The sequence below is a fragment of the Melanostigma gelatinosum genome, assembly GCF_949748355.1.
Source record: "Melanostigma gelatinosum genome assembly, chromosome: 12".
Taxonomy (NCBI): domain Eukaryota; kingdom Metazoa; phylum Chordata; class Actinopteri; order Perciformes; family Zoarcidae; genus Melanostigma; species Melanostigma gelatinosum.
In genome coordinates, this window is record NC_136645.1 from 9,016,438 (window position 1) to 9,269,165 (window position 252,728).

Sequence of the window (252,728 nt, forward strand, 5' to 3'; positions counted from 1 at the left end):
ATAATTGTCATTTCCTCTGCTATCTTGAAACAGCATCTTACAATAAAAAGCAATACATGAAGAAGCCTCATCTACTTAAGGGATTATTTTGAAAGTCTCTCTTTACCCTCCAACAGACTGATGAAACACACTTCCATGCTTGATTTGATCATCCTTCATAAAGAAGAAAGAAAAAAAAAAAAAGCATACAGCGGAATCACAAGTCCTGGTATGGGTTTGGGAATATTGGTTGTACCCTTCTCAAGAGTCAGGAAAATCCCCCGGAGTGGTTGCTCTTTCTTTGTGCTGTGTAGCTTCATCGCAAATAAACATACTGTCTGTTGTTGTTTTCCCACAAGAACCTGAGAGTTAAAAAAGTATATTTTTTTCCTTCGGCTCTTCCAAATGAAATACAGGTCAGTGTCCGACGTAAGTTTGCTGCAGTTTCGAAAACATTTCTTTCGTGTATTTAAAGTGTGAGTTTTTGTAAAATTTTGAAAATTCGACATAAAGCATTTCCGGTGTTTTCTTTATAGAGAACCTGTTAAAAAAAATACCTCCCTGCTTGATGTAAATAATGATTGCTATAGATATACATTTAAGTATGAAGGTGTGTGTGTGTGTGGGGGGGGGGGGGGATCTCAAATGCCACCATGAATAAAGCAACTGCTGTAGGGAACAATTTGGGACGTCTGATTTTCTCAGTGGGTGTTGAGATGAATAAAAAAGGCCCTTCTTGAGCATGCATGTGTGGTTGTCTTTGGGAGAGCGGCCATGCCTTGTGGACAGATAAAGGAGTGATAGGACACCGGGGGATAGGGCAAGGACACGTGGCGGCCCGCCCCTGGTCATTGGTGACAAGAGCAGGGGGACGTTAAACACACACACTGGGCTGACTCCACACTTTGATTTAGCGCTTTTGCCTAATGTTACAAAGGGGGGTTACAGAGGCCCACTGGAGATGGGATCAGCAGATCTCCCCGACTGTCGTCATAAAGAAGCCTGCGGAGGGCTCAAACCTCGGCTCACATCTGACGCACGAGCCAAGCTAGTGTGCATATGTGTGTGTGTGTGTGTGTGTGTGAGAAAAAGAGAGAGAGGGAAAGAGGGGTGGTCTGTAGACCATAGAGAACAATACACAAAGGGCATTTAATGATTCCATATTGATGCTCTGTAAATGGCTTAATTTGTCTGAAGACAAACAGGGAAGGCAGTGCCGTGGTGAAAACTGTATTGACTCCAAACACATGATTTAATACATATTAATATTCGATGAACAACTCATTAATGGATGCATCAGACAAATCATAATACTTTGTCATAAATAGATTGAGGGCTTTTAAGAATTTATGGAATATTGGATTATTTTCCTGAACAGTGCTGTGATCCAGCAAACAACTGCCCTCCACAAAAGTCTTAGACCGTATAGATGCAGGTAAATAATCTTTTTTCCAGCTAGTTACTCCTACTGTGGGTTGGGAGCTGATCTCTGCTCCAGACACTTTCAAGTCTACTTAATGTAGCCTACACGGGCTTCACAGGCTGTTTCATGCTCTTATGGAAAACAGGCCTTTGAAATCCCTCAGCAGCCCAATCTTAATCTCATTTGTGAATATGAGCCGAGCCACGACAGGACCAGGAACATCCTCGTCTTCCTAAAGCAGCGTTTCATTTGTCAGGAGATTTGGGGAGGTTGACACTAGAGGAGTGATTTAATTGATTTTAATCACACACCTGAGATAGGGAGTGCGAGGGGGCTGCCCTTAACGATTATTCAGAGGGCCCATCCCATGCAGTATCTCTGCTCTCAGCCCTCTGTTTGTTTTGATGCATCAGCATTTTGATGGATAGGACTTGGATTATGAATTTACAAAGCAGTCGGGAATTTTAAACGTGACCTTGGACCTAACGTGCCAGCAAGACTAATAAAACCATTGTTCGTCAGAGAAAAGTGCATCCAGATCCTGCACACTTTGGTGAAAAAAGGCTTTTCTCTGGAAGCAGCATGCAATATGGATTTCCAATTTCCAAATGTTGACGCCTTCTTCCTGACAACGTTGACTTATTATCTGCAGTTGGCGGTCTACTCAATGTTTAACGGACACACACTGTGAAAACCCTCCACAGGCAATGCTCAACTTTGTACCGCTTAAAGATGAATTTTTCCCCTTTGCCTCTTCAGGAAGTTGGAGCCCTCTCCCTTCCCTCCCTTACCACAGTAATTTGTTATGAAAATCTAGACCAACAGCAGAGGGGAAAAGCAGGACCACGTTGTTGCAAGCCATTAGTTGGGGGAACTGTTTAGTGAACATTATAATGCAAACCAACCCGGAAAAAAAAGAGTGGAAGACAGCCTGGGGAGAGAGATTTAAATATGTAATAAACTAATATTTCATTTATTTCCCTCACATGGGAACCTGACCATTTAGCTGCAGCATACTCATATCAGAGCCCCTCTCCTTTAATGAGTGAAGCCGGCAATTACAAACATCTTGGAAAATATTTGAAAATAGATCTGAAGTAGCAAAAAATATGTTCAGTGTACGAGTCACTATTAGTATTTAGTTTGCTATTTATTTTGTTTTGTGCATCAAGTATTATGACTTTCTTCATGGCAGATTTTTGTCAGATTCTTAAATCGTGGTCGAACTTCAAAATTGCAGTCGAAATAAAAAGTGAAATAAAAGTTGTGTATTTTGCTCTGTATTTTCCGATTTCTATTGCCCTCATTCCTTCATTCACAGCATTTCTCTGAGCTTTGCTTTTCCCTGTTACAGATGCACTGTGGATGCTTGCGTTTTATTGTCTGATTTCTCCCTGTCTTTTCTGCTCCGTGTAGAATACAATGGCATTCATTCTTGATGAGGTTGCTGTCACTTTTAATTTCTGTTAGTTCGGGTAAAATGAATGACAGTCGGCCTTGTAATAAATATAACATGCGCTGCATTAATTTTTCAGAGAACAAGAATGGGGGGGGGGGGGCGGCTCCCGTTACTATATCCTTTTCAAATGTTTAGATTCATGGCTTCCTCAATGAGTGCCTCTTTCTCAAACTTTGTGGCAGAAATATATTTCCATCTCATTAATGAGCAATTAAGGAAAAAGGGGAGTACAGCGTCAGAATCTCCATACTAAAGGACATGTCTTTGATGAGTCTTCATGGCTGTGTGAGTGTGTGTGTGAGTGTGTGTGTGTGTGTGTGTGTGTGTGTGTATCCACTCATTTTTGTGCATATGCGAAATATTTACAGTTTTTTAATATAAACACATATTTTGCTTCCTGAGCAGACGATGTTTGTACACATGAGTCCATCATGATATGCAGGGTGTGCGCAAGTGTGTGTGTGTGTGTGTGTGTTCTCACCTCCCTGAGTTTGCACTGTTCCTGCTGTCTGGATATCATCATTGGCAGGTCTGCTCAACTAACCCTCAGACAATAGGGGAAAACCTCGGCATCACCTCAGCTTGTAGCCACATCAGCGAAAAATTCAGGACGATGATGGTGCTTCTCAGTCAACTTTTTCAACCCAAAGTGAGCATAATGATGGTTCTCTAATAAGCACTTTATCAGCCATCTTTGTACTTTGTTAGGCATGAAATTCACGCTAGCAGTTTTTATCACCCTGAATTAGTGTGTGTTGAGTCCCTGCTTTATGGCAAAAAATAGATTTAAAAAAAATGAGAGAGATGAAAACGTTTGGATATGCTCAAAAGAAGTCCTCTCTCAAAGGCAGTGCATCCTCAAAGAAGTTGGGGGAATCTGATATTCTTTTTAATGTCTGGAAAGCTGTTGAAGACATGAGCTACTGTATGTCCTTGTGGCTCCACCGTGATGATACATTACATGGGTCCAAGTCAGCCACCGGCTATCCCCCCCACATCACATAACAGCGACATACTGGACTAAATATAAGCTTGTCGTCACTGTTTAAGGGGGCAATAGATACTGTAACATATGGAATTAGCAGCTTGTTAGCAACTACACCGCAGCATGGTGAGATTTGTCAAAGGTATTTTATATTTTCATTTTTCTTTAAATGACAAGGTAGCCTTGACTCCTACTGTGCGATACACTGAGGTAATATGAACTGGCTACACCTACAATCTGTGTGGAGATATAGTGCTGTATGAATGCTTCTAAATGCAACTATGACTTGAGGCTATGCAGTTTGTATGATGGCAATAATTTAGTTGTAAGTCGACAATAACCACAATCATTTCAAGAAGTTTTGAAGAAGACGAATCTGGTTCCGATTCATTGACATTCATTTTGGTTATAATGGCGATAAGAAAATACATATACAGTATATTAAGCATAAATCAGAAAAAGGGGGATACTAATAAGAGGGACTAAATCAGTGGCAATCCAATTTCCATCCAGTCTCATCTTGGAGCAAATGTCATTCATATTTTAACCCTTATTAGGAATGTCTGCTTCCGAGTCTCTGAATTACATTTTCAGGAAGTCCACTCATCTTGGAAGACAAATCATTTGAATTCTAAAGATGGCAGACATTGACAGAGGAGAGACGGAGTGAAAATATACATAAAGGTACCTTTTCTTCCGGGCTTTTTTAACGAGCTAAAATCCCCACTTCTTGCCATTTCCCCGCCTTAATTATGATGATTATGTTGTTACACAGTAGAAGCACTTCCCTCTCTCCTCCCAGCCATTATGATATGGACAGGCAGCTATTGACGCTTCAAAGGCAGGATGGAGTGATTTAAGCTCAATCCTGCCATCCCCTGGCCCACAGGTAAAAACCCGTGTAAACAGTGAATGCTAATTGCTAATTAGCCCTGTGGCTGAATCACACAATTTCTGTTTGAGCTGACCGCTGTTACGGTCCTGCTTAAGGGCATGTTGTATCTGTTTTGACGGCCCAATTAGAAATTCAGCTGCAGAACCATAAGGCAACCTCGTCATGAATATTTAAAAAGACTGCCACAGACGAGCACGAAGGGGGCAGTGAACCGCATGTCATGGAGGGAATATTCGGCAAGTAACCACAATCAATAGTCTCTTGGTGTTCTCCATATTAACGTGATGATTGCTGTTTTTCTTGGGCCTGTAATAGAGGAAGACTACAGGTCATGTGATGAGGGCGATAGAGTAATAAGGGTCAGGTTCACACCACTGAATGTCCAAATTAAATCTCCGGTGGACAAGAGCCTATCCGACTCAAAACATAGCAGTCAGGAATCAAACTCCAGCCTCTGTGGTTCAACTCAATCTGAAGGGACTGGCAGGTCTGTGCCACTGCCAAGGAATAATTAGGCTACTGTCCTTCACAATATGTCAGGCTAACTGACTGAGGAAATGCTGCGTGCTCTCACTGCGCTTCCACTCTGTCGCTGTATGGCGAGGTCTGAACATAGAGGCAGCGAGTGTGCTGACTCAGTATTGTATCAGGATATTGTGGAACACATACCGTGTCGAATGCAGACACGTTGCAAAGGGCATTGAAGCTATACCATTATCCTTGCTGCGCAGGTTGAGAGCGCTGCACTCCATATTGTCACGCACGGTGCCAATCTGCTGCCTTCGTGTGTTTTGTCAACTTCTTTTTTTTTTTTCACTGACTTTTTTGTGATCATTTGTTTTGCATACATCAGGCATTTTCTTTTAAAGACAGAATATGTGTATTCTGCTCCCATTTCCTGCTTCCACAATCATTATGTTTCAAGTGTCAGGCAGAGGTTGGGTGTTATTTGCTTAATTGGTATTTTTAATGCACGACCTGCAACACCTACAATTGATTCTTCGTTTTCAATAACACCGTAAAACAGCGTGCTACCTTGCATAATTATTTCTGTGAATATTAAAAGTGTCTGTTTAAACTTTATTCACCGTCACCTATTCTTCTGCACGCAGAGCTGTGAAATCGTTTCCAGAGGAAAACATTATTCAACAGTATTGTGTTGCCTGTCACTGCATTACAGAGGGTTCAAACACCTTTCTCAAGTAACCAAGGTAAACATGTTTTTTAAGCCTGGGGGCAATTGAATGAATTACCATTCCTCATGATTTCATTATACTGGCAGACTGTATGTTAAGCAGCCGTGCATAGTGAAACAATTATGTAGAATATATAGGTTCCTTTCTCTAACAGATCTTTCGCTCTTGACGGCGATGTCTCCAGTTTACCTCAATGAATTGATCCTGTCCACCTCAACAAAGATAATCATTTGTTTTCTGCTTTGATTTTTAACATGAGAACATCATTTGAATGAGCGGAAAACAACAAGTGTAAACCTCTCACCCTCCACTCACTTACCCCATATCACTCCAGGCAAATTGTTTTTACTCTGGACCCCACGACAGCAACTAAAGACCCACCTGCTCATCCAATAACAGCAAATCAAATCACATAGGCTTCCTTTTCTCGGTTTCAAAGGGACATTCTTTAAGATGATTCTTTTCATTTAATTCCTGCAAAGGGGTAGAGCACACCCCCCCCCCCCCCCCCACCCCCATGCTCGCCCTTTATCTGCTCGTGAGAGTGGGGGAAGAAACAGAGGATTATCGATTTGCACTCAAACAGTGGGCCAACCTAAAAAGCCCCAATGAATTGTCACTCATTATTGAAATTATCAGGCACTAATTAAACTGGCAACCCTAAGCCCCCTGGGCTGTGCTCATCTCCAACTGAATTTCAGCTCCTCAGACAGTAATAGGGAGGCAGCATTAGCCGCTACTGGATGCTAATGAGACCTGGAAGCTGTCTCTCCCTCTTAGGGTTTCACAGAAGCAACTGCTGAATGTGAACCACAACTACAGTGCAGCACTGTTTGTGAGCATTTGATTGGCAGAATATGAGAAAGAGAGAGAGAGAGAGAGAGAGAGAGAGAGAGAGAGAGACTGTATGAAACTGGATGGTCCTCCGAGTACAGCGTCAACAGTTACATTCAGAAATAATTCTAGTACATGGATTTGAAAGATTTGAGGCTTTTTGCACATAATACCTCCCCCTCAGTCGTTGCTCTTGATATTTCCACCTCGCTCTGCATCGCTCATAGCTGTACTGAAGTTGTTGACTTACTCCTCATGCGCGCTCCTCGTCTCCTCTATGCGAATCAACAGACATGGTACCAGTGAGAGTCTGTCTGACTTTATCACATGGTACACAGCTTGTTAATAACTTCCTCTGACAATTCCTCCTCATCTCTGCTGATGACCAGAGGGACAGCCGTGATTGTCATGTTTGTAGGGGAAGAAAGACTCTAAACAATGATGTCACGTCAGCCTCTCTATTAAAAGACTTCATATTTTGAGCGGCATAATTAATACTCTTGGGCACGTCGCTTCCAAGTTGGCACTCCAGGCAAAGGGCTGCCACTCACCTGATAATTATTTTTGGAAATGGAGCCCAAATTACAGTGATTGACAAATGCAACAAAGCAGAGACAGCCTCGAGCATTCAAGAAGAAAGAAATGAGAAAATAGTTAAGTGGTTTAATGCACTTTCACAGTGGATTTTAAGTTTAAATCGCTTCTCGTTTCATGTCTCAAATGTAACTTTGGCTCGGGTCAGACCGTTTAGCCCCTTCATCCTCTTGAAGGAACACACTAAACGGCCTCAGCAGGAGTAATTAACACTTTCATCATTTCTGTGGTTGAAATGTAAAAGTATTCTTGTCCTATTTTGATAGTGGCCTTTTGCTCAGATGAATTCAGGGCAACATACTGCAGTTTGCCAACTGTTATGGTGTCAGAAATCTCTTCACAAATCACAGTCAGCAATTCATATGCATCCAAGTGTGGCCTCACTTCGCAGTTGTCTGAAAAAAAAAAAGGCAAACAGTTGTTAGCCCGTCGGGTTGCATCCATTAGATGGCGGATAGAGAAAAGCGGCATGCCTCCATGCTTTTTACACCTCTCGCCATGCGTAAATCAGCCACTCTGTCATTCTACTCGGAAGAGAGGGGGAGGAATTATGTCAAGTTATTTGTTTTGTACCAGAATGAAATATTTATCGGGAGTGAACACCTACCAGGAACAGACGATAGGCCAGGGTGCTTCATCTTCTCAGACTCATATTTGGCTTCCACCTCCGCAAAGGCCAAACCATGTCCTGAGGGTTTTCAGTGATTCAGGGAAGTCCGCTAGCTTTGAATCCACATTTCAAAGCCTGTGTTGAACTGGAGGACTGTGCTGGAACTGGAGGGAGACATGTGTACACACAGTCTAACCAATTATATGGTGATCTCCTCAAATTCTCTCCGTGTTCGAATGGGCACGAGACACGCAACTTCATGCCTCCTTATTTTTTTCCATGTTTCCATATGGGTTCTGTAATGAAACATACAGGAGAGTGAGGCTGATTTATGCCTTCGTGGTCAGGACATTTTCCACTTAAACATTAGGCCGTGAGGGAGACGTTAAGTTACAGTACAGTCAGTCAGGGGTTATTTTGTTTTCCTTCACAGCACCCCAAACACAGGTCATTTGCCATAATTTAAGTTTGAAATACATGGTTTGAGGGAGGAAAAAAAGAAATATTGATGGAAAGCAGAGAAAAAAATATATGAAGCCGGAAACCTTAAATCCTCTAAGTAAAATCAAATGTTAGGTCCATTTAACAGAAACAAACTCTGACAGGAAAACCATGACACAGTGGTGCGGTTTGCAGAACGAGCACGCAAAACTAATCCCTTCACATCGGAGCTCATTGGAGAAAATACTTTTCACAGTGAGAGGCAGCAGAGTGGTAGAAAGGGAAGTATTATTTGCCTATATTCCAAGTGGACCACTTAACCAGTTGTATTATTGATAGTGGCAATAATGTGGACCTCTGCTCGACATCCTTCGGTACGTCATTAAACGTGTTTCAACAACAGCTTCCGCTCTACCTCTTCGCTGGGAAATCCATTACAGACGCAGAATGCTAAATGGATTAACAGAAAAAGGTCGGAAAGCAGAAAGAGAGAATCATTGTACCTTTGTCCAAACCCATTACGACACTGACCCCTCTGACTTCAAAGTAACAATGATTGAGTTGGTGTCATCACAGGCCCAGACTGCCCTGCCAGTAGGCCTACCTGGAAAACTCCTTTTCTGAGAGGGCTCTCGTTTGATCATGCATGCGGGCGACGCATGTCAAGCTGGGTTATTCCCACAGTTAATATTCTTTCATAACCTGCCATGCGAGCTGAACTTGATTATTTTGGCACCTGGGCAAACAGCTCCAGCTTTCAGGTGGTGCATACAGTATCAGAGACCCTGGTCACAAGGGTGATCTATTCGCTGAAAAGGCAGGCTTCTGGCAAAAGACTCAGCACCTTGGAGTAATGAAGCCAGACCTACTCTGTGAGCATGGGCAGAACAGGTTACATTAGAAATGGATGAAGGCCAATAGGTGGTTACCTTAGGTCTCTTCCAACCCATTTTATATTCCATCAACTGATATCAAAGCAGGAAAATGTTTTTGGAGAGGGGGAAAAGCGGTGAGCGGAGAGAGGTATATTGAAATGTCTGTGTGTCAACAAAACATGCAAAAATGGCTGTCAAATAGAACCGGGCATGTGAAAACCTGCAGTCGTGTCCAACTTGATGGTTACCACAGAAGGCAAGAGGCGTTTCTTTGGAAGCCTCAACTATGGCTTGGACAAAGCCTGGCTTGGATAATGAATCTTTCCTTTAACAACACTTAAAAAAAGCACCATGATTTGTACTTTGCTGTCTCATTACCAGTGTCCACTTGGCAGAAGCAGGAGACTGTTCTGCCCAGAATTAAGGCTTGAACCTGGGCAACTTTCCTGCTGTCCACCCACCCTCTCTGCTTTTGCTTTCTCTCTCAGATACTTGGTGCTTACTTAATCATGATTAATCGCTGCCTGGATAATCAGATACAACATCAAAAGGTTGGAGATGACAGTCCAAGGACGCTTGGGAGGAAACAAGGTATACCAGGCATTCATTAGCTTTGGCATGGCAGTCATACATTAGCCCATAACCCTTTATTGTCCTAATTAGGCTGGAGAGGGGCTGCTGGCATTAACATTTCCAATATTATACATACAAGGTACATACATAGCAATAGAGTTTACCTCAACTTTTTGGCCAGATAGTGTAACGCTCGCATGAAAGACCCTTTATGTCCTGGGGTTTATTATTATTTTATTTTCTTTCCCTTTTCTGCCCAGGTAGCAGTTTGTCCATAGAGTGTATTATGTTAGCTCACATCCAGCCACTAAGCTGGGCAGTGTTTTTGATTTACAATCACTTTTCTCGGGACCAACATAAGACAGGCTTCCCCTTCCTCCATTATTTTACTCATCTCACTTCACACTGTGAGGTGCAACCCATACTGTATATTTCATTTCTTTTTTTCCCCTCCCTCCCTTGTTTTAAGTCTCCCTGGATGGAGCCTGGCTTGCGGTGCACCATTTTCCCAGCTACAGTAGCAGTGGTGCTGGGCCCTGTTCAACCCCATTATTTCTGGGAGCCAAATTCCCATGGTCCCAGGAACAGGCGTGCCAGCTCTGCCTTCTTGGCTCTCTTCCCTGGTATTGTTTCCTTTGTTACATCCAGAGCTGCATTTCAGCCCGTTAATGTTTGCGCTGGGAGGTCCAAATTCCCAGTGTTCAGCTTTAGAAAAGGTAACTTGAAGTTCAGAATGCAACCACTTTTTTTTTTTTCTTCAGCAAATTATGTTTTTTTTTCTACTTTTATTTCTTCCATTTTTGTTCTTTGTTGTGATATAGTATATACAGTGAAAACAACACCATTAACTTGTTCAAGATAAAATTCTTGCATACAAAGCAACCATAAAACCCATCCTCCAGCAAATGCTTTAGCCAGGTGTCTATTCTGTATTTTGTTATTGCTAAAGCGCAATTAAAATGATTGTTTAACCATATAAGGCATGTACCTCTCTAAAGCAAAGGCTATTTCACAGTTTATACATTATTGTGCAATTAAACTTCTAATGAAATATCTCCTCCCCTAATTCTAACAGCATGACACTATCTCAAGATTACAGCAGGGCGATCACCAAATAGCGAATCGCCATCATTAACATTTTTGAGTCTGACTTACTATTCAAGCATGATGGCATTTCCCCATCTGTAATCCACTTTATCACCCATCATTCCAGCCTTAGCACCCTAACTCCTTTTCTCTGATGTCAACTCATGTAGCCATCACGGCAGCTCACACATGGGATTAAATGCAGGGTTTGTTGGCTCAGCGCAGCATGGAGGGAGCATTTCCGACTGATGTTGGCTGTTCCACTCCGAGCCACAGCACTTGTCTCCCAGAGCGCAGACACGACGGTGTCAGGTAATTCTCTGAGGAAGAGCCACACGCCCCTGCAGAGAGCAGTGGGGGAGCCTGTATCACATCTCAGGAGTTGTAATAGCAGCTTTGAAGACTCCAGTCCACTAATCCCACATCATGTGATCATGTGTCTAATAGACCGGTTCCTAATTCACAGCATTGTGGGGGATTTTTTTAGCTGTCACTTGCGCCGGCAGAGGTTTACACTGGGAGAGTGTTATGTTTTGTGAAAATAGATATGACAGTCTCCTGCGCATGGCTACACGTGGACACACATACGCTCAAACATTCTCTCTCTCACACACACACACACACACACATATATATATAAAGAATTATAAAAGTGAAGGCAGACATTTTGTTAAATTTTGAACATAAGTAAGAACAGAAACGATTTCATGTTTCTAAAGTCATAAGAAGTATGGTCCACTGTGAAATAAAACGATCAACAATGAATACTCTTTGTGCAGGACCAAAGATGTTCCTTAATAAACAGTTAACAGAATTTATATTAGGTCAGCCTATGATCAATAATAGTATCTCTGGTGACTCGGCAGACAGTATGATCATACATCATAGAGGATATTCCTTGTAAAGAAATTTGAATCAAATACCTTGAAGACTAGTTTCATACAGTAGAAATTGTCTACTCCATAGTCATACGCTGTCAAATCTTAGAAAAGAGAAAAATGCAACAAGACCCTCCGAGTATAGTGTGTGATCATTGCAGAAGCACAGGTCTGTTGAGGTTTGTGTGACATTTTTAAGTCCTTTTTGAGTGATTATCTCTAAGGTACTATGCACATTAAATGGCTGAGTTAACCTTAACACATGTAAAACCATTACGCCTATTGACGACAGCAGTGTGTAATCCTGCTTTGCAGTTTGATATTGACACTCATGATCAAATGCTAAGCTCCGCTAGCAGATAGGTTGTCTCTCTCTGGGGGACTGAGAGACAGGCAAATGAAGCAGCACCAGATTGATGAGAAATTGTGTGTGTGTGTGTGTGTGTGTGTGGGTGGGTGGGTGGAGAGGATGTGTGTGTACTCTTCTCCTGTAAGGGATACTGCAAAGCCAATCAATTAATACTTAAAGTGGAACCAATTCTTGTTTCACTTGGGAACTTACCCAGGGCTTTGCCCCTTCATTTTAATACTGAGGTCTGCATTCCTAATTATGAGCAGTGCAAATGGATGTTAAGCCATGCCAAATTAAATCTTAGTTCATTAGATATAAGCTCTTTAAAGATTGAAAGAAAAATATTTGAATTTTTAAAAAGTTTCAATGTGCAGTGTCCCATTTTTAATGAGGACGCTGCAATGTGAGAGAGGAAAAAAGGGAAATGTCTTTGTGTGGATGAATAATCAAACCAATATGAAATATTAAGTCACTGTTTTACCCAGTGTTTCTCCTCAGGCTGCAGTGTTAGACTGGATAATGGAAGATTTTCCTTTGGTGAGGTTCTGCTTTGAATAAAATACAGAGGTGCATAAAGGGGAAGCTCAACTGTCTAGAGGCAACTGGAGTTCTGAATTACATTGTAAATATATTCATTATTCCTCAAAAAGAGGCATTGTTGACAGACGTCAGTTTCATCATTAGAAGTGTTCCGAGTCAGTCAGTAAATAAGTAAACTCCTTTCATTTTCTGCAGGAAAGTGCACAAAACTTCAGAATTTCAATTTTTAACAATGTTTGCTGGCTGGATGAACCTAGTTATCGTAATGTTGGCTTAATCTATGTTGAATGCGCGAGCTTACAACAGCACTGGCTTTGCCCAGGAGCAGTGCATTAAGGCTTACCGGTACCTGTAGCTTTTAATGTGTTCTCTGGCTCGGCTTGTAATGGAGAAAGCAGATGTTCGCTGTGGCAGCACCTCCTTGCTGCCGTCCTAACTGGGCTTTCTCACGCCACGTGAGGAGAGTGTAATGAAAATCTATAGAAAGTTTCACACTCGTGCCATTAAGGGAACATTTCTTCACAGCCGCTGCCTCCTGAATACAGCATCAAAAAGAGCACAATGTAACACACTGTTTGCATTATAGATAACCACCAATTACTTTGTCTTGTTCTTTTCTTTGCCCTAATATCTTTCTGTTATTTGTCTGTCATTGACTGCCTTACAGAGACAGATCTAGTTCTAAAACGGGACGCTCCGAGGCCCCGTTGTCGTAAGAGGTTTACACAGTGTCCATTGTGTAACAGCTGTAAAACCCAGACCAAATTATTATTAACTCCGCATGCTGCTCTGACTCTGATAAAGTGGAATCCCAGAACAACCTTTGGATTTTGGCCAATAACCTTGGAGGGAGATGGTGATTGAAAACAGTAGTATGAATCCAGGTCAGTCATTATGTCTACACTGCTGAGACAAAGATGCAGGACTGCGGGTGTAGTGATGCCGTTTCATCCATTAAGGAAAACGAGGGGAAGTGAAAAATACATTCCCCTTTGTTAGACTAAGACCATGTAAAAATAAACTGACATCTAGTCATCCCAAACATAACAAAAAGAGAGGAAAACTCCCGCTTAGAATTTCCAACCTCCTCTAATTTCACAATCCTTTCCTTTTTCGATTCTCACTCTACCTGTTGGGACAGACGGAAATGTCGAATTTACGCCAGCATCTTTCAGCAGAATATGACACCCAAAACCCAGGAGTGACGGTGTCTCTTTCCCCGCAGGAGAAACAAGGAAGATGATTTGTTGAGGGGCCCCGGGGAACGGCTGCGCCTTGAAAACAGGTGGCGCAACATCGCACTGCAGCGTGCCTTCAGGGAATATTTGTAGATGTTCAGGAAATGCACAAAAACAAAACATTTCCCTCCGACAGAAGCAGACGCCACCTACAGCACAACACAGAATAAGGAAGTGATTAACTCCGCTCCTGACATGTTTCCCCTAATGTCATTTCCTCAGACTTGAAAGATTTTTCTTTTTTTGTTCTACCGGTAAGTAAGTTTTTCATGATGATGAATGCTTTGTTGTGACTTTGGCTCTCATATATTCAACTCAAGCGACTGCTAGCATGAGAAATACGTTGCTCGTCTCGTCAAGTCTCACCAACTGAGTCACTCACAACTGAGCGAGATAGGTCAGCAAGAACAATTTCTTCATTTTGACAAATCACTCCAAAATGTATTAGCAGAGAGGCCGACTGTCAATCCAGCTGCCCACAGGTCCTTACAGGGCCTTTTGGTGGGTCTGAAAAATGATGTAATCAGCCCGTCCTTCCTTCTTACCGGGGCTCCATCCATCCTCTCTAAAGGCCCGGTCCCCGTGGCCTCGCTCTGGATCAAGTCCCCATAAGGCCCCCTGACCCCGTTAGAGGCGCATGATGGGCGGCCCTGTCACTTCAAATGGCTGCCCAGGTCCGGTCTGAGAGTAACCCCTCACTGTGAGTAAACCTCCACGTTATTTCTGTTTTATAGGCTACGGGTGGATAACTGCGTGGAATGGATGTGGACAACGTAGTTATTGTCACTCAGGGCGAAGGAGTGAATGTCGTTACTGGGTTGCGAATAGGAGTCGATTGAAAGGTATGAAAAGTTATGTGCTGTAGTTTTCACAGTGTGAGGGAAAAGTAAGCCACATTTCTTACACGGCGCTCACCATGACGGGGGAGTCTGGCAGCCACCGCATTGTCTCCGACGAATGTTATACTTTGCAGTGAGCGCAGAATTACATATTTGGCCACAACTTACCAAAGACAATGTTCAAAGGAGTTATTTAAATTGCAAGGAAGATGAATGACTCATATATGATGTGTATTTTCACTTCTGGAGAGCTGTGCCTTTGATGGCGAGAGGGGAAGACGTGGGTTTGTTATTGAAGTAAAGAATAATAAGGCCACTGCATGTTGGCCGACTCTCCCTGTACAAAGACCTTGATATGAATCCAATGCACTATGTATGCCCCTTAGAACAAGCAGGGATACAGGAAAGCATGTGGCTTTTGATCCTGCTTTCCTTCTGTTGTCTTTCATCTGACCCATCCTCCAAAATTGTCACTAGAACTCATGCAGAAGACAGAGCAGAGATCTGCTAATCTAACCCTCAGGGGCTGCACTGTTTTTCTCGCTCACTTCCACTTTTTGAATGCTCCTGGACATTTCTAGTCATGAACTAGCACAGGACAGTGTCTTAAGTTTTAACAGCCTTCCACTCTGTAGATTGTGTGAAACACACCAGTGAAACACAAAAACACAACTCGTTTTGATTCGAGCATTTTTTGTATAGCAATTATACCGTTTTTGTTACAGTACCTTTAAAAAAAAAAAAACTCCTCTTCCATGAGCAAGCTGAGTTGAATCTTTGAAGAGGTGCCAGGTTAGCTACAGTATCGGCTCTGTATCCTTCCCCTCAGAGGTAGAGAGAGAGCATGTTCTCCTAGGTTTCTGCATGGTGAACATGTCAGCGAATTACACACTGTGAACAACTGATTGAGGCTATGAAGAGGAGGGCATACCAAAAGATAATATGTTTGGTTTGGAGCCGATCTGCTGAACATACAGTTTTCTCCCACATAAATTTCGCTGGTCCGCCCCCGACAGCAGAGCACCCCCCACCCCCCCCCCCCCCCCCCCACCTCAACACAGTAGCAGCAGACTTAAATTCTCCACGTTCAGCATTTCGACTTCATAAACTTCATCCCTTTCACCTGAGGGTAGCATTCATAATCAGAAATGTGAGTTTATATGTACAGTAAATGATGCATTTTGAAAGTTTTAGTGTTTCCATACCACAAGGCCGTCGTGGCTCTGCTAGTTTGGGAGTATCCACCTCCAGATAGTCTTGGTCAGAGACATGGGCTTAAATTCCTGGTGGTTGCATGGACGAGCCTTTTGGCATTTGACAAATTCAACCACGATCAAGTGAAAAAAAGTTTTCCTCTGAAGAATTTTTTTTTTTTTTTAGGTTTTGGCATCAAACTTTTCCTGAATATTTGTTTTGTCCATCATGGCAACAACTGAGGACTGCAGTGATTTATCTAACACAAATAAAAAATGGACTTTTATTCTCAAATGCAGCAACCCAGAACGGCTTTAATGCCATGGGAACCTCGCCACTTCCTAGGTAACAACAAGTTATTCATATGGTAATAATCATAATATCTCAAGTATCTCCAGCCATCAGAGATGCTAGTCTCAGTTTAATGATTCTGGGAAATTCAGGATTACCCAGGATATGAGAGCAAGCCTACAGTTTTCATATGGTGTGGGAGGTTGCAGGGCTCTGTATTAGTAATCACAGGGGAGAGCCGAGAGGTGGGAGAGAAAATCTGCTTCTTCTCTTCTCTCATTCATCATAGCAGTCCTCTAGTGAGGAAACATGGCAAATGGCCAAATGAATGCACTTCATAAAGCGCAAATGTCTCCTCTGATGTGCCTCTCACTGAGGATCTGGAGAGTGGGGGAAAGATTTCCACAGATATATTATTGTCAAACTCTGCTGCCCCCGCTTCCAAGTGTTATTATGATATTGTAGCAGATCTTACAATAAGATTTGGCGACTTCACTCAAGCAGTTACCATAACAATGTTACAATGATTGCAGCAGTTTTCAACAGCCGCCTAAACTGAATGAAGCATATTGTCAGACTGGATGATAAGTCTTCTACGAGAGGCACTCTTTTTTAATGTTTCATTATGTTGTAATTTAACAGGGTAATCTTAGAATGGAAGGAAAATTCTCACTGGGTAGATAACAGTGACTATAAGTCGAGGAGATGTAGGATAAGATAGTGAGAGAGGAACCAATTCACACCACACACAATGAGACGGTCAGCACCACAGGGAGGTGCTATGGATCTGTTTCCCCGATCACACGCTGCACAAGCACTTTAATGCATGAATTACTAAATGTGTAACACTTTCAACATCTGCAAAATCAGGTTTTACACATTTAGGTGCATCCATTTAACACTCATATGATATTAAGCAGGATATTATTTAGAAGCAGGATTAAAAGGTAAAGCTGTCAACCCGGTAAAAAGACAATAAGCCAAAAAATGGGGAATTATTGAAACATAACAACAGATTAATAAATTGTTGCGGAATATAATACTAACCAAGCCATTTCCACATTCTCTTTTGATAAGATTGCATTTTTCTGTGTGCATTTTTAAATTAATGTGCAGTATTTTAAATAGATAGATAGATAGATAGATAGATAGATAGATAGATAGATAGATAGATAGATAGATAGATAGATAGATAGATAGATAGATATATTGTGTTAGTAAATATGTAATTTAATGTCTGATATTACCTCAGATACACATTGGTTGTGGGAGAAGATAAATGTTCATAGGAAATGGTGAATTTAGGAAATGTGAACGTCCAGCCCTCTGCTCAGAACTCAGTTTAACAATAATGGTGAAGGATTAGTCATAAACGGCTGTGGAGAAAATAAGATACATTTCTACAAGGTTTAAATTAATAAATTATTCAAACAGAAAATGTATATCAAATATGAACATACATATAAAACTGTATGTGACCATAAAGTGTTGACGTAGAGATACTGATCCTCAACAGAGCTTCCCGATATACCTCTAAAATAGAATATTTATTTTCTCTTATGCACGTGTTTACTATCTCTGGGTGATTAAAGCAATTATACCGTTTTATGTATAGCCTCTCATGGTATCACTGTTTTAATTACAGTATTGATTAAATTCAACACCTAATGCCCAAAAAACATAAATCATATTTCCCCACTTAATTGGGTGTTTGAACTAATTAGGAGCAGAGCTGAAGCTGCTGTCTTAGAAAAATAAATGTGTAGGAATGTTATTTATTATTTATTCCCTGGGCTGTCACAATGGAATCCTAATGTGATTAAACTGTTTGTACATGCTGAAGTATACCTTTATAGATACACACACACATTCTTTTTACTATGAAGATATCAATTATGGCAACATGTCAGTGTATCCTTTGTTTACATTTATATAAAGTGAACAAAGCCTTTCAGAAAGATGATGAATCGTATTTTCTTTTATTTTTTTTCATGGATGGCTCTTTAAATGAGATCTTATTTACAATTGCCCATCTCTAACAATACTGTACAGTTGCCAATCATGGTATTGTACTGCAGATTTGCTGCATTCATCATGCCAACTTACAGTTACATTTGGACATCTAAAGTGAGACTGTAAGGAAACGAGTGGCAAGAGAGGGCAAAGGAGGCGGGAGAAGGAGATCCAAGAAGGCTTGGCTTGTATAATTACACTCTCAAGATGGCATATTTACCGTCTCTGCCAGCGAGGTCATGCCTTCTGTCGTAGTAAACGTAGTGAAGTATGAAAGAGCCAATTACAGCACACTGGGTGACCTTTTAACAACTATTACCACATCCCATCAACACATTATCATGATGGAGATTGTGATTCCGCGAGAATTACAACATTATCCTGTCACATCCAGCCCAAGACGGGCTTGTTGTGTGATGGCAGTGACAGCACAGCTTTGAAGAATCAGCGCAATAAAGGAAGACAAGTGAAATGAAAAAAAGGAGAGTGAGACAGAGAGAGAGAGAGAGAGAGATATGGAGGCAGGATGAGAGGGGGGTTAGAACAATAGCCCCGTACAGTACATTAGCTGTGGATGTCAAGCACCCCAGTCATTCCCAATGAAAAGCACAACAAATAAGACGTTGGCCTGTTTGTATTCATTATCAGTCAGCACATGCCCCGGCTCCTGCATTAAACATTAGACTGCCTCTGATGTCTGCTTAACAGTTTAATTCCCTCCCCGCCGCTCAGCCTGTCATAATAAACCCAGCGAAGCACACACAAAGTCAAATAAGAGTGTGAGGGGGCTGCCTTTGTGTGTATGTGTGTGTGTGTGTGTTTGCGTGGCTGTCCTCATGTTTGTTACCGTGTGTGTGTTTATGCATGTGTGTTGAGCAACGTACAGATCATTCATAATAGCCCGTGCCCTCTATTGCCAGGCTTGGCTTTATTGTAGTTCATCTGATCACAGATTAAGTCGATTTTGGAGTGGCAGGCCTACCCATGAGTCCGTATGTGTGTGTGTGTGTGTGTGTGTGTGTGTGTGTGTGTGTGTGTGTGTGTCTGAAATAGTATTTGTATCTGTGTATACATCACAGTTACAAGTACATTTTGGAGTTTATGTGTATACTGTTGTTTTGTTATGTGTGTTTAATGTGTTCTGCGTCTGTGTGTGTGTGTGTGTTTTTTTTTCTTTTTCTGTCCCCTCCCTATCTCCCCGCTGCAGCCAGAGGTTGGCACGAACACCACATGGTCATAACAGTCTCCTTGAGAAGGGGACCAGCCTCTTAGGCTGGCAGCCTGGCAGCCTGGCACAAAGACGCCAATCTCAGTCAAAAAGGAGGAGACCAATGGGCACAGAAATCCCTATTCAAAAGAGATGATTGGATTAATTAGATAAATCCACTGTATCCAATGCAATTGTGTGTTGTCCAGAAATATGTTCATGTTATTGGTAAAGGTATGGCCTCTGACATGAGCATTCACACAGTAACACTGGCATAAGGGTGACCATCTGCTCCCTAATCTGACAGCGCTGGAAATATGAAGTCCTTCACTTCCAATGAACATTTGTATTATTCGATTTTTCCACTTTGATAATTTAATCCACTTGTGAATTTATTCAGTGTAGCTGGCTGTGCTAATCACTGGCTATGAAAACATTGCAACAAAAGCTGTCTTCTAACATTAATAAATCACAAGCAGTGGTGCACTGTAAATATGTTTCAGCAACATCATCAAAGAAGGGGAGGGTTTCTCTTATTTATCTCTCTTAGGGAAAATATTGGAATTACCCCTTGGCGTTGTAAGAGAGCAAAACTGTTTCGGGTTTTACTTTTTCATGACATTTGAACAAAGATATAAAATGTGAAGAAAAAAAAACATTGGTTGTCGATTATTCATATGCTAATGTGTACTCCCTGAAAAGGGTGTGACATTAGTAATTCAACACACTATTATTGTATTTGGGGTCCTTTTTGTCCTGGTGGAAAGCCTTTATTTGTCCTGTAAACGAGAGAAGAGTAATACAATGCATGTATGTCTTTTAAAAGGCATGTTTAGCCAGCAGAATGTTAACTAAGGTAAGCAGTGTTGTTTCAGCCCCTCAGTAACCACGCCAATTATCTGTAAACTTATTTTTTCCGACTTCCATGCATACTTAATGCATCCCCTGTTTCCCTCTCGCCATCTGCCCCCCCCTTCCACCTCCCCCCACACCCAGCCTCCCTCCCTCCCTCCCGCCTCACCCTCCCAGCCCCCCCTACTCTCACCCTCCCTCCCCCCCTCTCCAACACTCTGGAATTTTTATGAGATAGGACAAAAATGGGCACTTCCCTTATTAACATCTCACAGTGGAAATCAAATATGCAAGGAAAGTAGTGTATCTACTAATTAGTGCTGAATTCATAATTACTGTGCTCATTGATGGAGATACATTTGAATACGTTCATTTCCTTGGGGAGAGAGGCAGGCTGTCCGGGATAGACTGGGAGAAAAAAAAAATCCCCTTCAGCCCCCCTCCCTTTTCTTTTGGAAATTAGGGATCCGTGGCACATGGTGATACTACCAGACTAAGATCCGAAGTGCCCGCAATTTTCTTCAGATATAATTAATCAAGTGAAGCATGTAACCTAATGAATGTGTTTGATATCCGCTCCTATTCAAATATGGGCTTTATCGCGATGTGTGCCGGAATTGCTTGGAGCTATGCATAGACAGTGACATTGCTTGCAAATGTTCTTCAACAGTTTCTCTTTGCGTGTAAACAATATCCATGCTTGTCAAGGCATGAAAAAAACCAGACAGAGAGACACATTTTAATTGCAGTAAATTAATAACAATTAAGCCGCAGGATGCTGGGTATCTTGACAGTGCTTTGTTGTTGCCCTGGAGATAATTTCACTGAGTGCCTTGCAAGTCTGACAACCAGGTGAAAAGGTAGAAATTAGAAAAATTGTGACATTTTCACAGATACGGGTATAACAAGTAAATAAAACTGGCCTGTCTCTTCTTCACAATGGATTAAAGAAATACGGATTTAATTCACCAAGACTTTGGAAGTCGTTGAATTATTTCAAGCCTTTTGACTATAAAAGTTGACGGATGAGTTCAACAATGAATCGAAGAACTGTCCAACACACACACCCAAAAAAATGAAAAATGTGAAACTCACTCGCAGAGCAAAGCAAGTAGACAGATAGACAAACGGACGTAGCAGGAGGAAGATCCATAAGTCCTCACTGTGACCTCAGAGTGTCAGACCAGCGGCGTCACGTGACGGACAAAGGCTCTCTAATTAACAGAGAGGACTCTAGAAAGCCGCTCTGTAATGAGGCACCATGCTGGACGGGCCTCCAGTGAGGCACTCGGCCCATATGCAAGGCCAGCATTGCAGGAATTTACATACTGCAGGTCAATTGAACATATGCACACTCAAAGCTGACTAATGACTTCCACTAGCGCTCTGATTCTATTTCACAGCCTGCTCTCAGGACGAACATAGTATAGAACACTAATGAGGACAACATTGGGAGGCATACGACTGCAAACATTAATATATGTATTGAGACACGGGTTCAATATTAAACCTGGTTGCTGGGGAAATGGGTACAAGCACAACATTTGCAGGGTTGCAACTTCAAGGTGCACCACTGAACCTCCCGCACAAAGGAAGAGACAACGTTTCATAGTGTGGCTGATCATCAGGGAGCGAAAAGCCAATGTCCAGTAAAGTGCACATCCTTGTCTTTTTCCCGCACATTTACTCTCAGACAGCTGATGCCCAGTACCTGTAAGGCCACCCATTCACGATTAAACTCTCCCCCCAGCACCCCACAGTTCGGACAGTTTGGGGGCTCGGCAGGGGTGTGTGTCCATCTGTGTGTGGCTGCATGCTTGTGTGCTTGACTGCTTGCATGTGTGTGCAAAGCGTGCAGCCTGCATACATGTGTGTGTGTATGTATGTGCATGAGAGAGGGGGTTTATCTTGAGGGGGTGGCGGCGAGGAGTTGGAAGGTGTTAAAAGAAGGAGTGCTGGTGGTGGTGGGGGGGTGACTCTTATTTGGCTGGGTGTAAAAAAATGCCCCCAGGTCTCCTGATGGAAGAGACAGGTATTAGCTCTGAGACCTCCATAGTCCCAGCTTGCCATTAGTTTCCTCTCCAGCTGCACCAGGATCCGGACTATGAATCTGCCATGGCTGGTCATTCATCAGTTTCACAGTCCGCACCAGCACACACACACATTCCAATAACAACACTGTGAAATAGTGAGTGAGCGAGAAAGAGACACCGAGAGAGGGAGAGAGAGAGAGAGAGAGAGATGGACGGAGAGAGTAAAAGTGTGAGAAAAATATCTTGTCATACAGAGACTTTTACTTCAGGAAGTATGTATGGCCACTACATACTGTATCTTTGACTCAAATGGAGGGTACATTACCAGTCCAGAGAGAGTGAGTGTGTGCGTGTGTGTGTGTGTGTGTGTGTGTGTGCGCGCGCACACAAGCATGCATGACCAAAATGCCCCGCGCTCAAATGTTTGTCTCTGCCTGATTGTGTACATGTGTGGGTGCAGTCTTCCACAAAAAGGTGATGAGACGCGATATAAATTAACTCTGGGTTCTGCGCGCTGCCGTTTCGCACAGTTGAACACTAGAACTGCTCCCACAGAGTGATGTGGAACTTCCTGTCAAACAGGAAGCGTTTAAATGTTGGCTGGAGAGTTATGGAATTGCCTGTGGAAACATATTTGGAGAGGTCAAACGAAGAGGTCAGCACTCTCCAAGACTTTCCATGTCAAGGTCCTCTCTCGTCAGACCCTTCAAGTTTTTCTCGTTCTGCTGGTTTGTTTTAATTGTAATGTTCTGTGATTGTAAATCAAGCCGTGCAAAAATATCAGTGACATTATTGCGGACTGCATCTCTTTACATCTGAACTTTTGCAATTTAAATAACTTCTTGTTGACACGCTACAGTATTTATTTTTCCCAAAGTGTGCTGGAACAAACAAATCAATGGAAGTATTCAGTTTCATCCAGACGACCTGTCGTACCAAGAGAACCTTCTTTTTTATTTTTTTTTGCTGCCCCGAGTGAGTGAAGGCCACAAGCTCTGTCATGTAGTGTATATGCTAACTCAAAAGGAAGGACAGGTCCTAGCGATCCGGTCGCTTGGGTTGATGTGACCAGGACATGGCCATGGCAGCAGTGAAAGCCCGGTTGAGCCATAGTGACATGTCGTCTCCATCCATCTTCAGTCTGAAACATTTTACGCCAACTGACAGAGCGTGGCGCTTGCTTACCCACCTCCCAGAGGAAATAGTCCAGACTGGTGTCTTCTTGACATGCACTAAAGAGTGAGCAGTCCACAGGTCCAGAGGGGCATTGTGTATTCAGTCCAAGACGAAAGGTTAGATCCTCTGAAAGGAAAGGAGTAGTTCAGTGTATATTGTTGAAAGTGACAATGACTTTTTTTTGTTTTTTGGTGTGTTATTCAAGCAAATAAACAATTCAGTCACTCCTTTCAGGTTTTTTTTGACTGTTGTTGTTGTTGTGCCGAGGCGCTGTGTGCAGTTATAATGTATGTGTTTGTCTGTGTTTGTCACATGGCTTCATATGGACGGCACATTACGTTTACTGACGGAACACCCTGTTTAAATTACCAAAGTATAAATCCTGAAATAAATGGGTGAAAAATATATATTAACATAAGTTTAAAAAATGCAAAGTTGTTGCTTTTTTCTGCTTCATTTTCCACAAATGCGTTAATTATTCAAACAAATTATTCAAATAGAAAATAACTAAAATATTCCAATACAGATGTAAGCTGCTCACTGACGTGCTGAATTTTGTCGACACTTCTGTTCATATCCTGTATCTCGGTCAGGTACCATAAGAAGGGGGGAGGTAGAAAAGGAGAATTGAGCAGTGGCTGTAGTAATAAATCACAGGATCGCTGGTGACATTCATACAATACGGATACAGTGTTAACTCAATGAGTCGGACAGCCCTAGCCTGTTCCTCCATCCTGACCTTGCCTCCCTGTCGTAATCAATCATGTTGGCACGGCACACACGCTCCTTATTTATTATTACTCTGGACCCGCATGTACAGTAAACAATGAGTAGAATACATTGGAAAGACTGAGAGAGTGGGGCGCTATTATAAGAGAGGAGGTAAAGGTCCAGTAGAATAACCGGGGGGTATATGTGTCCGGCTGGCTGGTTAAAAGACAACTGAACAGGACGGTGCTAAAACGTGCAGAAATCACCTATACTAAGTGCTCATTGCACCACAAAGGTCACCATATTGTCGCTAGTTACAATTTACAAGTGCTACTGTTGATGTTATGAAACATCATAGTGTCATGTTCACACACTGCCCTTTGTATAGAGAGTGGTTCCGTACTTGGATATTACTCTATTTAAAGGAAGATGGTGTTAAAGCTGTTTTCGTCGTACTTCAAGATCACATTAACAAACTGTCAGACAGATGTCATTTCATTCTTCGCCTTTTGGCTGTTTCCCTTTTAGAAATATTGTAATTGTACTTCTGTTATTCTCAGGTAGCAGGTGTATATCCTGAGTGGCAAACCGTTTTCTTTGTAAAACGAATAGCTTACAAAGTCAGTGTAAATTAACTATGACCCAATGTGAAGCCTTCATAACACCACCATAACAATCCATGAAAGCCGGCCAAGCCACACGTCACACAGTCCCATATGCAGCCTATGCAGGGGGCCTGTCTTGGCAACAAAACAGGGCCCCAATGTACAGCGGAGGGCCCCTGAACTCCTCATGAAGGATGGCTGGCTACGAGGAGGGCCGAGGGGGAGTCAGTTTAAAACACATACCATATGCAGTTAGGAAGAGCCTCATTTATCAGCCACTGAAATTCCTGGGTTTTTACACCTCAGACCCCCCAGCACTTTCTCGCCTCCCCCTTGGGGTTAGCCGCACCACACATGACAGGTTGCTGAGACCTGACTTTAACTGCAGACCACAACTCTGATTTGTCTCTCCATTGAAATAACAAGGAATTGATTATGTCGGTAATCTTGTGACAGGCTGTTCAGCAGTAAGTGTGCGATAAATATGCCATGAAATGAATTGTGCTCAAGTGGATTTTTCATAGATATATGTCTTATTTGTGATTTTAGTATTTTTTTAGTTTTCTTGTAAAGTCCATCAACCTCTCCTGTCTCTTTTGCCCTTCTCCTACCCTTCCTGTCCAAGCTCTTCTTCGCAGTTGGACATCATCTGGCCCGTGAATGGCACATTGTTATGCTTGTTCCTCAGTGGCCGCGTGAGCAGATGCCACGAGCAGCCGCAACACCGGTCCCTGCACAAGGTTGGTAGCTCGCATTCAACACAAGGCCGTAAATTACATCCCGCGAGCACACAAACACTCTGCGCTCAACTGAGTTTCGGCAGTTTAGAGCACCATTGAAGGAGCATAGTGTATCCTGATTTTGTTTGAGTGAAGACCGGTTTCAGGCAGCGGGGGGAAGTGGCCCCGCGGCGCACGACTGTGGCCTAGACGAAGAGATCACGCACGGACAGCTGGGCTTTGAACTTCTTACCCCTGCGTTCCTGGGGTCAACAGCTTGGTGGCCGCAAGGGTCAACCAGCAGTAAGAGGCCGTCTTCTAGTGAACTGGCGGACTTGTTTTGACTGGGTCCCTGTGGCACGATTACCCCATGGCGACTGGAGGTGATACTCTTCGGAGGGGTTCGGTGAAGCAAAGTTTAGAAATAGCATTTGCATTGTAGGCCTACGCATGCACATTGCAGAGTGTATGGGGATAAAAACAAAATGCTACAGATACCTTCTTGAATTGAAAAAAAAATCTGTTCAATTTAAGACCTTGAGACTTAAAAAGGACTTGCCAACAGTAGGAGCCTTCATCTGAACAAAACTTCAAACAAAATCATGGAGTTAAGCTTGCTAGAAGTACAGTAAATAACGCTATAGATCTAAGATGAGACACAATAAAGTATGATTTGTTATGATCTTGGGAAATACATGGCTCAAAATCCAATCAAACATATCACCAAAGTGTGTTTGAGGAAGAATCATCCTTGTTGCGACTCGCTACAGACAATATTTACACACTCAAATCCCACGTCTAGTCAACGGATGCATAGTGGCTCGCTAAGATATATGGGTTACTTTATTCATAGCACTTCAATTACAAAATCATGTATTGGGGGAAGAATAAATTAATAATAAAACCCCCTATCTGAACTTCTAATATTTTGCTTGGCAAAGGGAAACGAATTACCCTTTTCAGAACTGATGATGTATTACTAGCGTTTGATCCTTGGAGGTTTCACCATGCTCACATTCATTACTTTCAAGTGCTGAGGTGTATCTGCAATTAGAAGCACCTTGCAGTGGATTTCTGACACTCCCGCAGACTTGAAACACCAGATCATAGAATCATCACGGCATTATTCTGTAGGAGAGGGGACGGTGTCTCCTTCGAATGGAGGCACAGATGGGGGTGGGGTGGTAGCGGTGGTGGTGGTGGTGGTGGTAGTGGGGGTGGGGGTGCTTAATTTAACCATGTGCCCATAAGTGAGGGGAGCCGGTAAGCAAATGAGGACCTTTCATGAAATCAAAGGTGATTTTTGTTCTGCTAATGCGTGCCCCAAAAATCTAGTGCAGCAGCGAAACATGTGATCATTCTCTGTGGAGCCTGCTATACTGCTACAGACCGGTCAGGGCTATTCTTATTACAGTATGCATAATATAATGAGCATGCTTGTATAATTTAATCACACTGAGTGGACTATGTTATATCTTTGAAACGACAAAGCCATACAAGCATGTGGTTTGATAAAAAAGGGAATAAATAATACAATCACTCACCCGGCTTGTACAGCTAATGCACTAATGCTATTTCACAAATGGCAGCCATTTACATGGTATAGTGAGTTCATAGTATGGAGTAGTCATGTGGGGGGTTTTTTCCCACCACGGAGCACAATTTTATATTTGAATACCCAATTCTCAAATGTCTTTAGAATTATTGTCCCGAAGAATCGTCAAGTCCTCCGCTGATTGGTCATGACAGGGCCAAAATGGCCACTGTGGTGAAACACCTCAGAGAAGCAAAGGAAGTTTAGCCAAAAAACACGCTGAGCCATTATGTTAAAGTAAACGACAGCACATCCTAATGTCATTTGGCAGTGCTAGCGCTCGGCAATTAGGGCCTCTCTTAATGCGACGCTGAGAGCATTTCTCCTCAAGGTTAGCGCCTCATTTCCCCACGATGGGTCTGCGGGGCCGCACCAGATGCATTGTGGGAGCTGGGGGGCGCGAGTTAGGACAGGTGTCCGCCACCTTGGATATCTCCCCTCGCAGCTCGCACCAGCTGGCACCCCCAGTGCCCCATCCGGACGGTCTGCTCTCCCTTCTCCATGGAGGAGAAGGAGGAGGAGGAGGAGGAGTAAGGGGGAGTGTGGGGGGGCATGTCAAGGGCAGACCTGGTACAAGCTCACTCACAGGGCACCCATGCCATGACATGACCTGGCCCCTAGGGGACCTGCCAGCAGTGAGGGGTAGGAGTAATGTGGTGCAGCCGTGCCCGTTTGGAGACCTGCTCCAGCATTCCTAATGGACCGGCAATGATGAGGCCCAGCAGTGCCAGCGGGTCAGAGGCAGCTTCTGTGGAGGACGCTGCTCTTCCCACTGGAGAGCTGAGGATGTCATGTCTGAAGGTGGTCTCTCTGGATGCAATGCAGCCATTTTGCCAAGAGGTAAATGGGAGAAGCATCTTTGTATTACTAAATTACTGAGGTATGTGTTACATGCACAAATACGTCCATGTTAACAAAAACATCTTGAAGAATCATATGTAAAATGTGCAATTTACAAACTTTATTTATGAACATACAATGTTTACATATTTAGTTTTTTATGCCTATGGCCAATTTAATAAACATAAATATGTAGTGTTGATAATCTACCCAATTTGGTTTTATGCTGGTTTAGTACCAAATATATATATTGAATATTTGGTACTAAATATAAAAATACAATATCATGAAAATTACATAAACATTTGTAACAAAACAAAAACATTGTAAATTCATGCACAATTTTCATGTGTATATCACAAAACATAGTTCAGAAACACACATTCTAAATTATATTATATATATGATTTATATGGATACAAAAATGTATCCAAAAATGTGTTTGTCTGCTGTGACTCGCTGAATGCTGCAGGGTTAAAGCAAATCATTATGAATGTAAACGGGCTGACTTCTCTCCAGTCAGGAGAAATCACTTCACATTATAAGCACATTATGTTGGAGGCAACACCACACAGTGGTTCCCTACTCATGATGTGAGTTAATTCACTTAATATGTCTTTAATGGGGAGCGGCTTTTCTTTGTATAAAATGGTTTCCACACTGACCATTATCTGAAATCAAGCCTAATGATGGCTCCGGTTTATGATAATGACCATTATCACACAGACCACCATCATGTCTGCCAAATGATCAAATGATCTTGCATTTCTTACTTGCAGTCTGAATTCGTTAGTCATGTAAATGTAAGCCCTTGATGAAGCTAACCCCCCGTTTCTCCTCACACCCTGTATAATATCAGACATCTGATGCTTTTGCTGCTGTTGTTCAGCCCTTATATTGAACTAAGGCTGCTTTTGAAGTTGATAACAACATATAAGATATCATCTTTGCCCTCATCAGGCCTGGGCCAAACAAACGATTATAATAATATTAAAAACATGCAGCAATCTCATAGTCGCCTTAGTTACCACAGTCATCATCTTTAGCATATAAAGGTGACTGTGGGCCAATAATAACAATTTGTAATAACACACACTGGCTCTTGGTTTCTGATGCCACATGAATCCTTTGAAGTGCAGACTGTTGATTACTGTAAATGAGAGCTGTTTCAGGGTGGATTGTGGGTAATTATATGCAGTGCACCCCAGGGAGCAGTGCTAGGACCCAGGGGACAGCGGTTCCACAGGAGAGTGAAGCACAGACAGAGCAACACATGCTGGGCCACCGATTCCCAGCATGAAACAAGTCAACAGGCCTGTCTTTTATTTCTAATGTCTGTGATTTACATGAAAGAACCACTGTCACCCAACCGCAACAGTGTGTTGTATACCGCAGTTTGATTGACAGCATTTCATATTTCACATGTCCCTGCACCCCTCACTCCCTCCCTGAACAACTTGATGATGATTGCAGAATTATAACATAGAGCATATTGCCGGCTTAGCTACTGTGTAAAAAGGTGACTCCTCTATATATATATCTGGCATGTCACATGGATGGCAATTGTTGTCTGTTACAATGTGGCGAATGTAAAATGTAACATGAATAATTAACAGTTAGTGTTCATTTGAATCAAAAACGTAAGAAGAAAAAAAGCCCATATAGGGAAATATGTATCGGTGTTTATTATTATACAGTATTCATCAACAATGATAACTTTCTCTATGAAGACATATTTTATATTATTGCAAGTGTTTAACTATATTGTCCTTCATTATCTGTTTATATGACAGCATGAGCACAAGAGAGCGTTATAGGTATTGCTGTTTTATACTGCATATGTAGGCTGTGTGTAAACATTTAATACATTGTTTATAACACACTATTATGTTGTTGTAAACAGATATACATATGTATATATATTGATGTATATATATATATGTGGACATCCATAAGTGGCTGCTGTAAACAGAAAATGAATATCATTGTAAAACACATTTGAAATACGATAAAATATGTCTTCATAGATGAAGCTATAATTGTTGACAAATATAGTGTATTGATGAACAAAAGATTTCCATATATCTGCTTTCAACTACATTGTATGTTATAAACCATCTATTACATGTTTATACAGTGCATTATAAATGCTAAATAGGGGGGTGTTAGAGTCACCAATTATTCTGAGTACATATTTTGTAATTGTCCTTATCTATCACATATACATTGAAAATTGAATTCAAATTAGGATGCAATGTGAGGCAAAGTTTCCAATCATGCTGGGAGCCCCGCAATCTCTTTCTCTTCACTTGAGCTCATTTCTCCACTAATGACTTTGCCCTCTGATGCAAGCCAAGGGATCATCAAAGGTCCTTGAAACAAAAAGGGAAAAATAGCAATTACTGGGACTTTCATCGGCAAGAAAGAGATGAAAAACCCTGTGGTTGTATAAGCACCCGAGAAGCAAACCGAGATCTGTTTCACTATTAAATGTATATTCAAGCACTTTGCTGCAGACGTTATTCATCATCAACGTGGTCTTCCTTTCACCATCTTCATTCATTTTTTTTTCTCCATGCATGATAATAGAATCAAATGTATTATGTATTACTAATCACATGATAAAAGCCTGTGGTGCTAGTAACGCATGTAGATTCCAAAATGCTGTGCATGTACAAGAAAAGTCATTGCCTTTTTAACAGTGGCCTGAGGGAATGGAATTGTCCCTTAGCCTCCATAACCATTGACACAAAAGGTCCCCAAACAATTTCAAATTACTGCTTTATTTCTCTCTCTTATATAATCCACCCACATTATTAAATCTACCACCTTCTGGGACTTTACTGATACAATAATATTACAGTGCTAAGATGTTTACATTCGAGACCGCTAGCTTTCCTTGTTATAAACATGTATGCCCTGAGGACTTGTACAATATGTATGCATACTACTTGGCCTAAATGAGGCACAGGTCATTTTGTTTTTAAGAGGGGTCAATATAACCTCAAGCAAGGGGCCAGGGCCAACGCTAGAACCTGACTGAGCAGAAAATGACTCCTGATACTCACAGATGAGATCTATTATACATTAAACATGCTTGTAAATATTCACTAGTCAGACCATTCAAATGGAAAATATGGTTTAGGTCAAAGGTCTATGAAAATGTTGTCTCCAGAGGAAGTCCCCCTAGAATAGAGGCAATGATGATAACAGGGAGAAACACCCATAGGGGACGAGGGAGAACATTAAGAGTTGTTTTACATGTTTGACTGTGGGACAGCGATGGTACCAGGGAGATAAATGATGGGCACTTATCAGACTGGACTGACCTAGAGTTATGTACCATGCCTAATGGAATGTAACACTCCCATCAATTACACGCAGTCAGGTTGAATTACAATGAATTAATGTCCAATAAAGTTCTCTAAATAAGTGTGTTCATGCATTTTATTAGCAAAAAAGACAACAAATAATTCCACGGCACAAATATGAGGAATACTGCCAGAACAGGTCGGCTTTGTGGATTCAACAATACTGATTGAAATCTATGAATAGAGATAGAGAATGATACGTGGACGTCACTTTTATGAGCGGTGTGTCTCGCTGACAGGATCACATGACTTGGAAATTATTTCATCATGTTCAAGTCCAACTGTGGGACTACGGTGTTATCTTCTATTTTTGTCTCTCTCGGCCGTATATTTCAGAGACCAGGAACAATGTAGTCTGACAGACATATTCTTTATGAGGGGCTCGTGGCCTCTCTAATTTGACACAGTTGTCAGAGATAAAGCTCCTTAGAGAGTGTGGCCATGCTCTGGGTAAGAATGGGGATTAAATTAACACCCCCACCTTCACATCCTCTGACCCCAATACTGGAGAATAAAACATACATGGTGACTCACTTCAACACCCCACATCTCCCTTCCAACTTCCTCTCTGAAGGTTTGATTTCATTGCTAAATAAAACAACAATGCGCTGGTCAGCCTCTTAAAGGGGAAGCTTAATTTCAAGACAGTTCTGTAAATTAACCGAGAATAAATGTAATTAAATTAAACATACAAAGATAATTTTGACAATTTCAATAAAATGAGATTATTATATTTAGAAACTATCCTGTTTATCAACAAGCTTCTTTACTGTAAATGTGGCCAGCGAGAGTAAAATGACACCGCAAACAGCTTGCACAGTGTAACAATACACTCCCTCTCCTAGGTAGTTTCCTCTCAAATGACCCGAGCACGTAAAATCAAATCAACACTGGAATGGATCATATCAAATTCTAATGAAAACATAATGTGCTCTTAAAATGTGTGTTGGCCCGGCAGCCAGTCATCCAGAGAGTCTCCCCCAGATGACGTGATGAATAGGGAACACTGATGGAATATGCATCAAAGTCGAGCTCATGATTTATGTAATAGCAGTCACTTGGACACTGATTAGCTGCTCTGTCAAGCGTGTAATACGAGAGGCACAACCCCTGGTTTATCAGTCATTTATCTGAAGTGCGTCCTGATATTATCACTGGATCCTAATGTCATCATTATGCCGCACAGCATGTGCGGGCCAGTGTGTCATGGTGCCGGCGACACTGCCTGTCAGGAGTTCAAGCCTCTTCATTTGCAAAGTGCTCAGACATTCATAGCACTATGTCAACAGTAAAATAGAGGAGCCACATCATATCAGAGATAGAGGGACAGAGGCGCACAGGCACACTAAATAAGTGGGCACTGGAGGGTACAGAGACATTTTGTCACGTCTTTGTGATTGCGGCATTGCTTATGTGGTGATCAGGCTAATTCTTTTAAGAGGAGTGAAATAACAAAGTGTCAAAGTAAAAAGAACAAAATAACAGGTTGCCTTTTTCCTGCCTGCTTCACGGTTTGATTTAGAGGAACAGACATACCATCTACTGTACACTGGGTATTCACAATGAGAACACCCAGACCTCCTTGACGTGCAATGTGAGGCCCACAGAGCCATTTCTCCTGATTAAAATGCACACTCACACACGCCGCTGTGTGAGAGGATGGCGGTTGTTCAGTCTGTCAGGACTTTCCTGCTCTCCTAGAGAATATCTGATATCATAAATGACTTCAACTCCTCCCACGCCAACACGAGAGTGAGATTGCGAACACAGGAAAAGAGAGCAAGACACAGACAGGCAGTATATGACTGAGCTATGACAATCATGCATTACCGGATGGACAAAACTGCTAATAAACAATTTCTGTCATTTTGACAAAAAAGGTTAGGGTTGTTATTCTCACAAACATCTGGTGCCGTACACTAAAAGGAAGCTGTGCAACGTATAAGTCTATCAACACCTCACACAAACAAAAATAGTGAGGGAAACTGAACAGGAAAAAGAACTCTTTGAGTCTCAAACAAAAGATATCAGCCCGGCTGCCAACACAGACAGGGCACCACACCTTGGCAATGATGCCGCTCACAATCAAAGGAACAGTCGTCATCAGCGCAGCCGTGTTTTTAAAGGATATCTTAAAAAGATTAAAAATATGTGTCATTATGGAAAACAATTGAGGCTGGAACTAGTGTACCAGGTTGTTATGTCACTCACACGCACTTCGGGCTGTTTATTTCAACACACCATGGCGAAATATTTCCTGTTTTTAAAATGAATTATTTGCGCTCATCAGGATGAATATAAATGACTTTTCAAACAAAATATAAAATGTGCAAAACAGCTTTCATGTGCCAGCAGTAATTAAAATGAATATACAATAAGTATAGGATGACAAAAAGTAAAAGTTGTTTTTAAATGATTTTAAATTTGCACATTTGAAACTTTTTATTTTCACTAAAAGATATCAAGCAAATGCAGAAACTTCCACTGTGACTGCCACATATGATAATTGTCTGGCCACTGAATGCAGCATTACAATGATTTCAAACAGTATGGCTCAGAAGATCCAGCAGAGGGGGCTGCTTACTGCAATCATATGCTGATTAATTGAGCTTGATTCTCCTCATGCTGCGAACATAAGTTGTCCCACACTGTAGGCTACATGTTGGTATGTGGGTAAAGGTCACGAGGCTTTACCGAAGTCACCTTTTACCACAGGTAGCCCTTCACACCATTTTTGATGAACATTAAGAAAACAGTGATTTTCTGATTGTGCCTCATCAAGCCTATATCAAACTAGGTTATGTTCATTTTTATTAATTGTGCATGTTTCTCTCTAATTAGCTAATGAGAGACAAAAAGCAGGTTTAGAGCAGAAAAATGCAAATGACTCTTAGAAAATAGCACAAAAAAGTAAATGGCAAGGCTGAGAATCATCCTTCATTGAAATGTCAGAGATAAATGGCTCAAATGTCACATCAATTAAAACGGGGGACAGTTAGTAGTTCATTAAAGAGAGAGCCATATTGCACCGTCGGGTACCGTTGCCAACCCTTACTATCTGGGGCAGACTGGCAGCGGGTCCAGATGGCACGGAAATCCTCACAGATTTCAAAATGGTCTCTGCAGGGGTGGCGTTTTCTCCCCCGCTCCCACCCTCACCACCGAGATGGGGTGTGGGCCACAGGCCCACGCCGGCCTACACATTCCAAACGGAGGCATGCAGAGAGCTGAAGGCACCACAGAAAAAAAAAACTAAAAAGACAAAGCTGCAGAGGACAACAGACAGGTTTAAACAATACATGACTGATGCCACACACTTGGTCATAATCACAGAAATGTATGCTTCAGTTGAATCTATGACTGCTCCAGGCAACAAAAGGCAACTTAAAACCGCATAAAACTCTAATAAAAAAATGCTGCCCCATGTGTTGTTCATAATAACACGGTGACTTTATTGGTCGGTAGCCAAATGTTATTGGTTGATAGCATCATAGGTGTTTTTTTTTATCCACAAACGTTATGCTTGGGACCCTGAATACCTCAGTGTCACTGGAGATACAGAATTGGACAAATGTCTCAGCTTTAAGAAGAGAGATAACAGTGTTTGACATTGATGTTCAAAATATGCTTCAGTTTTTTTTATTCCTGCTGTAAAAATATCAAGCAAATCAAATATCTAAATCACTACCATTACTAGTCTTCTGTGTACTGATGCCCCTGAAGGACCCCAAATCCCAACTTGAGACCCATAAGACAAGCCTTCTGTGTCTGTCCCTGGCAGAGGGGAGGGGCGGAGACTTTATTACGGCCAATTACAGCGCAACGGTTGACTTTAGCCTCTCGTGATTGGCCGACTCGCCCACGCCGTCTGGAGAAACAGGAAGAGACTTTCTGCTTCGTTTGTTTTGCACATGGAGTAGAAGCGGACGTCGCACGGACGCAAAAGGCTTCATTGTAAGCCACTGAGTTAATTTACAGTGTCAAAATCTGTTTTACAAAGCCTCACAATGTGCCGTTCAAATGTTATCCGTATACTCTCATGCTATCGAGGGTTATCTTTAGAGTAAATCCTTGCCTTCAGGTACGAACCTCGGTCCATCTTTTCGACATTTTAAGTGCTCGCTTAATTTGAAAAGATGTATTCCAACTAGTTGTATGACACATCTCTCAAATCATTGCGCCAGGCTTTTGCCCACGTTTCGGCATTGATTTCCTTCCATTTAAAATCCCGCACACTATAAGCACACGTGTTGCATTTGCGCAGCCCCAGCGCGCTTTCTACTCGATTAGGTTTGACCAGGAACTAGTGTGATGAGAAACGAGTCAAATGATGGACGAGCGCGAGGACGCTGCCAGTGATTTTTAACAACACAAGCTGCTTATTGTTTGTTGTTCCTCACCGTGAAAAGAGCCGGGTAAACACCCTAACATTCAAGTAGTCACTTAGCCCAGTGTACTGCACCGAAAACGGCACAAAACATGATGGCGCTATTTTTAATCAGCATAGACTATTAGCCAAGGCCATTATTGCCGAAGTCCATTATTCTATCTATGAGTCTATTACTAGCTTGCTAAATGGCAGCCAGTGTGTTCAGCGCTTATCCAAAGTGCACTGTACCATTGTTTGGCTCAGAAAATTCTCGCCTTTATTGTCAGTACAGGCAAACCCCCGATGAATACAGTGAGAGCTGCAAGAGTAGAAACAAGAAAGTTGAAGCAGACGCATTTGTGATCGCATACCGTGACAGATGTGGTGGGGTGTGTATGTGAAGAGGGGGCAACAAAGTATATGAAATACTGTAAATGCATGACTACTTTTTTCTTCTTTTTTTTTATCACATAACCTTTGTTTAATCTAAAAATATATATAGTTCTGTATCTATTCTGAAATTAAAAGTGCAGGCTGCATTTAGCAGTGCAGGGTTTTTATTTGTATTCATTGTGCTTTTGGGGGCTGCAACTATAAGATTATTTGAATCATAGATTGCTCTATAAAATATCAGAGAAGAGTTTAAAATTACTTCACAATTTCCTCAAGCTCAAGGTGACACTAACCGCCGCAAACCCTCACTTTGCTCTCACGCGAGACAAAGAAAAGCAACAATTCCTCACATTTGAGAAGCTGGAACTAGGCAATGTTTCGTGTTTTTTTTTTTTACTAGAATAAATAAATACAATGATGAATTGATGATGAGAGTAGTTGCCAGGTTGTGATTAATCGGTTAATTATTATCTAGTTTTGTTGCTTGATTAAGTACCTAGTCTACAAGACTGCATCTTGTATAAAGTACATTTTGAAACTGCATTTATTATCTCGCTACATCCTCTCAAATTTGAGGATTTTCTACTTTTTACTGTTTATTAATTTGTAAACTAAATATCTTTTGGTCTTGGACTGCTGGTCGGACAAAACAACACGTGTGGAAATTGCCACCGTGGACTCTGTGATGGACTCTGTGATGGACATTTTTCTCTGTTGACACCTTATGGATGAAACAATGTGTTTATTAATCGCGAAAATTATCAGCAGAATAACGGACAAATGAAAATCATCAGTTGCGGCACATCACACAGCAAACGTATGAGTTGAAATATATGGATGTGAATAACATGTACTGTTAAAAAAGACAGAGAGAGCGATATTGTATTTGTACCCTTTAGACACTTTTTAGATCAAGGTCTCGGGAAGGAAAGGTTTCCTTGGTTGAAACTCTTACAATCAATGTGACCTTTATTTATTATAACCCCCATCTCTCAAAAACTCACATATAACATAGTCAATCATCTCTCCTTCCCTCAAAGTAAAAATAAAAAAGGAACTGCTGTCTGGTTATTGCCAGTATCCATCTCAGTCGTCAGAAAAGCTGCACGTTTTTGCTGTTGTTAAGGGCTGGAAACCAGAATCCCATCGGAGTTGCACCCTGAGGAACAAATTTAATGCTAGAAAAACATCCCGACCATCAACCAAAAATGACGGATTGAAAATAATGTCGAGCTATCTTGGGAATCCCCCACCAGACAAGGGAACAGACTGCATTGTTTTTCTCATTTATGTGATATATAGAACAGAAAGAGGGGAAAAAATGGGCGATTTATTGGTTAGATAGGCGTATTCTTTTCCATGCACAAAAGAAATATTGGATAGTAATGTTGGGATCAAGTCACATCATGACATTGTTTGGAGGCTAGGTGTTCAAATATGTAAGTCATCATCCGTTGGTGGCCTGCTAGGTTTTCAATAGATCATTCAATGCAAATCGTGTGTGGGAAATTGTGAAAGTTGCCACATGAATATGTCAATGAACGGCGTGTAATTTGTGCTTCCTTAGCCGGGCAGCGAGATGAAGAAGCAGAGGGAGAGCCAGTGCACTCAGAAGACCATCTCATTGCTGAGCCCCCTGGGGACAATCCAAGTCAGTGGATGTGAGAATGGTGTGCACACCATCCAGATCCTAATGGATGTCGCACCTGCTGAAAGGTACTGTACAACAGCCGGGCTGGTGACGTGATAAACAAAGGTGTGAAATTTACAGGCGGACAGAATCCACGCCTGTGATGGAGTGCCCCCATTCCTCATTGGAAGCAGGGCATTTTTGTAGATCCCACAAGAAATATCCTGGAGAAAGTTGGGCAAATATGAGCAGGCAGTAGAAATATGAGGGGCACTAGAATACAGTTGGGCTTGAAATTAGATTTCTGATGGCATGTGGTTGTGATTCTTCCTGCAGTATATTTGAAATTTCAGAAAAATAACTTGTTTATTACCCACAAGGGAGTTGATTATAGCTGATGTCTGTAGGGTCAGCAAAGGCCATTGGGAGCATGGACTGCTCGCTCCTGTTTATTTATGTTCCCTCCAAGTTGTATGCAGTAGTTCCGAGTGTCAACCGGCACTCTGAAATGTAATATGTGATTGCATTTCATGCCCTGCCCATCCCTCAAAATTGTTCGAATGTTGCCAGTCTTACTGGAGCGATTGAAACTGATTAAACTCGGCGCTAATAAGTACTTATTCCTGAATTTTCCAGGTCCACATCCTACATCTCAGATTAGTTTTGATTAGATTGAAATTAAATATCCATGTATGTGCAGATTCGCATTTGATAAACTTGAATGGTTTGGGAAATTAAACCATTTCCAAATGCACCCGGATAGGAAGTTATCCTTTTGGAAATGTATGTTCAGATTCTAATTTATGGAAACCCATTAATGACCGTGTATATTATACCTCAACATGTGTTTCCTTCCCGACTGTCTGCTATTTCCTCAAATTCATCAAGCAGTAAAAACATTCCTGTTGTTAATGAGTTGAAGTGAGAAAATTAATAATATGGAATTTTGATTGTGGAAGATGTCCTGTAACCATGCGCAAGCACCTTTCTCCGTCTCCTTGTGAACGGGGTTTAATTTGTGTGTTCGGGTTCAGTAGGAATATGCAAATGAATTTAATGATTCGCATCACTAGATCATTTCTCAGTTTAATATCATTTGCTGTGTCGGTCATAAGTGACGCTTTCGATCACACCGCTGTCTGTACGTTCTCAAAAGGTGTGAGCAAGAAATCATTAAACTAAATGTTTAGATTTGTATCTCGACCAGTTGAATACGATGTTTTTGTCACAGGACGGGGGGACTAGAGCCACCTCAGATATATGGTGTAGCACAATGTAAACAGGCATTAAGGGAGGCAAGATAAAGTGACAAAATATAGGCTTATCTTTGCAACCGGCTTTACATGTAGATCTCACAAAAGCTCGCCTGTAGCAGTCATAGTTCAAATCAGCCATTTCCATTGATTTATTTATGACATACTAAACAAGGCTCTCTCCAGCTTTGGATGTGGTGTGGTACAGGCTTAGGACGTCAGTGTGATAAATGATCTCTAAGAGCATATTTTGGATAAGGGAAATAGATAACATCTATGCATAACATAAAGTAAAACCTACAGTAGTATATTTGTGAGCGTGTCACAGCTTTTGCAGGCTTATGCAACTCTGTTTGCCTTCTATGGTGTTGTTTTTTTTTGTTTTTGTTTTTTGAATTCACCATATTGGTTGGTGCTGAACAGCCGGTGCAGCAACTAAAGCACGTGTGGCATTGATAGATAGTTATTGATAAATGCCATTATAGCTACATAAACGCCCTTGAAGTATTGCTTACACACCATGACCGTCAGCTCTTTCTAATAGAAACGTCTCAAGCCCCTTTTGCTTCCTAACTGATCTTAGGAACATTTCCTAAAATCAACCTCCTCTGCCAGTCTAACGACAGCCCTGAAGGCACCATCAGATGAACAAATTCATTACATCTCAACAACCCCTGTTGGGGCCCTACGCACCAGCCTCGCTGCTAAACAGCTTCCCCCCCCCCCCCCCCCCCCTTTTTTTCCTAGTTTTTAGCATGGCCTCAGCGTTCACAGAGAAATGATACGCATTTTGTTTACAGGAGATTACTATTATCTGAAATATGATGCTTCTTGCCTCTTTCACACAGAGCACAGACACATAATACAGAGGAAATCATAGAGTACTTTTTTATTAGGGTGAAAAATGAAAAAAAAAGGGCTGGACTCCTGCCCCGAGACATTTTGTGAGCATATTATTTTACAATGCTTTGATCAATTTGTCTGTCAAGCTGGCTGAGATGTGGGGGAGCAGGGAAAAAGCAATTTAGCTTGTGAGGTCCTCAATAGAAATGTACTACAGGAGCCTGTGTATGACATGTTGCATTAGAACCTGAGTAGCCTTTATTGCCTGATAATGTCGCAAGGCAATGCTGATATCAATCACCTTTTAACAGCCGGTATGATGTTTTTTATGAAAAGAAGAAGAAAAAAAAAATAATGCATGAAGCATTTCTTGGAAAATAATTGATTTAATTCTGAGCGGAGGGATTTCTACTTTTAACAACGTAAGATAAAAAAGAAAACGGGCACAAAATGTGCTAGAAGCTAAAAATTGTTAAGAACAAGCTTTGCATATGCTCCTATAGAAAATTGTAATTAATTTTACACGGATAAACATTCTCATTCTCCGTCTCATTAGCATATAGATATAAACAATATATTTGTGCATCTGAATTCCCAGCACACATGAGTCACATGGTCTCCCTAAAATCCTAAGTGGCTAAAACCAAAAATTATCATTATACTTCCCAGGCCATAAATCCCCCCTTTTTTTTCCTCTGACACAAAGCCTTATAAATATGTGTCTGATTCTCCACATTGCACATTGTTTTTAGTTAATGATTTTCATCTGTTTGTTGTTGCTGTGATAGTGGGGAAATGCACCATATGCTCCGGCAAAAGACAAATGATTAGCAAATGAAATTCTGGACAGCTGTCTGACTGAAAGCGTTTGGTTGATAGCATTCTGCTACCATAATTAGCTTAAGCTTTGGGTTAATTAACTTTCTACCTGGATATGCATAATAATAGCATTCTGCAGAAAGCCAAGGAGCTTCCAGTATATCAGCAGCAAAAGGCTGCCTTTTTATTTTTGTATTTCGGCTGCATATTTCAATTTCAAGAGGCGATTTAGCTCGGGAGCATCGTCAAATATTGTAGATTTTGCTCCCCAAGCCAGATAATTCTGAAACAATGGAAGTGTATTATGTGGCAGAAATGCCATTTCTGAATGTAATTAAAGCGGATGAAAGCAATCACCAGTTTTTAAATGCTTTTGTCTAGCATGAGTCCTACTTGTAAAAAAATACCCATCAAGAGGAGAAAAGAGGCAAGAGAACCCCCAAGTCCTTATATAAGAGGCCTTTGAGACTGAAGTGAAGTACAACAGTAATTAGTCTTTTGTATGAATTTTTGCCGGCCATGCTCATGATTAGTTAAGCATATGAGAGGACTGCATGACTGCATTGGTCTTAAGGAGGAGGGTGTTAAAGTCTATTTATCACCAGTTATCCTCACAGCTTTCCATTATCACTGACAACACTGGATGGGGGCCTGAGAACAGCCTAATTGTTCTGAGGTGGAGTGTTTTTGTGTCAAACCCGTCACCTCAGTCACATTGGCATTCATAAGCAGCCAGACATTTTCCATCTATCTAGCCCTAATACCCAAGCTGTCACAACAGCTTTTACACACTACCAACGCTAGTGTGAAATATCTGAGGTGATGCATTTATCGTTTTTCTCACACTCGTGTAGTGTTGTGAATCAATGTCCTGGTTCACACTGAATAGCTTTATGGTAAATGTGTTCCCTGTTTGGGGCCTGTTTACATGATGTGCTCACACACCGGGAACCGTATCAACAACTTATTTTTTTTTTGCCTCTATAATGTCTCTCTCCTCCTCTCCGGCTCTCTTTTCTCTCTCTCTTGTATGTAGTCGCCTAATTTTAATCAATTAAAATGACTATTTTGCAAGATATATATATGTATTTTTATTTATATATATATATATATATATATATATATATATATATATATATATATATATATATATATATATATATATATATACACACACACACAAGGCTGTGTGCTAAATAAACTGCTTACATTTGTAACTAAAATGCGTTGTCATACAAACAGTGATCTGCTGAGATATTGAATGAAATCGTCAATAAAGCAGGGGGGGGGGGACTTTTTGACGTAGTCCCTTTTGGAAATGGTATGAATAATTCATTGTGTAATGATATTCAGATCATTTCTGTTCTATTTTTTTTTTTTGTTTTACTGCGGCCTTAGAATATTGTTTTGCATGTTGTGAAGTGCAGTACTCAGCTGCGTATTCATTAAGGTGCTGCTCCCACTGGCCCTTGGACCCATCTGTGCTCTACGTTTATGCCTCGATCTCTCGGGACCGTCCCAATCAGGCTGCATGTGCCATTTCCTGTGTAAACCAACACCTGTGTAACACACTACCTGTAAACCGCCCCACGCAGACGAGACGCTGACATTCACTCGGATGAAAAAAAAACAAAATCTGCAAATGTTGGGGTTTCTAAAGCAGGTCCTCCAGGGTGAGGACGGGAGCCGAGCGGGAGTTACCCTTCACTGTAGAGAATCAGCTAAAAGCAGCTCCTGCAGTTTGTTTCTTTTCTTTTTTTTCTTTTTTCCCTCGCTGTCGACCGGGAAGTTTTTCCCGGCACGAGGGTTGCGCTGGTTTGTTTTCGAACTTGATTGGATTCTATATCTGCAACATGCAGAAGTGTACAGTCTGTGACATACTGAGGCAATATGCAGAGAGATGATTCCGCTCTGACATCTTGGAGAAGAGTACGAGTCAATTATGCCCAAGTGTTGTTCTTGCTTATCTTCCTGCGGCACCAAACAAGGATTTAGTCAAGGATTTAGGGGTGAGGGGGCGGTGGTGGGGATCATGGTAAGCGGTTCACAACAAAACACTCAAAACTCCTGGGAGCGGGCACTGATTTAAAAATAAATTACAGAAGACGAAGCGCTAACACTCAAGGGCCCTCAGCAGTGCTGGCGTACACAGGTGAAGATTAGCCTCCTCGCTAATCAGAGGAACAAGGCAGTAATTTGCTCTGAACACAGACAGTAATTAGGACTTGGTGACACTGGATTCCCATAATGCCTTTGTGCTTGACGTGGTCAAATTTTGACAGAGGCTATCCATGCAGGGTCACTGTCCCTCCAGTCTCTCGGCCCTCTTCAGTTGAGGCTCTAAAAGGTCCCTGCAGTTACAGGGGATCCCTAATGTACTTTATGCCTCCCTCACTGGCTCCTTACCATTCGGGTAATTGGAATCTCTTACTATGGCACTTGAGAATAGAGGCTAAAAACACTGTTTGAAACTGCTCAGTAGTCTGTTGTAGATAAACATTGCCGCGTCGGGGTGTGTGGATACACTACATAATGGAGTAAGAGTTAAGGCTCTGGTAATGCACGCCTTCACTGACTCCTGTGGCTAGCCAGTTGGGAGAAGACCTAATTGTTGTGTGCTTTGTTGCCTACTCTGCAGTATTTTACCACCACCTTTATGTATTGGATTGAGTGTTGCGGCCTCTTCGGCGGACATTCGCTAATAAGAGTGTTTGGATATCTAGAGAGCCGTTTATCTGGCCGAGTTGCCTTTATTTTTGAAACGGTCGGAGCACGAAACGTGCACCCCACAGTAGAATAGGAAGCATTCCTTACAGCTTACCCCTCTGAAAGCTCTCGACTTTAGTGCCGCGGTAGCCAGATAGGCATCTGAATGATCTTCAAATGGTTGAACGAGCTGCATTGAGCATGTGGCTTACAATTGTATCACAGCCTTTGGCTCAGAGAACATCGGGATCTTGACATTCATAGAGACATGCTGTATTTCTTTTCCCCTTTTTAGACAGTCATTTTAGGCTTTTTTCATGCTCTCTTGAGTCTTTGACGTCTCTGAGTTAAGTATCTGCAGCTATAAGGCCGAGGAAAAATATTGGACTGCTCTTGGCCTTTTCTATTTCATCCTCTGACCCGCCATGTTACCCATGATCGGTGAAGGAGAACTCTGGCAGGCTGTGTCAAAAGTGACAGCCGATCGAGTCAGGATGAGCGCCATCACGCTTCACAGGATGGAGGCATGAGTTCTGAGTTTTTCCCCTTTTTGTGCAATATACCATTACACCCTTCGCCAGATTCCTTTCAATTAGATCCTGTGGTTAACCTGTTTCATTCTTACGTCTGCAGCTGATAGAAAAAGTCTTAGTGAAGTCTTGTGCAACTGCAGATACAGAATATGCCGAAGGAAATTGACAAATTTAATGTTGGCTATTCTTTTTTTATTTTATTTTGTTCCTTTGTCTCCTTTGATTGTTTCCTCCAGGATGAATGAAATAACCTCCAACATTATATAAATGCTCAATTCATTCTTTATATTAGAGTTGGAAAATAGGTAGAACTGCAAATGACTCCCACTTTACGCAGCAATGATTTATGGTAATTGGAAATTGATTGTGACAGGAGCACAATATTAGACATTTTCTCAAATCTCAATCTTCTATCAAGGGAAATATTCTTTTTAGTGCGGCAGATCCCGGCTAGTTTGGAATTAGTTTCTTATTTCCTTACCTGTGATGAAATAGTAAACGCCTGAAGGACATAAAATAAATATATAATTTGAACTCGTCAAAAGATAATAAATAACAATTTAGGTTTAACCACATTTGAACTGTTATTCACAGTTAATGAAATACTGTTTATGATCCCTACTATTTATACTTCTAGGTTTTTAGACCGGGGATGGCAAATACTTTAAAACAATATAAAGATTGCTTCACTTTTTGAGTTTCTTTGGAATAAGCCCAACATTTATCACACATCTCTAATCTCTCATTTGAAATGCAGAGTTTCTAACGTGCCGGTCCGGACGCTATAAAGGTCCTATGATTGCCGCTTTATTCGTAATTCATTGAAGCAACTGGAAATGTTGCCAGCGCAGGAGCTACATCTCCACTGCCCACATGCTCTTTACAAACAATCCCCCATTGCACCGAGAGGTGACAGACTTCAGCCCGACTGATGTTGTTCCACTTTTATTTATTTATTTCGCTGTTGTTTACCGGCCATAACATGTACTGCATTGCATTAACTTTTACTACTGTCAATGTTGTATCACTCAAAACACCTTTTGAAGCCGGGCACATCCATAACTGGGGGGCTGAGGGGAGAAGAAAATTAGCCACGGTGACAAGTCTGAAGTGCGAGCTGGAGGTCAAAGGTGTCCAGCCTTAAGCAAAGGTGCTCTAGCCTTTGTCCGGTAGATTGTAAGGGCCTGCGGGTCCAACAGGAACATTTCCACACACAATATCCCCGAGCTGTCAGTGTGCAGCGGCTGGAACATCCTCTCAGAGAGAAAGAGGGGTTGAGGAGGAGGTGGTGGTGGTGGTGGTGGTGGAGGGAAAGGGGGGGGGGGTGTTTTAGAGAGGGAACAGTGGCCTGAAGATCCTTGCAGAGAGAAAGAGAGGTAGGGGGGGGGATGGTGGGTGTGTGTCTGGGGGTGTAGGTGGTGGGGAGCCAAAAGAGCTGGAGTGGGAGGATAGAGAAATAGAGAGGGGGAAATGAGGAGGGAGAGCAGGGGGAGGGAAGGGAAGGATAGAAAGGAGAGACAATGACAAGTAGGGGCTGGCTGGGCACTCACCCATGCCGACAGAGATTGCCATGAGCCATGGCCATTGTTTGAGCGGGTCTCAGCACAGGACCCGCTGGTGGGTTTGCGAGTTTTTTCGCCAGTCAACTATAAACTGCTGTGTGGTTTATTTAGAAATGAGAGTATTTACACCTTTTACTGTATTTACACCCACTGTTAAACGGCACCCGGGAGATTTTCATCACACAGCCACAAACTAGCAGGCAGAGCGGTTCCCTGAAAAGTGACCTGCTCAGTCATAACACTCCAGTAAACCTCAGCTTCACATGTCCAATATAAAACGTGGCTCAAACTGTGACCTGCAGAAGTGTAAAAACACTTTAGGGCCGTGTTGTTACGGCGGGCAGGAGAGAGACGGTCTGTGTGTTTAACAAAGTAAATGTCTATTATTAATACCATACAGGATAAGCCAATTTTGAAAAAAGGGGGCACTTAAATGGTGATATTATTTATTTATAAGTCCTGTACACCAGTTAATGGAATTGGCGGCCTGCTTTAGATCCACAACACAGCTTGAGGTCCACTTTGCAGTAATACACATGCTAAGAGAGGACCTTCCCAGTAGGGTCTTTAAGTGTCAAATGTGGGTCAGTCTGCTTGCATTGACCTGGGGGGTGGTCAGCAGCGGAGAGAAATTCAGCTGTTAAGTGATGCCAACTCAACCATCGGCAAATTCCTCCAAGCATCTCCTCATGCTAAGATGCGCGTCCAAGTGCAGTGCTTTGCTGGCCAGCACCGCTCTGGCCAAAAAAAAAAATCCATTTATTCTTGTCATGAACTATAAACTAGACCCAAGCAGAGTTAAAACTGTTGTTAACGGTGTGCTCATAACCTTTTTTTTTTTTTTCTCCCCAAAAGAGCTGCAAGACTTTTGAAAACTTTTTTTTTGTTTGGACGGAAAGTGGTTCTGCTTCCTGAAAGTTGTTTGAAATAAACTGTTAGCGCCGTTCCTTATGACCCGACAATGTTTCCTTTCATACTCTATCACGCTGCACTTCATAAAAAAATACATGTCGACTGTACCAAATGTCTTTGTGTTCTCCGTCTTTCACAGCCCTGATATTTGTCACGGCCCACTGACAGGAGCACCGCCGAAATGTGGAACTTTAGATTTTAAACACGTCTCGATTAACAACTTTAGTTTCACTCTTGCAAATGATGCCATCTTGCATCTGTGTCACCCGTTGGCATGTTATTACACTCTCGTGACATATTTGAGCACCATTCAACCAAGAATTGGGTATTATGATCGCTCCTCTGATCCCCACCTCAACTCCCCATCCTTCCTCGTATCCCTCGCAGGAGCAGCGAGGCCCCCCTGAGCCGCGTGGTCAACGATAGCCCGGCAGAAATGAGCCCCGAGTTGCAGCGCTGCGTCAAATGGCTCCAGGTAGGGCTGGGCGATAAATCGATTTAATCGATTAATTCGAATGTGTGCTTTAAGGCGATGTGTTTTATTGAAAATCGAGAAAATCGCCCCCACCCCTTTTTCCCGTAGTAGAGTGCGCGCGCATTGTTTACAAACTAAAACAATGGCGGCCAGCAGCTTCACTGCTTTCCACACGGTGGAAAGCCATCACGGATGCAGTCGCGATGTATATCGCAAAAGATATGGTGCCCATATACACCGTGGAAAAGCCGGGGTTTATTCACCGTCTCAAAGCTTTGGACCCCAGGTACGTGCTACCAAGCCGTAAACATTTTTCTGACGTTGCCTTGCCTCGGCTGTACAATAGTACACGCCAAAGGATCTCTGCGGAGCTGGAGGGGATGTCATTCTACTCCGCAACAACTGACCTGTGGTCCAGCAGGTTGACCCAGACACCGATCCACTTGACTGGTGGAAGCGTCACCAACTTAACTTTCCAAGGCTAAGTACTTTAGCAAAGAAATACCTCTCTGTGCCAGCTACAAGTGCCCCCTCTGAGAGGCTTTTCAGTGTGTGGGGGGGCATTGTTACATGCCACCGTGCATGCCTGAAGCCAGAGGTAGTAGACAGGCTTGTCTTCCTGGCAAAAAATATTTAGAAAAAACATGCACTACTGTTTAATACTGTTGGTTATGTTGTGAATGCACTTGATTTTGTTTACATGCACTTATTTACTGTGCAAAATATGTTATGTTGATGTTAGATCAGATGTTGCACTTTTGAAAATGTGAATGTTAAAGGGTCATATACATTTTATTTCATGCTGTGTTTGTATCAGTGTATTCAGTTAGAAAAGCTTACTGTAAAAAGTTACATTTGCACAGTTGTTTACAATGGAAGGCTACTATTTAATGCCATTTAATGTTATGTTTAATTTAATTTTATATTTAAATGATTCAGGCAAACAAAAGAGTGACCAAATACTTTTTGTATACTACAGGCACCTTTCTACAATGTTCAGGTTTTGTTTGCACTTTATTTTTATCAACCTACTTGGGAAAATCATCACAAAATAAAAGAAAAAATTGTTTTCAACAGCTTCTGTCATCTGCAAAAAATTTTGGGGGAAAAAAATCGATTTAAATCGTGAATCGGATTTTTTGTAAAAAAATCGGAGATTTTTTTTTTAGGCCATATCGCCCAGCCCTAGCTCCAGGCGTACTTCAGTGAGCCGCAGACCGCTGGGAGTCTCCCGCTCCCTGCCTTTCACCACCCCGCCCTGCAAGGAGGTCTGTCATGGATAAATATTTGCAGAGCCATGACTGGGATCAGGCTTTCACTCTTAATTGTCAGTTACATCACTTACACTCACTGGCTCACTGTGTTATAATGAAGTATTTTATGGCTGAGAGAGAGGGAGGGAGAGAGAGCGGAGGAAAAGCGAGTGAGTGGGTGAGCGAGAGGAGAGAGAGAGCAGAACACAGAGCTGTAACTTGGTTCAGTAATCTGTGGCAGCTCTTACCACGCGTGTTAGTCTTGGCAAGCTTTTCTATGATTCTTGGCACATTCTTTGAAACTGATCGAATTCCACTCTTGGCATTTTCAGACAGGAAGCCTATTTTTTTTTTTTTTTTTTTTATCACTGACAACATGTGAATGGTGGTAAAGTTTGAATGAGCTTATTGTTTGCTTGACCAGTCACCTAGGACGAGTAAAATGAAAGCACCCCGAAAAATTGACAATTAGGGTCCTTTCAACTGGTAGTTCTGACTGCGGAGTGAATGATTGAGGGCGCTGAGGAAACAAACGAGGGATTAATTATCCCTGGCGCTTTTTGTTTTGAGGAAACAAACAATACTCGCAGCCTCACTTTTGAAATTCCAAACTTATCGCCGTTTTCAAGCAATTAGAGGCTATTTCTTTGTCACACTAAGACGTTCATTGCATTTTAACCTAAAGATTTCCTGAAGTGCTCATTTAGACCCAGAAGCACACCTACACAGGAGGAAAGAAAGTTGCTTTAATATATGCATTTAACAATCGTGCCTCTTTTCCCTTGCAATCAGGCCTTAGTTGCTCTCTAATTTCATGCAGATCTGCAGTGGTTGAGTGATGGCATTTTCAATGAGCAGGTACTCCATCGAGACCCTGTATACAGCTATGAGTCCCACGCTCCCGCGAAGGCAATGCAGAAATACATCAGGACCAATTACGATATCAACTTTCAGTGTGATTCCCTTCGCCACCAAGTGCTTGTGTACCAGCCCCAGGCTCTTTCAAATCGCATCTCATCTGAAGTCTTTGGGGTTTTAATTAAATTTCAGGATAGATGGAATTCTTCATTAGTACCTGATCTGAATAGGTGATTGTGCTGTGTTCCACCTCTCTCCCTCGCCTGTTGTTTTGGGGCTCAGTAAATACAGGGTTTAGGCTTGGATTGCTCTCAGTAGTCAGAACCATAGGCCACGCCAGTGTAGAAATGTTAAATGTGAGCATCGAGAGTATTTGTCTTTGGAGGGGAGGAAAATAGAAGGTTTCTTTTTTTTCTTTTTTGCTTGTTAATTCACAAATATTAAGGGTTCGGTTTTTTTGCCTTACTGCTGTACAAATTCCTACTCGATCCAGTCATGCAGCCGCTGCCTGCCTGGGAAAAAAAATAACAATGCAGGTCTTTACAATCTGTGGCAACCAACTTTTGTTTGCTCAGTTATCTTGTGGGAGAACCTGAACGCGACAGCGCTCTCGCAGCACTTGTCATGTAATATTGAGTTGTGACCTTCACTTGAAGTGTTGCCATGTTTATTTACACATTTCTGACAAAACAAGCCACTTTTCATATTAGCTGTCACGATATACCTGAGCAACAGAGGTGACATGAAAGGAGATGCGAGGTGCAGTTTTTCTATACTGTCTGACTGACGCGTGCAAGATCACACGCAAGTTGGGCCGTTAGAGGAATGGTGCGTGCGTGCGTCGTGCTCATTGAGCTCGTGTTTGTGCACGCGCGTTTGCCCCCTCCAGAAAAACAGACGCCATCATGGGTTCTCAAAACGATGCATATTCTTATCTCATTAATTATACATCCATATGTAACAGACGAGAGGATCTTAGTGTCGGTAAGCGGCACAGGGAATATGCGGGGGGGGGGGCTCTTCAAAGCCCAAATGACTGTTCCTGCAGGAGGCTGAACCTCCCCCTGTGCACAGCACAGGGCGAGATGAGACGCTCACCAGGACTCGCCCCTGTGATGTGGAGAGGAATTAGGGAAATGAACGTTTTCAGAATATCGAATAATCAGAGAATCATCAGCACCCCGTCAGCCTTCAAAAGTATGGATCCCTCAAGACTCAAGAGACACTTTGACTGGGAGTCACAGTCTTCCCTCCCATTAGACACAAAGGATAATGAGGTAGCTGCATATCCACTATTGTCTTCATATTGTCACAATCATATCAGAGGTGGCTGTCAGCTGAAAGTCATCTCCCCGAACCTATCATTAGCCGGGCTGATGGAATTCAGTTTACGCCCGTTGTTTATTTCTTCTTTTAAATTGCTCTCGTATACAAAATAATGAGCAAATCAATCATATATGCCAATACATTCATAATCGCTCGATCTGTTCGATTTTACTCCGGCTCAATCCGCCTCTGCCTCTGCAGTGGCCCTATCACCTGGCCTCATGGTAGGTAATGGACCTGTGACATAATCATGGGATGTCTGTAAACATGTTAGTGCTTCCTCTCAACTTTTATTTAAACAATTGACATCACTACACCCCGATCTAAAGAGGGTCCTGACCCCCAGACACAGCGTATTAGGCTCTTTATGAAGTATGGGGCTGGGGGACTGCTCTCCAAATCATTGCTGGTCACCTCGAGTGACCCGCACGAAGTCTCTGTCACTAACACTGATGAGGGCAAAGTTCTTTAACCTCTGTAGCGGCAGATAAAACCGTAGACACTTGTGTTTTTTTTTTTTTGTCCGGAACGGTTTGAGATGTGAAACCTTACAGGAAAAATAAAAGCTGCTCTGGATTTATAAAAGTCTAAACGGCCCCGTAGCTTGTTGCTTGTCGGCGAAAGCAGCGTCTGCTGGCTTGACACTGACTCTGGTTGTTTGTCAATAACGTTTGCATCAACAGGGATTTGACATAGCCACAGCCATAGTCTGGGCAAGTTGTCATCTACCAGCCGGTGGTGACAAAAGCGATATCAATATACATCACGTGGCCAAATCCGAGCTTCATGAGGGAGAATAATGCAGAAAAGAAATTTCCAGGGTGTATCTTATCTCCTCATAACATTAAGTCTGTCTGCGTAAGAGCCCGTCATCTCGTTGACAGCGTGATTATTACCTGAAAAATTATTAAACAGTACCTACGGGCCTTGTTGAAGACAAAGAACTCACATGGGTGCGCATCAATCAAATATATCCCCTTTAGGTTTTACACTTATTCCCCCCAGTTTAGGCAAATTGCCTTGTTCGCGTGGCTTTGTGTAGCGGAGAGTGACTATAAGGTAGCGAGGGAGCCTGGGGAGCAAAGGATGTTCACTCTGTAGAAGAGAGACAGGGGTGTGACATGTTTTCACACAATGCCAATTTGGAGGGATTTCTCATAGATCACTTGTCATGTGCTCTCTTAGACCATATAAATGAGAGAGAATGGGAGATCACTAATTGAATTTTCATGACTGAGTACATGTATGTACTAGAAGAAGTTCACCCCCTCCTGATAACGAGACTATTGTTCCCCATCTTGTTCTCTGTGCAAAAAAAAGAAGTGTTCACTTGCTACACGAGCTCACTGCATCGACGTCTTAAGGTTTCGAGATGCTTCAAATCGGTTTTCCCCTGTTTTTTTTTGCCTCTCAGTCACTGCCTGGTAATCCAGAAAGAAAAAGATAATGCTACTGCTAAAGTGCTAATGAAATCAAAGCCGTTAATGTGGTCGGTTAAGCTGCGGATGATTTGAAGAATTCCGCCATTTAAGTGAAGATGATATAATGAATCTACTCTGAATAGAAAGCAATTAAAAGGACAAATTGGTCTGATTAACCTCAAAGTCATCCCACTGCCACAAATGGTGTGCAACATTCAAATTATTATTATTAAAAATCTGGAGCAGATTTGCAGTCTTTTTGGCCTCTCTTAATCCTTTTAAATGAAGGAGCGAACTTTTTTTAATTTTAGCTGTGACCTTTCAAAGCATAACCTAGATTTTTCTGCCATGGAAATAATTTTCTCACATCAGCGTCTGTAGCATGTTAATACTAGTTCTAAGGTCAAATTGAGGGACTTCTGTGTATTCAGTTGTTAATGAGTATTGTAAAGTCCTACAGAGCCCCTTGGAGGAAGAATTGGCCCTCAAACATGCAGTTCGACATGATGAAAAAACATTAAGTTGATCAGAAAATGTAGTGATGTCTCAAACTTTTGATTTAAATTCAAAACACCGGTTTATTTCAAAGGAGTGTGAAATCTGCGTTGTACTAAAGTGTGGTGTCTTGTTGCCGGCAGCCTCTCAGGCAGCTGTCTGATTAAATGAGGGACTCCCCTCTTCCTCTGTTCCCTCCGTCTGTCTCCCGCTCTTCCTCTGCTTTGTGGGCGAAGACGCGTTCACCAGCCGCGTGTTGCAGACACTTCTGAAGGATGTGAAGTTTGGAGAGACGGTGTCGTACAAGCGCCTCGCCAAGATGGTGGGAAACCCCAGAGCGGTGCGGGCAGTGGGAGGGGCCATGAGGAGGAACCCGGTGAGTGCTGCTGGCATTGATTGACAGGCTTCTCTCTGACTTGCTTTATTTAGCCAGATTGGGAAACTCATCATTTCTATTATAATCTTTAATGACTTCATGAACCTGCATGTTGTAAGCTGCCTATAGCCAAAGGTTAATTAGTCATTTTACCATGACATCACTTCCAGTACGAAATATAGAGCTGAACGATTAGGCAATTCATTTGCAAATATTTTGGTATTAGTTGCTTTTGAGTCACTTTTCAGCAATAATTCTGGTTAATTAAAGCTACTAAAATGTAAAGATGTTTTTTTTCTCTGTTTAAGGTAATTGTAGAATTGTCACCTTGGAAACTGTTTTCTGATGTTTTATAGATGTAACAATTATATCTGGAAAGTAGTCCGCAGATCAAGCGATAATTAAACTAATCATCAGTTGCATCTCCAATTAAATATTCATAAATACAATTTGGATTATGTGTAACAACACATGGTTTGCAATATATTTTAAGGTTTTACATCAATTATGTTGTAATAATGCTTAATTAATGAGTATACAAACAGAGAAAAATGTATAAAAAGATCTATGTAATCTATTCTGTATAATAGATTCTCTTCATATATATAAAGTGATGACACAGATTCTCATTCCATTTGTTTTGTTTCAATTTCTTGACGAGCACTGCCTACAACAAAGTACTTGTGTACTCCACCTGTGAGTTTTTAAATAAAATAAGTCTCCGTGATGAAGGATATGTAATCTAAACTGTAGGTGTGTGTTTCGAATATGAGCAACAGCGGAACGAACGCCTCCCTCCGAGAGCGGCGGAGAAGTACAAGTCGACCTCCAGCACAATTTTAAGCCCACACCTTTTGTTCCTGTTCCTGTCTTTACTGGAGATGTTCGCTGCAAATCTCCGATTCTTGCAGGAAACCTGGCCCGCATCATTTTGCCCATGAATCCACTGTGCACAAAATGGAGAGCTAGAGGGCAAGTGGTGTGTCTTCTTTTGATCAAACCCTTTGATCAAAGCCCGTTTAGCTCTGCCCATGTAGTGCTGTGGGCACCACCGGTGTGCTCTGTGAGGCAGAGAACACTTCATGTACAGCAAAATGCAGCCGGTGAGATGCTCTCCCTCACATGTGCAGTGAAATAGCTTGTGTACATCCTCATCTCAGTACCGGGCTTTTCCTCCGACACTGTTTTTCTTATTAAAGTAGGAAGAAAAGTAATTTATGATCATTCAAATGAATTTGAAAGACAGAGTAAATGCAAATAAACCACCAAAAAAAAGTGTTTCATACGCTCTAGTTTCTGTATAGGCTTTGTATATGCCATTAGCCAATGGCGTTGCTTTTGGACGGCTGTATAAAAGCTCTGTCTCGTGTTTTACAGACATTTCCGTCCTTTTGTCAGGGAGCCTGGGAGCCTGAGCCCTCAGCTCCTGATACAGATCCAGAGTCAGATTGTCCGTGTCAATTACTTGTCAGTAGCGCTGCTCCACTCAGGCTTCAACTGTGAAAAGCTCAGTGTGCTCAATCGATCCTCGCCTCTCTCTGTGGCACTTCTTCTTCACCAGGATTTGAGTATTGATAAGCGCGGCGTAGTGCTCTTTCCCCCCCCCCAAGTGAAGAGGCAGATCCGCAGGCCTTGAGGGTACCCTGCTCTCCCTCCAAACCCGGGGAACAGTATTGATCCGAATACTCCAGCAGTATTTCTCTGTCTGCAAGGTTAATCTGGGGCTCGGAAAGTTTTATTGCTGTTGATATGGGAGCGGGGTTTAATGATGGATTTGAACTGAAACACACTGCATGTCCAACTTTTATCGAAAAGGCTGGAGGTGCAGCCATCAGGTCCCGGATAACTTTGTTCAATTGGAGAGTTCTAGTCACAGCGCAGCAGTAGTTGGGATGTTTTTGTACTTCGTGTGACAAGTAACAACGAGGGCAACATCAAGAATATTTGAAAAGGAATCATTGCTGTGACTCCTTCCAACCATTGCCACTCTTCTTGTTCTGAATGCACAATGATCGAAGTGTTTTGGGCTTTCTTGTTTAATCTTTCTCCAGCCATTTAGTTTACAAAGAACTCGGGACCCCCCCTGGCAGTCTTCTGCAACAAGAGTAAACGCTCCACCGACTTCCTCTTTTTAATGATCACAGGGTTATCAGATCTTAATGTTGACACCCTCTCGATTGCATATTCATCCTGCTGGTGTTTTTGCCCATTAATTTTTGATTGCTTCTTTGCTTTACACTATTAAAGAGTAAAAAAACATTTATACCCAAAGACTGAGCCTTCACCCTGAATGTGGATTTGTGCAGGATCAAACCAGACACTTCTGGTGTGACACTTTGTTTTCATGCAGTGCATGAACATAAAAAGCAACCGCAAAAAAAAAAAGAAGAGAAAAGTGCAGATTCACATTTTCTGCACGTTGGTTACTTTTAAGTCGCACCGTTTATGTGGTAAATCAGATTCTTTCATACATAATACATATCTACTATCAACATCTGCAACTCGTGTCTTGCTGTGACAATAAATGTCAACCTGAGAACAAGAAAGCAGTCAAGCGCCAATCTGTATATCTTTTTCTTCGTTTTTTAGTAACGCGTCACAGTTTAATGGTAACAGTACTGCTCCTTCATGTCATTTATATTTTTAAAGTTTAAAACATGAAAAGTTGCTTTCTGCAGCCTCCTTTCTGAATGATCAATTGCAAGAAAAAAAAAACAGTTTTAAAGAAAACATTTAAAAAGTGTCCCTGTTTGATTGTTCTTGTGTGATCCTTGCAGAACTTCAACATGTTTGTTTCCTCAGAGTTGAATTTTCTCTCCGTCTGTCTGTGCCAGGTTCCTCTCCTCATCCCCTGCCACCGAGTCATTTCTAGCAGTGGACAGAGTGGGCCGTACATGAGCGGCAAGGGCAACCATCTCAAACAATGGCTGCTCACCCATGAGAGGCAGAGAAGCGAAGGCTAAAGCATGACAGAGGCCAACTGTCCTTCATTCAGTATACACACACACACACACAAGGCCAGGATTTTTTTTTTTTTTTAACAACGCAAAACAGGGCCATAAAGTTTAGCGCGTTTGGCACACTCGGTGGAACAACTGGAGCTTCTTGTCGATTTTCAGTTTCTTCTTCTTTTTAAAAAAATCTAAGAATAGAGATGCTGCATTGTTAATGTGATACAGAGTTGTTGCAGAATTAGAATGTACAAAAATAACTTAAACAGAACAGTAGGAATTACAAACATATGCTCCCGTGGGTCTCCGTTGCGTTTGCCAGATAGTGCTGGAATGGTTTTTCTAAAGAATTATTATTCCCTTAAAAATATGTCTCTTGCATTGTTGTTGTTGTTGTTGTTTTTTTTCCGAAGCAGAATTTGTCTTTGTACCTCTCGTTGGTTTTTTAATTTCCTGCCAAGTGAATGCTTTGTTCAACATCCAGTTAAAGGCTCTGAATTTTACTGCTACAAAGCTTTGTAGTGAAGTATTTGTTTTGTCTTCATTTAGATCTCATTGTTTGCTCTCGCCTTATAATCCACCTAGAGTGGCGATGCCTTATGCATTATATACCGTACTTTTGTTGTGTTTTAAATAAATACATCTCAAAATGACAAATTGTGCCTTTTCATCATTTTAATTGCATTTAATTTAAAAATTGATTCCATGTAGCGTTCACTCAGTTCAGCTCATAATTAATGATGCTGTATGTCTTCTCCTCACTGCAGCTCTGGATGTCAGAGCTCCTTTATTTTTTATTTCTGAGTAGTGTTTTCCATTAGAGGGCAGTACAGAACGGGAAACAGAAATCAACATTTCAACCTTGAATTCATCCTGCACATTTAATCTGTAACTTAAATGTTTATATGTTGTTTTTATTTTCATCACAACCCAGTTTAATCCCTTTGGGATGAATTATTCTCTCTTGGAACGACCATATGGAGAGGGCAGCAGTGGTGGCGAGTGTTTTGAAATAGCAGCGGCTTTAATTGAATATGTCCTTTTACTTTTATTTTCTACATTTTCTCACGATGATCTGCTGTAACATTGACAGTTTAGTATTTTTTCCCCTCCAAGTTCTTGAACAGACGAGTGCAGCCCCAGAGTGACCCTGACTTGCTCATAGTTATTCCTTTTCTCTTCAGCCCAGGTAGCCCTCCAAAATAACCTCGACTCTAACCTTTGCAGAACCAATTCAAGTGGCCCGCTCGCTGAATACATTTGAACTTTGCTGCATTTTTGAATTTCTTATCCGATCGGCTCCTTGTGGCCGTCTCGCCGTGCTGCTGGACTCGCTTACTCTGCCGTTGGAGCACCATCGCTGCAGCGTAGATGTTGAGGCAGCAGACAGGCAGATGAAGAATGAGACTCGGTCTGTGGTTTCACAGAGGGGCTAATGATGCCTGTGGTGACTACAGGCTGCAGTCAGCCCCCTAACGAAGGGAGCTGTGACACAGCCACAAGGGGTCCCATTTAAGCCAGGCGCACTCTGAAGTGCACTGTAAGCACCCTCCTTTTTTTTTTTTTTTTTCTTTTTTTTTTGCTCGTGGATAAGTAAATTCTATGGAATGCTGTGAATTTCGCAGCCGCAGAAACTGATGTCTGTAGAGGTCTGAGTCTGATGTTGAAAAACAAGTCCAGCATCAGAGCTTCAAACATGCTGCCAGTAATTGGCCATGTAATTGCTTAGCTACCCAAGGAATCTCTTAAAGATAATTCAAACCTTTTTATTTTCTCAATTTTTACATTTCCATGGCAATTTAATATTTATCAGCATTAGTAGCAGTGTTATTATTATTATTATTATGTCTGTGTTATTTTGCGGGAGTATTTTCACCGTGTGTACCACTTCCGTATCATGCTGGCTCGGAGATAAAAAAGGAATTAGATTAAAAGAGGCCGAGACGATCTCATCATCCGCACTGTTAATCTCTGTGAAACCTTTCATTTTGGCCTAATATCTGCCTCCATTTCAGAGAGAGAGAGAGAGAGAGAGAGAGAGCGCGGCTACACCAGTGCACGTGCTTGCATGCTCGTGAGCGGGTGTGCGTTTGAGCATGTGGCCATGCGTGTTGGTTGGTGTGCGCACATGTGTATGTCCATATGTGTGTGGGTGAAGTGGATGATATTGAGTCTGACTTCATAAATCACCCAGACACTGATAAACTCCCCATGCACCCACACACCGCTAATGGGCAACCCTTAAGGAGTGTGAGTGTCTCGTGCGGCGTTTGATTCAACATTTATTAACCCCCTCACACACACTCTCACACACTTACAACACACACTCATTTGAGCCCCAGAAAGAGCGAGGATATGGTTGGTGGCATCCATAGCGTTAGTGCGGGGTTTTGACCTGGCCGGGCTGTATTAATCATGGCCGATAGAAACAAGACACAGTTTTAGCTTTTACAGTCGCAACAACAACAGCCTCTGCATTTCCTAACATTAGTTTCCTTCTCATAACTTATATCCTGTCTCCAAATCCCCACCTCCCAGCTCATATCCCCGGCACCCCTCCTCATTATAGAGCAATTTTCTGCCCCCACATCAAATTCAAAACACTCTGCGCTTCCATCTCTCGCTCCTCATACATGTCGGCTCATAATTCTAATGTTATCACAACCTGCACCCCTTGGTACGAGTCGCAAGCTTAGTTGGGGACCCTGCCGAAGTGAATCCCGCAGCTACATCGGTGATTCATAAATAGCTCCTTTTTTATTCTTCCCCGAGAAGTTTGTATATGCGTAAAAAAAAAAAAGAAGATAACTTTTTGGAACGTATTAACTCAACTGCAAGCGGTGCACTGCTGCTTGGGAGCCAGAGGAGTGTCCGGCATGCAGATACGCCGTGTCCAACAGTCAGTCAGACAGATAGACACCGGAATAGATAGCTGGATAGGCAGACGTTAGACTGGGGCTTGGCTGCGCTATCAGGTTTCCTCCCCCTCTGTCTGTCTGCCGGGACAGCCTGGCCTCAGAGGCCCTGACACCGAGGCACCACGCAGCCAGCCACGACAGCTGCCACAGCAGCATCTAATACCAACACACTCCACGCTACGCCCCAACTACAAAGAGAAATATCATTTCAAACATGGCATACTTTGATGCTCTTATAATGATCTTTGTGTTTTGAGAGAGAAAGCGGGAGGATGGAGGATTCGTATGGTGCCTTTTTTGTTTTGTTTCTTTAGAACAAAGAGACCCCCGCCTCCACATGAGCAAGTTTAGGACAGTGGTGATGAGACGGAGCAGGATTAAATGAGAAAGTAGAAGAAACCCTGAGAGGTATCAGCATGCGAGTGTGTGCGTTAGTAACCTTGCATCAGTGTGTCGGCGTAACCTTATGAACTCAACTGTTGGTCTGGGGGTCTCTAATTAGGAACGGCTGATGAACGACCATACATTACGTGAGAGCGGGTGCCTGTGAGTGCGTATCGCTGCATGTATCAATCTGTGACTATGCGGCGTGGTTGTCAGTGTGGTAAGGAGTGTCTCAGCCTGGAGAAAGTGCAGGTCTAGCCTTGGTCATGTTGACGGAGGGGCGGCACTTCAGAGGCTCCAGGACCCCATGGCACCAGTCTCCCCAGTTCCCCCAGACAGACTGGGAGCATCTGGGCTCTGTCAGCGCCTCTGGCCCCCGCAGATCCAATCTATATGACGGGGGGAGAGGAGTGGATTGGATCAGGGAGAGGGAAAATATGAGCCAGATTCCTCAGCCTTGTGCGAAATGCATGCTTTGCCAGTTTGCATGTTATGCGTGTGTACTTCTGCATTAAGGCCTGATAGCAGGTCATAGTGATTCATTTTGTATGGTGTGAGATAGGGGTTATTGATTAGTAGAAAAGTCCTCTCTGTAAATCGTCCAATTAAGCATTAATTAAAAGTGTGCTGCTAAAAATATGCAAAGCCCGTTCTGAGCAAAAACATCAAGATTGGACTGACTGATATCATTCCAGAGTTTCCTTATGAAAGCGAGCAGTGATTTGATGAAGTGGATATAGCTCCTAAGCTCCGCCGCATGGAAACTGATACACACACACACACAAGACTAATTAATCCATACACTAAATTAGGAATATAAATTGTGGTCCCAATTTAACAAGGTCAGTTTTAACTTCTCCCTTTACACTTTATTTAACTGTGTTGGAGGAAAAAAAAAAAAAAAAAAAGAGAGAAGCCCTATCAATGTGCTTCGCTTATTATGATTGACGATTGATGATTAAGTCCTCCAGCTGACACACACCACCAAAGCCGGTGAGTTGGAATTGGATGTGACACATACACAGTTCTGCGTGTTAGGTAATTCGTTGACGAGGGGCCAAATTCATTTATGGAACAGCGGTATTGGCAGGCATGGACACTCTGCAAAAACAACGATAATCACAGAGGTTTGGCGCGGCGTGACAAGGACTCTTCAGGGAAAGGCCCTTACACGCTGCTTTGTTGGCCGTTCCTCCCTAAGATGGAGGGAAACATCCGCCACTGTTCTTAAGATGAGAGACGCTCCGAGCACGAGGAGAGAGGTTTATGTAAGGTGTGGATGATGGTTAAAGGGCTTGATTAGCACTTGTTGGGTCTGTTTTGATGGAATAGCTTGTGCTTCATTACAATTACTGGAATGTTTAGATTTTTTTTTTTTTACAAATAATTTTAGCTTTACTTTTTGTGTGGAAGCAATGAACGATTTTTTGTGGAATTGATGAAATAAAGGGCCTGATAAATCCTCTGTAATGAAACATGAGGGGGACCCTGTCTCAAACCATTTAATCTCTTTTTGCATTCTCCATTTTTTCTGCTAATGAGCCTTATTGACAATCAAACAGAAGCTGTCATCCCCCAGGATGCAACACTCCCAGCCCCTGCGTGTTTGTCATAGTGTCCTGGCAATCAGAGCTGCCTGCAAGACCAGGCTGGCAGTTAGTGGTTCTCACAGCAGCACTGCCTGAAAATGGCACACTTCCTGTAGAGTTGCAGCTGCCACCTCTGCTACTTCCATTACTTTCTATAGCATGCAGATGTTGTATCAACATTCCCTGCCAAGGGGACTGCAATAACTGTGAGATTCATGCCATGTTTCAGAGGCACGTCAATTTCTCAAGTGGCACAATTAAAGAGGGAAATACAGTACCAGGTTTTTCACAGGCGCTGAAATCGGAAAAGGGCTTTTTCACTTTTTTTTTCGAAAGGGGGGGCTGTTTCATAAAGGTTCAGAAATCCACCCGGTTTTTACTGCCCTTTTCCTGGGTTGAGCTGCTCTGTGAGCCTTTGTGCGGCAGACCTGTCGTGACCCACAGCGGATATGGAAATGGGGCTAAGGTTTTATGGGCCAAACGGATTGGACACAGTCAAGCTCAGGGGGCATGAATATTGGATGTTATTTCTGCTCCCTTTTTATGTAATCCATTGCCAATACATTATTAATAGATGATATCATATCCAGAACTACTGGACAAAGCACTACGGAGGGGTACTATGAAAGGAGCTCTATGTGGTGGAGGAGACTGTGGCAGAAAATACAGTTCAAGTGATATTATTTTATCACCATAGCCTAACACTCCCTGACCAGGCAAGCTTAACCGTGTGATTTTTGGACGAAGTGAAGTTCATCCAACGAAATTATAGTGAATACTGTGTTTCTACCGGGGGGGTAAATCCCGCATTTGTGGGTTTGAAATACACTGAAACATTGATGACGTATCAAATGACACCCAAATACAAGTTTAATGGCTTTTGAAGCACTGGGACACTTTGCTCATCCTCCTTGACTGCAGCGAGTGAAGTGGAAATCTTAGCGAGGATCTGGAGTTTTCCTTGCAAAGCTGACTCCCAGTGTACAGTAGCAGGGGATCAGTGACTTATCTGATGTACCGATTCACAGACAGGAGACTGCGCTAATGTCGGACTGTTTAAAAATTAAAAAAAACTGTATTCCCTGTTTTGACTCAAACGTGGAATTGTACAAGGAAAAAAAAAAAAGGTCAGACTTCTTATTTTGATTCATTGCCCTCTCAAAGTTATGATCTCGGCAGTCACGGCAGCAGTATCCTACTCGTGTATAAACTTCACGAGAGTCGCAGCCGCTTTTTCTCCTCCTCACAAAACGCATCACTCAGCGGTTACACAAATCCTGTCTGTCCGAGAACAAATCCTGCCCATCGAGCAGATAAACCATCATCCACCTTTTAGCTTTTACGGCCCGTCTTGATACTGCACACGTATTGGCACAAAGTTATTAGCGGCCATTAAAAGTGAACGTATAAGCCCCTTCAATAAGAGTTGCGTATAGGGAGTGGATGCGTAAGGTAATATTCTCTCTTTAAGGTCAGTTTGAATTGTTTTTTCTCATGGGAAGCGGCAGATTGATAAAGAGCAAACAAAACCTGTTTTCTGAATGCTTGTCCTCCATGGCCTCAATGAAGGTTCCGTTCCTTTATATCGTCCAGCCCAATTCCCAGCATGCACGGCCATTGTGGCTCTTTCAACTGGAGCTCTCCATTGACTGGTTCATTGTCCGGCCTGCTCTTTTGTGTGCGCTATCACCGGAGCACAATCTTTTCACCTGAACAGCACAGGAGCGCAGCCTGGCAGTGGTCACGTAAAGCCACTGAGTCACCCGTGTGGGTGCCCATGGCTGCACAATTAACCCGGCGCTAATTAAGAAGCGCTCGGTCCATCTATCAACTTTTTTTTTTTTTTAATCTCCGGCGACGCTTGTTAATAACGTGGTTATTAGTCATGGTCGGGCAGCCTGCGCCACACAGAGATGTTCAATATTACCGCTCAGGCTTATATTATTGAGAGGAGGTGTTTTTGAAATATAACAATGCACAGAGCAGATGTTTGAAGCGGGGCCCTCGGCAACACACGTCTAGTTAAGATCGATATTGCTTTCAATATTTCTTTCCTTTGACAGATAACCAGTACTGAGGAAAGTCTTGATAAGAGTGGCAACATATGGATGTGGCGAGCCTCGCTCTCTTTTGATTGCATGACCCCTTCACCTTTGCCTGTGTTGGAGAGGGAGGCAGCCACATGGTACGGTGGGGGTCTGTCAGGCTCTGGTTATGGGGCATTATTGACCCAGGATTTATAAATATTTAATGCACACATTAAGATCATGGTGGAGGGTGGCCATTAGAGTTCTCCAATAAAGAGGCTCTCACAATGATTGAGTGGTGTGGCAGAGCGAGTGGCTGGTCGTTGGGTACAGAGAAACCTGCTGAGACAATATACTGTACCTCCAGCCTGCCTGCCAGGCGTCAGAGCTCTTAAAACTGGCAACAACTGAGCGAGCTTGTCGTTTTTTGATTGCACTTTTACCCCCAGAATTTTTCTTTTTGTGCCTTTTTTTTTCCCCTCTGTTGGTTATTGTTTCTGCGATGAGAGACAGTTTCCTTGGTTTCATGTGTTGTGGCAGTAAAGACGAAATAAATGTAGAGTTTGTGCAACATTGAATACCAGAGACAGCAGTGAGCAAGGCGATAGATCCAAAAAGCCTGTGTACGTGTATCTGAAACAGATAATGCAATGTCAGGAAGCAGATGTGTGGCAATTGAAAGACACATCGGATTATCGAGGGAATGATTTGAAGCACAAGGCGATCGCAGCTGAAAATTAAATGGCTCTTTTGAGTGCATCTGTCCTTCGCGCTATCAGCAGCTCCTGGACTATCTCCCGACCCGCTGCCGTGCGATCTGTGCATGCCGCCTGACATAATAAGCTGTGATATGCTGATTGCCACTCAGGGTTGCCGTCATTTAATTGTGCATTAAAGGCAGGGGTGGCCTCGGACAATGTTGCCTTGATGAGAAATTGACATTTTGTGACCTGCTCTCCGCGACCACTCAGGATGCCAGATAAGATGCTCAGTTGTTTTTAAGGAGAACCGCCATTCTTCCCTCATACACTTCTATCCTTCTGTTTGACCCACTTGATGAGTATAGATTTCACAGTGGGCCCCCCCCCTTTCAGCGCTCAAACTATAAGAGGTTCAAAACGATACCAGCCCTTATAGACAAAGGATAACCTTGCTCTTTCAATGTATTGATTCTTTATTAACTAGGTGGCTTAATGCAATGAAATGAGGGATTTGAATGAGCCCCATTTGGGCTGCTTTGAATAAAAAGCTCGCACTGTTTATGAATGACTACAATGAACCTTTGACGTGCCACAGATGCAGGATATGCTGATACAAAGACCAGTAGGAATATATGTCACAATGTCAGAGTGCTTTGCTGAAAGAATATGACTAAAGAGCAGTTTTCATCTTTTATGGATGTTACACTTTTCCACAGGTTTCAAACAGTTATCTCTATGGCAAAGTCTAAACACTACAACTTACAGACGAATCACAGGTTTGTCTTCAGAAGCTTCTACTGTTTATTTTCTTTGTTCTGATTGTACTTAAAACTGAAGAAGTCCACAGTTGAGGAGCTATTGTGTTTTTACTGAAAATTTTTAATAAAACATCACTTATTCATTTCTGTTTCCATTCCAAATGTTGACATTTTTCAATTTTCTTCCCTGTAAACACATGTAAGCTATGTGGCAGAGTCATAAGTGGTGAGTAAAAATGACTTCTATACATTCTACAAAACAGAAAAAAAAACAACCACAAAATGGAGTGTTTTTTTTTTATCTCCAAGGTTGTCCCTCATGCACATTAGTCTCTATTGGATCTTAACAACTATCATATGGGTCACAAACAATTTATTTGACAATACAACCAACAAAGTTTTCTCCAAAATGGTCTGTATAGATAATTTAAAATCAATATAAAAATAAACAATGAAGTTTGACTTCCCCTTTAAAAAAAATGGACAGAGAGTCTTGACGGAGTAACACAAATTTTCGAAGATACACGTGAAATATATGCACATTGCATTTCATCAAATACAAAAAGAAAACAAATGAAGGCAACAGTTCTTGGCTGAATTATCTGTGCTGCATCACTATATTAAGGGCATGACAATTAATACATATATAATGAAAAGCAATGTACAAAATTTCAGAGATAAATACATTATTTATAGTTGATATGTTACAAAATTTCCCTCAGTGAGCGCAAGTGTGTGTTTGAACAGAAACATGACGATGAACTACGATACTCCTACGTTGTCAATGGATTTTAATTTTGTTTTTTAAATGTTTTTTTGTTGATCTAAAAGAACATGAAAAAGACAGATGTATAAATATTTAGCACAAGTTTGGCAATATCACAATAGTCTACAATTTTTAACCACATATAAAACACAGAAGGGAGTCGGAGCTAGAAGGGGGAGACTGCTCCTCATCAACAAGAAACAGACTTCACAGTAGCCTAGGAATGCATTAATATACAGTGCTAGCAAAAAAGTTGTAAAACATGGCAAAACACACTTGCTTAAAAGGAAGCTCTAGACATGGAAGTACATCATATTCATCAACAGAGCAGTGTTTTGTACACGTCAGTGTGCTTGTTGAATCAAAGAGGATTTTTTTTTTTTTTTACTTTTGAAGATGATTTCTAGCTACAATAAATTACAAAATTTAAGTTAAAATGCAGGAATGAAACATGATACAACCTTACCCACCCAGCCCCACCCCTTTTTAATCGTATTTGTTGTACTTTTAAGATCAATTCTACATTATATATCTCATATATTTTCCAGTTGAAATTCAAACTGTCTTGGCCCCTGTGTATTTTTCTCACACATAAAAATACAAAAAAGTCACATTATAAAGACACACAACTGTTGTGAATCTATTAAAAGAGAGTTGGAACAGAAAAAAACAATTTCTGAAGTTCATTGGCAAATGTACTGTACAGCAGTGTTTTTACTTTACAACCAGGTGGTGAGTCCACAGAGTCCCTTCCAGTATTGAATGTGTGGTTGATTGGACTGATCCAAGGCCGAAGCACAACCCGACAGGTATACAAAATAAACCCTTCATCATCCCGTGTCCTCTTCAAGGGTGATAAAATGGGGAGGAAAAAATAAACAAACAAAAAAACTCCCACAGAAAAAAAAAATATTGTTCCTCATGAAATCCTTTTTTTTTTCTGCAGGTTTGCGAAAGTCATTTAAAAGAAAGAAAGAAAAATTCTTTTTTTTTGTTGTCTTCATCTTTAAAAACAGAACGGGCGTTTGACTATACATTACACCAGCGTTTTTGCTGTGTGCTCCTGTGAAGTGGTAATGTGTCGACCGGTGCTTGAGATGATGAAAGTGCATTTACATTGGAGGGACAACCAGGCCGGACATGGCTGAAAAAAAATACAGGAAAAAGCAGATTAGTCTATTTGCCTAAAACAGTCATGTATATAAATATAAAACATTTTGTAATTCAGTGTTTGTGTATGGATGTGTGTGTGTGTGCGTGTGTGTTGAGTGAGTGCAGCCATCTGACAGTGCGTGAATGTATGCTTTAATGTGCCTGTTTGCGTATGTGCCTGTGAGTGTTTGCCGTGTCCGCCAGCCTGCTGCTGCACGTCCTCCTTACGGGGAGAGTTTGAAAACCTCCCTCCTGCTCTGACATTTCAGCCCCCAGCATGCCAGTCTTGCTATGTGTGATATTTCTCCTGGCGTTGGGGTAATGGCAAACAGTGGCCCAGACTCCCAGGAGACGCGGCCGCGGTGACGGCAGAGCAACAACACGGTCACTTCCCACAATGCCACAATGCCACAATGCTACAGTACTAGACACTCCTCACACTCCCCTCAGATTCCTTCTATCGCTTCCTTTCCTCCCCTCGTCTCTTTATCCTCCGCTCTCTAACACTGTGCAGCGCATCAGTCCTACACTTCCACATTCCCCAAGTCGCGCCTCCGCGTCATTATCTAAGAGAGATTAGACTAGATCAAAGGTAGCTTCCGATATTTCACCAAGGCCATCTGCTGAGGATATCATTAGCAACTGTACCTCACCGTGCGAGTTTATACATTCAGTACTTTCACACGTTTTAACAATTAGGCGACTAGTGGAGTGCTGGGATGATATATTATTATGTTGCTCTGAGTATATTTGTAGAGTCATGGTTGAAATGCTTTTAAGTTTGCCAGCGCAGATGATGGCAAGGCATTGCTCATTAATTTCTGCACAACATGTATTAATAAGTATGAACGTGTAGCAAGATGAACTTTAATTTCCCACTTCATTAAGCCCAATGTTATTAATCTTGGGGCACACACTACGGCTAAGCTTGTTTTCAAAGTAATCATGTTGGTCATGACACATGCACAAAACCTAATAAACACAATTACTAAAACAATTCTGGGAAGGTCTTTTCCTGCGACATCAGAGGGGATCATTTGTATGAAAGGGCAACAAGGATGCATGTTTGCGTTGCGCAGACGTGAGACGACGCTTGCGGTCCTATGTTTGCGTGTGTGTGTGTGTGTGTGTAGGCATGCTTTGTTGTGAGTGCGTGTAAGTGTGAACTGAAAGGTGTAAATTGGCCTGTCAAAATGCATATATTTGTAATGATTAATCCCTCACCAAACCGGACAGAGGCCTGAGCAGCGGTATCTGACCAGTAGTCCGTGGGGAAGGGATGAGGGGGTGAGGGGGGCTCACCTTGCAGTCCGTTGCCATTGGCGCTGGTGCAGGAGGGGGGTGGGGAGGCCTGGGGTCGGACCACAGGGGCGAAGGCGCTCTTTTGTTTAACTGCAGAGACGATAGGGAGGGGGAAAAGGAAAGGAGGGTGGGGGGTGAGAGTGAGAACGTGCTGTGAGTAGTGCTGGAGAGGGAGAGGGCAGTTAAGGTGAGGCAGGGATAGTATTACTGCCAGGGGGGATACACGATCAGTACTCACAGGCCACTACCATCAACATCTTGTCCGGTTGAACAAATACAGGTGGCATACGGTGAAACTACACATAAAAAATGAATATCCTTCTACTCTGAGCTACACGTGTGTTCTCCGAAGTGCTAAAACTAAACAAGCCCCCGTGAATGAATAGTAATATATTATCACCATCAATAATGTTACAACCCTGTCAGAAGTGATTCATAGATGTGAAAAGGAATGTGGGAGCTGGAATTAAATCAGCAGCAGCTTAGTGCTACTACAGCGTGCGATAGTGGCAAGCTACTCACTTCCATATGGGGAGTTGGCAGAGGATCCGTTGAGGAACCCAGGGGAGCTTGGCACTCCCAGGTTCATGCCGGCGTTGCCGTAGCCATTCATGCTGTTGCTGACGGAGTTGTAGCCCGACTGCTGCGGGGTGCTGCTGGAGATGTAGCCCCGGGGGGACACACTGCTGGTGTTCCGGCTGTAGCCCACTGAAAAACACGGGTGGCAGATAGAAATTTGAGTTTGTTCATTCCGTTCCTTCGGTATGCAGAGTTTACCAGGGAAATGCTCACTGACTACACTAGATGATCACGGGGATTTACTGCTGCAGTCAGACATTTTTATATCGGCACGTTGTGCAGATGCAAGTTTTAATAAGAAAAGAATCTGGCACTTAATTGGACTCTTTAACTGCCTATATTATGGGTGAGCATGGGGCAGTGAACCCGGTGTTCAAAAACATCATTTCTATCCCCTTTCTCATTTTAATGAGAGACAAAAAAAAAGAGTGAAATGTAACTGTTTCTTGTTTGGCTGCAAACCCCCTGGAATCACCTCAAGGACCCCAGCAGGTCCCTGGACCCCACTTTTGAGAACCACTGAGTCATGGCGCCGTACCCTAAACACATACCTTGGTCATTCCCTTGTGACTCAGACACATTGACTGCTAGCTGGCTGCTGAAGGAGTTGACTCCCATCATGCCATGGGAGGCTGTGTTAGCGAGAGAGGGGATCTGGTTGTGGTTGCGGGGAACGCTGTACAGGGCTTCGGCGATGTCAGCTGCCCTCTTCAGAATGATCTCCTGAAAAGCGAAGAGAAGGCAGAGGTTTTGCTATTGATGTTGTTGTTTTTTTATAGCTGCCGCTGTTGCTATGATGCATGTGTTCGTGGCTGTATGGTTAACTGTAGGCATGAAGCCTACGTTGTTCCAGATATAGTGATGAAAATACCCTTCGGTTATACTATCCGTACGTTCTTTAGCAGAGCTGTGCGGATACATACCTGGTTGTTGTGGGGCATTCCATACAGGGCTTCAACGAGATCAGCCGCCCTCTTCAGTAGCACCTCCTGATGAGGAAAACAAGAAAGAGGAAATGTTAAGACCCGAACAGATCACGGTTAAGACCCCAGTGTTCCGTACAGCAGCAAACAATATCAGAAACAACTTTCCGCAGCAGGGTCGTGGAGAGCTTTCCAAATGTTTACATATTCAACGGCCTAAATACAAGCCACCCTGACTCAAGAGGCTCCGGTGCTGCTTTTATACGGCGCTACCACTTTGCTACTTCCAACCATGCAGAGCAGTGAATAATGTTCCCTATCTTAATTAAACTGGCATAGTCCTTTAAAAACAACACCTCAACCCTGATTCCGGGCTTCACGTTTGCTCTGGAGTTCAGCGCCGAGTCCCCTCTCTTCAGAACAATAAAGTGAATTAGCTCTGGGTTAATCTAGTTCTGTTGTAATGACATTAAGGAATTTTTCAATTAACCTCTTTGACTGGCTGTTGCAAAGGACTGCACAAATGACTTCCCATCCAGCAAGAGCTGGGTGCTTGTGCCTTGGGGACACGGATGCTCAGGATGTGGTCTTATCCATGTCTGCATGCTTGCCCCCGCTTGACAATGCGGATTAGCTGTGTTGCTTTGGCTCTTAACACTGAAAATGAGTTGGCCCCGGATCCCGTTCCCCCCACTGTTTCGGGCTTCCAGCTAGGTGGGGTTTGGCCCATTGGTGTGTCTTTATCTGCTCTCTGAATTCAGCACTTACAATTAAATCCCTCTCAAGCAACCAGACTGCTCCCTTTGTTTTCTATAATACAGAGGGCAATATGCTCTATGAAAACCCTCGTCTCCTTTTGGAGTGCATTTAATCTGACAAAGGCAAATTGCAGACACGACTGTTGCGTGTGTTTTTAAAAATGCTCGCTTGTTGTCACCTGCTGTAAAGCAGAGATTTGTCGACTGTGCTGTTAGAACCCTGGTTAAAAGCAATGCAAATCTGTCACCAGAAACATCTCAGATGGCGCTTGTTTTCTTCCCACACTCGGCGTGTTTTCTTTTGCGGGCCTCGGTAATTTGTCTGAAGTGTTCCATCACTTGGCAATAGCAGCGTGGGATTAAGACGGCAGCTGCCGTAAATGAATGTAAACACAGCCTTCGCGCCTTCAAACAGCGGCCTCCAAGACTTGGCCTGCCTTTCCGAGGCACAGCGTATGTAGTGTTTACGGAGTGTGTGTATGGGCCCTTTCATCCTGAGGAGCATATCTACCGCAGTCCTTGATTTATCAAGATGAATCACTGTAGAAGCCACTTCCAGCGTATGCCATGCTCTCTTATAGAAACATATCGCTTAATCCACCCCAAGTTACCGGATGGGTGGCTCTTAGAATGGGCATTTACCTCTGAAATTGGTGTGTATGCTCAACGTTGCATGCATCTAGTTTGCATACAAATAAAGAATTATGGTTGTCGTGAGGCAGGTAGACTAAATGAGAGGACCAGCTGTCTTGATGTGTTCTCATCAGGCAGAACAGATTTCTCTCTCTCTTGCCGAGTGAGATAAAGTGGTTTTCTTTCTTTTTGTCTGCAGTTAATAATTACCAATAATCTATCCTATCATATTTCAAGATCTCCTACATGGCTCTCAATTTTAAACAACAATTAAAGCAATTAAGACTGTCGCGTTCGCAAGCCATGTTTCATTCTCTGTGAAACGTCCTCTCCCTCCTTGTCCATATGGTACTTTGCAGCAGTGACATAAGGACAGCTTGGAGAAGGGAGGAGAGAAAACGATATTGCCTCTCATCCTTAATCTGTCGTTTACCGCGTGGTGTCTTAACTAACCAAGCTGACTCGCAAGGCTATGCTTAAGTGCAGCCTAGTCATATCCGAGGATGATGAGAAGTGCTGCACCCAATCAAGGAAGAAGTTTGTTTTCTTCTGACGAGACGCTTTCATGCATGTCGGCTCACGCTGTGAATGCGATTAACACGGAATAGTGTTCTGAGGGCATTTCCATGTAAATCTCAATACTACTCCAGCATAAGTGTAATTGGCTTTCTTGTCATGGAGACATATCAGAACACACCATGTTAAATTGAAACAATTAAAGGCCTCAAATGATTTCTGTTGTTCTGTGACAAATGCGTGACAGATTTCTGCTATTGTTTGCCTTGCTTTGCATAAAGGTCCCGTGTTCAACAACTGCTTAAATGGGGCTGCTCAAATGACAAATCACCTCAGATTTAGAGGCTGCTTTTTCTTCTTTTTTTTTGTGTGTTAATGCCGAGAAAAAGTGAGAGGAAGCCATAACAAATGATGTGCTATAAAGAATATCTAACAATAAGGAGAAGTGGTCTAAAACGGGCCCCGAACGTGATTCTTCCAGCACTAGATTAACATGGATGTTGTATTTATATTATCACAGTTAATAAAAGAGGGCCTAGGTTATGTAGCTTGGAGTGCTAATGCCATTATAAAACTGTAAGGCAATTACTCTGTTAGCTCTAGCCTGAGGTAATGAATGCATTTAGAAGCATAGGGCCATTAGATGAAGGTACTTCAAAGAGCACAGGAAGAGAGATTCATTTAAATACATGGGTAATTGCTTGACATGAACACATTTGTAATATTTTCTCCTTGTGGATTACGCAAAGAATTGGAAAAGAATGGGCTTATGCTCATTTTGGGAGGAAAGAAAGGAATCCAAAGCAATCAGCTTAATAATAAAACAATATTGAGTTTCCACTTTTAATTTCATAATGAATCTAATTTGTTACAGAAGAGAGAAATTGAGTGTGATATAATGTGATATCCAGTCTATTTGTCCATTACTGCCAGAGGGCACAAAATGGTATTATAAATTGTCTTTTTTATATTATGAATAGAAAATTGTTTTATAACAAGATCTTAAAAAGGAGGGTGAATTCCAAAGTCTCTCTTCACTTAACGCGATGCCCGCAAACCAATCTCCTTTCTCATCACTTGACTGCTCACACTTATTACTTTCATATTCACCCTGGACTTTGCATTGGATTTTTATATCTCCACTCCTCCCACAGGGTCAGACTGTCATCTACGATGTTGTCTTAGAATTACGAGGTAAACTTCAATCAGAGGCAGCTTCCCCCCCTTTTATTTTTTCTCTGTGTAGCAACAATATTAGCGTGCATCCCTTGCTATCCATGAGCACTCCCATATTGGCTTTCTGTCTCCTTACAATTACCACGTGTCTTACTGGTCCCAGGGAGAAGGCTGGTGGAAATCAATATAGCGCAGTAATATTATCAACTGGAGGGTGAAGTCATGGGAGGGGGGGGGGGGCGGTTTGAGGCGGTGAGTGGACCTGGTGTCGATTTGCCTTTCTGCTAATGCACACCGCGCGTCCTCCAGCTTTATCTTCTTTTTATAGAGTCTCCCTACCTCACCTGCACCCTGTAATGGCTGTTCTCTATATGCTGTTTCTGTTCTCATTCCAAATGTACATGCAAGCGTCGGCTCGCCGCGGGCTGTTTTTATTGGGAATGTGCTTTTGACCCCGTGAGCTGACCCTCAGATGGCAAGCTTAACAATGACGAATCACTTGGTGGGATCATTTACATGCCCCCTGAACCCCATATTTGGGTCCATTAGAGAGCAAATCAAATATTTATGTTGTTTATTGGAAGTGCAGGGTTTCATCTCACTCTGTGATTGTTTCATGCAAAGGCCGGGAGACCGTGCTATATTAAGTGTATGCAAACCCAGGAAACTAATCTTAGGTTCAGTGTCAAAATCTATCTGGCAACGCTTTGTATTCCAGGAAAGAAGTCAGGTTTTGCTATGATAAAAAAAAAAAAAAAAAGCTGTGTTTAACAGTGTTGCTCGCTTTGTTCCAAAGATGTGGATGTCACAAAGACACTGTGACTTTATGAAATTGAAACAGTGTATCTAGATTGACCAGTGATGCCTGCGGAGATAGTGAAAGCCATGTGGATATTAAAGGCAAGTGTGCTTTACCTTTTGGTCTACGTTTACAGTTGAAATTAGAGCAACATTTCATGTCTAGGTGTTGTTTCCTGTCTCCACAGGGACTAACTCTAATTGAAACACTTCATATACTGAACCAGGGACTCGCTGTGATGTTCCATTTCTCCACATTGCCTTGGTCAAACGTCTATGGCTACCACACAGTCTGTTCTTTATTAAATTGTCCGTTGGACGTTAATGATATTGCTGTGTTGCATGCTGGGATTTAATAGATAAGGTCTTAAAAGGTTTTACAGTATTATTAAAACTCTGAGGTGGCCACCACATGCCAAGGGGTTTTGAATGTAGTAATCAGTTATATTATTACACTTGACACATCTGGAACGTCAGTCACCGAAATGGTTACTGGCAGGGTGGCAATTAGTGAAAACACACAGTTAGATTTTATCAATAGGAAATGAAGAGAGCAAGAGAATCAAAGGGATGAAAAAAGTAAAAGAATCAAAGAGTTTCTGCAGCGGAGTGAAAAGAAAAAAAGAACATGTGCACCTTAGTTTTCATGGTTTCATTCTGGCATCCGATTTATGTGCCACACTAGTGTGTCTAAAAGTGATGTGGCTTTCAACGTCTTCACCCAGGTTCAAGAGAAAACAATAAGAAAGCCAAAGCATAATAGCATGCAGTCTTTGTCTATTAGCTGCAGTAAGACGAGGGGGTTTACGGCACAGGGTTCTGTAAACAAAAGATTAAACCAAATCGAGCTGCAGAAAATGAAAGGAAAACATGAGTGGGGTAATGAGGGTGCAGATGTCGTTTCTGACCAGATTACCATCTCCACAGACTACTGGAGAGGAAAACGCCTGATTGAGCTATTTTACCACACAGAGAGTTTACGCCTCTCTCCCCACACAAAACCAATACCATTACCACGCTGGTTAGTGGGTAAGCCACACATGTGAAGCAAAGCTGTTACGGTTTTGGGGTCACAGTGCTCTGCCTTGATGGTAATGTTGTTTTGTTTATTTGTCACATTCAGGGTATTAAGGCGTTATCAGCCAGACGGCGCTGTCGCGTTGCTGCTCTGTGATTGTCTGCGCTGCTGAGAGACTGTGTACCGACCTTTGGTAACCTCTCAGGATCGCCGGGGTGTCTGGGGATGACCTTCTGCAGCCTCTGGAAACCATAGTCGATGGTTGGCTCATTTAGGGCTGAAAGAAAGAAAAGGGGGAGGAGGGGGGGGGGGTGAAAAATTAGAATCATTTCAGGGCTAATTTTGCCAGAGAGAGGAAGAAACTAATTGAGAAATCTGTTGGAGTTTACGGAACAAAAGTCATTTCAGAATGCCTAATTTTAAAGAGACCTCTGGGGTGAGAGGATGTTTTATGAAACGTCCGGGGGGGGGGGGGGGGCAAGTGATGGAGACTGACACGGGTTCCTCTGACACTTGTGTCATTCCATTAACAGCCGTGATGACCTACATCGCTCTGAGAATCCTTCAGAGGGACCCTCCCTCTTTTTATCTGCTTAAGAATATTGACTACAGCAAACTACATCGCGGGGGTCTTTTAATCTAACCGAGCTTTAATAATCTGTGAAAGGCTGTCCACACATTGATCTAGTGTAAGTTGCTGTCATTTCACCCTTCTGCACCAACTGTACTGCAACACTGGGCCCGTGAAATACGGCGGCAGATCCCATGGAGCCATTAATCTCTTCCACCCCTCAAATAGTAATCTGGGGCATGAGGCATATTGGGCGATGAATCAGAGGCACAAAGTAAATGAATCATAACCCAGACTTTGGTGAGAGCAGGGCATTTTATGTCTTGACAGTCCTAATGGGTAATTGAAGGCTTCCTTACAGCTCCGCCTGATTCTAAACAATCATGTGCACACTCGTAGGCAGGACAAGGCGAGGGAGGGAGGGCAGAGGAGGGGAGGAGGGGAGGAAAGGAGGAGAGCAGCATAAAGGGGGGAAGGAACGACTTAATAGAGAACATCACTTCTCAATGTAGATATCATTTTCAGGAGAGTAACTCCGCCGAGCAAGGCGCTTCATAAATCAATGGCTTTCTATGGAGACTAATAAGAGCTGCCTGCCTCTATTCATTGTTCAGCCTGTAATTTGGCCCATCACTCATTACTCAGCATGTAATTTCAGCATTAACACCGCACAGCTCGCTGAACCTGCTGAACACCAGAGAATGTGAAAGCAAGCGAACGCCCCCCCGTACACACTCTCTCTCTCTCTCTCACACACTCACACACACACACACACACACACACACACACACACACACACACACACGCAGGCAGGGCCACTGAAGCACGAGCCGGGGAGTCACGGCAGGAAAATGAACATTCATGTGTCTCACTCTTTCTTTTGTTCCCTAACATCTAAATACACATGCAAGCATGCTCTCACACACACACACACACACACTGTACATACTCACGCATACATACTGTGCAGCGGTCATGTACCAACACACACACATACAATCGAAACACATGCACCACTTCTGCCAAAACCTGAATACAGTAATTGCCGGCTGGACCGTGATCAAATGGAGCAATTATGTGTTCAAGCATGGACAATGCGAGGTGCTCATCGATAGCAAGGATCTAGCTTGCAAATACAGAGGTATTCAGCCCTAATGGCTCGGCACACCTGAATAACCCCCACGCCACAACAACATACACTGCTGGAAATCTGATTTGACATGTCATCATGCGTCCCGGAACGACAAAGGTCCGCTTCGCAATGTGGGGGAACGCCGTCTTCTCCTTAATAAAGGATTGATCTGCCGTATTGATCGTACATGACAAGGCTGTAGCAAGGAATTTGCCCCCTTTCTTTTGTTATTTCCACCCCCTTTCTTATCTATGCACTCTGGCGGTCCCGTACATGTGTACACACACAAGCGTGTGTGTGTGTGTGTGTGTGTGCACGTGCCCGGCTGAGAGAGTGTATGTTCACGGCAGCCCTGCCAGACCCCGCTGCTCAGTGTGATGTAAATTGTGTATGTGTAAAAAGCACTCCATAATCAGGCCATCCATCATCAGAGGCTGTCAGTGGGCTCTCTCAGGGTGATACATCACGCTCTCCTGTCCTCTGCCTCAGCTGGGGCCTACACAACCCGCCAGGCATGCTGGGAACACAGCCGGAGAGACGTACAGTACAGGACGAGACCTAAGTTGGGAGAGGTGTGTTCTGTTTGATGTGCCTTTCCAATGATAATGATGCCCCACTTTAAATGTGGGCCGTTTATGACGAATGTGATTTGGAGGGTAGGGTATCCTGTCCCCTTATAGAACAGTTTACACTGCATTGTTTTTGTCCTGCAGTTTTCAAGGTTTATATGCAGTGATTAAATGCCTGCATATGGAGGAATTTAAATGTGTCAAGGATTACATTTAAACTTGTCTCGGCGTAGGTTTAGCACATGGCTCAGTGTTCTGCAGCCGCAGTCCAAGCGTCAGGCATGATCTCCACATGTCGACGTGTCGCCATCTCATCTATCATGGAGATGATCTTTGTAACAACCCCGGCGTAATGAAATTGGTGACACAGACCGCCATCTGCTATTGATTTCATGCAAATGTTTTTGACAGCTGATGGAGACTTGCATTAGCGCTAAACGGTGCTGTCAGTTGATGAGTTGACAGTTTTGTAGTCATAGCATGTACACTGGTGCAGACAGACACAGACAATGTCAATAATCCTGTAAGAGCTGCTGATGCTATACACTGAGCACTTATATTCAATCCGGACAATAAATGTGTTATGTGTGTATTCAGCCGATCGCTCTGCACATTATTTCTTCCCGGCAAAGATTTTCTTTCATCTGCGGAGCTTTTACAAGTCATTGGGTCTTCTCCTCTCACTTTTTCTCATACCACACACATTGACAGCAGCCTTTCTCCCCATTTTTGCTCCCGCCTCTTCACCCTGCATCTCTTTTAATCCTTGGTTCATCATTGTGTTCCGTCTTCACACTCTGTCGTAAACTTTGCTCTCTTCTAAAGCTTATAACAGGCAAATCTAGCTGCTCTGCCCTTGCATGACTCCATGCATGCCAAAATGAGTTTGGCCCTTCTCGTCCTTCCAACACAATATGGTGACAGGGGTGTGGGGGTGTGGGTGAGGGGGTGGAAGGAGCGTGTCCCCCTCCCTTACCCCTCCTGTAAGGGGTCTCAGTCGCTGCAAGGAAACATGAAACCCTCCACACACATCCCATAAATCCTGCACTGGGTGGGGAGTCTAGCCAAGGGGAGGAGGGACCGAGGAAGGTGGGGGGAAACTGGGGGGGGGGGGAGGTATGTTAGGGGTTGGTGGGGAGGCGCGGGGGGGGGGGGGTCGCACGTTCCAGTCACGCCCGCTTCCCGGCTCGCGGCCAATCAATACCACTTTCCTGTTTTAGAGGCGGGTAATTATGAGGTGGAGAGATTGTGTGACCCCTCACCCCTGCTGCATTACTCGCCTGATATTAAGATAAATTGCCTGATTTTGGGTAAACATATGCTGCAATTCAAACTGTCAGCACTGGTTTGCTCAGGGATAATTTGTATTGATCTCCTGGCTTCTTCCCCATTTTGCTTACTGACCTCATGGATAATTAGAGAAAAAGAGACACAGGGAGGTAAGGCAGGGCTTGCATTTGAATACTTTGCAGGAGAGATGAAGAGCACATGGGAAGGGGGGCCAAGGGAACATTATGGACGAATAGAATTTTCATTTCCTATCATTTTCTGTTCTGATTGAGACAGGTTGCGTACTTTGTTCAATTACAACACTTACATCGTATACCCCGCTCGCGGCACATATACAGAGATATAATTGTTCACATGTTTGTTTCCATGGTTTTACTCCAGAGATGATTAGCATTTAACAAAAGTAATGAGACAACAAAGTGACTGCAAATATGTTTTAAATGTACGGCTGGCAACTAAAAGACTTATTTGAAGGAGCATGCCAACTGATTTCTTGACAAAGAGACTTGCTCCCTCCACATGGAGGTTCACAAGATTTTTTTATGAATATTTCAGTTCATTTTCTCACTCTAGAGAGTAAATGATCATGTTTCAGAATATGAATAAATGGAATGCATGACTCGCTGTGCAGCTGTGGCCGTATCATTTCCAATTTTCAATATCACGCATGCGCACGTGCATCCATGGCAGGGCTTCAGTAAAATTCCTCTGCCTGGAATGTGCACTTCCCCAATCTTATTTTGATCTGTCGCCATAATCGCTCCCGTCCTTTCACGCTCCTAAAACACATTTTCTCTGAGAGCTCCTTTAGCCGCCCCAGCTAGCCACTTCACTTAAAATGTAGAGTGGATGGCGAGTACATGGCATCTGAGTGTGGTCCGCTGCTCCTTCTCCATGTTCTCTAGAAATAGGACATGAGTAACCGCTCTACAGGAACAGTGTAACATGGCCGACGTTGGCAGCCAGAAGTGCTTACTTGGCAATACACTACTGTGTGCCCCCGGTCTATGTGGAAGTGGATTGGACACATGTATTGACTTACAGTATCTGGGCATAAACATGGGGAAATGTTTGCGCAAAGCAGTAAATTTAAGGGAAATTGTTCCTTGTTAAGTCTATGAGCCTGAATGGAGGCTTGCACCGAGTACTAGCATTCCTGCCAGCCATTACAGCTTATTACGATAACTCTATCTTTCCAGGAGATAAAAACCTAGCCTTGTTGCCATTTGCCAGCTATTACTTTCGCTAATTATACTTAACTGCTTCGAGCTTATCTCCACTCCTCCTACACCATTGAGCAGTTATTTTTTTCTTTCCCCTTAACACAAATTAGAGGTGGAGTGGGAGTTGGAAAGGGGGAGACAGATAAACAGCACAGGCAGAAGTTCATTCAAGTGTTATTGCATTTGTGACTTGTCAAACAGTCTAACTGGAGCCTTCTAGGCACCTGCGGTCTGTTAGATGGATGCAGTTCAGAAAAGCATCAGCTCACGTAATGACCTCGTCTCGCCGATGTGCTCTGTAGTCGTGTCGACCGGAGACATTTAAGAAGTGAATGTCTTCTCAGTGTTACTGGAAGGAGTTCAAATTGAATTCTGTGCATATACAGGGAAGGTGCGATAACCAGAGGTCATGCTACTGCTCCACGGTCGATATATTTAAGGGTTGAGAGAATAGAAAACACGCATGCAGATGTACGGACCATCTTTAAAAAAAAAAAAGAAAAGCAAGCCAAATTGGAATTTTCACAGCAAACCCACGCAGAGCAAACCTCATCTGTTTCACCACTGACCATATCATCTCCATCCACTGCAGCCAGTTACCACTGAGTGATTCCATCTCCAGCAGTCTCAAGATGAACAGGAAATTAAAATTTCAAAGATCTGCAGTTAGGATAAATCAATGGAGACAGATCAATGTTCATTGAAATTTCATGAACTTTGAGCCAATACAGATGAAAAAAAAAAACCCAAGACAGTAACAGTCTCCAGCAGATATTGCTCCTGTAACAGATAAAATGTAATTAACACGGTTAAAAGGGAGCAATGTTACAGATTGCACATCCATAATTTCAGACTCCCTTCATATCGGCTGTGTTATTAGAAAGGGCCAAAGACACCTGTTCAATCCTCTTAGATGACGTCTAAAGTATGTGTGCCACTTCTCTGAGGACGACGGCGGACTTTCACACATTACCGGCCAACAGAAATCAAATGGGTTCCCTTCACAGCTGATTGCAAGCGCAAATTAATATTGTAAAATGAAGATCAATACATGGACGGGGCGCAGATCGATGGCGGCTAAATTACGGCCGCTTTTTCCCCCTCATTCAAGATGAGTTGTGTTTTCCTCTCAAAGTCAATACCGTGCTGCCTCCCTCATTCATTTCTCAATAAACTTGCCGATGAATTTCAATCAAAAGGCGGCAGCGGAGGAGGAGGGGTGTGTGGAGTACTTTTAAAGCCCGTTGGGTGTGGATCATACTGAAAATGGGGCAAGAAGAGGAGGGAGAGGGAGGAGGAGGAGGAGGGGAAAGATCCTCGTCTATCAAGAGCCCCCCTCCCTGCCTCCTCTGTCTGTCTTTCCTGTGGCAAAGGACTGATGCTGTGACTTACTGAGGACAATCCATTTTAAGAGCCATTACAAAACAGACCTCTAACGATACTGTGGGACAAAAAGTGGGTCCAATTAAAATTAAATCAATGAATACCATTCTTACGAAGAGACAAAAAAAACACACCACCATACTTTTATTTCTCTCTCGAAAGATACCCACAATACGTTTCACAGTGAGGTGTAATGGAGGAAAATACATGCTCAACTGCAAGTGCTTATTTCAATCAATTTCCCGGAGCTGGATTTCACAGGTCACTTGCTGATAACACGCTGTGGAATAATGCCACAGCGTGCTTCTCAAAGCCTACCTGACAAGCTGACAGTGGGGGAGTGCGAGCACGTGTCACGTCAGCCCTCTAATTGGACACGAGGACCTTCCTCCGTGGAACCTTGTCGCGCTCCACACAAGCTCACAAGGCCTTCAAACCGGGCCCATCTAACTTGGTAACGAGTGTCTGCGCCACTCCTGCGGAGCTGGTGCTAAATACCAGAGTTGTAATGAGACAGGCAGGTATGGGGATAGGGCTAGTGGGTAACATGCTTTGACACGTGCTAAAACTGTTGTGCCAACTGGTTACAACCCTCTTGACTGTGGCGATGACATTTATAAATGCCTATTTCATCCGTACTTGCAGCAGTTCGTACTGCAGGGTGACTTTACAACAAAAAAAGGATCTGCAGATACATTTCAAAGTGTCTCAAATCTGAAATGCTGTGCAGTAGATTTAGATACTTTAAATTCACGATGCTTGTATGAAGCATTTGGTGTGCGTTTGCGAGTCCTCCTCTAAAACTGATCTGTTTACATACCTCTGTGAATGACTTTGATTGTAGCATATCTTTGCTGCAGGCCACACCCCGTCACTGACCAGCAGCCAACCAAGTACCAAACCCAACCCTGCAGGACAGGAAATGAAAAGGAAGCTCTCCATCTGATCAGCTTCTGAGTCTGGGACTTCAAAGTGGCAGCAGGGCGTAGAGGAGACGTAAGGACGGGCCCGATTCACTGGCCCAACAGCACAAGGCCCTATCTGATGTGCTCCGATAAAGACGTCTGTGTTTGTTTATTTCGTTTTGGGGGGGGGGGGGGCGAAGGCTACATAGCAGTTGTGTTCCTCTTTCAACAGGAAGTGAGTTTAATTTAGAAAAAGCTGGAAACCACTATTTACATATACGATTTGCTGCACTGAGGTTTCATTTGGGGTGTAAAGACATAGGAGTTAAGAGATGTTTTTGACCTTCATGGAGTAAGACATTGTAGTTGAAGCTTCACTAAAAAGAGACCTTACTCCTGCACAATGAGCATCTTCCTTTTCCATCCCTTACAGGGCTGACATTTCTTGATCTCCAGCAGTATTGAGTGAAGCACACATGACCCCTTTGTCCTTATGTTGATGAATGACTGCCTCATACCCATTTTGTCAGATTTTGGTGCAGTGGAGTCGATAGCGTCACCTTGACAAGGAAAGTTTGTGATCCATCAGCCCTCAAGGCTGTCTGGCCTCAACTAAGGCCTGGCAAGAGCAGCTCACTGTATGGGGCATCTACTCCATCCAAAAATCCTTCACCCAGTATGCTGCTATCGTGTGAGGTCGAACGAGTGGCTCCTATTACTGCTGCTTTACAGTGAGGAGGAGGAGAAAAGAAAAAAAAAACACTTGACTTGTACTAATAGCTGGGAAGCCATGCTGGTCACCAAAGGTCTGAAGACGAAGCACCCTGTCAGTGCCCAGCTTGGGAAATTAGCAAATAATGTTCCCTTCCCCCTGACAAATGTGTGACAGCTCGCCTTCGCCAATCATTCTCTCCTAACGTTATGATGCATGTCCTGGATCCCCACTGGAGGATACAGGCGAAGTTTACTGACCCTCAATTTACCCATGACAAATGGGGTCCCGGTAAATGTGCGTTTTCTGGGGCGCGGAAGGGGTTCATTTTAAGCAATCCTGGTTATGTGGATGTCACTGATTAGGATAAATAGTGGCTGAGTGTGTTAGGACTGCTTGCAGAACCATATTACCAAGGGCCTGCATCGTTGCCCCTGGAGGGGAGCTCTCGTGGAAACTTGGCCAAGATAGAAAACCAAAAGCTCTGATGCAATTAGGAGCTTAAATTGGATGAATTGTGCGGTCAACGTTTTTATTTATGACTTACTCTTTCATATCGCACTGTAACAATGCAGTAAAAAGGTTAAGAGGCTGCAAATTAGGCTGAAAATGTATACGTTTTTGAAAGAAATCATCTCATCAAACCAGCATGCACTGTTGTAGCGCAGTGCTTCATAAAGTGTAAAGTATAATAAAGTGTTGACCTTAGGTACAGCCAGGAGTTTCTCCTCTTGATTTTCTACAACCTTGCGGACAGTTGGACCAATGGATTAACCAATACATGGATTAAACAGAGGACAAGCAAGCTCCAAGGGACAACATTGTGTTCGAAGGTAAAAGGTACAGACTGAGATACAGCAAAAATAGCTGGCATGTCTTTCCTTTAAAGGTGTGCCAATAACAGTACAGAAGCAGTCAGTAAACTACAGCCTACTAAAGTTTTATATAGTATGTCTGTTTGTCTCATTAGTGCTTTAAACATTCAATAGTCAATGCCAACAGGAGTATTTGACATACATTACAGGGAGCTCTCTTTCTGAGAATGGATTGTGAGTTTTGGAGCCGTTCCAGGGTACTAACCCGAGTGAGGACGTGTCCCTCTGCTGTTCGAATTGGCTGCAGTCTCCTCTGTGTTGACTCTTGGTAATTTGTGATAATTTCTTAAATTGAGCGAGTTAAATCTCCACAATTAGGGTGGTGGTGCAAGAAGAGTCAACATGAAAAAGAAAAAGGTCTAAAAAGGCACTCCTCTCAAGCCGCGCTCTCGAGTCACGCTTGAAGCCGCATGCTTTGATAACTACACCTTTGATATGCACATGTTGCTCTCCAATATGACACCGGAACATTGTGTGCCTTCTAAATAGCACTGTGTGTCACCGCATGCCCATTTCAGTTCCAAGTGATTTGCTATTGTAACTGTGGGTCATTTCAAACCTATTTGCTCGTGTAGTGCGATATTTTTTTTTCTTTTTTTCAAGTGCAGTAACACAGAAGGAGAAGCTATGGTTTGAAATGAGCTGTTTCGCTCTTAAATACATGATCCACTCTCCTGCGCTCAATGCATCAGCCCGTTCGCATTTTACTGTCGGGAGAGAAGTAGCTAACATCCTTTCACCTAGCAATTACTGTACATACGGAATCAGTGGTACCTAATTGTGGCGTTATGCGTTCTGCTCTCTTTAACGGTTTCATTCTCTCAAGCGTCAACCCTTGTACAATCAGGGTGAGCCACACAGGGAATAGCGGAGCGGAGGAGCCGGACCCGTCTATTCGTGACTTTCTCTTTTAATTCAACGCACTAATCAATTGTACCACCGTTGCCTCCAGGGGTAATTGTATCTTTATACTAACTGGAAGTGAGTAGGAACCCAGCGAAGACAGGGAGGAAGAATAGAGGGGGGGGGGGGGTTGAAAAATCAACAAAGATAGAGAGAAGGGGACACGTTTCCCCAGTAAAACCTGATGGTAATCATCCCAATCCGCTTAGCCTCTGTGACTAATGGGGTCTGTTCTTAAGGGACCTGGTACTTTCACCAGGGTGCTATAGAAGCCATTAATGTCTTAACTTATACACCTTCTCTATGCGGTGCACACACTCGCGCACACACACACTTTTTTCCCCCTCTCGCTCGCTCTCACAGTCTCACACAAACAGACGCACATACGCTTACGCAGCCACAGTACACTCCTGTTTCATTATCCCGGTGCCTTGTTGGCCTCTGCTCCGCTCCTGCTAGGGAGGTTAAATGCAGGAGAGCTGGGCCAGACTGCACGGTTGGAGGAGAAGGGGACGGATGGCTGGGGGTGGTAGTGGTGGTTTGGGGAGCGAGAGAGGGGGGACTTGATGAGAAACAGCTGCCCCGGGATGGAGGGGTCTGTACGGGGGTTTCCGAGGGGGGGGGGGGGGGGTTGCGGGGTCCAGGCCCTTTGCAATTCTGCTGCGCTCAAGGCCAGAGCTGTGCTGGAGGCTCGGGGGTGCTGGGGGAAGTGAGAGTGCTTTGACGCGCCCCCGTTTTATTCTGCCCATCAGAGTTAGAACAGACAGAGGCTTCCAGGTCAGACGGGCTCTGACCTCCGCAACCTCTGTCTCCTCACCAATGATGACAGATAAGACCACCACTTCCCTCTGTTAGCCAAGATAATCAGATCCCTTACTTATAGTGTGACACACACACACCCCTTCTCTCACGTCTCCCCCGTCTCTTTGCACACTTCCTCTCCCGTGAATTCCTATTGAACACACATGAGAATAGCTTCTGACTCACTCATGCACTTAACCTGGATACTGCTTTCCTAATCTGATTCATAAAAAAAATGAAACCACATTTTGCTTTACAAAATCAGCAAATTAGCAGAGAGCAGAATCTGTCTCGCAACAGGGCAGATAAAGGGAATTGGCAGAATGAGATATCCTGACAGCTTGAGTTTAACAGAGCTTGGCAGCGCCCCTTGTATGACGGCAAGTCAGCGGGGGATCGAGTTGCACTTGTAGGAGCCCCTCCACGAAACACCTTTTTCCCCTAACAGTGCAGATCTCACACTTTTAACATTCAGCAAGCAGGGCCCTGGTTAGTTCATTATTAGTGCCTGTACTTGGTGCAGAGGAGCTCCAGCTAGACAGAGTGAGGGAGGGGGGGGGGGAAGAGGAGGTTTTGACTCACCAGTATAGACAAATCTCCCAGGGGCACCTTTGCAGAACTGCTTGGACTTGTAGGACAGCGTGACTTCCACAACTCCGGGGATGTGCCGAGGTGGAGTCTGGACACGGATGGCGTGTGGAGTTATCAGCTAGATGACAGAGGAAGAGGAAAGGAAATGATGAGACCTCTGTAATAACAAACTAGGGAGTCTGTATTCTTAACTAGCTGAATTTCACACTATCACTTAATATTAGTCAAATCTACAATTCCAAAAAAGTACATCATACCTCACTCCATACGAGCATGGTGCCGAACACGACTTGTAGGCCGTCGAAGAAGTTGTCCCCTATGATGATGACAGTGGCTCCTCCGGTAGTCCATCCCTCACTCGGGCTGATCGCCTTGATGCACGGGGTGGCTGCTTATCCAAGTCAAAAGAGAGGAGCAAATTCAGCACCTGTGTTTTGACACTCATCCCCATGTCTCTTTCCACATAGACACATCACTGTATCACCACCATGTCTCTCTCACAAAGACATAATCATGGAAATTGCCTCTGGGGAAAAAAAAAAAAAGAAAATGATGGATTTTGTCCTTTAAGGCATGAGAATCAAAATCATTTATCAGCGCGCTGGAGTGGTGTAGTTAAGCAGACCCTTCAAATGGTCCACTTCACAAAGGCTAAACGCCGGGCTCGCAAGGAAAATGATTTGATGGAGCAAATTATGTGTCAGGGCAAATGCAGCTATCAGAATTGATTAAGCGTGCATCCGCATGTACAGTACAATTTCAAAGTTGAACACGTCTTAAATGAGTCAAGAATACGGGCTGTATAAAGTGGAAATGACAAGCTAAAGCTTTGCTGCTTCACATTATTTCATTACCTTTGTTCTGCATATGCAGCACAGTGCAGGCACACTGAGTGTAGTTTCAGGTTTCATAACGTGAAATGCACTCGTGAATTATTCAGATTGAGTTTGGGTTTGTTTTTTTTCTCTCTCTTTGTGATCGATTCAATCCATTTCATATTGTTTATTACAATGCTTTTCATCTGGCATGACTTCTGCTATGTAGCGCTGCCATTCATCAACAGTCCGGGTTGCTGTTATAATCTAATTTGAGTGATCTGGTGCCTCACATTCACTGTCATTTGATGCATTACCTTAATATGGTGTTGAGCACAACACCGTGTTTACAACAGAAATCGCATGACAGCTCGACATAAAATAGCAATATCAAATTTAATCTATTTCCATCAATATCTTTTAACACACTGTGAATTGTGCATGTTTTTTCCTAGTCCTCAAAATGTGAGCAACTATTTGAGCAAGTTCCCTTTTTCCTTTACAAGCTCGGTTCTAAACCTCTATTATCCTTTCCATCCAGTAAGTAAATCACAGTCGGTCATTGTTGTATGGATCACCTCCGACAAGACATCTCCCTTTGTTTGCCTTGCTGTTGGGTCTGTTCAGGTCATGTTTGCTCTCTCTCCCTGCCCATAAAGTGCGCACACACACATTGGTACTACAGGGAATCTGACTTTAACAGGCGCTGTTGACTTCATGCTAATCACCTCGTACAGATTTTCATTTGTGAGGCCTGGAGGAGTGACATTTGCTTTCCTTAATTGCGAAGCGGAGCGTCTGAAAGAGGACCAACCCTCTATGGGCATGCTGGCCCCCCTCTAAGGGCCTGACCTTCATCAGTGTGGACGATTACAGCAAATAATTCACCCTTCAAAATTACTGTAAACAAATTGACTTTGGGGATGTGAGAGAAGGGGGGGGGGGGGGCAGGAAGGAGGAGGAGGCAAGAAAGCGGCCTGATGGTGACGGTGGCTGTTCGGGGGCAGCTGCAGCCTGAAACCTACGCCCGGCATACACAAGCACGCGCGCACACACACACACACACACACAGACGCGCAACCTCGGAAATCCCAGTGCCCCCTCCCACACACAGAAGGACCCATGGAGAGGCAGCGACTGAGGCCCTAAGCCGTCCACCCTTCTGCCTAGAAATTTGCATATGTCTCAATGCACAGACAGAGAGGGGAGCATGTGCTGAATGGGGACCGTGGCGAAGTGGATTACACAGTCAGCGCAGGCGATCTGATGACAGACACGCACAATGCCCCCTCAGCAGATGATAGGCATCATGAGGAGCGGACGGATGAGGACGCAAAGAGCCAGCTTGCCGGTCTGGGTGTTGCATCACTAAGTCTTTACAAACTTTGCGCTACAGTAGAGGAAAATTCACTCCATTTCAATTCATATGTCAGAGCTTGTTTTGGGGGTTTTTTTATGCTAAATTGTTACCGTTTTATATGTGTGAGTGAATTTATTTCAAGATTCACTTTGCTGTTTTAAATGACCTCAGGCAGCCGATCTGTGATCCGTCCGAATCTTTTTCCTCAGTGGTTAGGGCTAGCCGTAGAGGACGTCAAAACTGATCCGAGATCTGAGCAGAGGAGGTCTCAGCTCTAGTATTGTGACACTCAAACAGGTCTGATGTGGCCTTGCGAAGCCGTCCTTTGTTCTGCCTGCTGAAATGTGTTGTAATTGTGCTGTGGGATGTCCAGATGGTCGGTTGATAGTGCAGCTGATGGGATTATACCTTTTACCTCTCCCTGGGCCATCTGTTCCCTTTGACTCTCTCTCTCTCTCTCTCTCTCTCTCTCTCTCTCTCTCTCTCTCTCTCTCTCTCTCTCTCTCTCTCTCTCTCTCTCTCTCTCTGCCTCTCACTCACTCATACTCTCTCCTTCACTTTCTCCTTTCTCCCCCCCCCCTTCCTTCTTTTCTCCCTCTCTTTCTTCCTCTTAGGCCCAGCAGTCTGGATTCACTTGTCTTTATTGCATAAACCCTAACAGCATTACAGCCACTTGGCATGCAAATGAGGCAGGCGCTGCAGGCTCTATGCTGAGTCTCCTATATTGTCTGGGGCTCTATAATGGTGAAACTGAGCTCAGGAACGTGTGTGTGTGTGTGTGTGTGTGTGAGTGAGAGAAAGAGTCTGTGTGTGTCGCTGCGGTGCTGTTCGTGTGTGTTTTCATATGTGGGGGGTGACGCTGTGTGTGAACGACTCCGCTATTTGTGAGCGTGTTCATGCACCTTTGAGCCTGAATCTATACATGTTTGAGTGACAAGCAGCCACAAAGCACATTCGTGTCTGAATGCATAATATGCTTGTTGTGCGACAGTACACACAAGTGAACAAAAATGTCACATGGTGATATTCAGTCTGTCAGATCACAGGCTATCCCTTCTCTGCGCCAATAGGGGGCAGCACCTCTTGATCCATTGCGAGCAAATCGGTGCAAGTGCAGTGTGGGCTGAGAGGAAGGATGCCTCTCTGTTTCAGCCACACAGGGAGTCAGTCAGTCAGCCAGGCAGGCAGGCAGGCACATATCTGAGGCTTCTCGCCCAGTGAACTCCCGTGAAAGAATGTGTTGCTAATTTAAAGCACGCTGTCTGTCTGCCTGCTAGTTGTCAGTGCACTGTGGACGACACGGCCTGAATTACATTGTATCACCGCTCCTTCTTTTCTCCCGTGTCTGTTTGTTAAAGGTGACTTTAAAGTTATTAGACAAAGACGTGTTCAACTGGGCGGTTGACACGAGCTTCTTTACGGGGCGTCACTCTGCTGCTTTGAAGAGTGTGGTGAAGAGAGGAAGAAAGGGATGGGTTGGGGTAACCTGTAAAGAACACAAGCGCACACACACACACACACACACACACATAGACACACGAAAACACACGGGATCCCATGGGAGAGGGGGAACATGGAGGCGAGGGCTCAACCTCTTTAATTGCTCCCCTCATTAAGAAACTGGTTGCTAGGCGATCCACACCTATCGTGTCATAAACGTGAAACACACAAACAGAACGTCAGAGAACATAATGACTTTGGTGCTCCGGGCAGGACTTTAATTATTTGATTTTGTTCTCCAGTAGAGGAGTCATTAATAAAGACAAAAACAAATAGATTAGCTTTTCCCCCACTAGGACTGGAGAGCACGGAGATATATTAATTGTCTGGTCTTTTTTTTTATTAGTCGTTGTTGTATTAAACATTACATTTGCTTTTGGTGATAGAACCATTAATGCCCATTAATGTGTAGAGAAGCTTGTTTTAGTCAGTGGTGTATATAAACTGTTTGCCCAGCCATAATTGGCTCTTGAAATCTGAAGATAAGCAATTTGCACAATTGGCCCAAGTCAGTTCTCTCCTTTTTTTTTTTTTTTTCCACAATCTTTCAGCTGCATGTGCTCCCATCTGCGAGTGGAGGCCATGAGGGTCATAAGGTTATGTTTAGTGCATTTTACTTTTTGGATTTCCCATGGTTTGGTGGTCCTTCTTTTCTCTCTTTTTTGGCTGAGCAGGCAATCAGTCTATCATATGGAATCAGTTGGAAGAAAAACAGTAAGTTCTGTTTTTCTCATAGGCCGCCCCCTCTCCACACACACACACACACACACACACCGTCAAACCCACCCTTCCCTCCCCCCTCCCTTCTCTCTTTCTCTTTCCTCCCCCTGTTTCTGCTCACTCACAGCTAAATCTGCAGAACCCAATGACAGGAAATTGACCTCACAGCCAAATTCTTAAGCAATTTGATCATGTTTCACAAAGAGCTTTTAGGACAAATGTAGGTGCATTAGTAGACTGGAAGTAGTGTAACATTTTAAAATCGTGAATTAGCCTGAGTATTATCCTCGTCATTAGTGCTATCGACATGATAAAAACACAGAGTGATGCACACTACTTCCAGTCAAGGCACAGCAATAGGTGTGACGGAGGCAAAAAGCAACTTAAGAAGCAAAAATGAAAGTGACGGAGGAATAAAAAAAAAGCTCTAAAGGGACTAGAAGCAACTATGTGTGTGATTTGTGAAATGGGTGGATGTCTAAAAGAAACTATCAGAAAATGTAGCGTAGCAAATTATAGGATGCAAAAATGTGCCTACCATTCTCCAGATAAGGAGGCGTACCTTCTGAAGGGTCGAGTCTGCGAGCCCTTCGCCCATGCTTGGAGTTGTTGTGTACGAACATGTTGTCAGAAACAGCCAAGACATGGCCGTCCACATTGACGGTCGTCGATACGACAACCTGCAACAAGAGTGAAGGTGAAACATGCATTTTAATACATTGTGATATCAAAATGAAGACACAGAAATACAGTTTTACAGACATTCTCGTTAATGCTGTGGGGTACAGGGGACACGTGAACGCTTTAGAAACTGAGCTGTGTCCGGGTACCTGGCCCGTGTGCTATTGATTGCTATTGTCAAACCTCTTGAAGCCAATGTTCTCTTCGGACATATCGCATTACAGTTCCCCTGCTCCTCAGCCATTTTGATTTTGCTTTTTAGTGTCTTGCATTTGTGTGCAGCTAATTGACTTTTCAATCACTAAAATACCATTTCCGTTTACTGTCATCATGGCCCAAGCTCAGAATTATTGATCAGCTTGTCCATCTATTTGAGGATGGAAGGCCTCCCTTTTAAAATTTACTGGAGTCATTAGCAACTGAACCGTGCTCCATCCCATCACTCAACAAACATTTCCCTAGGATCGGATTCCAAGCCACACTCCATATTTCATAATGCTTATTTTTGTTGTTGTTTTTTTGGCTACCACATCTCCAAACAGTGAGCCGCATGTGAATGGCCAAAGTGTTTTCTGAGCCGGAAACAGAGAGCCCTTCTCAGGTTTGCTTCGCCGGTAAGTGACCTCGGTGTAGCAGTGGAATTTAGGGGGGCGCTTTTTTTTGGTTGGTTTGGGAGGGTTGTGGGGCTGTAAGGGGGGGGGGGGGGAGAAGGGGAAGTGAAAGAGCTCCATTCTTGTGAGCAGGTTCAGAGCTGGGCCAAACTGAGGATGATGGATTGGGCCCTCTCTGGCCTCCAGCTGGTTTTTGGGGGTAATAAGTGGAGTGGAAGGCATGCAGAAAACACAACTTTGGCCAGAGAAACACCTACGGTGGAGCATCTGGAAAATCTATTTAGGGGAAAATGGACTGAAGACGAGGGATGATCATCAGCGAAAAAAATCGTGTTATTTTAAACTTAATGTTCATGTTTTAGTTTCACAAAAAAAACAAAAAAACGTATATGTCTCGCATTCCTTTTGACACACGGGAGTGAGAGGTGAAATCCCTTGGTGGCTGTCATGCATCAGTCCACATTCACCCTGAGGGAAGATTTGAGGAGGCAGGGGAGGTCTGATGGTGGTGACATCAGGAGGGGACACCCTGTCTTGTCTGTTTCACATCTAGGTTTCCTCCTGGCGGATGCTGACTTGTGCGTCTATCACAGAACAGTGCTGCCAGTGACGGACGCCCTCCTGCAGTTTGTCGCTATATCCCGATAGGACAAATCACACTAAACTCTCACTGCCTCACCTTGACCTAGTGGGCTGCTTGTGGTGAAAGTGTCTGGGTAGAATGGATGTACGGTCGGATACATGGATCAGTAAGGGGGGTGGGGGGGGGGCAATCATTTCAAGGCTCAACTACATGACACATTGGAAACGAGAGGGTTAAAGAAGCAGTAAAAGTTCTCAGCGGGTATGTCCTCTTCGTGTAAATCGCAGCATTTTGTCAGCCCGCAATAATGATGGTTTTCAGATGGCTTAAGATGGTTTCATTGGATAAAGGGGACTGCATATGTGTGAGTTTAAGCATATGCATATGTGGGTAAGAATGAGAGAGTGATGGAGAGAAAGCAAATCTATGCACTTCTAGCTTGCACGGGCATCCATCCATATGTGTGTGTGTGTCTGCGCGCTTTCGCATATGTGTGTATAAGAAGGTATGCGTTTCCGCTGCCAGACAGATCCTGAGTTAACACTGTTGTTACATGTGGTTGGATCGTCCTCCTCTCTGCGCTGCGGCTCAGAAAACTGTCAGGAACACGATTGATGGCGCTCTAAAATCCTATATCCTTATTTGTGTCAGATGCTATTCCCTAATAAATATTCTGTCCAGAGGCACACAAGACACCAAATCTCTCTCTCTCTCGTTCTCTTTCTGGATTTTGCCTTGTCAAATAATAGAATTGTGTTCATATGTGTGTCGATGTGACTTAGTGTAGTGCAGTTTTGCACCTGTGTGTCTGCTAAAAGAGAGACAGACAGGGGATGGTGTGGGGAATCTGTGTGAGGCTTCAGTCACCTGGAATCTGCGCATGTCTCTTGGATTCCCTGCATTCTTCAGACAGTTCTGATTGCACTTGAGGAAGAACTTTAGGAAGAATCTGAAAGAGAGCACAAAAGCAAAGACAATTAATGACACGTTTTTAAATGACAAATGTGTGGAAGGATTGTCAAAACACTCCCACATCTGATCCTGAAACAAACATGACATCGCACCATTTCGGTCTGGGAAGTCGCAGTATTTCTCATTCTCTCAAACTCAAGAGCATCAGTCTCTTTGTCATCTCATCCCCTCACCTGAGTTCATGGGTCTTTCCCAACACCCATCTGCCACTAACATACAGGAAGTCACTTGATATTCCACCCACCTCTTTAATCCCAGGACACCCCCTGTGCAATTAAAGTACTCCTGTTCAATAGGGAAGCAAATGAGGCCCACCTGTGACCAGGTCTTGTTTGAAGAGCATCAGGGATAAAGGACCTAACAAGGTGGGAGCACGCCACAAAACTTATAGTCCTGTCAGGCAATTAGGCGGACACTCCTGGGACCACCGTATGCCACGCACACACTCACAGGCACACAACGCATACACACACCCGTGCACTTGTGGGTGGGTGAGGCAATTATGCCACAAATTACAACCTGGCTAATCGTCTCTGAACAAATGTCACGTCTGAGTGAGATCTGGGCTTGGTTAGTTTGTACGCTGCCTTCCTCTCCTTCTCTCAGGTGTCGCAAAATGTATTGACGAAGCCTCGTGTTGAGAGCTGTATATCAGATGTGGCCTCACAGACGTGGAATAGAGAGAGAAAAGATTAACAACAGGGCCAATCAGAAAAAGAAGAATATCTCAGATGTAGCCTGTTGTGCAAATTCTTACACAACCGCACAGAATAAACAATGAAATTGACTTGTTTTTGTAACTTCTCCCCAAAGAATCACGGCTGATTGTGCTTTTGCTTTCTCCGATTCATTATAAAGGCCGCGCCGAGATATTTATTTTCCATCACATTGCTATATGCAATATTGTGGTTTCCATTGTAATAGTACCTTGGCTCACAGAATCGCGGCGGCTCATTGGATTACCATAGATTGCACCATAGATTGCATGGCCATTTCATTCCGCTAAATACAGTGGCTTGTGTGGCCTGTGAGGACGCTTTCACAACACTTAAGACTTCTCGTTCACCCAGTGGGATCCTGGCCAGGAACATAAATCAGAGTCTGAAATGACCCTTCTAACCCTGGCCACATTAACACATGCACTGGTCATTTAGAAGCGTTCTTCGATAGACTCCTATACCTTGTGCTCCGCCGAGGGCCCAGGAGGGAGAGGAGAGGTGAGAAAATATTTTCACTCCACATCCAAGGAGCTTTGGCTTGGACATCAATAAAAGACGTTTTCACCCATGCCAGAATGCTGATTGCCTGTCGGTGTGTGGTGAGGCCATAAAAAACCTGACTTGTCATTAGTGCATTTCGCTTGATTGTGTTCACTGTGTTTTCGGGTTGCATCTGTTGGCTGATCATCAAAATGACCATTATGTACTCTAATTCCCTGACCCTGTTTTTATTTCCCCAAAGAGTCATAATGTAGAGCAGCAGACATCTGCGGAAAGCAGACCTGAAATACGACTTTTATTTGTCTGTCGCCTCTCATACAGATTGGGTAAGGCCAGTGTGTGTAGGTGTGTAGGTGTGTGTGTGTGTGCGCATGCGTTCGTGCACATCTACACGGGTATGTGTGCGTGTGAGCATGTGCATGCACATGCATCATCCGTTGGTGGACAATTTATGTCAGAGCAAGAGATAGAATATATTTCCTCGGCAATGCATCGACTTCATGAAAGAAACACATTCCTTTCAGAGTTTGTCTTGTCTCTTGTCTCGGATACTTCAATGCTTTTACATCCTGTTTCCACCACAGCCAAACCAAAAGTTCAGAAACGATAAACACAAGAAATTGAGTGCCCACGCTATCATAAAGTGGCTCCTTTATGTTTACTGTTATGAAGGCAATTAAGCGCAATTTCTCCACTGAAAAGATCAGCTTAATTTTCATAGTCCACAGCAGTGGCAGTGCTATAGCATCCATTACATTTGAGTTGGTTAAGATTCTCCATGAGCACAGTGCAAATTGGTCCTTGGTGAGAAGGAGAGCAATTAAGACAAGGCCCCACTCTCTCTCTTTTACTTCTTAAATATCTACAGAAGTTTGTGCTGGTGTTTTGGCACGCACGGAGACAAAAGGAGGTTGTTTAATTGTTTTTTAATGGGATATCAAGTCGTCGCTGCCATTAGATGTTGGCAATGGAGGGCAAAGGGGGATAGAGAGAAAGAATGAACTGCAATTAGGTTTGATTAAAGCTATCCTTCTCAATAATCAGCTGTTCTGACAGGACAGGGGGACCCTGGTGGCCGCTGAGATGGAGGAAGGTGTTGAGTGATATTAAGGCCAATGAAGGGGATATTAACATGGCTAATTAAAGCTCTTCCAAAGCCGGGAGAGGAGGCTCTCAGTGGACCTCACTGGATGAAATAATCGGCCAAGGCAGCTATCAGTTTGAGGAGGGAGGGGAAGGGAGTGCGGGAAGGGGTGGGGTGTAGTCCATCTGAGGGAAGGGGGGAGTAGAGGGAGGGATAGTGGGAGGCGTAAAGGAAAACTATGAAGTGTGAAGAAAGACAAAGAGGAAGACATCGACAGGCATATAGAGAAAGACTTCCAGGGTAGCCACGGAAGCTCATTTTGACATCAACCCTCTCTGTCTGCATGCCCGAAGTCTGCCAGTATAACTAAGACCTGACTTCAGCTTTTATCTCTGACAGCTAGTCATACAGGTCCACAAATCAACGTTAAAACAATCCTGCTCATGCCTTGGTCTAAGGCAATTAATACGATTCTCCTGTAGTACCTCCATGCGCGCCCGCTGCCGAAGCTACTAATCATGCCATAATGATTTCTCTCCCTCTGGTCAAAGGGGAAATAGATTGTCTCTTTAGCAATGCAGCAGGCTCGGTGCCTTCCACTCCCTGGCTTCACAGACCCGGTAATTGAGGAGAAAAAGGCCGACTTTGGCACTTTGACTGATTTGAGGGCTGCTAGACCCTCTTATCTTTACTCTGATCATTTTAGGCTGACACTCAAAGGAAGACCCATCGCCCTAATTCTAGCTCACCCTCTCCCATCATCAAACAGAGGGGAAATAGAAAAAAAAGAAGAGAGAAGGGGTAAAAAACAAACAGGCAGGGTGAGGAAGGCCTTCTCTCATTTAAATGGCCAACTTAATTGCAGGGTTGATGTCACTCATGCATAAATGTCCATCCCTTTTGATTTGAGCGAAGAGGGCAAATAAGGATAATGTTGTATTATTAAGGAGGCTATCGCTCTCCTGTCAATTGAATTCATCTTTTTTTAACTTTAAATTCATTTTCAGATTTGTATTATTTTTAATGACTTGTAAGAAATTCAAAGTTCAGTCCGAGCTGTTTGAAATTATTTTCACTCGCTGGATTCTTAAATTACACACATGAGGGATATATTGTTCTCCTCCAATAGTGCACCTTATTGTACAAAAGCGCTTCCCCTTATTTGTTTAGGCCGTTACACAATACACTGACAGATGGCCACAGTATCTGTAAGAGTCAGACAATCTGCTGACACAAGATCTCTACGCTGAGATAGTAGTACACGGGTCAATAGCGTATCGGATTTCCAAAACGCCGGGGTCTTAATGTCAAGCCTCCTGCCTTTCCTACCTACTGCTCCAGTTATTAGGCACTCCACTGAACTGCATTCAGATTCCTGTTGTGACAAGGCGGCGCAGGTAAAACGAGAAATAGAGACACTTATAGATCTTAATCTTCCCCGAGCACTTATTTATGCAACTGAGTGGTCTTGGATATATATGCCAGTTAAGTCCCTGAGAGGCCGAGTCGAGCCGCGTGGCCGTTCCTGTCGTATTCTGGTTCGCCGCTGTCTTCTCTCGTCAAGCAGAGCTGTTTTTCTCGCCTTAGCTGAAGTAAACCACAGCACATTAACAATATTTGCTCTACCCCTGTACAAGCGCCGAGGGACCAGACCCACAGATCCTATCACTTCTTTATCAGGGAACAAGTGCCTCACTATCCAACCTTATTGGGTTTGGGAGATTAACCCCTTCCTCTCACGCGCTCTGCCCATCTCCTCCGAGAGCAGCGAGGCAGATGTCACTGTGATTATTATTGTTCGACATCAAATATCCCAACTACATGTCTCTGAGAATTTATTGGGTATTTCCAAGGCCTTTTTTTGATTTTATTTCTTTCTTTTTTTTCAGCTGCTATTGTCAGTTTATTTTGTTGTTTCATATTTCATATTTTTGTTGGTGGTGTGTGTGTGTGTGTGTGTGAGTGTTGCGGGGGGGGGGGTGTCACAAATAATGTATGTACTTCCTCTGCACCCTAACATGTAGCTGTGTCCCTCCATTCATCCCTCTTTACCCTCTCCTCCACCATCCCCCTTTTCTCTCTAATGGGCAGAGTGGCATTGACATTATTTCACTTGAGGATCCCTCACTCTGTCAATCCCTCTTCATTTACTCCATGGCTACAGGACTCATTATGGTATCTCTTCCTCCTTCTCTCACTCTTACTGTTGTACTCTCACTCATTTTCCTCACCTCCTGTCTCGCTCTCTCTCTCTCTCTCGCTCTCTCGCTCTCGCTCTCTCTCTCTCTCTGGACACTGTTCGTTTCTTACTTAAGAGAATCGCTCGTCTTCACAAATGGTTTCGCGTCAAACCCACTCCCAGCAAGCCCCCACTGATTCCCTTCAGGCTTTGGCGCAGGTTTACTGTAACAGATTAGACGAACACTCCTGCTAACTATCCATCACTTGCTAACAGTGGACTAAGGCTGTGTGCTTTATGCAGCCTTTAGCTCCAGCCCGCCACATAGTGCATGTTTAGCCCCGAGCTTTCTCCTCTGCCTCTCCCATCCCCTCGCATCAAGATACTGCTGAGGCTGTGTACTGTTGCACGCTGTTCTTTGTTTTACTCTGAATATGCCTTTTCTCTACCAGGACTTTGAACACAATATAATAAGACACCAGACATAAATAATTCTGCGTTGTTTTGTTTTGCACGGCCCTGTTGTAAAAACGAATCAAACACCGGTTGCCGCTATAGAGCCGGCATCATCCACATCCAAACTGGAATTCATAAATATTATTGAATCATCACCGGCACCATAAAACCTGCGTGATGATGATTACTGATAATGACTTTGACAGTCTCAATGCTGTCGGTCTTGAGGTTGCTGACATTACAAAAATAATCACGTACATCAACAATGCAGTTCTCGGGAACATTTACTCTGCTCAACAGCTGGACGGCAGAGAGGTGTCTCCAGGTTATGTTTGCGCAGGAGGAGAAATATGGTGCTTTGATTACTGGTCAGCATTTGGAGCTCGGGGCCTTGAGGAAATACCAGTCAGCACCTCCGCACGCTAGTGAGATGGAAGATAAGCATATGTTGGAGTAACTGGCCGGGGTGAATAGTAGTATTCAGGGTGTTGGACGTGGGGTTCTGGAAGGCCCCAGAGCCGGCCAAGAATGAGAGCCACACAGCGCCGTCTCTCCTGTGGCACCTTGGAGTGATCAGACCCAGGCAAGACGCAGAGGAACGCAGCTGTACAGGCAAGGCCAGCAGGGGGGCTTTGACCGTTTACCGAAAGCCATGCTGGATCCAGAAGGCCAGTGGGGGCCTATTTGCATGTGGCTGTGTATGTGTGTGTGTGTGTGTGTGTGTTACATATAGGTTGGTGAGTCAGTGGTTTTGCTGTCTGTCCATGCATGCTCAAATGTATGCGAGTGTATTTCCACACCAGATTATTACTAATGTATAATACATACATCTAAAGTGGCTGTCAGGACTGGTCAGTCGTCATAAAACATGAGGCAGCCACTCTGACATCGCAGCCACATTAACGCGTCCTCAGAAGGAAAAGAAGAAGAAGAAAAAACACCCACTGTGGACTGTCATGTAGGCAGAGGGGGATAGAGACAGAAAGACAGAGAGCGGGTCGGTGCTTAAAGCTAACAGGTAACCTTTCTGTGCACCTAGGACAAAGGCAGGGGGGAAAAGAAAATGTCAAATTAAGAGAGGCCAGGCAGAGAGACGTGGCTGCCATATTTGTGTGAAAGCCCAGTGCTGTTGGCAGCAGAGATGGCTGCTTTCTGATTCATCTGGGGCCGTATGGCAAAGCTTTGTCAGTCTGTGCGAGGTATAAATAATTCAGGGTGAGAGATGGCAATTACAGGGCCCTGCACAACCAAAATGAATATTTTATAAGGACTAAAACTGCCCTGGAATGAATCACACACATGGAGTCACACACACACACGCACACACAAGCGTAAGTGAATGTGTGCATGTGCACACGTAAGCACACATGCACCCAAACACACACAAAGGTAGCACATATGAACCCTTAGCTGTGTTGTATTGTTGACAATATAACTATTTTATTATATAAATCCCTGCATTGTGGGTTAATCATTTTTAATATGCTTGCATGTGCGACTCCTCACAATATTTGGTAAAGGGGCGAAGGAGCGTGTCAGATGTGTTGTTCTGTTGTGAGAAAAAAATGTATTTATCACCACAAGCAAATACCTGTTTAAGATTTTAGTAAAGTATTCAGTGGCCCATTTGAAATACATTAGCATGAAATGAAAATAAAAGCAAGTGTTCAATATATAGAAAAGATCTATACAAAAAAAGCAGTCTCCAGAGACTCAGATCCTTTACTTTTGACCCTGTAAATATGGTCTTTGTGTGTGAGCAAGAGGGGGGGGGCAAAATGCTAATGGGAAAAGATTAAACCCAAAAGCCGCCTGGAGCATTTACCTCTAAAGGGTTTTGTCTGTCAGGTTTCCTGCAAAACTCTGTCTTTATAATTCTGAGACAAAAAATAACATTGTTCCCTGGTCCTGAGGAGCGCAGTGGCTTGGTTGAATGGCCATTGTGTGGGCCCAGCTAATGATACCTTAGCTTTTGTGAGAGGGAGACCAGGTAGGTCTGTGACATCAGCGCCACACAAGTGCTTCTCTGTCCGGATGTTTAGGGCAGGATTTCGTCCATGGTGGGAAAAGGGTATAAGAGAATACAGGTCCTGTTTTTGTACCTGCATTTTGAACCCCTCTGCCTAAGACCGGGGTATCCTGAGAAAAACAAAATAGCATTTAAAAATAACTTTTTTGATTTCAAATCATTACCATTATTTTTGATCGAATAATGGGAACATTATATTTGCACATCAAGCTCCGGAAGGAGCCGCTTCAGCGGAGAATGATGTAATTCCAGGGGTGGGTTTTTTTTTTTCTCCTCTTTTTATTTCAGCGGGAGCGTGGGCGTTTTATTTGTCAGTCCAAAGGGAAGATGGCAACCCTCTAAGGGAGAAGAGACCCCAAGCATGAAGACACAGATCGCATGTGTTGGAAAAAGTGACAGCGAGGCAAATGCTAAGAGAAAGCTGCTTCCTTACCGAACCGCGCACTGTTAGCGAGACATAGCTAGTTGTTGTGAAGGCAGCTGACAAACCCACAGCGAGGCATGTCTCGCCCCGTTTGTGAGTTTTCAAAGAATGTGATTTGCAAATAACATGAGTCTCTGGGCATAGACTGGGCATGTAAGTACGGTGAATAAAGCCCCCCTGCTCGGCTGAGGGAAACCCTTACTTGTCAGCTCAGTTCTTTGTCAGGGACCTGACAGATAAATAGACAGTGTTTTGCCGCTCACTCCTCCTGCCTTATGTACACAGAGGCATGTGTCTGCTTCCACATACAGGTTGACTTGCTTTAGGGGATGAATTTGTTGAAAGATACCCCACCGCTTCTCGGGGCAGTGACTGAAAATATTGTGGGCCACTTCAGACAGCCTCAAACAACAAACAATGGGGGTTGATGTGTAACCAGATAAAACACAGATCGAATAGCTGGGCCTGAGCACCACTACAGGGCTTATTTTTCATGCAAATTACTACTACTGAGCTTCCTGAAATCTGACTAATTATATCAAAGTGATTTCTTTAATTAGTTCGTAATAATTCCTCGCATAAACATCATAGTAAACAGATTACGCTAATATAAAAATATCAATTTGTCACACTTTATATGAGATGCTGTGCAGTTGGCGCTAATCTTGCTTCTCCAAAATGCCAGAGCAAACATTTATGAAAGAATTAAATGTGTACTTAGAGAATGTTTGGTAACATTAAGGAAGCATATCGTATGCATATTTCTCACGGTTTACCCTAAATGGTCTCTCTAACAGAAGCCTCTGAGAGAAGAAGAGAAGTGAGTGTGATGACTTACGCATGTGTAACTAGTGTGAGAGAGTCGCGTTAATAATTCAATATTATGATATAAAATACAATATGCAATTCTATAATTAAAAGTTATAAAATATCCAAGTAAACGAGAGCTAATGTGATTGTAATCTGACATCAGAGATTACTCCACTGAGTGACTGGAAATACTGCATGTCAAATCCAAATACCTATTTGAAAAATAACAGACGACTTCAGAAAAGATAAGAAATTGCATTTATCTACCACTTTGCACCTCTCGTTAATCCAACAACATTCCTCAAACCCCCGAAGAGTAAAAATATCTTATATACTACCAGTCACAAGAGAACTCGTACGACTACCGATCTTTCTGATACCCTCAATCTGCACTGAGATGGATTAAACATTCAATTTGTTACTCGCCAGACCACCACCCAGGTTCACCACTTACCATACAAATGGAAAACACGCTAGTAATCTATTAGCCTGCCTGGTCTGACACTGTATTATGTTGTATTTGTATTATATTTACTTCAGGGAAATTACGATTCAAGTCATATTTATCTTCATGTGGAAATGTGTGTCTAAATGGAAATCACCTATAGTGTGAGGGTAGATGCAGAGCAATACTAATGTGATCCATGAACCGTGCGATTTAGTCACCCTCTATGGATGCACTATGGGCTGATTCTACATATCAAACATGCTCTCCCCCTGTTAAAGCCCATACCCAGAGCCCCCGATGCTGTTTGATAATTATTACGCTTACATTACAACACAAGACCTTGCCTGTGGAGCTGGAAGAGCCGCCCCCTTCCCCGCGAACACACACGCACGCACACGCATGCACGCACGCCCTTTGTCAAATACTGTAGTAAACAGCTTCCCAGTAAGCTGTTTGCACTTCACTGCCCGCTCTAGGAAATAAAAACAAAGAGCAAATTGGGGGTTTTGCGTCTCAGTGAATAAATAAGGTTGTTTTACTCACAGAATCCATTACCTTTTAAAACATGTGCCTAATGCGGTTAGCCTTTTCATTTTACAAACAAAGCTTAAATTAGGAATTAAATACATTCGAATTTAGATAACGGCATTAGCTTTATGACATCAATGTGAAAAAGTTGGACGCCATCCATATCATTCCCATGCTTCCATTGTTACGTTAAATTGCAATATTAATCCTGGCTCAAACCAAGGTACTGTAGCTTTTATGCGGTGCACTTGAATTATGCTATTGAAGTAATTGATAGTGATTCAGTCATTGAAGGTACTAATCCCATGATTCAGTTCATCTCTCTCAGTGCCATTTACCTCCAGATGTTTAGAGTTTGGGGTAATCAATAAAGAGGGAATAAAGATTGGCATTCACAATACTCCCCTTGACAAGCTCCAGCCGAATGTTTGTCAAGCAAATTAAACACACTTAGACTTTTCACCTGCTCCTACAACGACACCACATATGGCCGTGAAGTTAAAAATAAGAAACTCTGCATACATTACCATGCATAATGCACAACTCCCTCCATTTAATATGCAAATTCTGTAAAATATTACTGAATACCTTCTGTTCGGAATGAATAAATTTGAATTGCAATTAGAATAATCTTGTATAATTAATGAAAACTGTCAATTTTGGTTCCGAAGTAATTTGATTAGCATGTTGATAGGACACTTATCAAGTTCAGTAAACTGTTAGATTAAGAAGATGAAAAAAAAAAAGATTCTAAGGATATTTTCCTCAACGGCTCTGACATTTTCCCTTGGCATTGTAAACAAAGACAGTAGCTGGCAAACTTCCTGAATCGAGGGGCGAGAGAGGGAGGGTGGAGGGAGAGAAATAGAGACGAGGACAGAGATAGAGAGCCTCTTGAGATAATCTGTGAATCTCAGTCCACAGATGAAAAGGAGTCTATCGTCAAGGCTCCTGAGTGAGCTACTCATCTCTGCCCTCTGCTCTCCAGCTAAGCCCAAGTTTATGGGATTTATCTTGTGCACCATTTGTAGTTTTCACATCACATGATGAGTTAAAAAGAGCACACAGCTTTTCTAAATGTTTCGAGGCTATAAATGTAGAGTTCTCAGCTGAAACCCACAGACAACTGATCCCAGTCTGCAATCCATCTGAGAGTAGCTATCTATTAGCGATCAACAAATTGATGTACGCCATTGTTGTATTGTATAAAACAGAAGCATCTGCACTGTCTACAGATGAACAGAGCTCGTGACCTCCTTTTCCCCTCTCTTTCTCCGCTCATTCGCTATCCTGAACCTCTTTCTCTCATGCTTTCAGTTTTCAAACCCCCAAATGAGACCTAAATCGCTTGCAATACAGGTTAGCTTGAGGAAGGGGAGGGGGGTGGGGGGGCAAACATCTGTCGCGCTAGGTACCCACACGCAGCTCGGGGTATCTCCTGCGAGGAACTTTGGGGATGTTTAATTCATAAACGCTGTCATCCATGTAAACCTCCTGATTTCATAATGACTAACTCTTGGTGGTTTAATTAATTTAATAATGCCTTTCAGAAGCCATAAATGAAAGGGTCTCTGAAGTGGTGCATTAATTAGCCAGTGCCGATGCTAGCCCTGTCAGACTGGTGGCTGTCAAAAGCAGGGCAAAGCGGAGGATGGGCACAGCTGACGTGCTGAGGTCAGAGGTCGCGCCAATCACTGCTCCTCACCACACTTAATGAGTCATAATTTGTGTCTGGTATACACATGTATTAGGGTCAACCTGTGGTCATGTCCATAATTCTCTCCCCTTGCTAGGCTACATGAAAATAACTGGCGGGGCGACAAGGTAGTTTGATTCTCCGTAATAAGCTGTGGCATGATCACATTATGTTGCTACTTGTATTTACATGGCAGCCACCTCTGAAAGTACAATCCGTCAGATCTCTGCCTTTACCTGTTTTATAAGGTTGACGTCGTTGCCGTCTGCGTCTTTCGCTTTAATCACTATGTAATGGCTTATGCTCACAAGGTTACAACATAGAATAAATCAAACTTCATTAAAAGTCCCGGCAACTCAACGCATGAGCACACAAAATCATCACAGAGCCAACCAGATTATATTCCAAACTAAACTCCATGCATCTCATAAGGAGGTTGTTTTCATATTTCATAAATATGAACCAGGGAGGTTTGTGTCTGTGCCTGTCCATTTATTACCATAAAAATCAGCTGACTGAAGTATCTCACTATCTGTGGAGGCAATTAAGTGTTTTGAGAGAATGCGTAATACGGGACTTTGTAATGGTATCATTTGGAGTCAAGGCACAGATGCGCCGTGCGGAGCCATACTGTAATTAGAGAGAAACGCTGTACAGGTTTTCCACTAATTAGCAAATTATGCTGAAAATAGCATCAAGCTAATTAACAGTTATTATGGCATTTTTGAAAGTATGACTTTAATTAGCAAAGTCCTGACGCAGGCAATTTCAAACTCGTCTCCAAGAAGATGTGGAAGAAAGGAAGGAAGAAAAAAAAAAACACGGGGCATGATCAAGAAGATACCCAGATTATTATGATGCCGTCAAAAACTAAAGGAAATGGAGAAAAAAACAGGAGAGGGGGGAAAAAAAGACTGACTGAGTGAGGGAGGGAAGAGAGGAGGAGGAGGACCGGGGGGGGGGTAAAGCTTTTGTGTGTTGTGTCTGAATCTCCATCCAAATGAGGGGACATGTGTGCTGTGCCACGTTGCCAAGAGGAGCCCTGAGCCGTGTGCCCAGTGTCAGGTGGCAGCGGCTCACCCCTCAGCTACCAGGCGAAGACGAGAGTGAGCTCAGCTGGTGCCCACAGCCACTCACTTATTCTACTCCGCTGCACATTAAAGGAGCCCTCGAGTGGAGCCAAGCAACGCCAGCCAGCCAACCTGACAACAACACTGCACCTCCTCCTCATTTCCAACAGTTCCTCTTAGCACTTCCAGGGAACCCACCTTAGACCCAATGACGCTGACAGCAGAGAAACCTGAAGAATTTGACGTCCTGTCAGTTTGAGAAAGAAAGTATCTTATCCGTCATTTTGGAAATTCCAAGTGGAATTATTTCTCTTTGGAGAAACGCCATTCATTAACGTGGCAATTGTTGATGAAATGGACGAGGTGTTTTGTAGAAAATGTGTTTTTTAAGGCACCTGTGCAGAACCTTTTGAAGGGAGGAAGTGTCACCGGTGGAAGTGGGGGAAAAGAGTGAAAGAGGAGTGGAAGAGATGGAGGAAGAGCAGGGTGGACTGAAGGGTCTTTGAAGGCCCAGTGTGTGAGAGAGAACAGAAGTGTGCCTAGCCCCAGGCAGCCTACGGCTCAGGCCCATTAGCTAGACTGACCTTGCCCGCGCCTTTGTCTTTGTGCTCTCCTCCCGCTGCTTCCCCTTCTCAAGCATTCCCTTTTTGTTGTCTCCGAGCGAGATTGGGAAAGGGGCCATATCTTTCAGCTTTCTAAACCTCCCAACCCCCCATCTACAACTCCCCCCCACACACACACACACACGCACACTATCCCCACGCCTTGCCTGGAGCTTGTGCCCCACAGGGCTCGGTACATCGACACCCCGAGCCGGTGGCCACCTCTGCCCCAAACGGAACTTGGCTGGAGTGGTCAGTGCTCCGAAGACCCCCAGAGAAAAAGCTACATATTTGGGGGCCCGAATCATGGCGCTGCAGGCCTCGCATACGTGCACCCACTCTGGGCAGCCTGCCTCTTTATTGCCTGCCTCTCATTTGAGAGGATGGAGCCTGGCTGCCAAGTTTTGACACCGCCACATATGGCCTCCTCCATCAATCGGACTAATCAAGCATCAAGGGGAGGCAGGACCAGCTTAATTGCCAGCCAGATATAGCTGCTCTCACTTGACGTGCAACCTGAAATAGAAACAGGTCTGAGGAGACATGACAGAAGACAAATGAATGTGGCCATTGTTCTAATAATTACATCAAAATACACATATTCTTAAATCTACACTCGGCAAAAAGAACAGCTCATGCAACAGATCCTGTTATTTCAACATGGCAAATCAACACTGTTGCAGATATTGCCTGAACATAGCATCATCTGCTCATTAAAAAGTGGATTATGTTCACATTTGTAATGTTTGGTACCTAAGGTTAGAGAAGTGTACAGTAAGTTGTAAGGGACCTTTTCTTTTTTTCTTTTTTTTCCCAGGCAGGCTGCAGTGCTCTGCTCCTCCAGAGTCCTTGAGGCGTTCTGCCTGCCTCTCTCAACTTCCTGTTTCCCTCCACCCCCCACTGGGGTAGCAGCCACGGAATAACTTAGCACATGGAATGAGAAGGAGAGATCAACAGCAGTGATCCATTCATCTTGAGTTTCTCCTGTCACTCTCCCTTTCCGTTTGTAAACACTGAGGGTCTGTGGTCAGAATGGCCTTTTGTCCACTGTGTTTTTCTGCGTCCCTCTCTCATTCACTTCAAAGGTAACAAGTGACAGATGTCTGTCTTCTCCGCGGTCTTAAACACTGAGGCTCCGCGATAGCATCTGGGCTGAATGTCAAACTGTGAATCTTCCCTAAGAATGTACTGTGGTTATGCCAAGCTCATTGTTATTAATGTCAGGGACACTGCCTACAGAAGTATTTAAGATGCTCCCTGTTGTTCACAGCAGGGGCCACATGTGCGGGGGGGGGGGCACGTATGTAAAAATGATGGACAACAATTATTAGGAAAAAAATATTACAATCGTGAAATTCTAACAAAGGACAATGTGAATGGATGAATAGCTCAATTAGATCTGTATAAAGATTTCCTGGTGGGTGTGCAACTTCTAAAAGAATCTGACTGCATGAATCAATTTAGCCACAGGAGATAATGAAAAAATTATAAATATATAAAGATATATATATATATAATATGTTGAAGCAGAAGTTTAGCTGGATTAAAGATTTCTTTGTAGGCAAAAAGGCAAAGGTGGCGGTGTTTTGAGCTTGTAATCACAGCACGGTGCTGTGTTTATTTAACTTTCTCATCTCCATCGCTGCCTGCTTTTGGTATTTACATGTTTAATTGAGAAGTGTGCTGCCGGTTTCTTCTGCCCATCTGCCGAGTCCCTTCCTCTTATCAGGCTCATTCCTCAAACTGACAGCTCTCCCTTTCTGCATATCTCTCTTTCACTCCCGTGCCCCGACACTACTAACTCCTCTCTCTCTCTCCCTTTCCCTGCCCCTCTTCAATCTGTCACGGCCAGATATGAGTAATGACAACGCATTTTCCAAACCAATAAGTAGAAACGTCCACAAGCCAGCCTCATAAGAAAAATTCTGTATCGGGAGTATATCGCATTATGAAACTCTGTTGTGTGGTCCAGGTTTTTTTTTTTTTTTTTTTTTCACCCCACGTCTAAATCACCGCCTGTCAGACGCAACATGTGTGTCATTGTATCCCCATCAGCGTGTTTCATTGTACACACTACCACCTCTGAAGAGCTGCCTCTTATCAGTCGAGTGTCAGAAAGCCCCCAGCACCACCACCTCCTCCCTGCTGCCTTTCTAAATGCTTTTCTATTAAGAGCAGTGTTGTGTCCCTCTGATAGCGGCAGCTTCTCCACTTCATCATTCATAATCCCATTGGGCATCAATGGACTCCATAGCCTCGCTATCCACACCAAAGGCTTTGTCAGTCGGCGCAAATGAACACAACCTAAATGAGGGTGAGAATCTGAGGAATTCACTGTGAGAGAAAAGGGAAAAAGCCCATAGGCCAAGGCACTCCAGTCATGAATAGCCCACTCCACAGCAAGACATTGGTGATACCTCACATGTTTGGAGTGGGCTCTCAGTCTGCTTTTATTCTATCTCGATGGCATGAAGCATATGGAGGGCATTTTACAAGTGTGAAATGATACTACTTATGTGCTTTGTCTTTTAAATGCCGTTCTATTTTAGCTAACTGCATGGTATGACAGGGAAAAAACAATAAATTCCCAACGGTAGACAAGCGTTCGGCAAACCAAGGAACGAGAGCCATGTGAGGAAACAAGGAGGACAAATTATTCACCACTCTACATTATAGCGACGGCGTAGGCTAACTTTCACCAGCCTAAAAGTCTAAAAATGATGTTCCCGCCCTTCCCAGCATGCTGAAGTCCCGCTGGGGGCCTCAATGTGATCAGCAGCATCCCCACCACGTCTCCTCATTATTGAGTAAATAGGTTTGGGCATGTCCTCAGTAAACAAAGCCAAGACTGACAGTTAAGGGAGTGAGGGGAGTGGGAGGCAGCCTCGTTCCCAATTAGAGTCGCCTCAGGCAAAACTTTAAAGAGGAGATCAATCCTACAGATCGCTAAACTGATCCTGTCACAGGCTGGGGATATTTAAACCGTGGTGCAGAGCAGAGCGGTGTAGGGCAGTTCTCAGTACAGTTTGACTGTGTGTGCTAATGACTTGGGGGTAGGCTCTCTCACCAGGACACACCCCACAGCGAAGCGGCCGTGATTGACGGGTGAAATCGGACCTCAGCTGCAGTTCTCGGCACAGTAGGGGCCAGATGGGGAAATAGTGATTTGCGTTTTTTAGTATGCAGCTCCTGCACTTACGGATATTCCCTAATTGTCTCCCTTACTCACCTGTGAGGCTGTTTCCCATCACAGATGCAGAGTACATTTCAAATTAACCCAGGATGTTTTGATTTGTATCCCCCCCCCCCCCCCCCTCACCTACACCTTTGAAGCAGACTTATTAAAATGTGCCAGTGGGTCTCATCCCTGTCTGTCTTCTTGAGGTGAAAAGTTGGTTCTCACTAATGTTGGAACCAAATAAAGGGACTAACAAGAGGCGAATGAAGCTGGAGTGGTGGAGATGACACCTGAGTTTACTCGCACTGTCAAACCGTGACATGCTGCTCAAGCAGCAGATACTGTATCTTTGACTACAAGTGACTGGCTGGCACACTCCAACTCCCAGACACACATGGGTAATGGGTAATGAGCTACCAAGCCCTCTGCAACTGCAAGAGGGACTGAACATTTAAATGAGCCAATGATACATTATGTATATCACCGAGGTTCCTGTGTAGGAATGAATCATGATCATAAAAGCCAAAGACAAAACAACATACTCAGGCCATTGCTAAATTGTTGTGATCTAATGCAAAACAAATTCATTTTTCATGCCATTAAAGATAAAGAAAATCTTAAAAGGTTTGGTTTTGCTTGTCTGCGTCTCTTATTGAGAGTCATTCACTTTCAACTTTATTTGCGGATTATTGCAAATCCCCGGTACAAATCATATCATGAAATCATGTTGCTGGGACATTGGATGTGTTCTGCTAATGCTCAAGGAAGATCCCCTGAGGGAGCCATTGAGTGGGGGAGAAGGGGAAGAAAGGGAGAGGAAGGGGAGAGGCAGATAGAGGGAGAGAAAAGCAAGAGAGAGGTGGAGAGCGAGTTACAGGATGAGGGAAGGGAGGGAAGGGCGGGAAAGAAAGACGGAGAGGAGGGGAGGGCAGCAGCAGTCAAGCTGCACTTTATCCTGACAGATCTCCTTTACACACTAATTTCCTTGTTAAAGAAGAGAAAATGGCACTCAATCCGGAGAAATCCTTTTCTCCTGGAGCAAGCCTGTCAGCTGAGGGATGAGTGGATACAAGCAGAGCTTTCCTCCTCAGGCTAGCTCCCCCTGGCACACAGCAGCTAGGCTACAGCTCACAGCCGAGCTCTCTATCTATAGCCATAATTAATACACCATCGGAATATAATGAACCATACCATGATACATGAATTTCAGCGGGCGCTGTCGACGGCAGTCATTTAACCGCTCGCTGGAAATCAGACGTGAAGTGAATTGATTTCTCGATCATGTCATCTCCATCACAAATGGCGAAACAAATCGTGTACAAACATTTCATGCTCAGTTGCTGTTTATAAACATTCCCCATGACAAAATGCTGAGCCCCCCCCCCCCTCCGCCCCGCCGCTCATTCATTCACAGTCACCAGCAAAGACAGCAAAATCCAACGAGGGCAGATCTTTCGGCGCGACATATTTATCACGGAATTTGTAATTCGCCAAAGTGTATTAGCTTGGATTTAAACAGGGGAGAAAAGAAAAGCCTCTTTTATTTTAAGTCAGGGGTGTTAGCTGTTCAGTCTGGATGTTCTCATCTTCCAAGATTACTATTCGCAGGGTGTGTGTCAAGACTACTTTTCAGAAATCTCGGTAACAATTCAGATGCGATCGATAAGGAGTGACAGTTTATTCCAAGGCTTAGCACAGGCCAAGAAAAGAACGACTGAAGCATCAAGTTTAGAGGAATGAATTTGTTTTGTATTTGATTTTTCCATTAAATTTATCACCACTTTAACTCTGCCTTTTTCCCTCTCCTCACTCGTTCCCTCTCACTTTCTCCCTCGCTCCGTCACTCACATCAACAACAAGGCTGTAAACGGCTGTCAATTTCTCATCTGTGATTTCCATGTCTTCACTTTCATCCATTTTTGATTGCTTCACACCCTATACCTCTGATGCTTTTAGTGCTCATCGGTGACCTTGTGAGATGATGGGGGGAATTATAAAAATAAATGTTCAGTGGCAGAGTGCCGCTGCCCTTTATAACACTTCATCATATCTGCTGTGGATGGAAAAATAGTTGAGAAACATTTTCTTACAAAACTGCCTAATGCTGGTTTGGCACAAAATCGCATGGTAAATCTATTACCACTTTGTCAAGAGAAACCACTTGAGGTTTCCCACAGTGCAGCAGCAGGGGAAGTGGGAAATTGTGACCCTGAAACTACAGTCCGATTTCCCTTATTAAAGTGTTTTCAAAATCGTCTCCCTTTTTTGGATTTAAGGGTCATTGAGGATGCCAGTCAGAAGGACAGGCCAGTCAGAAAGCCAGCGGCGTGAACAGGACAGGAACCAGCTGATGAAATTCATCCATACTTCTCACTTATGATGACATGATTGATTTTCCCTCAGAGTGCTCAAATGTAGGATTGTCTTCCTACCCCCATCTCCTCCTCCATCCCGCCTCAATCTGCCCACCCACCCGCCAAGCCAACAGCTAATGGATAAAGCCTCTGTCTGTCTCGGGCACGGCGGAGAGCTGACGAGTGGAAGAACAACTGCAACGAATGAAGGGTGAAATCTGAGAGTGCAATTTTCCGTCTGTCAATCTCCCTTCAAGAGAACAAGTTGACCACCAATCAGCGGAGTCGATTCGGGGCTGGCGGTTGATGGGAGCAGTCTGAGTGACAGCGTCATGTCACTACATTAACACAGCAATGAAAGGCATAAAAAGGAATTTTTTTGAAGGGCCTGGCCAGTTATTTGATTTCTGGATGTGATTTGGGGGGGGGGGCGGGTTGGGAGCGTACTTTTCTGCCCAAATGAACAAACTGACAGGTTAATGCATAACATATCGCTCTATAATTTATGGTTCTGAATTTGGGAGACTCCTATCATCCACTAGGTGCTTCAAAATACAACCAATTAAACTTTACTTAATTATTAAAGGTAGAAAGTGAGGGAGAAACATGCCTTAAAAACTCTTGCTTGCAGTCAATTACGATAAAACTTTAATGAGCCTGGATAGAGAGCCATAAAACTGATAGCCCCTCTGTCATGAATTATATATCCATATCGATTTTGTTTCTTTGCTATAAGAATTGCAGGTAATCGTATGTTACCACATGTAAAGTGCACTTCCCTAGCGAGGATAAATATTAACCATCAAATATATATGAGGTGTGTGTGCATTTATGACCAAGCTCATGTAGAAAATGAAGAGCAGAGATGTCGAGGCAAGGGCCATTGGGAATGGATGAAGGGTGCCATATCTGACAGTAAGAGAGACCCTTAGCGGTGCCGGCTTGATATGTTACCTAGTTAGCGTCACAGAGAGAGGAATAAATAGTTCTTTATTATTTGTGGTTGCCATCATGTCTCTCCTAATAGACAGGCTATACTGAGTTTAAACCACATTATCCTCTGCGAGACCATCGCAATTACTCTTGAGAGCTATGTCTGATGTGTGGATAAGGCAGGTCGCCCATGTCTTAATGAACACAAACAATGTGAAATGGAGGAAGGAGCAGTGGGGGGAAAGATAATGGCAGGGGAGGGCTTGTTTTAATAGAGACAGCACTAAGTTGTTTGCTATGATCTATGCGAAGTCTGAGAGTGCTGAAAACCCCCAATGTTAGTTTGTGGAGATCTTTTTTCGTGATCCTATTACCCAATCAATCCACACCCCTTTCTCTGCATTTGGCCGGCGAACAGCAGGCACAAATCCTGTTCAGTGGATCTCCAGTTGTGGACTTGTGTGTCTTGCTGTCATTGTCACACAGTCCTTCCTTGTTGGACACTCGCGGAGGTTAAAGGGCACCAAACTGGATCACCGTGACGCCCGGCGCGAGTGTTAGCCCCAGCACAAATGGCTCAGTGCTGGGTTAATTGATAAACTGCCGCTCCACTTCATTAGTCAGACAGACCGGGCTTAACGAAGGAACACAGAGAGAGTGTCACTCTGAATATGTTAATCATGACTGGCCATTATGGGGCTCTTCCCTCTACCTTCTTGTCTCAATCTCTGGCGAACTACAAAGACGAGGCATGTGGACCTGTGCGTGCTCGTATCGAGCGCGGCTATTTACCAGTGACAACAGCAAAGCAAACGGGAGACAGACGCAAGAGTGGTCCTTGGTGTTATTGAATATAAATATATAATAACCATTTAAAAAATGCATCATTTGGCCTTTTCACAAAGGCAGTTGTAATATAGCGCTAGGTGAGCACTGTACTTGACGTACACACTGGAGGTGAGGGTGTCAGGGGAGAGCTCGCTGGAGCGAGAGGAGGTTTTATTGTTGCCCAGCCCTTCCGCTTAAGTGCACATGGCTGGGAGGAAGCCGGGACCTCCAGCTCTGACCTCTGCGCATGTATATTTAATAGGCCATCAGTTGGCCGGGGCAGCGCTCTGATCAGGATTCAGAGAGGGGCTTTGAACACCCCTGTGTATTCCTGAGCGTGCAGCCTCAAGCTGCTCTCCCCAGCTGTGTCAATCCGACAGCACTGTTACAGGCACCCAGACAAGGCGCTGGGCACTCCACTGCTACCGCCTAATGACTACAGGGGGGAAAAAAATGAAAGAAGCAAAACAAAAACAATAACATTTGGCGTATGGAGCTCTGCTACCATCTAATGAGTGGTTTTAAAAACTGAAATATTCCGCCAGCTGATAAACTGTATGGGTGCGTGGGATGCGTTTGGCTTATATCAGCTATACGCATGCTATGTTCCCCTTAATAATAACAAAATGGCAATCTCACGGTGACTGCGCCGCACACGCCGGTAACGATTGCGGAAACAAGGCAGCAAACAGAGAAGTGCCACTCGTGTGTCTTTTCTTCTAACAAGGTATCACTACTCTTTGAATCAAATCGGCACGGTGAGTGTGTGTGTGTGTGTGCCAGCGTATGGATGTCACAGTGCACGCACGAGTGTGTGAGTGTGTGAGGGCAGCTTAACGAGGGTGGTTCATTTGACAGGCAATTAGTTTGCGGAGCTGCTATTGACAGCCCCTGTGCTTGTGTTTGTTCAACAGCTCTGGGTGAGTTCCACGCTCCCTGGGCTACGTGACAAAGCACCTCCGACAGGGAGCTCCTGATCTCCACCGAGGCTCGGAGGCTCGCACTGTGAGGGGGGTGGATATGTGACAGCCTAGCAGAGAGAAGAGAGGAGAGAGAGGGGGAGCGATACAAAACCCACAAGGGTCTATTAGGGGGTTGTTGCAAGTTAATGTAGCTACAACACACTTTTTTTGTGTCGTATTTTGAAAGGCCTGAGCAATGATGTTGTCATTTGTTGTTTGATTGCGGGGATAGCGGAGGGTAATCTTAGGAGACACGGGGGCTCTCACACTACATGCGCACACATAAAAATGCAGAAAGAGAGGAGACAAGGAGGTGGGGGAAAGCTAGGGGGAGATGGAGGAGAGGAAAAATATAACAAGATCCAAACACTCTTTTATCCTCGAAAATCCCATATTCTAATGCAAGGGGCCCATCCCTCTTTTCGTTGCAACCATTTCGTTTGTCGAGCCAAGCTCCAATCAATATCATTATTTTCACAGAGGATCGAAACGCCTTCACCGAGTTAATGGGGGATTGAGGTGGTAAACGTTTACCCTCTCACTGTCAGCAGAGCAGTGGTCCATAGTGGGCCCAGATGACAGTTCTGGCCCCACTGTGGACACACTATGTGGAGATGTCCTGTGGGTAGACAGGCTGCATGGACTGTCAACCGCCTGCCATGCCCTAGATGGCCTAACATATCAGCCACTTGAGTTAGAGCAGCAGCAAGGGCTTTGACAAACCAGCCAGTGCCGGCAGCAGCATTACTGCACTGCTTGACATTGTTATTGTTGATACAAGAAAAACTGGAAATCGACTTGGTTGCTGTTTCTGTCTTATTTTAGCGGAATAATTCAACGTAACGCAGAGGTAATTAAGTAAAATATGAAATAACACGCTGCATTAACGTAACACATTAGTTGGTCAACGCTAGCCGTCTATGAGTATGGATCAGCTGTTCTGTCGGATTTTGGAGAAATGAAGACTAATCTGCAGCTGGCAACAGCAGAGCAAATTCTCTCGTACAGCAGCATATGCTAAATAGCTCTTCAAGCGCGCAGATGCATTGCTGTAAAATACTTCTCCTGTCTGCGTATCTGCATCTCCCAGATGGGTCCCAAGCTGTGCCAAACTGCATCTCATCAACTGCTATGAACTATGGCATCACATGACCGCGTGAGATATGTGGCGTCCCATTCTGTCTTGCCTTGGCACAACATGGTCAAGCGATGCATCATCAGGAAGCCCACACTTTGTCGAAATGGAGGTAACTAACACGGGGTGGAGGCAGCGGAGAGAGAGCGCCTTTTCTGCTCAAAGTGTTGAAAGTTCTGTTCAATTACAGGAGCAAAGAACATGACTTTTGTCAGATTTCTTCTTTTTTTTCGACTTTGGGAAGAAAAAAAAAGACTAATCAGCAGAGTTCGAGTTGCTTTGGGTTTGCATGAGGGCGTGACAGAGCAGTGAGAGATTTCATGGGACGTTGCCCCATGATTCATTGAGTTATTGGGTTCCGCCCTGTTTTAATCGCCGGCGGGACCGAGCCAAAAAAATCTCGGAGGATTCCGGAGAGCTCTTTTCTCCACCATTCAGCAGAATGGAATTTGGTCTGCAAGTGCCTCACGTCATTCGAGGCGTCCTTCACAGTTTCGGGGGCCCTAATTCAAACCACATGGAGGCCAGCGTCCGGTTACGGACCTCTGCAAAAAAAAAAAAAAGGACACATTCCCATTGGCTGCTTCGAGATGGGAAATGGGGTGTCTTGATGGAAAAAAGATAACAAACACATCTAAGTAGGAGTCACAACATAGCCAAAGCACACACACACACACATTCACATGCATAAATATACATACGCATGTACATACACAGGGACATGTACAAATATACGTGCATCGACACAAATACACACACAGACTGAAACATACACTTATGGGCCTGCAAAAGCTGTTTGCTTGACATGATGGAAGAATGAGCAGCAGGCTCTGTAATATTGCTCCTATTCTTCATTGACAAGCATATATATTTGTTTTGCTGTTCCCAACTGACTTTGCAGCGCTGAACTCCATTTATGAATTATCTGACATATTTCCTGCTATTTTTTTGACAGGAGTACTCAGAGGAAATTTCAAGGCACCTTTCTCCTGACAAGTAGAAATATCAATATTTGAATAAATTGCAGATTTGGATCTCCTCACATGGATGCTCTCCAGCGTGTGTGTGTGTATGTATGAATGTATGTGCGTGTGCTTGTGTGTGTGTGAGTGAAGGGAATGGGAAGGGGTTTGTTTCATTCTGTTACCACGGTCTTATCCCCCTGAGCCCGCAGGCAGAAATCTGTATGCAGCATTTCATTAGGAGGGAGCTCGAATGAGTGACATGTGAAGCACACCTCGCCGTCGACCTGATGAAGTTTACTTCTCTCAAACGGCAAAAAGCCACTTTGTAGACTAGCCCTCTTTTCCACAGAGGAAGAGAGGGGGTGATGGCTGAGCACCAATAAAAGAATCATGAATGTTGTTTCGCAGAATGACAGGCCTATCTGTACACAAATATTTCTCTTCGAGAGAAATGTAAGCTTCAGAGCTTTTTTTCCCCCCCCGTCTTCTTTTAAAGCAGATTTGAATTGATAGAACTGACAGTCTTCAAAATATGATCACCTAAATCCTAAGTCTTGGAGGAAACATCTAACAAGATGCACAAGAGGCAGAATGGAAACAGATTGTTCTTATCTTACCAAAGTGGCAAGTGTTATGTGAGGAAAGTGGCATCTCACCCAATGAACTAAATCATTTACAAACAAATACACTATTGTCCTACAACCTTGATAAATACTCCATGTCTGTGTGAGAGGTCAATGTCAAGCATCCGTAACACTCAGCGCTGTCGTCTTAAAGCTCCTGGTGTTACGTATGAGAGACTTCTGCCTATCTGTCTCACTCTGTTTAGCTGCAGTACCTGCCATTCTGTCTGCATGTCTGCTGCTGCCGCTGATAGATCACTCTCCTGCCCACCCCTTCAACCTACACCCCCCCCCCCCCCCCTCCACACCCCACCGTCATTTGAGGGAGCCTGAGAAATGGCATGTGAGGTTACTCAGGTACCAAAAAGGGCTGTGACCCGGTGACCCCGCGAGTCGACCTGGCTGACCTGAACGTCATACTTTCTCCCTCTCCGACAGAAAACAACAACAAATCTTATCATGCGCCTCCGCGGCTCAAAGCGGAAAAAGAAAGCCCTTATATCAATGTGGTGCTTTGACAATCATCTGTCCACGTGACCTGCGATTTCGCCGACAGGGTCTGTTTGACACTTATAACAGAGCGGTGACGGCGTGCGGGTTGTCCATCTCTCGCCTCGCCTGCCCTTATCTCCTCTCCTCTCCATCTCTCTCCTCACTCCTCCTTGTGTGCACAACTTAATAAGCAAGCAAGGGGTAGATTCCCATTATGGAAACCCTGGAAAATGGCCCGTACATTTTCCCCCGTATCTGGGATCTCCATCTGGAGAAGGCACTCTCGCTCTCACTGCCCCCCTCTTCCAATCTATGTGTGTGTTCTGGTGAGGTTATGCTGCAGAGATGGCTTTCACTCTCCACTGGCTACAATGAGATTGTCCCACCAGGTTGACTCTATTCGAATCGACAACCCATTTCAATAACGTAACAAAACAGAACAGAGTGGTGACGTTGAATAAAACATTTTTGAGGAGTGCCCAGGCGGCTGGATGGGGGTTTTAATTTATCTAAATCTGTAAGATTTTGGAACACTTTAGCGGGAACATAGATGCATCTACACATATCATAATCTGTTACATAGTGTTAATAATAGCATGTCATTCGGATAGTTTCCCCTTTGTGTTGTCCTGAACTGCATGTCTGTGTCACTGCTCTCACATCGGTCAGGGCTGCTCCATAACTAGAGTATATGGTGAACAGACTAATAACGATTACACTGAGGTCAGCGAGTCACTAATCCCCGGCGTTATTAGTAAAAACAAAGCCTACAGCTCTACGCCATACACTTCTTCGCATCCGAGTGCCTATGCACGTGCATAAGGTCCGAACATAATATGGTGTGACTTAAACCACACAATGGGAAGAGAAAATAAATATGCTTAGAGCAGCAGGGGTGGACCGGGCCAGGCCTCTGCGGACCTATGTCATCACTCCCTCTGGTCTCGACTGCGCTCCCCACCCGAGCGAAAGGCTCAATGATTACGGAGGCTCAGCTTCCCTCTAAGAAAGCAAACCGGAGCTGCAGTCCAAACAAGGCCGAGCCAGCAGCGAGGGAGCACTGCTACACCAGGCGGCTCGGGTTTACCGTTGCCTCCGACCTGGCTGGCCCCCGGGCTTGCATTAGTCCCCCAGCCCAGCCTCTCTAGGACAAACAAACAACCACCACTTACACAGTCAGAGACGAGCAGTGAGGCAGGGAGAGCCGGTGCCACCAGCACTGTGTGGAGGGGAACCTGACCCAATTGGATTTGCTTTATCACCCCGTATAATGATTCCCAGACTGGCCTGTTCCAGTGGTAGAAAATAAAAATGACTCCAAAAAAAAATCTGCCTGCCATTCTGAGTGTGGCCCAAAATGGGCAGCTCCCCCAAAACAGATGGGGAGGCATCTCAAAAATGTTCTCTGCCTCTGGGGACATGTGGTTTTCCCCATCATTATATAACTGTAAACTCCTGGATGTCAGAGATTGGGGATAATAACTTTCAGATGTTGGCAGCCCGGGCCAATGCTGGGACCTGCTGGATGGGAACGGTTATTTGGCAGAGGAGAGGAAGTCCGAGAGATTAGGACTAAGATGTGACAGGGAGAAAAGTGGATCTGGACTGGAGCTGAGTGGGTCGCCTTAGTCTGTTCCAGTTTGTACCGGGCCCTAATGATGGCCGTGTGGGAGGCAGAGACCCGGCGTGTGTGTGTGTGTGTGTGTGTGTGTGTGTGTGTGTGTGTGTGTGTGTGTGTGTGTGTGTGTGTGTGTGTGTGTGTGTGTGTGTGTGTGTGTGTGTGTGTGTGTGTGCGTGTGTGTGCGTTTGCAGGCGGGCTAGAGAGTGAGACAAATTAATATCCAAACTACAGGAAATCATGTCATCCTGTTAACACGCCAAAATCAAGCTAAAGTGCTCGGGCTTGATCCACCACTTTTAGCATTCCGTTTCAATTTTCAGATAGATTTGATATGACAGTTTTAGCACTCCCCGTTGCAGTGCAGATGTGCCACTAATTCAGAAACAGACACACCTCCTTCAATAAATGAGTCCTTATAGAAGTGTCATCCCGTTAAACCATTTTTATGGGTTAGTCTCGCATGGCAGAGAGGATCATTGTTCACTGCCGACGTGGTTGCTGGTAGCCAGTGTGGTCAAGGTTTGGTCACTTAAGCTCAAACTCCTCTAATGAAATTGAAACATCTCCTCGCATTTCTATGATTTATTCCAGCTGGTCACTGCATGATAAAAAGCGCAATCCTGTTTTTCCTTCTTTTTAAATATTTTTCCCCCCCCTTTGCCTTTAAGTATCGAACGCAGTGCTGAACAAGCAGAGGAGTGTTTTTTATTGTAAATCAATGCTGATCGATCGGCTGCCTGGGTGTTGAATATGGATCAATATCACACCAGGCTGTGGAGGAGATCTGATTTCAATTGGCAAGAGAAGCCCGCAGCAGGTTTCCATCAAGCGGTAATTCAAGACATGGGAACATAAGTCAGATGGATTGATATAGACTCGCCAGGACCTTTCTTGCCACTGAACCAGCTCAAGGAAATTTCTGTCATATATCATTAACGCAGTTGGGGCAGGCAGTAAAAAAAAAAAAAACAGGGGGGAGCAGAGTACCTCAGTGACCCCAAATGAAGAGCACCGGTCAAACATTGAATAAATACTCCACTAATAGCATGAATGTTGTCTTTTTTTTATTAAAGAAACCCCCGAATCAATGGTCCAACCACTAAAATAGACGCTGAAGCCCTACTCTCTATGCACACACACACACACACACACACCACAGTGTGGTCATGTTCTGTGGAACTTCTGGTACTGATTATGCGGAGGTCAGCTTGAGATTCATACTGTAAGCTGTTATTCATTTGCTGAATAAATATCCCGGAGAAAACTGGTGAATTGTGAGATATTTTCATTACACTGATCACACGGTTGATCTTTATTAAACCTGCACATTTGTTGAATTTAAGCAGCGCAACAAAACACATATTATTTAACAGCACACACGTGTGGCCACAGTGCATCGAGGATGTGTGTGTTTAAAAAGCAGGTCGCCCCGTTCATTCATCACTTGTTTGTGATTCCTGAAGAGAGGGGCACTGTTCCAAATGACAGCATTGTAAAACAATAAAAACAGAGCTATAGTTAGAAATAACTTGTCACTTTTAATAAATGACGCTGGTTCAGGGCTCTTTCTCTGGGGCTTCTCCTCCGATACATCCCAGGCACCCCTGGGGCCAACGGAGCAGCCAGCAGACCAGCTCGTTTCCCCGAGGTAACTGATGACCCTATCCCATCTTTGTCCTGTGACCTCACACCAGCGGGAGCAGGACCATGTCCGATGAAATCTTCAGACTGCTTCCCATCCTAATCTTGCCTGTGTCACACTACAAATTGCCACATTCAGAAAATGGAAATAGATGGAGGTGGAGATGGAGGGAGGGACTGACAGAGGTAGGGAAACGGGGGAGGATGGGAGGGGAGGGAGGGGGGGGGGCGAAGCGGAGGAGTGTGCATCGACAACCAGTCCCCTAAGAAAAATACTTGAGGAAAGAACGACTCGGGAGATCCCGACAAGGAATCGCATCTCAGCCAACATATTGATCTGATTTACAAAACCTCCACTCTAATGCGAAACAAATGGCGTGGGCGTGAACTGGTACTTAACCATAAAACCCCAGCATTACTCCGTCTCCGATGAAATACCACATATATCCCTCACCAGGGCCTAATGTGCTGTTTTACGGCCAGATACGACTGAGGTTGACCCAAGTTTGTTTGACAATTAGGGGAAACCTAATAAGCATTGAATGGGAGGGAGAACATGCCAAGAGAAAGAAAAGAGACCCTTTTTCAAAAGAAAAAAAAATGGCCAAATAAGAAACACTGGTCTGAGTGACCTCAATGTGATTCAGAGAATCAGGAGCTGTTTGACAAAGCTCTTGCGTCATCAATGCTTTCAGAAACCAAACAACATCTTCAAAACAGCTACAAAGTTTAATTATAAAACAGCGCTGCTAAATATTTGAGAAAGAGCGGCATGTTTCATTCACTTCGGATTTAATTTCAATAATGTAGGATTTTCACCATGGTGGCTCCTTGCAGCAGTGTGTCAGGGAAGAAGTAAATTAATCTTAATAGATTGTTTTCTTTCATAGTATCAAAATAAATCAATTCCGCAGCCGGTTTTGAATCACATTAACGCAGCGCTAAACTAAGTCAGTGAATGCAACTGAAGATAGTAAACAACATATGCGCCAAAAGAATCTTTGATAACCTTTTCTTATTTCTCTTCAATGTGCGTGCATGCGTGTGTGCGTGCGTGTGCGTGTGCGTGTGTGTGTGTGCGTGTGTATACAACATCCAGTGTTGCTCTTGGCCCTGCATTCATCCCATCACCCCAGCTCATGGCCTTGTTTCTGTCAGCAGTGAACCAGGGGAGTAAAGAGTGGGGGGAGAAGAGAGCAAGAGAAGGAGAAGAGGAGAAGGAAAGAGGGAAAGAGAAGGGGGTGGTGAAGGGGGGAGGGGTTGTCTCCATGGACAGATGGACTGCTCTTTCTCAACACATGTGGAACCATGTTTCGTCTTTCACTGCCGTCAAGCTGGGGCCGAATCCGTCGCTCTGTTGGCCCGCGCCACTCTTTCGTGCTGCACACCTCTCTCTTTAGCACAGCACGCACACACGCACACACAAGTGCACGCAAGGGTGTGCACGCACAGGGACACACACACACACACACACCACACAAACATCTCAGTCTTTCTCTGCACACATGTTAAAGTCATCACCCCTGCTCAGCGCTAGTAAAACACAACACCCCCGGCTTCTCTGCTGTTGTCAAGTCTTGCCATTAGCTGATGCCACTGGGGAATCCTACCCTAGTGAGGTGGGTCTCCCTCGGGAACGCCAGGCACCACGTTACGTTCAGCCGCCACTCATGTGAACCCAAACATGTGAGCATAATTTGGAAAATATCATTTATACTGTGCGTCTTTGTACGTGTCTTGACATTTACAAACTGCGATAAAACCGACATGAGGGAGGAGGGAATAGAAAACAGGGCGAGAATAATTTGAGGTAATGTTTTGCTTAGTGAACAGTATTACCCAATCCTGGATGTTGGAGCACTGGGAAGAAGGTTCTGGCTCTGGAGCTGCAGAGAGGGTCTGGGTTTCATTTTTCGGCAAGTGCAAGCCAAAGGCGAGCTGCCAAGTACAGCGTTCGCTCTCAACACTTCCTGCTCTTCCTACTCTGGCTCGGGAGCAGACAGGCTTCACTCAAACATTCACGTCGATTTAGGCAGGGGTGGCCAGTTTATTCTCCAATTTCTCAACGGGCGTCAAAAAACTCACAACTGTCACATGAATTGCACAAAACACGGCCTCGAAGAAAACGCTGAGATGGATATATTGTTTAGCCACAAATAACAAGGTGCGTGCAGGGGGTTTGCATGCGTGTGTAAACATATAGGAAGAAAGCATTTCCGACACACGTTTGAATGACTCACCGGGAAGCCTAAAAAAACATTGCAGCGTATGTCCCACAGCTCAATGGTATAATGTAAAAAAATCCGGAAGGAACACCTGCAGCAATCAACTCTCTATCACAACAACAGTGACCCTGTCCACTGCATCATTTTCATTATGGATGGTGGCAGCACAATTCTAGATGAACACTACCTACCGAGTGCCATTTTAATTGCTCATCTACAGATGCAGTGAAAACACGGCATTTAGGTACTTCATAAACAGACTTCCCTTTGCAGGTTATCAAGACAGCCGCTCAGTGAAAACACACCCTCTTTTCCAATGCTGATGTGCAATTAAAATGGTTTTAGAAATCCTCTTTGACAGTCCAGGGCTTAGCCAAAAATGTAAATGACATTAAAGGAGACAATGAATTTAATTTTGTTTAATGTCCCCTTTCGCTGATTCTCATTTACATCACATTTCCACATAAAGGGCTGACCTTATAAATACTGGCATTTGTTCAGCTTTTGGAGGTAATCACGGTTTTGCAAAAACCAGATGGGAGCACACAAATTCTGCGATTTATTTCTTAGAAGGACGGGGGAGCCGCATGTGAGACGTTCTAAGGCTCTAAGTCTTTTGTTTTCTGGTAAACAACTTGACAACAAGTCAAGTGCACTCTGGGAAATGACCTCGTAGGTGTTCCACAAATGAACGATAACGCAAAGTCATTTAGAAAATACAGGCTCACTAATGAGGGACATAACAGAAAGCTAAGCAAAATTTACATTAGGCCAAAATTTAATCGCATTAACACACGAACAGGTGCGGTGAGGCCTTTATAAATGAGCTAAATGAATAAAAGCCTCCCACAGCACAACCATGTGTGCTGACCAAAAAAAAAGAGACAAGGGAAAAAATAAGGGAAAAAACAAGTCAATGTCATGAATAATTCAGTGGCTGGGCTGCACTCCAAAGGTCAGTGCTCCTTGACCTTTGTGACAGGAAGTGAAAGGGAGTGCCGTGGCCGCTGGAATAAATGGAGCTGACATGTTTAGATCTGGTCCAGAACCCGTTTGTGAATTGACACAAGATGTTAAACTGTATGAACATACATGAAATTCAAAATTCACATATGGGTAAAATCTGTAGAATACAGATTGATAACACATTCTCTGTCTCCCTCTCTCTCTTTCTCTCTCTCTCTCTCTCTCTCTCTCTCTCTCTCTCTCTGACTTTTTTGCATAAATTGCTCCGGCTTCTCGGAGTAAAATGTGACCTTTGAACCCTGACACGCAGAATGAGTCATTTTCTCTCCTCTTTCAACAACATGTGCCGTCTTATTACAAAATCCATGTGTAAGCCTGAACAATGTATCTAATCTTTCACACAAGAGAAGACAAAGTCAATATGCAAGAGAGTGAAGACAGATACCAGACCAGGAGAGTCATCGCAAATTGAGTTATGTTTGGCTAAACACATGCACTGTAAATGGGAAAACCATCTAATCAGATATTGGGTACCTCATCACTATAATTCTAAAGACTCAAATTACCGACTGAATAAACCTACACCCCCACCTACTTTAAGGCACCATTAACTTATAAATGTGACATCTGTAGCACCGCTGGATTTATAAAGGGGGGAGATGATTATACCGAACTGCATAGAGATGCGGTCATAGCAAAAGTGCTACAATTAGTCACAAGATAAATTGACTGTTTCTTTTATTTAATGTAAGCACCAACTGAATTTGAACATTTTTATTTTCTTGAAAAAGTACGCTCTTGAAAGACAATGGATTCTTTTTTTGTGGAGCAAATTACGTACTGACGTTCACAAACGATACATTGAAATTTGAGTCACTACACACACAAAAAATACCCAAATGCAACAACAGTAGGGCCTTTCTTCATCCAAAAAGGAGTATGAATAATGCAACGGCATCAAATGTAAGTGCTGAAATATTTAAAGACCAAGCAGTGCTGAAACTTTGTGACAGCTGTTGGGCCTATATCTAACCAACTTTCTTTCTTTTTTTTCAAGAGAATCCTTCCTCTTCAAAAAAATCTGAGTGAAAATCTGTGTCAAAACTCTGAGAGGAAATAGGGTAAACAGATGTCTGGCTTGACCGCAGGAAAATAGGACACATTCGGAATGATAAGTTTCCCAAACTCCGTTGGATATGCCAGATCCATGGGAACGCCAGTTAATGTCTTGCTACATGCCAGCTAGCTGTGTGCGCTTTCCCCTCTTACCATCTGGGAAAATGTTACATCGCATGAACGCCATCAATGATTCACTCCAAATCTGTTTCTTAAGGTTGGGCCATGCTACTGTTTCTCTCGGAAATGTGGCAGTGCTAGCTGGTTTTCATACTGTAATTGTAGACAGATGAGACATGCCTGATTCAACAATCAAACCTCTCCTCTAAGGTTTATGTCACTCAACTATGTTCTACTCAATTGGAAATAATCACTTTCTGCCAGCAGCGACCGCAGCACAGGTGCCTGTAATGATGTGCATGAGAAAATGACAGATGTAACAGAAATGGCTGTAAAACATGGAAGCTTTAACTAAAAAGCGTAGCCATATGCACAGCGGGAGCAGTCAAGTAATTGCAGTAAATAGTCTCGCGTAGCAAGCCTACTACAGTGTGTGATCTGGCCGCGTCCGTAATTCTCGCTAAACCCTGCAACCTTTCACAAGCACCCCTCTCTGCGAGCCTCCTGCAGTCACTGGGAACCTGTGTGGGTCTGTTAGGGTGAGCTGACGGGCTCATAGTTACGACATGGAGACAATGGGAGGGTCTAATGAGGAACATATGCTTTTGTGTTTCAACAGAGCCGCTCATTGTGCAAGGAAAGGGATACTCTACTCCTATTCAGACTCGTCACAATGAAAATCCGAGCCCTCCCTGAGCCAGTTGAGCTTACAATATCCATCCGCTTCTTTTTTCCCTGTTCTTTTTTTTTTCCCACCCCTCTTTCTTGACTTTAATTCTCTATGCATTCATTTTGCCTATTGTACTTACGTTACAAGTTTTGTCCCGCAGATTGAAGAACAATGGTGTGCGAAACTCTAAACAGTAAAAGGCAGCAGAGAGACACAAAGCAAACATGAAAGCAGCGGAAATGAAGCAAAGTAGACGTCTCAAGTTATATGTTAACGTTCGCACTGTCGCCCCTTTGCTAACAAACGCACTTGACTTATGAATTAAGCAGTCGGCTCGGTACAAGACACCGCAACAACAACAACAAAAACAACAGCTCCATCCTAACAACGTCCTTAACACCTCTCAGTACTTTTCTTGCGTGACAGTCACAGTCAAGCATGAAAGCATAAACAACATACAAGCAGCATGCGTGCGCGTTGGGACGCGTGGGTGTCGACGTTTGTGTCGTCGCCTGCGTGTGTGTGTGCGTGTGTGTGTGTGTGTGCGTATCTGCGTGCGTCTGTGTGAGTTTGAGTTCAGACAGCAGTAGCTCTGGTAATCCATCCAGGCTCCCAGGGCAGCCAGCTCCTACTTCCTGATGCATGAGAAGCCGCTGGAGTGGAGTGGCAGCAACAACTGCTCAGCCCTATTTGATTACTAATAAGAGAGTTGTCCCCTCTGTCAGATACCAGGCATTCTCCACTAAGCAAACAGTGATTCCGGCTAGTCAAACATTAGCATTGCTGTCTCTCCCTACTACGTGGTGAGAGTTACATTGAGATCGACTACACCCCCTACCTCACCCCTATATCCACCCACACACACACACACACACACACACACACACACACACACACTAAACTACCTAAACATATTCACGCTGACCAGGACATGCAATATAGTTTCACAGTGTGAAAAAGATGTCAATGCCTGAAAGCAGACCATTTATTCTCCCTCTTTAGAAGGTGATATAAATGTGGCAGATGTAACTTCCCTGAAGGTGCAGAACAAAACAGCAGACATAAAATGTTTATACCCTCTAAAACGAAACTTTAACGGCATCTAGCTCACAGTTAACTTGAGAGAAGGAAACAGTCAATGAAAAACAACTATTGACAGTGTAAGCATCACTGTCGTAAACAAAGAAGGGATGCCAGCCAAATAAATGCGAAGTTGCCTCAGCTAATTAGGTGTATTCCCAGCATGATCCTCTGGTGATTGAACCACCTGTGATTGAACAAACCCTATCCAGGTGGTGACCGCCCCTCGGTGCACAGGTACCTGGGAAAGACGCCCCTCAGCCGCTCACACAGAATCACCCACAGTTCCCACACTGTGAGCCGCAAGATGCAAGTCAGCCCAACTGGGCCGTCTGGCACACCGGGAGGGAACTCATTTGTTCACGAGCTCATCCATGCGCCTGCTCATCCACTCAGTCACTCATCCATTTAGTCACTCAGACACTCACTCATTCACTTACTCGCTCCCCCCCCCCCCCCCCCCGTTCACACTCAGAGAGGAAGCTGCACACGGCCTACCTGTCAATGATCACTGGGTCTGATGGAGTCTCGTTCCTGTTTCCACAGCTTTTCTTGTCACAGCATCGGCTACAGGAACACAGACAGAGTATTTCAGAACAAGCCACGCTTTGCTAAATAAATCAAAATATATAAATAATGCACACAAAACCACATACATTTATTAAGTGCCTCGGAGTGATTTTGATATCGGGGAGGTAAAATAAAATTGCCATTCGATTTCCTACACTCAATCTATCCATTCCATTGATGCTGATGGCTGATAATAATGGTGAAAACAACATGTTGTGTTGTTTGGCTTAGTGTTGGAGGGGAGGGGAGTGGGGATTGGGCCAGGAGGCAGGGGAGTCACTTTTCACAGCTTCAGCTTTTGTTTACCTCTAATTGCCAAGCTGCTATTTCTGAGGGAGATGCAAGGTGCCACCCTCAACCAATATTTCTGCAGGGCATTTATCAATTATGGCCTCAAAAGCACTAATCTATCTTCCACCACATGTTTCAGCCATCTCTCCCCCCCCCCCCCCCCCCTCCCCAAAAGCCTATAGCTAGCTGCCTTTCACTTCTTTGATTGGGACTTGAATCAAAACTGCAAAAATAAACAAATACATCATCCTAGCTTCCACTGGAAATGAAAACATATAAACATAACATATGTGAATAAGATTGATTTATGCCATATGGTGCAGAAAGAAAAACAAAGATTTTGTGCAAAGCTACTGTCAGTCAACCACACATTATTTAAATATGTCTGATTTACATGACTTTCTAGCAGCAGTAATAAAGATGTGTTTTATAGCTAAGGTGCTGGAGTGTATTAGAGCATAAACATAATTCAAAAACTACATGTATGACATCCCTAACAATTAGGACATAATAAGGTAAGACATCAAAAGATAATTCTCATTATAACTGTTCTTATAATGTAGATATTCTCATCTGATAATAGACAGTTAAAGTAGATCTTTATTCAGCAGCAAAATGCACTTCCTCTTGACAAAAAAATATTACCTCTAGAGTACGAGCATATTCAACGTGTCACAAATAAGTGATGGATGCATGTATAAATTGAGCGTGAGTGATGAGTTTATGCATGGAAAAAGACAAATCATTCTCAGCTCTCATGCTGCACTTGCTCTCAACCAGTAACTTGAACAATGCACCGGTGCAACAAAGGAGAGGTTAACCGACAGTATCCGAATTCAATGTTCACAAAGCTCATGCTGAGCTCAACAATAACAACAAAAGGCGTTTTTCCTTTTAGTATCAATGACACCGCTGAATAGCAGCGCAATCTGAGGTTGAGATTTATGTGGTTAAATGACGCTAAAAGGCTCGCTGATCATTGTTGACAGGTGGGATCAACCGAGAACTGACTCTGTTCTAAAAAAGAAGAAGAAAAAAAACTGATACATGGCATGCAAAGCCTATGCATAACTTAACAGAAAACACATTGTGTCTGGCAGGCTTACGTGATGACATACAAATCTTAGAATATACAAATACATAAACTAAAGATTAAAAAACATAACTTATGAACTGTGAGTACATTCTTTCACTGAAAAAGACAGGCAGCTCATTTTCACTGGCATAGTCACATCGTAGTTGAATAACATCATATCAAAGTTGGAAATGACAGCAGCTCTCTCTCTCTCTCTCTGTGGTTGCTGAAGGACCACAGGACAGTCTGGATTGCTGCATCACATCATGAGTGTCAAAACTTATTGAAGGGGAGGGAATTACTTTTTGCCTGGATGTGCAAAATGGACGGAGCAAAAAAAAAATAGTGCTTACCTGCACATAATTTCATGGGTAAGAAGAACTCTGCACATTTCTGGATTCTTGTCTTGACCCTCATAAATGATGGCCTTTGAAAGGAAATGAGATGGAAATAAAGTGAAAACACAGTCATCTCTTAAACACCTATTAATTCACATACATTCACAAATAATTAGACTGACATATCTGCCATTTTTGCACTTAATAAAATAAATCAGGGCATGAATACACATGATCTTAGGACGACAGAATATATTAGTAGAGTGCAAAGGCTAAGTAGGAAACATGGTTAAGATAATCACAGCAATATCCCACTGTTTAAATTACATTAATTCATATAAATATCAACCGAAATAAACAATTACAAAATAACTATGACTCATAATAACAATACCAACGACAATATTTCCAGTGGCAATCATATTTAAAAAACCTAATTATAAAATGAAAAGTAATTATTATGATGATGGTAAAAATGAATTGTATTTTTTATTAATCTCGATAATATCCTGTGGCTCAGAGCGACAGACCGAGAAAGAGAGAGAGACAGAGAGATTTTCATAAGGAGAGATCCAATAGAAGTGTCATCAATATGCTTATAATCTGGGGATATTTGGGGGAAAGTGTTAATGGGCAATCTGTTGTTTATTTTGAGCCGCTAACAATGATCTTTCTGTGGATAAAAAGCGGTGTCTGGCGGTACGGTTGAGTAATTTTTGAGCATTGGCTGAAACAGATGGCGTGGAGCTATCAGTTCTGCCGCTCTTCTCTCCCTCCCTCGATCCCTCCCTCCTTCTTCTATTTCTAAGGATAGACACTTCCCTCCCTCGTATACTGAACCGGCACCAACTGTAAACGCAGGCTAAGCACCATGGTATTGATAAAACACTTTAAGAATATAATACAATTTAAATATTGAATAAGAAACGTGATAATTATTATTAATTTTTTTGTCATTTGGTGCCATTCATAATTTTAGTGATTTTTTTTTTCTGGCACGCGTGAGGCTAATATGAGAGAGTGACTTTGAAAAAGTGACATATCTGAACCAGGTCGCATCACTCTCGCTTTTAAAAGATGTCCCCCTTGACCTGAGTATTTTTTCCTTTTTTATTTGTAGGAACCGGGCGATTATCTATATTGGTTTGATTTATGTCGCTGTTTGCAGCTGTAGAAACAGAAATCCATAAATTGCTTGTTCTGCGTCATTGACTCGGATCATTCGCACAGGAATGTTGTCTGTGGACCAGTGGCTCAGGCTTCACGGCTCTATACAGAAGGCTCTACCTAAACCCTCTATTAAATAACAAAACACGAAATAACCATCTCTGATTTTATTCCCCAAATTATAAATAACTTTACAAATCTTTGCGTTGGCTTAGCATGCGCATTAAGACTTAATAATTGCATTTTGCGCGTTGGTCTCTGGGTTTAAAGTCACCCTAATGTTTGTGAGGAAGATAAGTGAGATTAACCTCAGCAAAAAATATGTATATTTATATTCATAAATATAATACTTCATGCAAATTCTAAAAAAAATATTGATGGTGAGAGCGTCACCTCTGACTCTTTGCGCAGGAAATGTCAAATCAGATCATGTGGAGCAGACGTGTTTAAATTTGAATGGGTGCATACAAAGAAGCCTGACTCTTGCAGAGTTCAATTTACTTTCGGATATGGCCAAACGTAAACAGTCGTAAATGGAAACGATGTCTTCTTGTTACAGCGGTAATTTGATTTCATTTGGTGCCACAACTTTTGTGTTTGTTTGTTTGGCAAGCAGATCCAAGAAAACAAAACAAAAAAACCTGTGTGCATCTCAGGGGTGACGATTTGCACGCCGTGTTAAGGTTTTTGCACAAGTGAACCGTGGTTGCGAGCATGCGTTTGCACTGTGAGCGAAGAAACAAGTGTAACAGCAGCTTACCTGCTTCGTCATGGAATCGATTAACCGTATGTAAAGATCCTGTTCTGTTCTGACGCCTGGGGAGAGAAAAATAAGACCACTTGTGAGTTTTGAGGAATTGTGGGCGATACATTTTTAAAGAAAGCCCTCCAAAAAAAGTTGAATCACATATAATAAAAGATACAAAGACCTCAGACAGTGAATATATTCATAAAATGACCAGACTGCTTCTATTATTACGATCATTATTATTACACGTGGGTTTTATGCAGACAGACAAACTCATGTGTGATATATTTGCACGTGTTTGCAAAATATTAAAGAGAGATTGACTCACCATTGCTGTACAATAACTGCAGTTTGTAATGTATCCCATTGTTAGTTTTTTCACTGGTTGGTTCCTGCAGAAGACAACAGTTTGTGAAAATCAACATGAACAGAATAACTGCCTATCACCACCACATGTCTTGCTGGTTTACAAATTTATTTTTTTAAAGGCTATGTATAGTTTCTGTGCAAAATAAGAGAAACAAGCTTTAGTTCTTAAAACGACTCTCTGTCATCAACGAATTGAGCTTTTTTTTAAATCAATATTACACGTGACTTCCCCTTAGTAACCCATTGCCATTTCAGAGAACATAATTTCGATACATGTACTGATTAGGGGTGCACGTATTTTCTAAAATATCCCGCTTACTTTGTCTTTCTCCACAAAGTCCACAAAAGCTGTCCTTTCGATCTCCACCGGCTGACCCTGTCTGTCATACAGCGCCAGGACGAAATGGAAAAAATTGGATTTTCTGAGGTTGGAAGGGGGCTGCTTTTCATAATGTGCCCGTGCCAAGCCGACACCGCTGCGGGGAGAAAACAAGAGAGCATCTCGGTTAAGCACCGGACACCGGGGATACTAAGATGATGGAGAAGCTGATGGGAACATTGGAGATGCAGAAGCGCGCTTGAGTATACGGGGGAGATTTCTTGATTTGTCACAATAATGGGTAATCTGATGTAATGAAAGAAGGGAAAGCCGAAGGGGGGGCATTTATTGGGAGACCGTAATTGATACAGAGTATTCAGGGGATTGAGGGGTCGATATGATGAGGAGGGAATGCGTGAGAAAAATCAGATGCTTTTTGGCATGCGTACCTTTGGGCGGCTGTGTTTGCATCCACCACCCCAGCTGTGTGCATCCAGGAGCGGACCGAGTTCAGTCCACCGAGCGGTTCCTCCTTCATCGTCGTCCCGCCTCGCGGTATAGTTTCCTGAATTCCAAACATTTAGGACAATTTGCGTGAAAAAAGAGCCTCCTGCGAAATTAAGGGAATAAACGTCCAAGCGCGTTATCCTGTGGGGTTGTTTTTTGTTTTATCACGGGATAAGTAGCGAGAGCCGATTCAGACTTGCGAGGGAAAACCCGGTCCACAGGTCTTGCCTCCCTCTTCAGTCCGTCCGATGTGAACAATTCTCAAAGTGCTGTACTTAGTTAGAGCGGTATCCACAGACTGGAAAAGTGAATTGTTCAATAGACAAGATTTTTTTTTTGTTGTGCTGGTATTGTTCCTCTTTTGCTTTTTCTTTTTTTGTGCTATTCACAGAAAAATCGATGGCAGTTGTTTGTGTTTGTGGGTGATGCTGCTCTCAAAGTGCCCACATCCCTGAAGCACCGCATCCAAAACCTTCAGGACTTCTTGTTGAATAAAAAACCCACTCCTGAAAAGGTGCTGCTGCTTCTCCACAAGACAAACACAGGCAAAGGCTGATCACCAGTGGAGGTGTTCCTAGTACACAGGAGAGGTGGATAAGGGGCCCTTTCGCGTCGTGCAGGATGGATGGGAACATGCAAAACTAAGCCCTCTTTCCCCGAGGACTGAAATCTTTCCCGGGAGCCAAAACTCTAAACCCACGGGAGAGGCGCTGTCAGAATATGACGCTGAAGAGGCGTGGCTTTGCCCAAATATGGAGCTCTGACGGTTCCTGTCAAGCAGTGGCGCTCCTCTGTACGGGTACAGCCCTATAGTGCAGCAGCCTGAGAACACTCACTCGCTCCACTTTTCCTCTTGCTTAGGCCCTATATGTGGTGAGTTTGATTTTTTTAATGATATGGAAAATTCAACCGTGTGTAACCATCACACATAATGAGAAAAAAAAATAAAAAAATAACAATATGATAATAACTCGGAATTCAGGATGCCATTGCTTATCATATGTAGCCGGCCTAATGATTGCAATTTCCGTGATTAGTTTTATTATATTTGATTAAAATCAATAGTATTTGACATATTTATTCGATTAGATGTGTTATTATTACAAATTGACGTGATGAGATTGCTTGTTCACTAATGTATCGAAAGCATCTCAATAGCTGTGTGAATACAGGCCATAAATCATATTTCAATGATGATAGATCATGTTTCTTCACATAACTGATATATTTGTGCATTTCTAACTCCACGCTGCGGGTTATTTTATTGCAATTAAAATGTAATTAATCCAACGATGATTTCAGAGAATCAGACATGATTATAAATCTATTAATTTGCATTACATTTTCATTGAGCATTTTTCACAACAGATGATTGACTTTCAATTGTTTTGCTGTGTATCGCAGAGCAGAGGCTTTTTTTATTCATGGCGGTAGGCATAAAATATGAACAAAGTTTGAAACCCCGTTTCTTAGCATCCACATTATTGATGTGAAAACAAATCAATCGCATGCATGTGCCATTTACAGAAGATAAAGTAAGATCTTCTGACTTATTTTCATGAGCTAAACATTTAGAGCCAGGGTGTCTCATGACATTAAACAAACTTCAGGAAATCCATGGTTCTGTGTCTTCTTTATTTCATGCACGTCCCGTTCAAATCAGTAATAATCAGAAACATCTTAATCATTTTTAAAGAGCCTACATGTCCGACTCTGTCCGAGAGGGGCAAGCAAGCAGTTCGGTTCATTAGTGGTGAAAAGGAGGAGAGGATGGAGGGAGCGAGGGGAGGGTGCGAGGAAGAGAGATGTGTGCTGTATCCTGAGCAATCTATCTAGCTGGTGCTGAGGGTTAATAGCTGCTGCCAAAGATAAGTGAATTATAAGCTGTTGCTTTCACCTCTACACAATCTATTGCCAAATTGCCCAGTCACAAAATAAGGGTGTGGATTTTTTTTTGTACTTTTTTTTATTATTTGAAGAGAAATCTAAGTTTCAATTTGTGAAAAAAAAATATCAGGGAAACCTCAAAGGGCCCTTTTAAAAAAAAATGTATCTCTTTTTCTCTAAGATGAAACAAACCGAGACGCATGTTGTAAATGTTTTGTCTGTTCGACCGAGATTGCAAATGTCTTTTTTTGCACAGAACTCACTCTGCTTTTTTTCGCACAGTTTCTAGTCGCTTATTAGAACTTAACCCCTGATTACACGCACCAAGGCGATTTAAATCTGATTATCAAATTAGGGGACTTTGAGACAAATCCTCTTAGATCTGATACTGTTGACTGGAGAAAGAAAATGGATCTCCACACCCGTCACGTAGGTAACGATGCTGTCCTGAAAGGGAGTTTTAAACCGTATTTGACAACAAATGCAGCTGCCCCGCTATTTCAGAAGATATTAGAGGAAAATGAATGCAAATCTGTGTGCAGGAGCCATCTGGACGTGGAGAGAGGGAGTCAGCTGCTCCACACACTGAGGCGCGGAGCCTGAATCCGTCTCAGCTCATTCTGTGGGATCATCTGCGTGGTGGGCTTACACCGTGGAAAATGCGCTCTCCATCATTAGGTGAAATGTTAGCATCAAAATAAAAGAAAGGTTGATCCCCGTTGGCTTTAGCGTTTGCGCGCATGAAAACTTTCACGGGCGTGGAATTAGGGGATCTTAGTCACATTTTCTCATTTCTCACTTAAAAATAAAAAAGCTTGTTTTTTAACAGCACGCTTGGGGTAAGTGGCGCATGACAAGCAGGGAAACAAGTGCAAACTGCTTGCCTGCTGCATCCTGGCCGCATTGAGCCAGCCTGAATGCTCGTTTAAATGACCGGTTGATGACACGGCAGCCTGTTATCTCATTCTTCTATTCAGTGGCCACAGTGAAAGAACCCCTAAAGATTTGTGCCTGGCCATCTATATAAAACTAAACTCCTCTGGACGCGTGGCTCCCAATAAAAATGTACACGGTGACTTCGAAGACCTCCCGTCTCAACGGGACGAGCCTCCGCCGTATTGAGGGTGACGTCTTCTTTTTTTGTGTGAATTTACGGGGCGAGGCCCTCATGATCTCCTTAAATTTGCATGTAAATGGCGACATCAGCCTATACGCGTGCCAGGGGCCAGCGGGCCTCCCAGATGTCAAGGCAAAGTCAATCAGCCGGCCGCTGCCCAGCTGTCCATCGATGCACTTTATTGGGACAACACTTTCATTATGCTCACCTGCATTGTTTCCTGAATTTATTGGCAAAAAAAGGTTGGGGGGGGAAAGAAAATAAATCTTATTAGCACACAACAAACTAATTCGCTCACGGCTTTATCACAGAGGTTGTTTTAAAGTGATCCTTTTGTGGATGAAATATTAATGAAATACGCCTACATTTACGCATCACTCCAAACTCCATATGGAACAAACAGGCAGTCAGCCCACTTATTGTTTACAGCAACTCAACCAGTCTTTATGTTATTCCATTGTTTAGACATATATAATAACATACTATAAATGTCATGTTTTTTTGTGTGTGGTTGAACTTAATAGTGATTTACTATTTCCTTATTTCATTTATTTATTTCGGCTTAGGCCAACGCACAAGAAAATAATTACTGTGAATTCTATAGCTTTTGATATCACTTGTAGCTCTGATTTAAAATATCAACTTGTATACTTGTGCATCGTTTCTCACGAGTGGTGGAAATTAGATTATATTTATAAAAATTTGACTTTTTAACTTAAATAATGAAATGCTTAATACACCATTACAATGACAGCTTCCTTGCAAACTTTGTTTAAAGATGCTATTAACGTTATAGGCCTAATAAATGCGAGATTCGATGTGACATATTCAAATATCATATTCAAATACATTTAGCAGGATATTTTTAATTATAGGGGCAAAACACAAATGGCCAAGAGTGATAAGATCAATCATGTAGGCTATTCGTGGCAAGTATAGCTGATAGACGGACAGCGCCCCTCGTTGGTTACACTTGAGATCATTGTGTCGATATGAGGCAGCTGCGTTCCTCAGTGACAAGATAGCTAAATCTCAACATAGGTTTATCTAACACCCCTCCCCCTCCCTAGACCCCCCGAGCGGCCAAAAAGTGGTTGTTTATTATGTTCAGGACAAATCATCTCAAATAAAAAAGACAGAATTATTCATATATATATGTATATATATATACACACCACAATACAAAATAAATAGATTCAATAAAAAAAATATGTATTGAGCTGAAAGACTGAAGAGAGGAAAGTGCGTTATTCTTTTCCATGCAGTACAATTTCTTGAAATTAAATTTTCACAAAAGCCACATTATTATTATTTTTAATTTTATTATTATTATTATTGTTAGCTCCTATTATTATTATTATTAGTATTATTATTATTAATAGCTACTCGTTTTAGTTGTACACAATCCACGTGTATCTTTTTGATGCGTTTAATGATTGTTTCAAATAAACACAAGCACATTATCTGACACACAGCTTGTGTGACCTCACATTTCGTCACTAACTTCTGTCAGAGTGCTCATGTTAATTGTGTGCAGTGGTGAGTTCTGTCAAGGGCATTGCCCGTGCGCACAATTTGCATTTCCATTCTGCTGTGGAAATGATGAGAGCGTTTCTGCGCGGTTTAGAGCCTCGCGGCGCAGTCTGTGGGCGAATTACATTTAAAGAAGGCGAGAGAAATTAAATAAGAAACCGAGACCACTTCAGGGCTATTAACATCTAAAATATCCCCTGGAAATTTAGACCAAAATACACATGACCAAATATCCAGCATACCTTCGCTCTTATTCAGCCCCGTCTTGATTGTGTCCATCACTGCTTTGTATAGGCCTGTCAAAAAATTCCCTATTTATAAAAAGTTATCACGCAGCCTCACATTTCTCAGTGGCATTGATGGAAGTGAGGCAAATGTGATTATTCAGCTCTAAATCAGAACATATTAACGTATGATATAGGCACCCTCATACTAAACGGACTGTGACACCCTGGTGCAGAATTCTGACTTTAAAGGACATATAAAAATCTCATCAGTAAGTATGATATGGACACATGTTGCATCTGGCAAAGTGGCCTCCAAAACGGGAGGCATCAGCTTTAACCTTGTTTTTCCTCTCCTTTTTTTTATACAGCATGCATGCCTGACCACACAGGCAGCAGCGTTTCCCTGAATACTCAAGAGAACTTTCATTTGCCTGTTGACCCATATGATGGAGCTATTGCCAACTTATAGTGATACTGCCCCAGCTGCAGGAGTCCGATAACTCTCAAGTCACTCACATCAAAATGTGTGTTTTCTACATGTTGCATCAGTGCCTCTAATTTACTCCTACAGGGATTGAGTGCGTCAAATGTGATGGTGATTGGCAAGGTGTCTTGTATATGAGAAATGTGGTACAATTCATTATCCCTCTACAACAGAATTTTGATTTTAGTCAGAGATCCTTATTAATATTGAACTGTGTTACTATTAACAGAAATGTTAATTATGATGTCACGACAGAGAGAGTCAAGGTGAAAGCTGCAATAGCTAAAAATAATCCATGCCAGCTCGAGTACAGTATGCTCCTGCACAGGAGTGTTACTGGCAAGGGACCTTTTTGCTGCAACAAAGAGGTGGAAAAGAGGAAGTAAATGAATTGGAGTACAAGCCAGTTTTTGTCTTTGTTTCATCCACACTTGTCCTGTCCCTATTTTCCAACCTCTCCCTTTTCCTTGCTATTGGAAGTGCTGCAAATTGTATAATGCTGGTCTTTGTTCTACAGAGTCAAGCCACATGAATAGCCGTCCTGAGCACACACAAAAACACACTGACAAACTGATCATCTTAAAAAAGCAACGCCCTGGTGCTCACTTGGCCTACTTTCCACGGCAGCACTGGGACGTGGGAAGAGGAATATAATTCAGGGGAGGGTGTTCTTGTACTCTGGGAAACATTCAGTATAGCAAGTGTGAGGCACATAAACATAGCCTTTGCATTGTCAACCTTAGACCGCATTTGCCCCAGATAACTAGTCCCCGTGTGCTAGACTATTCTCTTTGACTTTGCAATTGAAATCCTGAGGAGATTATGCCAAAGCTAAAAGAGGCAAACTCCAGGGTGGGATTTCAATTGTCAATTCCTGTTGGATTTTATAGCATTATGACATATAGTACACCATCTGTTACGCTTCCTGCGACTAGGTCTACGTCTGCACAGGATCTTATTGACGTGAACATCATTACAACTGAGACCTAAAAGTCTTGAATGGACAGCAATATTCAATCATCAATATTTTTCTTTTACACAGACGACTAAGCACGGGGGTCTCCAGGTTGCAAAACACGAGGGGATATTAGGAAGGTGCAGGAAAGTAACCACTCCTAACTTCAGCTGAACAGACTTGCTGAAGCGCCAGATAATCTGGGGCTTCTATGTACACCGCCTAACCAAATGTCGACATCTGCGAGGGTGTGCATAAAGAAAAGCTCCTCAGAGAAACGGGGGATAATAATCTTAGATCCCCTCACCTTCAGTTTGCCCATAGGGGTTTAAAAGGGAGATGAAGAAATCCTATGTAAACATGCCAAGTCAAATATTCACTTGAAATGTGACATGGAGGCAAAGGCCAACCCTGGTGCATCACTAACGGGGTTCCACACATGAGTTACTTGTGCCCCTGGATGTAAACAATTGATGTATTCAGTCTGTGGTTTGAGCACTGGCTCACTATGCACACTTAGTTTGTTTGAACATCTTTTCATCCACGATTGTACGTTGAGTGCATAGGTGAAGAGCCCAAAGAAGTCAACACAAAGCTTGTACACAATCACAATCTCTGTACTCAATGGCATGAAAGTGACTTTTTCTCTCCTGAGAAACGTACAAAGTTTGAGCATCTGTTCCATCATGTAGTCTTTGTTGAGAAATTAAATATTGAACTGATGTAGTGTAGCATGAATGTTTCACTCACATAGTGATTAGACAGACTGGAGAGGCAAGACATTGCAGCACTTTACACTCTACTTTTAATACACTGCATTTGTTGTTCCTGCCTTGAAGCGTTTTATACACCAGATTACATTGTTGTCGTAGAAAATGGTTATAATCGTAGCTTCAATTAGGCTGAACATGCATGTGGAATTCTAGTGCATACGATCACACGTGCACATTTAAATGCGTTATGAAAATGTGTGCACAGACACATTCATCCACTGAACACAATGAGCATTATGAGTTATTATTATGTAGTCCGGCTGATACTGCACATCAATTTAATTGCAAACCAAAAAAAAAATTGGTTTTATGATTCAATTATCAACTTGGTGGCATCTGTTCTTACACTTTTATGTTATTGTGCAGCATATAGAAGAAATACTGATTTAAATTGGTTTTCTTGTTTGCAGTTAAAATCTGAGGAGAAAGGATTTTCTTACTTCCTTTGCTCCAAATCAACAATTTTCTCAAGGGAGAACCCCCTAATGATGTTTTTTTTTTTTTTTACATTAACATTTCGGATTAGATGAGCAGACCAAGGTAACATGCAAGCAGGAGAAGGAAACGGTATCATCACAGAGATCATAAAATGGTGTCGTGAGTAGTCTTTTGTCCGGGACCATAGGAGAGTTCTGTTGCTAAAGGGAAGGACAAAAGCAGAAGGCGCCACGGGTATAAGGTTCCCCTGAGCAACAATGCTGAAAGTTTCAACTTGCAGCACATGGGTGTAACTTCAACTGGAATACTGTGGATCAAAGACTCACAAACAAAGTGGGTGGAAATGCTGGAGGAGTGTCTGTGCTCAAGTGAAGGACAGGTTCACTGGAGAGAAAGCGGGAGAGAGCATTTATGAAACACAGACCAGGCAATCAAAGCTAATTACTGAGACTGTGTTTCGTGAACTCAGAGGGCAGCATGATTCAATTAAGAAAATTGATGTATATTATGCCTTTTGCTCATTTTGAAAAAAATAACATTACCCTAGTTACAAAAGATGTGGTAAAACAAGCTTATCAGAAATAAATCAAAATCATATTTAAATGATGTCGCTTCACGCGCACTTAATTGAGCAGAGGATACACAGTAGATTTAGAATTGCACCTCAAACATTCATTCCACATGCCTGTCTCCGCTTGTCATCCTGCTTGAGAGGGAGCTAACTATTCAGTTCTGCTTCTTTAAATAAGAAACACAGCCTTGAAATTTGTGGGGCTTAAGGCAACTCATCAGGTTAGATCAGTGCAATGTGGACGTGCAACCTTTACACTGCAGTTGAACCTGCACATACACGTGTTATGAAAGGTCCCTGTGGCACTCTGCTCTTCTGACATGGATTTGAAGACTTGCCACTTTATTAGCTGCTAAGCCCCCAATACTTGTTCTATATAGTGGAGGCCTATGTTATGAGCTGGCTTCTCATTGTCTTGCGTTATTAGAGGAAGAGTCTGCAGCACTCTCTTGTCCCCCCGAGAGAATAGCCTGACTGTTTGAAGGGAAGCTACAAGTGCAATTTAACCCATCGTATTTACAATATGATCTGTTACAAGGACATCATCGCTGCAAGGATTCACATCGAATATATATATCCTCAATGTGATTCTTTTCTGTTTTCATTGATTCAGGAGAGTGTTTTGTTTGATGTTCACTTGAGCCTTTATATTAAAAAAAAACCTCTGAATCTGTCAAGTTAGAGTAGTCGTGGAGATAAAATGAAAACTTAAGCGATCTGCACAACTCCCATTCGGTATTTTCATATCTATTCCACGTGAAACTACGGCAGCCAAAATCAAAACAATGGCTTTGTTCTTAAAGGTCAAAACAGTTAATTGATTAATGCGAGTGGCTACGGAGTTCTTCGTGATATTATCAACATCAGCTCAGGGAAAACAAGCAGTTTGTGATCATCACTTGTGTCAGCAGCATACACTTATCCTCCAAAATGGAAATGATCTGCTGGCATTGAATAATAAGTGCCATAGTGCCATCTAGTGCACAAATTTTCACACTGAAGAATGACGGACCCCGTATGTAAAATTGAAACTGTATCTTACGGTCGTATAGAACCTCACCAACTGATAGGGAAATACCACAAACTAGAGGACAGTGTGCTATTTACAATGATGGAGGTTGAACCATGCTGAATGACCACGCTGAAAATGTCCACTCATGGGGGAAATAAACAAGGAGACAAAGGTTCGTCTTCCAAGCCAGGTCTTTGACAACCCTCAGTTGTGGAAAGCCGCAAGGATAGTTCCTTCACACAATGAGACAATGTTGAAGGCTGTGCATGCAAATTATACTCTGCCATCTAAATTACAAAGACGTACACAGACCTCAAGTCATCGGGCCTCGTATCTCACTCATCGGGCCTCCTGGCTGTTAGGTTGCCAGAGGATGCTATAGAAACAACAGAACAGAAATAATAAGAAAAAAAACACATGAGCCAAAACAAGAGTCTTGAATAATTGATTGTGTTTCTCTTTGCTGTTTGTTTGTGTGTGTGTGTGTGTGTGTGTGTGTGTGTGAGGGAGAGAGAGTTAAGACTGAGGGTCTGGACAGAGCTTATGCCCCTGAGCAGAACAGACACATCCACTGGCCAATGGTTTGTGTTAAAAGCTGTCTGATGGACCAAACGTGGGGGGAAGGGTTTGTTTGTGTGTGCGGGGTGCAAACACATGTGTATGGGTATTTATGTGCGTGCCTCCGAGTGTTAATTCAAACTGAAATAGATGAGGATGGAATCAGTGTTTGATTTGTCAAAACAAACTTGATGAGCTCATGTTAAAATCAGGACTGTTGTCTGCATTCAGTTACATGAAAACAAAATGAAGTTCAGATTTCCAGGAGACAAATGCTTGTTGTTAACTGGCTCAGGAATAGGTGCATTGTAAGATGTTAAAAAGTCAATATACCTTCATTTTGTCTGTGCTGGTAATGAGCCATATTTTCTGGGGAAAATGGCTGCTTCTCCGGAGGCACCATGTCTACTGAATGTGGCCCTGATCCTGGATAAAACAGAAGGCTCACCAATCAATCTCTCCAGGTTGCCCACAGCCAGAGAAAGCAGCTGCACCACATGTTTGCCTTGCGCGATAGCGACAAGTTAACATACGGGCAGCACAGTAACCATCCACAAGCAGCCTCTAGCTGTCTTATAATGAATTCCCACAGGGATGGGGAACTATCAGAGTCAGTGGTGTTACTGGAGGCTCGGAATAAAGTCAACACCTCTCCTTATACCTGATGAAGCTACGGCACGGCAGCACACACACTCTCACACACACACACACACACACACACAGTCACAGCCACAACACTGAACTTGTACTGAAAAATGTGAAAAATCTAAAGTACACAAGAATTAAGTGGTACGGTTTATTAAATCCCAAATTAGGCTTAAATCAATTGTTTCTCCTTCACACTTTGATGGTGAATACAAACAGTAAATTGTGTTTTAATAGGGTACTATGACTCAAGGCAGATATATAAAAAAACGAAGTGTATTATAAGGCACATTTTAGAATATAAGTAAAATTCAGAAACAATTGCTTTAATCATTTCTGAGAATTTAAAAAGATCTGCTTAGTATCCCTAACTCTGACCTGAGCATTATTATAATATACAAACACCACTTTATGCTTTCAAATCAAGTGTTTAATGTGTCCAATAAATAATGTTTGCACAGCCCCAGCAGACAGCTACGCAATATGTTTATCCAGTCAAAGGTAGAAGCTATGAAAGTAAAAATCCCTGCAACCCCATTTGGTGCTGTGTGGAACTACACGGGGCTCCTTGTGAAGAAGTCAATGATGTTTTAGAGGTTCAGGTGGTTCTTAAAATAATGATGATTTTACAAAACACTGGTGAACCATCCATTGTTCATTTAAAGCGAAACATGCCGCATCTACAAACTACAAATGGGATCAATAAGCAAGGAGGTGTTAAATGCTTAATGTTTGAAGACACTACTCAGCAGTTTTTCACAACATTTTAGAGAACATAAAATGTATAATTTACACTGATTACACAAATCAAAATGTGTGAACGTGTTTCATGTCACATTCTTTTCGTCATATTTCTATGCATGCTCTTTCATTTCCTTGCATAGTCTTAGACCATCCAACTTGTACTCATACTGCAGGTACAAGTTGGTCCATCTTTATATGTGTGTGTGCGTGTGCGTGCGTGTGTGTGTGTGTGTGTGTGTGTGTGTGCGTGTGTGCGTGTGTGTGTGTGCCATCCTAACCTCCAGGCCTCTGCTATGCTTGTCCCTAAGGGATGCTGTGTGAGCGATGAGAGGGTTGTGGAGCTTGGGAGATGCCGGGGAGAAGGTTTTGGTGAGATCTGGTCCAGGTCTTTCTGGGTGCATCCCTATTTATTCACTTGCCCCATCCAGGACAATCTGCAAATGTGGCAAACAAACAAAGTTTAAAAGCGCTATGGAGATGGAAAATACAGCACCCTTCTTATTCCCTCCCTTATTTCAGCAGAATTAGTGTTATTAGGATGGTGTGTTTCCATCAACTGGTGTACTAAAAAGAACACAGCTCTGTTTAGTTGATTTTGTCAACTGAAACGTGGCCCAGATATTACATATTCTCACACTTCATCAGCATTTGCCATTTCTTTATTTGTTGGACATTTTATTGTTGCACAATTAGCCCCTATGGGCGTTCCTTCTCCTCCCAATTCTTGACAGCCCCAACCCTTCAGAGAGTGCTGTTTACAGAAAAATAAGCATGAAACTAAAAGTACTTGCTCAAACATCTATTTTTGTGTCTATATTTTGCACCATGATTTTGAGCATATTATGCTCGCGAAAATAGAGGTATAAGGGACATACTTTTTGACGGATTCTGAGCAGAATTGGGTTAAGCAGAGTTTGAAAAGTTTGTTCCCCAATGTAATATGCGCCATTTGAAGGAAACAAAACACAATGATTGATAGCATGCAATGAAAGAGCTGGGTTGACAGTCTGAATCAACCAAAAAATAAATATACATATATCTTTTCCATTTTGAAACTGATGTGGGGGGAAAACATGAAGACAGATAGATATTATGGGTCCACTGTGACACCCTCAATGTAAAACAATAATGGTTTTCAGAATGTCCCTGTAACTATAAGGTATTGAATATACACAGCATCTCTATGGCAGGCCTACGGTTAATATGGTTATAAGCCTACGAGTACAAAAAATTGAAACGCTAAACCTAAAATTACACATTTTACCATTTTAACACGATTTGTGTTTGTTTCGAGTGGACATGTTTAAGGTCAGTGAGGTTTTACAGACCATGTAGTGAAAGACTTGAAGGTTGATGTCTGTGAAATAGGGCCTGAGAAGTACATTCAGTTTGTTACACATAGAGGTGGGTGCAACATACCCAACAAAACTTACCTGGAGTTTCCTCCTCTCCCCACTAGATGTCACCCATTGACCACACAATACGAGCCAGGGTACTTGTAAGGCGTCATACAATTTTGACTTAGGACACACTTCAGATCTAACGTCAACAACGACCAAGCAAATTTAAAAAAAGTATAATAGTATAGTTTGTGAATTAATGTGTATTTGTTTTACTTATATCTACAAGGAATTTAGCGATTAGGGTACTTTTTATGCAAATCACACTCGTGAAACATACCTGGCCAAAGAATAAGACGACAAAACATGCTCATGTTTATTTCATTTAGTTTGCTCCAATTTTATTTCAAATCCCACCATCCCGGTGTGTAAATGTCATTTGTTCCACCCATCACATGACAGCTGAATTGTCTTTGGATGCATGGGCAGGTATCAATATGTCATGAAATAAAGTTCAATGCATAGAGAATAAAGACTGAATGCACATTTAACAATATGATGCTCAGGAGGATGGATGGGGCCAGGATGTGGCATGTGTGCATGACGTCATTTCTCCATGTACTGTGCGCCATTTTGGAAGAAAAAAAATCTCGGATAATTTCCGTGGTCTTGACAGATCTGGATCCGAGTCTTCACACTGATTGTGGATGCTATCTATTTCCCCGAGCAAGCCGCATTGGTTGATTAGGTTTTTGAAACCGTGTACAGCAAGAGCTGCTACATGAAGCAATGGCGGGTAAGCTACTGTTGAAGTAGGAGGAGAAGGATCCACCTCACTCGGTGTGTGTGATGGCCTGAATCTGCAAGTTAGCTAGCCAACGTTAGCACTGGCAAGCTAAGTTGCTAGTTGTCAAAACTGTGTCACTGTCAGGTCATTTTATCCTCCAGACGAAACACGAACCAGATGCAAACTAACGACGTGTTCTTTTCACAGGAGTTGCAGGTGGAAATGATTTTCAGTGGTGTTTCTCTCAAGTGAAAGGAGCGATAGATGAAGATGTTGCGGAAGGTATGTGGCTAACGTTAGCTTGGCGGCTAGGCTAAAACGATGGGCAGCTAGCTAGATGGTCTGATGATGATGCTTCACGTGAGATGCACGATAGCTAAGATGGTCGCGAGTGTTTCAATGTAAGGCCGCTGCGGTGATTGGTGTGGGTCTGTTTGTGGATCGGTTGCACGGAAAGCCCCTTTTCCTCTGCAAATTACTGTATGTCGCTAGCTAGCTGTATGCTAGGTGGTGGCTAAGCCATTAAAGGGGAGCGACCGTGTCCATGACGTCAATGTACTGCGTCCATAAATTGTCGAGTGACATCATTCTTGTTTTCATTCATTCATACATGAGTGGGCGGACACGTTTTTGGCTGTCAGTGTACCCGATGTTTTATTTTAATAAAATGTCTATAATCACCAGATTGAGTCTGCAGTCTAACACAGTTCTAGCTCTCTGTAAGTGGGATTCACTCTGATTTGTGTCCTTTTTCAGCTGACATAATCTCAACAGTTGAGTTCAACTATTCTGGAGAATTGCTTGCAACTGGAGATAAAGGAGGCAGAGTAGTGATATTTCAACATGAACAGGAGGTAAGATTCACGCGGAGTGTCAAAATGAGTATCTTCATCAACAATAATATGTCAAAAGTTATTTGCTGGACTGTGTTGCAGTGATAAAGTGTGTGTGTGTATATATGTGTGTATATATATGTGTGTGTGTGTGTGTGTGTATATATATATATATATATATATATATATATATACATACATACCTGGTGACTCATGTTTGCCATATTTGTTTTCAGTCTAAGAATCGTCCACATCTGCGCGGGGAGTACAACGTCTATAGCACTTTTCAGAGTCACGAGCCAGAATTTGACTATTTGAAAAGTTTAGAAATTGAGGAAAAAATTAATAAAATAAGATGGCTACCCCAACAAAATGCTGCTCACTTTCTACTTTCGACAAATGGTAAGGGTTTACTTTCTACCTGGTTTGACTGTTTGGTGCTAGAATTATGACGCTGTGACTTAACTTGATCAATATCAGATCACCTCTAGACTTTTTACAACTCTCTTTCCTGTTTTTGTCAGATAAAACTATCAAATTGTGGAAAATAAGTGAACGAGATAAAAGAGCAGAAGGTTACAACCTGAAAGATGAAGATGGACGACTCCGAGACCCCTTTAGAATCACCTCTTTACGGGTATGTTTAGTCATGCGTGAGTCTCTCTTTTTTTAAATTTTTTGTTTAAAATCTTGTCTGAAAATGCATGTTGTATTTTCAGGTACCAGTACTGATGCCAATGGATCTCATGGTAGAAGCAAGCCCACGGAGGATCTTTGCAAATGCGCACACCTATCACATTAATTCCATTTCTGTAAATAGTGACCATGAAACGTACCTCTCCGCAGATGACCTAAGAATAAATCTATGGCACTTGGAAATCACAGACAGAAGTTTTAGTATCCTTTTTTTCCTTTACCAGAAGACAGATGGTGTATATATATATACGACGTATAGGCCAATGATCTCTGCATTGTACCTTAATGACACATAAGACTGCTAGTTCCTTAACACTGTGTTCCCAGATATTGTAGACATCAAGCCCGCCAACATGGAGGAACTGACGGAAGTAATCACAGCTGCTGAGTGCCATCCACTCCAATGCAATGTATTTGTGTACAGCAGTAGCAAAGGCACCATCCGCCTGTGTGACATGCGAGCAGCGGCGCTCTGCGATAGGCACTCGAAGTGTAAGTGGTGACGTGAAGTCAATTCATTAGTCTATCAGTGGGGAAATGAATTGATACAAATGTTGATAACTCATCAAGTCATTTATGGAAAATGAGTGGACCGTTAGTAACACTTCATCTGATACGTAGATTTACTGCTTTCTCTATTTTGTTGAGTTTAAATAGATAACGTTTTGGGACTTTGATTGGACAGAAACGTTTGACGGTTTTAGTCATTTTTAAATCTGGTAAACAAGTGATTGACACGTTCCAGACTGTATATGATTTTGTTTCGAGATGTTACGAAGGCGAGCTGGGAATGATTTTCGCGCTGTTAATCTTCATTACAGTCTTTGAGGAGCCAGAGGATCCGAGCAGCCGGTCTTTTTTCTCTGAGATCATCTCCTCCATCTCGGACGTGAAGTTCAGTCACAGCGGACGCTATATGATGACACGTGACTACCTCTCCGTCAAAGTTTGGGACCTCAACATGGAGAACAGGCCAGTGGAGACGTATCAGGTGAATAAACATACTTATCTTCAAATATAGCATTAATCCTCCGTGAGAACAAAGTAAGCCCCACCGTGTTGTAAATAGGGATGCACTGATTTGACTTTTTCAGTCCTAACACCCGGGTTTGGTCATCGGCCGATACTGAGAACCGATCACAAACTAGTGTGTAGTTGATAAGCTGTCGGCCTCGCTGTGTGCAAGAGGCTGGGATCAGTCTTTTGTTTGTAAGGCAACATCAGGCGTGACTTAAACATTGCGTTTGTAAACAGAATTATAGATGAACTGAAGTTATTTATTAAAATAATGATGTCTGATACCCGATCCAGCTATCTGAGTCTGTATCGGACCGATATCAGATATCAGTATCGGTGCGTAAAAATAATCTTTGATTGAAGTGAAAGCTTAAATCCAGCCTCACATCAGACATTTCTTACATAGACTGAGAACGCATTAGGCCTCAAACAGTGTCATAACGCTTTGCACCGTGGTCGGATCAGCGTCATGTCTTTGGGTTGTCCGTCCATACGTCTGTCTGTTCGTACGTCCGTCCTGTCCATTCTAAGATAAAATGATGAGATTTTGGACAGACAATGATGTAAAGTGGAACTTGACTGGTTCACAGGTGTCTGGTTAGCCAAGCAATCTGAGGGCAGTTCTGTTAGAAATAAAGCTACGAGTAGAACCTTTCGCTGATCGAAAAAGTGCAATACTCCAAGTCTGGTCGCTGTATGAGTCCTTTTTACACTCTGGTATATCCATAGCGAGGAGGAGGTGAGGCTCCAGTGAATATTTACGTTGAGTAATGTGTTTTGTTTCAGGTCCATGAATACCTTCGCAGTAAACTGTGCTCCTTGTATGAAAACGACTGCATCTTTGACAAGTTTGAGTGCTGCTGGAATGGCAGTGACAGGTACGTGTCCTTGCTCTTGCATAGGAAAGCAGATTCTTTTGTAGTATGTTCTATTGTTTTGTGTTCCTGAAATATCAAATTGGCTTTTTCTAGTTCATTTCGACAAATATATATATATATATATATATTTTATTCTCTCTCCTCAACAGTGCCATCATGACCGGCTCCTACAACAACTTCTTCCGAATGTTTGACCGCAACACTAGGCGGGACATCACACTGGAGGCGTCCCGGGAGAGCAGCAAACCTCGGGCTACGCTCAAACCGCGCAAAGTGTCCACTGGTGGCAAGAGGAAGAAGGACGAGATCAGCGTGGACAGCCTGGACTTCAACAAGAAGATCCTCCACACTGCCTGGCACCCCAAAGATAACGTGATAGCTGTGGCAGCCACCAACAACTTGTACATTTTCCAGGACAAAATCAACTAGAAGATTTGGGGCTCCAGAGGATAGGGCTTTTACCGTACCTGTGTAGTTAAGCCTACTACTTGTCTATCTGTATGAGAAGAAACAGCCTCGTTGTCCTCCTGGTGAAGAATTCGAAAGCACGTGTCTACTTTTTTTTTTTTGCCACAGGAGGTTGATCCATAGGCCTGTTTTATTTTCAGTCTGAGCTTAGGTTGTTTTTGCCTTTGGCACCAGGGCAATCAACATGCCCCTCCCCCCCTGACCCAGAAAGCCCAATTCGGGTCTAATTGACGGAATGGCTCTCCCTCGAGGTCAAACTCTTGAACGTTGGTGTTTGTGTTGACATTTTAAGCCTTCATTTCATGATTTCACGACAGAACTATCGGAAAGCCCTTAAAATGACATCTTGTCAAAGTTGTAACATCATCTCAAAGATTTTTTGGGCGCTCTGAAGCACGGATTAATGGCCAATAAGCCTAACTGTATCATGTATTCAGGCCAAACCACTGGTGGAAGTGGCCGTGAATTTGGAAAGTGGACTTGTTTCTTTTCTTCCCCCTTCCTCCTCTTACTTTACCCCCCCCCGTCAATAAGGTGACATAATTTCACTGACTGTATCTACTCAAGTACACCTTGTCGTCCACATAATAAAAGAAACTAAAACTACAGATGTGTTTTTAAATTTAGAAGTATGTATTAAAACATGTTTATTGCTTTGCATGTTTTTATGTTGTAGAGAGGTGGAAACATGTCCAGTCACACCACTGTCTTTGAGCAGATCTCAAGCAAACTTGTTATGGAAATACTCTTTGGGGCGACCGGTTTCTGAACTACTGTTGGAGACAACTGATAATGTGTTTGTGTTTTTTGACCATGTGTTAGGATGCAGGCTGGAAACTACATGGCACATGGTGGGGCCCGGGACACAGGGAATCTGCAGCCTTAATACCTACTTTCATCAGTGACAGCTACAAGTTATGTCCCCAAACGTTTTACAGACCTCATGTGCATTATTTGTAAATCCTATTTTATAGAGTTACGTCCTCGTACACTGCTGCTATATGTGGCTGTCTACGAAAACACAAAGGAGAATTGCACACCATACAGTTTGTGATAGAGTGCCTCCTAATCATGTAATAGTAGGGAATTCAGACAGGCCTCATACATGTGCCCTTATTGATTAACTAGGGATGTCACCCAAATTTGAACCACGTGTTTTAAAATGTGGATGTTATCGCCGTAGTTGTGAATGCAGAGATGAAGGTTGACTACACAACATATACTGATGACAAAACAAACACATAATGCATTGTCTTTGTCCATTGATTCCTAACATGGTGGCAATGTATTCACTTGTTTATTATTTTGACCAAAGTTAAATAAAATTTTAATTGTGTTCAACTGCATGTGGTTCTTTCCCTGTTTCTACATGTTAACTGGTTTATAAATCCATCAGGGTCGTACGTGCATTTCCAGCTTTTATTTTGTGTAGGATGAACAACATGGACCATATCAGTGGCTAATAATGCTTTCTTATCACAATTTACAGCTGCACAACAATTTAGCAATCTAATAAGAACAAATCAATGTAAATTACAAGTCAAAACACTTTCCTTTCTTCAAAGCTGATTCAGAAGAAAAATGTATATATCATTTTAAATCAAAAGTGATCTCTCACTGCAAAACAAAAAAAGGCAATGGCGTACATTAAAGTTCCCCAACGTGCAGATTTAAGGAGCAGGAAGCAGCAGAACAGTCATCTCCAGGCCAGCAGGACTACAGCTAGGAGCAGAGGATTGGTCACTGTTGTGTTCAGGAGTAAACACCACGAAACAGCAATGACAGATCCTTAACTCAATCAAATTGGACCGTTTCACATGGCCACGTCTCCCCTCAGACATCAGAAGGTTCCATTTTAAGGCATGCTTAGCTGGTCACATCAAGGTGTCCACCGTCCTACTCAGGAGGTGTTGTGGGAGGTTAGACGCTTCCCAATATATATTCTGAAAGAAGAGAGAAACATGTAATATGTGATGGTGCTGAGAACAAAAGAAATCTCAGAAAAAAACGACATTCTGAAATACATATAACCACACTGAAGCTGGGATTTGATGCCTCTATCACCGCAAGTTTGTCACTCGAAAAAATACCTGTGCCATTTTTATTTTGTTTTGATGCATACCAGCAGTTTACTTTTACCGTTTGCCCACTAAATCTGAGACACTGAACATGAGGAAACCTTATAGGTTGCCATTGGATATTTAGGTTTTAAAACAGCTGTATTTTGCTGTGGTAAAATGTTCTATTCTATATGTTCACAGAGGTAAGACCAATGTCTATGAATGTCATAATTGAGACGTAAATAAAAACAGTTGTTTCACCACCAAACATCTAAACACAGGACTGGGATCTATCACTCTCAAATTGATGGACAGGCCATTTAATGCAGAGACTAATATTAGAAAACCACTCAATTATTCATGCTGTGTTGGTGCTGTTAAAGATCTTTTTGCATCAGCAGTGTTTATAAACAGCAGAAGAACATTTCAATTTTTTTTCATGTATGATTATCTAAAGAAATACCAAATACATTTTTGATCTGTATCTCAAATTATTCCATTATTTATATGAAGATAATCAATTGAATCTGGTCAAAAATCTGGGCTTTAAACATTATTCTAAGGATCCGTCAGCAATTTCCTCTAAAGGTTCTCATTGAATGTTTTTATTTATTTTTGAGATACTGTAATTGCCAGAGTTAAAGATTAAATGATGTTGCTTACCCAAGGCCAATGGCAATTATGTGAGAAATGATTAATGAAGGAAGGAAAAGCTTCAGAAAGTCAGCAGAGAGAACGCCTCCCTTCTTCATGACGCTGGTGTTCCGAATGCTGAGAGAGGCCGAGCGCTTAGGGTGCTTCAGCAGGAACTCCCTACGGAGAAGCACATTAATTTTTCACTGTTTTGAATATGAGTGTCAGTCTAATGTCAGCCAGCGCACACACAGACATCTTTTTTTCATTCTTACAATTACAAATCACGGGGTAAAGTAAATATACATTCAGGCTAATATGTGTAAAGGATTAGTACAATAGAGTTAACAATGTCCTACTGTTAGCACCACCATCCCTGTAATGACTATACTCTGTAATGATTCATCACTATATTGGTATTGATTACATGTGCAGCCAAAGACATTCAAGTGGGTCATAGTCATCAGCTATTTTTGACACATTTTTGTCTTAAATCTTGGAATAATTATGTTGACTAAGATAGCACCACTGAATCACAGAACATCCTACGTAATACTGAGAGATACCCAATGAGTGGTGGCTACATACTTTGGTGGATTGTTCTCAGGGCGACTAGACCAGTCCCAGATCCAGTCAGCATTTGTCTTCATCATGTTCTCTACTTCCCGTCTTCTTTCTTGGAAGTCTTCATCTGACTAAAAACACAAATTGTGGATATTCAAGCAACAATTTGGCCACCACTAGTATTTGAAAACAAACATCTTAGGAAGAACTCCATAAAACTACACTCAATGAATTAGACTTGGATAATAGATGATGACACTGTTCAATGGTGCTAACACTATACCTGTGAGCTGTTGGCCTCTGAGCCTCGCAACAGAAGAAGGGGGGTGAGGGCTCTAAGTGGGCTGTTGTGAGGAAGACAACACACACTGTGGTCATTTAAGACACATGTATGAGCTGCAGCCTATTACACAACATAGAAAGAAAAACACAGACAGCGCTTCCTCTTTCCCCCCCACAAACCTGTTGCACTGAGAGCTTCCTTTGGAGCTGTTTCTGCCCGACTCGTGCTGCGCATCCAGCAGCATTTTCTCCACGTCATCCTCCAGGACGGACGTGGGGATTTGCTCCTGGCTTCCGTGATGACGAGTACTCTGAGAGCCATTGCCACTGAAATGCAGCTCAACCCAGGAACCTGAAATAAAATACATCGTCTCAATGCGATAGGTATATCAGTAGGGTAGGGGTACAATAGCAAACAGACGTGGCTTGAAGGCGCTTTGATTTTGCAACATTGCAGATGAGCCTTCACTATAACTAGGTCACTGGGTCTAGATCGATATAATAACGTTAAGCAGGCATAGACACGTCGACTGTTACGTAAGTAAGTGTGATCTAACGTCACCTTGTGTTTTCTTAACGATGTCTATCGGTAGTTTAAACACTGATGAGCCACGAGCTGTTGTCGTTTACCTTGCAAACTCTCATCCGACGCGATGTCCTTTTGGATCGACATGGTGCGTTTGTGTAATCTTGCGGGTCCACCCGTTAACGCGCAGTTAGAGGCCTAAATGAAAGCGTGGTGGCGAAATCTCTGTCAACAGCTGGAGCTCCAACCCACCACAATAACAATGACGCAATATTGTGTTTTTCTACAATGTGATTGGTTCGCACAGCACGAGAGCGAGAGAGAGAGAGAGAGAGAGAGAGAGAGAGAGAGAGAGAGAGACGCGCGTGCCCGGACACGCTTCCTCAATTTGTCTCTATGCCTCTGCCCTGTATTGATCAGTGTCCAAGAGTCCCTATATCCTTCTGTGATTACATGTATACATGTAAGCATATTCTGTTTTAGAGTTTGTTTGCGCCCTGACATCAGGAGCACAGAAGGATATTCACCAAGAAAATAAGCCTCCACTGATGGACTGGCTGTTTGCTACCATGGAAATGAGCATGACTCATTATTCTTGCAAAATTTAATTATTTCTAAAATTGAGGGGGCTTTTTTATTGTCGTTCCTGGCAGACCATGTCTAAATGGAATATATTGAGTTTACCAGATCACTTCAAAACAGAGATAACTTACTTGGTTAACCACGAAAGAAAGCCTCAAAATACAAATTATGTTAGAAATCACGTGATTTTCATAAACAAAGCCCGTATTCTAATAAGTCTCTTGAGGGTATATTATTTCCAGCTCTGTTTAATGTTGTACAACATATGAAAAAATGTCAGTGATGTGGATTCAATCAACAGTACATACATCTATGTTGCTCAATGACAACTAAATAAACATTTATGGAAACATACGCGACAAATAATTTATCACAGGTAATATCTCAAATAATAAAATATTTTGTTGGCGTAAGTTGTTTAGATTTTCATGTCGTGCTGTCAGAATTTATGATGGATGCAATATTGGCTGTAATTGTGTTAAGTGTTATGAATGTTGGGTTCCGCTTCACATCCCAGCTCTCATTACAAACATTCTCTCACCAGATGGCGTATGAACCAGAATGGATGCATTTACAGTGTTATATCTCTCCACTGAGCTATTTGCCATTTCATGTGTGCCACATGGCTTTAAGCTTTATTTAGAGTTCAACACATAATCTGATGAATGATATAGTTATTAAATAACAACAAAAACAGGACAAACGTACTTTGCCCTATTTCTGTACTCACACCAGCAATAGCATTAGTTAGAGTTTTTAGAAGAAAAAACTCAAAGCGGTATCTGTCCAAATTAAGAAGAAAGACACACACACACACACACACACACACACACACACACGAAATAATACTGCCCAAAACCCCAAGGAAGGAAGTCCCCCCCCCCCTTAAGGCCATTAAATTAAACCAGAAATTACCATCTGGAAGTCCCCGATAACCAAAGATAATCTACCATTATCAGATTTAATGTCTTAGAGCACAAGAAAGGGACATCCTGTCTCGCCTCAGCAAGACAGAGGAAGAATGAATGAAGTGAAACTCAAAAGGTATGACATCTAGCACGGGTACCATAGCATGCCATTGCCAGGATGAAGAGGTCAGCAATCATTGTACAATATTACACAAGAACAAACTAAAACTACAGAAATATATACACAACAATAATGTAACAGGTGGCTTTATATAAATGAAATATGTGAATATGTACAGAATGTATGTATTCATATGAGTTTACAGTCATTTAACAGATGTTAACTGTTGATCGGAGAGACGTTGTTTTGGTGTACAGCGCTCTGTAGCGCCTAAAAGAGGGGACAAGTTGGAACAGGTTGTGTCCAGAGTGCTGATGCTCCCAGTCTCCGGACTCAGATGTATTAGTCCTGAATGGAAGGCAGGCCGGCACCCGACAATTCTGATCGTCTGTTATAGACTTTTCCTGTCCTGTTTGGTGGCTCCTGAGGCAGGTTGGACTTCCTGAGCTTCCTGAGCCTTTTTGCTGATATAACATGGTGTGCAAATTCATGGCTGGCATGAAAAATAGCAGCCATATATACTTTCACCAGCTGCAACTGCTGAAAACTGTATTTAACGGTAAGCTGTACAAGACAAAAAGAGGTGCAAGATATTTAAATAGCTGAAAATACAATAGATACAATATTACATACAGTCAACTGCCTAGAATCTGAAACTCAATGCAAATGAATCAAGTCCAAATTCAGTGCTTTAATTCGTTTTAAAGGGATATTTACATGTTTTGTATATGTTCTCTTTATTCATCAATGGAGATCGAACACTTCTTTCTCACGTACCGTTAGTGGTGTAAGGAGATATGTCACTTCCGGTTGCCATTTTTTAAGCAACTTGGGAAAACGAACTTAGTTTGCAGGTTAACATTAAAGCTAAATGTCCATATAAAGTGCACCGATTTTACGTGTTCCAATGGATTGTCTCTTTGGGGAATTTGGAAATGTGTTAAAAAAGCCGGTAAGTGTCGCTAAACCACCTGTGCATTTTACTTCTAACTTGTGCACAAACAAATGTGAGCACACCGTAGCTGTTAATCAACTCAAACATCTTGGTGTAAAAACTAGCTAGCTAGATTAGCTAACTGTTAGCTTCACAGTTCAGTTGTTTCTAGCAACATCTTAAACAAAACGTACTGCATAAAATATGTTTAAACATTTCTGATGTTTACCTTTTCAGGGTTTGAACAGATCTACATTGCACTTTCTGCATTTCTAAGGAAAGGGAACCATGTCGATATACATCGCCCGGAAGTGACCACACGAGGCGCCACCTGCTGACAGTAGCGGTAACTGCGACCACACGCTCCTCTGAATCCACTAAATCAACTGGCATTACTAAAATATGTAGTAGTAGTAGGCTCATCATACATATGTGAAATAGAAGGAATCATTTAATATTTAGACATATTATAAACGCTGCTCTTCAGAATTGTAATTGTGCCAAAGTGGAGCCACTCAAATATCCACTCCTGCTTTAAAAAGCTGTTAGATACCCGTGATACCCCAACAGCAATAATCTGTCCCCAAAGGTGAAACTAAACTAAACTAAACCCACACAATTCAATTGAATTGAGCATGATATTTAAGCCTGAGCACAATCAAAAACATGTAAAAAAGTCAATGTATTCTCTTGCTTAATTTGCTTTTTATTCATGTTGGTTAGTTTTAAGAATGTAGCCATACACAATTGATTAAGTTTGTCTTTTAATCTTTTATTTACAAACATGTGGTATATTATCTTGCCTGGGAAATTGATGTTATCTGCAAATATGCAGAAAATAGTTTGCAGCCGTGACTGACACCCTTAGAAATCTTTGTTTCTGCGAGTAATAATCTCAGATATTGATTCCACTCCATCTGCATGATGTGGTCATGTCCTGTTTTCATTTCAAACAGTAATCATGTCTTATGACTGATGATTAATCCTCGGCAGTAGTCGGTATAGGCTTGCCTTGTTGCCTGAGAGGTAAAACAGACAATGTTGACACCCTTGAAGTGGTTGACAGTGTTACAGCTTGCGCTGTCTGTGAGTAGGTGTTTGTTAACTGACAGCATACTGATGGATGAGTTCTTGTCCACAACAGCTGGCTGGTGAGGACAGATAAAGTACAATCGCAGTAAACTTTATCAGGAGTTGGTGTTTACTCTGTGTGTGTGTGTGTGTGTGTGTGTGTGTGTGTGTGTGTGTGTGGCCGATATCATCGTCCTGGGCGGGGGTGCTGTGCAGAATCTTGTGCATGAGGAGGAGAGTGGGCCAGACTGGAATTGGATACGATCGATAGCACAGACAGGACAAGATGGCTAAGGAAGACTTATGGTGTCCGGAGCAGGAGATTTGCCAGTGCTTAATGTGGTATCAATGAAGAGTCGCTGCAGAGCATATAAAGCATTGCTGTGGAGGGTGCATGGAGCTTCACAGGGGCACAGTATTTCTACTTTTGAGGGTGATTAGCAAGAAGAATCAGTGTTTTCAGTCATTGTCTCTCAAGACAAATTAGTAAAACCCATTTTTAACGGCTCGGCCTTTAACTTTTTCATCCCATTGCCCCCTCTTTTCTTCTCTCTCTCACCCACACACACACATGTACCCAAAGGGCACTTGTTGTTACTGAAATGTCGGAGAAATTTTAGTTTTCTGTTAAAATATAAACCTTGGAAATAGTTTTTCATTGGCTCAAAATGAAAAGATAATTTGTGTTGTATGTGGAAACAGGAAAAGGTCAAATATGATTCAACGAAAGCATGAATGAGTAAAGAGTATATTGGCTGTCCACAAAGAATGAACTTCTGTTTGTTGATACATCTGATATATTTGGTGAATTCCACATCATCCCACTGCGCTTTGGCTCTCTCAACTCCCAGCGAGGTCCTCGTTCCCCCGGGGTCTTCTCGAGCCCCTTCCAGACGAGCATGTGCTAACAAAATGTAAGCTGCAGCTAACTTTGTATATCCTAAATACTCGTAACAAGAATCCCTTTCTTCAGGACTGGAAAAGCTAAATTCAGAAAATACCAATACTTTATAATCTGCATACTTGGACAACTAGAAATATTGTAATCAAATACTTTAACCACATTCAAAAACTATGGGTTACAACAAGACTATTTCTGTTGAGTGAAATGTGCAATGTAGATGCAATGGTGGAGCAGAGTAAGTAACAGGGATCGCATGAGGCAAATTAAACAGGATCTTTCTGCTGCTTACATCCCTCACAACATTATTAGATTATCTCACATCCTTATCAATTCAGGAGGGAGGAAGTAATGTATGCCCCAGTGTGCACGATGCATGGTGCTCAATGCATAATGAATGACCTAACATTCAATTAAAAACACTCTATTCATCACGAGCGATGGTTTAACGTTGTTCGGATGGTCTTGATGCCTCTGTCTGATGTCTGGGATGCTGTCGGTCCTCTTCGGTCTCTAATCCGCCAGCCTGTTTAAGATACACGACTAGCAGCTTTAAGAAGCACCGATTGAGCTGAGGGCGGGAGGAATACGGACGAAGTACAAGAAAAGAAATGGAGAAGACTGACTGGGGAGCTGTGTGAAAGTTGTGGGAACGCCTGCCAGAAGCCGCCTCTAAAGCATAGTTTTATAATCCCCGGTGTCACGAGCATGAATTGTGATGTTCTGAAGTGGCCTTTAGAGGGTCAATAAATAATTCTGGGCAGACGGCGAGAGTGGACGTGTGTGACGCTGGGAATAGTAACAGTGACCAACTGTTTACAGTTAGTAAGCAGCCATCATTTATAGAGATGTGAGTGAGGCGTAGAAGACTGATCACGAGATACTGCCGTGTCATCTCTGAGGAGTCCATTGTTTCAAGTGCTGTCGTGGTTATTTTGGCATTTAATCTCTATTGCTTGGCGAGTGCGAGCCTTAAACTTTGACTGTATGCGTCCTGCTGCTCAAGCACAACGACAGACTTTATTATAGTTGTCATTTTAATTCAAGGTTGCACTTAAATTTTCACAGACACATTAATCAGGGCCAAGAAAAAAATATTCTGAGGACTGTTTTGCAAATATTTTAAGGTACACTATAATGTGGATTGCTACGTATTAATATATAAACAGCTACTTCTGTTAGAAGTATAATAATTAGTGAGTTTATTTAAGTGCTGCTATGGCAGAGCTTTCCCGCCGTCCAGTGTAAACATAATGACACCAAAGCCTCATATTGATTGAACAACGTTGCCAAAACAGCTTTATCTTGCATTGCTTGTCATTGCCCAAAAAGAAAGCCTCAAATGCCAATGTTTTCTAATATTTCCCATGTCAGATCATTCGTGGGAACTTTAGCAGCAGTACAGTAGGTCTTTGGTTTACCATTTGTGGTAAGTAAGATATGTTGTATTTTAAGACTCGCAGACGTGGTTGAACCCAAACATTTGTACCACAGGAATCTCAAAACACCCGATTCCCAGAGAGCAAGTCATGGGAATCACTGTGTCATTTACTGTATGTACACGAGAGGTGATTGGTAGAAGTGTTTGCTAAGTTAAAGCCCTTATGGATGCTCCATTTACACAATTTCCGGTTCACACACTGATAGGAGTCCGAAAGCCTATTTGTTGAAGAAAAGTTGATATAAAAAAAATGCCAAAGTGCTGTTAACAGCGTGCTAAAAAAGCAGAAGAGATGAAGAATGCTGATATCGGACCACGTACAGGAGAACACCACACGCCTAAGCTTGTGCGGCTGTTGATTAACCTCACAGTGTAATTTACAGCAGCCACTCATATCTCTATTGCTGAATGTTTTTTTGTTTGACTCCAGGGGATGATTTAATGATTTCCTGATATGAAGGCCTATAATTCATGATAAACTCCATTTCGATATTGTTGTGCCACTTGTACCTCCTAGGCGTAATCTTCTTGTCCTATAATTGTCACGTTCTCGTGCTTGTTATGAGTGAAGGAGATTGTTGGTAATATGGGGGATAATATCTTTTCGGGTACAATCTGCTTTCAGGTGCTCTTGCTATTGTTTGTACTATTGTACAAAGATGAATCAATTTTTTTTAAATTTGGCAATACTGTAGCATTCACAATCATCTACTTCTCTAAATCTGTCTTTCCTTTCATTGTTCTGTCCAATTATCGAGAGAGAGGTATACTTTCCAAATAATAGGCATCATTTTGGCTTTAATACGATGAGTACCCAAATCACGAGAGATGATATCTGGTAGTTGACTGATACATATAAGTGCTGTTACATTTTCGACACGTATGTATTTGTATCATCCATGTTGTCACAAATGTGCAATGTAAACTCACTGGTTGTCACAGTGCAATATTGGCTGTAAAACAAATTGGCTGCACATTAAATCGCTGTTGCATGATTTAATGTTACAAACGTACTGATGTGGAAGCACACTAAATGTTAAAACACGAAAGCAAAACATGCTACATGTCACATTTTTCAAATATTCTATAAATACCTTTTCAATGTTATATTTACACTGCTGATAGGAGCCTTAATAGAGATGGGCGAAACGCTGTTTTTGAAATGTATACATTCAAATCTTATTCATAAACCTCTTCTGTCCCTTTTACAAAGGATCTTTTTAAAAGACCTCCTGAAGTCGTTATTGAATATCGTGTATATTACAGGATTCAGGGAGCTGTTGCAGTAACCGAACCAGAAGAACATCTTGAACAATGTCTCCGGGACGCAGCAGGTGTCACACACAGCGGTGAGCGTGTATGTGAAGAAAAAGGGGAACCAGCAAAGAACAAACACTCCCATGACCACAGCCAGAACAAATGTGAAGCGCCTCTCTCTGTACTGCCTTCCTCTCCACTTGCTCACTCTCACACAGGGCTGTGGAGAGGGTTCTCCGGGCTTCTCCTGAGCCACTTTGGTTGTTCGTAAAGCCCTCTTCTTCTTCAGGGAACAAAGGACGGTTTCATTCCCATCGGACGAGGAGGGCTCTTCCTCCACGTCTAGCCCATTGATCTCTCCACCGCCCGCCTCTCCCGCCTCCCTCCCTTCTACGTCTTCTCCTTCCAGAGGGTCTAAGCCACACTTCTTGTCTTCTGGATTGCGGCATTCTCTCTGCCTTTCACCTGGCTGGGCTCTTGTTCTTTTCTTGGCAATCTGGTATATTCGAAGGTACACCATAATCATGATGACGCAGGGTGCAAAGAAAGAGGCAGTGCTGGAGAAGATGATGTACCATTTCTCCTCATTGATTTTACATTTCGGGCTGTCTTCTTTACCCTCGTCCTTCTTCATCGTGATGAGCGGAGGGAATGAAATGATTGCCGCCAGAACCCAAACTATGAAGACTGTGCATTTAATCCTGCGCGGCGTCCTCCTCAGGTTGTACTCGATCGCTTGAGAGACGGACCAGTATCGGTCCAGGCTGATGGCGCACAGGTGAACGATGGATGAGGTGCAGAAGAGCACATCCAAAGCCAGGTAGATCTCGCACCACACTTTACCAAAGTACCAGGAACCCGTCAGTTCATTGGCTAAAGAGAACGGCATCACTAAGGTGGCGACCAGGATGTCCGCGCATGCCAAAGAGACTAAAAACAAGTTCTGAGGTGCTCTCAGGGCTCGGCTTGTGATCACAGCGATAACTACCATTACATTTCCAAACACAGTTAGCAGGATGAGGAAACCCACGAGGATCGTTAAAGGCACAGAGGTCTGCACGGTATAAAGGTGGCTGCCAGGCAAGGTCTCATTTCCGCTGGTGAAGTTAAGACAACCCATCAGAGTGAGTTGCGGTGTCGATGATTGCGTCCGACCAGCGCTCTTTTCGTAGGTTTGGAAGCTGTGCTCGCCAGCAGTCTATTAATTTCACCCATTCAGGAACACAGCATGAGAGAGCGGAGTCTTTTCATTTTGCCCACTGGAAGATTTTGTCGAAGAAAATCTGTGCTTCGGTCCTCTTTGTCAGTAAGAAAATAGACAACAGAGAATAATGAGTTTTCATATCAAAAAGACAAATAAATATATATATATATATATATATATATATATATATATATATATATATATATATATATATATATATATATATATAGAAATAAATAAAGGGAAAACAGGAAGTTGTCCACATGTATCTATTCTTTGAAAAATAATTCTTCATCCAACAACATTTTAGGAGAAAACAACTTTCATAAAGCAGACTTACATTGCAGGTAGTGCTGGCTCAGGGAGATCGTGTCATCTGCTGTGGCTGAAGTGGAGACTACGTGGTTTTATATGAGCTTGATCTGACGCTGAGGATGTGTGATGCTGACTCCTCTTCAGTGAGATCAGTAATGGGCGGAGTTCAGCCGCTGCTGGAGATTTAAAAAGCAATTTTGTTTTGCTCTTAGACACTGAAACCACAGGCTGATTATGACAGTAATATTTTTGATTTATAGATGTAATATCTGTAGCTTATTAAATTGCAATGGATTATGAGTACACTCTTTATGGTTTTGCAGTTCTACTTCATGAGCAAAATGTTCAGATATATCCTGAAAGAAAAAACAGCTTGAAATAATACCTGCAGCTACAGAGAGGATTGGAGCAACTTACTAAAGAGATCAATCACTAGCAGTGAGAGTTAAGAGCAGCGCATTTACTGAAATAAAGGTTTCAGCTACACATAATTTGCTTTACCAATAACAAAGTAGAGTAAATCAAAATGAATAAACTGAGACATTTTGTGTATTTGATAGACAAATATAATCATTATTCTCAAATTATATGCAACAATCTGCACAGTATGACATCTGAAAGCAAGATTTAATTTATTACTTGCAATGCAGAATGTGTGCCAGATTATAGGATACACTGAGGATTTGACATGCATTGCTAGTTATCTACTTTAGGATTGCTAAGTCATTTTATTTAGACAGACACACCAGGACACATGTTTTACTATAATGACGAAATGATATTTATTCATTGGGAGTATTAAAAGGGTTGTATGTTCGAGTTTTAGCGTTCTGAGGCATCTCTATGCTACACCCTAGTCATCTGACATCCATACTAAAGTACAAAGTATTGTATGATTTGTTTTGGCACAGCTTCACTTCAACATACGTTGTTTTAAAAGAGAAGCAGAAAGATTTATAACAGCATGATCTATGGCAGTGGTTCCCAACATTTTTTCTTGTGATTGTATATTATATATAAATATATATATGAATATATATCATACTTCCATGTTATAGCTAGTAAATACCAGTATAGGAAAATTCACAGGAAACTGGAGATACAGTGCATCCATGGTGCCGCTGGGGGCGCTAACGAGCCGCTCTGGACTTCATCTGATCTCGCTTGTTATCGCGAGGCCGTCTGTCTTGGACTTCCGTTTGGATATTTGTGTACGGGAGGAAGGAACGCGCACTGTTGTTCTTTTCAGCTGTCGGTTTGTCAAATTGTCGACTTGAGATTTGGATGCCTGGTGGGTTTAACGGTCAAGAGCATTTATACTGAGGTAAGATGTACATCGACCCCCTTCAGTTTGTGTGTTGTTGCTAGCATTGACGTTAGTACATCGTACGTAACATCTCCGTCGACGTAAGAGGCCGAGGGATGATGCTAACCTTAGCGTATGCTAACGTGAATGTTGTGACCTAGCGGTCTATCATGTTTTTCCTTTAATCTTAAATTGTATTAGCCAATGTTTCACTCATTTAGCATGTGATACAGTACACAAGAAATCTGTGTGATTATGTTATTGCTAATTTAAGATTTCATATGTTTAATGTTAGCTTCTCTGACGTGCTAATACAGCTAAGTTGACCCATCGTTAGCCAAGTTTACTAGAAAACCGTCTTCTTTTTTTGTCAACACAGATGTCGGACGACTTGGTGAAACAGTTGAGCAGCTACAAAGCCCAGCTACAGCAAGTAGAAGTCGCTTTATCTACCGACCAAGAAAATGAAGACCTCCTTAAACTCCAGAAAGACTTACAGGTTTGTGTGAATGTGATGAAGCGTGTTTGTCATTGCTGGATTCGTATAGAATGATATTTTAGTTTTATAAGCAACTGATCATCTAATCGTTGCTTTTAACCACTACTGAGCCCAGTTTTGAAAATAGATGCTGGTATAAATCGTATTTGATTTTATGTATGAAAATGCACCACTGACCAACAGTAAAGTAAGAAACAAACGCCTGTGTTAAAGTGTTCTGTAAGAAACAATACAAATAGTGCGAAGAAGGAATGGATATAATTCAATTGGCCGATTATGTACAGTATGCACATGTAGAGATGACATGCAGATTATGTTAGTATTGGCATGGTATATTATAAGCATTTTCCAACGTATCTGTCTAGAATGCTAACCCTAAATAGTGAGTCATGTCGTAAGGGCCCCACAGTGCTTTATTTAAGGAAAGCGAAAACACTGAAAATAACTCATTCCCACCTCTGACCGACTTTTACAGAGGGGGAAACTTGCCTACGCTTTCCATGACCGTTTGATTGCATTTATTCTACAGGAAGTCATTGACTTGACGAAAGACCTCCTGACCTCACAGCCCACTGAAAGTTCTTCTAGCACCAACGGCTCAGACCCTGTACCCTCGAAGCATGGCTGGAAAGTGGGAGACAGCTGTATGGCTGTTTGGAATCAGGACGGACAGTGAGTATCACCAGCCTCTTCTGATGAAAATAATATATGCAATTGCATGCCTACTAGCACTACCTATTGAGTTCTTCATTTTAATAAAAAAAATGGTTTAATGGATGAGGTTCTGTCCACCCATTGTGTTTGTGCGTCTTCGGTTATTAAGACAAGCCGCTGTATGTTTGACTTTAAGGGTCGCAAATGTGAGAAATGCATATACCTGTGGTAAATTGGAACAGAAAGAATATCCAATATTCATATATAGTGCAGAGTTTTATTCATCATTAGTATTACATATTGGTTGAAACATTGCTTGTTACGTAGAGCTTGAGTATTTGGCTCATACTCACCTGCTTACAGACGTGATTCTTTGGCAGGGTGTATGAGGCTGAGATTGAGGAGATAGACCGGGAGAACGGCACTGCAGCTGTTACCTTTGCCGGGTACGGGAACGCTGAAGTGATTCCTCTGCAGAACCTCAAAGCAGTAGAGGAGGGGAAACGCTCCAATGAGGACGGGAAGCCCAAATCAAGGTATGAACAAAAAACAACTTGTGTGTCTCACTCACACTTAATGTGCGTACACATAAACCGTTGCACACGCTAAGTGATGAGACCCAGTGTGAACTCTTTTAGCATAGATTTCCTCAACGGAAGCAGTTTAGTTTATACAGTACTATAGCTACATATATTTTGTTCATAGTTATATGGTGCCAATAATGCAGTTTTCCTCTCAGTTATACTGTATGTTGGACTCACTAATGTTATATTTTCATATTTAATATATCATGTTTGTCATTGTACATCATAAGGATTTGTATAAGTTTGTCTTTGTTGTCTGTCTTTCTAGGAAAGAGCAGATAGCCGAGCAGAGAGAGTACAAGAAGAAGAAAGCCCAGAAGAAGGTACAGAGGATGAAGGAGTTGGAGACGGAGAGGGAGGAGCAAAAGTCAAAGTGGCAACAGTTCAACAACAAAGCCTACTCGAAGAACAAGAAAGGACAGGTACTTTTTTTTTTTTAAATGATTGTTTTCATCGAATTTATTAGAGAGTGATGGATAACCCACGATGCATGGGGCAATTGTGGACAATTGGTATTTACTGTAGAGGTCTCTTTGAGACATTTCACCCACTAGCTTATCCTTCCTGTGGAATAAGTGTGTGTGTTGTATATTGTAAAAGTTATTCAATAATCCATTCTCTATATGTTTTCAATTAATAATGAAAAACTTAATTTTTTTCTGTCTAGGTCAAGAGGAGCATATTTGCATCTCCAGAAAGCGTCAATGGAAAGGTGGGAGTGGGAACATGTGGTATTGCAGACAAGCCAATGACTCAGTACCACGACACGTCAAAATACAACGTCAGACATCTAATGCCACAATGACCTGCTCTGCTCTGTGTATAATAACCCACTGTGTACAAGCTGTATCGGTGCATTTCCATTGTGTTTCTACAAGATTTATGTTTCCCAAGTAAAGAATGGAATTGCTTGCGCGCGCCATTGTTTGAAATATTGATGTAGTTTTCTTATATATTATGTAGGTACAAAAGCAAAAAAATCCAAACGGGGGGTTGGCACACGGTCACCAGGTATCCAAGAAAAAGGCAGCTTTCAGTTGTAGGAAAGCCGTAGAATTTGATGTTTGTGTCCAGGTTTCACTGAGGCCAAATACCTGCTAAGAAGAGTCTAAATACACACCTGCAGAATTTAGTTTGTACATTTGAAGTTGGTTTTTAAACACTGACCCATTGTGGGAGGAGTCTGAATGTCAATAATGGTGTTGATTTGACATGGCTGAATTTACGTTTTAATATGTGTATATAACAGTGAAATAAACATTGTTTTGTTTTCATTTTATTTTTTTTTTGATTATTGCTTCCACCTCATTTTGACTGTTTTTACATCATACGTTCATCCTGTAGGTGGCAGTAAAGACTTCTAGTAGCATTATTAATGTTACAGCCCTCTTTATCATAATACGTCTCAAGAGTTTATTAGTTCGACATGTAGGACTTTAACTCAGGAGGCTTCATGAACAGCGTTGGCTACAGACGGGATTCATTTATATCAGTGGTTCTCAACTGGTCTGGCTGCGGGACCCACCATCACCCCTTAATGACAAGCTGTGACCCACTACCCAAATTATATATATATTTTTATTTTTTTATTTTTGTCAGTCAAAGGCCCGCGACCCACTGAAAACGGGTCCGCGACCCACTAGTTGAGAATCACTGATTTATATGATACACATCAGTCCAATACAAGACAACCAAGTGGAAAATTTTGACGATTGATGGTAGGTGTTCCCAAAAAAAAGACATTACTTATGCTTTGGGCGGTAGAGGTTTATTGAGATTCCAGGGCCAGTTTTCAGGAACTGTAACAGAGTACCAGCAGGGGACCAGCAGCATGTTTTGCAAAAAAGTCACCGTGGATGGCTGATTAAGCACAAGAAAAAACATTCTGGGGTGTGCTTTGACATACTTCCATAAGTCTTTTTCATAGTGCATTTTATAGATTTGGGGTTTGGGGTGGGGGGGTAACAAGGAACTTTGTGCAAGAGTCATATACCCATGTTAAGACACAATTTGGTAGCGATCTCCTTCGGACTTGGACCCGAAATATGCATTTGAATGGTCATATATTGAAATGTCTTATTTGGTTTCATTGATTCCAACAGGTCAGCAGTGCAATTCCGTGTCCAAGATACATATAATCGTTACTGGGGAGTTTCCAAGTGTCAAGGATTTGAACTGCGTTCTTTTTTATGCTACAATACATAAACGATACAGTATTAAACATTGAAGTATAAATCAAAATGGGTGTTCTGTAGTGTTTATGTTCATGCTACAGACATATTTAAAGACTTGTCACTCCAAAGCACATCACAACATGATAGCTATATTCAATACACATGCACCATAGCTATTTTTTTTAAATTTTTAAATCAATTACAATCATTTTTTCCTACTGAATATTAAAATTGATGCCACTACCGGGGCAAGTGGTGAACTAGCAAACTGCAATTTGGTGCTGGACGGACAGAATAGTGTGCTGAACACAGCCAGCGTTACAGTTGTGATAAAAGTAGACGCTTTATTGCTTTAGTGCGGGATAGCTTGTTACTGTCATAATGAAACTGAATCTGCACACAGTGTAAAAGAAAACCTTAAGGAATGCATTTAAACCTTCGGCACTGCAAATGCTTCAGTCGGCGTTCAATTTCATGTCGAGTAATGTGGTAAACTATTTATTTTTTTAAAACAATGTGAAGAAAACTGTTTTTTTTGTCTTTCAAGCATGGCCAAATACTTAGCTACAGTTAAATTAAATATACCAAAAATAAATACTATAATCATATGCAAAATACAATAGAATAACGAGGGTGGACTGCTCCACCTGTTTGGATACCACTGTGTTTCAGTCAAGAGACGGGGCGCCTCATGGATCGCTGATGGGTGAGGGTCTTAAAGCAGAGGGTCTACGAGTGTGATGAACAGTTTGGAATGCGTAGCCCTTGCCACTGGCTTGTACACTGTCAAGAAGTGCCATCTGGATTATATTATCCAGAGAAAAAGGGCAATGTTATTACAAGGCAAATGGAGCAAACGTTCACACACAATGGTGAGCTTCTGGCTGGTATTGGGTTGTTGTTTTTTAGGGTTTTTGCTGGTTTCATTGGATGAACTTGACTAAAGGTAGAGTTCCCCCTTCAGTGTTGGACACTGGTGCGTGGGGTCCTCTCTACAGGGTCAGGTTTGAGTGCAGGTATGGTTGATTCAAGCTGGTAATAGGTGAAGGGACATTCAGGTGATTGGTTAAGTCAACTCTGAAAATGAGAAACTGTATATTGCCAGAGAAGTTAAATTTGAGGGGTGTAAGATGTTTCAGACTGATGTAGAGGAGCCCCTTGGCTTTTGGAAGGAGTCACTTAAGGCTGGTTCTCGGGGGGGGGGGGGGGGGGGCTGGTTCTTCTCATGAAGGCAGTTAACCTAAACTGCAAAGGGAGAATGGGAGCTTTCGGCTGGTACTGGTGAGAGCCATAAAGGACGGCGGCTGGAGTAAACATATAGGCTGGTGCTTCAAGCGGAGAAGGCCAGTTTTAGACTGCATGTGGAGTAGCCCTCATCACTGGCGGAGCTCTGCCGGCTGCTGATGTCATCCAGGTCACTTACACCACTGGTGCTTACGCTGTCCATTTCTCCATGGGAGAACTCAGTGCTTTCGACATCAACTTCAATCTCCTCTGCACAAAAAACAAATGAATACAGATTCATTTTTCTGAGTCGTGCAAGTCCAAATGTTCGATGTTGTGCTTGCGTTAGTGTATATGGGGACAAACCCGATGAAGGCTGTGATTGGGACACTGACCTCTGTCAGACTCTGAGTGGTCAGAGTCCATGTGGGAGCCCTGGCTGTCCGTACGGACCCGGTCCCGGTCTCCATGAGTCTGCAGCTGGGATAGCTGCCTCTGCAGGTGCCTCTGTTCCCTCTCCAAGGTCTCCAGCTGGTGCAGACTCCTCCGGTCCACCTCTTCAAGTTTCTACATAAGAGGGAAATGCAAAAGAGTTAATTGTGCTGTTATGTGAATATTATGGTGAGGATCGGCGTTACGTAGCGTTGAATCACACCGTTACGACTGCAGCTCTCTAGATGTTCCTCGTGAGTAACGTACTATGTGGCGTGAGACGATGGTGAACTTGTCTTGCGCGCAGTGAAGTGATGTTCATGCGTTGGTCGTCAAATGTGACGCCCCTGAAATATTCAACACACAATGACTGCGACTTGCTGGTTGGATTCTCGAGGAATAGCTGATGTCTCTGTGTGAGGTTGATATCAGTGAAATATGACCGGATGCAAAAGGCAGAGTTGCTTCTTGGGTGTACAAATGAACATAAATGTCATCGTGCCCTGCGTTTGGCAGATCCGTTCGTTCTTCGCCTTCTTAGCTCTAAATTTATTTGTTCACGCTTGATTTTGGTTCATTTCAAACAAACACACACAAGCCGCTTACTTAAGTATGGCTAACAAATAAGCAAAGGTCCCGAAGAGGCCCTACGAACATGTCATCCAATCACTTCACAGCAATCATCACATCTGATCGTGCCGTAAATAAAAACAGTGGCATATCAATAAGTAGCAACATTTACATGCGAGCCAGTTGTTGAGCAAGATTTACAGCTGGTGGAAGAAAAAAGCCTCTGTTGTGGCTCTTCATGCTGCCAGCACCTGCTCCCAACCTCTGACTCTCACAACCTCTGGTTTCAAAGACACAACACAGCAGCATTCAGGGGCCACATATCCTGCACTTTAAACAGGCAAGTCCAAAGTCAATAGTTGACATCATACAGTAGGTACTTCATCCATTACCCCCCCCCCCCCCCGCTGTAATAAACTCCCACACACTGTTGCCAGGATTGCTTTCATATTGCAGCCCTCAATCATCCCTCAAAAGAATCGTATCTGGCTTTAGACTGTAGCCATCAAGGGGGCCAAAGTATAGTCTTGGATGCTTTGAGGCTACTGGGCCACACTCAGTGGCCCATTCAGGCAGGCGGCTTTAACACGAGGACTGATCTGGTGCTCCTAAGATGAATCAAGTCATTTCAAAGTTCAAGTGCAAGATGCCTCCCCTTGTACATCAAATGGGAAAGTATGTAAATACTTTTACGTTATTACTTTTGAGCACAACAAATGTACAGAATGAATCCCTTAATCCCATGGTGGTGCAATACTACCGGGGCTACCGCACCTTGATATGTGCTTTGGCCTTGTTTAGCAGTCCTAGTGTGGTGTGCCGACTGCAGTCTGGTCCCAGAGGGATGAGGGACTTCAACCTCTCCAAACACAGGCGGAGATGTGCTCGTCTGTGGGATGGAGACGTAATCAAGACGGGTCATTTCTCCTCAGAGTAAGCATGCATAGAGTAATGTGCATTATACAACAATTATTCATGACACAATGATGGATTTCCAGACGAATGTATGATTGTCCTCTGCTGCACTGATTGTGATCTAAGTCAGATTATAATATTTCCTCTGTATCCAATTCGATTAGTGTTGTAACAGTTAAAGGCAAACCGCTATTTGATCGGTGCTGATCAATTCTAATTCTGACCGGCTAGCATTAATCCATGTGAGATGAGCAATGTAACAGTCCAGATATATTTAGGCACTTGATTTATCTGTTTATCCATTTGGCTAATTAGCCACGCCATCTGACTCTTTTGCAATTACGTATGGATCCGTCTGGCCCCAGATTTGAAAAGCTGCTGAGGTCAGCTTGTGCTGTTTCTGATCCACCGAGGCCTCTGGATGCAGACCAAAATGCAGGAACTGGCAAAGGACACTCGCTCTCCTTTCAAATAACGTAGTAAAATGTAGGTCAAGTTGTGATGTCAGCTCTTCTCTCTGCATTGGCCACCATTTTGTGATATGAAATAGCCCCAGTATGAAAGAAGCCTTGCTCTTGAAGATGACATTCTTCCTCATCACTGAGTGCATCTCTCAAACCGGGACTTTCACACACACACACACACACACACACACACACACACACACACACACACACACACACACACACACACACACACACGGCTTGCTTTTGAGGATTAACCGGGGATTTCATTTTCGGATAAATGTGTCCTGCGAACAGCAGTGGCTGCCTTATCCTGTGTCCATAGCGTAGCATAGCATAGCATAGCATAGCATAGCAAGCTGCTGCTGAGTCTCTGTCAGGAAGGAGCCCTGTTGTCTGGAAACAGAGGTTTCCCATTTGCTGACTGTGGGAAATGTCTGCGTGTCGTCCAGGAACAGTGCTGCCACTGAGGCTGCATTACACCTCCCTTCTATTTGCCGTGCAAAATTACACACTGCCAACACACACACAATAGGTGAGTTTCCAAGTTGTTGAAGAAGAAAAAAACACATTTTCTGAAGTCCTGTGATGATAATAAGCTGATTTATAGGCCTGCAGTGCGTCTCATTTTGAAATGGTATGCAGCAAGATATGCAGACATGGCAGAGTGGAGAAAGCTTGTGGTTTATCAGCTTGAAGCTCATTTACTGCAGGAGTTTAAAGTCTGCCTCTCCTTCTTCTGTATGACTTTTGCACGTCACTTGTTATGCATATATAACAATAGTTAATTGAAGAAAGATAGCAATGGGAATTTAAGATGACTACCCAGTCACAACATTTCACTGTTTTCATTGTGTTCCTGTTTCCATGTCTCTTGGTCTGTACTGACTGAACATGCAGATTACCTCTTTAGTTTAGTTTTACTCACCTATTCTTTTCCAGTTCATTGTGCGCTGACCTGTTGAAATCATAAATATACAAACAAAACTGTTATATAAGCCTTAATGAAGCAAAATACCACATATTCTACAATCTATATGTACAAACAAATCCAATTGTTGTAAAAACGAATGATGCCGTAATCGTGCTGATAAGTGATAATACGATGCTAATAAGGATTTCACTGTTGTTTATCAGGAAGTATTTAAAATGTACATTCACATCTATTATATTTAGCCTCATTTGAAGACCCTTTGTAATCGACATTACCCTACCTATTGTGAATATTGTCCAATTTCCTGTTCTTGAATTTACGCTGTTTCTGTTGGTGTGCAGTCTGGGTTGCAGGGTACGTTGAAGCATAACCATGCTCACATTCTGGTAATGAAAGAGATCAAGAGGATTCAAAATATCAGACAGTTTCTACCAATGTTCTGCAAGCGAAGGGCTTCACGAGGGCTTCGATTTGCATGATGGATGTGACCTTATTTGACCTGAATTTAAATGTGTGGCCAGTGGCAACACATCCCAACTAAAATAAATACATTTCAGTGTAATAGAGAGACAAGCCTTCTTAGAAAATGCTAATATTAATACATGCATGCATTACGTTTTTATAACACACACTTCTAGTCTACTGTTCTTAGTGTGGCTCAAAAAGTCCTACAGTTCCCATGAGCCCTCCTTCCCAGTAACATGCGACGTCAGGCGTGAACCCGCGTGTGATTGGCTGTCTCCCGTGACTCTTGCTCTGGGAACATGTGTGCCGACCAATGGGAACTTTACAATTTGTTCCATGTGGAAACCATGTGAACATCACATACAAGGAAGCAGCAGCAGCTGCTTCTGCAAATGATAGGTGGGCTTTGAATGGAAAAATGTTTAGAGGAAATAAACTGTAAATCACTGCTCGTGTGCGCACGAGGGTCCCATTGAATGTGATGTTTTCTGAGAGAATGCGATATTTAAATTATGCGAGAAAAGGAGCTGCGATCGACTGAGATATAAGTATGAAATATGGAGTCTCAAACATCATAAATATCTAGGCAACATGAAATAACCGACATCTGCACATATGCAAGTATATTTTTTAGAATAAATGCATCGTGCTTACTCGGCGAAAGGTTTCCATGGTCGGCAAAAAAAACAGTTTTAATGGGAGCAGAAGATAATTTAGCTGAAGGCTATTGCAATGGAATCAGTCTCTGGTTATGCAATTTAGTTCTGCATTTAAAAACAAATTGGAGACAATTACCCCACCTCCTTTCTATTGATGATATCGTAGAAGTGTAAAGTCGATTAAAGTACATTTTCCAGTAGCAGGTGAAATATCATTGGCTGCTGTCGGGCCAGCTCATCTGTCCGCTGCGCGTCTTTTGTCGCCTTCGCCTCTATTGTTGTCTGCTCGGCGCATTACGTGTTAATATCCCCTGCTGCCCGTGTTTACTTACTTCCGTTGCTCTTCTCGATATTTTCTATGTAATTTGCGGCGTCGAGCAGCACTTGCACGGTCTTCATGAAAGTGCCGATTTGGTCCATTGCGGAACATTTGGAGTATAAAACGTCGCTGAGAGAATAGTCGGACAATTCTCCGGATTCTTGCTGGTCCATGGACGCATCAGACTCCGACAGAACCTCTTCGGGTTTCAGCTCGCTGTGCTGTCGCATGTACTTTACCATTTTCACTTTTTTTTTGTTTTGGGGGGTGGGTGGGGGTGGGGGGGCTTTGACAAATAGGCAGCGGTGGAGTCGCTCTCCTTGTCCCGTCTGTGCACTGAGCCGATGACTGAAATGAACTCGGCTCGATGGAATTGCAGTCCTTAGCCTCAGCCACTTGCCCTACTTGGTGGATAATCCCTCCCACTAACGCATGCACATTGCATTCATTGTCAACCTTGCCCATAATAAATCCTCATTATCAATACTGCAGGAGAGTAACACATAACACATATAATGCCTGCTTTCATTTGTAACGACGCGGCTTTATGCCACTTGACATGAAGCAAATAATTATGACCTATTGGAGCTGCCTCGCTTTCGCACTCACAGTTTGGTCTGAATGCATGTGAGCAGACTTTAAAAACCTGGATATTGGAGACATAGGGAAAGGTTTGGTTTGGGGTCTGTTTTTGGTACATTAAGGTGGTGTGTTCAGGTGTTTTCCCTTCGGTGTGAATGCCACATATTAATATGATTTCAGAGGTAGTTTGAGGTTATTTGTTCAAGATAATCCAATTGTTTTTTCCCTATCGTTTCTTGTTTCCCCCTCAGCTTCTCCAGCTGTATTGTATAGTTCTCCAGACCTAAAGCAAACTAAACTCACACAGAGATGAGAAATGAATAAACCAGTGAGATTATGGTGAATGTCAGGATGATCAGAGCCCATCTGCTGGGGCTGCCTCCGTTCAACAGCATTTTCCTGATCGGGAAAGTAAGCCTACTTTCCCGATCGTCAAAGTTTTCGAAGATAACATTGAAAAAATGCACGTCTAGCTTGATTTTCCACTTCTGTTGTCCCTTTTGACTGATGAAGAAGTCATTTTCTTCCCCGCACCATGAGGGAGGGATGAGGACAGCGGGGAAAGGGGAAAGGGCCTGTCTTTACGAGGCCAGCCATGCGTGCAGGGTTGTGTTGTGCCTCTGAGACAATGGGTGCAGATGGCTGGCCCGCTGCAGATGTGGCCAGGCCTGTAACGGACGCCTGTGAGAGAGCACACCCTCCCATGGAGTCTGTTTCAGCTGCCTGGCAAGGCCTGACACACACAGACGGTCCTGATCTCAACGCTGAAACAGAGACGCACTCTTTCTTGGCAACAAAAAAACAGGATGAATTTGTGGAAAGATGCAATGGTCCCAACAATTACAGGCCTGTTTATGGAATACTTTCTCTGCTAATATGCTTCCCCCCCCCCCCCCCCTCTCATTTGATTAAAGCTATTGTTACCCGAGCTTCTTCATAACCCCAATGCAAATGTAACAGTCAGAGATCGTTATATCTGCTGCCACCCACGTGTCAAATGGACAGATGAAGAGTCAGACACGGACGTTTCACCAGGAAGAGGCTCGTCTGTGCTGTGAAGCTCGTGTGCAGGCCGACCGACTGATAGCGGCAGCGTGGAAAGCTGACCCGCTGTAGGTTGGTGTAGAATGTGACCCCAACTGGAGTAATCTGAAAAGCCTGAGGATTACACCATTGGCTCTGCTGTCACAGAGGAGGCAAAGTCACACGGCGCTGGCATGTGTGTGTGTGTGTGTTTATGAAAGAATGTGACAAACATCCCACACAGGCCTCACACGCCATGGAGTGTAAGGCTTCTGGGATGTTGTCGAAAGGGAACATTTATTTATCTATCGATGTATTGATCCGATGCCGTCATCTCGCATGCAGGTGGTCTACAAGAGGCCGGTCTCGGATGAAGCATTGTTGTGCAGCAGCAGCCGCCCTGTTGTTTTAAACCAACAGCTGCACTTTGCCCCGAGGTCACCGCAGAAGGACACTCCAGCAGGCCAGACGTGTGTCACCTGCTCCTTCCTGTTGAGTCACAACACGGAAGAGCTCAGCGTTAAGCTTTGCCATCCACGCATTGAGAGGGATTGTTCAGATAACGAGTTTGGCGCATTGACATAAGAAAAAGTAAGATAAAATGATTAGAGGAAACTAATTACTAAGAGCAATATATTATTGTTAACTGCCAATCTTTTTGTTAGCCTAAGACTTCAAAATAATATTATTTTCTAATTTGTTAATTTGTATGTCCAATTCAATGCACTACCTTTTGACCTGGTCTTCTTGTCATCTCCTAGGAGAGGTGTGTGTGTGTGTGTGTGTGTAGATCCTGTCACTCCCCCAACATGAACACCTGTTGGAGACACCAAATCCCCTCTTTGTCTCCTCTCAGTGGATTACCATGACAACGCCCATTCATATGATGGCTGAAGGCTGATTATACAGCCTCACACGGTCAATTATCACTGAACAGAGTGCATTGTTTTAGGGGGACGCTGCCTTTAAAGAAAAGAAGAGGGTAGGCTGTGTACATTTTCTACGAAGCTTTATTTTGTACTTGAGGTGTTGTAGTCTAGATATTTAGCTTGAGTTTCACACCAGACTGAAATAAATGCAAAAGTATCCAACAACATTAAAAAAAAGAACTCTACACAACTGTATTTGATAAGGTATGGAAGGATAAGGTCACATACTTTTTAGTCAATTAGCAAGCGAGCAATAAAACATTAAAGAAACGTATCTGAGCTTTTATTACATCGGTAGAAGGCCATTTTCAAAGGAGTGACTCTGAGGGAAGGTGACGGTAATGTTTCACCAGGGAGAAGAACCAGGCGGCACAAAGAGCAATGTACACAATGCAGGGAGATAGAAGCACTAGGCACACACATTACAAAGAGTAATACAACGATAAAATATTGTTATTAGATTGTACTGTCACATTTCTATGTTTCATTGTTGAACATTTGGTTTAGCGTAACAAAAGAAGTTCACACAAAGAAAACTATTTACAAAGGCAAAGACTTCACTCCCTTTGGGTCAAAACAAATCATTCACATTATTGACTGGGATGTTAATATACGTCTGGTCCTCAAATATACTTTATATCAAACTCTAACAGCGGCTATGAAGACGAGCTCTCCACAGCATATTGCCATCAACTGACACAATTGGTCAAAACATCGATCAGTCAACTCTGCGATTCAGGCCTGACGCTTTCATCGTCCAGACGTGCAGAGATTTCCTGTCATTTCTGTAGACGTCACTCATAAACATCAATATGCGAGAATCCTCACTTTGCAGGGCTCCTTCTGTTGGTCACAGTCAATTCCTCGTCACAATTACAATAAAGCAGCAACCATGGCAACAATACCGCTGACAAAAATGTAAAAATGTTGTGAGTCATTACTGAATTATCCATCACAGCATGTTTAGTATAAGAGTTAGTATGTAAGGACTATCAAATCATTTATTTAACGATCAAACACTATATTGTAATCGCTAAAATACAAACCAACATATATTGTTACAAGATAGTAGAACTATGAATACGTTCAGATACAAATCGTACTTCTTATTAGGCTGACTGCTGTATAGTCTAAGTATGTTCAGCCACTGTTACACACAACTAGTGTGATTGTTCAATTGAAGAATTATAAAGACAATCTTCTTAGCTTTCAGTGTACATTCAACGATGAACTTGTGCAAAAGAGAGAAAACAAAAATCATAAGAACATAACTGTTTTGACATCCATTTTAAATCCCATTAAAATATGGGTAATAACCACAGATAAGCATGTTTGCGTTCGCTTTTCATTCGATTCGATTATACTGAGCCCTTCGGGGGCGGTCGATCACAAATTCTCGTGGGTAAAAAAACTTTCGTATTACCTTTTGCCGGCACGTCTTGGAAAAACTTTCACACTAAATAATAGCTGTGAATGAGGGAAGGCTTTAAAAAAAACAACCCAGTCCTGGGAGACTTTCTGTATTGCATTTCCCTTCAACAAGACTGAAATAAAGAAGGCAATTCAGAAGCTTTCATAGCAAAACACTAATTGTTTTTTTGGGTTTTTTTTTTTTACAGTAAATGACCTCAGGCCTCTGTTTTTTCTTTCTCATCCTTCTTTTTCTTGCTTTTCTTCATGAATGAAGGTGTGCGGAACTTATTCTTCTTCTTCTTGGGGGACTTGGTCTGAGCCTCCTCCATCTTCTCGTTCGACGTAATAGAGATGTCCACCGTTTCCGAAGTGCTCAAGCTCAGCTTGGACACCTCGATGCTCAGATCCTCGTCCGTCTCTTCCAAGTGGTCTTTCCCATTGGGTATCGTGTCTGTCACAAGATGAAACCGCGTCGGGGAACAAGGATGCAGATGAGAAGTGCGTTGCGAGGATATTTTTAGATTACACCAAAACACAAAAGCAAACAAGCAGCTATTGCTGACAATTTCAAATGACTATAATTTCAATGGCTATTGGCTAATTACCGTGTTTAGCTGGCGTCATTATGGGAGAGAGGGAGAGGGAGATAGTAGAGCCATCAAATGTGGTCATCTCCTCTGCATCAGTGGCATCATCATCATCTTCTGTAAAAGGATTAAAGTCATCAGCGGTCAGTCGTTCATTAAAGCCGCTGTGTTCATGAGAGTGAGGCGCATTGGATTAACACATTTATGTCGCTCAGAATTGTCTTTAAGACCAAGAGTCTCCGGCCACGCTAGCTGCTCTGTGAGGCAGCGCTTTGAGCTACGTGTTGAAGTCAGCATGCTACATGTTCCCTGTAGTTTAGTGTTGGCATGCTTACGTTTGCCAATTATCACCAAACACAAAGCACAGCTGAGACCGATGCCAGTGTCATTATTTTTGTTTTTCAGGTATTTGCTTGTAAAAAAAAATACCAGAAAATAAAACTTTTTGAACCTGATGATGGCGCTAAAGTGATTACACTGAATGCATGGAGACGATTTTATGGCAATCCAATCCCGGACATTTCACTCAAAACCTCACGATGGCGCTAAAGAAAAGCTCAGGCCCTATTGCCCTATTGCAAATAAAAACAAAAACATTGAATACTATGCTGGTTTAACAACACTGGTACAATTATTTTTATCAATCTCTTTTAGCTGATGTGTTCCAAGACGGACACATTGTTGTTTAGAGGGTGAAAAATGAAGGTGCTACTCTAATACACAGCTGTAGAAATGTTTCCCCGTCTGCAGTCATAACCAAGACATGAATAGTCTGACAAGACGTCTTTGCAGCTCGTCTCTCACCATCCCTGTGTGAGCTGACTTCATAGCTGAAGAGTGAAACCATGGACTGACATTTTCTTTTTTTTCTCTCAGGAATATCCTCATTTCAGTGAACATAGTTCCAACATTTCCCCCAGACATGAGCCGAGCACTCTGACTGGACTACAGGCTAGTGAGACTGCTTTCATGGCTCTGCAAGAAGTACGGCGAACTACAATATTAGCATTACACCCAAATAATCATCAAGACATAGTCATTGCAATCCATGCAATAATGCAAGATCTGTGTTTCTTAATTTAAAAGATTGCATCGTTCTTCAGAAAGCTGCCTCTAATGGGTCCTAAACTGTAGTTTGAACTACTTCTTTTTGGCCTTGCTTGGTGAAGTCAGAGAGCGCTGTTAAACTTTTGAGATTAGCGTTGTCTCTGCATCCCAATCTCTTGACCCCTGTGAGCGTTCAGGTTTAACTTCAAACACGCCACACACCCATAATCTATATGGGATGATGTCAGATATGAGCTTGTGTGGGATTCAATTAAGCAGAGATTTTCTGCGCCTCCTGAGAGCGATGGAGCACTTTAAGGCTGCGTAATAGGAGAGAAAGCGTTACTACCGTCTTGGCCTTGCTGCTTTCGTTCTACCAGGCTCTTGTATTCCTCCAGTACTTTCTCCGTGAGCTCATTGAAGGGGTTGGGGGGAAGAGAGCGAGTCTGCTCCTCGTCCTCAACGATGAAAGCCTGATCGACAGGAGAGAATGACGAGACGTTACGGACACCTGATGTGATGCATTCTTCAGTGAAAAGAAGTAATTGCTCATTGGTAACGATGGCAACATGGTTATACTTTTATGTTTACATACTAAAGAGTTGTTTGAAACCTATTGTTGGGGACAAGTTAAAAGGTCTCAACCATGAAACAGGACTATTGCACAATAAAGAAAGCATTTTCTCGCCATGTCTGCATTTTGTTTCCCCTGTGCAAACATTTGACTTTGATAACGTGATAAGAGGAATATCCGTATTGATTTGGGTGTTAAAACTCCTTTTCTACTTGATGGAATTTGACGTTGGCTCGTTGGTGATTTTATTTAAAAGAGTTAAATGTTTGTAAGGGTAGTGTTGTCGTATAAAATGGTGTGATGATTGTGCTTAGTGGTTTGAAAACTGCAGCAGTGTTTTAGAAAATGTGCTAAAGCAATTAAAATCCTGTCTCATGCAGTGTGGCTGCACCTGTGACTTTGTGCCTTTTACAAATGGTAAATATACTCACTGGGCCTTTAATGGTGTCCACAACAATGCCTGAGAGTAACTGAGATTTTGGTCCGGCAGTCATCATGTAACCTCTGTGCAGTTCTTTTATCTGAACAAATTTAAGCAACAAAATCATATTAAGTCAAGACATTACACATACAATATCTGTGTGTGAGACATACTGTAACAAACACTCAACAACACAGCAAATGACAAAAGAGTTCTTCAATTCATCATCACAAGACAACAACCAATTTGGAAATAAATGGCAAATTAATCCATGAAGAAAGTGATGGTTAGTTGCAGCCTTACTTGCCAGAACATATTGATCAGCATTCATTTATCGAATACAATTTTTGTACCTATTTCTATGGCATATATCATAGAGAACGCTCTAATAATGATACAATGCAGACAATAAGAATGAATTCTTTCGGCGTCTGATATTGAGAAACGTGATGTTTGAACTGACCCTGTTCCTCTTATCCAAAACCTCTGTGGGATTAGTGTTGAGTGGGACAAACTGGTTGGGGTCCTCGATCTTTATCGGTGTGCCGATGTTATTGCCTGGCTCTGAAGACTTCATCCACTGAGAAAGAGAATAAGTACAAATTGGGGAAAATAACTCAATTTTCAGATTGACCACAAGAGGGCAGGCTAACACAAAGGAATGGCTGCTCTCCAGCTCACTACTTCCTTCAGAGGCCAAACCCGTAAAGGCCAGATTATTAAATTCCTTTTTACAGTTTGACATGAAAATCAACGCACCATGGTCTTGGTCCTGGGGCTGACGTCCCCGCTGGGTGAATGTTCAGGAACATTGACCCTCAAGTAGCTGTTGGGCGAGTTGAGCCACCGGGTCCTTTCTCTTTGCTGTTTCTGCGCCATAAACGTCAAGGGGCTTCGCAGACCCATCTCACTGTCCTCCGGTGACACAGCCGACACCGTGGCGGGGATCTCCACGTCGTTCTTAGAGCGGGGTTTTTCACGCACAATGGGGTTCCTATAAGAGTAGCCTGTTCTGTAGCCCTAGGTCACACAAAGAGGAAACATTACTGTGAAATACTAACTGGACAGTGTTCCTGTTCCAGAGGCGGAAACTGTTTGCAGTCCGTTGTAGTGTTCTCCAGATGACACCCATTAAATAAGACATATCAAATACAAGAGATACAAGGATTCAAAGGATGCACAGGCCACCCAAGATCCACTTACACAATGCTTCTAAAGATTTAAACAGCGCTGTATATACAAACTGCGTTTTTGCAGCCGTGCCCAGTTTCAAAGGGAATAGATAAAACACAGGTCAGGGTTCGCTCACCAGGTTGTCCAGCATCCTCATGAGAGACTCGAGCTCGGCCTCGCCCACTTTCCACTTGACCTCATTGTCCATCACCAACCCGGCAGCGGCCACTCCCTGGGTCAGGGGTTTAAACTTCTCTCTGTCCAGGAGCACCAGGTTGTTCACGCTGCCGGAACACCCCAAAGCATTCACCTGAACAAAGGCAACGCCATTGTTATTATTCTGGTGTACACATTTTTTACTTTAGGAGTTACAAGAAGCCATATTCTTGTTCTGTAGCAAGTTACTCACGGTTTACCGTCATTAATTCATTTCAATTATCAAAACATCGTATTTTCTCTTCTCAGATACAGTAGGATTTTAATTTGAAAATAAATATAATTATAAGATATATGGGCTTTCAATATGTGTCAAAAACAAGTCCAGAATGATGGAAAAACGAGCCGACTGCTTCCCTGACAAAACAACAGGAGTTTCTCAGAAACGCGGCAGGGTTCCACCTGGTTCTGTCTCTAAACAGCGCTCTCCATCACATATTTGACTTGGCTTTGTTCAAACAGTCTGTATGTTAGACATCAGCTTTTCATTTCAGGCACTGCAGTATTATTTTGCGATTTGCAACCAAGTCTGACTCATTCGTAGAAGAAATGAAAAAAGTTTGCGAAATGTTTAAAAAATGCTGGTGATAGTAATAATAAAGTGATTTAAACACATGTAGTTAGCTTATAACTGTGTAACGGTCTATCTCGGCCACATTCAGGTTCAGAAATTGCTCTGCCCAAATTATGGCAAATGTCATGACATTACCGTGAAGAGGTACCATCAAGAACAATAGTGTCAAGCTTTTTATACCTGGATTTCACAGGCTTGCTGTGAGTGGTACACGTAGTGAAAAGCCTCTTCTACGGTTTCTCCCAAAGCGAGCAGCCCGTGGTTCCTCAGGATCATCACCTAAAAAACACCATAATCACTATGAAGCGCAAAACAAATCCAGCTGAGCTAATACTATAGCATAACCAGATATACTAGCACATGAATTACATCAATCAATGTGTCATGTATGCTAATGAGTAATGTGCTTATTCGCTTTCCAGTGGGAGTTAAATAAGATCGATGCCACGCTCGCATTGTAAAGACTGGTAGCTACTCCCAGTCTTTATGCTAAGCTAATCATCTACTGGCTTCAGCTTCATATTCATCTTATCATCTAACTTTCAGCAATTGAAACGAAAGAAGTGCATTTTGCAAAATGCTAAACTATTCGATTAAACGGTGTTTCTAATGTTCTCTTCTCTTTATGTAATTGTTAAGTGGTTGAGACAAAATGTTCACGGTTAGTTAGCAAAAGAAACAAACGGATTAAATTATGAGTAACAACGCATGATTTGTGTGACACGCTTCCGTTCCAGTTGTGCATAAAGTATGACATAATAACTCACAACTTCCAACCAGGAGTTGAAAGCCTTCCATCCCGTGATAAAGGGAGCCTGTCACTAATGGAGTCCCTTGGTTTGACAGTACCTTGGCACTCGGGCCCAGAGCTTTCTGAAACTCCACCATCTCCTCTTTATTAACCAGGCTGCCGTGGTAACCAAAGCAGCTCACGTCTCCCAGAAGCAAAGCCTCCTGGGAAATGGGCAGGATTCCACATTTCATCGAGGACACCTGTTAACACGGGATAAAAGCAAGTAAGACCGCGACGCACCAACATATAAATAGAAGCACATTTCTTTTTCTCGCTATCAGGCAGAAATAAAACTTTACACAGCGATGTTCATCATGTGTTGTGCATTTTACAGCCTCGCTTCAACGGAAACGGTGAAAGCGCGTAACAGGGTGTCTGCATCTGAAATAAATAGCAGGGGGCTGCTTTTTAATTCATCCTTTCCCTCTGTTGCCAAATAAGCATTGAGCAGCAGCTTGTAGGCCTTGATTAAGACGAAGCTTGTTTAATATCGCCTGCAGTGTACTTACAGCAGCTGTGGCGGGGGTATGTATGTGAACGATGCATCTCACGTCGGGGCGCATGGAGTAAATGGCAGCATGAGGAGCGAACCCAAAGTGGTCGATGCTGAGATCAGTCGAACCCTGGTCCACCACCTCACCGACGATGTTTACTTTCACCTAAACATGGCAGGAAAAAAAGCCATTATTTTAGAAAAAGACGGAATAATTTGAAATTCCATTAAAGGCACCCTGTGGAGGTTTCTTGTAAAGAAACAAATCTGTATTTCTTCCCTCACAAAACAGCTGCAATGCAGTTCCTCCCTTCAATATATTTGGGAACCGGCATCATTTACATCCATGCTTGCTCACTAGCAGTCTCCTCCTTCCCTGCCTCTTGCCTCTGCCTATTACTATCTGTATTGCGTCGCCTACATGCGTGTGTGTCTGCATGCAGTGTATTATACTGATGTGCCATGCCTCCCTGGTGGGGGCATTCATGACATACAACTAAAACAGGGAGCCACACATAACAACACATGATGGTATCATTGTGAAGCGATTTGTTTTTCATCGAAATTCCATGGGGAAGCAGTCTGCACTCATGATGGGAATATGACAACAACACAGTCATTGTGCTCACCAAATTTGCTGCCGTCACCTCAGCGAAAGACAGACCTCGTGGACTGATAAGAACATGATCCTGCTCTTTAGTGACACGCACCTGAAGCACAATGAACATATTGTTAAAATCCAAAACATATCGAGGTTACAATAAAATGAAGAAAATGAGACATTCCGAAATGTCTGCGATGATACTGCAGTGTATAATCAAGCTGGGGCAGGAGAATCTAAGCCTATATATATATATGCGTGTATTTCTGACCCTTATAATGCTTCTGCAGGAGTGTTTCCCTCGTACATTTATTCTTGTCAGGGTCCAAAAGCACCAAAGCCACAGGAGACCAAATCTCGACTGTTAAAAAGTTATTTAAGCTGGGTTAACAGCTACTTGGAGCAGGGACAACCATTTCATAGATCCATGGGTACAGGAAACTCTGAACCACAAAGGAAAGCTCTCTTCACTCTGAAAAATCCAAAAATAAGTGTGTGGGTTGATAAAAACTGACTTTCTAGGCTTTGGTCTTTGGGGAAAATGTGAGCTTAATATCTTGAAATCGCAGGTGTTTATCACATATTTCCGTTTGAGTTCTTGCTGTTGGGGAGCTGTACACATTCTCAAATCTGACATTTCCAAACCATAAATAATATATGGGCTCTGAAAATGAAGAGGTATTCCCCCTTTAAGCCTCCCAGTAGCCAGAAAACACCAGGCACACATAAAGTTACACAAACCCTGTGCGGCATACACAAGCAGATGTGCAGCGGAGCGGCTAGACGCCGTGAAGGGAAGTTGTACTCACGGTATTGTAGGAGCTTGTAAAACGAGCCCAGCTGAAGAGGTCAACAAGCCTGTAGAGGCTGGCCAGCCTGCAGCGACTCTGTTTCTCCCCTTTGGCAAAGGAGGGAGACTCGATGCCAAACAAGTCATTGACTGGAGTCACCATCCCAATGCCTGTCACAAGACATAACATCATCAGCAACTTCTGGTGCAACAACAACATTCAATTTGAAGGTTGTTTCCATGGTTTTCTTCTCCAGTATATAAAGTGGAAACATCCCAGGGAGTCTCTACAGCTGGAGCTTAAGAAAAGGGTCTTTCTCAGAATTCCCATCGAGGAACCGAAGGGTATTTTTGGGCTGGAACACCATAAAAGGGAATTTAATGATACAGGGCCATATCTTTTACAGCCACTTCAGATTTTTAAAGAGCGGCTCTGCCTCTGCAACCCCATAGACATTTCCGACGGTGACATTTTTTCCCTCACATTTACAGTTTTGATTGTCTTTTTCAAATTGATCTTTTTAGTTCTGGGTGCTCTGTGACCTCCACAAGACACACAAGACAAAGAGGTTTTGGCTAACATAATCCACATCGCAAACTGCTGTATCATTACCAAGACGGATCATGAGGGCTGGCTACTTAATAGGAACACTGACAATGAAGAATGCTGTAAACAGCTTTCTGCCTCCTCTGCTGCTTCGAGGGTTGTTGCTCAGTGTCACAGGAGTCTGACAATGAAGGTATTCAGCCTGCATAATGCACACGCAGACACGCTGAATGGCAATCAGGCCCGAAAGGGAGATAGATGACGAGATTGGAGACACACACACACACAAACACGCTATTACTCACTGATGGGCGAAGTCAGAGGGCCGGCCCCTCCCAAGGTGCTGGCCATGACCAGGTCCGCAATCTGTCTCAGAGCCAGAAGACCTGTAGGGTTGTTGCCCTTGGTCATCTGATCCTCAATCAGGCCTTCCAACTCGTCTTTAAACACCTGTAGACAAAAGAAGAGAGGCTCAATTAACCTAGCAACACAACCTAATCTCACTTCAACACCTCAGGGTGCCAGGGAGCACCGCTTATTAAATCTGTAAACAAATCACTAAAGACAGCTAGAAACCTCTTTGTGTGTCTGTGAAAGGGACTAGAAGCAGGAGGGATCGCATCAAACCGTATAATCAATTTCTGCCTTCAAGAGTCTTGAAACAGTCTTCCTATGTGCTGCAGCTAAGCTCCAGCATTCTGCTTCATCCAACCATAGTTCCCATGGTGATGAGATGAGCTCCACTCGTTGGGCCCGTTATGCAATCACAGTGTGAGCTCGTCTTAGTTCCATGCTCTTCATTGGCATGTGTTTGTTTGCTCCTCCACGCACTTCATCTCACCAGACTGCACTGCTTCTGTTTCTGAGATATTGTCTCCTGCGGTATATATGGGCGCAGAGTGAGAGGAGAATTCTACGATTGAGGCGACAACCAAAGAATACGTTGATTACCGGTTAATGGCTCGAGCTGCTGAGTGTCAGAAAATAGTGACAATGCCCGTTTATAGTCCTTGAGTCCTTCAGATATCTTCCAGTTTAATATTGTGCAAGACGAATGAAGCCAACAGAAAAATAACATTTCAGTCGGTCTCGGGTGACGGTGCCTCTCTGTCTCTGTTTATTACTCATACGCGCTGAGAGCTTGTGTGTAGGAGGGCACGTATACGGAGCCGCGGGCTACATACTGGACTCTGCAAGATCTGGGTGACCCTCTTCTTCTGCTCCATCATGTTGAAGTCCTGCCTCAGGTCCGGCGACATGTTCTTGCCGCGCAGGTACTCGGGGTCGCTCTCGTTCGCGCGGTCGAAGTAGCGCTCCTTGGGGTCGTTGTTGGACAGGGCCAGGGTGAGAGACCCCGCCGTCTGCCTCACCTCCACCAGGCTCATGTCTCTCGCTGCGCAGCCTCCTACTCGTCCTCTGGGATCTGAAACAAAAAAATATGAAACAGCACAGCTTGCTTCACATTCGGGCTGTCAAGGCAACGGGTTGTTGTTTCACCAGGGAAAAGATGCTGTATGGTTTGTGTGGTGACTCATGTAATTACAAGGATGGGGACAAAAGCGAGGAAGGACGTTGTCTTATGATTGATGCTGCTCTGTGAGCACAAAGCTGCTGATGTGCAAAAACAAAAAAAGATGACGTCACTGCAGCTGTAGACATAACGCATGTATTTTTCACAGAAGTAATTACAACTCAATAACACAGCAATGCATGTGGACATCAACAACACCTCTCGTTCTCACAGGTTAAGTTTTCTCTCACTTTGTGTTTTGCAGCTTAAGAAGCTCACTGTCTCTACACAGACGCAGGCCAAGTCATAAAAGTGTGAGATGAAAGCAGAGGGAAGTCTCCCCACTTCTACCGGTCCTCCAGCAGCTATAAAGCAACAGTAAACAAAGGTAGGCCTCGTGTGAATTAGCCAGTTTGAATAGCAGTTAGCACCTTTGATACCTGGACGTGGGGCTGGGTGGATGCAGGAGACCGCTGCCAGGACTACATTACACCAGGGCCTCCAAAATGAACTCGTTTCAACTCCACCAAACCAAATGCAAACTTCCACCGACGGTTTTGCAGTAGCCTGTTATCCAGAACACTCGGTGCATGGCGTCAAATTACAACTTTAAACCATTTGTACTACGGGCGGGAGGAGGGGGGGGGGGGTATGTTAGCCGAAGCTACACTTTGAGACGTGCACGCGCCCTTAGCGAACACAAACTCGCGAGGAGGAAAAACTGTTACGATAAGTTGGTAATTACCTGAAACAAAGTGCTCACTTGGTGAATTAAGTGACTCCGGGCGACGTGGTGTCGACTTGTTCTCCCCGACAGAGGCTCCAGGATAATCAGACGAACCTTTTATTCCCGACTCGGAGACATCGTGGGGAAAAGAGCGCAACTTGGTGCCGCTACAGTACGCGCACACTGCCTGCTGCTGCGGGTGAGAGGAGTGAGATGAAGAAGAGTGGCTGCATGGAGGAGGATGTGGGTGTGTTTGTGTGGGAAAAAAGGAAAAGTGACCATGTGACTTCACTTATCCACCCACCACCGGGCCTTATGTATGCAGCGGGACAAAGGAATGGCCACTCAGGATCAGCCTACAGCTTTTTAGACTCTTCTTTACAACAACACTGTAGTTTCGCGACCGTGTTTCTCTGTTTATCCCTAATATCCCACAAAGGAACTTGTAATACATTGCTACCAGTTTCAGCCAGAGTTGGTGATTTATTTTCTCTTATGGCCTTTGTTGTGTGTGTGATTCATTAACTTCTACCACCTCATGTCATAAATAACTGAGGCTCCTGTGTGTTCACCACAGCCCCTCAGTGGAGGTTTGCATCAAAGCTACAAGGCCCAGCCAACAACAAAACAGAGCACTTCAAAGCCAGAACAAGTGCTTCCCTCTGAAAAAGTGAGGGCCTCCACCAGAAAAAAAAGATTTCCAAAAATATAGGATGTTGGTTTTTATAAAGTAATGAAACACAGATGTTCTCTCTAGGAGGAAACACACTCATATTTCTGATTTATCATATTCACTTTAGACTAGATTCCACAAACACAATGTACCCTGCTCACTGTGATGTGCCCAATACATGAATACATATGATTCTAGGTAATAAGCCATGTGCAACACACTGAATTATACCAGACATATTTGTCCACCACTCGGTCACTTCTCACGGCAAAATGTTCGTCACTTAATGTGCTGGCTTTGCGTTCTTGGGAGTCAAGTCACATAAGATCATCTCATGATAATATAGCGATAATAACACCAGCTAATGGAGCCTCAGGAAATACTTGCACGCTGCTTTTCTTCAAGCAAATAAATTGGCCCTCTAACTGTAAACGGTATAAGATCAAGATTAAAGTGAATGTGATGCTGTGCAGCTTTATCCTGCTGAGAAAGGATCCCTCCTCACTTCTCACCACCTCTCAACTCTTCTCTGCCGTGCTGCAGCCGGTCTCTCTTTAGTTTAGAGAGTATTGTAGCAATATTTAAATATTAAGTGAATGCAACTCTGGAATCTCTCGTTTTTCTCAGCCCCCTGCCCGAGTTATTAGCCCTTTAATCACACACGATCAGACACACAAATATCGAGATTTTAGGAGCAAGAGAGAGTCTGACTGACATAACAGTGTCAGGACATAGAGTGGAGTCTCGGAGGCGGAGCAGAAATGTGGACATATGGGTTGATGTAATGAAAAGCAGAACTTCCTCACTCCAGAGATATGTGAACCCTCAAACCCTCAAACCCTGCCTCCCTGTTTCTGGCAGAGCTCCCACCGAAACCACGTACAAGCTTAAATGTCTCCACACACACACACACACACACACACTAAACACACACTCAACATCCTCCCACCCGCCAGCCCCCGCATTCTTGCTGACTATTTGAACTTTTCAGCGAGGGCAGTCTATCTTGGACGCATTGACCAGATGTCAGGTGTTATTAGTCGACGCCTCATTCATACAGATTACTGCTGAGGATAAGTCCGCAGACAAAAGCACACCTTTGTCTTGTCACAAACCTGCTACTCTACTGGAAATAACCTCCACATGCAGACACGCAAATGCTGCCTGGATCCACGGTTTTAAACCTGTGAGAGAGACATCAGTACAAAGACTAACGACCAGCACCGTGTTGTGGTTGAACTTTGGTTGAGCTTAAGAAAGTCTGGCACTGTGGCAGGCAGAGCATGTTGGACTGAAAACGCAGGGATGCATGAAGCCACCTTTTGACCTGCAGATTCTCCCTCCTATAGTTTGCTCTCGTCTCTGCCGCTCATGGGTTTGGGTTTATGACGGCGCTGGCTGGTGCTGTATTCGGTTTCTCTGACCTGGAATAAGCTGAAGGTAGAGTGACAGAGGCTATTAATAATGTGTAGGAGTGCATGAAATGTAAATGGTAGAATATTCCGAAATTAATGATCAGTGGATAACAGGACCATTAAAAGCAATTGACGATTTACCAATTTAATAAAACTGATGTTCATAAACATGAATTGTGCTATTAGATATACATTTTATTCCAGTGAATAGTGAACCTCTCTAAAGTTTGAGGACTTGTGAGTGAAAGAGAAAATGGATCCATTTGAGCTGCAGATATCTTGACTTTTAGTCCCTAGTCCTTCCCATGATGCAACTCAATAGTGTGTTTCATTCCTTCATTAGAACCCTCGCTGCCTGTTCACAGGGCATGTCTTTCACACCCCAACAGAGTTTGTAAATTGTTAAACATTTGTTGCCTCTAAGTCCAAGCTGATAATGACATCATGGAGGTCATTTTCTCAAATTTTGAAAAAAGCTCATGAACATAGATGTTGTACAACTGTTTCACAGGTTGAGTAGTACTCCTCGTGACATATTTCGTTGTCGAATTGATGAAGTTTACCTTTAAATGTTTTACATTTTCTTTCTTTCTCTTCTTTCTTTAATCTACGAGCTACCCCATGATTATTGTTCGGTTAAAATATTGCAAGCTCTGTGCAAAGAAAATAACAAACAACAGCATTCATCATTTTCCATGTCTCATTTTCCCCCACAATTTTTTGACAGCTGTAAGATTTTGGAAGGAAAAGGAAACTGTTTCTTTCTCTGGAATCTGCAGAATGTTGTCTTCAAGCTGCCGGATGAAAGTCTAAATTCAGCCGGTACTCTCAGGTATACCGCAGATGTCACCAAAGTACTGCATGACAAGAATAACACAGAGCGGAGCTTTCAGTGGATCTTTGTTATTGGGAACGATGAATGAATCACAGACAACGGGAACCACTCAGAAAGTACTGCAAACATGCAGAGCAACATATGTACATTTTTATCATGATTGATGTGGAGGGAGGAAAAAACTAAAACAACAACTTTGTCTTCGGCTTTTTCCCACCACTGTTGCCATGGTAACCAATGCTTATTCTGTCTCTTGTCTGAGGCTGACGTGAGGAGGAGAGCGAATCTCTGCCAGATAACGTCCACTTTTACAGACAAGAGGCTGTTCTCTGCAAAATGCATGGAAATAGAAAATAGAACGCCACCAGTTCATGGAAATACAATGAGGAGAAGCAGATAATAACTTTAGCTATTCTCTGCCTCCTTTGACTGATTGTTCTTCCTTGTAATTAGAGCACGGAGGAAACGGTCATTGTATTCCCTCATTAATTACAGACATTCTGTATTGATTACCTACAAGATTGAAATCGCAACTGTTTCCTTTCCAACTACAGACATCTGGCCACAAATATTGGCCACAACCCTTTCAGAGTTTTTGCCAGGCCCCTCTCCGATAACCATTTCTGGTAATTATACTCTGGCCACTGCTGGGCACCTTTTTTATCAACTCAACCTGACCCGCTGCCCTGAGAGCGAGATTGTTTGGAGCCATATGGCAGCACAGTAATCTGTGAGGCTTAAATTTGTTTCTAAATAATTAGCTATAATTTGACCAGTAGTCTACCCAACACAGCTGCACATTGTTTGCCTGAACCTGAATGTGATCATAGACCACAAAGAGTTGTTGACCACATTTTACATACCTGTAAAACCCTAAATTCCCACAGAGAGTACATGTTTTTGATCGAGTTGTGCAGACAGTATAACTAAGTTGATATCATGCTGTTAATGTGCTCACTTGGTGTTTATCATTTATGAGGCACTGTCTAACTTGATGGACATTTGGACAATTTAAATGACTTATCAGAGCATTATTTACTGTTGTTACTGAGCAAAGAGGGCATAGCTGCTTGTCCTACTGTAGTTTTTACATTTACATTCAGTCAAACTTGCTTTTGCATTGACCTTGAGGTGGTTGGAGAGAAAAGAGAACTTGTACTCCAGAGTTTGTGTTTCTGCTGCAAAACAATGCCATTGTTTTGACAACTTCACACAGAATATATCCCGACTTGCTAAAAATGGCCCTGCTACACTCCCACAGCAGGGTGGGTGGCAGGCAACAACAGAGCACACTTTCAACCTGAAACAATTTACATTGTTACAGTTGGATCGGTGCCTTCGCAGCTTTTGGGTGTAGAACCGCATTAGGACACACATGTAGACACACACACACACACACACTGCAGTTGTGTGGAAATAGACTGTTTACCTAAGTGGAGGAGCTGGCTGTAGTCCCTACAGTGGTTGTATTTGGACGGCATCCATGTTGGAGAGCGAGTGGTTAGTGTGCGGTTCACTTTTACTCAAGGCTGAGGTGGTGGTCGAGCTAACAGATCCCTCATATGTGTCACCTTGTAACCAACACCCTTGGAAAAAGGAAGTGTTTTCAATTTAGTAATGCTGTAAAAATTCCTGTAAACCTCCAACATTATGCAAAAACCTGTAATTTACTGCGAACAAAAAAGTATCCAAATCGAGTGCAGTAAAAGAATTCCATTTATTATAAAAGTCACTGAGCGACAAGCTGATGACATCATAAAACTTAATCTCACGTAAAATTCATAAAATTTAGAACAGGAACAATCCATTGCACGGGTGAAACGGTCCGGGTCACGACCTGCCTTTTCCGTTTTACGGCTGTCTATAACTCACATCACCAGGCACACGTATTATGAAATCCTGTTTCTGCCCGAGCCCCACATCTAAAGTCAACAAATGCTTGTTCATGTTACTAGGGGTGCCATTAAGTGAAAGCAGCTGCTTAACGCCTCTGCAGCTGGAGTTAGTCCAGCTGCAAGGCAGGCTAGTTTAGCAATGATGATCTTGAGAATGCTGTAAAAATAGACGTAAGCAATTCTTAATGCAAAAAAAAAAAAAGGCAATGCACAGAAACCATATACACCATGTCTTGATATTTTGGAAATTGTCTCACAAAAACCTGTATTATGTAAAGTGTACTTTATCTGCTAACAGTGCATTGAAAATAACCTCTTACCTTCCCAGAGCTTCAAACCCCACAGATCACACAACTGCACAATGCTCCACAGCGTATGTGCTTTGTTCTTAGCTCCAGCAAAGAGCTGTTTCAAAAAGATAAAAAGATTTTAAAAAAGAATACAACTTACGGTGTTGTTCGTTTTTAAACTTATCCTGCAGGAGAATTCCTCGGGTTTTACTTCAAACTCCCACGGTTCCAGCAGTTGCTAGCTGTTTACATTATCACTTTGAAGAGGGTCATCTGGTTTCCCACAAGAGAGGCAACTGCTGCTTTGCCTCTGATCTCCTGAACTCCCTCGGCTCCTCTGTGACGGCGGCTGCCTATTCTCACAGGAAAGCAGGGGAACTTGTCAGAGGAGGTTCTGGAGACCAATCTTTGAGATTGGACTGGACTCAACTGAAAAAATGGGAGGGACAAGCCTTCACCCCCTACATTTATTATGTCTGCTTAATCCTTCCTTGCTGTGGTGTTGGCTAATTTCCAATTCAAAACTAGATTAAAAAAAAAAGGGAATACTTTATTAAGCAGGGATTACTAGTAAATCTGTATCCAACCATAAATGGAGGAAAACTGCAGCAATTTCCTGCCAGGCATATTTTTCCTCTGCATATTGAGCGTGCTTCATGTTTCTAAATTTCGCCGTCGAGAAGGACATTGCACACAGTGAATGCTTGCCCGCTATCACCTCCTCCCACATACTCTCTAACAGTGAGTGAGTAGGATGTGCTGCTTTCCCTCTTTACTGAACCTCCCGAATACATCAGGCAGTGTATGTGGGATGCATGCCCGTGATAGGTGGGTCTGGGTGCTGTTTGTCTTATCAAAATAATAAGAGCGCTTAAAAACCCATCAACAAACACCAAGAGAGTGAAATGTGTTAGCTTATTGTGCAGATTCCGGCTCAACAGGACTCTGCTGTGAAACCTATAACATAACACCTATAATATTTATGTTCCTGATAAACATAGATTTTATCCATCTAATAAAAATCCAGATGTTTTGGAAGAGAAGCCAACAGGAAACTGTCCTCTGATGATTTTATTTAAGTTGGCAGCAGCTGATGAGTCAAATATAGACCTTTCTCTTTTCCTCCACTACGCCGTTGTTGTTGTCTTCGCACAGGCTGATAAAACATTCATTTCCTGAGTTTTTTCTGCAACCACTGAACCACTGAACCACACCCACAGAATGGCCCCAGCCAAAGAGTGCACCCAGGGAGGTCAAAGGTCAAAGACAAGTTATTAAAATAAACATCCAAATGGTGAGACTCAGACACTTCCTCCATACCGCTATAACTTTGAGCCGTTTTGCGTTTTGTTACACCAATGCGCGCGCACACACACACACACACACACACACACACACACACACACACAGAAAGTTTCTAAAATGATGCCATCTCTGGTAAAACTTGTCAAACTATATTCCTACACTACACTGCCATCTAGTGAGGACTCTGCAAACATAATGACAGTAAAATATGTCACCTCTCCTCGTGTGTCTCCTCCTGTCACAAACACTCTAGTGCTCGCTCTCTCATTTGGTTTTTGGACAGGCTGAACCAGCTATCTGGAAAATCAAGAAAATCAGAAGCTTGGGGCAGCGGAGGCAGGGAACGTCACTCCGTGGATGGTTGGTAGCTTTGGGCTGTGAGGTTTCGTGCTTCAGATTTGGGCAAAACATACTTCAGTTTGTTTCTGTGAGGACAGTCAGTCAGATACTTTGTGTTGTTGACGTGCTGGGGAGTCGAACTACAAATGCTAGAGTGTCCTTTTTACATTTTTAGTTATTTCAAGAACTACATTTTGTGTAATTAAGATACTTGAATTAGTTTAAGAATACAAAAACATGGCACAACATCACTAGCAATGGTTTATATTAAAATATGACAAGAATCTATGAGATCGTGATTTAAAGATATATACAATAAATCATACATATTAGAGGTCAAAGAAGGCAACTATATTTTGCAGCGAAATTCGAAAGAAATGTTTTCATAGCTAGTTCAAAATCAGATACATTCCCCCCGCCCCCGCAGCAACCTTTAACTGAATATCAGATTCATGAGTATTTAAGGATAAACATAGCTTCTATATATATGAAGGATCTTCTTCAGGGCACAGAGGAAAGTGGTGACATGATCACAAAAATTGGCGACAGCCGAACATCATGGAGCATATGAGGGAACGTGTCAGGTGTTGATGTAACAGATGTGACAAAAACGGCAAAAATAGCTCTGTTTCGTCTGAGGGTTTGTACTAGTGACTGTGACTTGTCAGAAGCACTGGCATCAAACCTAAGCATCACCTTAAACATGTAACCAATCACACACACACACACACACACACCTTTGAAAGGCTGATATGTGTAGCGCATCACCCTCATCTAACAGTGGAAGGATGATCTGCAGTGGCAGAGATAGTCTGAGACAGATCTTGTCAGGCAGACACGCTGTAGATGAGAGTTCTGGTTCTTTCTTGAGCTGCTTTCATGTCACCAGCATGCACCACCAGTGTTTGACTCTGTTGCTGTTACTTATCACAGAGCCCAACAGTTTTGTAAATAGATCACAGCTCCTCCCTTGGGGCTACATGGCTATGGTCTTTGTATTCAAGAGTCTTTGCAGCTTGCCATTCTTGTGTTGTGCTCTTGTCATTCAAGCACTCGCCAAGACGTTTGCTTTGGTCATAGAAACACACAGATAGGAAGAAAATGGTATTCAGACTCCCCGCATTGACTGGTTGGACCACTCTTGGCTCCCTGCACCCCCTAACCAGAGCTCAGTGCCTGCCCCACTCGCCACAGAGAAAGAGAAGAACGGCTCTGATCTAAAAGGCAAAGCCCCAACTGTGGTTTCACTTCATGTTGGAAGGACAGGGTGCTGTCAGACCATATTCCAAAGTAGTTGAAGAGGCTGTCTCAGGCACGAAGCAATTAACTGTTGTTGTTGTTGTTGTGATGGAGCCAACTGGGATATACTGCTGCCTTCATTATATAGATTCCATCCTTTATTGCTGTATCATAACTGAAAGCATAATTCTAAGCCTTCATTTTCTATAATTTGTACCATGCATATATAGTCTCAATATATCTGTAAAAAATGGGGAAAAAAATGCGATTCACTTCTTTAATGGCATTCATTAGCTGTGTGCTCCAAGTAATTTGCTTGTCCACAGACGGCTCTACAGCATTACTATTTGAATGGTAGAGGACTCACTTCTAAAATGACCCTAGCCTAATGGCTGTTGCAGATGCAGTGCAATTTCCTTCTGCAGCACCACAATAAAGACAAAATAGCCCCTGCCTTTAAACAATTATGCCTCTGTCATCCCAAACAATACCAATGAACTCAGGCAGGTTCACTCAGGAGGACATGAGGCACTTTTCCTAACTCTGGCGCTCTGGCTTAGTCTGTCGTTGAATTACCCCCTACACTGCGACGCAGATTGCTGAAGCCGGCTAGTTTGAGGAGCCACAATATCTCCTGAGGTGACATCAAACCTTAATTACCCCAGGAACAGAGGCATAGATGGATATCTAATGCAGTGTCTCGCTACTGCGCTGCCCCAGAATCCCTGTAAGGCAATTACTACTCCTGCAAAGAATCAGGAGGCAGGGGTAAAGAATGGAAAGCAAACCTCATTAAAATCAGAAACATTAAAAGCACATCCCGCCCTGTGATCATCATTTTCTTGTCCTGCAGTTCTCTAAACCTGGTCGAAGCCCAGACTCATAGAGGCATCAGGCTTAATAGTATCAAACTGAGAAGGGCTTTAAGACTGCAAAGCTCCGCCAAAACCTGCCCGCACAACAGCTTCACAATGACATCATCCCTGTTGTGTCATTTGTACCTTAAATTGATTCCTAAACCCTGCAGACATACCCTCAGCATTTGTAATCAAGCCTCTAGCTGTAAATTCATAGCTATGGATTAAAAACAATAACTGTCTGATGGTGGATATCCCAGATCTGGAGCACTACCAAAATGTAATCAATGGTTCTCTGGCTCAAGGCCTACCAGCCCAGAGAATATCATGTCCATCTGTACGTTCTGAGATATTTGGTAGAGCATTATAACTAAGAGGCAAAGACATGACCCTGTAAGGGTAAGTAATAGGAGAGCCGGTTTGAGATATATATTTAACACATGCTGAGAAACGTTCTATAGTTTCTAGGTCAGTGAACGGTTTCTAACATTGGTCTTTAAAACACAACTATCTTCTAGTTATTTCTAGTAGAATAGCAAGGGAACATGTCATTAAAAGTTACTTTCCCTGACTTTTAATGACTGAGATGATGGTGTGGATGATCACTCCTCTGAGGGCTGTAATACTTATGCCATATGAGTAGGAGTGATACAAGAACTTTGTAATGTAAAACAATGTCGGGGAGTAATTTAATGTTAGGACGTGTGAAGCAGATTTCCTCACATGCAGACAGCGCAATTTGTTACCTTTTTATTGTCCCCAGAGTGCCCAATTATTTGTTTGATCTTCCTGGGCTTTTTCAAAGGAACAAAAGTATTTGTGATCTGAAATACCACGCTGAGCTTTTCACATAACACACCTGGTCATTTGGATTCATATCTGGAAGATCAAAAACTGACATAAACGGACATAATTGGCTTGTCGAACCTTACTTTAATGCTGTTTTGTTGCCCCTCACTTATGGCAACATTTTTCATTGTTGTGTGTCAAGTGAGGAAAAGGATTAAGAAATATTAAGTCTGTTGAAGCTGACTTTACGTTTGTTACATTTTCCCTCTTTCATGTTTTTTGTTGAAGAAGATTAAGAGTCTACAATCACAGCAGCTCTGTGAGGCTACCTCGGCACAGCAGTTCTTAAGTGTCAATCTGAGCATGCAATGACGATGCTTACAGGTTGATGTTTGGCAGGTATAATGTTTTCCAGGTTCATATTAGTTTTGTGTGTAAGCATGCTCTTAATCGGCAAATAAGCACATACCTGAAAGTAAAGCAGGGGCTGATGGGATTATCGTTAACTCTGTAGGTATTTAGTCATAAAACAAAGAATTAGACACATTTTGACAAGATGTGCTGGATGATAAGTTAAGAATATACCAATATTATTGTAATTCATCCCGAGGGAAATTCAGACAATCCATTTGTTGTTGAGACATTTGAGTAAAATCAAAAAATGTCCACAGCAATGTTGGTGCTGGAGGAAATGTCAGGGGATCAACAAAGTTAGCATAATTCATCCTCTGAGGACCATCAATGTCCCTACGCACTTTGTGCCAATTCCTCTCATAGATCTTGAGATAATTTACTGCAAAGTGAAAATTTGACCTTAAAAAGTTTGACATTAAAAGTTAAGGGATGACAAATTCTTCAGGATGCATCCTCTGGAGCCCATGAATGTCTATACAAAATGCCATAACCCAATAATTCTTGAAATACTTTGGTCTGGACCGACGGGCCATTTGCATTTCTAAAAACCATGATTACTCTCTGTGTGGAAGATGGATTCTGATCTGATATTTGGTTGCAAACACTAAATGTGATTCATTTTGAGATAAGTTGTTGTTCTCCCCTCCAGGAGTGTACAAGAGCTCCACTGGTGGCGAGGTGGTGCTAGCAGGTCAATCAAATTGAGACTTTTGTCCTGCTGTTGCCTCTGTGCCACATGAAAGATGGAAGCAGAGAGTCACTTACCCATAGTTCTTTTAAATCAAAGCGTAACATTGTTCTGTTTGCTGCTGCCTTTCGAGGGAAAGACAACTAGGGATGGCAATGGCCACTTTGTTCCAGACTGAAATATCTCAACAAATATTAGATGGATTGCCGTGACATTCATGGTCCCCAGGAATCCTGCTGATTCTGCTTATCCCGTAATTTTTCCTCAAGCGCCACCATGAGGATGACGTTTGTGATTCAGAGCGGAATATCTATTTCTTAGATTGCTATGACAGTTGCTACAGAGCAATTAAAGGTCCATAGAGGATTAATTATAATGATGTTAGCAATTTGATTTAGTAAGCATTAGTGGAATGTTTTGTTAATCGACATCTGAAAGCCTGTTTTTACACACTGAGCTTTTAAAGTCTTGTTGTGTGTTGCTTTGTGTGTATGTGTCTGCCTTATTTTTCATTGACTCATAATGCACACTCTGAAAAAGATAATGTAGAAATGGGTTACACCTTAACTTTACCTCACCTTACACACATAGTTTCCCATGTCTCCGACTGCACAAAAACATTCTACAGGAACCTGAGGGGATCTTTACCGATACTTCACAAAAATGAATGCAATAGATTGAAATAAATGCCCGTTTGGTTCATGATATATAGCTGAGGGTTGGGTGCTGTACCTGGTGCTCTTGGTTGTCATTGTCATTTTCAAAGAGCATCACAGTTAAATGAAAGAATTAAGGTCATGACTTCAGTGTCTTGGCTGTGATTCATGTTAGCCAGCTGTCCTGGGATTTGAACTGCATTTTTTTGAAGACCAACTTCAATCATTTTAATGAGTTCATCATATTGCTGCTGACTGAGATATCCCTGATGTCACTGCAGGGTCCACTCTAAATGTATTCTATTGTTGTATCCATCGATTCCCCCCTATACATTTTTAATGAGCTAAGTCTTCTTGTTACTCCTCAGAGGCAATCACAAGGCGACACACATATACAGATAGGATCTCTAGTGGGGCTGAAACATTAAAGGTGGAGAAAATCCTGCGCTTGTCACAATGTACTCTATAATATCCCCGAAACAATGCTCTGTTCCTCCTGGAGATAATCATGCTATGGAGTCTGCAACAGGCTGCAGCCATAGCCTGATGATGGCTGTATAGAGGAAAACTCACAGGTCACCAAAGCTATTTTAATATATCCTAAAGGGGGACATGTCATGACATATCAACCAAGTTATTGAGACAATCAGTCAAGGACCAGAGTGTATGGCTTACAAACCAATTGCTCGAACCAGGCTATGCTGTGTGTGTGTGTGTGTGTGTGGCTAAAATACCTATGAGGCAGCTGAGGGACAGCTCCTCCTGTCCATGTCTTCAAGTGTCCTTGGACAAGACACGGACACGTTGTATGGTAGCTTGTTGCCATTGGTGTGTGCGTGTAGGTGATCGATAGAAGCGCTATGTACTTGCATTTACCATTAAAAAACATTGGCTGTTGCAGATTAGTAGTACATACGTAAGGAACCCACATCACCCAAACAATGCAGAATAAAAAGGCCTGTTTTTTAAAAATATTTTAATTAAACAGAACAATCACTGTCACATGTAATAGAGGAATTAATAAAGATAAAGCTGTTTTATCGATGTTACCCATGCAGAAGTCACACACAAAAGCAAACTCACCTTGACTTTGTAATTTGGTTTGTTAGCATTGTGTTAGCATTGTGTTAGCATCGTCATTGTCCGTCATGACTTACAGTGTGTGCCAGCTGCTGTGACCGATACCTTTATGAGCAGAATTAATGGGTTCCCCATCTTTAAATGACAATCAAGGCCACCATGGGCCTGGAATCTAACAAATAAATGAATCAATTTTGACTGTATCACAATGCTATTAAACCGTCGTTAGGTCTCTAATTTACCGAAATAATGAGATCAGAACCCTTTGATCATGAAAGGACATACATAAAGTGACTATGGCTTTGTTTGTGTGTCTCTTTTTTCTTATTCACAAAAGATTTATTTGAAATCCTTGTAGAACAACTCAGACGCCGTTTCTTTTTGTTGCTTAAGCACGCACATGAACGTCATATTTTATTTATAAAGCCTGAAAAGTGTGCCACAGAGAAGGCTCGGCTTCCTACGTCAGGCTTCAAAGAACTGGATGGTGCTCATAAAAAATTCAGCTCCTTTCGGAATGGAGAGAATGTTGTCTTTAATTATTGCATTTCACATTAAAAGTTTGAAAATATTCACTCCATATCCAAAAATGGGAATTTGTCTGGGTGCATTCTGATGGTTATACCCCTTCTGGACGTGTTTATTTTTGTTTAACTCATGAAACCATGCCCCCTTTTGTGCGTACCCATTACTGCTCACACGTGGGGTTCACAAAATATGACAGTTACAGAAGCTTGGAAAAATACAAATATGAGACACTGAATTTACAGCTTATCAGACAAGAATTAGCGCCAGGGTCAAGAAGACGCTTTCACTCGTCCAAAGCAAGCTGCCACCTATTTAAACATCAAAACCAGCCCCGGTGCACACATGATACATATATTTTCCTCCATTATGGCCACAAGAGAAATGTCACGGATCCCTACTGGTGGAGTTTTACAGATACATTTTCCGACAGCTAGCTCGCTGAGCAAACGATGCTCTGCATCCGGAGACAGAAACCCAGAAGCTGCGGCCGGAGGCTGCAACCTTATGTTTATGTATTTCTTCAAATCTGGCACAAAAGTCTACTTGAACTCAAGGATGAACTGATACGAATTTGGTGGTCAGAGGTCATTGTGACCTCACAAAACACCTTTTTGGCCTTAATAATAATAATGAATATGCTAATTATGTCAATTTCACACAAATGTCGAATAGGATCAAAGTATCGAGTGATAATTGTGATGGTGTGTAAATGGCAGCCACAGAGGGCCAAGTGAACAGTAAATTCATTCAATTCATTCAATTCATTCAATTCATTCAATTCATTCAATTCATTCAATTCATTCAATTCAAAATACTAGTGTTTTCACTGCAGGGGCAAATGGCTACTTCAAAGTCACAATACAATTAGTGGCAAAACTCGCAGCTAACAGGTGAGTTGATTTCTGAAGAGATTTCCAAATGGAAATGGCTGCATCTGTAAGTATTTCTTATTTAGGGATAGTGTTTTTGTAGAGTTTTAGTGTCCTCAAATGCATGGACCATGAAATTTGTTGAAACACGATATTACTGAAATCCATCATTAGGAAGCGTTTTCCCCAAAATGTGTAGCTTTGATGCCAGCAATATTTCCAATGCTGTCACATCACAAATGTTCTGAGAAGCCACTGAACTCTGATCGTCTCCCATGTACCTCATTTGTGACATGTTTCTTATTTCAGACTTTCACAGCAAAGTGCAAGGAGTGCAGCTGGATGACGATGAGGTCACGCAGTTAAATTAAGTATCAGTGTCATCACCCTAACGCCGAATACTGATGCCTCCATAAATACATTGTCTATTGACGTCACCGCACGACTCCTCGCACTGATTAATTTGAACCTACATGAGGGTTGTGAATACAATTGTGATGGCCTTGACAACTCTCTCTTCTCTCACACCTCGGATGAAACTCGACTGAGGAGTCTGCAAGCCTTTGTGTTTGATTTTCATGGAGGCAAATCTCAGAGGAGCAGCGCTACATTGTGCTATGACAGTCGAGCTTGGGACGTCGAAGTCTCGCGGTTTTCTTCCATTCTTTGTCTTTCTTTTTCCCTTCCTTGGCTTCTGAGAATAGGCTGCGTCTTCCCAATTAGCAGTTTTCTGAAGAGGTGTTGTGACAGCCAGGGAATACAATTTATAGTTAAAGCCCATCTGAAGTCGTTGTCATCGTCTAACAAAGATAATTAAGCTTGATAATAATCCAGAAACTATATGAAGTGAAGTAATGTGATGATTGATTGTATGTGTTTGGATCAAAGGTGGTCTAATCCTTACAGCACACCTGTCCAAGCCGCTTATAAACTGCTCCTGAAATTGAAGTCTGTTGCCAGATAATGTAGACCAGTCGCAAATCACACCTGCCTACTGTAAGCTGGTGGGAGACCTGCACAGCTTAGCTGAAAGCAGGAAAAGGGTTTACAATGGCGAGACTAAAAAATGTTACATTGGGGCTGTTTCCTATAGGTGCCGTGGCTCCATTTATTATTATCTGACAGAGACAATGAGTGTGTGTGTGTGTGTGGATGAAAAAAGTTGTTGAGTTATTTTCCAAATCTTCCCTAGAAATATTTTGATCATACTTTTTAAAATTTATTTCACTAACAAAGCCAACCGCCGCTATTCGGATTAAACAAACATACAATATGGATTTTGTTATCTTTGGACAGAGCCGGCCGAGCTGTTTCTGCCGAGCTGTTTCTCCTGTTTTTGTGCTGAACGAAGTTAGCCGGCCAACTTTATATTTAGCTAACGTACAGACGTGAGAGTGGTGCTGAAATTCTGATCTGACTCTCTGCAAGAAGAAGAGTATTTCTTGAAGTATATACCTCTGCCTCATCTTCCACTCGCACCACGTCTGACTCACCAAGGTGATGTCATCGTACCTCCCGGGTCACACTGTCAGGCAGTCACTATGGCATCTTGCCACTGGCATCAAAGCGAAAAAGCATTGATTTCTAATAGCGGTTTTGGTCTTAAATGACAGCGCTCTGTGAGTGCCATTGTGTGAAATCCGCTTCAATGAACTCCATTGATTCATTCTGTCTTTTGAAATGGCATCCATGGGTCCAGTAAGTATATTTATTTTATACTGACACAGATAGTCAATATGTGGCTTCATTGTTCTCAGTTTTCTCAGTCAACTTTTTCCTCCAAAGCTTAGCGTGACTTGGAAATGATGTAGGCAAGACAAAAACGGGTCTGTCAACAGAATGAACACTGACATGCTCTCAATCGAGGCATGCCCTCTCTCTTGCTGTGGAATAGATTTATTTGATTTCCTCTTTATTCATATGCCATGTGTGACAGTCACCTGCATGCTGATGACTTCTTCTCAGAGAATCTCAATGCCAAAGCATTGTAAATATAAGCACACACAGTTGGAGCTACCGCTTGGTAAAACATGCTGCAGTGCAGACCAGCTTGCTGTATAATCGAGAACTTGGAATCGCACTGAAGGGACTGACCTATATGAAAGGAGCATTTTAGACCTTCAACCCACTAAATTAAAACCTTCACAAGTGGAGATTGACAGCAGAGTCGCCGTCTGTGCTTGGGGATTCTTGGGGGGGGGGTCAATGCAGTGCAGGGTCAATGCTGGAGGTGGCTACCTCAGCTGGGTGTAAAATGGCCAGTAAATCACAGGCGATACAGCCCAGTGCTTGTGTGTGAAGTTGTGTGTATGAGGGGAAGAATGCTGTTCGTCCTCGGAGCTCTGTCTGCACAATGCATGCATGATCAGCAGGAGATTATCCATTCGGTATCTCTTTGTGCGCTGGTGAATGTTTCTGTTTGCTTCTATGCCAACAATTGCACGTGTGTGTGTGTGTGTGTGTGTGTGTGTCTGTGTGCATGTGCAGGTCACCCTGAAGCTGCCAAACCAGATGTGCAGGAGTCTGGATTGTGAGGGGTGATGAGTGGCTCCCTCGCTGACTCTGCAGACTTGGAACAATGCACACAGGTCTCTCCAACTAATGAGCTCTCTATACAGAGAGCACACAGTGAGAGCCTCCTCTCTGCCTACAGTTTCAATCTGGACCCCCATATCTGGGGAGCAGAGCTTTTTGTGCTTGTGCTGGCGTCGGACCAAGGAACTTGATACAAAATGCAAATCAGCATCGAGTACCTGAGGTGGTTCCAGTTTGTTTGTCTCACCACGATGTGGAGAGTGACAGGTTCTTTGGATCAGAATGGAGTAGGCTTAGGTATGCAGAGGCAGTGAGGTTATTTTTGCTTTAGACTTTCCAACAGATACGAATGCACAGGCTTTGGATTCTCTTACAAAGCACTTTCTATATCTGTGACAGCACACAAAATCTTTTAAAAATACATTTTAAACAACTTCAGAGGTATGTTGTGTGGGCAAGCGCACTGTATCTCATTTACGCATCACAGCACAGGGACATAGATGAATCATCTGTTTTAACGTCACAAGCGTGTTGTATTGGAAAACTCTGCTCCCCGATGGGCGGTTAAAACCGACTCGAACAAATATGGGTTACAGGGGCTTCGAGAGTGACGCAGCCCCCCTTGAGGCAAGTATCCAGACCTCTTACTAAGAAATTACTTCATTATTCATTTCACCTCTAATGTCTTTGTTTTGCAACAGCGCTTTAAACAGAGCAGGACCACTAACTTCACCCTGAGATGATATAATACCAATGGGAATACCAATGGGAATACCAATGGGAATACCAATGCTATTATACCAATGGGAAGCTGCCAAAAACACGAGATAAAAGTTCACTCAGTGCATTGAAAAAAATCTAAAAATAGTTTTTTTTTGCCAGCTGAAAATATACAATGAAAGGTGCTATGGCAGCTGTATCTCATCATTATTAAAAGCACCCACAAGGAGGGGAAACGTCCCCTTTATCATCACTGGGAGCAGCAGAATGAAATCGGGCATAAGCTGAAATCTAGTATTCCCAGTGCTAAATATGACTTTAATGAGTCAGGGGATTGTGGGCTTTTAACCTATAGGGTAATTATTTTTACCTGCCTTGTGGTTACAAGGGGGGGTTAGGGGGGGGGAATAGAAAACAACATACCACATGTTTTTGGACTGCTGGGTACATTAAGACTTAGGTTGGTAATGGTGAATTGTTTTGCACAACAGGCAGTTTGGAATGCAAATCTACTCGTATATATGCTACCTAGTAGCAACATCATAAAATATTCATTTTCACAGGAACCCTATTCTGTGGTGGTGCAAAATCCTCTGCCTCTGATGGAGAAGTACAAAGATAGACTCACATAGCCGACAGTGTTCCTGTGCCATATCGTGTACCTGTCAGGGAAATTACAAAGACTCGTGTGTTTGCGTCAGATTTCAAACGCCTAACCTTTCTGTCTGAGGAGTGATTCTCTGGCAGCGCTAAATTCATGAGATGCCCTCTAGTATATTACAAGCTTGCTGTTTTGATCTATGAGGTTGTGATATAAGCATTGGTTAATAATTGATGCCTGGAAAGGAGGCCTCTCTCCAGCTCCTTCATACGACTCAAAAAAATGGCATTCCTGAAAATAACAGGGGTCTTCTGCAGGATGAAATCTTTCACTTTGTGAATTACTGATGTACCGTGTGGGAGTTCCCAACCCGCTTTTTTTTTTGAAGGGAAAAGAATAAGTGTCAGTACTCCCCTTATTTATATGTTGGCGTGTGTATCAGTAATCTCTTGCTACTAGTTTCTAATCACTAATTATTTCTTTTCAGCATATTTCAGCATGTTATACTGTGCCTTCGTCTGAACATTCTTCTGGAAATGTTTGTTCAATCATATTCTGTAAATCAAAACAGCAGATCCAGGAAACTTTATAAAGAATTATAGCACCCTCATTCTCAACCCACCTCTCCACATTGTTTTGATGTGCATATAGCTGTGAGGAGTGCCGTATGATTGTGAATCGCTGGTGCAAAAGAAAAAGTCACTGTACGCCAAGGAATACAATGCAGAGGTACGAGTACTTGGAGCACTGACTGAGAGTGACATTAGAACATTGACACTCTCCGGTCAGTAAATATAAAGTTGCAGCCGGTTGCAGGGTTGTTGTTTTTGTTAAACCAACCTAAAACCTTAAGCACAGGGTTTTTGAGGGCTGCAGGGATGACGGATGTTTTGTGGGCCAACCTGGAAGTTGGCATCGGACTGACTCCCTTGACAAAAAGCGAATGGGATGTTTCCATTGGATTTTGCAGAAAATAAGCTCTGTGGCAAAACAAAAACATTCATGATACTTTATGTTACATGTTTTGTACAAGAAGATAATCTTCACAAACATTATTTGTTTATGATTTTTGAAGAAGTGAGAAGCTATTGTTGCTTATTAACATGCTACACCACGGTCGCATGACTTCACGTCACCACCACTAAACTCAAGGCGGACTGCTGTCCGGCATAATGATGTTTATCAGTCTCATTTAGCCACTTGTTAGCAACTGCCTTTTTAAAGACATGTAAAAGCGTCAAAATTCATGTTTGGGATATTCACCGACGTATTTTGCTATAGAACAGAATGTTCAAAACTCTTACCCTTGTGTTTACCACAGACCTTATTTCAGGCATGTAACCAAAAAACCCATTCAACAAACCCGTTGACTTCGAGACGAGGGAACCGGAAGTGCCAAAGTGCTAAATCATTTCTGGGTGTTCGGTCTCATTCCTGCAGCACTCTATTACTGTAACCATGACATGTTACAGTTTTGGAAGCCACAGACAAATGTCGCCCTGCCGATATATGCCGTCAGATCATAAAACGCTTCTCTGCGTCACTGTAGAGGGCATGGACAATATTTGGCATGAACGTATATTATCTTTTAATTTGGGGTACTTGTTGTAATGTCAGACTATTCCTTTAAGTGAAAATCAGATGGTATTCAGCACCACACTACAGCAGTTCTGATTGGTCATTATGGATGGATGAGTGGGTGATAGATAGACTGGGTTTTATGACTTGTCATTTGCAAATAGAGTACAGTTTAAATGGGGATATCTTTAATTGATAATTACATGGTTGTGCTGCTGTCAGCTAATGACGAGTTAATATAATGTAACTCCCGTGACGACTGCTGAAAAATGGTTTGACTTCCAGAGGTTCTTCCTGCACATCTCTTAAATATGCACCAAGAACCCGTTCCAAATGTTAATCCAGTTAATTTATGATATTCACATTTTTCAAAGATTTGTCTTTACGGTTGCAAACTGCTGTAATAATCTCTGAAGTGAGACAGTCAATAAGAAAAAAAGACGACGCGTTTATGAAGAAATCTTTCAGCAGGGTGGCCGGACTTCTAAAAGTTTTAGTTCCAATCAACTTCAGGAGAACTTTGCGCGTCTGTGCATATTTCAATATTTCTCTCAGATATTAATGTTTACATATCCAGGGTGTCTCCAACTGCAGGTCATTTTTCATTTTGCACTCTCAGGGCTTCCTCTGAGCACCTGCAGGCATCCGCCAGGAATCAAATTTGCTGATCTAATAAAGGGATGATTCACCTCACTATCATTTCCCACGGTGTCCATTTTCATAAAGAAACACAAGAATGGGGCCATTATCTGCAAACGTATGTGAATTTGCGATCCTAAAATGAACTTCACCTCGAGTTTAGAAGCATCTTCTCACAAATTACTTCTTTTTAGCTTTTATTTGAGGGACCAAATAACAATTACATTTGTAAAACACACGGAGAAAGCTATCAGCACTAACATCTCATCTAACTCTAATGTACAGGGCCACAGCAACTTTGTTTTAAGAACATCTAATTTCTGTAATTGTCCCTTTTCCTATTTAAAAAAGATATTAGGCTGGGACATACTGCAAGTACAGATAAATCCAAGTGTGCGCACCAGCTGGATATTCATTAAAGAGATAGCATGTTTCGTTTGAGTGGAAGGTACGGATGGGCTCAAACATCTTTGATGGTTTTATTTGTTTTATTCAAGCCTGGTGGCGAAACTGTTTTAAGAAGTGTTTCACACAGAGAAAAAAATAATGGAATTTAGTTGTGAAATAAGCTTCTGTTATAACATGGAAAATGAAAAAGTCATTTTTCATTTAGTGGGGACTATGAAATATTACATTTACTCCAGAGCCCTTTATTCTAGGTTATTTTACTGAACAACCTTTTCATTATGCTCTCAACATACTTGGTCCAGTACAAAAATAAGTTTCATTGGAATATGCACGGTAGACTGATCGATCATATCTTATGTCCTGTGAGATCGACACAATACAACTTAGTGTGTGTGTCTGTATAGTTTAGGTCTAAATGGATTTTAGCTCGTTCACAACGCTAGCTGACGTGAATGTAAACATATTTTCAATATCCCAGCACTGATGCTGTTAATAAAGAATACGCTATTGAACAATGTGCGACATTTGTTCCAAAGTGCCATGTGCTTATTAGGGCCTGCATTTCCTCTAATATGTGCTGGTTAAAACCACAATAAAGTAGTATTTGACTTTGTTGGCTGCATTTTGGCTTCTTGGCATGAGTGAAATGAGGAGAAATATAAGCCCTGCAGCTGAAAAAACATACATTTTCTCGAATTGTGTGAAGAATTTTCTCTTTTAAATGTGGATTAATGCAAAGTTGTGATCGTATAGATTGCTGCTGCTGTTGTCCTGAGCTGCACAGAGGCAAACTGAATGAAAATGAACGTAATGGTGAAGAGCTCTTACTTATTGCTAAATCTGTGTAAAAATAAATGGTTTTGGATCAGACTACATATTTAAGAGCTGACGGTTAATGAATTAAAGCCATGTCTACTATGATAAAATAGGCAGAAATGGACCGAAGCAATGCATATGGTATATTTCTATGTATCTGTACAATTCTGTGAGTAGCAAAGTATCACTTTGCCATTTTACTACAATGACAACATATATAACAGTGAACCTTAAAGGATTTGTGGTATGAAATAGATAGAACCCAAAGCATTCACTGGGGTCAGAGCACTTAACCTGCTGCCCGTATTGCCTCTCACCATATCTCTCAATAAAGTAATTGAAATCATTATTTGAAAAGGCGATTGTCTCTCCTGGTGCGCCAGAGGTGTGTTCAGCACTAATTGAAGTGGATGTCTCGGGTGTCTAGCTACTTCAACACCTTCTATCTCAGCACGAGTGGTTCTGTAACACATCTGCACGAAGGCGAAAACCTGCACAGAAGTTTCACACTTTTTTCCATTTATTTTATGGCTGAAGATGACTGGGCGTAGATTATTATTGGATCCTGAAAAGAGAGTTCATTTTTCTATGGCAACTGTGTGTGGCTTTTAGTCGTATACACACACACACACACACACACACACACACACCTACACACACACACACACACACACACACACACACACACACACACACACACACACACACACACACATTTCTTCTTATATTCAATGCAGCACTGCAGGCAGATGTTAACTTTTTAGTTGGAGCAGAAGGGCGAGACAATGTACTCTGCATGACTAATGTTCTGAGTGTCTTTGCTCCTCTTTTTATCTTGCTGTTATGAGCACCAGAGTCATTTGAACAGTTGTGAAAGTGAACCAGACATCAGAGTGGAAACAATCTAATTTCAGAGAGGGGCTCAGTGCCTTTTTCTTCTTTCACTGAAATCTGGTGAATTAAAAAACGGAGAATAAATCCAACAACATGGATCGCTGTCGCCTCGCTCCTTTGTGTGCTTTCCACACTGTCTGCTCACAAGTTTCCCGAGAAGTATGAGCTCAGGGAGCACAACACGGTTTATATTCAGTCTGTGTGACAGGCGGCAAACCAGCAATCTTGTCTGTCGAAAGAGAGTGATTCCACTCAGCTGCCATGGACGCGAGTCCGGAAATATGTCACCTTGCACAGTGAAATTCAAAATCTTTGAACAACTCAAAAAGATCCTGTTTGGATGTTTGACTTTTAAAGCACACCTCCAAGTCTGCTCGTACTTTCATATGCCTAAACAGATTTAGTTTTAACATGTGAAATCGACATCCTAAATAAAAGCAGAAGTAGAAGTTAAACGCTAAGTCTATACAACTCGATTAGTCTGCAGCTATTGTGATAGTTGAGTCACTGTTTAGGTCACTTTTGAAGCACAAATGCCAAACAGTCTTCAGGTCAAGACATTTCCCAGCTGTTCACTGATTTAGATCATTGGAAATCTAATATCTTCAGGTTTTGGGCTGCTTTTCAGATAGAGCGACTGATTTGAAAATGTCACCGTCGTCCCTGGGAAATTATGATGGCCCTCTTTCATTATTTTCTGACATTTCAAAAATGAATTGGTCGATCAAGAAAATACTCAGCAGTTCATTGATATCCATCTAAACGTTAGTTGCGTCCATCTTTGGGACATTATTTTGAGCACAGAAATATTACAAGCAAAACAAGACAATACTAAAAACGAGGCACACACAAACCGAGCATGTGCACAACCATCCGTGTCTAAACTCAGCAGGCAGGTCGGGCAAAAATCCATTATTATCACTCCACAGTGTCATTGCAGATGTATCCCACAGAAAGCCACGGCAAGTAAAAAATACATGTAAAAAGTCATACAGGTGACACACACACACACAAGCATTACTTCATTTCAGACACCGTCCGCATTGTAATAGTTGGACTGTGCATTAGGTTTGCATTACAGTCAAGACTTGAGCTTTTTGGCCAATGTTGCCCGTGATTGAAATTCTCAGTCAGCCATCAATCTGCATTATAGACTGGTTTCCCTTTGTCTGGTGGGGGCTAACTGAAACAGATTGAGACAGCTCTTGCTCACTGCATCACTAATGGCTGCCAATGAAAGACGTCTCTGTGCAGTTGACCCGTGTGTTGAACAGGATCACGTCGCAGCTCAGAGCGATGGGGAGAACACAGCTCAATATAGGGAGTCTCTTCGGCATCAGTCACCAGTCAACAGCATCCTCATCCTATTGACTAAATGTTGCCTAGAAATAGAATCTAATCACAGGGTTTGGACAGGCTCTACTTCTCGTAATGGTTTACCATTAGGTGACTGGAACAAAGCCCAAACATTTGAGAAATATAACATTATATTCCAGGGTGTCCGCATTGCATGGCAATTACAGGTTCTCAGTTATTTCCATGGCGCCTGCATACTCCTCTGTGCTTGAATACAACAGCAGAGAGAGGTGTTTGATGGAGAAAATGATTGCTTACTCACCTTCTGTTTGAATCCTTTTCATTATTTTGTGTCAAACACCCCTACATTAACCTGAAAAAGGGCACCCTAAAACCGAGGCGAACATTTGGGGAAGATGCACTCTCCACTCAGCTGTGCTAAATGGATAATACAAGAGTGCAGCCTTAGTCTCTCCAAGCCATTATGCAGGCACCACAGGGTCGTTATGGCATGATTGACAGGGAACACAGGCAATCCTGTGAATTGATTACCTAGGCATTTAGGAAATACAAAGCCTCATCATGTTTTCTGAAGAGCCCAAGTCAGGAACAGTTCCACGCAAGGTCTACCATGATGCAGACCCTATAATGTATTTTAGACTTTTCCCCAGAGACCCCATCATCGGAATACCGTTGAGATTGTTTTAGTCCAATGCAAAATTACCGATAGGATGATGATCCAGGCAAATATTTCACGTAGAATAGTATCTGGCACAATGCTGATCAAAAACAGAATAAAAACCCCAGCGCGACCACGTGCCTCTACAGAAATACAACTTAATTAAGAGTACGCCCAGTTGCTGTTTTTTCCATTCAGGTTGAGATGAGGATGCGGGGGTATGGGCCCCTCTCCCTTCTCGTCCAGGATTCAGCCTCCAGCTCCTCCTCTGATGCATCGTTTGCATCAGTACTTGGGAACACTTGTCCGCGCGCTGCTGCACCTCCCCACAGTGCGTTCACGGACTCCACTTTACCGGGTGATGACAGACCAACGTTCAAGAGTGAACATGGTATGTTTTTAACACGCCTGAAGTCGGAATCAACGTAGAATGGAGACGCACCTCGGTCATTGCCTTTTTATCATTTTCTCTAAGTGGATTTGGCTCTTCACCTTAACTTCCATCCTGGGCGGAACAAAAGCGGAGCTAAGGTGCATTCCTTCGTGCCAGCTGCCGCTAATTAAAGCTGTTCCCCGGGAACTCTCGGAGCTGGATTTGACTCATTTTGGCGAGGCACCAACTAAAGATTTTGTCGGATTTACGGATCGGTCACCGGGCGACAAACCCACCGATGGCGACGACGAAAAGCACAACGTTGCTGAATTAACGGCGAGCGACGAAAGTTTGTCCAAAGTGCAGCCACGGTTGGAGGGAAATAACGCAAGTTGGCTCCAGAAGGACGGGTTGAACGGTCAGCAAAAACGTTCTGGTCCGAAAGTGTTTCCTGGAAGTGCTTCACCCGCGGCTGCCCCTTCTCCCAGTGAGGGAAGCGTGACCGAAAATAGAACCGGTAATGGAAAAAATAACACCGAGGAAAATGGGGCGCAGGGTGATGTGACAGTGGGCCTGAACGAGGACACGGATACGGACAGTTGGAGACGAACACGGAGTGCGAGGAGCGCAGAGACCTGGTCCGAATTCAGACCCGAGGACGGGGAGGACGCTGCGTTTTCGGACCAGGAGGAGTTTGAGCTCACAAGTTCGACATTTGCACTCACCGGGGACACGGCTCATAACCAGGCGATGGTGCACTGGTCCGGACAAAACAGCAGCGTAAGTAGTTGATGCGCAAAAGATTTACGCACGGACGGACCTCTTTTGACGCAGTGTGGTCTGCGTGCAATCACAAATGTTGCATGTTGATTTGAGTAATTTAAAGCAGTAGTATTGACTGAGAATTACGCAACATACTAGATGTCATAGAGAGTTAATGTGCGACTGCTGAGACGTTGCATAGTTTGAGGGAATCAGTCTTGCCTCGCTTCGTTCTGTCTTCGTACTCTCTCGCACGCACACAAACACACATGCCATCTACTATTGTTATTTGATGAATGAACTTGGCAGGTAGACTGAAGTTTGAAGTAAAAAATAATACAACTTTGATGTTCTGCATAGAGTTGTGTTGCTTTTTTCTGTTGATTTTAGCTATAGGGGCGCCTATGTGAGATCAATAAACCTCTCCATGCACCTGTCTTCTTGCTTGAGCCTTATCCACCTTGCTCAAAAATAGAAAGATGCGTGATACTAATAAAACAAAGTATACAGCTCACTGAACACGATACTGAAAGCTAAAAGTAAGTCATTGTACAGATTAAAATTATAACACATTTACACAAATATTGTAACTTGAAGTGCTCTGTACAACAAAGAGAAATCTGGACCAAGAGGTTTAAAGTAGCATCTTCGTAATATTGTTGTTGATGGATGGATGGATGGAGAAATATAGAGACAAAGAGAGATAAAAGATAAAAATGGAAAGCTAACAAAATAGATGGACCCAGTTTGGGAATGGTAATGTCCTATTGTCTTATATTTGGTTGTGGAAGTCTAACAAACCACATTGGAAGGATGTGAGTGAATCTGATGCACTCAAAACAACAAGAAGGAGTATTCGATGTAAGCCACGAGCTTTATCTACAAGCAAAGGGACTTTAAATTCTGAAAGATAGCTGGAGCCATGCTCAGTTCACCCAAAATCATGCTCACATGCTCTCTTTTCTTGTTTTGATCAGGTGTCAAGCAGCAGAGTTTCACTTATTTGTCGTCTTGAAATTGACTTTTCAGTAAGACCAGTGCAATGTGTTGTACTCTCGCCTGCTTGAGATGTAGACATGGATTTGCTTTTTGACATCTTGCTGGCTTAAATTGCACCGTGGCAATTTTTCTGAGATGAAAGAAGCTGATCTAAAGGTGTGATTTAATACTTAAAGGCAGCGAGCCGATGCTTGATGTGGTGAACGAGATATCCAAGATTCTTGCACGGTGCATCTCCTTTGCCCTCAGGGCTTAGCACAAGTATTTATGTCCTGCGTGTCTTTCATTGAGTTTTAGGTACTTATTACTCATCTATGTATTAAATGCAGACATGCTTTGAGCCAGTTATATCATTTGGCTCTGTGTATGTGTATGTGTGTCATCGGCGTAGCTGTGGAAATTGACGATACGATGACATCATCTCGGGGCAGTGTGTAGACTGAGAAGAGCATGAGGCCAAGTCCCAGTCATGCATTCATGATTTAAAACATAGTCAGCAAGACCAACCCATTTCACAACAAATGCATCTAGTGCAGCCCACTACAACTGAACCGGAAATGTTTTAAAACATTTGTCTTAATGCTTTATAACTATATCAAAGTTGACTGTTCATTTGTAAAACAGATGCAAATAAATGGTAAAAAGAAAAAAATAACAAACACCAAAATGAACCCCAACATTCTAATTTGTAATTCATGTTACGTTTTTTTAAAGGAATAGTTTGACATTTGGAGACATACACTTATTCGCTTTTGTTGCCTCTCATGTGAGTAAATATGAAAATAAAGCTACAGCTAGCAGCTGATTTGCTTAGCATTAGGACTGGAAGCACCTATAGCCGCACTCTGTCCAAAGGTAGCAACATTTGCCTAGCAACACCTCTTAATTGTGCTAATTAACATGCTGTCATTATCGCCAGGATTTGGCATTATCTTTTTCACAGTTACATGACGAACTTTCTAGTCCTGCTGTGAGTCATTTCCCCTCTAATGACACAGAATCTCATCCCGCTTACTGTGTTATAATGTGTGTGTGTGTGTGTGTGTGTGTGTGTGTGTTCCCACGTCTGCGACGTGCCCCACCCTTGCTCTCTCTGTAGGTGCAGACCAGGAGGTCGCCAAGAAAGCTCACAGATTGGTGTTCTCTTTAGAAATCGGTTTAATAATCTCTTTCAAAAGTGGCCAATGTCCCTTTTTCAAATTCAACGTTGTTTTTTTTGTAACTTATCAACTGATAGAGTTCAGTCATAATTGCTGCAATCAGCTTCCCTGAATGTATGAGAGGAATTGTAAGAGGTTTGGCAGCTCGTCTGGCATCAATAAGCAACCTTATCTTATATGCCGAATAAAGAGAGGGAGGCAATTTGTGAAATGTGGGCATTGGCCAACAAATACAAAGAAAGTGTAAAGGGGCTGGTGAAAGCTTGCAGTGTTCGTATATACGTAATATCCCCTTCGGCTTGTTAATGTGACTCAGTTTGTGTGGGAAAGTGCTGCCATGTTTTGACACCTCAGGCACTTCTCACGTTTTCTACAGGAAATTAAGTTTTCACACTTGAACTCAAATATTCAGACAGCTGATAATTACCTATATAGTGCAGCCTACTACAGTTTGTGAGACACAATGTCTGAGCTTGTTATTGACTGTGATATTTAGTTTTCCTGTCAAATTCCAGATATTATTTTTCTAGGCTTCAGTGGCAAATGACAAAAAATTATTGTTGGATGTTACTGTTTTTTCATAATTTCTCCAATTATAAGCTGCAGTGTCATTTCGGCATTTTAATTCAAATGAAAACAAAGCAAAATGCGATCAGTCCATTGCTGCTACCACACTGATTCATGTGGCTATTGTCAGTCACGAGCCCAGATTTGTGCTTTTCAAGTATACTTTGGGTAATAGAGGTCTTTTACACTTGTTCCCAAGTTGTGCCTTTGTTTCCCAATCAAAACAAAGATGGCAACTTGGACAAGAAAACAGACCTTGAATGTATGCTAATAAATGAGTGACACAACCTGGGCTGGGTCTGTCACATGCAACATGTTAATACCAAAATAACTCGCATCATTTGACCAATTGAATTAAGTTATTAGCAATCAATTAATTGATTAATTATCATTTGAGCAATCAAGCAAGGATTTTATTATAATGAAATAAATTGTAATAAAAATATATAACATAGTAAGCCTACTTTATTACTGAGAAGATGTATTTGCTTTATTCAGAACCCTCGTGTGGCATCCATGCTGCTATAGCCTTGCACGGTTTTCCATAAGGAGCCAGTGCGTTAGATGCAAAATTTCAATCAACTTGTGTTGCAGAGGATGTTTATCAAAGATCGACTGGGACTTTATTAAAAAAAATGTTTTACGACAGGAAATGTGAGGGCTTACAGGAATACTTCACCCCCCAAATGATCATTTGTATATCAGGTACTCCCCCCACGTTACCTTGAATTCTTGAAGAAAACTTTGTTTTTCTTGCATGGCTCCACGGTAAACAGAGAATCCCAAAACTGACAAATGTCTTGATGCATTGAAGTACATGGGGGCTGTATTTTTTTCCAATTCTCATTCATGCAGTCGTATGTTCACTACTTTCCAAACACACACGTCTTTGCAACCACCTTTCCATTCAAAACACTCCTGCACATGCTAAGATTTGAGCTAAAATGCAAACGTTCAATCTGTATTGATCTGTTCAAATGTGCTTAAATATATTTTTACATTTATATAACTGCATGTACACTATTTTTACACTTGAATAAACAATAATCAAATGCAGAGACAGTTATTTACCAATATGTTAGGAGTAGTTACATTTACACAGTCTTACATTTACAACCGGCCCTTTGAGGGCGACCGCGATGCTGATGTGGCCCGGAGTGAAAATGAGTTTGACACCCCTGATCTAAGACATCTTTGACCCCACATGGGGGGTGTAACCTCCAGCCAATAAGCAGGGTGTGCAGCCCGTTCTCATTCACAGGTCAACCACCGCTGCTTTGTCATGCCCCTCGTCGTCCCAAGCCTGACACAGACAGGCCACAGCTGGATGAAGAGTGCCTTGGGCTGCATTCATTCAAAATCCATCACCTTCCCACAGGTTTGTGAGGAGGCATGGATGTGTTCATTTGTGCTTTAGAACGTAACCGCCGTCAAACAATCAGAAAATAACGTTTAATTCTTCTGATTCAAGGCTTTGTTCTCATGAATGCCTTTCCCTGTCTTCATTCGCGCTCTAGTTCGCTCGACCACTACTTCTCTATCTCTCTTTCTCGCTTGTTGAGCCGGACAAGAGGAGCCAATTTTCAATGCTGTGTTTGCAAAGAGCAACCGTTAATGTGACTACATATTGTACTTTTCATCAGGCGTTGTGATCCCCTTCAAACTGAACATCTAACAGCAACCAATCTGGCAGAAATGTACTTTTATTCAGGTGCTTTACTTTCCTCTCACAGTCCAGCCACATGCAAGGAAAGTGAATCAGAAAGTCTAAATGTGTGAATGTGTTTGTCATTCTGTGTTAGCTTTGTGAGATTGTCAAACTGTCCTGGGTGTCCCAGTGCATGCTGGGATAGGCTCCAGTCCCTCACCACATTGAACACATCTGTCCTATTTTGTTTCCACTCTACCCAGCTGTTTTAAATGCCACGTTTAATGTTAATCACTTAAGATTCTCCACAGAAGCGATACAGGCAGCAGACTTTATTATTTATTATATTGCAGGTGATAGATTAACAAATAAAAAGATGCTCGTGTCCTGATTGTGTTCAGAAGCATGAAGATGTTGGTTGAAGTGTACACCATCCTCCTCTACCTTTTCTTCTTCTTCCGTGTGTGTGTGTGTGTGTGTGTGTGTGTGTGTGTGTGTGTGTGTGTGTGTGTGTGTGTGTGGGGGGCGATAGAGATCCCTACAGCTTCCTGGACATTTCTTGGGAGTTTTTGTCCTAAATTAATCAGGTTGTTGATGCAAAGCCTGTGTCTACATCTCACTACATCTCAGCCTTGAGCTTCAGCTTGCTTCTCAGTAGTTAGGGCATTTAGTCTGAGTGAATTTCCATTTTTTGGCAAAAGGGAGCCTCATAATCTTTCTCTGCTGAATGGCCACTTTTGTGTACTCAAAACCTTCTTTGCAGGAGTGACGGGTATCAATCGGCTCCAGCTCCGATCGGCAGTGATGGAAACATGACGTGCGAGTGGACACACTTATTTTCGGCCCTTTTCCGGTGCGATGCTGTGTGACACGCATTGAAGTGAATTTATAAAAACCAAAATCAAAAGAGATCTGGACAATTATTATAATTTATCAAGGAGCAAACTTACAATTAATATTCTTTCCTCAAAGCCACCAGACTCCAGTCAGACAACAGTTACTGTGCATCGCTGATCATCAAAACAGTCTTCATTGAAACTCGACAGAAACAATGAAACTCATTAAAACCATCTTTCCACAGTTCTAACAATCATCAACTCTGGTTTGGTCGAAACCCCTTCATATACCGAGTTAAATGGGAAAATAAATAGCTTTTATATGCTCTCCTCAAAGACTCCATTGACAGAAACATACATTTTACCTCGCTGATCGTTGGGAATGGGAAGGAGTCTATTGACGCTAATTTCGGTGGAAAAAAGCTAAAAGACAAATGTCATGATTTAACTGCTGTAATCATCCAGGGACATTTAAGTTTGCTCGTCCACTCCTTGCGAACACCACTGTCCTCGGCCGACTTTACGACTGGAAAGCTGAGACTCTTGCGGATCCAGTGAGCCAATTACATTAATGTAATGATGTAATGATCCCCAAAGTAGCCATTTCACATAGTGAGACAAGTTTTTGAAACTTGACGTTACTGTATAAAACTCTACGTCCTAGAGCATTCAGAGGATCTATGGCTTCCTAGGTATAGGGACAATAAGGAGGGTTCTCAGTTTCCAGAAGCGCTCAATATCCAATTGTCGACAAATGCAATTCTTGCAAAAATCTCCAAATGTCAAACGTTTTAGGTACCAAATCACATCATTACTTTTCTATGGTGTTCCTTGAGGTCTTGATGCCTTAATGTGCTATTATTGAGGGATTTTCGACAATTTGTATTGATTCTCAAGTGACAAAAAATTGTTAGATCTAGCACCAAAGCTGTGTAACAAATGGTATCAACCTTAATATTGCTGCATAAGGTTATTAGACATAAGTGAGCAGTGGACTGGTCATCATTATACTTCCATCATTCACCGTACAGCCCTTTTACACTTTCACAATTAATTAAAACTAGTTAATTGATAACTGTATTGGTTTATGGCTACAACAACTTAAGGCACAGTGCTGGCTGCATAATCTTCAGATTAACGTCTTTCAGATGATACAAGGATTGTTGAGCTATCTCCCTTAAAGATCCCCTGCCCCCCCCCCCTGAAAAAGACAAAACATAATTATATGGTAAGGAGTGGTGGAGAGGTTAAGTACAAGGATTTACATTAATTCTGTCAATGGCTAACAAAAGCAACACAAGTGTAATTACTGTATCCACAGTATATTCTGCAGTCAATGTGCAACATGACTCAATGGATGTCAGAAAGAGTTAACAAAGGTAATCAATAATCACCAATAATGTACCTTAGGGAGAGGAACAGGAGACTTGATATGATCAGTATTAATTGAATTTAGTCCTAAACACCTTTTTCACCAATTTACCTCCCCCACATTGATTCTGCCTCCTCAGCATAACATCACCAAACACCTGGACACTGTGATGCATGTAGCTTCCTGCATATAGCATGTTGACATGCTCAGACAATCCTGTGTCACTATAGAAGTCCACCAGCTCCCCTCTCTCCTGGGTGGCCGTGATGGACAGGCTGCTGAAGAGGGAGGATTTCTATAGCATTGTTTTAGGGAGGGGACATCACACATAAATTAATTAAATGCATATTGATGAGAATTGTGAGCCCACAGCACAACCAAAGACAAAGAATTAATTTTTCCTCACAAATTCCAGGATGTGGCATTGCCTACATTGCACGGATAAACATACATGTCCCCCCCCAGTCTCTTCTCTGCTGCGTTTTCTAATACAGCAGAATTCCCCAAAAATCAAAAGACCAGGAGAAAGTTAATTTGGCTGTGACAATGATTAGTTCTTACCTTTTGCTTATTTATGTCGTCATTGTATTTGCACTTCTTTGTGTTTGCTTAAATCAAACTTACAATGTGCTTACCCCTTTTGTCGAATTTTCCAAATTAATGTTACAACTTTATTTTTTCAAATTTTACTTTCAATACCTTGGCTGACCTAAAAAAAACAACGCTTTCAACAAACTTAATACAATTATGGCAAGTATTTCCACACAGTGTTGTGTGGAAATGTAACTTAATGTATTAGGGTTGGTTCAACTTATTTACTTGGGTTGGGTCCAACTTAACTGAATACGGTTTAGTGGAACTCATTTTACATTAGTAAAATTACAGTTGTAAATTAAGTTGGACCAATAGAAAAGCCTAATACTTAACAAAAGTAGTTTAATCATGTGGAAATACTTTCCATGATTTTATTAAGTTCATTGAAAGCGTTGTTTTTTTCGTGATCCGACCCTAGCAAATTTAATTGGACCAACGGAATTGCTTCATTTTTAAAGAAAGCAGTTTAATCGTGTTGAAATACGTTCCATGATAATTTAAAGAATAACTTTAGAGTGCAGTCAACCCAATCTACTTTTTACATTTCCTTTATTCACCAACACAGCACTGATACATTTAACATTTTACTGCACTTACACAACAATACATTCACATTTTTGGCACCATAAGTATAACGCATTGTCGCTGTGTTTAAATTAAAACCAAAACAGTCTGAGCCTCAGTGCTCCATCTGTGAATCAGAAACACTCGTTGGTTGCTGTTGCTGTTGTCGATATACTGCTTTTGGCCATTGCTCAGTCACCACCTCATTTTGAGTTTCAGAGCTCTTTCATTTTACAGTGGCCACGTGCATTACTCATTCATACCGTATGAGTTACACCATCTGGCTGCTGGAAGAAAAGCCTCATATTCAAAACCCTAACTTTGATTTACATGCTGAAGTTTCCTTTTTGGATTTGTAGTGATGCAAAAGCAGGAAGTTTCAAACACTGTTGGTGAGCCTATAAAGGAGGCATATGGGTAAGAGGAATTCTTCCCCAGCATATTTATCGAATCAGCCATTTTACTTTTATTTATGTCAGAGATAATGCAATTTATTAAAGAGTCCAGGGAGCTTTTAGTTTGTCAACATGCAACTAATCTTATACCATTGCACTCAGCACTTTTAAATGGAGTGCTGTAGAGTTTAAAGTAGTTTTGGAAAAAACGCAAACTTTTTGGTTGGGTTGGAAAAGCTACCCTCTTGCTTTCTAATCTTGCTTGCATTGATCAGACCCCTTCTGTGCACACTGAAGCACAGCAGGCTGCCGTAGCCTAGCTGCTGAACTTGCCTTTCATTTATGGTGAAGAAGCAAATGATGCGAGAGTAGAAGCCAGAAAGAAAGCTGTTTCAGATGACTTGTCAACCAAGCTGCTACTCCTCGACAGGAGTCAGACACTTTCTGTTCTGCTTGAAAGCCATAGCTGTAACATGGAGTAGCTGTTTACAAGGCCGGTTAGTTGATGTCCACAGATCAATGGTATTACCCTCTGTCAAGGTAACAGTATGTTGCCATCAGTCACATTATAGCTGAACTGTATCACTCATGAATGACATGTTTTAAAAACATCCAGTCATATTAATACTAGGGGTGTAACGATACGCGTATTCGTATTGAACCGTTCGGTACGAGGCTCACGGTTCGGTACGCATGACGAACCGAATACGTTTTAATAAAGAAATTTAAAAAAATCTTTAAAAAAAAAAAAAACTTTATTTAACCAGGTAGTCCCATTGAGATTAAAAATCTCTTTTGCAAGATGTAAGTAACAATACAAGATGTAAGCCAGATGTAAGTAACAATACTACACAACATTAAGGAGCAGTTTTAGTTTTTTATGCTTGTGTTTTTTATGCTTATGTGTTGCTAAGAAGACACCCCAGAAGATGGGTCACTCAGGTGACTTCCATCATTGTTCAAAGTCAAAGAATAACTTTATGATGTTAGTTGTAATGAATAAATATATTTTAAAATCAAGTACATTTCTCTGGCATTTATAGTTTTCTACTGTACCGAAACGTACCGAACCGTGGCTCCACTGTACCGTACCGAACCCAACCGTGGATTTTGTGAACCGTTACACCCCTAATTAATACCCATCAAGTCCTGCATGCAAGGACAGAAGATGTTTAATAATTCACTGTGATTTCACTTCTCTTTGTGTTTTGTGTATCAGGTTTTATTAGGAAGCCCATAGTTTTTTTTGTGCAAAGTGATATTGTGAAGTCACTTTATAATGGGCGACCGTGGCTTACTGGGTAGAGAGGGTTGTCTGCCAACAGAAAGGGCACCGGTTCAATCCTCGGCTGCAACGTGTCCTGTGTCGAAGTGTCCCTGAGCAAGACACTGTACCCCTAACTGCTCCCCGGGTGCCTGTCATTGGCAGCCCACTGCTCCCTATATATACAGGGATGGGTCAAATGCAGAGAATAATTTCCCCACTGTGGGTCTAATAAAGGAATGTTTCTTCTTCTTCTAATTCATGATTGCAGTGACCTGCTATCCATATGAGAGCCAACAGCTCTGACTTCAAACAATCTAGCTTCAGCGCAACATCTGGTCTGCGAGGAAATGTTGCCTTTGTTAATGAAGTGATATAATTTGAAGTGGCAGACAAAAGCCTCTGTACGTTACATGTCTCAGGTGGTGTTGAAGTATTTGAGGATGTGCTGTCCCGCAGGCTTTTGTTGCTGCAGAGTGAGTTGCAGGGCCATAAACAATGTAATATAAATAGACAATTCTTTCTTTATTAAAGGCATGCAAGTGGTGATTTCATCAAGTGAAGTTCCATACTTAAAGCTATACCGGCCCCTGGGGTCTTTGAATTTGCTCGTTAAAGTGTGTTTTTGTTCTTATTCTTTGAAAAGCATTTGTTGTCACATTGTTAACACCACTGTGGTGTTAATATCTTGGAGGCAGGTGTTCTCACCCTTTTTCCTTCAATGTGTCTTAGTTGTGACATTCTTTGTCACCAGTTATCACAATTTTAAATACCAGGATTAGACAAAATCTTCTCTCTCCTATGAACATGTTGATTTAAAATCGTTATGTTTAAAACGGCTAAAATCGATTTTATTAGATTTTGCACTAATGTTTTGTACTGTAATATTATTTTATTACATGTTGGCTACAGTTTATTACATTTATTTATTCATTAGTTATTTTTCATTTGTGACCGACTCTGTCTAAACTAGACAATAAAAGAGAGTTATATTGCATTCATTCATTTATACCGTATATACCGGCTTATCCCATATTGGAGCTTATCCCATCATACAGGGTAATACCTCAGACATGTGACCAGCTTTTGATGTGTCATATCTGTCTTTATTATTAATATTCCAGTCAGTAACTCCTGAAACAATTGCTTTTATGGAATCATCCATCTGTTTAATTGCAGTGGCTAAATATGATGACAGTTGTATTGATGAGGCAACTTAATTCCAACAGCTGATGAAGCTGGATCAACAGGGTTGGTGAGACTGGGAATGAATCGTACTGCGTATTCTGTCGCTCCCGTCATTTGTCTCAGGTGTTCACCTTTCAATAACAGAATCCCCCCCCCCTTCTGCTTTCGCGATAACCCATCCCCTCTCCTCTTCATACAACACCTTCATTTCTCATACCGTAGTCTCTACACCCTAAGCCCTTTAAATCACCATTAAGCCTCCATTCATTCTTACATAATGATCAAATTCATCCCAGTCCATTTACCTCCAAGGTTTAAGATTTACAAAGGATTAGAGGTTGAAAAATCAATTTGCTTGCTCTTGGATGTCAGGTAATCCAGTTTGAAGATATGTTGGTGCCACTGCAGTCTAATGGGCTGTGCACTACATGGTGGCTGGCATCAAATGGGACACCTTTGTTGAAATTCAAAGGGAAAAGGTAAGCTAATATATATGGCATTATTGAAATCCAGAGGGTAAGTTCTGCCATTATCCGGTGTGTGGTGTAAGCATTAAAAGAAGTAGCCTTCGTCCAGTGATTTCAAATAGTAATTTAATGGCTTATGTGACATGAACTTCAAACACCTGTTTCACAGAAATATCTACAGAGTGAATATTGTATCACCGTATTGATGCGTTAACTGCAGCCATGGGACTTTACCTTTCAACATCCCTTTGAACACAGGGAACCTTTCTAGCCTGCATAGTTGGATGCAAATTATATCCGACTGTAATCCTGGATCCTTCCCAAGCAAATGCATAAAGTTAATCGCCATACAGAATGGAGCATATATTTTGTCCTCATTTTCAGACTGCTGCTGCTGGTTGTTTTATTGCGTATGCCAGTGTCCATGAGGGTATGACTTTTGGAAGGTATAAAGGGCACTTTATTGGAAGATCATAAATCTCTGCAACCCAGTCTGGACACTTGGTACCATAGTTATAACAAGCTACATGGATTATCTCTGAACTCGCGCTCATATAAAAGATTTCACATTCAGCACAAAGTAATTGCAGAGTCAGAGTTTTCCTATTTTTCATAATGTTAGAGCGGAAACAAGATTCATCAATATGATCAACAGAGAATTATTCTAATTGTTTAATTGTTTAAGTAATTTCTAAAGGAATAATGGAAAACATTTGTTTCCAGCTTCGCATTTGTGAGGATTTGCTGCTTTTCTGTGTTTTAATCTGTAATGTCATCGTTATTTTGTTTGTAGGACGTTTGATCAGACCGAACAAGACATTTAAAGAAGTTGTCTTAGGGTCTGGGAAATTGAGAAACATGATAACATAACAGGAGTTTCTGTATGTATACCAGCAAAAGATGGGAGGACGCTTAATTCGATTTCATTGGCTTTGGTGATTCTGTTTATTGATACAAGAATTAAGAATATCATGTAAGAGATTTGGATAGTGAGTAGCCCATATTTAGGATGGAGCACTTGTGTACTATTGTTTTGGATTCATAAATCAGAGATACTGTTACTGTGTTTTGTGGTGTTGCACCAGTAAAATATGTTGGCAAACAGATGGTATTGACCAATTTAGCTTTAAAAATTGATTTCCTGCTAGATGCTGGAGTCGACTGTACATAAGGGACGTGGATGGGCCTCATGTGTGCACACTGTGTGTCTGTCAGTTTCAAGAAGGGGCGGGCTTTTATTTAGCAGAGATGAGGATGACGGGCTCGATGAGGAAGTGTGCAAGCAGGGTTTTAAAAAGTTCAAATTTCTTGTTTACATGATGGAGTTCTTACTCGTTATACAGAATGTTACCCCAAGCACTCACAACACTCGATAATTAGAGGATAGCCATGAAAAGATGCCCAGAGGGTCTCCCCTAGAGAGCAATATGATCTGCAGATTTTACGATTGCACAGTGTAGGCGGGGCCCTGCGCTACATATTTGAGTAGAGGGTGAAGGGCACAATGCGAACTACTGCTTTTGTGTAACAGACTGTTGAGATTTTGTGGCCATTGTGGAAATAATGCATTCTTTGGATGGAAGTTCTTATTATAATACGGTTTTCCTCATATTGTTGCCTCACTGGAAAAGGAAATTAAAGTAAAATTCTGGTTAAAAGGTACATAATGATGTCTTTATGCATCAGTAGTTACTTGTACATACAAACACGCAGGCTTTGATTTTGGGTTCAGATTGCTGCTGAGGAAAAATGAAACAGAGGCAAATAGAAATGTCCACAGTGAGCCATTCATTAATGTCTGGCGTAATTTAGAAGACATCTACAGCTCTTTATGTTTATTAAGTAAAGGCCTGTTTATTGTAAACCACATACCACTATGACACTTTTTATGATCCTCTTCAAAGAAGATGTCCATGATATTTACGAGGTCTGTCTCTCTGTGCCTGCAATGCACAGTATTATTTATTCATTTAGTCGTAGTTTACCAGTGGTAGCATTTTCCGGTCTACCGGGTCCTAGAAACCATTATAGCGTGCATATGTGGTCAGCTTTTCCTCAGAGAATATACACAAAGGTTTATAGCATTACAACAAAAAAAGGAACGGGTTGACATGCCATCACAGTTTTGTTTTGTTTTTAATAAAGCTGTGTCTGTCATGGAGCATAAAAGACATGTGCATGGATGGATCGGCTCTGGGTTTTTTCTCACCATATATGTGACGCTTTGCCGTTCACCAAACTGATGATACCACTCCTCCGAAGCTATTAATCAGTTTGATCTGTTTCGTAGGTGATCCTCATGTTGACAAAGTACTATGACTTCAACTCTGGCAGAGTAACAGAGAGTTCTTTGTGGAGGTAAGATCTTCTGTCTGGTTACACACATGATTTCAAACTGATTGCTTTAGAAATCTGTTTGTTCTCAGAGACTCGTAAAACACGGTTAAATACAATGCTTTGTATATGTGATTGATGTTTAGGTAGAGACCAAATTGATGTTTAGGTAGAGACCAAAAACAGAGCCAAAGGAGAAAATATTGCACTTGCATTCATGACATGACTCTAAACGAATGATAATGTTGCTCCACTACTGCAGGATGTGCAAATAACCAAGTGTTTGGTGACACGTTTGCTATATTAACTCAAAAGGTCATATTTCCCAAATGCCCACACTCAAAACTAAATATCTTATCAAATATAAAACTCCAGAAAGCCACAAAACTGATTTTTTTATTTAATAATATGCAGAATAAAACATTTTAAGGCTGCTTGTTTCTGAAATGTCACAAAGCATCTGAGAGCAGCATCTATTTAGCTGACAAGTCATATGAAGACATCGATAATGAAGTCAACAAAGCAGTGCTTTGAGGGCAATTCATATTTTCTTTTGTACATTTCTGTTTTCAAAAACAATCAAAGCTTTTTTTCAGCCAACAGGCAAATATGTCCTCCATGTGAATTTTAAAAGATGAAAATCACAAACATGAAATTACATTTTTACCCCAAAGCGTCACAAATTATAATGATAGTAATACCTCATTCCCCTGCAACACAGGATATTCTTGTTTTGTTGATAATTAAAAGAATCTTCATTCATCTTGCAAATTGCTTCCTGATTTCTGCGGTTTCAATTTTCTGCTTGCCTGATGTGCTTAATGATACCATCAGCATCTTAACTAGTAGGCCTTTCTCCATATATGTATTTCATTTGATCCTTATAATCGGATTTTAGGTCAACTGATTATGGGACCACATACGAGAAGCTTAATGAGAAAGTCGGGCCAAAAAACATCCTGAGCTACTTGTACGTGAGTCCGAACAACAAAAGGAAGGTACGTTTCCACATGCATCTTATAGAAAAATCCTGCCTTCCTATATTGAATGATTAGGTCAATTGTTGTTGCTGTGTTGCAGAATTTTTTCTCATTTTCACTACATAGCATCCCTACAGACATTTGCACCAGGTGTCACAAGTACACAAGTACACATAAGCCCTGTGGAATGGATGCTGTCAAGGTGGGCCGCTGACTCCCCCGTCTCTTTTCTTGTCTCTTCTCAGATCATGTTGCTTACCGACCCGGAGGTGGAGAGCAGCCTGCTCATTAGCCTTGACGAGGGGGCGACCTATCAGAAACACAGCTTAGCCTTTGATATCCTCAGCCTGCTTTTTCACCCCGAGCAGGAGGACTGGATCCTGGCTTACAGCCACGACCAAAAGGTAACGTGTAGCTGTCAGGTGGCATGAAATAGCTGTAATAAAAACTGAAAATGTGATCCCTGGCTGCTGAATAAGGGCTGTTGTGGAGGGTTCACATGATGCTTATCATGCACATGTTAACTCTGAGTGTTGTTCCGTCAGATTGTTGTTCTGTCCGATTATGAACCACAAGCCGGTTGGGTCGCAGCAAATTTAATATCACTGATGATACAAAAGATAGGTCAAAAGCATTTACTTTGATAATAGCGGCTAGCTTTCAGGACATGGTGTTCGTGAGCAGAAATGTGCCACTTTAGCCAAGGCTGCAGTTTCCAAAACAGAGGCATCTGATCACCTGCTCCCCTAAACAAGTCATGAAGTCTGGCGGCTGCAGACTCGAACTCTGAATGGATATGCCCCAGACAACTCAGGGGAAAGATAAGAAGAAAGACACAGCCAAACAATCCACAAACACACACACGAACACACAAGTGCAAGCATGAACACGCACCTTTCATTACTCTGTGTGAGAACCCCGCTGTCTGCTTTACTCAGCACCGCAGACATCAAACTCGGCCTTCCCAGCCTGCTATTGCAAGACTTGATTTTCTGAGGTAAAAACCGTCAAGGTCTGAGAAGTGAGATAAATGGTGCAGGGAGGAAGATGAAAGCTTCGTTGAGAACCATCGCAGGGTCAAAATAAAGATGCTCTAGAGAAGTTTGCCTTCAGGTCATTCTATATATCTGTGTAAAGCTAAATTGAATCAGGTTTTTTTTCCTTTTAACTGCAGGAATCAATCTTCGGTTGGTTTCATTTTACATGTATTGATTGTCGGTCATGTCTTTTAAAAGTTTAAAGCTCTTAGATAAGGCAAAATGATGTTGATTATCCTTGTAAAGCTCCGGGCTTAAGATGCTTTGCCCGATCATTATGGCAAGATGACAGGTGTTCTGAATGCTTTGACATAAGTCCAGCTTTGCATTAAAAAGAAGGCTAATGGCTTTATGGAACAAAAAGACTACGACAGTGATGAGTGATGTTATAACACCAATTAGGCCGAAATCCTGCTGAGTTATGAAGGAGACACTTTGATTTGAATTCAGAGACCAATTTGTCTGTCCTCCTTCCCTCTTTTCCAAGGCATCAGAGCGAATCGTCTTTCCATTTTTTTTTTTTTTTTCTGGTTTCAGAGTATAACTGTATTTTTACAGGAACTGATGGATTTTCTCATCACTGACTCAATATTCAAAACAACATCAACACACTGACGCCACAAAATCAACAAATCATGTCAGCTGCTTGATAATATAGTTAGACATACATCAGGAAACAATTCTCTTGGGTATTATGACACGGAACATTATTCTTAATGCTGTAACTCATTTGGTTAATGCATTCCTCTCATTTTTCAGCTCTATGTCTCTGTTGAATTTGGGAAGAGATGGCAGCTTGTGCACGACAGCGTCATCCCCAACAGATTCTACTGGTGAGATCAACAATCAGTCATTTGCAGAGGCTTTTTCTTTCTGGGAGAGAAATGCCGCAACATCGCCGCATATTAATTTCTTTCCATCAACACTATGAATAATAGACCAGCACAGAACAATTATACATTTAATAATTAAAATGTATGCATTTTTTTTGCATTCTGTTCACAGCAGTAGTCGGGGAAATGCATTCACTGTACATATCGACATGCTCTATAAAATATGTTTATTTGTATTTTCACTGACATGGTAGAAACAAGTAATAGTTTAGAGTAACACGTTTAGAGTAACACGTTTAGAGTAACACGCTTTATACTTTACAGTGTGTCGCAGAAATAATCATTGAATTCAAATAATTCGCCACCGTTTTTATTAGTCAGTGGTCAGTGAAACAGACTTAAATAAAAGTAAATAGGTATTAGCAAAATTTACTGAAAGTATAAAAAAGTGAAGTACTTGCCCCTTTTGATTGAAATGATCATTGTATCAACTTTCATTTCGTGTTAATATAAATGCATGAATTCATTTTTTGGTGGAACAACTTGTTGCGAAATAGAATGACACATTTTATTCCCATCACTTTTATTATTGATTGCCAAATGAAGCTAGGTTTTTGGGGAGGAAGATCTTTTTCCTTTTCTTTCTTTTAAAAAAAATATTATAAAAATACCAGTGTGCTGTTATACATAATATGTCATCCGCTGAATGGAATCTGCTCATTCAATATTGATTAGATACCACAGTATTAAAAATCAAATCTTATCCAAAATTACAATGTGATAGCTGATCTATAAAGCACAGAATCAGCTCTGATGTTGTGGCAGATAGCTTCTAGGTGTCTCTCAGAGTGTTTTAGCGTTATTAGCTGTCAGGTGCTGGTACGGGGATTATGGCCCGGGATAAATGTGTAATTTATAATGTTTTTCATAGTCATTGGCTCCAGAATGCCTTTCACACACACAGAACTAAGGAAGAAGAACCACCGATTAATCAAGGTGGTTGGAGTTACCTTCAGTACATGCTTTTACAACTTTTGCATTAGTCTGGGAAACACATTAACAACAATATTACAGTAAATAACAATCACTTTAACGAGGAGGTGACAACTAAGTAGACACAACAAAGACTATATCTTGTTTTCATGAGGCTGATGTTTTGATCCTCAGAAGGTAGACGTATGGCACTCTTTTCTTATTGGGGTTGAAAAGTAATCTTTAACCGTCCCATGTTAGTGACTCTCTACCTGTGTGTGTTATCTATGCTATTTATTGTGTCATGCACATACAAGTTAACAGCCCACGTGGAGTTATAAGAGATATATTTAAAAAAAAATCATCAATCCAGAAAAAGGACTCCTTAATAGAAAATGTAGCCCATAAATCATCACATAATGAGCAATAAAACATGATCAATCATCTTCAGTCCCACCTAAATCACAGAACAAACAAAGCTCTTTCTCTTCTGTAGCTCATGGTAATGTACCTAAACTCAACTGTGCGTACGGAGATCTTTGAGTTCAATGTTGCTTTACATAAGGCTCTACACTGTGGTAGCTTTCCATAAGACTATATCCTCTTAATTAGGTTTGTACCAAACATCAACAGACCATCTTTCCTCATACATCAGAAACAATTTGCACTAAGCTTCTTAACTATTAGGATGCAACCTGTTCTGATAAAACAAGGAAAAATAACTTGATCACACAGAATAAAGATTTTACCTCACCAACTCACAGATGTCCATGCGACAATATTTTAGTGGTGAGCTGCTGTTATATGCACAAGGCAGGTATGTATTTGCAGCTTGAGTTTATATGTTTATTAAGGACAATGGTGCCTGAGTTTTCTTTAGCATCATCCTGCAGTTGTGTTACTAGATGATCAATTAAAAAAAACTAATTTTTGATGTTCAAATATACTTTTCCTTTTGTTGTTGCACGTTTTGTTGTTACACGTTCCCCACACCATCAGAGATCAAGGATGAAAGAATTTCTTTCATCGCATCCTGCACTGCTCATCTTATCCGAGAACATCTGACAAACATGATTTACAAAAACATGTTAACAGCCACCCTCGCGAGGCAGACATACTGGTGCGTGTTGGTTATGGGAGCACTCTGTGTAACATTGCAGCGGTTTATTTAAGAGCAAGTGCTGCTGTTCCCTGATAGAATTGGATGAAGTATTTGACAGAAAGTCCATTAAAAGAGATGGAGCTGTGAGGCAATTACCGAGTGCTGATGGAAGCAGGATGGCGGCTTTTTATATTATAGTTCAGACACGGTATGGAAAATGAGAAGAAAGCCATCTTCTGTCACAACAGCTGCTATTAATACAACAAGTGGTGACTCTTGTACGTCATGAATAATCTCAATTAGTGAATGAAATGGCTAAGTGCACCTTAGCCATAAAGTGCATTGCAGGTCAAATGTCTGTCAGGCCAGTGTTTATCGATACGGCTGTTGTATTAATGGGCCTGAGAGGACAATGCTGTATTTTCAATGCACCATTACAAATGCAAAATGAAAATCGAATATAACCGCAAATGTTGCGCCTCTGATAACAGAAAAACTGAAACTCTTGCTGTGAGCTAAATGCATTCATACAGTTTCTCAATTGTCTTTTTTTTCTTACAATTATTCACACAGCATCCCTTTTATTAAATATTCCTTGGGGCAGCAGAAAAATAGTTGCCTTATTAAGCCACCTGATGTTCAAAACATATATCGAGAAAGTTCAAATTACATTACAAATGTTCTGTAACTAAGTCTACCACATGTACAGGCACTGCAAACTGCATGACCTAAATCAGTGGCTCCCAACCTGGGATTCACAACCTGGAGTTCCTGGATAATCTCAGAGATTACAAGATGATACAATGGGTTCAAAAGAAAAGCATACGCTTCTGCTTCACAAAAGTAAACGCGATTTTTTTCCCCCTTGTAAAATACTGCATACTTTCATATTTCCAGGACTGGGTTACACAAGCTATTCATAAATCAATCTCTAAGTTTGTGTGTTAAGTCTTTCCTTTAGCAACTCGCTAGTGAGAAACTAGTGATTTTTCGAAATAAAGTTGCACGTCAACAATTTGAATTGTAATTTAAAATATGTGGGCACATGATGATATCATTAATGCACACATTGTCAGAAATGATGCACACAAAATCATTAGTAATGGACAAAATGTAATTACTAATGCACGCCATGTTGTTATTATTGCACACAATGCACACAAAGTGATTATTAACGGACACAATGTCATTTTCAATGAACACAATGTCATCATTGATGCACACAATGTTTTTAGTCACTGACACATTGTCATTGTTATTGGACACAATGTCGTTATTAACAGACACTTTGCTTTAAGCAGAAATCTTAAATGTCTTACATAATTGTCTTGTTGTTACAGGTCCAGACTGGGTTTAGACAAAGAGCAAGGAATGATCCACCTGGAGATCAGCATCTCTGATGGACGTGAGTGATAAAACATGTCCAAATTATAAACATTTGTTGTAATTCCTAAACCTCGAATTCGAAAACAAGTAAGAGCTTCTTCTTTGTTTTTGTTTTGCTTTGCTAAAACTTACCTCCCCATCTGCATTGGCTGCATAGAGACTCCTCATACGATTACGCTAATTCATTTTTCAAGGGCCGGCTGTGACTTGGCTCTTTTTATTGGCCACAGTGCAGAGAGGGGGAACTTCCACAAGGCCTTGTGTGTTAATGCCCTGTCCCTGGGGAGATTGCCTCATTTGGCTGATGCTAACACACTGGGACAGCTCTCTCTCTCTCTCTCTACTTTATCTATTGGTGAGAATAAAGATTGGCCTCCAAAATGTTGCCTCTATGGCTCTCTTAAAACCATCAGCAAGCTAAACCTTGATGGTGGACTACAGAAAGTTGTTTGTTTTTCTCTCTGTTACATTTTTAGCACTCATTTCTTGCTTGCCCACAGGGTCACAGTACATCACTTGTAAACTTCAGAATTGCTCTGATGGAAACAAGGGCAAGCCTTTCCCTGGATTTATCATCCCTAATTCCCTGGTGGTTCAGGATGAATACGTTTTCATCCAGGTGGGTTTTTATTGCAAGTTCTGGCTTCATTAAAGGACAATTAAAAGCTGTAAAACCACTGCATTTAATCGCATCTTAATGTACAGCCATGTTTTTCATTAACTAAAAGGGGCCATTATCCTGGGAAAGGATGGCATGAAATTTAAATCACAATGACGTGTATTATGCTACAGCTCCACTCTACCATGATGCACAATATTCCAATTAGTAGCAAACCCAGAATTTTGATGGAGGCTTAAATTGTTTGATACATGCTGCTAACAATCAGTGTGCACAGTGAAGTTTATGAATATTTACCTGAAATGTGATTGAATTATAAATTGCTTTTTTCAGGTGCCAGTAGGTGGTCAGCCTGTCCATTATGTGTCCTATAAAAGAAACGCTTTCTACCCAATGAAGCTTCCCAAGTACACTCTGCCAAAGGTGAGACTGCTGGAAATTATGCAGTGTTTGGTGAGTTGACCAAGCAACAGAACAAGTGCAGCGTTCATTTTTCTGTGAAACACGATCTATTCCTTCAGGCTGTTTTGTGGTATCATGATGACTTGGTGAGGGTTGGTTTTTATGTACGGTTGTTCCCAGTTAGTCATAATGTTTGCCGACAATCCATTGAATTGTTTCCCCCACATTATTATCCTCCCGAAACTGTATTTAGTTCTGCATAATTACATCTTGAGATCATGCTTTCATTTAAGACCCATGCATAGATTTTAATGAGTTTCCCTGTCGTCTGTATCAACAGATATTTGCTTGAAAATGAATGAATGTGGAGTTGCACAGTTTCCCCACAACTCTAAAGGAACTTTTTGAAGCAGAAAGGCCAATTTGCATTTGTACAAAAACATTGTTCTGCACTGAATCCCATTTGCTAAAAGCACAGCAGGGGTTGCTCAGTGGTTTTAGAGACCATGTCACAACAACAGGAGAGATACCTGCAGTGTTGTTTCCATCAGTCTGTCCGTCCATCCATCCAACCATGGATGTGTCAAAATTCCCTTGAGCAGGACACACATCCCCTACCTCACCTCACTCTGGAGAAGAGATTCAGTTGAATTAAATGGAGCCTGTCTTGATTTTTAATGCATGGCATGAAACTGAGGTCTAATCGCTGCTGATCCGGACCGAATGATGTCAAGAAGTGACGAACCGCTGGCTTGCTGCTTGAGCTCTGTGGCCACTCTGCACACACTGAAACGCAGATTCACTCTTTTTTGTTGTTGAGAGAACTCATTTGAGTCAGTTCTTAAACCCCTACAGGCATCTACAGTACTCATGAATTTCACATGTTTAGGACTTGCAGATAATCAGCACAGATGACAACCAGGTGGTGGCAGCGATTCAGGACTGGCACCAGAATGACTCCTACAACCTGTACATGTCTGAGTCCAGAGGGCTGTTCTTCACCTTGATGCTGGAGAACGCTGTGAGCAGTGGAGGACCAGAGGGCAACATCATGATAGACCTCTATGAGGTAGGCAGCGACGGCGCTGTTGGGCGGTGCTGTCGTCCTTTACATGTTTTTATTCTATTCAGGCGTGCTGAAGCAACTCAAATCACCGGCCTGGCTTTATAACTGCTGCAGTTTATAGGGCGTGTTCATTGATGTTTACTCCTAAAACAATCAGCGACATGACCATTTGTGCAATTATACATGAAAATGATTTTCTATTCAGCAATACCTTAAACTTTTTGTGCAATTCTACACTCATGCCTTTATATTCTGTATGTTCCAATGCTGCTCGTACTTGGATTACTCTTTACATTAATTAGCACTGAAATGATGTCAATCGAATGACGGAAAATCCATCAACAACTTTAAATCTCTTATCAAACAAAAATGCCAAACATTTGCCAGGTACAGGTTCTCAGATGTACTGCTTAGAGATGAGGAGTTGCTGTTTCATCGATTTTGTATCGTTGCGAATTCATTATCTGACTTAATTTTCTCTGTTTTTTAACTATTGGCTGGACAAGAGTAGGGCTGCAACCAACGATTGTTTTCATTCAAACTGTTTTTTGATTAATTGTTCATTTTTTAGGTCTGTACAATGTCAAAAAAAGGTGGTAGTTGTTCATTGTAATTTGCTCGAGCCGAAGGTGATGTATCAGATGCTTTGTTTTATCCAACCGACTGGTTTTATCATTGCGAAACTCCAAATTGTTCAGTTAACAATAATGTTCAGAAAAGGACAAGCAGGAAATTGTCACATTTGAAAAGCTGGGATATTTTTAGTAACTTAAACGAGTTGCAAATAAATTTTCTCGCGACTGTTGCAGGATCGAAGCAAGAGAAGAGCTCCCTTTTTGTTTTGAGTAATTCATTTTCACAAGGTTCTTAATAAATGATTAATCAGAAAAATATTGAACAGATTCATCAATAATGAGAGTAATACTTGGTTGTACACTTTAGTCATGAATCCACTCACATTCACAAGCAATTTAGAATAACTAATCCACCTAACTTTCATTTATTTAACCATACGAGGGAACAGGAAACTGTGTATAAGATCACAATACAAATTCAAATTCCTGGTTTGGGGGCTTGAGCAGTAACAAGAGACTCTGACAAGTAAAGAACAGTCAGACAAAAACTTTGCTTGAAGTTAATCTTGATTTTCTCGAAGTGTACCCTGCGCTGTCTTGGATGTCCTCACCATAATGGAACAGATGTCGATTGCGTTGAGTGCCTCTCTCGTGTCTCTGCCCACTTTGATCGTACTTTTCATGTGACATTTGGACACAAAAAAAACATTTAGCCGGTCGAGTCTTCAGGTAACGAAGCATCTGTACAGAAGTTGAAGAAACACTCGTGTCATGTAAAACCCATAGTCACAATTCAGGGAATACAGCAGCTTTAACTTGTGCCCTGAATATGTTATATCTGTGTTGACAGATGTGCTATGAAGTTTGCAGTGGCTGCACATGTATACATCACTTTAGATTATCCTCATCTGCAGCCAGAAGTAAAAGCGTCACATTGTTACAAAAACACACCTAAGATAGCCGTCAGCAGTGGTTACTCTCACTGCTCACTGACCTCCACAGACATTTTATGTGAAATTTTGAATATGTAGATCTTACCAGCTAGAGCAGAGAATCGGGATCAAAGGGGAAGTGTCTGCCGAAAGAGGTTGGATATCGAGGATTTGCTGCCTTTGCTGCCCAGAGCACTCAGCACACTGGGAATTGAAGGAAAAAAAGAAGAGGACAGCCATTTGAGAGACCAGAAAGAGCCTCTACATGGCTATGGCTGAAAAGAGAACACCTCTGGGTGGGAAGTAGTTCGTTATTGCCAGCTGGACACAAGCAGGGGTCTGATCAGCCTCTGCTGGGTTGAATGGGGGAGGGAGCATGTTGTTGAAAGAACCCGGAACACCTGATGATCCCAGGAACTTCACTGATGATGTGTCCAGCATTTTCAGAATGTTTATTTTTTTTAAACTCACCTTTGTCCAGAAATATTTCGCGACTATGACTAGTGGAAGATATGAAATGGTGATTCTTTCTGTGACAAAGATGTGTGCACTTTAAATGGAAGAGAAATGTGAATAGCCGCCGCGCATGAGAGTCTGCATCTATGTGCACAGAAGAAGAAATATCTCAGGGCTGTGCCATATGTTGTTTTGATTCCTACAGATGGTCCAAAATAGTGCTCCCTGTCAGAAAAACTATCACTTTAAGACATCGTCTCCTCTCCGAACTAGGCCTTCAGCTTTACTTAAGTCTGAATACATTTTTTTCCTCCCTTTTTTGTTATTTTCCCCCACTGCTCTCCGTCTCTCATGTTCGCAGGTTGCCGGGATTAAAGGGGTGTTCCTGTCAAATAAAGTTGTCGAGAACCAAGTGAAAACTTACATCACATACAACAAGGGGAGAGACTGGCGTCTTCTTCAGGCTCCAACAACCGATCTCCAGGGAAACAAGGTCTATTGTGAACAAGTAAGTGGGCCACTGACAAGAGATAGATTTGGTTATTTGGATTTCCGTTGTCTTCTAAAAGTACCGTACATATACAATGGATGAATAATGATCTATCCATATATGTATGTGTGTGTGTATGTGTATATATATATACATACATACATACATATACATACATATACACATATATATATATATATATGTATATGTTTTTAATTAATCTCCTTAATTAATTGGGAATCAAAACATTGAATAAATGCACATTGTTCTGTTGTTATGGTATTATTTCGCCTTGTGAGTCAGTGAGTGTCATCATGGGAAAATGTGGTCCTGGAGACACCTGCTGTAGCAGAACTATACCACAGAAGCACTTCTGAGGACTTTGGCCTGTGTTTGTATTTCTGCTGACAGATTGTGTGACTGCGATAGCGTCTGAAGATGGGTGTGGTCTGAGCAAAGTGCCAGAGGGAGTGGGAATGGACCATGAGTTTAACTTTTTTTTAAATTCATTTTAAAGACTGCTTTTAGTTCATGGCAGAAATAAAAACGCTTTACATTATCACATGGTGACAGGAGAAGACAATACTAAAAGACATGGTGTAGAAATAGGAAAATGTTCTAATAATGAATGGAAGCACACACAAAGTGGGGTAGACCCAGTCAACAAATCAAACCACTTTCAGCCCAATAAAGGTCCCACAAGTAATTGCATCATCCAGACAGCCTCTTACTGTACTCTTATTGGATTGTATTTTATCCATAAAACTGTAACTGTAATAACTGAAAATACACATTTTGATAATTTGTGATGTTAAAGGGATCCTTCCATATTGAGCTTCCTGCATAAATGATTTGCAGTCAGTTTTATCTGTGGAGACTTGGTCGTGTATGATTCTACTTAATGTTTTGTGTTGGGCAAACTTTTTACTTTAACATATTTACTACATTCTGACAAACACGTTCACATTTCTTTTCCCGATCTCTGCACCATAAGATTTAAAAATTCATGTTTTTTGTTAATTAATTAAAAAATAATGACAAATAAACAATTTAAAAATCAATTCAGGGCGGTTATCGTGACATGTGAACCAGGTCTGTATCAAACCTTTCAATTTCACGTTTTCAGTTCAGAAAATTAATCTTGCGTTTGTGCTCTGCAGCCTTACTGTTCGTTACATCTACACCTTCATGTGTCTGAGAATCCTTACACCTCGGGAAACATCGTCAGCAAAGACTCAGCTCCAGGAATTATAATAGCGTCAGGTGAGGAGATTATCTGATTTGAACAACCAACTGTTGTTTACTCTTAATGATGGTTCCTCGATTGTATCTCTCAGTCAATTCTGTCCTTTAGTTCAGTTCCCTACGTTTTCAAACTGAAATGAAATCAATCTTTCCTGCATATCTTCTCCATGTTACATCAGCGCAAAGAATTTTTTGTTTTGTCTGAATAAAAAAAAAGCAAGAAAGCAACTGCACTGAAAATGGTGCTGATCGTACCTTTTGTATTCAGGTGTGGTTGGACCTGAGCTGACCAGTAATAATGTCAGTATTTTCATCACATCTGATGCTGGAAACAGCTGGAGAGAGGTACAGTATGATAACTGTACGACTGGTGCCTATACAATGGCTGCGTTTCTCCAACAATAGTTTTTTTTGTACATTACTTTGCTGAATTTTTAAAAAAACTTATTTGATTTGAACTTTCCTTCAGTATAATATAAAACAAAAGGACAAAAATATGACTTTAGTCAGGCATCAGCCAAATTAAGAGCAGGAATATGACTGAGCTTTCAGTGCCAACTTTCACCTCTCGCTTTCCAGTTCTTGGTGAAGAAATAAAGAATTGGGGTTTGACACCCAGCCTTGTGAAGAAGTGTGCATCTCTGATCTGTAAAACGAATAAACCAAAAGGAGCCTACAGAGGCAACACTTGCTTTAGTTTATTCACACAGCTGAGACCCTTGTGTTAAGAACAGTTTCTACTTTAGTGTGTCGGTGTAAATATGCATGTCCCTTATGTCGTCATTGGTGCACACTTTGTGTAGACTCAACTTTTCTCTGGTGTGATGAAGTGAAGCTGGTTGTGTCTGCAGGTTTATAACTGTATTGTTGTGTCTGCAGGTTTTTCAGGAAGAGTACAGCGTGTTTTTCCTGAATCAAGGAGGATCTCTGGTGGCCATCCGACACACACCTCTGCCAATTAGACACATTTGGTAAGGCTCTCCAAGGGTGTACCCAATCCTTTTAGAGACTGTACTCGATCTTCAAACAAGGAGTGAGGCTGCTTTTCTGCTAAGGATTGTCACACTGAATTCAACTCTATTTGTGGCTAGTCTGTCTGTGATCCAACCATTGTTCTCTCCCTCAGGCTGAGTTTTGATGAGGGCATAAACTGGGACAAATACAGCTTCACCTCCTCTCCGCTCTATGTTGATGGGGTACTGGGAGAGCCGGGAGAGGACACCCTCATAATGACGTAAGATACGAAGGAATCAAAAGGAGCTCCTGTGTTTGTAGTTTGCTCTGAGTAATTATATATTACCCCAGTAAAACGTTAGAAGTGTACATCTAAGTCTATTCAATGTGATTTTGAAAGGGTGTCATGAGCCCTAGATGTTTCTCAACCCACAGAGGAATATGGATTAAAGTCGGTGCATTCAAATTACCCAAATGTTGAGTTCGTTTTTCTTATTTTAATCTGCCCCATATACCAAATGTTTTGACCATGTATTATGGCTTCTTTGTGCAGAATATTCGGTCATTTCAGTCATCGATCTGAGTGGCAACTTGTCAAAACTGACTTCCGGTCCATTTTCCAACAACGATGCACATCCGAAGATTACATGACATGGCAGTTACACAATGAGGTAAGCTGCCACTCGCTGATCAAACCCCAGTGAATCTCTTTGATTCAGTCACACGATGAAAGCAAGATGGTAGAGAGAAAAAAAGGATAAAGGACCTCAGAAATGTTCATGATTCATCACAGGGCGAAGTGTGCATCATGGGAATGAAGAGAATCTTCCAAAAGCCAAAAGCAAACGTTCGATGTGTCAAGGCCAGAAATCAGTATATTTCCCAGATGTCAGATTCCTGCCCATGCACAGAGGCAGATTTTGAGTGGTGAGTTCCCTGCTCTGCAGCTCTCTTTTCATTTCATTAAATCCAATACAAAACCTTTTATCAGTCTCCAGAGGCAGAGTCTGAAGCAAACCTAAGGCACAACAAGAGGAGTGTTTGAAGATTTAGAGGTTGTTATTCTTATTTCTGTTGTCTTTCTATCGACTTAGGGTGTTAGTTAGTATATCATTTTAAAATATGGCATAAGTTGTTTTTACTCTTAGCTATGAATAAGATATATACACGATTGTGGTTGTACTCAATCCAATATAAATTAAAAATAAACAAACTGGGGTTTAATGTCGTGAACTGTGTTCTGTGATCACGCATTACATCAAACAAAACTTAAAATGTGTTAAACAATTTAATCAACAACAATTAGCAGGAAGTGATTGATTTGGACATCATTTTATACAACAGTAATGATCATATCATCATAACCCAATTTAACTGACAGAAGATAACTGAAAATATTGAAGCTCAGCCCCAACAGTCAAATATGTGACAGCAGTTCATTTCTGCATCTTACTACTTCTATCAAGTGCACTTGAATAGGTTTGAATCATGAATACAACGAATGCCTCACTCGAGAGTCTATTATTTTATACTTCTGTATGTCTCACAACTTGACTTTGTCTCTTATGGTTCTTGTTTTATCTCTCTGATCTCACTGGTGCTAAATGAACAGCTCCTACCACTAAATTAAACAAGCTTTACGACACTTTATGACAAGGTTTATTCAACTTTCTGACTCTGAGACTGTGTTTCTCTGATCATGATGAAAGAAAATCTGACGGATCCCTCTGACTTTCTCGAGGTATAATTATACTTTGTAAAAACACGCACGACTCTTTTTCTGCCTTTAGAAGTGTGATACATAAAACATCAAGTCTCTGTGAGCTGCCGGGCTGTGAAAAGTTTTCACAAGCCGAAGAACACTTCTATTCCCAGTAGACATGTACTTACTGTGTATGATTCTACTTGAGCTGAGTAATTATATCTTATATTTTAAATGATAACTAATCTGGATAATTCCTAAGTGTTTCTCTTTCTTTACCTGTTGTTCCAACGTAAAACAGCGACTACGGGTTTGAGAGGCAGATTGACGGGAGCTGCGCTCCGGCTTTCTGGTTCGTTCCTGCAGCAACATCCAGAGACTGCATCGCAGGGGACAGCTTCCTCAACACCACAGGGTACAACAGACTCCTTTGTGGTGACACGAGCAACGGGAGTACTCGGTGCAAAAATGTCTCCGGTTACATTCAAGCTCAACTTTCTTGAAAATCACCTGCTACTCTGTGTGAAAATGTCTGTGCATTATGCACGATCCAAGAAAGCTTCTTAACCTTCGGAACAGACGCAGGAAGGAAAATCGGAGGAAAATCAAAAAACTAATTGGATTACAAATTGGTGTCGGGCTGACCTACGAACTACCAGCACCTGAGCCCACATGCTGCAATTTAAAGTGCTCTAAAACGTATTAGCAAGCCAGTAGATAATTCAAAATAATTAAAATAAAAGGATAAATAGTTGAAACATCAACATTTTCATAATAGTTGTGTTTTGTATGATAAAAATATGTTATTTTCTATACAGTTAATAGTGTGAAATAACATCCATTACAAACTGATGGCTGTTGTTTGAAAAAGCTAATTGAGCTCATCTATGGGGGTACGGTAGACAAAAGCAGCTTTGGAACCACTGTTGTACATTTCTAATGAATGTCTCCCTGTGTGTGCATGTGTTGTATGTCTGCTTTTACACTCACGTGGTGCTCATCTGTGTCTTTTCGGGGGTCTTTAATGAATTCCAGATATCGCCGGGCTTTGTCTAACAACTGCACTGATGGAACGCTGTTGAAGTACAGCCCCAGGCGACAAAAGTGTCTCCGTCAGGCCCCCAGGGGCCTCCAGCTCTTCACCAGTGAGGGAACACTGGTAGCAACCCTGGAGAGGAATGTCACTTTCTTGGTCTTTCTGGAAGAGGTGCTGCTTTTCACTTCATCAAAGCAACAGTCGTGTGTGTTACAGGGCGATACTTGTAGGCCTCGTGCTTTTCTGGAGTGTCGTGTTGTGTCTGTATATTGAGACGCTGTCAGAGAGGCTAAAGCACCAGCGTGTCCAATACGATGCAGTGACATGATTTACCACTTGACCGCTTTCTTGTAGATATTATGGAGAATGCACTCTGTTCCGTGTTGGCGAGGACACTGAAAAAAACAAGAGAGTGCAGTGTGAGTGACAGCATTGTGTTTTCTTTTTGGAGGGTCTCGGCTCCATGACAAGTGTAACGGTGGACTTTGGCGACGGCACAGCGATGTCGTACGTTAACATAAGCTCCATCGATGACGGGGTCAAGCACATCTACAGTAAAGTTGGCATCTTCCAAGTTTCTGCTACAGCAGCCAACACTCTGGGCTTTGATAGGGTGATACTCTATCTCCACGTCTCCTGTGAGTTAAATCATTTGTTTCATTTAAAAGTGGCTTTCTAGAACATAAACAATTATTGGCCTGTTCTTCCATTGATTTTCTAATTTGAACACTAGCCCCTTTTCCTCCAGAATAGACTCTGTCTGCATTATTTAAATCATTAAAAACATGTCTTCTGCTGGAATTTAGAGTATCCTGTTATTAGCCACATTTTAAGAAAACATTTAAATTATAGTGTTCATGTTTCCTCTCTACAGGTCAACTTGAACAGGTCCAGCTCTCGGCTCCTTCAGTTGTCGTCAAGAACAAAGCGGTAAACCTCACGACAGTGTTACGCCCCAGCAATGTGGGAACAGTCAGCTACTACTGGTGGTTTGACAACAAAACAGAGGTTCGCTTTCCTTTCTTATCCTCTTCCATGTAGCCTGTTTGCTGAATGACGTGACAGAGTCACAAGTCACATCTCTCTCTGTCTCTTTGCCTTTTAGCCTGTTGTGACTCTGGACAGAGCGCTGTCCTTCACTTTCTCCAAGGAGGGAAGTCACACCGTCACTGTTCAGGCTTCAGTTGGCAACACTGTCCATCAGGACCAAATGACTGTGGCTGTTTATGGTAAACTCAATACACACAGAGAGCCTCGAAATATAATTATAAATCGAAAACTATGGAGTCAATTTTGTGTCTTCATATCGAGAGGGAATCAACGAAAGTTTTGAAAGTAGTTTTTTTCCGGAGCTTTCTTGGCATTCATCAGTAGATGGTTGGGTTACTTGTCATGGTGTCACATGACCTGAAAGTATGGAATTTGGTGGTTGTGTGCGGAGCGAACTCCAAATCACTAGGCCATGAGAAGTGGACCTTTCCAAAGTCAAGAATCAACCTTCATAGTCAACATTGAGTTAATTATAATCATTACTTTATCCAACAATCAAAATTCATATGAAAATGTAAAAATTCTGAGTCTCTTCTTGAAAACAACATATATAATACGTACATAAATATAGGTATCCTAGGTCTGAACTTTATTCGATCTCATTTCAGATTATTTTCGGTCACACGTTTTGGGCTTTTCTTCTAATTTGGACGAGCTGAACCCCGGGGTGTCTGAGTGGCGAGAGGACATCAGCCGAGTGGTGAAGAGCAACATGGTTCAGGTCAGTTTTTCAGCTGCGATCTTTTATTATAAAGACCATGACACAATCAGGAATTAATTGAACTCCTTATTCAGATTTTGTCAATATGCAGCTTTGCACTCAAGTGGAGGGAGTAAGTCAAGTCTAATAAAGCAATGGCATTTCCATTCTTGGTTATGCTGCATTTATAATGTGTGCATGTGGTCTTGTCAAGTGTTGCACTCTGCTACCTGCAGTGTCTTCAACCTCAATTGCTGTCTAATTGTCATGTTAACCTCTACACTGTGATATTGCGCTTCACCTGAAATCAGTACAACCTTCCAACTGAACTTGTTAAAAACAGGGCAGTAAAAGCACCGCTGTGGTGTAGTTGCCATTTGCTCTCTAAAGAGCTGAATGCCATTGCCTTGAGAGAACACCAAAACACCAAAAAGAGAACTTAACTGTGGTTAAGTGCATCCGGTTTCCCCTCTCAGACATTGTGGGGATGTCAAAAGAGCAGCAGGCTATGTAAAAGACCTGGATACTGAGGTCTATATATATCCTACAGTAGCCCTCAGCATGAAACATTCACTTTGACCTTCTGTCTTGTCAGATATTACCATGGTTTACACTAGGAAACTGACAGGAGACCTCTGGTTACGGCATAAAGCCCTGGCCTTTACCAAAGACTGTCAAATTGAGCTTGCATGTTTCAGTTGATCCGTGCATTACATCTTGACAGTGACTGGTACTTTGGCAAATGATATGTGAAGCAGTGAGCCAGGAGAATCTACTCATTAATACAGAACCAAAGCAGAGAATATCACTCCAAACACTGTCAATTAGAAAACCCTTTTTTTAATGATGTTTTGTTGTTATCATGAAAGGTCACAGGAATAAATGAGGAGCAGCTCCTGGTCACAGTGCTCCCAGGTTTACCAACAACAGCAGAGATCTTCATCGTTCCTGAAAAGAAGCCAAGAGACGGGGGCATGGATGAAAAGTGGGCGCACCTGGATCAGGTACCGTCTCATCAAATTGTTTTAATGGCCCTCTGCAGATGTTCACGACAATGCGGTTTTCTGGGATAATTAAAACCGCACAAAAGTAAGCAGAGGAAGTCTGGAGAGGATATGCCTGGAGGATATGTCCTTTCCATTTAGAGTGCCGTACAACACTGTTGTATTGAGTGATCAGCTTGAGCTGTATTGCTGTATTAAAGTGATAGTTTATTATGTTTGGACATGTCTTTCACCAGAAAGTTACATCTTGTTTGAGTGGGTTGACGCATGGTCTTCTAGTGAGATGTTAAAAATACACGTTATAGGCACATGTACATGTAAAATACCCCCCCACACAGTATTTTACAGATTGTGGACATCAGGCTGAATATACAATTGATTTGATCGACTGTTGTATTCCAGTCTTCCTTTGGTAACTGCCACCATTTTGCATGATAGCTTTGCTCGTAGCCAAAATACTTTAAAGTATTCTGTGCCATAAGTGTATCAATGATTTTGTCCTGGTATGATGTGATAAATGAGTCATCAACCTCTGTTCATCATGTGGTTTGTAAACTTGCCGATCTGAAAAAGTTGATTTCAATTTTGGTCGTCTGGCTTTTCCCATATATTACAGCAATCATCCGCAATTATCTCACTAATCACTGATTGTTCTCCAGTTCTGCTATGAGGTGTTTTACACTTCACATGCTGAACATTCCAAACATTTTTCTACCTTCCAGGCAGCCATTGGTTGGTACTTGTATCGATGTAAAACGTGTTTTTCCTTGAGGCAATACATCACAATGAGCATCAGGTCCACATTTATTTTTGTCAAAGTTCCATTATTGTTGCACGGTAACACAGTTTTAAGTGCTTTGGAAAGTCTGCACTCCCGCACAATGCGACAATAAGGGTAAGTTTGACAAAAATAAATGCGGACATGATGCTCATTGTGATGGATTACTGAAGTCAGCCAAGTTTAGAGTCTCTGCAAATGTATGTTGATACCATGGTGAAATGATTGGACACCCTGGCTACATGGTACTGTAGGGGATGCTATGCTATTCTTTGGAAAAGGTCAGCAGTAATGAGGAGTGAACATGTTTTGTAGTAATTGGGGTAAAGCAATAAACTGGTGTGGTTCATTAAGCGACAACACACACAGAAAACAAGAGGAATATGTTCCGTTATTAGCATGGAGGCAGATAGGACCCATCTCATCTCAAATAGCTCCGTAAGACATCCTCCTCATTTAGTTTTTGAGTAAACCCCTTTGATTCCCTGCGATTCACACACACACACACACACACTCACACACACACGCTTTGTTTTGCAATCCCCCCTAAAGAGTAATGCATAATGTCAACACTAGAGGGCAATGTCTTCCCGTGTAACGGGACTAAAACAGCATCCATCAGAGCACTAAAATATCACGTACAAAGCATCTCGGTGCATATTGTAGACCCACTGCCACCTTTTAGAAGTTTGGAGGCTTAACCTTAAACTTGTGATGACAACAACAAAACCATAATCAAGTTCCAATGCTTCATGGTTGTTGTTATTATTCTTCAAAACTAATCTCTCAACATGTTAAGGAAAGCTATCAAATATGTAAAGGAAACAATAAAACAGCGCTGCTTTTTAAGCACCAGCTAAACTAAAGCTAATGTATTCATCATAAGGGATAGGGCCTCAATGTATCACAAGTAAACGTCATTTTGCTGGCTCACAGTCAGTCTTGAACGAAGTTAATAGATATTTAATTACATTGATGCATCATATAATTGGCAGCATCGAGAAAGGAGACAAACTAGGGCAGGCGGCCTGGATTGGGAATTAAAGAGATGTATTTATCTAAAGCCTGTCTGATTTCCTGGCAGAACCTCACAGACAATAGGGTAATAAATCTTCAGTTCACCGCTCTCAGCTCGAGTCAATGACTTGCAGCGTGGATGCATTAAGTGAGCGTGTGCCCACGCCCACACGCATGCATGTGGTGAGTGTATGTGTGGTGCAGCTTATTATAATGTGTAATAGATTTACTGACCCTGATATGCCACGAGAACAAAAAGTAATTATTCATACTGTGTAGAGCAGTCTAATTTTAACCAGTGGAAAGATTTTAGAAAGAGGAAGATGGAATTAGTGAGGCATGGCTAAGGACTCAAATGGCTTCTGGGACGGCATTTTGGTCTCCTGTTAAATGATTGCTTCATCTAGGTGTGAAAGCAGGGGAACTTCAGGCACTTGAGGGAGAAAAATTAATTTTCTGATGTTCGAACATACTTTGATTTCCAACAGCTTTGCCTCGCTGAACTTTAAATCATTAAATTGTATCTTCTGGAAATACAATCCTGCCACACCAATAGGGCCGCCCTTTTACCTGACGGGGTTTCCATCGTCATTCAAATTCTGCCGGCTTTCAGTGCAGCGGGTTCGGTTTTCCGTGTCATATCAACGTTTGCTCCTCTTTAGAAGGCAGCAAAAACTCTGATTCATAATTCAGGCTGTTAGATGAAATGACTGTGGTTGAAAGATTGATGACTGTGGAATATTGCTGTGCAGCCGCTGCTAACTGAGTCTTCTCTGCTCCATCACCCCTCCTCATAGCTTTCTCAGGTTCTGCTAAGTGCTTTGAACCAAGACCTCATCCAGTTCACAGTCAAACCGGGGGTGCAGGTGAACGTGTACGCCACGCAGCTGTCTCCAGGTGAGTCTGCTGCCTCAGCCACACTCCAACCCCGAACAAATGGAACTCTGATCCTATTTTAGGAGAGAGTTGCATTTCAGGTGGCTGTCACGCCACTTTGTGCCTTCAGGTTTCAAGGTGAAGATGAGTAGCAAGTCTACAGGTTTTGAAATGTCGTGTTTTAATTGTATTGTTGGTGTATTGTTTGTTTTTAATATATTTAAACTCCCTGGAGAGCAGTATTGATCATGAATGGATTTTCCTGGATAAAGTGTACTTTAGAAGAGAAAGACAAAGAGTTGATTGGATAAAAGCATCATATGAAATTAAAAAAATGCATTTATCCTCAGTTGGCCTGCATGTGCACTCAATCTTTCTTTCTTTTTTTCCTCCCTCAAAGCTCCTCTTGTGGACACCAGTGATAGTGGCCACAGTGGAACTGCAGTCATCATGCTCGTGTCAGTCGTACTGATGGGCTTGGCTGTCTTTGTTATATACAAGTTTAAAAGGTACAGTATACGGGATAAAACTGGACTTGTGTGAAGATCAACCCTCAGATTTTCAGGAGCAGGTATCCATGATAAAATAGATGATTGTTGTTTGTGTGTTTGCAGAACGACCCTGTTCGGAGTCGGCCCCATAAACTTCAAGCATGCATCTCACTCCTAACTCCCAAAACTTTCCAGAAGTATTCAGACTCCATATATCTCTGAGTTATGGACACCCGCGACACAATAATAGCTTGAGGAACAAGACAATTCCCCTCTGTCTCAATCTGCAGAATATTACAGGGAATGACAGTCTAATCAATTCCCACAGAGTGCTGAATGGCTGTCAGAGGCCTGCAGTTATCAATATTCATCTATCTGACAATGTGAGGGTTGACCTTTCGGAAATGCTAAACACAGCCATCCAAGGTGAGGCATACTCTGCAGAAAGGCAGGAAAGGTTGAGGAGATAAGTCCTGAGACAACATATATTATACAGTGAGGGACATACAGTAAATAGCATCCTCTGCTGCAGGTAATCCCATGCCAATCATAAAGGAATGGTTTAGTTCCTCTGTAGTTTGCAGGATCTGACTCATTATGAAGTAAAACATGACTTAACTTTCACTTTCAAGATCTTAATTACAACATTAAGAAATCAACTTTTTAGTTTCTAGAGCTGCCTCAAATGTCACCGCACCAGCTGTGGCACAAAATCACAAGGGGAGACTCTGAAATTAGAAATGCAAGATGTTCCTTTCTAAGTGGAATTGTGGGTGCATCTGAGGGGATGAAAAATGTATTGAAAATGGAGGTGAACAATATGAAAGTGAAAGAGCAATGCCCAGTGGAATGTGAAATGCCCTAGTTTCCAGCTTTCAAGCAATGCTCTCCCATCCTGACCAGTTAAAAATAGTGTGTGACACATTATGCTGAGTGGAAGCATTAGTGAAACAGAACTGATGGCAGGTTTACATCAGCGTGCCTTTTTAAAAATCTTTCTTTTTTTTCCCACCACTGCATGACCTACAGGAAGATCCCGGGCATCAACACATACACTGCAGAGCAGCCTGACAAAGAACAAGAGGTCATCCCGACAGTGACCTCCATAGACGTCCCAAACCCTGAGGGGGACAAGCTGACCTCACTGGACCATGTGGATGTACAGTTGGACTCAAAAGGCAGAGGTAATTATGTTCCTCCCTTTAAGCTACAGCTATTCCTCACGAATACACGAGGTTCTTTCTCGTTGTTATTTTCAGATTTGTATGTTGGACAATAAGGGTCTATTCTTGATGAAGTGTTTTATTCGATCACTTGTCAAAGCAAGTATTCGGTCTGTGGTATTGCACCTAAAAATAAGTTCAGGTTATCCCCACCTGCACTGTTCTCAATGCAGCAAATGTTGTCTTTGTGTGTACTGGGTCATAAAGACTGCAGGACGACCTAAAAGGTCAATTCATCCTCATGAACTAGTGGTAGTTGGTGGTCGTGGTTATATTTGCCATGGTTTAGAGATATGCAACTATTTCATGAGTATAAAGTCGTTCCTTTAAAAACTGTTCACAGTGACACATAATGAGTAAAGCCGTAAACGGTGACATTACACTTGCATCACTTCAGTTGAAGCCCATATTCTTTGCATGACAAATACAAGGATGCTCTTCCTGTTCCGCTGCATGTCCTAGACACTTTTCTTGTGTTTTCCTTGCGAATTGGCAGAAACAGTGATGCACTGTGCTTGGAAATGTAGTTATTATTCTTGTTAATTAGTACAAAATACTTTGAATTTGCTATTCACATACAAAACATTTATGTCAGCCAGTGACTTGGAGAAAATAGATGAAAATAGATGAGGAAAAAACCAGGATAAACTTTAACCTCGAAGCTTTTCTTTTCTTTGCGCTGCTGTTTAATGCTCAACTTGTTTTGCACGTGAATATATATTGTTTGAGAGTACGTAGAAGTACATATAATGTTAGAACTGAGGATTTTCTTTTGGCTTTGTGATTGATTGAATCAGTAGTTATGTTTGAATCCATGTAGGATGGGCCAAATGTTTGGCATGACAAAGAAATAAAAAGCAAACTTCCTAGAATCAATTATTTATGTTCACTGTTACTCTACCAGACCACATACTGCAGCATTCACTCCCATAAACCACTTACAGTTTGATCAAACAGATGGCTAATGTGACCGTACCTTAACCTGAACATTGTTTGTGAAAAGACTTGTTGCTATTACATTTCTGAAATGTAATTATTTTAATGCTATGAGCCCCACAAACAACATGTAATTCACCCACTTTGTTTTTGAGTTGTGGTATAAATCACAGAAACAGATATCCCACCACCTACATAAAACCAAAACAATTCAAATAGTTATAGTTATACATATAGTTACATATCACATATAAGGGAGAAAATGTTTATTTATTTTGTAAATTGCGTGAACCGACCCTTAAGTACAGGAAATAAAGTTATCAAAAATGTCGCATGTTAAAAACTGCACCGCCAAAGAGAAACAGTGATCACAAGTTGAAGATACATGATATTCGCTTATTGTTAAGTACTGATGCTATTCCCCCCGTCTTATCATACAGGAGATACCAAGACACCGTTCTTATTATGTGCAGTATATTTATGTATTTGTCAGCCTGAGTTTGTCACAGCAAGGTATTAGTATTCACAGGTAAGTGAAGCACAATCTAGTGCAAGCTAAAGTGATGAGAATGTCTGGGTGAATTATTTGACCCAATAAAATAATTAGTGCATCAGGAAAGTAGCGGAGTGGTGAAAGCATTTTCATCAAGAAATATCTACGCGGTTCCAGTTGATTTACTTCTAAACAATCGACCCATCCAAGATAAATGTGTTTGCCTGCAAAAAATACACCCGTATGCAAATCGATACATAAAATTCCTCCTCTGTGTCTCCCTTTTTTTTTCTCCCTTGTCAGGCTACCTGCCATCTCACACTGACATCAAGCTCTCTGATGAAGCGCCCCACGTGTTTTAATGTTGAGAGTCGATGACCAACTCGAAAGCAATACATCTTCTTTGGCAGTTACTTCCAGCAAGCTATGAAACCACGGTCACAATGAATGGTCTCGAGTGTTTTGCTACCCTTGCATCGATGGACCAGTTCACACTGTGCTGCCTAATCCCTCTGAGGAGACTGTACAGATTTATACTTGCTTCTTGAAAAGGGGACACTTTTTGACTGAAAATACTTGTATTTTTGCAAGGACATTGATCTTTTTATGTAAATAATGTACATCCATAATGAAAAAAAAGGTTATTTGTCTCAGCTGGTTACAGCTGCGTCTGCCCAAATATGAATATATCTCACAGCTGGGCAGATGTGATGTATAATAATATCTCAAAATATGTTCCTATTTCTGTTCTCTGGGCTTGTGTTTGTGAAGTTTACTTTAACTATGTGGAAATAGCTTATCTGATTAAGACAGTGAGGGAAGCAGATTCATTAAGCTCTGTACAATCAGTAAATCTTATCACCAGATTCTCATCAAATGAAAGCTTGCAATATCCAGGAGATGAGGGAGGGCTCCTTGTCCCAGATCTGTGTATTCCATCAAGCCCGACTCTTTGCCGCTCAAAATGTGAAAAATGTCATAACAAAAACAACAACAGAAGATTAAAGGGGAAATATACTAGACTGGTATATACAGTAGACGAGACACTGAGCAATCCCTCTTGTGTAGGAGACTCAAATAAGTCATTTTAGTGACAGTGGAATAGAAGCTAACATGATTAATGCCAAACCTACTTTAGACAGATTGCACACAAATTTCCAATCTAAATCATGCATATGGATTATTTGTGCAGCGGAAATCTTGCATTTGATTGTTTTACAGTCAATTCGTCTGTTAAACAACGCAATGTACATATTTGTTGCCCAGAGCATTTCTTGTACATTCTGGTTTCTATAAATAGAGCTAAATGTAAACCGTGAGAATAATTCCTGTTACCAAAAAAAAAGCTATGGTTACAGCCGCAAACACATACTGTGATGTAGTAAAAAAGTGCTGGATCTGTATTTTAATTAACTGCTTATTTGTTCAAGCTTCATTAGCTATTTGTTTGTCTGATTTACCACCATGAAGTTAAAAGACTTGAGCTCCTTGACACAGTTATAAAACATGTTTCATGTTCTTCTTTGAACTGAGCATCACTGTGAAGGTTACAGGAAGAATGGCAACGCTAAAACCACACCAGGATTCAACGGAAACATGTTCTCATTTGACACCTTTTTATTTATTCTGTTTATCTACCACTATGTTACCAGCATCTCCACCTGGCATTTCCTCAGGAGCCGGCAGTCTGTTCTAGGTTTTGCCCCCAAGGACTCGGCGCACAAAAGTCTGCGGATTTGTTCATCTCCGTCGCTGCAAGGGACACGGAGATAGAGAAGACGTATCTCCTGTCAACAAGGCTCAGCCTACGCACAGAGCTTTGGTCAGCCGCTGTACTGAAGTTCTTCTTCATCCAACTTTTCTTTTTAAGTGTTGTCAGCATCATATGTCAGTAAGACAAATTGACTGGAGGCTTCTCCATACTTCTTTCCTCCAACGCTGCGATTGAGCCTGAAGCATAAATAAACTCTTTCTCTACGTCAGGCGAACGCCGTCTCTCTACACCGGTCATCAGAGAGTTTTTGTCGAGTCCCAATAATAAACCTGTGAATAGGACTGTAAACATATTTGCATGATGATTCCCCCCCCCTCCCCCTCCTCTTTCAAGATGGTAAAAAATGTGTCTCAATTTGAAAAGAAAAATGTAATGTGAACTGCAGTATTTTCCGTTTCTCAAAGGCTGGACAGCTCATTCATTACAAGTGACTTGCTGTTCCTGTGTTTTTCATTTGGTTTCGCAGAAGTAACCATGGTTGCAGAATAAAGCAGAAACTAAACATTGATGCAGTGTGGCGGATTGTTGAACTCATTTCCCCAAAGCGTAAAGCGCTTCATTCATTCCTGCTGTCTGTTAAACTCCATGTGGTCGACTGCAGCATTTAGTTGTGTTTGACCTTTGGTTTAGTGAATTTCATAAAGGGCGGCGCTATGACTCAAACTGGTAAGTTTGATCGACGGGCACCCTCACTCGAATTTGTTGCTTTTTTCTGCTTCGTCTCCAACAAGTGTTGCTTAGCGCACTCAAACTTTCAGTTCATCCATTTGCGTGATCCAATAGGGCCGAGCAGGAGGACAATGTAGCCTGGAGTGATTCTAATGGGCTAGTTCCTTGGCTCTCCCACTGTGCAACTAATTAATTGCCCCCTCTCCAGGAAATCGACACACACACACAATCAAGGAAGATTTTCCCAGAATGGGTTGCACCTTGAATGACAAATGTCCCACAACAATAACCCCACAGCAATATTGTGTTAGCCACAGTGTGAAATTGATGAGCATGTTTCCTTTCATTGAGTGCTACATTAGTGTCTGGCTGCAGCGAATCATCCATTAGGGATTGTCACCGTTCAATTTGATCGTGCACCGCCGAACATCCCGGGGCAGTTAGAGAAAGGCCTCGGTGTTAATTCAGACTGAGAGCAGGACCGAGAATAAGACTCTCGGGGCGTTGACGACTGTTGGGAGTGATGGAGATTGGTGTGCGATATGAAGCTGTTGAGGTGGCAAACAAAATGCAAAACAAAGGAACAAGGGCCTTGTTGCTGCATCTTTGTGCGTGATGAATCATTTCAGCCAATCAGCCACACAGTTCTGTCCTCCAAACCTTTCTGTCTCATTGGCATTTTAAAGTGAAAGGCTTTTTTTTCCTTCTAAATCGGAGGACAGAGAATGAGCAATACTAACGGCAGTAGTTCTTTACAAAATCGTCCGTTCCTCATCATTCGACGACTGCCTCAGTAATTGTTCCCATTAAATAGAAACCATCTGTAACTGGCAACTTGAGTGATCGAGGTAAAATGAAGCTCAGTCAAAGTGTCAGATTGGAATCTTCACACGGGTGTTATCCCACTTCTGCCCATTAAAGCTGACTTCAGAGCCTCTGAGGGATCATTAAAAGTGTAATGCTGAGACTGATGTGGCTGCTACAAGGCACCTGACTTTCAGATAACACGCGCTTCATGAATCTTGTTTTCAGGTTTATGTCACAACAATGCAGACATTTCTCATTCACTGGCAGCCAAAGAAATCCGTCTTCGCATCCTTCCGCCAGGAGACAAGAGTGTAAACTATATTATATTCTTACATCTTCCATTTCAACAGAAACGTGGCGTGCATGCATAATAGATACACATGATTCAATATAAAAATACATTTATTTTTGAACAATTTAAAAATGGCAATTTGTTCACAGTAAGAAATATGATTCAAAACAAGACAATTTATATATCAGACAAACATGAACAATATCATAGATCATGCACACCTTTTTGCAATTGCACAACTGGACTATTAGACAAGGTGTCAATTATTTGTTAAATGAAACTTTAAAACCAATGATTGTGTGTGTGTGTGTGTGTATATACATATACATACACATATATATGTATACATACATACATAAAGTACTTGCTCTCCCTAATATATCATATCTTTTATCACAGATTATTAGGGCATGCTACTGGAAAACAAAATCAAACAAATGAAAAAGATGACATCCAGTTTCTTGTGAGACTGAAGTACATAGAAACATACTAACCTACTAACTGTTCAGTGAGTCGACCTTACATTAAAGTAGGATGATGCTGCTGTACATTCCTTTACATTCCTCATCTCTCTATGTACAAGTTTACAATATTTCTCCTTCTAAGGCCATACCTTCATGTTCAAACATCACATTTTCCGTTGTGTGCCATCATCTGATGAGTCCTTTAAAGTTAACTTACAAAGCAAAACCAACGA

General features: G+C 42.2%; 9 protein-coding genes across 13 annotated transcripts; 4 read left to right on the top strand and 5 right to left on the bottom strand.

Moving 5' to 3' along the window:
- Window positions 1-35,309: 35,309 nt before the first annotated feature.
- LOC306785403 (methylated-DNA--protein-cysteine methyltransferase-like) lies at window positions 35,310-56,141 on the top strand. Its single transcript, XM_079279765.1, has 6 exons — window positions 35,310-35,357; window positions 37,733-37,881; window positions 46,811-46,898; window positions 48,094-48,166; window positions 52,488-52,627; window positions 55,462-56,141. The coding sequence occupies exons 2-6, from the start codon at window positions 37,745-37,747 to the stop codon at window positions 55,588-55,590; spliced, it is 567 nt and encodes a 188-aa protein (XP_079135891.1). The 5' UTR covers window positions 35,310-35,357; window positions 37,733-37,744; the 3' UTR covers window positions 55,591-56,141.
- A 9,075-nt stretch (window positions 56,142-65,216) lies between these two features.
- Window positions 65,217-131,136, bottom strand: LOC306785266 (transcription factor COE3). 2 transcript variants are annotated; one of them, XM_079279571.1, is made up of 16 exons: window positions 130,555-131,136; window positions 130,106-130,262; window positions 129,746-129,809; window positions 129,430-129,485; window positions 127,518-127,591; window positions 125,727-125,795; window positions 91,669-91,750; window positions 89,489-89,606; window positions 84,789-84,922; window positions 84,523-84,649; window positions 73,765-73,853; window positions 68,678-68,743; window positions 68,306-68,477; window positions 67,698-67,883; window positions 67,176-67,265; window positions 65,217-65,865 (listed from the first exon to the last, which is right to left on the bottom strand). In XM_079279571.1, exons 1-16 carry the CDS (start codon window positions 130,683-130,685, stop codon window positions 65,834-65,836), a joined length of 1,647 nt encoding a protein of 548 aa, XP_079135697.1. In that variant the 5' UTR covers window positions 130,686-131,136; the 3' UTR covers window positions 65,217-65,833. The 2 variants fall into 2 exon arrangements, with proteins under 2 accessions (XP_079135697.1, XP_079135696.1); XM_079279570.1 differs by having other exon boundaries at window positions 67,098-67,265.
- A 12,413-nt stretch (window positions 131,137-143,549) lies between these two features.
- Window positions 143,550-148,905, top strand: LOC306785762 (serine/threonine-protein phosphatase 2A 55 kDa regulatory subunit B delta isoform). Its single transcript, XM_079280215.1, has 10 exons — window positions 143,550-143,692; window positions 143,891-143,965; window positions 144,440-144,537; window positions 144,753-144,918; window positions 145,041-145,153; window positions 145,236-145,413; window positions 145,540-145,704; window positions 146,034-146,203; window positions 147,016-147,107; window positions 147,257-148,905. Exons 1-10 carry the CDS (start codon window positions 143,686-143,688, stop codon window positions 147,534-147,536), a joined length of 1,344 nt encoding a protein of 447 aa, XP_079136341.1. The 5' UTR covers window positions 143,550-143,685; the 3' UTR covers window positions 147,537-148,905.
- An 81-nt stretch (window positions 148,906-148,986) lies between these two features.
- On the bottom strand, window positions 148,987-151,859 carry bnip4 (BCL2 interacting protein 4). The gene is made up of 6 exons (XM_079279991.1): window positions 151,745-151,859; window positions 151,295-151,466; window positions 151,116-151,176; window positions 150,857-150,963; window positions 150,299-150,448; window positions 148,987-149,518 (listed from the first exon to the last, which is right to left on the bottom strand). Exons 1-6 carry the CDS (start codon window positions 151,785-151,787, stop codon window positions 149,476-149,478), a joined length of 576 nt encoding a protein of 191 aa, XP_079136117.1. The 5' UTR covers window positions 151,788-151,859; the 3' UTR covers window positions 148,987-149,475.
- A 6,922-nt stretch (window positions 151,860-158,781) lies between these two features.
- Window positions 158,782-159,975, bottom strand: LOC306785540 (alpha-2A adrenergic receptor-like; the record flags this gene model as incomplete). Its single annotated transcript, XM_079279959.1, has 1 exon — window positions 158,782-159,975. The coding sequence occupies one exon, from the start codon at window positions 159,973-159,975 to the stop codon at window positions 158,782-158,784; it is 1,194 nt and encodes a 397-aa protein (XP_079136085.1).
- Window positions 159,976-161,581: 1,606 nt separating this feature from the next.
- smndc1 (survival motor neuron domain containing 1) lies at window positions 161,582-164,696 on the top strand. The gene is made up of 6 exons (XM_079280664.1): window positions 161,582-161,698; window positions 162,060-162,179; window positions 162,709-162,851; window positions 163,214-163,369; window positions 163,686-163,839; window positions 164,085-164,696. The coding sequence occupies exons 2-6, from the start codon at window positions 162,060-162,062 to the stop codon at window positions 164,220-164,222; spliced, it is 711 nt and encodes a 236-aa protein (XP_079136790.1). The 5' UTR covers window positions 161,582-161,698; the 3' UTR covers window positions 164,223-164,696.
- A 2,225-nt stretch (window positions 164,697-166,921) lies between these two features.
- On the bottom strand, window positions 166,922-171,815 carry LOC306785345 (max-interacting protein 1-like; the record flags this gene model as incomplete). Its single annotated transcript, XM_079279689.1, has 6 exons — window positions 166,922-167,085; window positions 167,211-167,382; window positions 168,592-168,706; window positions 170,125-170,154; window positions 170,411-170,513; window positions 171,587-171,815. 6 exons carry the CDS (start codon window positions 171,813-171,815, stop codon window positions 166,922-166,924), a joined length of 813 nt encoding a protein of 270 aa, XP_079135815.1.
- A 2,559-nt stretch (window positions 171,816-174,374) lies between these two features.
- On the bottom strand, window positions 174,375-190,957 carry add3b (adducin 3 (gamma) b). 4 transcript variants are annotated; one of them, XM_079279967.1, is made up of 15 exons: window positions 190,842-190,957; window positions 184,521-184,759; window positions 183,642-183,786; window positions 182,809-182,960; window positions 182,028-182,108; window positions 181,415-181,564; window positions 180,962-181,105; window positions 180,293-180,391; window positions 179,459-179,632; window positions 178,909-179,169; window positions 178,613-178,729; window positions 178,160-178,249; window positions 177,504-177,627; window positions 176,126-176,224; window positions 174,375-175,971 (listed from the first exon to the last, which is right to left on the bottom strand). In XM_079279967.1, the coding sequence occupies exons 2-15, from the start codon at window positions 184,719-184,721 to the stop codon at window positions 175,736-175,738; spliced, it is 2,073 nt and encodes a 690-aa protein (XP_079136093.1). In that variant the 5' UTR covers window positions 184,722-184,759; window positions 190,842-190,957; the 3' UTR covers window positions 174,375-175,735. The 4 variants fall into 4 exon arrangements, with proteins under 4 accessions (XP_079136093.1, XP_079136094.1, XP_079136092.1 ...); XM_079279968.1 differs by lacking the exon at window positions 190,842-190,957 and adding an exon at window positions 185,610-185,764; XM_079279966.1 differs by lacking the exon at window positions 190,842-190,957 and adding an exon at window positions 185,592-185,764.
- Window positions 190,958-210,029: 19,072 nt separating this feature from the next.
- LOC306786186 (VPS10 domain-containing receptor SorCS1-like) lies at window positions 210,030-248,851 on the top strand (the record flags this gene model as incomplete). Its single annotated transcript, XM_079280876.1, has 27 exons — window positions 210,030-210,764; window positions 224,091-224,158; window positions 225,033-225,132; window positions 225,360-225,518; window positions 226,911-226,984; window positions 230,399-230,463; window positions 230,945-231,063; window positions 231,397-231,486; window positions 232,355-232,534; window positions 234,856-235,002; window positions 236,145-236,247; window positions 236,498-236,574; window positions 237,109-237,200; window positions 237,356-237,463; window positions 237,737-237,854; window positions 237,977-238,110; window positions 239,187-239,300; window positions 239,921-240,092; window positions 240,373-240,559; window positions 240,796-240,929; window positions 241,027-241,150; window positions 241,580-241,692; window positions 242,541-242,675; window positions 245,268-245,367; window positions 245,747-245,855; window positions 246,867-247,021; window positions 248,793-248,851. Exons 1-27 carry the CDS (start codon window positions 210,042-210,044, stop codon window positions 248,849-248,851), a joined length of 3,759 nt encoding a protein of 1,252 aa, XP_079137002.1. The 5' UTR covers window positions 210,030-210,041.
- Between the last annotated feature and the right edge of the window lie 3,877 nt (window positions 248,852-252,728).

Coding starts and splice junctions, on each gene's coding strand:
- add3b (XM_079279967.1), bottom strand. CDS start 184,721: ATGAGCCTGGTGGAGGTGAGGCAGACGGCGGGGTCTCTCACCCTGGCC. Junction 183,787..184,520: donor CCCAGATCTTGCAGAGTCCA/GTATGTAGCCCG, acceptor TTTTGTCTACAG/GTGTTTAAAGACGAGTTGGA. Junction 182,109..182,808: donor TTACAAGCTCCTACAATACC/GTGAGTACAACT, acceptor ATTGTGCTTCAG/GTGCGTGTCACTAAAGAGCA.
- smndc1 (XM_079280664.1), top strand. CDS start 162,060: ATGTCGGACGACTTGGTGAAACAGTTGAGCAGCTACAAAGCCCAGCTA. Junction 162,852..163,213: donor GTTTGGAATCAGGACGGACA/GTGAGTATCACC, acceptor ATTCTTTGGCAG/GGTGTATGAGGCTGAGATTG. Junction 163,370..163,685: donor GACGGGAAGCCCAAATCAAG/GTATGAACAAAA, acceptor CTGTCTTTCTAG/GAAAGAGCAGATAGCCGAGC.
- LOC306785266 (XM_079279570.1), bottom strand. CDS start 130,685: ATGTTTGGAATTCAGGAAACTATACCGCGAGGCGGGACGACGATGAAG. Junction 68,744..73,764: donor ATCCTGAGAGGTTACCAAAG/GTCGGTACACAG, acceptor TTTCCTCATCAG/GAGGTGCTACTGAAGAGGGC. Junction 65,866..67,097: donor TCAGGCCTCTGTCCGGTTTG/GTGAGGGATTAA, acceptor ATTTTTTTTCAG/CCATGTCCGGCCTGGTTGTC.
- LOC306785403 (XM_079279765.1), top strand. CDS start 37,745: ATGAAGAAGCAGAGGGAGAGCCAGTGCACTCAGAAGACCATCTCATTG. Junction 37,882..46,810: donor GATGTCGCACCTGCTGAAAG/GTACTGTACAAC, acceptor TATCCCTCGCAG/GAGCAGCGAGGCCCCCCTGA. Junction 52,628..55,461: donor GGGCCATGAGGAGGAACCCG/GTGAGTGCTGCT, acceptor TGTCTGTGCCAG/GTTCCTCTCCTCATCCCCTG.
- LOC306785762 (XM_079280215.1), top strand. Junction 143,966..144,439: donor AGATGAAGATGTTGCGGAAG/GTATGTGGCTAA, acceptor GTCCTTTTTCAG/CTGACATAATCTCAACAGTT. Junction 144,919..145,040: donor CTTTCTACTTTCGACAAATG/GTAAGGGTTTAC, acceptor TGTTTTTGTCAG/ATAAAACTATCAAATTGTGG.
- bnip4 (XM_079279991.1), bottom strand. CDS start 151,787: ATGTCGATCCAAAAGGACATCGCGTCGGATGAGAGTTTGCAAG. Junction 151,467..151,744: donor GTCGGATGAGAGTTTGCAAG/GTAAACGACAAC, acceptor ATTTTATTTCAG/GTTCCTGGGTTGAGCTGCAT. Junction 150,964..151,115: donor CAGAGGCCAACAGCTCACAG/GTATAGTGTTAG, acceptor TTGTGTTTTTAG/TCAGATGAAGACTTCCAAGA.